Source organism: Oncorhynchus mykiss, chromosome 3 (assembly GCF_057628025.1).
Source record: "Oncorhynchus mykiss isolate SJ-2025 chromosome 3, ASM5762802v1, whole genome shotgun sequence".
In the NCBI taxonomy this organism is placed as follows: domain Eukaryota; kingdom Metazoa; phylum Chordata; class Actinopteri; order Salmoniformes; family Salmonidae; genus Oncorhynchus; species Oncorhynchus mykiss.
The window spans coordinates 79,068,661-79,339,398 of NC_143024.1; the positions used below are offsets into that span (position 1 = coordinate 79,068,661).

The 270,738-nt window shown below is 45.4% G+C and overlaps 8 protein-coding genes across 20 annotated transcripts; 7 read left to right on the plus strand and 1 right to left on the minus strand.

Moving 5' to 3' along the window:
* Positions 1-19,406: 19,406 nt before the first annotated feature.
* On the minus strand, positions 19,407-32,735 carry LOC110520443 (sodium/myo-inositol cotransporter). Its single transcript, XM_021597764.3, has 2 exons — positions 32,480-32,735; positions 19,407-24,761 (listed from the first exon to the last, which is right to left on the minus strand). Exon 2 carries the CDS (start codon positions 24,507-24,509, stop codon positions 22,356-22,358), a length of 2,154 nt encoding a protein of 717 aa, XP_021453439.3. The 5' UTR covers positions 24,510-24,761; positions 32,480-32,735; the 3' UTR covers positions 19,407-22,355.
* A 1,645-nt stretch (positions 32,736-34,380) lies between these two features.
* Positions 34,381-40,051, plus strand: LOC110520444 (ATP synthase peripheral stalk subunit OSCP, mitochondrial). The gene is made up of 7 exons (XM_021597765.3): positions 34,381-34,419; positions 35,347-35,391; positions 35,562-35,672; positions 36,167-36,296; positions 36,796-36,908; positions 39,545-39,631; positions 39,828-40,051. The coding sequence occupies exons 1-7, from the start codon at positions 34,393-34,395 to the stop codon at positions 39,936-39,938; spliced, it is 624 nt and encodes a 207-aa protein (XP_021453440.1). The 5' UTR covers positions 34,381-34,392; the 3' UTR covers positions 39,939-40,051.
* Positions 40,052-48,867: 8,816 nt separating this feature from the next.
* LOC110520445 (carbonyl reductase [NADPH] 1) lies at positions 48,868-54,645 on the plus strand. Of its 6 annotated transcripts, XM_090230215.1 has the most exons (6): positions 48,868-48,983; positions 49,255-49,335; positions 49,738-49,822; positions 49,908-50,178; positions 50,427-50,534; positions 52,306-54,645. In XM_090230215.1, the coding sequence occupies exons 4-6, from the start codon at positions 50,022-50,024 to the stop codon at positions 52,779-52,781; spliced, it is 741 nt and encodes a 246-aa protein (XP_090086341.1). In that variant the 5' UTR covers positions 48,868-48,983; positions 49,255-49,335; positions 49,738-49,822; positions 49,908-50,021; the 3' UTR covers positions 52,782-54,645. The 6 variants fall into 6 exon arrangements, with proteins under 6 accessions (XP_090086341.1, XP_021453442.1, XP_090086339.1 ...); XM_021597767.3 differs by lacking the exon at positions 49,738-49,822 and having other exon boundaries at positions 49,890-50,178; XM_090230213.1 differs by lacking the exon at positions 49,738-49,822.
* Positions 54,646-54,690: 45 nt separating this feature from the next.
* LOC110520446 (protein DOP1B) lies at positions 54,691-112,966 on the plus strand. 2 transcript variants are annotated; one of them, XM_036974997.2, is made up of 36 exons: positions 54,691-55,200; positions 76,255-76,450; positions 80,491-80,672; positions 81,203-81,373; positions 82,431-82,620; positions 82,719-82,817; positions 85,733-85,856; positions 86,128-86,237; positions 86,447-86,558; positions 87,810-87,930; positions 88,046-88,165; positions 88,306-88,417; positions 88,518-88,766; positions 89,296-89,633; positions 89,759-90,183; positions 90,560-90,831; positions 91,144-91,296; positions 93,129-93,229; positions 94,830-95,020; positions 95,135-96,834; positions 96,965-97,135; positions 97,265-97,387; positions 98,496-98,630; positions 98,773-98,828; positions 98,963-99,067; positions 107,170-107,236; positions 107,474-107,630; positions 109,326-109,408; positions 109,498-109,757; positions 109,882-109,943; positions 110,023-110,151; positions 110,482-110,618; positions 111,071-111,126; positions 111,260-111,400; positions 111,498-111,630; positions 111,755-112,966. In XM_036974997.2, exons 2-36 carry the CDS (start codon positions 76,289-76,291, stop codon positions 111,995-111,997), a joined length of 6,990 nt encoding a protein of 2,329 aa, XP_036830892.2. In that variant the 5' UTR covers positions 54,691-55,200; positions 76,255-76,288; the 3' UTR covers positions 111,998-112,966. The 2 variants fall into 2 exon arrangements, with proteins under 2 accessions (XP_036830892.2, XP_036830893.2); XM_036974998.2 differs by having other exon boundaries at positions 88,518-88,754.
* Positions 112,967-121,580: 8,614 nt separating this feature from the next.
* On the plus strand, positions 121,581-147,184 carry LOC110520447 (uncharacterized). 2 transcript variants are annotated; one of them, XR_016494818.1, is made up of 20 exons: positions 121,581-121,653; positions 122,903-122,975; positions 128,365-128,497; positions 128,893-129,125; positions 129,313-129,469; positions 129,796-129,937; positions 130,257-130,385; positions 130,753-130,872; positions 130,995-131,092; positions 131,306-131,413; positions 131,507-131,635; positions 131,850-131,924; positions 140,112-140,154; positions 140,335-140,448; positions 140,570-140,726; positions 140,816-140,900; positions 141,073-142,219; positions 142,318-142,366; positions 142,477-142,700; positions 144,211-145,006. XR_016494818.1 is itself a non-coding variant. In XM_036974999.2 (19 exons), exons 1-19 carry the CDS (start codon positions 121,615-121,617, stop codon positions 144,356-144,358), a joined length of 3,354 nt encoding a protein of 1,117 aa, XP_036830894.2. In that variant the 5' UTR covers positions 121,581-121,614; the 3' UTR covers positions 144,359-147,184. The 2 variants fall into 2 exon arrangements, 1 of the variants encoding a protein (XP_036830894.2); XM_036974999.2 differs by lacking the exon at positions 142,318-142,366 and having other exon boundaries at positions 144,211-147,184.
* A 432-nt stretch (positions 147,185-147,616) lies between these two features.
* LOC110520448 (chromatin assembly factor 1 subunit B) lies at positions 147,617-159,264 on the plus strand. Of its 3 annotated transcripts, XM_021597773.3 has the most exons (15): positions 147,617-148,505; positions 148,617-148,668; positions 149,086-149,218; positions 149,544-149,676; positions 151,419-151,539; positions 151,660-151,763; positions 152,918-153,014; positions 153,177-153,261; positions 153,658-153,751; positions 154,627-154,696; positions 155,310-155,401; positions 155,514-155,673; positions 156,424-157,026; positions 158,210-158,289; positions 158,547-159,264. In XM_021597773.3, the coding sequence occupies exons 3-15, from the start codon at positions 149,093-149,095 to the stop codon at positions 158,666-158,668; spliced, it is 1,887 nt and encodes a 628-aa protein (XP_021453448.1). In that variant the 5' UTR covers positions 147,617-148,505; positions 148,617-148,668; positions 149,086-149,092; the 3' UTR covers positions 158,669-159,264. The 3 variants fall into 3 exon arrangements, with proteins under 3 accessions (XP_021453448.1, XP_021453446.1, XP_021453449.1); XM_021597771.3 differs by lacking the exon at positions 147,617-148,505 and having other exon boundaries at positions 148,556-148,668; XM_021597774.3 differs by lacking the exon at positions 147,617-148,505 and having other exon boundaries at positions 148,609-148,668; positions 149,089-149,218.
* Positions 159,265-167,222: 7,958 nt separating this feature from the next.
* Positions 167,223-178,960, plus strand: LOC110520449 (uncharacterized). The gene is made up of 7 exons (XM_021597775.3): positions 167,223-169,503; positions 170,160-170,233; positions 171,230-171,464; positions 171,804-173,902; positions 174,699-174,914; positions 175,796-175,920; positions 176,254-178,960. The coding sequence occupies exons 1-6, from the start codon at positions 169,167-169,169 to the stop codon at positions 175,895-175,897; spliced, it is 3,063 nt and encodes a 1,020-aa protein (XP_021453450.3). The 5' UTR covers positions 167,223-169,166; the 3' UTR covers positions 175,898-175,920; positions 176,254-178,960.
* Positions 178,961-213,019: 34,059 nt separating this feature from the next.
* On the plus strand, positions 213,020-257,989 carry LOC110520450 (B-cell CLL/lymphoma 9 protein). 4 transcript variants are annotated; one of them, XM_036975004.2, is made up of 12 exons: positions 213,166-213,365; positions 215,495-215,680; positions 216,912-216,954; positions 224,221-224,293; positions 246,867-247,285; positions 248,515-248,861; positions 249,283-249,390; positions 249,471-249,654; positions 250,110-250,209; positions 250,369-252,526; positions 255,625-255,906; positions 256,108-257,989. In XM_036975004.2, the coding sequence occupies exons 5-12, from the start codon at positions 246,990-246,992 to the stop codon at positions 257,175-257,177; spliced, it is 4,545 nt and encodes a 1,514-aa protein (XP_036830899.2). In that variant the 5' UTR covers positions 213,166-213,365; positions 215,495-215,680; positions 216,912-216,954; positions 224,221-224,293; positions 246,867-246,989; the 3' UTR covers positions 257,178-257,989. The 4 variants fall into 4 exon arrangements, with proteins under 4 accessions (XP_036830896.2, XP_036830897.2, XP_036830899.2 ...); XM_036975001.2 differs by lacking the exon at positions 216,912-216,954 and having other exon boundaries at positions 213,020-213,365; XM_036975003.2 differs by lacking the exon at positions 216,912-216,954 and having other exon boundaries at positions 213,198-213,542.
* Positions 257,990-270,738: the final 12,749 nt, after the last annotated feature.

A 270,738-nucleotide genomic window follows, 5' to 3' on the forward strand; every position in this document is an offset into this window, starting at 1 on the left:
CACCCACGACTGCGTGGCCACGCACGCCTCCAACTCAATCATCAAGTTTGCGGACGACACAACAGTGGTAGGCTTGATTACCAACAACGACGAGACGGCCTACAGGGAGGAGGTGAGAGCCCTCGGAGTGTGGTGTCAGGAAAATAACCTCACACTCAACGTCAACAAAACTAAGGAGATGATTGTGGACTTCAGGAAACAGCAGAGGGAACACCCCCCTATCCACATCGATGGAACAGTAGTGGAGAGGGTAGCAAGTTTTAAGTTCCTCGGCATACACATCACAGACAAACTGAATTGGTCCACTCACACAGACAGCATTGTGAAGAAGGCGCAGCAGCGCCTCTTCAACCTCAGGAGGCTGAAGAAATTTGGCTTGTCACCAAAAGCACTCACAAACTTCTACAGATGCACAATCGAGAGCATCCTGGCGGGCTGTATCACCGCCTGGTACGGCAACTGCTCCGCCCTCAACCGTAAGGCTCTCCAGAGGGTAGTGAGGTCTGCACAACGCATCACCGGGGGCAAACTACCTGCCCTCCAGGACACCTACACCACCCGATGTCACAGGAAGGCCATAAAGATTATCAAGGACATCAACCACCCGAGCCACTGCCTGTTCACCCCGCTATCATCCAGAAGGCGAGGTCAGTACAGGTGCATCAAAGCTGGGACCGAGAGGCTGAAAAACAGCTTCTATCTCAAGGCCATCAGACTGTTAAACAGCCACCACTAACATTGAGTGGCTGCTGCCAACACACTGACACTGACTCAACTCCAGCCACTTTAATAATGGGAATTGATGGGAAATGATGTAAATATATCACTAGCCATTTTAAACAATGCTACCTTATATAATGTTACTTACCCTACATTATTCATCTCATATGCATACGTATATACTGTACTCTATATCATCGACTGTATCCTTATGTAATACATGTATCACTAGCCACTTTAACTATGCCACTTTGTTTACATACTCATCTCATATGTATATACTGTACTCGATACCATCTACTGTATCTTGCCTATGCTGCTCTGTACCATCACTCATTCATATATCCTTATGTACATATTCTTTATCCCCTTGCACTGTGTACAAGACAGTAGTTTTGGAATTGTTAGTTAGATTACTTGTTGGTTATTACTGCATTGTCGGAACTAGAAGCACAAGCATTTCGCTACACTCGCATTAACATCTGCTAACCATGTGTATGTGACAAATAAAATTTGATTTGATTTGAACCTAGTTTAATGTTCACACCCTCGTTCAACCCAAACCCTCGTCATAACCCTAAACCTAGCTTAATGTCCACACCCCCATTCAACCCAAACCCTAGCCACAACCCTAACCCTAGCTTAATGTCCACACCCCGTCCAACCCTAACCATGGCCATAACCTTAACCCTAAACCTAATCCTTACCCTAACTTCATGTCCACACCCCAGTTCAACCCAAGCCATAACCCTAGCTTCATGTTCAACCCTAACCCTTGCTTTGTCCCGCAACGAGACATTGATTACAGATGGCTCATTGCGGAAGCTTCTGTAGCCTGGCATCCTTGATCAACCAAACCTAAAATATTTGGTTTCACTAAACCTTAACCCCTCCAAATAGGGCTGCCTCACCTCCGAATTCCCAATTAACCCCTGAGAAACACGTGGTGTCATTACACCAGGATAAGTTCTCTGTTATCTAGTGGCAAATGTGGGTACTGCTATGGAATTTCACAAGCACGAACAACGTCAGTACTACAGACAATAATTGGCAGAGGGCAAGACAGTGGGGTATACTAAAGAAGAGCTCCACCACTAACGTCAAATTATATCTATACACTTTTGCAAAGATTATTACACTTAATTTACACTATTGTCTTGAATGCTAGCATGTTTGTTGTGTCCTTTTGCTCAGGGATAATATTGTATCTCTTTTTTGAGATCCTCTTTGGGTGCATGAAACTTGATACTTTGTATCGTGGTACTGCCTGCCCCCATGTGGACTTCTTAAGTATTAGAACACATTCCACAATTGATGGCAGTGCTGCTGTTAAAAATTCAAACGTAGGCTACAGTGTGTTTGTGTGTGTGTGGCAGGGTGAGAGTGACCCTCAACACTGCTCCCCTTTTCATTTCAGCTGTTTCTCAAGGTCATCAGAAACACACACACATACACAGGCAAACACTGTACATAAAATATGAGTATTGTTTATTTTTGTAACTGGCTCTGTCCTAGGCTGAGGTTGACTGGTTAGTTGGTTGGTTGTGTGGTAGGATATTTGTATCTTTCTCATAGTACTTCCCCTCTCCGCTTCCCTGCCTCTATATCGACGCCTGTGAATGGAACCTCTCTTCAACCTCCCTGGAAACCCTGAACAGGTCAGATTTCTTTTTTAAAGTCACAACTGGATGGTATGAATCTTCACTGTTTGTCTGATTGAAGCGGCACAATCATTCGGACGACCCCTACCACAAATACATTGAAGAGGACTGGACTGCCCAACTTCAAGAGCAGAGCGGCGTCATAAACAACCCCACAGCCAACTAACCTCATTTCTACGCACACACGCCATACCCACCACACACATATACCATGTACAAACACACAGGCACACAAACACACACGTACAGACACGCAATGGTTCTAAAGTCAAATAATCTTATGGTATTAGTAACAAAAGTGTTGTAGTGACTGTATAACTAATATGTTGATCATGGATAGTAATCAAAATAAAGTAGTGGTTCTGTCATTACTGATGTGGTTATCTGACCTCTGACTAGGAGTCTAATTGTCTGTGCTAAAGAGGTAGGGACTGTAATTGGGCTGTCAAACCACGAGTGCCCAGTAGAGGGTAGCACACACACACAGTCCTACCAAAAAAAATATGAAATAAGAGTCTAAACCCAATCTAAGCCAGGGGAGGGTTCTACTAAGCAATATGGAATTGTTTTAAGGTCATACCAAGAATCGTTTTGCTATTTAGAATTGTAAGACCCCTTAAAGTATAACATATATGTATGTATTTGGCCTTACTGCTACTAGCCCATACAAACATATTAAATAACATATTCACTACATGGAACCACAGATAGCCCAGCACAAAACAACATCTAAAAGAAGTTTGTTCTGAAGTGTCTGTCCTATATTTGAGATGTATTTAACCCCATATTGTTGGCACTAAGCAGTCTCCATACAGTGCATTCGGAAAGTATTCAGACCCCTTGACTTTTTCACATTTCGTTACGTCACAGCCTTATTCTAAAACGTATTTAAATGTTTTTTTTTCCCTCATCAATCTACACACAATACATATATATAATATATAATTTCTAAAAAGCTCTTAATGCTTTGTCATTATGGGGTATTGTGTGTAGATTGATTAGGGGGAGAAAAAAAAACATTTTAATAAGTTTTAGAATAAGGCTGTATGTTGATTGATACACTGCCGATTTTGCAGGTTTTCCCTACTTACAAAGCATGTAAAGGTCTGTAATTTTTATCATAGGTACACTTCAACTGTGAGAGACGGAATCTAAAATCACAAAATCACATAAAATCAAAAATCCATAAAATCCCATTGTATGATTTTTAAGTAATTAATTAGCATTTTATTGCATTACATAAGTATTTGATACATCAGAAAAGCAGAACATCATATTTGGTACAGAAACCTTTGTTTGCAATTACAGAAATCATACGTTTCCTGTAGTTCTTGACCAGGTTTGCACACACTGCAGCAGGGATTTTGGCCCACTCCTCCATACAGACCTCCAGATCCTTCAGGTTTCAGGACTGTCGCTGGGCAATACAGACTTTCAGCTCCCTCCAAAGATGTTCTATTGGGTTCAGGTCTGGAGACTGGCTAGGCCACTCCAGGACCTTGAGATGCTTCTTACAGAGCCACTTCCTTAGTTGCCCTGGCTGTGTGTTTCGGGTCGTTGTCATGATGGAAGACCCAGCCACGACCCATCTTCAATGCTCTTACTGAGGGAAGGAGGTTGTTGGCCAAGATCTCGCGATACATGGCCCCATCCATCCTCCCCTCAATACGGTGCAGTCGTCCTGTCCCCTTTGCAGAAAAGCATCCCCAAAGAATGATGTTTCCACCTCCATGCTTCACGGTTGGGATGGTGATCTTGGGGTTGTACTCATCCTTCTTCTTCCTCCAAACACGGCGAGTGGAGTTTAGACCAAAAGCTCTATTTTTGTCTCATCAGACCACATGACCTTCTCCCATTCCTCCTCTGGATCATCGAGATGGTCATTGGTAAACTTCTGACGGGCCTGGACATGCGCTGGCTTGAGCAGGGGGACCTTGCGTTTGCTGCAGGATTTTAATCCATGACGGCGTAGTGTGTTACTAATGGTTTTCTTTGAGACTGAGGTCCCAGCTCTCTTCAGGTCATTGACCAGGTCCTGCCGTGTAGTTCTGGGCTGATCCCTCACCTTCCTCATGATCATTGATGCCCCACGAGGTGAGATCTTGCATGGAGCCCCAGACCGAGGGTGATTGACCGTCATCTTGAACTTCTTCCATTTGCTAATAATTGCACCAACAGTTGTTGTCTTCTCACCAAGCTGCTTGCCTATTGTCCCGTAGCCCATCTCAGCCTTGTGCAGGTCTACAATTTTATCCCTGATGTCCTTACACAGCTCTTACTCAGTCTTGGCCATTGTGGAGAGGTTGGAGTCTGTTTGATTGAGTGTGTGGACAGATGTCTTTTATACAGGTAACGAGTTCAAACAGGTGCAGTTAATGCAGGTAATGAGTGGAGAACAGGCTTCTTAAAGAAAAACTAACAGGTCTGTGAGAGCCGGAATTCTTACTGGTTGGTAGGTGATCAAATACTTATGTCATGCAATAAAATGCACATGAATTACTTCAAAATCATACAATGTGATTTTCTGGATTTTGATTTAGATTCCGTCTCTCAAAGTTGAAGTGTACTTATGATAAAAATTACAGACCTCTACATGCTTTGTAAGTAGGAAAACCTGCAAAATCGGCAGTGTATCAAATACTTGTTCTCCCCGCTGTATATGTCAGTTCATGAACACAACTGTCCCATGTGCTTCCTCTCTGTTCTCTAGGTAACCGGGCTGCTCGTTCAGGGTTTCCATGGCTCTGCGGGTTCGACAGGTTACCCTGCCTTAGCTGGCTCGACGTGTTTCTGTACCTGAGTGGGATCGAGAGGCTCCGGTCCGCTCCTGGTGGTTGGGGTCCTGCGGCTGGAGCCGTGCGTCGGGGAGGGGGTACTGTCACGTATGATCTCTCTCCGGCCTCTAGGTCACCAGGCTGCTCATTATAGCGCACACCTGCAACCATCGTAACGCACACTCACCTGGACTCCATCACCTCCTTGATTACCTGCCTTATATCTGTCACTCCCTTTGGTTTCTTCCCACGGCATCATTGTTTCTGTTTCTGGTCTGTGCGTTGTACGAGTTTCTTGGTTTGTATTGTCTTTCTATTAAATGATTCACTCCCTGAACTTGCTTTCCGACTCCCAGAGCACACATTACAACAACAAGTAGGTCACATGGGGGAGAGGCGTTGTGCCGTGAGATGTTGCTTTGTTTTTTTAAACCAGGCTGTTCACTTGCGCTATGTAAGATGGAAGGGAGTTCCATGCACACATGTCTCTGTATAATACTGTACTTTTCCTTGAATTTGTTCTGGATCTGGGGACTGTGAAAAGACCCCTGGTGACATGTCTGGTGTGTGTGGGCCGGCGCTGTGTGTAATTTGACAATGCAAACCATTTGGAATTTCCAACACATTGTTTCTTATATAAACAAGAAGTGACATAGTCAGTCTTTCCTCAACTCCTAGCCAAGAGAGAGTGGAATGCATAATATTAATTTTAGCCCTCTGATTACGATGAAGAGCAAGACGTGCCGCTCTGTTCTGGGCCAGCTGAGAAGGCTCGACTAGGTCTTTCTTTGCTGCACTTGACCATATGACTTGACAATAATGAAGATAATATAAAAACAGAGCCTGCAGGATTTGCTTTGTTAAGTGTGGTGTCAAAAAAGCAGAGCATTTCTTCTTTACCGGCAGACCTCTCCCCATCTTTACATCCAATGTATCTACAGTGCAGTCGGAAAGTCTTCAGACCCCTTACTCTAAAATGTATTAAATTCATGTTTATCCTCATCAATCTACACACAATACCCCATAATGACAAAGCGAAAACAGGTTTTAAGAAATTTCTGCAAATGTATTAAACCTAAAAAAGCAGAGTGGCGGAGTGCTGCATCACAATCACCCGACCTCAAACCAAATGAGATGGTTTGGGATGAGTTGGACCGCAGAGTGAAGGAAAAGCAGCCAACAAGTGCTCAGCATATGTGGGAACTCCTTCAGGACTGTTGGAAAAGCATTCCAGGTGAAGCTGTTTGAGAGAATGCCAAGAGTGTGCAAAGCTGTCATCAAGGCAAAGTGTGGCTACTTTGAAGAATCTCAAATATAAAATATATTTTGATTTGTTTAACCCTTTTTTGGTTACTACATGAATCCATGTGTGTTATTTCATAGTTTTGATGTCTTCACTATTATTCTACACTGTAGAAAATAATAAAAATAAATAAAGAAAAACCCTTGAATGAGTAGGTGTGTCCAAACTTTTGACTGGTACTGTATATATATATATACACACATCTTTTAAAAATATATTTTCCTTAATTATTTTCTGCTAACCCTACCACCCCTCCCCTAATTGAAGTAAACTAATGAACAGCAATGGGGGCTCGCGAGTGGCACAGTGGTCTAAGACACTGCATCTCAGTGCAAGAGGTGTCACTGCAGTACCTGGTTTGAATCCAGGCGGGATCACATCCGGCCGTGATTGTGAGTCCCATAGGGCGGCACACAATTGGCCCAGTGTCGTCTGGGTTTGGCAGGGGTATGCCGTCATTTGTAAATAAGAATTTGTTCTTAACTGACTTTCCAAATTAAATAAAGGTTAAAAATAAAAAAATAAATACTTAGGCTTCTACTTCCAGCTTATACACACGATATACATTTTACGGACACAATCTATTTTACAATAGTTCTATTTTGTTTGTTTTTAGTCCTGTCCTTCCTCTACCCTCAACCTCTCCCCATCTATTTCTGATGTCCATCCAGTTTGAATTCTATTTGCCATATATTTTTAAGTGTGCTGTTTCACAAAAGTTCCGAATCTATATACATTTTACAGACACGGTATATTTTACATTTGTTATCTTGTTGTCATCAGTCCCACCCTTCAGCTCCATTCAACTCCTCCCATCTATCTCTTAACACCATCCATATTGGATTTCTATTTGCCATATATTTTTCAACTGTTCTGTGATGCTTCACAAAAGTTCTGAACCCTTCTATTCTCAAAGTTTCTACAGATTGTAAATTATAGATAAGGATTTTTGCTAAAAGTATTATTATATTATTGATCGATTGACTATGACTTTTCAAATAACCCACTATTGCTATCTGCAGCATTGGCTCCGGGTAAATTGACTTTTCTCTAGGCTCAGATTAAAGATATGACAGATAGGAGAGGCTATAGAGTCAGCTACCATCCTTAGTAGCTTTCCATTTAAGTTGTCAATGTCAGGAGATTTGTCATTATTGATTGATAACAATACTTATGGAAGAGTTAGCACTCTCTCACCATGTATCACCACCACTATCTTCAATGTTCAAATGAAATACGCATGTATATCTACAGATATGCTAATGTTCAGTACAATAAATGCATTCACATTGCGTTCTTTTCTCTGTGTTGTTATATCAAATGTTCAGGTGTCTAATATCGGTGTGTTCAGCAAAACAATAATCTGCAGTGGTACACCTCTCTTTCTCAATGTCACGCCCTGACCTTAGAGAGCCTTTTTATTTCTCTATTTGTTTAGGTCAGGGTGTGATTTGGGTGGGCATTCTAGTTTTCTATTTCTTTGTTGGTTCCCAATCAGAGGCAGCTGTCTATCGTTGTCTCTGATTGGGAATCATACTTAGGCAGCCTGTTTTCCACCCTAGTTTGTGGGATCTTGTTTTTGCACAGTTGCTGTATAGCCCTGCAGAACTTTTTTGGTGTTCATCTAAAATAAAGATGCACTTTGGTCTCATTCCGACGACGGACGTAACAGAAGATCCCACCACCAAGTGACCAAGCAGCGTGCCCAGGAGTGGAGGACATCCTGGACCTGGGAGGAGGTAATGGCAGGGGACAAGACCCTGTCATGGAAGCAGGAGGAGGCAGCGAGAGAGGAACGGTGACAAGATCAGGACGCTAGGACATGACGCAAGCACGAGAGGCAGCCCAAAAAATGTTTTGGGGGGGGGGGGGGGGGGGGCACACGGAGTGGGCGGCAGAGCCGAGGGGTGAACCAGAGCCAGTCAGGGAGTCGAGTGAGGAGCTGGCCGCAAGATTCCGGAGAGAGGTGCTGGCGTTGAGAGCGCTGCAGAGCCGGCGTGCTGAGGAGCGTGACACCAATCCGGTGTCATGTGCACCAGTTTCACGCAGCTAGCCTTCAGTGCGCCTCCCCAGTCCGGTGCGTCCTGTGTCTCCTTTGCGCACTCGCCCTGGAGTGTGTGTCACCGTTCAGGCACCATGTTATGCGGTTCAACCCAACCGTGTCTCCAGTGCGCCTTCACAGCCCAGTGCGTCCTGTGCCAGCGCCCCGCACTTGCCGGGCTAAAGTGAGCATCCAGCCAGGACGGGTTGTGCCAGCTCTACGCTCTAGACCCCTGTGCGCCTCCACAGTCCAGTACGTCCTATGCCTCCTCCCCGCACTCGCCCTGAGGTGCATGTCATCATCCCGGTGCCACCTACACCAGTCCCACGCATCAGGCCTCCAGTGCGCCTCCACAGTCCAGTATGTCCTGTGCCTCCTCCCCGCACTCGCCCTGAGGTGCGTGTCATCAGCCCGGTGCCACCTGTACCTGTCCAACGCATCAGGCCTCCAGTGGTGCCGCCACAGTCCAGAGCTTCCGGCAACAGTTCCCAGTCCAGAGCTTCCGGCGACAGTTCCCAGTCCAGAGCTTCCGGCAACAGTTCTCAGTCCAGAGCTTCCGGCGACAGTTCCCAGTCCAGAGCTTCCGGCGACAGTTCCCAGTCCAGAGCTTCCGGTGTTGTTTCACAGTCTGGAAACTCCTACGACATTTCAGAGTCTGGAACCTCCTACGACATTTCACAGTCCGGAACCTCCTACGACGTTTCACAGTCCGGAACCTCCTACGACATTTCACAGTCCGGAACCTCCTACGACATTTCACAGTCCGGAACCTCCTACGACATTTCACAGTCCGGAACCTCCTACGACATGTCACAGTCCGGAACCTCCTACGACGTTTCACAGTCCGGAACCTCCTACGACGTTTCACAGTCCGGAACCTCCTACGACATTTCACAGTCCGGAACCTCCTACGACGTTTCACAGTCCGGAACCTCCTATGACGTTTCACAGTCCGGAACCTCCTATGACGTTTCACAGTCCGGAACCTCCTGAGACGGTCCACAGTCCAGAACCTCCTGAGACAGTCCACAGTCCAGAACCTCCTAAGATGGTCCAATTAACAGGTGTGCCTTGCTAAAAGTTCATCTGTGGAATTTATTTCCTTCTTAATGCATTTGAGCCAATCAGTTGTGTTGTCACAAGGTAGGGGTGGTATACAGAAGAAAGCCCTTTTTGGTAAAAGACCAAGTCCATATTATGGCAAGAACAGCTCAAATAAGCAAAGAGAAACGACAGTCCATCATTACTTTAAGACATGAAGGTCAGTCAATCTGGAAAATGTCAAGAACTTTCAAAGTTTCTTCAAGTGCAGTCACAAAAACTATCAAGCGCTATGATGAAACTGGCTCTCATTAGGACCGCCACAGGAAAGGATTACCCAAAGTTACCTCTGCTGCAGAGGATAAGTTCATTAGAGTTAACTGCACCTAAGATTGCAGTCCAAATAAATGCTTCACAGAGTTCAAGTAACAGACACATCTCAACATAAACTGTTCAGAGGAGACGGCATGAATCAGGTCTTCATGGTCAAATTGCAGCAAACAAACCACTACTGAAGGACATCAATAAGAAGAAGAGACTTGCTTGGGCCAAGAAACACAAGCAATGGACATTCGACTGGTGTAAATCTGTCCTTTGGTCTGATGAGTCCAAATTTGCGATTTTTGGTTCTAACCGCCGTGTCGTTGTGAGACACAGAGTAGGTAAACGGATGATCTCCACATATGTGGTTCCCACCGTGAAGCATGGAGGAGGAGGTGTGATGGTGTGGGGCTGCTTTGCTGGTGACATTGTCTGTGATTTATTTAGAATTCAAGGCACACTTAACCAGCATGGCTACCACAGCATTCTGCAGCGATACGACATCCTATCTGGTTTGCGTTTAGCGGGACAATCATTTGTTTTTCAACAGGACAATGACACAACACACTGTGTAATTTAATAAATAGATGGTGCTGGAGAGGATGGCTGCTGTTTTATTGGCTATTAACCAACCGTGCTATTTTGTTTGTTATTTCACATTGTTTGTAACTTATTTTGTAGACAATGTTGCTGCAACCGTCTCTTGTGACTGAAAAGAGCTTCTGGACATCAGAACAGCGATTACTTGAATTGGACGAATAATTTTTCTTTAATGAGTTGGACGGGAAGGATATACTCCAAACACCCGAACAGGCCCTCATCCCCATCATGCGCTGAGAAAGAAACTGAGATTTCGCGGAAAGAAATCGGGCTGTCTTGTGAGGATCAGGCTATGAGTGTCTAATCTGCCTTTGCCATCCGTACTGTTAGCCAACGTTCAATCGCTGGAAAATAAATGGGACGAACTGAAAGCATGTATATCCTACCAACAGGACATTAAAACTGTGATATCATATGTTTCACCGAGTCGTGGCGGAACAACGACATTAATAGCATACAGCTGGCAGGTTATACACTCTATTGGCAGGACAGAACAGCAGCCTTTGGTAAGACACAGGGCGACTGCCTATGTATATTTGTAAACAACAGCTGGTGCATGATATCTAAGGAAGTCTCAAGGTTTTGCTCACCTGAGGTAGAGTATCTCATGATAAGCTGTAGACCACACTATCTACCTAGAAAGTTTTCATCTGTATTTGTCATAGCTGTCTACAAACCACTGCAGACCGATGAGGGCACTAAAACCGCACTCAATGAGCTGTATACCACCATAAGCAAACTGGAAAATGCTCATCCAGAGGCGGCACTCCTAGTGGCCGGAGCCTTAAGTGCAGAGAAACTTAAATCAGTTTCATCTAATTTCTATCAGCATGTTAAATGTGCAACCAGAGGAAAAAAACTAAACCACCTTTACTCCACACACAGAGACCCGCACAAATATGACCATAATTCTATCCTCCTGATTCCTGCTTACAAGCAAAAAAATATATAGGAAACACCAGTGACTCGGTCAATAAAAAAGTGGTCAGATGAAGCAGATAATAAACTACAGGACTGTTGTGCTAGAACAAACTGGAGTATGTTCCTGGATTCTTCCGATAGCATTGAGTAGTACAAAACATCCGTCACTGGCTTCATCAATAAGTACATACCTCAACCAGAAGCCATTGATTATGGGCAACATTCGCACTGAGCTAAAGGTTAGAGTTGCCGCTTTCAATGAGCGGGACTCTAACACGGAAGCTTATAAGAAATCCCTCTATGCCCTCAGACGAGCCATCAAACAGGCAAAGCATCAAAACAGGACACAGATCGAATCGTACCACATCGGTTCTGACCCTCGTTGGATGTGGCAGGGCTTGCAAACTATTTACAGACTACAAAGGGAAGCACAGCCGAGAGCTGCCCAGTGACACGAGCCTACCAGACGGGCTAAATAACTTCTATGCTTGCTTCGGGGCAAGTAACACTGAAACATGGGTGGGTACTGTCACGCCCTGACCATAGAGAGCTTTTTATTCTCAATGTTGGTTAGGTCGGGGTGTGACTAGGGTGGGTCATCTAGGTGATTATATTTCTATGTTGGCCTGGTATGGTTCCCAATCAAAGGCAGCTGTTTATCATAGTCTCTGATTGGGGATCATATTTAGGCAGCCATTTCCCTTTGTGCTTTGTGGGATCTTGTTTTTGTGTAGCTGCCTGTGAGCAGCCTAGAACGTCACGTTTAGTTTTCTTCTGTATTGTTTTTGGTGAGTTTCCTATTTATGAAACATGTGGAACTCTAAGTACGCTGGGCCTTGGTCCATTCATTCAGACGAGCATGACACTGAGCTAAATGTCAAGTCTCATAACAAAGGGTCTAAATACTTATGTAAGGTATTTCTCCTTTTTTTTAGGTTTAATACATTTGCAAACATTTCTAAAAACCTGTTTTCACTTTGTCATTGTGGGGTATTGTGTGAAGATTGATGAGGAAAAACATTAATTTAATACATTTTAGAATAAGGAGTCTGAAGACTTTCCGAAGGCAAATCCTGCAGGCTCTGTTTTTATATTATCTTCATTATTGTCAAGTCATATGGTCAAGTGCAGCAAAGAAAGACCTAGTCGATCCCGCTCAGCTGGCCCAGAACAGAGCGCCACGTCTTGCTCTTCATTGTAATCAGAGGGCTAATATTAATACTATGCATGCCAGTCTCTCTTGGCTAAGAGTTGTGGAATGACTGACTATGTCACTTCTTGTGTGTTTTTAAGAAACAATGTGTTGGAAATTCCAAATTGTTTGTATTGGCAAATTACACACAGCGCTGGCCCACACACACTTACCCACCAGACATGTCACCAAGGGTCTTTTCACAGTCCCCAGATCCAAAACAAATTCAAGGAAAAGTACAGTATTATACAGAGACATGTGTGCATGGAACTCCCTTCCATCTTACATAGCGCAAGTGAACAGCCTGGTTTTAAAAAACAAAGCAACATCTCACGGCACAACGCCTCTCCCCCATGTGACCTACTTGTTGTTGTAATGTGTGCTCTGGGAGTCGGGAAGCAAGTTCAGGGAGTGAATCATTTAAGAGAAAAACAGTACGAAACACGAACAACGCACAGACCAGGAAATGACATATATAGGGCAGGTAATCAAGGATATGTGGGAACTCCTTCAATAGGGTTGGATAAGCAAACTGTCAAAGGGTGGCTACTTTGAAAAATATAAAATATATTTGGATTTGTTTAACCCTTTTTGGTTACTACATGATTCCATGTGTGTTATTTGATAGTGTTGATGTCTTCACTATTTTTCTACAATGTAGAAAACAGTATAAATAAAGAAAATCCCTTGAATGAGTACGTGTGTCCAAATTTTTGTCTGGTAGTGTATGTCAGTGTGTGTTCTCCTTTCTCTGTCCCGTGACTACCTATTTCACAACATCACTGCCTCATCCCTTCCACATCACCACCACCAATTATGTTGCACATATAGGAGAAACAATGTACATTGCTAACACGTTATGTGGCTGTGGAATGTTATACCAAACAATACAGAGGAAAATTACTAGCTAAGTGAGCTGAGCTTATGATAAGCCTCATTGACTCTCCACTGATTCCCATGTCCCCAAATAGCCTGCTCGTCCGAAACTGTGATTCCAAAGAGAGGTAAATATTTAATTTTGCCATTGAGTTTTTTTCTGTGGATTAATTCTGTAATCTTCTGAATCCCAGACACGTCGCCCATAGTTTGGTCAGGAGTGTATGGTATGAGTGGAATGTGTCGGGTCTGTGTTTGCGGTATGTTACACAGCATTAGTTAATGCTCAGACCACATTCCCACCATGTTTGATTCCGGACCGTCACCCACCATGAGCGGGAATATCTTGGAATTAACTGTTTACGTTCACAAACCATTGGTCAATGACTCACTCACTTGACTGTACGGAGTACTGCATATACAATTAAATAAAACATTCAGTTGATTGTTATCATTTGTGTTGAATATGTATGATAACCTTTCATACACACACAAACAAAGTGATGTGAGAATGCTGGTGTGATGGTTCCAGTGAATTTCCTTCTCAGTGGGGAGTGGACTCTGATGGGCTCTGATGCAAACACACACACTTCCCCATGTGATGTGAGGATGCCGGTGTGACGTTCCCAGTGAATTTCCTTCTCAGTGGGGAGTGGACTCTGATGGGCTCTGATGCAAACACACACTCCCACATATGATGTGAGGATGCCGGTGTAATGTTCCCAGTGAATTTCCCTCTCAGCTTGGTGGAGAGTGGGCTCTGACGGGCTCTGGGGTTGAAAACATTTCCTTCACCTCCCCTTTCAGCAGGTATTGTAAATACAGATGAATTTACACCTTAATGAATATTACACCTTAGTGAATATCTAATAAGAACCTGTTGTGCATCATGTTCTAATAGCTGCACAATCTCAGATATCACACAAGATATTTAGACTAGTTTAAGCAAAATTTCTTATCCCTGTCTGGCCCAACAGGGATGCTGGCTCATGTTGACTCCAATGCTTCCCACAGTTGTGTCAAGTTGGCTGGATGTTATTTAGGTGGTGGACCATTCTTGATACACACAGGAAACTTTTGAGAGTGAAAAATTCAGCAGGGTTGCAGTTCTTGATACAAACCAGTGTGCCTGGCATCACTTACCATACCCCGTTTTAAGGCACTTACATGGTTTGTCTTGCCCACTCATCCTCTGAATGGCATACATACAGTCGTGGCCAAAAGTTTTGAGAATGACACAAATATACATTTTCACGAAGTCTGCTGCCTCAGTTTGTATGATGGCAATTTACATATACTCCAGAATGTTATGAAGAGTGATCAGATGAATAGCAATTAATTGCAAAGTCCCTCTTTGCCATGCAAATTAACTGAATCCCCCAAAAACATTTCCACTGCATTTCAGCCCTGCCACAAAAGGACCAGCTGACATCATGTCAGTGATTCTCTCATTAACACAGGTGTGAGTGTTGACGAGGACAAGGCTGGAGATCACTCTGTCATGCTGAATGATTTTAAATAACAGACTGGAAGTTTCAAAAAGAGGGTGGTGCTTGGAATCATTGTTCTTCCTCTGTCAACCATGGTTACCTACAAGGAAACGCGTACCATCATCATTGCTTTGCACAAAAAGGGCTTCACAGGCAAGGATATTGCTGCTAGTAAGATTGCACCTAAATCAACCATTTATCGGATCATCAAGAACTTCAAGGAGAGAGGTTCAATTGTTGTGAATAAGGCTTCAGGGCACCCAAGAAAGTCCAGCAAGCGCCAGGACCGTCTCCTAAAGTTGATTTAGCTGCGGGATATGGGCACCACCAGTACAGACCTTGCTCAGGAATGGCAGCAGGCAGGTGTGAGTGCATCTGCACGCACAGTGAGGCAAAGACTTTTGGAGGTGGCCTGGTGTCAAGAAGGGCGGCAAAGAAGCCACTTCTCTCCAGGAAAAACATCAGGGACAGACTGATATTCTGCAAAAGGAACAGGGATTGGACTGCTGAGGACTGGGGTAAAGTCATTTTCTCTGATGAATCCCCTTTCCGATTGTTTGGGGCATCCGGAAAAAAGCTTCTTCGTAGAAGACAAGGTGAGTGCTACCATCAGTCCTGTGTCATGCCAACAGAAAAGCATCCTGAGACCATTCATATGTGGTGTTGCTTCTCAGCCAAGGGAGTGGGCTCACTCACAATTTTGCCTAACACAGCCATGAATAAAAAATGGTACCAACACACAGAGCAACTTCTCCCAACCATCCAGGAGCAGTTTGGTGACGAATAATGCCTTTTCCAGCATGATGGAGCACCTTGCCATAAGGTAAAATTATAACTAAGTGGCTCGGGGAACAAAACATCGATATTTTGGGTCCATGACCAGGAAACTCCCCAGACCTTAATCCCATTGAGAATTTGTGGTCAATTCTCAAGAGGCGGGTGGACAAACAAAAACCCACAAATTCTGACAAACTCCAAGCATTGATTATGCAAGAATGGGCAGCCATCAGTCAGGATGTGGCCCAGAAGTTAATAGACAGCATGCCAGGGCAGATTGCAGAGGTCTTGAAAAAGCAGTGTCAACACTGCAAATATTGACTCTTTGCATCAACTTCATTTAATTGTCAATAAAAGTATTTGAGACTCATGAAATGCTTGTAATTATACTTCAGTATTCCATAGTAAAATCTGACAAAAATATCTAGACACTGAAGCAGCAAACTTTGTGAAAATTCATAATTGTGTCATTCTCAAAAATGTTGGCCACAGCTATACACAATCCATGTCTCAATTGCAGTGGTGAAAAAAGAACCCAATTGTCATACTTGAGTAAAATTATAGATACCTTAATAGAAAGTTACTCAAGTTAAAGTAAAAAGTCATCCAGTAAAATGCTACTTGAGTAAAAGTCTAAAAGTATTTGGTTCTAAATATACTTAAGTATCAAAAGTAAATGTAATTGCTAAAAATATACTTAAGTATCAAAAGTAAAAGTTTAAATAATTTTAAATTCTTAATTTTAAGTAAAGCAGACGGCACAAGTATGTTTTTAAAATGTATGGATCGCCAGGGGCACACTCCAACACTCAGACATCATTTACAAAAGATGCATTTGTGTTTAGTGAGTCCGCCAGATCAGAGGCAGAAGGGATGACCATGTGTTGTCTTGATAAGTTGGTCAATTTTCCTGTCCTGCTGGTTGTCAGGTAAAATGTCTGGAGTAAAAAGTGCATTATTTTCTTTATGAATGTAGTGAAGTAAAATTAATCAAAAATATAAATAGTAAAGTACAGATACCCAAAAAAACTACTTAAGTAGTACTTTAAAGTATTTTTTACTTAAGTACTTTACACCACTGCTCAATTCTCAAGGCTTAAAAATAATTATTTGGGGCCTCCTGAGTGGCGCAGTGGTCTTAAGGCACTGCTAGCTGTGCTCTCTAAAGATTATGGGTTCGAGTTCAGGCTCTGTCGCAGCCGGCCGAGACCGGGAGACCCATGGGGCGGTGCACAATTGGCCCAGTGTCATCTGGGTTAGTGGAGGGTTTGGCCGGCAGGGATGTCCTTGTCCCATCGCGCCAGGTACACGGTGTTTCCTCCAACACATTGGTGCAGCTGGCTTCTGATTTAAGTGGACATTGTGTCAAGAAGCAATGCGGCTTGGTTGGGTTGTGTTTCAGAGGACGCAAGGCTCTCGACCCTTCACCTCTCCCGAGTTCGTACGGGAGTTGCAGCGATGAGACAAGACTCTAACTACCAATTGGGGTGAAACAAAAAAATATAGAAATAAAAAATGTTTTCTTTAACATGTCTTCTCCCCTTCATCTATGCTGATTGAAGTGGATTTAACAGGGAACGTCAATAAGGGATCATAGCATTCACCTGGTCAGTCTGTCATGGAAAGAGCAGGTGTTAATGTTTCTTATACTCAGTGTACTGTAGATTACATATATTTGTAAGATAGGCTACTTTAATACAATAGTGTATGTTCTTTGTCCTGTTGCTCGTTTTCTTGGCCCAAAAGAACAATAAACAAAGAGTGGTCTGACTGCCAGTGATTTTCCACCAAGGAGGATGATATCATTGGTTTCAGCTGGGGAGGAGGAGTGGCAGATGACTGATCGTGACCAGTAAGATGAACTGTTAGATCCCTGTGGATTAAACTCTCTTTGAGGATGTAAGACTGAGAGACTGAGACACTGTTGACCCAACAGCAGCAGAGGTTCAAATAAGACCCTGAAGGCAGCATATATACACTCAGAGGAAACAGGGAGCTTTAATCAAGGAATTACAGGCATTCGGCTAACTGAGACCATGAACAGCAGAAGTGCTAATGCATGGACAGCTAAATAGAGAGACGTGTAAGAGTATCACACATCCATTTGAAAAACATATTTTTGCCATGTGAACAGGCCATAAATGAGGTTGTGATTTGGTTTGGTTATTAACAACAACATGGGGATACTCTTAAATGTTTTCCCTGTCCACTTTCAGAACCACTGGAGCATTACTTTAATTAACGAGGCAGTGTTCATGTGTATTGTCTCAGTCCACATTTCCTGCTTGTCTTCATTAGAAATTAAATAGGCCTGAAATACTAGACTAGAGTTCCCCGAATTTGGCTCGCCTGAGGTTTTATTTGACCCTTCAAGTTTTCTGAGCAGAAATGTTTTGTTTTTGTTTTTTTAATTAGTTGGACATAAAATACTGTAAGAACATGAGGATTTTAATTGAAGAAATCTGTTCAAGTATTCCCACGTATAATAGAGAGACACGTGATTGCATACAAATGTAAGCAAGGTTTGAAATTAGTATGTTTTAGTGAAAATTATATGTTTGGGATTCTTGCGGTCAATTTGCAGTCTACATATTATTTGTAACTTTGTTCCAGCCGCTCAATAAAAAATAGTCCCGGGGCTGAATCTAGTTGCGGATGCCTGCACTAGACTAGACCCTTCTCTGAGTCAGTCTTATCATGAGTGTGGGACATCATATGCTGTTCACTGTTCCATATCACTGTTCCTTTTCTGTTGACCTGTTGTTTATTAGGACACAACTCAAACAGAAACCATGATCACGGCACACTTATGGCTGAGGTTAGTGTACCTTGTTAACCCAATTAACCCAAATGAGAAATGAGCACGTTTTGCCTCTCGGGCTGTTTTCCTGTGAGTGGCTCACTGTGAGAGGCTGAGTGTTCATGTTTTAGTGTTTATTGACTCACCTCTTTCATGGCCAGTCCAGCAGTCAACACTACATCTGTTATTTTACATTTGAGTCATTTAGCAGATGCTCTTATCCAGGGCGACCTACGGGAGCAATTAGGGTTAAGTGCCTTGCTCAAGGGCACATCGGCATATTTTTTCATCTCGTCAGCTCGGGAATTCGGCTATTGGCCCAACGCTCTTAACCGCTAAGCTACCTCTCGCCCTTTATCCAGTCATTCATGGAACATCACTCATACCGACTCTTCTCATACCAAATCTCTACCATTGACTGTAAGTATTGAGTGGAATGAGTGTCACAGTGAGAATACACACAAAGCTAGAAGTGAAAATTAGAGTAAATAGTAAAAATGACTATTCATTTTTCTACATGTTTAAAAAGTATGAAGCAATGTTTGATTTAAAAGCGGTTTTACTGGATATGTCAGGCAAGTCACACTACTGTGGAAAATTGCAGAGGGGGAGTGGAGACAGTGAAGGATGATAAGAGAAAGATATAGAGACTTATGAGAAACTGATCCGGCTTGCTCCTTGGCTGCATCATCTGTAAAAAAGCCTTGCATCATCCAATCCCGTCCAATTTTTTAACAGATTATTAATAGGCCCCAGGGTTACATATCAGGCACTAAGCCCCAGGGATTCATGTTAGACAGTGAATTTTGAACTTTCAAGAAGACAACCATGTTTATTTATACCCTTTTAATGTGTGAGGACAATACAAATAAAATACATTCAACACAAGTTTATTATTTTCCACAGGAACTTTATTTGTTGATTTCTTTCTAAAAAATAAAATCTGTAAAAATAGCATTATATATATATTTCTCTAAGAAAAAGAAACAAATCTCTTCTCAATAGTCTACCTGATTCTCAGAGATATATACAATAGCCCTTCATTAATCAGACTCGGAACAGGGGATGGTTAGCTAAGCCTACATTTGCAAAATAAAAACCACCACGTCTGAAAATCACATGTCAATCTTCATAGATCGGCTATTGATTTGCTTTAGCATTGCACACGAAGACACATTTGGTAAGAATAGGTTTCTATGAAATACAGTACGCGCTCAACTCAGATACAATTATAAGCCATTTAAAAATACAGCAACAAATTCATGAATATATAAAAAGGGTCAAATAAAAAAAAAGGGTAAACAAAAGATTTTTAAAAAACAACTGGGCTCGTGTGGTTTAATCACCAAGTTAACAAAGTAGCTTACTGAACAATTTCACAACAATAACCTTGAAAGAAAAAAAAAAACATTCAGTCAAACACCGTGAGAAAATCCAAACAGTAGCTAGACTAATCATACACAACACATTATGAAAATGTAACCATGAGCATTAATTGATATGTTCAATTCTTTGCAACGCTACAATACAGTGCAAAAAAAACAAAAAATATATTCTCATGTCAATTGTCAAACATATTTACATTTTTATATTTAACAATCTACAGCAACTCACCTAGGTATTCTTAAGAATTGTAAATGAAAAGTAACTGTCCAAACATGAAAACAAAAATATTTTTGTAAAAACTCAAAGCATTTGCAACCACATTATATCCACACCACATTTGCAAACAATGTATAAAGCTAATAGGAATAAAAATACAAAAAAATCTCAACACTTCAGGAGTTTTATTCCCCATCTAATGGTGGTAGAGTGTGATGCTTTAGTGTCACTATACGGTGGCCCCTGCATAACACTGCATAGTCCCTGCATAACTTCCAGTTGGTCCTCTGTAGCTCAGTTGGTAGAGCATAGCGCTTGTGACGCCAGGATATTGGGTTCAATTCCCAGGCCCACCAATTTGTAAAATGTTTGCATGATCATGGGTTGCTTTGGATAAAAGTGTCTGCTAAATGGCATATACAGTGCCATCAGAAAGGATTCAGAACCTGTAACTTTCTCCAAATTGTGTTACTTTACAGCCTTAATCTAAAATGTATTAAATTAAAATGGTAAAAATCCTCAATCTACACACAATACCCCATAACAAAGTAAAATATGAAAAACAGAAATACCTTAAGTATTCAGACCTTTTGAGACTCGAAATTGAGCTCAGGTGCATCCTGTTTCCATTGATCATCCTTGAGATGTTTCTACAACGTGATTGGAGTCCACCAATGGTAAATTCAAGTAATTGGACATGATTTGGAAAGGCAGACACATCTATAAAAAAGGACCCACAGTTGACAGTGTAAGTCAAAGCAAAAACCATGCCATGAGGTGGAAGGAATTGCTAATAGAGCTCAGAGACAGGATGGTACAGATGGATCGGGGGAGATAGGCCTTGGTCTGGGAGGTGAAAAAGAACCCGATGGCCACTCTCACAGAGCTCCAGAGTTCCTCTGTGGAGATGGGGGAACCTTCCAGAAGGACAACCATCTCTGCAGCACTCCACCAATCAGGTCTTTATGGTAGAGTGGCCAGACGGATGCCACTCCTCAGTAAAAAGGCACATGACAGCCCGCTTGGAGTTTGCCAAAAAGCACCTAAAGGACTCAGACCATGAGAAAGAAGATTCTCTGGTCTGATGAAACCAAGATTGAACTCTTTGGCCTGAATGCCAAGTGTCACATCTGGAGGAAACCTGGCACTATCCCTACGGTGAAGCATGGTGGTGGCAGCATCATGCTGTGGGGATGTTTTTCAGCGGCAGGAACAGGGAGACTAGTCAGGATCAAGGGAAAGATGAACGGAGAAAAGTACAGACAGAGATCGATGAAAACCTGCTCCAGAAGACCTCAGACTGGGTCAAAGATTCACCTTCCAACAGAACAACGGCCCTACGCACACAGCCAAGACAACGCAGGAGTGGCTTCGGAAAAGTCTCTGAATGTCCTTGAGTGGCCCAGCCAGAGCCCGGACTTGAACATCTCTGGAGAGACCTGAAAATAGCTGTAAATCAACGCTCCCCATCCAACCTGACAGAGCTTGAGAGGATCTGCAGAGAAGAATGGGGAAAAACTTCCCAAATACAAAGTGTGCCAAACTCGTAGCATCATACCCAAGAAAACTCAAGGCTGTAATCGCTGCCTAAGGTGATTCAACAAAGTACTGAGTAAAGGGTCTGAATACTTACGCAAATGTGATATTTCATTTTTTTATTCATTTGTTTAGAATTTTTTTCTTCAAAAACCTGTTTCCTTCGTCATTATGGGGAATCGTGTGTAGATTGAGGGAAAAAATAATGTATGAATAATTTAGAATAAGGCTGTTACCTAACAAATGTGGAAAAAGTCAAGAAGTCTGAATACTTTCCGTAGGCACTGTATTATATATTATAACAAAAAGGCCTTGAGCAGGTTTCTTAAAATTGGCCTACAAATAAATAAAAAATAAAAAAAAAATCACAAAAGGGTTTTGGAATAACACAGAAGCAGATTAATAATCTCTAATATAAACAAGGAATTCATACTTCATCTTATTCACATATGCTGATAAGCATATCTAGTAATCATACAGTAGCATAGAAGTATATGGAGAATCTGAAGAGCACTATTAGGAGACCACAAAGTGCTTTGGACTTTGATTATTTTAATGTAACAAGAGGGAGAAGCTTCAATCATTTCAACAGAATGACTTCAAAAAGCTCAGTGAATCATTTTTCAGATTCACATCAAATCTCAGAAAATTGTAACTGTGCCTTTGAAACAATCCCCAACAACCCCTAATTTGGTCCAGTCTATAGAGAGAAGTAGACAAACAGGAATATTCCCAACGAGCAGACCAGAAACAGCCCACTGTTGAGCAGCAGTTTGGTTCTGGGTGGCTCATACAGCATCTCTATGATGGCTCTCTCATCCTCTTCTGTCCTTTTGGGATGGGCATTGTATGCTGCTTCTTTAAACCCACAGAACCACTCCAACAGATGCATGCCCCTCCCACCCTCCCCACAACAACCTTCCTCTGCATGCATGAGCCCTGCGTGACTATTATCAAACTGGTTGGTGGGCGTTGCTGGAGTCGTTCCTGGGGTTGTCTCTGAGCTGGGGGTCGCGGGTTCATGGTCATTAGGCGGCGTTAGCAACGTGACGTCCTCCCCCTCTAGACACCTAGCTCTACAAATGTCTGGGGGCAGATCCTTATAGAGGTCTCCATTCCCATTCAACTGCACAGGGCTCTTATCTGTCAGCTTGTACATCTCCTCACGGTCTTTGGGGGGAAGCTTTCCAATGTTACGCAGGCCCCATAATGTGGTGGTGCGAATCTGCTCCTCATCCGGAGGAGGGGTGCAGAGACTGACGACCACAGCCACCAGTCCAGATACCCAGAACAGCCCAGCAGCCACATACATGTAGTGGACATGTGTGATGAAGAAAGGCCTGTCGTCTGGCTGGTCACAGGGAGGCTCGCGATAAATAAACGCCAGAATCAGCCGGGTGGTGCCCAGCACGAATCCGGTCATACCGCCCCAGAATGCACCTCTTTCATTGCAACGCTTCCAGAACACGCCCAGCATGAAGAGGGCGGCGATGGGCGGGGTGAGGTATCCAGCTACTTCCTGTATGTAGAGATACATCTGGCCACCCTGCATCTCGATGATGACAGGGATCCAGGCGATACTGATGACCACCATGAACACCACGAACAGCCGGCCCACCAACAGTAGCTCTTTTTGGGATGCACTACGCCTTGCGCTCTGGTAGATGTCCAGGGTGAAGATGGTGCTAGCACTGTTAAAGATGGAGTCCAGATCACTCATGAGAGCTGCAATCATCACAGCCATCATCAGCCCTCGCAATCCCATGGGCATCACTGACATGACAAGCCGCGGATACGCGATATTGGAGCAACCCGCCTTAGAGCCGCAAACAGCCAGGCAGTGCTCTGGCCCGATGCAGGCAATCTCATCCGCAAACAGGATCCGGGAGATCATCCCAGGGATGACGATAATGAACATGGGCAGGACCTTCAGGAAGCCAGCCATCAGCGTGGAGCCCTTGGCATGGGCAATGTTCTTAGCAGCCAGCACCCTCTGGACGATGACCTGGTCGGCACACCAGTACCAGATGGAGGCTGGGGTTTGGCCCAGAAGAAAGCCAGGCCAGGGGATATCCTCATCCAGCGGACCCCGGAGGAGCCGCAGGGAATCTGGCTTGGGCTCAATGCGGCAGGAAGCCGAGTAGGTGAAGTTCCCACTGGCCAGGATAGCTGTTACATTTGGGACAGCTAGCATGTACTTGGTCCGAACCCCTTCAAGACCGCCGACCTTGATCAGGCTGATGATGGTCAGGCTGAGCGCTCCACCGATCATCAGCACGGCCTGGAGGGTGTCCGTGTACATGACTGCGACCAGGCCACCAGTGACTGTAAGCACTGCGGTCATACTGATGAGCAGGATGATGGACAGATAGAGGTTCCAGCCCAACGACTCCTGGATGAAAAGCGCCCCGGCGTATAAGTCCACAGAGATCTTGGTGAAGATATAGAGCAGCACAGAAAGGGCAGCAAAGTACACCTTTAGCCTATTGCCTCCGTAGCGTTTGGAGAGGTACTCCGGCATTGTGTACACCCCAGAGTGGATATACACAGGTATGAACACCCAGCCCAGCAGCTGCAGCAGGAGAAGAGCGTTAAACTCCCATGCTCCCACAGCAAAGCCACTGGCTGCTCCCGACCCCGCCAGGCCTATGAAGTGTTCACTGCCAATGTTACTGACAAACAGCGACGCTCCGATCACCACCCATGTCATGGAGCGTCCCGCCAGGAAGTATCCACTCACTGTGCTGCGGTTGGCCTTCCACATGGCGAAGAACCCGATGCCCAGCACCAGGATGAAGTACAGAGCCACCACAGCTATGTCCGCTGCCTCCATGACACCTGTACCCATACTCATTGCAAGTGCTAAACAGAACTACTCGTTCAAAAGTGAAGAAAAACTGAAAAGTCAAGGTTTAAAGTAACAGAAGGGCAATAAAAACACTATCCTTTGGTTTGCTGTCTACATGGACGCTGTAGTATCCACCATCTGGTCAAATTCACTAGGGGTGTGTGTGTTCGGAGGAGAATCTACCAGCACTGAGGACGCTCCAGTTTTAAAGGAGGATGCTGCAGGCCTCCAGTCTAGTATAGCCTAGAATTTACATTCCTGCAAGACAGCAAGGACAAAACACTTGATTAGAGCCCTTGTTCGACAGGAAGTGAGAAAGGTGACACATTTATGCAAGACCTCTGAGGCAAAATATCTGAGAAAACAAAAATTAATCAGATTTTACTGGTCACATACACATGGTTAGCAGATGTTATTGTGAGTGTAGCGAAATGCTTGTGCTTCTAGCTTCCACAACATATACCTAATACACACAAATCTAAGTAAAGGAATGGAATAAGAATATATAAATATATGGAGGAGCAATGACAGAGTATAAATACAGTATATACACATATGAGATGAGTAATGCAAGATATGTAAACATTATTAGTGACTAGTGTTGCATTTATAAAGTGGCCAATGATTTCAAGTCTGTATGTAGGCAGCAGCCTCTGTGCTAGTGATGGCTGTTTAACAGTATGATGGCCTTGAGATAGAAGCTGTTTTTCACTCTCTCGGTCCCAGCTTTGATGCACCTGTACTGACCGCGCCTTCTGGATGGTAGCGGGGTGAACAGGCAGTGGCTTGGGTGGTTGTTGTCCTTGATCTTTTTGACCTTTCTGTGACATCGTGTGCTGTAGGTGTCCTGGAGGGCAGGTAGTTTGACCCCAGTGATGCGTTGTGCAGACTGCACCACCCTCTGGAGAGCCCTGCGGTTGAAGGCGGTGCAGTTGCCGTATCAGTCGGTGATACAGCATGACAAGATGCTCTTAATTGTGCATCTGTAAAAGTTTGTGAGGGTTTTAAGTGACAAGCCAAATTTCTTCGGCCTCCTGAACATTTCCACCTTCTCCACTGCTGTCCCGTCGATGTGGATATGGGGGTGCTCCCACGATCATCTCCTTTGTTTTGTTGAAGTTATTTTTCTGACACCACACTCCGAGAGCCCTCACCACCTCCCTGTAGGCTGTCTCGTTGTTGGTAATAAAGCCTACTACTGTTGTGTCATCTGCAAACTTGATGATTAAGCTGGAGGCATGCATGGCCATGTAGTCATGGGTGAACAGGGAGTACAGGAGAGGGCTGAGCACGCACCCTTGTGGTCATTATTTGGCCATATTCCCAGTCGCCTTTCCATGGTTAAATGCAGTGGCTCGCGCTTTCAGTTTTACGCAAATGTCGCCCTCTTTCCACTGTTTCTGGTTAGGGTAGGTTTAAATAGTCACAGTGGGTACAATATCTCATATACACTTCCTCATAAACTCACTCATCAAATCAGCGTATACGCCGATATTATTCTCTGAGGTTCCCCAGAACAAAGGAGGGCGGGGGAGAGCTTGAACAGGCAAACTAATGATGTTGTGTAAGGAACTAAAAAGTCTAGCAGCTCAGTTCATGTGAAAAGAGAACAAAAATGCCTTCGTAGCCTATATTGTTTAACAGGATAGTTCACCCAAATTACATATTGGTTTCCTTACCCTGTAAGCAGTCTAAGGACAAGATATGACAGCATTCCATGCTTTGGTTTAATTTTCCTGGCTGTGTTTCCATATGTTAACATTTGTAGAACAAACCCCATTCAAGTCATAAGCATTTTTTGCATCATGTTCAAGACGAGAGGTCGACCGATTAATTAGGGCCGATTTCAAGTTTCCATAACAATCGGAAATCGGTATTTTTGGACATTGATTTGGCCAATTTTTTAAAAAAAATACACCTTCATTTAACTAGGCAAGTCAGTTAAGAATACATTCTTATTGTCAATGACAGCCTAGTGGGTTAACTGCCTCGTTCAGGGGTAGAACGACAGATTTTTTTCCCTTGTCAGTTCCGGGATTCAATCATGCAACCAGTTAACTAATCCAACGCTCTAAACACAAGGAGACTTATTTTTTTACCAGGCAAGTCAGTTAAGAACAAATTCTTATTTTCAATGACGGCCTATCATCTTGAACATCTTGCCTGTTCAGGGGCAGAACGACAGATCTGTACCTTGTCAGCTGGGGGGTTTGAACTTGCAACCTTCCAGTTACTAGTCCAATGCTCTAACCACTAGCCTACCCTGCCGCCCTGCCTATTACGTGAATGCAGTAAGCCAAGGTAAGTTGCTAGCTAGCATTAAACGTATCTTTTAAAAAACAAGCAATCATAATCACTAGTTAACTACACATGGTTGATGATATTACTAGTTTATCTAGCGTGTCCTCCGTTGCATATAATCGATGCGGTGTGTATTGTTGCTCCAATGTGTACCTAACCATAAACATCAATGCCTTTCTTAAAAATCAATACATTTTTAAACCTGCATATTTAGCTAAAAGAAATCCAGGTTAGCAGGCAATATTAACCAGGTGAAATTGTGTCACTTCTCTTGCGTTCATTGCACGCAGAGTCAGTGTATATGCAACAGTTTGGGCCGCCTAATTTTCCAGACTTTTACGTAAATATGACATTACATTGAAGGTTGTACAATGTAACAGGAATATTTAGACTTATGGATGCCACCTGTTAGATAAAATACGGAACGGTTCCGTATTTCACTGAAAGAATAAACATCTTGTTTTCAAGATGATTGTTTCCGGATTTGACCATATTAATGACCTAGGACTCGTATTTCTGTGTGTTATTATGTTATAACTAAGTCTATGATTTGATAGAGCAGTCTGACTGAGCGATGGTAGGCACCAGCAGGCTCGTAAGCATTCATTCAAACAAACAGCACTTTTGTGCGTTTGCCAGCAGCTGTTTATGACTTCAAGCCTATCAACTCCTGAGATTAGGCTGGTGTAACCAATGTGAAATGGCTAGCTAGTTAGCGGGGTGCGCGCTAATAGCGTTTCAAACGTCACTCGCTCTGAGACTTGGAGTAGTTGTTCCCCTTGCTCTGCAAGGGCCGCGGTTTTTGTGGAGCAATGGGTAACGCTGCTTCGAGGGTGGCTGTTGTCGTTGTGTTGCTGGTTCGAGCGAGGAGAGGGACGGAAGCTATACTGTTACACTGGCAATACTAAAGTCCCTATAAGAACATCCAATAGTCAAAGGTTAATGAAATACAAATGGTATAGAGAGAAATGGTCCTATAATTCCTATAATAACTACAACCTAAAACTTCTTACCTGGGAATATTGAAGACTCATGTTAAAAGGAACCACCAGCTTTCATATGTTCTCACGTTCTGAGCAAGGAACTTAAACATTAGCTTTCTTACATGGCACATATTGCATTTTTACTTTCTTCTCCAACACTTTGTTTTTGCATTATTTAAACCAAATTGAACATGTTAAATTGATTTTATTAATGTATTATATGAAGTTATAATAAGTGGTCATTCAGTATTGTTGTAATTGTGATTATTACAAATAAAAATAGTCTTCTGATTAATCGGTATCGGCTTTTTTTGGTCATCCAATAACCGGTAATCGACGTTGAAAAATCATAAAATCGGTCGACCTCTATTCAAGACCCTAAAATAATCTGTAACTGTGTATTCTTTTCATGAAAATATGTATAAATCCAATTGTAACTAGATTGAATGTGAACATTTGTGAAACATGTCCATGTTCCAATTATTTCTGATGAGTTTAAATCCATATGTGAAGATAAGTTTTCTATACTAGAGATTAGTGGTCTTTCTGTGGAATTTTATTTTCACTTTTGGGATCATTTAGAGGGACCAGTATTCAACATGTTCCAAGAATGCCTAGCTATGGGTGAGATAAATGATTACTACCACGAAATACGGAGTTATTTCCTTAACACCAAAACCTGATAAAGATCCCCTTTTCATATATAATTTGAGACCTATTACATTATTAAATATAAATTCATAACTTTAGCATATGTTAATAGACTTAAAATGGGCCAAAACCACCTTAACTAAAACCCAAACTGGTTTCATGAAAAGTCTGTAACATTAGGTTAGTTTCAGACTTGATTACGCTGATTCAATTGACTCAGAGGCTATTATTTTATTCCTCGACTTTTGTAATAACTTGATACAACAGAACACAAATTCCTAAAACATTCGTTGTAAACTTTTGGTTTTGGGCCTAGCTTTTTCTCTGTTATCAATATGTTTTATAAAGATATTAATATTTCTTATTTCTTATATAATTAATTGTAACATTTAAAATATATAATATTCACCATAGTGCACCCCAGGGTTGCCCGATTTCAGCGCTCTTATTCCTTTTAGTCGCATTTTAAACAAACCTGAATTAAAAGGTATTTCAGGTTTCAGTTACAGCGCTATTTCTAAAAGTTGCTATTAAACTTATTATCAAATCATTCTCTTCAGTTTCCGGTCTGGAACATAATTTAAATATTATCCACATGTAACTCAAATTACCAATCTATTGAGAATATTCCAGTGAAAGACACTGATATCCACATGTAACTCAAATTACCAATCTATTGAGAATATTCCAGTGAAAGACACTGATATCCACATGTAACTCAAATTACCAATCTATTGAGAATATTCCAGTGAAAGACACTGATATCCACATGTAACTCAAATTACCAATCTATTGAGAATATTCCAGTGAAAGACACTGATATCCACATGTAACTCAAATTACCAATCTATTGAGAATATTCCAGTGAAAGACACTGATATTCACATGTAACTCAAATTACCAGTCTATTGAGAATATTCCAGTGAAAGACACTGATATCCACATGTAACTCAAATTACCAATCTATTGAGAATATTCCAGTGAAAGACACTGATATCCACATGTAACTCAAATTACCAATCTATTGAGAATATTCCAGTGAAAGACACTGATATCCACATGTAACTCAAATTACCAATCTATTGAGAATATTCCAGTGAAAGACACTGATATCCACATGTAACTCAAATTACCAATCTATTGAGAATATTCCAGTGAAAGACACTGATATCCACATGTAACTCAAATTACCAATCTATTGAGAATATTCCAGTGAAAGACACTGATATCCACATGTAACTCAAATTACCAATCTATTGAGAATATTCCAGTGAAAGACACTGATATCCACATGTAACTCAAATTACCAATCTATTGAGAATATTCCAGTGAAAGACACTGATATCCACATGTAACTCAAATTACCAATCTATTGAGAATATTCCAGTGAAAGACACTGAAATATTTAGGGGAGCACATGGCGAAAAACCATATTGTCCGTCAACATCTCAATTTCAGTCAAGAGATGAAAGACAAAAAAAACCTTCTTTAATAACTGGCTCCAGCGTGACGTCTATTGGAAGGGTTTTATTGTCAGAAGAGGGTCTGTCACGTTGTCTTCTCTGCTCTATCCCTATTTGTAGCTGATCAAACCAGCCTGAAATCAACAAACCTTTCCTAGACATTATAGAGAAAAATGTAAGAAATCAATAAAATCAAACAAAAAGAGCTGATGGTGGGCTTGAAGCACTAGATTGAATTGATATCAACAATATCTTTAAAGTAAACTGGATTTAAAAAAGATCCATGCTTAGCTCTGAATCTATAGGGATACTTAATTCCATCAAATTTTTATAAAAATGGTTTGTCTTCAATTTGTGGAAGTGCAACTACTCTCCAGCAAAATTACCCATCAAACTGTCCAAATTTCATGAACAAGCCCTTTTTAGCTTGAAAGTATGTTATATCCACAACTTACCCCCACACAAAACACTTCTGTGGAACAACAAAGATATTGTTGTTAAAAAAACAAGTATTTGTTCTTCCCGAAGTGGTTTGAAATAAATATTATATGTGTGCTTGATTTATTTGAAAAAGGAAATACTCTTATGGAAAGTTATTGGAAACATATATACATTATAAAGAATGGAATTCTATATGCAAAGAAATACCTTTGGGATTTACTCAATGAAATATCATTTGTATTTTGGAGAACATGTCACGATTGATGCACAACTTGTTAGAAGGTTCCCCCTGCTGGACAACAAATGTAATAATACATTCTTAAGATAACTTTTTAACTCCAAGAACAAGATCTCTCCTCGAGGGAAATTCTTCTGAAATGCATATATTACCGAAATTTAATGGAAGAAGGTTTGGTTTCTCCCTCACAAATTTTGTAGATAAAATAAAGTAAAAGAAATTCACTTTAAAATCAATCTTGCACAAAACATACCCTTGCAATAACTTGTCTAAATGCATGGCTTTAGAGGACATATGCCTTTTCTGTGATAAAGGGGAAACTATTATACACATGTTTTATGAGTGTGACTCTGAAGTTGTTTTGGAGCAAGTAATTACATTTTTTATTTCATTAATAAGACATTTACAATGAAATACGTAATATGATATTTTTAAAATAAAAACAAGTTAGTTAGTTGTTAATTTCTTCATTATCTGGTAAATTTTACATACACAAAAAAAAAAATGTGTAATGTGCAATACATTTTAACTTTGTATTAATTTTATTCTAACAACTCTATCATAGGTTTATACAATTGTAACCCCAGACCTTTTTTTCTTTAGAGAAAACATACAAACAGTGATGTTCTTTTTTTTTGTTATTGTAATTTGAAATGTAATAAACACATTTTCAATCATGACTGATGGATTATGATTACATCATCCCCCGACCATTGCAGCAGAAGTCATTATCCCGAGTCAAGTTTGCAAATGATTCACTAGACAATATGATATTTTAGATGGCTATTTCTCTGGTCAGTTTTAGCATCACCAACATCTCAACATCACTTAGTATCAACCAACCTCAAACATGACCGGCCTCAATATCTTACTCTAACAGAACTGTAAGAGAAATGTCATGATCCAACAACATGCTCCCAGACAATCACTCTTCTTGTCCACCGGCACACAGCGGTCATTCTTCCCGCCTGTAGTTTACATATTTAGTGATTTCAGCCCTCATCACGTGCTGGCATAAACCCAACCGTCCGCCCTATCCCTGCCCCTTGCACTAAAATAACTCTTTGTTTGTCTCTTCAGCTCCGTGTTCATTGGACTACATGTCGCCAGCAGACCCTTCTAAAACAACAAAAACAGTTGTTCAATGGAACAGAAACGTTTGCATATGACCTGGCCAAAGTTATGCTATACTACAAATCAATTGAGGGTAGAGAAGAGGGTTCCAATGCCTTCACTGTCTTAGAAACACTCGAAAGCTTTAATACTTTATTACTTGTTATGAGCATGTATGAGCATTTAGAACGTCTTATGTTATTTAAAAATACGCTATAACGCATGTGATGTAGTAATATCAATATATTGTAAGACTTGTATTACTATCATTACATGGTGGTGTGCATAGATAGGCTACCCATACAGCTGTCAGCCACAAGGTGACATTTTCTAGACAAGATGCCCCCTGATGATAAAAAGGGACTCGGGAGCTGACCGTTTAAGATACTGTATCAACATGAAACTATACCGGAGATATGGGATCAGGGCATTGTTGTCAAAGCACCATGAAGACATGTGGCACGCACCACAACCAATGATACAGCGGCAAAGGAATATTCTAGAAAGAAAGCACACGCATTGTCCCCATTGCCAAGGAGGGTGTGTAGCCTCGTAGTATTGAGCAAAATGTGTGGTTGAATTCGTCAAAAAGAATAGTATTTGACCCTGACCTAGTAACCTACATTAATTCCATGCATTCTGGGTTCAATAAAATAGTGAATCAAGTGCTCGACCTGCTTTTTCTTTTCTCCTTCGCTTGTCTATTCTCTACTTTTTTAGCACCCATTACCGCATTCTCCAGGCTACAATTGAAAACGGGCTGTCATCACAAAAATGCACACTCACCATTCCCATTACGCTATATTGTAGCTACTGACTACATCAATCCACAAGTTGAGGATTTGACTGTGAGCCTGCTTCTCTAGCGACAGTAGATATGTGTATCTTCCGGCGTCAGTCCTTCCGATGTAGCGATAATTCGTATTTTGTCCTCCCGTATGCTCTGTTCTCGAGCAGTTAAGTGTAATAGCACACAGGTGACTGAATAGGACAAGGTAGGCTAGGCTTTATAAGCATCGACTCCGCTTCTTCTCCCTATGCCACGCCCTACACGTGTGACGTTTCGGATGGCTTCGGTCGCAACACGCCCATTGGTTATTGTTCTAATTTTAAAATACCGTATTGTTTTGAGGAACAAGCTACTTTTGCGTACTACTGTAAATTAACCTTTGTTTTTGTTTTTAAACAGGAGATTGGTTTGCCTCATGACGTTCAACCTGTTAGCCTACTTGGGTGGAAATTGCCAGAAAGAAACCTCACTTTGCCTAATTAACTGACTGGGCAGGAGATCCTGCTGGTTAATCAGCTTTAACAGTTGCATAATAACAGAACAATCTGGAAACTCACACTATTGGATATATGCACTTTTAAAACCCTTGTCATCTTCCTTCAAGGTGTTAAACTTTTCAGAAATGTGCATCATTAAGCCTAGTCCTATTGCACAGGTGTCTGATGTCACAAGTGTCACAAGTCCGGCAATGTGACCCCACTCCACCCTCCAAACAGGCTACAACTCGTGGATCTATCTAGAATGCAATGGCATAGCCTAATATGGGGAGATATTTGACATTGCTTTTATGTTTAATTATTAAAGTTATTTATAGTCTCAATAACACAATGCAGTGACCGCTGGGTCTTCCATTCAGTGCTTCCATCGTTTACATCAATTTACATTGGGACTTCAATGTAAATTGGCTTCAAGTAGGCTTCAATAGTAGGCTTCAATAGCCTACTTGGCCACAGAGGTAGTCCTATATCAGCTAGTAGGCTAGCCTAGAAGAGACCTGGATACGATACACAACCCTTTCAATACGCAATAACATCTGCTAGATATGTGTATGTGACCAATACAATTTGATTTGATTTGGAGGAATTTATAGAAGGTGAAGTCAGTGAATAGCTCCTGTCATTCTCTCTGATAAATAGGCTCTGTCTGTCTGATGTAGGAAGACACATTTAAGACTACCAAAATTATACCTCCATCTCAATAGGTGGCCTACTGTACATGCAAGGATAAACCCTTCAGTTCTGCACACACATAAGTGACAATAGGCATTTGTTTTAGTATGGTGGAAGGTGCACAAGATGGGTCTGGAGAAACCACCAAGGCTGTGTCACTGCTCACCCGTGAGAATGTAGGAGGAGCACAATGAAATGCAAATGCCTCAACAATGGGCATCAATCTACACATACACTGTAAACTACACACTGACACAATGGCACAGTATCTTCATACAGGTGATGCTGGGACAACCAGGCCTGTGTCAATACATACCTGAGGTGATATCAGCAAAAGTGCACTTAGAAGCGTTATATAAAGCTGAGCTCATGTTTTAATAAAATAGGCCTGATATTGAAACTTGAGAACCTGATAAGTACTATAATTGGCTTTGATTAAAAAAAAAAAAAAAATCAAATGACATCAAAATCAAATCAAATGTTATTGGTCTCATGCACATAGCAGATGTGATTGCGGGTGTAGAGAAATGCTGCCCCCACACGTTAATCCACGCAACTAAATTGTTTGCTTGTCTGCTGACGAGGTCAGTGAATTTCCACTTCCTCATTTTTTTTGGTCGAGGAAATACAATTCCGCCTATTGACACATGAACTACGTTTCCCGTAATGCTTCTCGTTTCTGAATTTACATTACGTACTGTCATGCGCAGAAGTTTTGACCTACACAGTCGCAGGAGAACATGGCAGCTTTAGGACTCGGACTGCAGGTATGACTTTCTAAAAAAACAAGAATGTTATACGATCTATGGCTCTGTTTTTAATTTGAGAATGTATTTAGATTATTAACCAGGACAAAACAGATAAATGTGCATTGTTTTGATATCGCGCAGAATGTGTTTCAACACAGTATACGCGAGGCCTTGCATGCTGGCATGAACTTGACAAGCCCGCTGGCATGCTAACGACAGCCGGCTAACTTCATCAACATTGTTAGGTACCTGGCTGGATAGCTGTCTACGTTTGTTGGGCATTTTCCTACGACCCGATGGCATTACTGTTAAATATTGTCCAACGTCCATAAGACAGAGGTATTATTATCGCTACATAACTTTATTGTAGAAAATGTGGTCAAGCTAACCATTTTTTTAAATTATTAATATTATTATTATTATTTAATTTTTTTTAACAACAAATCAATACAGAAAGTACATGAGGGAACACAAGTACATATAGACTACATACAATGGACAATCGAGCTAGGGGGTACAATATCCCATTACAATTACACAAGGACCTTAAGGGACATACATATACTTACAATTCTAACAGCTTTTTTGTTAGAGTATTTAACTGTATTAAAATACAGTTCAATTTCTTTTTGTAGGGTAAGAATTTATTTTTTTGTTTGTAAATTTACATTTGTGTATATGAAATTTGGCCAAAAGAATAATGAAATTAATTACATAATGTTTCAGTTTATTTCTATCGTATGTAAAAAATCCAAGCAGTACATCTCTCCACAATAGTGTAAAATCTTCATAAATGTGTTCAATTATAAATCTACTGATGTCTTGCCACAGTTTTATTACATGAATACAATGCCAAAGTGGTCAAGCTAACTTCCTACGGCACTCCAAACGTCACTTATGAAGATCGTAATCAACCAATGACTGACTATCTCTTCCCTTCTGCAGGTGCGTCAGTTCAGCACTTCAGTTCTTCGACAAGCTTTGATTAGGGTAAGAATGAATTAAGTACTCCTCTGATCAGTGTAATATTAAGTCAATGATGACTCGTGTGCTTTGGTAATGATGTTAACGCACGCCACAGCTTGAGTAATGTCATTGGCTCTGTGATTCAAGTACATGGTTGTTTTATAGCTTATTTTTGTGTCCGTTTTCTATTCTAGCCCCCTATCGACGTGTATGGGGTCGGAGGCCGCTATGCCACAGCCCTGTTCTCTGCTGCCAGCAAGCAGAAGAAACTAGAACAAGTAGAGAAGGAGATGGGCACGTTGTCAGTAAGTTATCCACTGCACCTCTCTCTCCTGTCTTAGGCCTCAGTCTGGCCACAAGTGTGTAATGTATATACACTCTATTATCTTGGGCAGGGCTATTCAACTCTTACCCTACGAGGTACGGAGCCTGTTGGTTTTCTGTTCTACCTTATGATTAATTGTACCCACCTGGTTTCCCAGGTCTTAATCAGTCCCATATTAAGGGAGGGGGGGGATTACGCGGTGGAGCTGGCTTCACGGTCCAGAGTTGAGTTTGAGGGAACTGTGTTTACCTTTATTTAACTAGGCAAGTCAGTTAAGAACAAATTCTTATTTACAATGCCGGCCTATACCGGCCAAACACAGACGATGCTGGGTCAATTGTGCGCCGCCCTATGGGACTCCCAATCACTGCCAGTTGTGGGAAACCATACATTTGTCTGTTTGGCACTGTCTGTGGCCACAATATACTTTTTGACCAGCTTCCTTTCTCTTTCTTTCTTTTCCTTCTCCGTCAGTCTCTGATCAAGGACCCCAAGCTGTCCAGTATCGTGATGAACCCCCATGTCAAGCGCAGCCTCAAGCTGAAGTACTTTGGTGCCGCCATGACTAAGGCAAATCTCTCCCCAATCACAGTTAACCTCATCAGTGAGTTGCCCAGTCTTACTAAGTTATACTGCACATGCCACTCTTGTTCTGGAGACTGCTGTTGTGTAAGAAAATGAAATGGGGCAGGTTTGTGGAGGATAACGTTGTTGTTCTGCTGTCAAGACTCATCTACCAAACTACTGCTTGTCTTCCTTTCTGTGTTTTCTGTCCCTTTTGACCGTTTGAAACGTTAAAATGGAAAAATCTATATAGATGTCACGCCATACCTTTTGATCGGCTAGTTGTAATCATGAATATGAAGTAAATGTCAGCTAAGAATGTTTGCTGCTCACAAGTGATCTTAATTAGATAGTGATGCAAATGAGATTAGAAAAGAGTCCTTTAAGAGTATTTTGGCTATTGTTATGAGAACATCCTCACCCGTACTAATGTTAGTTCATGCAAATGAGGATGCAAATGCAATTAGTGAAAATGTTAGTTACTTGTGTCTACTGGCTAGCCTAATGTGGCTTCATTGTCCTCCTCTCTCCTCTTTTAGCTGTGTTGGCAGATAATGGCCGCCTGACCCTGACCGCAGATGTCATTGGTGCCTTTGCAAAAATGATGAGCGCTCACCGTGGCGAGGTCATCTGCACTGTCACCACAGCACATGTACGGTGACACACATACACACACTTGTTGTATATGGGATGGGTTCTCAGTGGGGTCGTACTACAGGGGTTCCATGGCCCAGATCACAAAATATATACCGTACCAGTCAAAAGTTGGGAAACACCTACTCATTCCAGGGTTTTTCTTTATTTTTTACTCATTTCTACATTGTAGAATAATAGTGAAGACATCACAACTATGAAATAACACATATGGAATCATGTAGTAACCAAAAAAGTGTTAAATCAAAATATATTTGAGATTCTTCAAAGTATCCACCCTTTGCCTTGATGACGGCTTTGTACACTTTTATCATTCTCTCATTTACTTACTTTTTTTAAGATGAATATTACTAACAACAGATTAAACACATTTTTGTCCATGCAATCTGTGCAATATTTTGAGGGTACAACACAATACATTGTAATGTTATTAGGCCTAATCTACAATTATTTTATGCCAATGCAGCTGTTTCTATCACAATATCAAATGTCATTTCTGGGTAACAATTAAGGACGTTACTGTGATTGTTTTTAATTAAAATGGTCAAAAAGAAACAAATAGCTTCTTAGAATATAGCACTGGGGGGGCACTGAGCAAATATCAGGTCTGCTGAGTGCAAACTTAAACGTTGTGAAAATTCTGTGCAACTTCTGGCGCACGTTTGTGAACACTGAGGCTGTACCCGCTTTAAATTCGTTTTCACAATGGCCATGTAGGCTACTGTGGCTATTTGATCATAATGTCGGCCTAACATTTTAACATGGATATAGCTGTTCTATTTCAGCCTACAGTAGCAGCCAATGTCTGGTGTTCAATGTAGGCCTACATTGCATGAGAAGAAGAAACATGCAGGGCTTGACAGTAACCTGTTTATCCACTTGATCTTCAGACAAGGTGACTGAACATTTTGTTTGATGCAAGAAACCACTTTACAAAATAAAATTCATTATTATTCCCATTACATTATTAGAGAATCAGACAAATTATGCTACCTATTGGCTACTTAGGCTTGCCTACTTAGGCTTGAATAAATCTCAAAATACAGCACTTCCCCTTTAAGACAAAAAAACCCTCTTTACCTGACTCGCTTTTCTAGAACTGTACACGTTTTGTGCTCTTGTAGGAAGCAATCACGACCCTATTGCTGATTTATAACTGGGTTAATAACTCACTATCAGGTGCACCTGCCACCAATAGCCTGAGACTAATAAAAAAAAATGTTTGGCAATCGACTAGGAATGCCTTGGTGACCACTGCTCTAGAAAGTTGAGTCAAGTTCAATCTCGTACTTCTCTCTGTGGGATAATATTTCTGCACAGCAGTCCCGGGGAAGCTGTGTGGCAGTCTCGGGGCTACTGCGTGCACACGCAGCTTAGAGAGAACATTGGACTGTCAGAGTGCTTTGAGTTGGGAGGGGGAAATGAAAAAAATAGCTGTTATTGGCAGAGAGATTTGAAACTCTGTTTCTTATCAATCTTTTAACTAATTTACCGCATGGTGATGTCACCATGGATATCTCTCCCACCAAAACAGGCTGAAATTTCAGGCTGTCTTTTCAAACAGCTCTTTCACTAAAAGGGCATTTATCAATATTTTCACAATTTCACATTATTATTCCAACCTCATAATGTGGAAATGTATATAAAACACAGGAATATCATGTTTGTCTTTAACCCTGGGCAACATGGGTCTGGCAGGCTCACAGCGGTATTTGTATCCACAGTACTCCACCAATTATACATTTTGGTATACACAACTCAATACTTATTGTATTCCTAATTATATTTTTTAAACATAAATGCACATAAACGCTCATTAAGTGGGATTAGGCGTCCACCTATGGCGGCAGATTGACAAGAGTGGCATTTTCTGAGTTAAACTGACCAAGACGCACCTCCAACAACACCACATAAATGAAACCTCACATAATTCTGCCAAAAACAATGACAATTTCTCTCAACCAGTGGCATATGGGCTTTTTAGGTGAGTACTGATGCCGCCCTGTGATAAGCAGTGCCCACTTGGTCAAAGGCAGGGGCGCAAAACATTTTGCTTGTCCAATCCCAGCTCGCTTCTCCAGGGTGCTGTTGGAGAGACGCATCGCTGCGGCACACCATCAACATTCCGTCAAAAAAATGATCTAACATAAATTATGTAGCAGATATATGATATAGTAGAAAGAGTATATGGCCTTTTCTGTAGCTTACAGGCTGGATATAAAATCTGACAGTCATACCTCATATACTGTTTTGTATAATGTTTTTATCTCACATGAGATATTCTGATATGTATTTTTTTTTAACCTTTATTTAACAGGGCAAGTCAGTTAAGAACAAATTCTTATTCATAATGATGGCCTAGGAACGCGCAGCTTAGTGGGTTAACTGCCTTGTTCAGGGGCAGAACGACAGATTTCTACCTTGTCAGCTCGGGGATTCGATCCACCAACCTTTCGGTTACTGGCCAAACGCTCTAACCACTAGGCTACCACCGCCCCATTATGAGGGCGTCCCTGAGGACAAAAGGGGTCCGCGGCCCCAAAAAGTTTGAGAACCCCTGGTATATGGTTGTCAATCCAAGTTCCATATCAGTTGTAGCATTTGATTTGATATTTCTGTTTGTGTGTATAACAGCCCCTTGATGAGGCTAACCTGGCAGATCTGAAGGTGGCTCTGAACGGCTTCCTGACAAAGGGAGAGACTCTCATACTAGAGACCAAGGTGAGGCCATACTCAATTTGTGCCCTCTGTGGCACAATAAGGCTTTTCAATCATCTACCATCAATTTATGGTAGATGCAATGGTTTAGGACTGTAAGGTTAGCACTAAACAAGAGCATGCTGATATCCAGTCGCATACATTGCTATGGCGTCGACTGGTGCTTTAACTTCCTGTGTTATTTTGCTTTTCCCTCCAGTCTGACACCTCCATCCTGGGCGGTATGATTGTCAGCATTGGGGATAAGTATGTGGACATGTCCACCAAGACAAAGATCCACAAATTGACCAAGATCATCAGAGATAGTTAAGTCTGTCTCGTCCAGCGGGGCATGGGGATGTTTCTCTGCCTTCTGCAACCTATACAGTGCTATGTCCGCTAAGATCCTGTCTAGTTGTTCATAATAAAATATTCTGTAACATATACTTTGTATTTGAAATATCTTTATTTGTGTGTCCATGCAGACTGGTTGTTGCTGATGGAGGGAATATCAAATGCCTGTTTTTATTAGCTTAGATACAGTGCCTTCGGAAAGTATTCAGACTCCTTGACTTATTCCACGTTACATTACAGCCTTATTTTAAATATCCCCCCCCTCAATCTACACACAACACCCTATAATGACAAAGCAAGTAAATAAACTAAAATAACACATTTACATAAGTATTCAGACCCTTTACTCAGTACTTTCTTGAAGCACCTTCGGCAGCAATCAAGTCTTCTTGGGTATGACGCTACAAACGTGGCACATCTGTATCTCCAATTCTTCTCTGCAGATCCTCTCAAGCTCTGACAGGTTGGATGGGGAGTGTTGCTGCACAGCTATTTTCAGGTCTCCATAGATGTTCAATCGGGTTCAAGTCCAGGCTCTTGCTGGGCCATTTGAGGGCATTCAGAGACTTGTCCCGAAGCCAATCCTGCATTGTGTTGGCTGTGTGCTTAGGGTTGTTGTCCTTTTGGAAGGAGAACCTTCGCCCTAGTCTGAAGTCCTGAGCGCTCTGGAGAAGGTTTTCATCAAGGATCTCTCTGTACTTTGCTCTGTTCATCTTTGCCTCGATCCTGACTAGTCTTGCAGTCCCTGCTGCTGAAAAACATTGCCATAGGATGACGCTGCCACCACCATTCTCTGTAGGGATGGTGCCAGGTTTCCTCCAGACCTGACGCTAAGCATTCCGGCCAAAGAGTTTAATCTTTGTTTCATCAGACCAGATAATCTGGTTTCTCATGGTCTGAGAGTATTTAAATGGCTTTTGGCGAACTCCAAGCGAGCTCTCATGCCTTTTACTGAGGAGTGGCTCCCGTCTGGTCACTCTACCATAAAGGCCTGATTGGTGGAGTGCTGCAGAGATAGTTGTCCTGGAAGGTTCTCCCATCTATACAGAGGAACTCTAGAGCTCTGTCAGAGTGACTATTGGGTTCTTGGCCACCTCCCTGACCAAGGCCCTTCTCCCCCAATTGCTCAGTTTGGCTGGGCGGCCAGCTCTAGGAAGAGTCTTGATGGTTCCAAACTTCTTCCATTTAAGAATGATGGAGGCCACTGCGTTCTTGGGGACGTTCAATGCTGCAGGCATTTTTTTATACCCCTCCCCAGATCTGCTGCTCGACACAATCCTGTCTCGGCGCTCTACCGACAATTCCTTCGATCTCATGGTTTGGTTTTTGCTCTGACATGAACTATCAACTGTGGGACCTTACAGACGTGTGTGCCTTCCAAATCATGTCCAATGAATTTAATTTACCACAGGTGGACTCCAGTCAAGTTGTAGAAACATCTCAAGGATGATCAATGAAAACAGGATGCACCAGAGCTGAACTTTGAGTCTCATAGCAAGGGGTATGAATGCTTATGTAAATAAGCATTTTTTCTTTTTAATATATTTACCAAAATGTCTAAACTGTTTTCACTTTGTCAGTATGGGGTATTATGTGCATATTACTGAATAAGCCTGTAATGTAACAATTTGGAAAAAGTAAAGGGGTCTGAATACTTTTCGAAGGCACTGTAATATATGATACTTGAATAACCAGTCTCAGACCAGTGCCATTGAGCAAACGTGTTGAAACACGCTGCATTACTTTTCTAGTGGCAAAACATGAGATTCACTTTTCAGTGTTGCTGTCGGCAAGGTTGGGTGAAAGTCACTTCAATCTAATGAGCTGCATGTCCATTTACTCCACATTCATGTCAGTTGTAAGGTTGCTGCATGTGAAGTCAAAAGTGCAAAGCACACAAATGGATAAGAATGTTGTTACATGCAGTAGTCCAACTGATTGAGATTACCAGTACAGGTCTTCTGCAAAAATAATGATTTATTTTTTGTGTGTGGCCAGTCAATGGCTATGCCTGGCTGTTCTACATTCTCCCCTACCTTACGTATGTAAAATAGGTACCCTTTTTTATTCGATTAGGTGGATGGGCCAGTATCAACTAATTACTAGATAAAACAAATTGATCTGTAATTCTGTTTTTCGATTTCCTCTGAGACGCAGTTCAGTGAAACTGCTACTAAACATTAGTTGCATTGGATAGCCATGATTATTCCCAAATATTGTACGCATGAACTGCTGATACATCTATCTGTGGTGTGAGTTGTGTGTTTGCATGCTGAACTGCATCAGTGAGATTGAGGGGCAGGACTGTAAGTGTGCACTTTATTTTTCCTTGAGGTCAGTCAACCTGACCTGCAGGTTGAAGATGGCACCAGAAGAAATGGCAGCCGTTTTACGGGCGCCTAACCAATTGTATTATGTGGGGGGTTTTCGTGTTATTTGTAACTTATTTTGTACACAATGTTTCTGCCACCGTATCTTACGGCAAAAAAGAGCCTCTGGATATCAGGACAGCGATCACTCACCTCAGATTAGACAAATATATTTTTTTCTTCAACAAGCAAGACGCACAGGATATGCATAAGACACCCGACAAGGCCAATATCCCCGTCATTGGCAGGAGAAAGAAATGCAGGTATAGAGGACACAGGGCGGGGTGCCTTTTTAATAAGGATCCACCGACTGTGAGTGGGAAATCTGACTTCACCATCAATATTACTTGCCAACGTACAATCATTTGACAATAAATTAAAAGATGTACGATCACGAATATAATACCAACGGGACATCAAAAACTGTAATATCTTATGTTTCACCGAATCGTGGCTGAATGACGACATGGATAACATTCAGCTGGCGGGATATAAGCTGCACCAGCTAGATAGAATAGCGAGGGGGGGCGGTCTGTGTATGTTTATAAACAGTTGGTGCACAAAATCTAAGGAAGTCTCTAGATTTTGCTCGCCTGAAGTAGAGTATCTCATGATAAGCTGTAGACCACACTATCTGCCAGGAGAGTTTTCATCTATATTTTTCATGACTGTTTATTTACAACCACAGATGGATGCTGGCACTAAGATCGCACTCGGCAAACTTGAAAACGCCCACCCAGAGGCGGCACTCCTAGTGGCCTGGGACTTTAATGCAAGGAATTTGAAATCAGTCTTGCCTAATTTCTATCCACATGTTAAATGTGCAACCAGAGGGGGAAAAAATCTATATCACCTTTACTCCACAAACAGACGGGTACAAAGCTCTCCCTCGCCCCCCCTTTCGGCAAATCTGACCATAATTCCAATGTCCTGATTCCTGCTTACAAGCAAAAACTAAAGTAGGAAGCACCAGTGACTCGATCAATAAAAAAAGTGGTCCGATGACGCAGATGCTAAGCTACAGGACTGTTTTGCTAGCACAGACTGGAATATGTTCCGGGTTTCCTCCGATGGCATTGAGGAATACACCACAACAGTCACTGGCTTCATCAATAAGTGCATCAATGGCGTCCTCCCCACAGTGACTTTACGTACATACCCCAACCAGAATCCATGGGTCACTGGCAACATCCGCACTGATCTGCCGCCTTCAAGGAGTGGAACTTTAACCCGGACACTTATAAGAAATCCCGCTACGCCCTCAGACGAACCATCAAACAGGCAAAGCACCAATACAGGACTAAGATTGAAACGTACTACACCGGCTCCGACGCTCGTCGGATGTGGGGAAGGGAAGCACAGTCGCGAGCTGCCCAGTGACACAAGCCTACCAGATGAGCTAAATAACTTCTATGCTTGCTTTGAGGCAAGCAACACTGAGACATGCATGATAGCATCAGCTGTTCTGGACGACTGTGTGATCACTCTCTCTGTAGCCGACGTAAGTAAGACCTTTAAACATTCACAAGGCCAATGGGCCAGACGGGTTACCAGGACGTGTGCTCCGGGCATGTGCTGGCCAACTGGCAGGTGTCTTCACTGACATTTTCAACATGTCCCTGATTGAGTCTGTAATACCAGCATGTTTCAAGCAGATCACCATAGTCCCTGTGCCCAAGAACACTAAGGTAACCTGCCTAAATGACTACAGACTGGTAGCACCCACGTCCGTAGCCATGAAGTGCTTTGAAAGGCTGGTCATGGCTCACATGCACACCATTATCCTAGAAACCCTAGACCCACTTTGCATACTGCCCAAACAGATCCACAAATGATCAAATCAAATTTGATTTGTCACATACACATGGTTAGCAGATGTTAATGCGAGTGTAGCGAAATGCTTGTGTTTCTAGTTCCGACAATGCAGTAATAACCAACGAGTAATCTAACCTTACAATTTCACAACAACTACCTTATACACACACAAGTATAAAGGGATGAAGAATATGTACATACAAATATATGAATGAGTGATGGTACAGAATGGCATAGGGAAGATGCAGTAGATGGTATCGAGTACAGTATATACATATGAGATGAGTAATGTAGGGTATGTAAACATATAAAAGTGCCATTGTTTAAAGTGCCTAGTGATACATGTATTACATAACGACGGCAAGATGCAGTAGATGGTATAGAGTACAGTATATACATATGAGATGAGTAATGTAGGGTATGTAAACATTAAATTAAGTGGCATTGTTTAAAGTGGCTAGTGATACATTTTTTACATACATTTTTCCATTATTAAAGTGGCTGGAGTTGAGTCAGTATGTTGGCAGCAGCCACTCAATGTTAGTGGTGGCTGTTTAACAGTCTGATGGCCTTGAGATAGAAGCTGTTTTTCAGTCTCTCGGTCCCAGCTTTGATGCACCTGTACTGACCTCGCCTTCTGGATGATAGCGGGGTGTACAGGCAGTGGCTCGGGTGGTTGTTGTCCTTGATGATCTTTATGGCCTTCCTGTTACATCGGGTGGTGTAGGTGTCCTGGAGGGCAGGTAGTTTGCCCCCGGTGATGCGTTGTGCAGACCTCACTACCCTCTAGAGAGCCTTACGGTTGTGGGCGGAGCAGTTGCCGTACCAGGCGGTGATACAGCCTGACAGGATGCTCTCGATTGTGCATCTGTAAAAGTTTGTGAGTGGTTTTGGTGACAAGCCGAATTTCTTCAGCCTCCTGAGGTTGAAGAGGCGCTGCTGTGCCTTCTTCACCACGCTATCTGTGTGGGTGGACCAATTTAGTTTGACCGTGATGTGTACGCTGAGGAACTTAACTTTCTACCCTCTCCACTACTGTCCCGTCGATGTGGATAGGGGGGTGCTCCCTCTGCTGTTTCCTGAAGTCCACAATCATCTCCTTTGTTTTGTTGAAGTTGAGTGTGAGGTTATTTTCCTGACACCACACTCTGAGGGCCCTCACCTCCTCCCGTCTCGTCGTGGTTTGTAATCAAGCCTACCACTGTAGTGTCGTCTGCAAACTTGATGATTGAGTTGGATGCGTGCATGGCCACGCAGTCGTGGGTGAACAGGGAGTACAGGAGAGGGCTCAGAACGCACCCTTGTGGGGCCCCAATGTTGAGGATCAGCGGGGTGGATATGTTGTTACCTGGGGGCCGCCCGTCAGGAAGTCCAGTACCCAGTTGCACAGGGCAGGGTCGAGACCCAGGGTCTAAATGCTGAGCTGTAGTCGATGAACAGCATTCTCACATAGGTATTCCTCTTGTCCAGATGGGTTAGGGCCGTGTGCAGTGTGATTGCGATTGCGTCATCTGTGCACCTATTGGAGTGGGTTGAGGGTCTCAGGTAGGGTGGAGGTGATATGGTCTTTGACTAGTCTCTCAAAGCACTTCATGATGACGGAAGTGAGTGCTACGGGGCGGTAGTCATTTAGCTCAGTTACCTTAGCTTTCGTGGGAACAGGAACAATGGTGGCCCTCGTGAAGCATGTGGGAACAGCAAACTGGGATAAGGATTGATAGAATATGTCCGTAAACACACCAGCCAGCTGGTCTGCGCATGCTCTGAGGACGCGGCTGGGGATGCTGTCTGGGCCTGCAGCCTTGCGAGGGTTAACACGTTGAAATGTTTTACTTAGGTCGGCTGCAGTGAAGGAGAGTCCGCAGGTTTTGGTAGCGGGCCGTGTCAGTGGCACTGTATTGTCCTCAAAGCGAGCAAAGAAGTTGTTTAGTCTGTCTGGGAGCAAGACATCCTGGTATGCGACGGGGCTGGTTTTCTTTTTGTAATCCGTGATTGACTGTAGACCCTGCCACATACCTCTTGTGTCTGAGCTGTTGAATTGCGACTCTAATTTGTCTCTATACTGACGCTTAGCTTGTTTGATTGCCTTGCGGAGGGAAGAGCTACACTGTTTGTATTCGGTCATGTTTCCGGTCACCTTGCCTTGGTTAAAAGCAGTGGTTCGCGCTTTCAGTTTTGTGCGAATGCTGCCATCAATCCACGGTTTCTTGTTTGGGAATGTTTTAATAGTTGCGGTGGGTACGACATCGCCGATGCACTTGCTAATAAACTCGCTCAGCGAATCAGCGTATTCGTCAATGTTGTTGTTTGACGCAATGTGGAACATATCCCAGTCCACGAGATCGAAGCAATCTTGAAGCGTGGAATCAGATTGGTCGGACCAGCGTTGAACAGACCTGAGCATGGGAGCTTCCTGTTTTAGTCTCTGTCTATAGGCAGGGAGCAACAAAATGGAGTCGTGGGTGGGGGAGGGCCTTATATGCGTCGCGGAAGTTAGAATAACAATGATCCAGGGTTTTACCAGCTCTGGTAGCACAATCGATATGCTGATAGAATTTAGGGAGTCTTGTTTTCAGATTAGCCTTGTTAAAATCCCCAGCTACAATGAATGCAGTCTCAGGATATGTGGTTTCCAGTTTACATAGAGTCAAATAAAGTTTGTTCAGGGCCATCGATGTGTCTACTTGGGGGGAATATATGCGGCTGTGATTATAATCGAAGAGAATTCTCTTGGTAGATAATGCGGTCGACATTTGATTGTGAGGAATTCTAAGTCAGGTGAACAGAAGGACTTGAGTTCCTGTATGTTGTTATGATCACACCACATCTTGTTTATCATAAGGCATATTTCTTACCAGAAAGATGCTTGTTTCTGCCGGCGCGATGCGTGAAGAAACCAGCTGGCTGTACCGACTCCGATAGCGTGTCTCGAGTGAGCCATGTTTCCGTGAAGCAAAGAATGTTAGTCTCTCTGGAATGCTACCCTTGGTCGGATTTCATCAACCTTGTTGTCAAGAGACTGGACATTGGAGAGTAGTATGCTCGGAGGGGTGCGCGATGTGCAGAGCCTGACCAGAAGACCGCTTCGTCTGCCCCTTTTACGGCGTCGTTGTTTTGGTTCGCCGGCTGGGATCTGATCCATTGTCCTGGGTGGTGGGCAAAACAGAGGATCCGCTTCGGGAAAGTCGTATTCCTGGTCGTAATGAAGGTGAGTTGACGTTGCTCTTATATCCAGTAGTTCCTGTATGTAATAAAACCTAAGATTACCTGGGGTACCAATGTATGAAATAACACGTAAAAAAATGAAATACTGCATAGTTTCCTAGGAACGAGAAGCGAGGCGGCCATCTCTGTCGGCGCCGGAAGTAGTGGCTACAATCTCTATTGCACACCAAACTGCCCTTTCACACCTGGACAAAAGGACCACTTACGTGAGAATGCTATTCATTGACTACATCTCAGCGTTCAACACCATAGTGCCCTCACCTGGGACTAAACACCTCCCTCTGCAGCTGGATCCTGGACTTTCTGACGGGCCGCCCCCAGGTGGTAAGGGTAGGTAACAACACATCTGCCACGCTGATCCTCAACACTGGAGCCCCTCAGGGATGCGTGCTCAGTCCCCTCCTGTACTCGCTGTTCACTTATGACTGCTTGGCCAGGCACGACTCCAACACCATCATTAAGTTTGCAGATGACACAACAGTGGTAGGCTTGACCACTGACAATGCCGAGACAGCCTATAGGGAGGAGGTTAGAGACCTGGAGGTGTGGTGCCAGGATACCAACCTCTCCCTCAGCGTAATCAAGACAAAGGAGATGATTGTTGACTACGTTAAAAGGAGGACCCGAGCACACACCCATTCTCATGCATGGGGCTGTAGATGAGCAGGTTGAGAGCTTCAAGTTCCTTGGTGTCCACAGCACCAACCAGCTAGATTGGTCCAAACACCAAGACAGTCGTGAAGAGGGCACGGCAAAGCCTATTGCCCCTCAGGAAACTAAAAAGATTTGACATGGGTCCTCAGATCCTCAAAAGGTTCTACAGCTGCAACATCGAGATTATCCCGACTGGTTGCATCACTGCCTGGTATGGCAACTGCTCGGCCTTTGATCGCAAGATACTACAGAGGGTAGTGCGTACGGCCCAGTACATCACTGCGGCTAAGCTGCCTGCCATCCAGGACCTCTATACCAGGCGATGTCAGAGGAAGGCCCTAAAAATTGTCAGACTCCAGCCACCCCAATCATAGACTGTTCACTCTGCTACCACACAGCAAGCAGGAGCGCAAAGTCTCGGACCAAAATACTTCTTAACAGCTTCTGCTATGCATTGTGGACAATGCAATGCCAAGTGTGTGCAAAGCTGTCATCAAGGCAACATTGAAGAATCACAAATGTAAAATATATTTTGATTTGTTTAACACTTTTTTGGTAAATACATAATTTCATGTGTGTTATATCATAGTGTTGATGTCTTCATTGTTATTCTACAATGTGGAAAATAGTCAAAATAAAGAAATGCCAAGAGTGTGCAATGCTATCATCAAGGCAAAGGGTGGCTACTTTGAAGAATCTCAAATATAAAATATATTTTGTTTTGTTTAACACTTTTTTGGTTACTTCACTATTATTCTACAATGTAGAAAATTGTCAAAATAAAGAGGAAACCTTGAACGAATAGGTGTGTCCAAACTTTTGACTTGTACTGTATGTTGCATGTTATGTCTTGAATCTTGATCTCAGTGTTTCCTTCCTGTCATGACAAGCACCTTGAAGAAATCGAATGCTCGGGCAGGGCTTCTACTTCTCTGACCGTTATTGTGTTGAATGATACTGTAAGTTGCTGTTCATAATGGATTATTAATGTATCTTTCTTTTTAGATAAAACTCCCACTTTTGAGATAAAACTCCCACTTTGGGTTTATAAGAGAGGTTGGGGATGGAGGGGGAAGCGGGTGGGGGTGGGTGGGTGGGAATGAGGAAGAAGATTAGGGGGAGATAAGAGGGAGAAACAGTGCGAGCTAGTTAGCTGAAAAAGTACGGTGACATTTTGTCACATTCTAGACCTCTCCGCTAATTCAAGAGAATATTCTCTGCCACTTCTAGGTGTATCAATCCATACTGTATTAGCTGCAAAGACGGTGGTGTGCTCCATACTACATTGTAACAGTTTATACATTCACACTGGTAAGTGATACATCTGAATATACATGATTCTTTATTCACTGGTGTAAATTAATTATAATCTGCACTGTTTAAATTGCTCAGGGAGTTACATTTTAATGTATCTTTAGATTATGTGGATATGATGGATTTTTTTCAAATCTATTTTACGGTGTGCCAGCTAATGTTCTAGACCAGCACTAAAACAACTGATTAAACTACCAAATCAACCTTGATGAGTTGAATTAGGCATGCTAGCCCTGAGCTGGAGCAACATACCTTTAATTTATATCGGCAACATGTTAAACACGTTAATGTATTGTGAATTGTATGTTTACCGGTAGCTCAGACTAGCCCTCAAATTCAAATCTGGACCTTGAAGCCAGTTCCATAGATGTTTTTATTTTATTCTTCCCCTCTAATCAGGGACTGGTTTAGACCTGGGAAACCAGTTGTGTGCAATTCATTATCAAGTAGAACAGAAAAACTGCAGTTCTCCAGACCTCGTAGGGTAAGATTTGAATACCCCTGCTCTATAACTTTCTGAATCTATAGCTTTTGATTTTTCTCTCTCTGAGGTGATGTCTGGTCCACAGGTGGTTCTGGTCACTGGCTCCACGCGTGGCCTGGGGTTAGCCATAGTGCAGGCGTTGTGCCAGGGCTTTAAAGGGGATGTGTATCTGAGTGCCCGGGACGTCCCGAGGGGGGCCATGGTTGTCGAGGATCTGCAGAGGGAGGGACTCAAGCCCAGACTCCTCCAGCTGGACATCACAGACCCGGTCAGCATCCAGGCGGCCCGGCAGCATTTCATGAAGGAGTACGGGGGTCTGGATGTGCTGATCAACAACGCAGGCATCGCCCCAAAACGTAACTACACATTAATGTTACACAAACACACACCATAAGTCTATGACACACTAGCAATACACAGCTGATTAAAATAATCAAAACTTAATGATGAGTTGGTTATTTGAATCAGCTGTGTAGTGCTCGGGCAAAAAACTAAACTAGCCACAGGACCGAGTTTGGGAAACCCTGCAATAAGAGTAGTGTGTGTTAGCTGGCCTGGGATGCAGTGCCATTTAAAGTGAACTAATAGCTCCCTCTATGTCCAGGAGGTGACCCTGCATCCTTTGGCAGCCAAGCAGAACGCATTCTCCAAACCAACTTCTTCGCCACCAGAGACATGTGCAATGAATTTCTCCCTCTCCTGAAGAAAGATGGTAAACCCTTGTTTCATGGGGGAAAACTATCACTGATTTGGTAGTGTACCGAGTGATTATTTTTTATTATACGATGGGTGGGTCTAATTTTTATTTTATTTATTTCACCTTTATTTAACCAGGTAGGCAAGTTGAGAAAAAGTTCTAATTTACAATTGCGACCTGGCCAAGATAAAGCAAAGCAGTTCGACACATACAATGACACAGAGTTACACATGGAGTAAAACAAACATACAGTCAATAATACAGTATAAACAAGTCTATATACGATGTGAGCAAATGAGGTGAGATAAGGGAGGTAAAGGCAAAAAGGCCATGGTGGCAAAGTAGATACAATATAGCAAGTAAAACACTGGAATGGTAGATTTGCAATGGGAGAATGTGCAAAGTAGAAATAAAAATAATGGGGGTGCAAAGGAGCAAAATAAATAAATAAATAAAAGACAGTAGGGAAAGAGGTAGTTGTTTGGGCTAAATCCTGAATACTGTTTGGTTAAAACTGCATTCCAGTCGGTGTCTATTCCACAAGATTCCAAAGGCTACATCTTAAATATATTACCTTAAAATGCCCATTTATCTGTTCCATCTGACTGCTCAACCCACTGTCTCTCCGACATTTGAAACATTGTTTCAATATTCAAATTCGATTTCCAGCTGTCCAATAGTAATATATGTGTTGGGAGGAGACAGACAGGCAGGCAGCGTTTCTCAGCCAGTCGAAATCATGAATCAGCTGGCATTATTTTTATGGATATATATACAAATAAATATCAGTTGGAAAAAAAGGTCAAACGAAACGAAGTGCAGCTAGTTTACGGTCTTTCCAGCTTCAGTTTGAAGTGATCGTTTTCGCTGTGTTGTTGGCTAGCTGTGTTCTGACGAGTGAGCCCATTTCTATGCCAGCCGAAATCGCGCCTTATTAGCTCATTGTTATGGATGTATCCAAATAAATGTCACTAGAAAACAGCTTAAACAAATGCAACTACTTTGCTGTTATTCTGGCTGTACTTTTTGACGTGACTGTAAATTAGCCGTAGTTAGTTAGATAGCAAGCAAGGCATACGAATGTTGCCAACCAGTATGGCAATAGAACATTTAGAACGAACGATTGGGTCGCGTCCATAGATACAGAACAAAAAGACGGAACGACTTGGTTGCATCTTTGGCAACCGAACCAATAGAACCAACGACCGGCCGGCTTGGGTAGCAAGCCTAGATTTGTGTCAGGACTATATCTTGTGGAAGAATGAAATAGTATGAATAAATTAATAAAAATAACGTTTAAATTAAAATATGTCAATCATTATTTGAATGTATTGCTAACCCGTTGTAATAAAGTGATAATGCCCTCGAAGCCGTTGCTTGGAGAATATATTGGCGCGGTTTGCCGGCCTGAGACGAACAACACCCGTGCCAATATATTCTCCAAATACCGACTTCTCGGCCATTATTACATAATTGTACAATGGGTGGGTCTAATACTGAATGCTGATTGGTTAAAACCGCATTCCAGTCGGTGTCTATTACACAAGTTACCGCCGTCTAAATCTATGACGTTAAAATGTTTATTTACTCTGTTCCATCTGACTGCGCAATCCAATCCACTGTCTCATCAGCCCAGCCAGGCACTTTATAAACGTGATCTCCACTATAAAAAGCATCTAGACATTATCTTAACTTCGTTTTGGGCCTAACAACACCCATGCCAAATCACTTAATTAATCTACATATGATGTTTCCTTTAACTTAACTGTATGTCTGTCTGTTATAGGGAGGATAGTGAATGTTGCCAGCATCGTGGGCTATATCACCCTCTATATGTGTTCTCCGGACCTCCAGGCCAGGCTCTGCAGTGATGACATCACAGAGGAGGAGCTAGTGGCTCTGATGAAGCGCTTTGTTGCCGAGGCCAAAGCTGGAGACCACATCAACAAGGGCTGGCCAAATTCAGTCTATGGGGTGTCCAAAATAGGCCTGATGGCCCTTACCCGGATCCAGGCCCGCAGGCTAAGAAGAGAGATGCCCCAGAGAGGGATTCTGATAAACTCCTGCTGCCCGGGCTGGGTGAAGTCTGACATGACCTATCCCAATGGGACCAAGACGCCTGCGGAGGGGGCTGACACACCTGTGTACCTGGCGCTGTTGCCTCCAGCAACACTGGAGCCCCAGGGGGAGTTTGTAGTGGATAGACAGGTACAGGTATGGGCGGGGTCACCAACAGGTGCAACAATTGATGAGGGACCCTGACTTAAGGACCCTTTCATCTGCTGCCATAATATATACAAGTAACTGCCAAAATAAAGGAAACAGCAACATAAAGTGCCTTAGTAGGATGTAGGCCTAGGGTGAGTCAGAACAGCTTCAATGCACCTTGGCATAGATTCTACAAGTGTCTGGAACTATATCGGAGGTGTGCGACACCATTCTTCCTCGAGAAATTCCATTATTTTGTGCTTTGTTGAAGGTGGTGGAAAACGCTCTCAGGCGCCACTCCAGAATCTCCCATAAGTGTTCAATTGGGTTGAAATCTGGTGACTGAGATGGCAAATGGTTTACATCGTTTTCATACTCATCAAACCATTAAGTGACCATTCCACCCAATCAGATTGAGCAAAAAATTATTATAATATTTTCCAAATGGGACATTATTTTTCTTTTTACCTAAGAACAGTACTTGACCTGGGCAGGAGTTCACCGGAAATGAGTACCCGGCACCTCAAATGTTCTTCTGCTTGAGTTCCTTCACCTCCTATAGAATATTAGCACAAAAGTATTTGAGTTCAATTAAATATAAATAGTACCGGCACCCAAAATGACTACCGGCACATATTTCAGTCCAAGTCTAGCACTGGTCTAAACATGCATACACCATCAGATAGAATTCATAGCAAGCAGTAGGGAGGGGGTGGGACATCGAAAGGGATATTCATGTTAATAATAATACATTTTATTTGGCAGATGCTTTTCAGGACACTCAATGACATCTTACATAAAATCGAGTGCTGTACTAAAATCTAGTTTAATTTAGGCCTATATAATGAATTTAAATTATTATTGATTATTTACTGTTAAACTAATTTAAAAAAAACTAAACAATCAGCTTATCAATTTCTAAATAAAGGGTGGGTTCTGGCTTGTGTCACTTCATACTGATACCATGTGCTGTAAATTGCTGTGTTGGCTAGGCTACACTGTGTAGGCTACTCACTGTTAGCTAGCTAAGACTCACTAGTCAACTTAGCTAGCAAAAACAAGTAAAATGGCCAAACAAAGCTCAGTGTACATTTTTTAAAAGAGACCGTGCATAGAAGAGGATGTTGGAGAATTTGCCAAGTTATTTGATATCAGTGATTTTGCCATGAAGGCCGGCCAGTCCCCCTGTATCAATCACTGATTGCATTGGTCTAATCAAGGGCCTTAAAGAGATTTTCAGTACATTCAGAGACAACGATCAGCACTACAACAATGTTTTCATTCAACACTTTCAGAAATCATGCTCTTAACCACTAGACTATATCAGGGCATCATGTTCTAGTCTAATAGGTCTATGGTTTATTATGTGCCATCAACAGATTTCTGCCTACGCCACTGGATGGAGCCATTGTCATCCTATAGCCAAAATAATGGCCTGGACAGCATTTTATACATGACCCTAAGCATGATAGAATGTTCATTGCTTGATTAACTCAGGAGCCACACCTGAGTGGAAGTGCTTTCAATATACTTTGTAGGCCTTCCCTCATCAACTCGTGTTTCCATTATTTTGGCAGTTATATATATGTGTGTGTGTGAATTAACCATGAGGTATTGGTGTATAATAACCATTTAATAACCACATCAGTAAAGAGCAATTAAAAGACCATTGTAATTTCTTTTATTTGCAGTTTATCTACTGCACTGTGAAGTGTTTGCAGAGCCAGAGGATATGGTTGATGTCCACTGAATAGTTAAACACGTCACTTCATTGTCTCAAAAATGACTGTAAAAATGTAATGAAAACGAGCCAGGGGATAGGTTGATGTGCACGGAATAGTTAAACACGTTACTTAGTTGTCTCTGTAAACATGTAATGAAAACGATTGGTTGATAAAAAGTAAACATATTAAACATGCAGCTTGTTTGCAGTTATTTTGTCAGTCCTCTTCGCCCCAGCTTTGACCAATACCTGACAGTGACTCGAGATGTTTCTAAACATCGCACATCCCGGAATGTACCAAAGCCGGGGGTGGCAGTGAGACAAGAGAGAATAATACTTTCAGATTTGAACACTGAATGCAAGAAACAGGTTTACCCACCACGGTTGACTCGTTTATTCATTTAAGTGAACGTTTAAGTGACATTGTGAGGGGCTTTTATAGCTTGTGAAGATAAATACTGCTCCTAAGCGGTCGTAGCTATTCACCCCCTTCCCCTAAGAGCAGGAAGTGCACTCTCCTAGCTCCGCTCGTGTGCATTGAATCAGCTGAGTTTGGGGATGCCACCCCTTTGGGTTTAGCAGGATCTGCTCAAGACAAATTTGGGGATTGGGAAGCGCACTCTAGACAGAACGGTTGGTTGGCGGTTTCTTCAAGCAGAACGGACGCTACATCCAGACCTGTTAACCATCACCGTTTTGCCGGGGTTGAGGGAAATTTGAGAGCTTAAACCGGAGCTTGTTTTGCAGTTGGTGAGTCATTGATGAACCCATATGATGCACCTTGTGTTTTATTGTTTACCGCACCACGTGATAGCACGTTGATGCAACATTTTTCCCATTTTAATTATCTGTTTTCTCCCTAGTTCACGTTTTCCTGTTGTGAATCAATATGATCTAAATATGGTGCATTGTAGTCTACTATACAAATTCATTTGACTCGTTGGTCCACAGGGACATGATGTACGGTGGTAGTTTGGGCCATGTCTTGTGGCGATTGAAACCCGCTGTCATAATCAACTGTATGGACTGAGTGGGCAACTCTATCAGACCTACCTTTTAATCTGAAACATCAACAAACATCCAATTTCAATTATTTTAAAATAGTTGCTTTTCACTGCTTCATCAACAACATGCATGCCAGTCTTTCCTGGTTGAGGGTTGACTAGAGATGAACTGCTTCTAGTTTTTATGAGAAATAATACTGTGATGAAAGTTCCAGATTGTTTCCATGATCAAATAACATTCAATTTAGACACCCATATATACCCCACAAGACATGCCAGTAGGGGTCTCTTCACAGTCCCCAAGTCCAAAACGAATTCACTGCAACGCACAGTATCATACAGATCCATCCATGGAACTCCCTTTTATCTCCAATTACTCAAGCAAACAGCAAAATGACCTTTAAAAATCGGATTAAACAACATCTCATGGAATGGTGGGGACTGTAAGGGGACACACTCTAACACACAAATTATTTTTAGTGTTTTGTTGTATTTTACATTTCTGTGACTGTCCTTGTGTATCAGTGTTTTGTTACTTGTCATGTTTTTTTGTGGACCCCAGGAAGAGTAGATGCTGCTTCTGCAAAATCTAATGGGGATGGAAATAAATAAACAAAAAAAATTAACACCACAGGAAAGATGAGGAAGTGGTGGAATTTGAGGAGTTATTTTCAACAGAGCATGTAGATGATGATGTCATGAGAGTTCCGGGTCCTTTAGATCCTGTCAAAGATGCTGAGCGAGAGACAGACAGTATTTAGCTGGAAGAGCAGGAGCTTGCCTAATACATTGCCAATAACATCTGATTGGATGAAATCCTCTTCTCGCTCACTCACACACACAGACGGAAATCCCTGATTTGCTTTCTCACTCTCCATAGCCATGCCATCTTACATAATGCTGTCTGGTCTATAGAGTCACATTCAAAGGCTCTGCCATGACTGAGTCTTTAACAGCAGTGTCTGTCCCATCCTAGCAGTTCTGGCCTGTCCAGTTCATATTAGAAGTCTCACAAGGCATAGTCTTATGCAATAGTGCTATATTACAGTCAGTTTCATAATCTGGTAACGAATATCTCTTTGCTCTTTGTGAGTCCACCCTCTAAGCACACAGTCCCCCCCCCCCCCCCCCCCTGCAGGAGCAAACGTTGCAGGCTTACTGGAGTGCTCGCTGCCTATCAGCATGTTCATGACACGGAGAATGAGTGTTTGACGGGCTGCTCCAGGCTTTATTCTGTGTTGAAGTTCAACTTTGGGATAAACTACAATGTATTTGAGTATTTACACGATGTAGCTCCAGGCCTAAATATTGACATTTCCTTGTTTGAATTCAAACAGACATTTTGTGATTCGATAAAATTCCAGGAAAATATGTTTAAAAACAATTTTTTGAAAGATATTTGTGTATCCACACAGTGATGTTTGCATAGGGTTAGTAGATCACTTGACAGGCTTGAGGTTGCCCTATATGCAAATCCTCCTGTATTTCTGCACCTAACCTGACCTGTTCACATTGCCTACCTACTTGTTTGTCAGGAGAGAACTTACAACATTAGCAGAAATTGGAAGAGAGACAAAGGAAAGAAGAGAGAATCTGACTGTGTGGATCTGTGGATGCGTCAGCAACTGTTCTGAGACTAACCTTTTCAGTAAGTTTTGTCTTAAAGGCAAAGTACTGACCTAACCTTTTTAAAGGAGAGGTTCTGATCCAGGATCTGTATTAAAGCGTAGCTTGTATTAAAGGTAGTTCTAATGGCTAGTGCTGTGTGAGAGAATGGTCCATTCACATGTTTTCTGTCCAGGGCTAGACAGACTAGGCTAGTCAATCAGTTCAGTCATACTGATATTACTGTGCTTTGTGTGTGTGTGTGTCTTTGTGTCAAAATCAAATCAAAGTTTATTGGTCGAGTACACAGTTTAGAAGATGTTATAGCGGGTGCAGTGAAATGCTTATGTTACTAGCGCCTAACAATGCAGTAAAATGTCAAACAAGTACACAAATAATTCAGATGTAAAATAAATATAAATAAATGAAAAGTACAACATAAAGAAATCAAGAACGTAACAGTAATCCAAATGCAATCTATATGTACAGTACCAGTCAAAAGTTTGGACACACCTACTCATTCCAGGGTTTTTCTTTATTTTTAAAATATTTCTACATTGTAGAATAGCGAAGACATCTAAACTATGAAATAACAAATATGGAATCATGTAGTAACCAAAAAAGTGTTAAACAAATCAAAATATATTTTTTATTTGAGATTCTTCAAAGTAGCCACCCTTTGCCTTAATGATAGCATTGCACACTCTTGGCATTCTCTCAACCAGCTTTATGAGGTAGTCACAGTCATACTGAAATTACTGCTTTGTGCATGTATGTGTGTACCACAGCAGTAAATTGCAATTAATCTGTGTAATGCATTGAGTTTGGCAGTGATTTGCAGGATTTAGTGGCTGAGTGTGTTAGGCATTGTCAGCTAGGTCCCGAAGAGGAAGTGATGTAAGGCTGTCTACACCACTGCTTACTCATCAGTTTGGATTCCCCTCAGTGATATAATTCTGCTCCCTATAGTTATCTCAGTCTCTCTTTCTTCCTACTCTGATTCCCGTCTGTCTCTTTGTCTTCCATTCCGTCTCCACATCCCTGAGCTTGTCTGAGATAAAGGTATAGAGACAAACAGAGACAGAAATCAATCCATGTGTGTGTGTCTGTTCAGCTTGTTTCCAGGATTTCACCACACTAACGATCAATGTTGTCGAGGAGACACAGATAGAGAATTATGGGCATGGCTAACAAATAAGCAAGCAGCCCCTAGCTAACTCCTGTCAATTAGAGATGTTGACATGAGATTGCCCTAATTAATCAACTGGTTGAGCGTACTGTGATCTCACCATCCACACACAGCCTTTAACACAGACACAAAGAGACACAGAGAGCTAGGCTATTACACATATAGATGGGAGGGACATGGGGTTTGGGATGTGAGCAGGCGGTTACGGGTAGGCGGATACGGGTAGGCAGGTGACCGGTATACCTAAGACAGAGTACTTTGTCATTGACACTTAGTGTTGCTCAGCAGCACAATGTTCTCTCCTGTTTCCATGGATCAAGGGATTTAGTTTTATAGTGCTTCCTCACTGTTGTTCTGTTATTGAAGGAATTATTTCCAAAGGGAAGCTCACCTACTACTGTCCTGGAGTGACCAGAATGAGACTCCGCACATGTGGCAGTGTCTTTAACGAAACAGCCAGGGTAATCGTTTTAGTCTGGGTAGCCATTTGATTAGATGTACAGGAAGGAGTCTTATGGGTTGGGGGTAGAAGCTGTTTAGAAGCCTCTTGGACCTACACTTGGTGCTCCGGTACTGCTTGCCATGTGGTAGCAGAGAGAACCGTCTATGACTTGGGTAGCTGGATTCTTTGACAATTTTTAGGGCCTTCCTCTGGCACCGCCTGGTATAGAGGTCCTGGATGGCAGGAAGCTTGGCCCCAGTGATGTACTGGGCCGTACGCACTACCCTCTGTAGTGTCTTGCAATCGGAGGCCGAGCAGTTGCCATACCAGGCAGTGATACATCCAGTCGTGAGGCTCTCGATGGTGGAGCTGTAGAACCTTTTGAGGATCTGAGGACCCATGTCAAATCCTTTCAGTCTCCTGAGGGGGAATAGATCATGATCTCTTCATGACTGTCTTGGTGTGCTTGAACCATGTTTGCTGGCGATGTGGACATGACTGCCTGGTATGATGTGATGTGATGTTCCCTACCCGTACCACCTGGGGGCGGCCCGTAAGGAAGTCCAGGATCCAGTTGCAGAGGGAGGTTTTTAGTCCCAGGGTCCTTAGCTTAGTGATGAGCTTTGAGGGCACTATTGTGTTGAACGCTGAGCTGTAATCAATGAATGGCATTCTCACGTAGGTGTTCCTTTTGTGCAGGTGGGAAAGGGCAGTGCGGAGTGCAAAAGAGATTGCATCACCTGTTGATCTGTTGGGGTGGTATGCAAATTAGAGTGGGTCTAGGGTTTCTGGGATGATGGTGTGCATGTGAGCCATGACCAGCCTTTCAAAGCACTTCATGGCTACAGATGTGAGTGGTACGGGTCGGTAGTCATTTAGGAAGGTTACCTTAGTGTTCTTGGGCACAGGGACTATGGTGGTCTGCTTGAAACATGTTGGTATTACAGACTCAGACCGGGAGAGGTTGAAAATGTAAGTGAAGACACTTGCCAGTTGGTCAGCGCATGCTCGGAGTACATGTCTTGGTAATCCATCTGGCCCTGCTGCATTGTGAATGTTGACCTGTTTAAAGGTCTTACTCGCATCGGCTGCGGAGAGCGTGATCACACAGTCGTCCGGAACAGCTGATGCTCTCATGCATGTTTCAGTGTTACTTGCTTCGAAGCGAGCATAGAAGTAAATTAGCTCGTCTGGTACGTAGGGTTGCAAATTTTTGGGAATATTCAGAGGTGGAAACTTTCCGTGGGGAATATATGGGAATTAACGGGAATATATGGGAATTAATGGAAATATATGCAAATTAATATTAATACCATTTAAAAGTTGATGTTTTTTGCATTGGATATATTTACCATATCATATAGAGACATAAACATTTTACCTTATCATAAGTAAACATAATTGCAAATTATTTAAATCCTTCCAATATAATTAAAAAAAAAAAATGTATTACGAATTGTGACTCCCCATCCCGGATCCGGGAGCGTAATCATCGCCTGACACTAATTTGCATAACGCAACGGACATAAATATCCCTAGAAAATATTCCTATTCATGAAAATCACAGATGAAATATATTGAGACACAGCTTAGCCTTATGTTAATCACCCTGTCATCTGAGATTTTCAAAATATGCTTTACAGCCAAAGCTAGACAAGCATTTGTGTAAGTTTATCGATAGCCTAGCATAGCATTATGCCTTGCTAGCAGCAGGCAACCTTGTCACAAATCAGAAAAGCAATCAAATTAAATAGTTTACCTTTGAACTTCGGATGTTTTCACTCACAAGACTCCCAGGTAGATAGCCAAAGTTAATTTTTTCCAAAATATTATTTTTGTAGGCGAAATAGCTCCGTTTGTTCTTCACGTTTGGCTGAGAAATCGCCCGGAAATTGCAGTCACGAAAACGGCGAAAAATATTCCAAATTAGCTCCATAATATCGACAGAAATATGGCAAACGTTGTTTATAATCAATCCTCAAGGTGTTTTCTAATATCTATTCGATAAATATCCGTGGGGACAATTCGTTTTTCAGTAGGACCGATTGGAGTAATGGCTACCTCTGTATTTTACGTGAGAATCTCTCTCTGAGCCACCATGTGACCACTTACGCAATGTGGCCGCCTACGGCTATTCTTCAACATAAATGCGTAAAACTACGTCACAATGCTGTAGATACCTTGGGGAATACGTAGAAAGCGTAAGCTCGTTGATGGCACATTCACAGCTCAATAGGGACTCATTTCAACGCAGCGCTTTCAAAACCTGGGGCACTTCCGGATTGGATTTTTCTCAGGCTTTCGCCTGCAACATCAGTTCTGTTATACTCACAGACAATATCTTTACAGTTTTGGAAACGTTAGTGTTTTCTATACAACAATGTCAATTATATGCATATTCTAGCATCTTATCCTGACAAAATATCCCATTGAAAACGGGAACGTTTTTTTCCCAAAAATGAAAATACTGCCCCTAGAGTCGCAACAGGTTTTAATTAAATGAGTTGACTCTTCACGTGGGATTATTTCACTTAAGAACAAAAGAAAGAGAATATTGAATGATCCATCTCATCTCCCAAAAATGTTTTCAACATACATAAAATGATAGTCTAGAAACTAAAGCTTTGGTTGTCTTCCTCTCAGGCCTCCATGTCTTCTCCCTGGACCTCCTGCAGTGGGGGCAAAAAAGTATTTAGTCAGCCACCAATTGTGCAAGTTCTCCCACTTAAAAAGATGAGAGGCCTGTAATTTTCATCATAGGTACACTTCAACTATGACAGACAAAATGAGAAAAAAAATCCTGAAAATCACATTGTAGGATTTTTTATGAATTTATTTGCAAATTATGGTGGAAAATAAGTATTTGGTCACCTACAAACAAGCAAGATTTCTATTTGGTCAATAACAAAAGTTTATCTCTACTTTGTTATATACCCTTTGTTGGCAATGACAGAGGTCAAATGTTTTCTGTAAGTCTTCACAAGGTTTTCACACACTGTTGCTGGTATTTTGGCCCATTCCTCCATGTAGATCTCCTCTAGAGCAGTGATGTTTTGGGGCTGTTGCTGGGCAACACGGACTTTCAACTCCCTCCAAAGATGTTCTATGGGGTTGAGATCTGGAGACTGGCTAGGCCACTCCAGGACCTTGAAATGCTTCTTACGAAGCCACTCCTTCGTTGCCCGGGAGGTGTGTTTGGGATCATTGTCATGCTGAAAGACCCAACCACGTTTCATCTTCAATGCCCTTGCTGATGGAAGGAGGTTTTCACTCAAAATCTCATGATACATGGCCCCATTCATTCTTTCCTTTACACGGATCAGTCGTCCTGGTCCCTTTGCAGACAATCAGCCCCAAAGCATGATGTTTCCACCCCTATGCTTCACAGTAGCTATGGTGTTCTTTGGATGCAACTCAGCATTCTTTGTCCTCCAAACACAACGAGTTGAGTTTTTACCAAAAAGTTATATTTTGGTTTCATCTGACCATATGACATTCTCCCAATCTTCTTCTGGATCATCCAAATGCTCTCTAGCAAACTTCAGACGGGCCTGGACATGTACTGGCTTAAGCAGGGGGACACGTCTGGCACTGCAGGATTTGAGTCCCTGGCGGCGTAGTGTGTTACTGATGGTAGGCTTTGTTACTTTGGTCCCAGCTCTCTGCAGGTCATTAACTAGGTCCCCCCGTGTGGTTCTGGGATTTTTGCTCACCGTTTTTGTGGTCATTTTGACCCCACGGGGTGAGATCCTGCGTGGAGCCCCAGATCGAGGGAGATTATCAGTGGTCTTGTATGTCTTCCATTTCCTAATAATTGCTCCCACAGTTGATTTATTCAAACCAAGCTGCTTACCTATTGCAGATTCAGTCTTCCCAGCCTGGTGCAGGTCTACAATTTTGTTTCTGGTGTCCTTTGATAGCTCTTTGGTCTTAGCCATAGTGGAGTTTGGAGTGTGACTGTTTGAGGTTGTGGACAGGTGTATTTTATACTGATAACAAGTTCAAACAGGTGCCATTAATACAGGTAACGAGTGGAGGACAGAGGATCCTCTTAAAGAAGAAGTTACAGGTCTGTGAGAGCCAGAAATCTTGCTTGTTTGTAGGTGACCAAATACTTATTTTCCACCATAATTTGCAAATAAATTCATAAAAAATCCTACAATGTGATTTTCAGGATTTTTTTTCTCATTTTGTCTGTCATAGTTGAAGTGTACCTATGAAAATGACAGGCCTCTCATCTTTTTAAGTGGGAGAACTTGCACAATTGGTGGCTGACTAAATACTTTTTTGCCCCACTGTATATGTCCACCTCTTGAACATCAGACTCTGAAGCCTCATCTTCACTGTCACTTTCCAACCTTAGTGAGGATGGCTCGTTGTCAGGCTCCAAAAGCCTCAAATTTGCCCGGATGGCCACCCATTTTTCAACCCTTGTATTGGTAAGCCTGTTGCGCGTGTGTGTTCCCAAACAAGGACCAGTTGCACACTAAGACCGCTGATGTTGGTGGGATTTGGAGGATGATGGAAGCAACAGGGGAAGAGTTTCAGATCCACAAAGTCCCTTCCACCAGGTGGCTGATGAGATATGTTGGCATGACTGCCGTATTGCATCTCCTTCCCAAAGCCCTTGCTTTGTGTACTTCGCCAGACTGCCAAGAACCTCGCCCTCATCCAGGCCAAGGTGGCGAGACACGATAGTGATGACACCATAGGCCTTGTTGATCTCTGCACCAGACAGGATGCTCTTGCCAGCATACTTAGGGTCCAACATGTACGCTGCAGCGTGTATGGGCTTCAGGCAGAAGTCTTCACACTTTTTGATTTATTTCAGGACTGCAGTTTTCTCTGCTTGGAGCAACAGTGAAGTGGGCAGGGCAGTTTGGATTTCTTCTCTAACTGCAAGCAGAGTCTGAACATCAGACAGGATGGCATTGTCTCCCTCATTCTGTGCAATGGCTACTGCTATAGGTTTCAGGAGTTTCAGGCTGCTTACCACTCTCCCGAAATACATCAACCAGGAGGATCCTCTTGATGGGGCTGTCCATATCGGCAGACTGTGACATGGCCATTTCTTGAAGTGACTCCTTCCCCTCCAGGAGACTGTCAAACATGATGACAAGACCGCCTCAACGGGTGTTGCTGGGCAGCTTCAATGTGGTGTTCTTATTCTTCTCACTTTACTTGGTGAGGTAGATTGCTTCTATAACTTGATGACCCTTCACGTACCTTACCATTTTCCTTGGCTCTCTTGTAGAGTGTACCCATTGTTTTCAGTGCCACGATGTCCTTGAGGAGCAGATTCGTTGCATGAGCAACACAGCCAATGGGTGTGATGTGAGGGTACAACTCCTCTACTTTAGACCTTCATGTTCGCAGCATTGTCTGTCACCAATGCAAATACCTTCTGTGGTCCAAGTTCACTGATGACTGCCTTCAGCTCATCTGCATTGTAGAGACCGGTGTGTCTGTTGTTCCTTGTGTCTGTGCTCTTGTAGAATACTGGTTGAAGGGTGGAAATGATGTAGTTAATTATTCCTTGCCCATGAACATTCGACCACCCATCAGAGATGATTGCAATACAGTCTGCTTTCTATATGATTTGCTTGACCTTCACTTGAACTCTGAACTCTGCATCCAGCAAATGAGTAGATAAAGTATGTCTGGTTGGAGGGGTGTAAACTGGGCAAAGAATATTCAGAAATCCAATACACATTGCCTGTGAGCATCAGAGGTGAACCAGTTGCATACACAGCTCGAGCAAGACATGCATTAGTATTTCTCTGACTACATTCCTCCATTGTAGAGGTCGACCAATTAATCGGAATGGCCGAACAATCGGAAATCGGAAATTTTCAATGATGGCCTAGGAACAGTGGGTTAACTGCCTCTTTCAGGGGCAGAACGACAGATTTTCACCTTGTCGGCTCGGGGGATCCAATCTTGCAACCTTACAGTTAACTAGTCCAACGCAATAACGACCTGCCTCACTCTCCTTGCACTTCACAAGGAGACTGCCTGTTACGCAAATGCAGTAAGCCAAGGTAAGTTGCTAGCTAGCATTAAACTTACCTTATAAAAAAACAATCAATCATAATCACTACACATGGTTGATGATATTACTAGATATTATCTACCGTGTCCTGCGTTGCATATCATCTGACTGAGCATACAAGTATCTAAGTATCTGACTGAGCGGTGGTAGGCAGAAGCAGGCGCGCTTTTGTGCGTTTTGCCAGCAGCTCTTCGTTGTGCTTCAAGCATTGTGCTGTTTATGACTTCAAGCCTATCAACTCCCGAGATGAGGCTGGTGTAACCGAAGTGAAATGGCTAGCTAGTTAGCGCGCGCTAATAGCGTTTCAAACGTCACTCGCTCTGAGCCTTCTAGTAGTTGTTCCCTTCGCTCTGCATGGGTAACGCTGCTTCGATGGTGGCTGTTGTCGTTGTGTTGCTGGTTCGAGCCCAGGGAGGAACGAGGAGAGGGACGGAAGCTATACTGTTACACTGGCAATACTAAAGTGCCTATAAGAACATCTAATAGTCAAAGGTTAATGAAATACAAATGGTATAGAGGGAAATAGTCCTAAAATTCCTATAATAGCTGCAACCTAAAACTTCTTACCTGGGAATATTGAAGACTCATGTTAAAAGGAACCACCAGCTTTTATATGTTCTCATGTTCTGAGCAAGGAACTGAAACGTTAGCTTTCTTACATAGCACATATTGCACTTTTACTTTCTTCTCCAACACTTTGTTTTTGCATTATTTAAACCAAATTGAACGTGTTTCATTATTTACTTTAGTCTAAATTTATTTTATTGATGTATTATATTAAGTTATAATAAGTGTTAATTCAGTATGGTTGTAATTGTCATTATTACAAATAAAAAATAAAAGATTCGGCCGATTTAATCGGTATCGGCGTTGAAAAATCATAATCGGTCGACCTCTACTCCATTGACTCAAAAAACTTGTGATTCCAGGAGGACCATGAGCTGTTGCTATCGATAAGGTGGCTAATTCATTATTTTCACCTCGAATAGAAGTAGGGGGACTTTTATCAGAGGATGCTTGTTGTGACCACTGAGGGAACTTTATGCACTTGGCCAGAGGATTCTGCTTCTTTGTTGCACTCTTCACATATAATTTAGCACAGTATTTACAAATGTACACATCTTTTCCTTTTACATTAGCTGCAGTCAAATGTCTCTACAAATCAGATAGTGCCCGTGGCATTTTCCTGTAAAGATGAGGAAAAAAAATAGTAAAAAACCCCAAATACAATTCCAGTTAGATGAAACAACTCATTTGTAAGATAAACGTTTAAAAATGAAACGTATGGAAACAGGTGAATTAACACTCCTCAGTTAGCAGGCTCAAGCAAGCTAAAACCCACATGGTAGCAAAAAATAACTTGTTAACAAGTTAGAAATTATTTAAACACACTTTGCTATAGGCTACTATTCACTAGTTAACAAAAAATCATGTATGTCGCAAATATTTTCACCCCACCCAGTATTGTAATCCAAACTTACCAGAAAGCATGTAGTCCTTGGCTCAGACAGTGTAGTAGTATGGCCTCAATAGCATCTCATTAGTGTGCAAGGTCTTGATAATCAGCTGTACATGTGATGGAAGAATGCACTGTGCATGCAGAGGGTTTCAATTCCACTGAATTGGGGATAATTTTACCAAAATATGCCACAAGACCTAGAATTGCCTTGCGTATCCCACATAAAAGGTTCACTGTTATAAGAACTTTTTTTTAATGATTTTTAAACAAAATTCCCGGGCTTAAGTTCCCATGAAAAATTTTCTGAAAAATTCTGGAAATTTACCGGAAAGTTTTCAACCCTTTGCAATCCTACTGCTACGCTCGTGTCACTAGGCAGCTCTTGGCTGTGCGCCCCTTTGTAGTCTGTAATAGTTTGCAAGCCCTGCCACATCCAAAGAGCATCGGAGCCGGTGTAGTATGATTCGATCTTAGTCCTGTATTGACGCTTTGACTGTTTGATGGTTCATCGGAGGGCATAGCGGGATTTCTTATAAGTTTCCGGCGACGAGTACCGCACCTTGAAAGAGGACACTCTACCCTTTAGCTCAGTGCGGATTTTGCTTGTAGTCCATGGCTTCTGGTTGGGGTATGTACGTACAGTCACTGTGGGAACGACATCATCGATTCAGTTATTGATAAAGCCAGTGCCTGATGTGGTATACTCCTCAATGCCATCAGAAGAATCCCAGAACATATTCCAGTCTGTGCTAGCACAACAGTCCTGTAGCTTAGCATCCGATTAATTTGACAACTTTTTTATTGACCTAGTCACTAGTGCTTTCTGATTTAGTTTTTGCTTGTAAGCAGGAATCAGGAGGATAGAATTATGGTCAGATTTGCCAAATGGAGGGTGACTGTGTGTGGAGTAAAGGTGGTCTAGTGTTTTTTTTTTCAGTCTGGTTGCACATTTAACATGCTGGTGGAAATTCGGTATAACAGATTTAAGTTTCCCTGCATTGAAGTCCACGGCCACTAGGCGCACCGCCTCTGGATGAGCGTTTTCCTGTTTGCTTATGACCGTATACAGCTCATTGAGTGCGGTCTTAGTGCCAGCATTGGTTTGTGGTGGTATGTAGACAGCTACAAAAAATACAGATGAAAAGTCTCTCGGTAGATTGTGTGGTCTGCAGCTTATCATGAGATACTCTTCCTCAGGAGAACATAACCTTGAGACTTCCTTAGATATTGTGCTCAAGCTTTTGTTTACAATTATACAAAGACCGCCACCCATTGTCTTACCAGAGACTGCTGTTCTATCCTGCCGATACAGTGTAAAACCCGCCAGCTGTATGTTGTTCATGTCGTTGTTCAGGCACGACTCAGCGAAACATAAGATATTACCGTTTTTAATATCCTGTTGGTAATTTAATCTTGCTCATAGGTCATCTATTTTACTTTCCAATGATTTCACGTTGGCCAATAGAACGTCTGGCAGTGGGGATTTACTTGCTTGCCTACGAATTCTCAGAAGGCAGCCCGACCTCCGCCCCCTTTTTCTCTGTCTTCTCTTCATGCAAATGACGGGGATTCGGGCCTGTTCCCAGGAAAGCAGTTAATCCTTCACGTCAGACTCATTAATGCAACCGCTGTGTCAGATTTCAAAAAACCTTTACGGAAAAAGCGAACCATGCAATAATCTGAGTACAGCATTCAGACAACAATCCTCAGATTTCCCACTTCTTGGTTGGATTTTTCTTAGGTTTTTGCCTGCCATATGAGTTCTGTTATTCTCACAGGCATCATTCAAACAGTTTTAGAAACGTCAGTGTTTTCTATCCACTACTACTACTACTAATAATAATATGCATATATTAGCATATGTGACAGAGTAGCAGGCAGTTTACTCTGGGCACCTTATTCATTCAAGCTACTCAATACTCCCCCCCCCCCCCCCCCCGTCACCAAGAAGTTAAAAGAAAATATATTATGTACAAAATAAGTTTTAAAAAAAGTAGACAAAATTTCACAGTTGGTTAGGAGCATGTAAAATGTCAGCCATCCTCTCCCATGCCATTTTATGGTCCCCCTCTCCGTCATATGACTCTGCTCCCTATGCTTCTCGTCTGGCCGTTCGTCCGCCCAACTCTGATTCCCGTCTTCCATTCTTCCATTCTGTCTCCAAATCCCTAAACTTGTTTGAGATAAATGTACAGAGACAGAAATCAATCCGTGTTTGTCTGCTCAGCTTGTTTCCAGGATTTCAACACACTGACAGACATCAATGTTGTAGAGGAGACAAATCGATAAAGAATTATAGGGATATCTAACAAGCAAGCATCCCCTAGCTAGAACATTAGAGATGGCCCAATTTAATCAGCTGGTTGAACTTACTGTGATCTCACCATCCACACACAGCCTCGAACACACAGACACAAAGAGACGCAGAGGGCTAGGCTATTACACATATAGAAGGGAGGGATATGAGGCCTGAGCTTGGGATGTGAGCAGGGGGTTATGGGTAGGCAGGTGACCGGTATACCAGTATCACGCCACGATTACACCGACAGCGTCATTGCATTTTGGTACACCAGAAGTACATTAATTTTCAATGGAACGTTGTTTGCCTTGCAGCATTGCATTGCAGAGGCAGTTGCAGTGCTTTTTGTGTGGCGCATACGTTGGATTTATCGAACATATGCGTCAAACTGTATGCATAGACAGCTTGACAGAAACGGTAGCAGAAGGTGAATGTTGACCATTTGTTGCACACACATCCAGATGATGCTGCGTACCATTTTGCGCAATGACACTGTAGTTGAGATCAAGGCATTTTCATTGACATGTACTCTGACTTGGTTAGTGGCTGCCATGTTAGTGTTGCTCAGCAGCACAATGTTCTCTCCTGTTTCCATGGATTAAGGGTTTAAGTTTTATATTACTTACTCAGTGTTCTGTTAATGGAGAAATTATTTCCAGAGGGAAACTGACCTTCTCGAGTACTGTCCTGGAGTGACCAGAATGAGACTCCTCGCATCTTTAACGAAACAGCCAGGGAAAGCCTGTGTTTCTACGCATAATATTGTTTGTGTCTGTGTTGTGCAGGCTTTCCTATGTTAGTTAAAGCCTCTCTCTCCCACAGTGAGTCCAGATGTCTCTGTTGCTCTAATCCTGCCCTCTCTCTCACCATATGTTAGTCTCGCTCTCTCTCCTCTCTCTCTATATGTTTTTGTTAGTCCCTCCCTCTCTCTCCATGTTTTTGTTTCTCTCTCTCTCCATGTCTCTGTTAGTTTCTCTCTCTCTGCTCCATGTCTCTCTGCTCCATGTCTCTCTGCTCTATTACATTTACAGAGTGTACTGTGTGTACAGACACACACACACACACACACACACACACACGAAACAACCTTTCCTCTGGCAGGAGAGCAATTGAACATATACAGTTAAACCTTATGTCAGTGATAATTATTTTTCAGAGCTAAATAAAATAGTTTATTGCATATCTAGGATTGTCTCCATATTCAAATGACTTTTGTCATCCCATTGGTTGTCACAGCAACCATATATGTGTGTTACTTGGGCCAGTACTTGGACTCGATGAAACTTATCTTATGTTTCACCAAGTCATGGCTGAACGACGACATGAATAACATACAGCTAGCGGGTTATACATTGTATCGGCAGGATGGAACAGTAGCCTCTGATAAGACAAGGGGTGGCGGTCTATATATATTTGTAAACAACAGCTGGTGCACAATATCTAAGGAAGTCTCAATGGTTTGCTCATCTGAGGTAGTTTCTCATGATAAGCTGTAGACCACACTATTTACCAAAAGAGTTTTCATCTATATTCTTCGTCGCTGTCTATTTACCACCACAAACTGATTATGGCACTAAGACCGCACTCAATGAGCTGTATATGGCCATAAGCAAACAGGAAACGCTCATCTAGAGGCGGTGTTCGTAGTAGCCGGGGACTTTGATGCAGGGTAACTTAAATCCGTTAGACCACCTTTACTCCACACACAGACACGTGCAAAGCTTTCCCTCGCTCTCCATTTGGCAAATCTGACCATAATTCTATCCTCCTGATTCCTGCTTACAAGCAAAAACTAAAGCAGGAAGCACCAGTGACTCGGTCAATAAAAAAGTTGTCAGATGATAAGCTACAAGACTGTTTTGCTAGTACAGACTGGCATATGTTCTGAGATTCTTCCGATGGCATTGAGGAGTACACCACATCAGTCACTGGCTTCATCAATAAGTGCATCGATGACATCGTCCCCACAGTGACTGTACTTACTAGAGGTCGACCGATTATGATTTTTCAATACCGATTTATTGGAGGACCAAAAAAAAGCTGATACCGATTAATCTGCCTATTTTTTTTCTTTTTTTATATACAGTGGCGATTTTGCAGGTTTTTCCTACTTACAAAGCATGTAGAGGTCTGTAATTTTTTATCATAGGTACACTTCAACTGTGAGAGACGGAATCTAAAACAAAAATCCATAAAATCACATTTGTATGATTTTTAAGTAATTAATTTGCATTTTATTGCATGACATAAGTATTTGATCACCTACCAACCTGTAAGAATTCCGGCTCTCACAGATCTGTTAGATTTTCTTTAAGAAGCCCTCCTGTTCTCCACTCATTACCTGTATTAACTGCACCTGTTTGAACTCATTACCTGTATAAAAGACACCTGTCCACACACTCAATCAAACAGACTCCAACCTCTCCACAATGGCCAAGACCAGAGAGCTGTGTAAGGACATCAGGGATAAAATTGTAGACCTGCACAAGGCTGGGATGGGCTACAGGACAATAGGCAAGCAGCTTGGTGAGAAGGCAACAACTGTTGGCGCAATTATTAGAAAATGGAAGAAGTTCAAGATGATGGTCAATCACCCTCGGTCTGGGGCTCCATGCAAGATCTCACCTCGCGGGGCATCAATGATCATGAGGAAGGTGAGGGATCAGCCCAGAACTACACGGCAGGACCTGGTCAATGACCTGAAGAGAGCTAGGACCACAGTCTCAAAGAAAACCATTAGTAACACACTACGCCGTCATGGATTAAAATCCTGCAGCACACGCAAGGTCCCCCTGCTCAAGGCACAGCATGTCCAGGCCCGTCTGAAGTTTGCTAATGACCATCTGGTTGATCCAGAGGAGGAATGGGAGAAGGTCATGTGGTCTGATGAGATAAAAATAGAGCTTTTTGGTCTAAACTCCACTCGCCGTGTTTGGAGGAAGAAGAAGGATGAGTACAACCCCAAGAACGCCATCCCAACCGTGAAGCATGGAGGTGGAAACATCATTCTTTGGGGAGGCTTTTCTGCAAAGGGGAAAGGACAACTGCACCGTATTGAGGGGAGGATGGATGGGGCCATGTATTTCGCGAGATCTTGGCCAACAACCTCCTTCCCTCAGTAAAGAGCATTGAAAACGGGTTGTGGCTGGTTATTCCAGCATGACAACAACCCGAAACACACAGCCAGGGCAGCTAAGGAGTGGCTCCGTAAGAAGCATCTCAAGGTCCTGGAGTGGCCTAGCCAGTCTCTAGACCTGAACCCAATAGAAAATCTTTGGAGGGAGCTGAAAGTCCGTATTGCCCAGCGACAGCCCCGAAACCTGAAGGATCTGGAGAAGGTCTGTATGGAGGAGTGGGCCAAAATCCCTGCTGCAGTGTGTGCAAACCTGGTCAAGAACTACAGGAAACGTATGATCTCTGTAATTGCAAACAAAGGTTTCTCTACCAAATATTAAGTTCTGCTTTTCTGATGTATCAAATACTTATGTCATGCAATAAAATGCAAATGAATTACTTAAAAATCATACAATGTGATTTTCTGGATTTTTGTTTTAGATTCCGTTTTAGATTCCGTCTCTCACAGTTGAAGTGATAAAAATTAGAAGTAGGAAACACTGCCAATTTTGCAGGTTATCAAATACTTGTTCTCCCCTGTGTGTGTGTGTGTGTGTGTGTGTGTGTATGAATATGTATATAATATATAATTTGAAATAATGACAATTACAGTAATACTGAATGAACACTTATTTTTAACTTAATATAATACATCAATAAAATCAATTTAGCCTCAAATAAATAATGAAACAGGTTCAATTTTACTGATTCCCTGACCTGTCAATGTTTTTAATTTGCTGTTTTTGATTTTGTTATACTCTTCTGAATTCTATGGTTTTTACTAGATTATTCGTAGTTTTTCATGTTGTTTGTCTGTAATTCTTGTAATGACTTGGTGCTGCCTATCTTGGCCAGGATGCTCTTGGAAAAATTGATTTTAAATCTCAATGAGCCCTTCCTGGTTAAATAAAGGTTAAATAAACATTTGGTTTAAATAATACAAAAACAAAGTGTTGGAGGAGAAAGTAAAAGTGCAATATTTGCCATGTAAAAAAGCTAACGTTTAAGTTCCTTGCTCAGAACATGAGAACATATGAATGCTGGTGGTTCCTTTTAACATGAGTCTTCAATATTCCCAGCTAAGACGTTTTAGGTTGTAGGTATTATATGAATTATCGGACTATTTCTCTCTATACCGTTTGTATTTCATATGGCTTTGACTATTGGATATTCTTATAGGCACTATAATATTGCCAGCCTAATCTCGGGAGTTTTGCAGTCATGAACAGCACAATGCTTGAAGCACAGCGACGAGCTGCTGGCAAATGCAGGAAAGTGCTGTTTGAATGAATGCTTACGAGCCTGCTGCTGCCTACCACTGCTCAGTCAGACTGCTCTATCAAATATCAAATCATAGACTTAATTATAATATAATAACACACAGAAATACGAGCCTTAGTTTCCAGATTTGACCATATTAATGACCTATCTTTTCGAAAATAAAAAGTTTTGTCTTTCAGTGAAATACGGAACCGTTTCGTATTTTATCTAACAGGTGGCATCCCTAAATCTAAACATTGCTGTTACATTGCACAACCTTCAATGTTATGTCATAATTATGTACAATTCTGGCAAATTGTTAGGAAGAAATGGTCTTCACACAGTTCGCAACGTGCCAGGCAGCCCAAACTGCTGCATATACCCTGACTCTGCTTGCACAGAACGCAAGAGAAGTGACACAATTTCCCCAGTTAAAAGAAATTGACGTGAGCAGGCAATATTAACTAAATATGCAGGTTTAAAAAATATATACTTGTGTAAGCTAGATAAACAAGTAATATCATCAATCATGTGTAGTTAACTAGTGATTATGTTAAGATTGATTATTTTTTTATACATTTAATTCTATCTAGCAATTTCCTTGGCTCCTTGCTACACTCACGTAACAGGTAATCAGCCTGCGACCCAGTCTCCTCGTGGAGTGCAATGTAATCGGCCATAATCGGTGTCCAAAAATGCAGATTACCGATTGTTATGAACACTTGAAATCAGCCCTAATTAATCGGTCGACCTCTAGTACGTACATACCCCAACCAGAAGCCATGGATTACAGGCAACATCCACACTGGGCTAAAGGGTAGAGCTCCCGCTTTCAAGGAGCGGAACTCTAACCAGGAAGCTTATATGAAATCCAGCTATGCCCTCCGACAAACCATCAAACAGGCAAAGCATCAATTCAGGACTAAGATTGAATCGTACTACACAGGCTTCGACACTCGTTGGATGTGGCAGGGCTTGCCAACTATTAGCGACTACATAGGGAAGCACATCTGTGAGCTGCCCAGTGACACAAGCCTACCAAAGGAGCTAAATTACTTCTATGCTCGCTTCGAAGCAAGTAACACTGAAACATGCATTAGAGCATCAGCTGTTCCGGACGACTGTGTTATCACGCTCTCTGTAGCTGGTGTGAGTAATACTTTTAAACAGGTCAACATTCACAAGGCTGCAGGGCCAGACGGATTACCAGGATGTGTACTCTGAGCATGCGCTGACCAACTGGCAAGTGTCTCCACTGACATTTTCAACCTCTCCCTGTCTGCGTCTGTAATACCAACATGTTTCAAGCAGACTACCATAGTCCCTGTGCCCAAGAACGCTAAGGTAACCTTCCTAAATGACTACCACTCACATCTGTAGCCATGAAGTGCTTTGAAATGCTGGTCATGGCCCACATCAACACAATTATCCCAGAAACCCTAGACCCACTCTAATTTGCATACCACCCCAACAGATCAACAGGTGATGTAATCTCTTTTGCACTCCGCACTGCCCTTTCCCACCTGGACAAAAGGAACACCTATGTGAGAACGCTATTCATTGACTACAGCTCAGCGTTCAACACCATAGTGCCCTCAAAGCTCATCACTAAGCTAAGGACCCTGGGACTAAAAACCTCCCTCTGCAACTGGATCCTGGACTTCCTGACGGGCTGCCACCAGGTGGTTAGGGGTTGGTAACAACACATCCGCCACGCTGATCCTCAACTTGGGGGCCCCTTGGGTGCGTGCTCAGTCCCCTCTTGTACTCCCTGTTCACTCATGACTGCATGGCCAGGCATGACTCCAACACCATCATTAAGTTTGCTGATGACACAACAGTGGTAGGCCTGATCACTGACAACGACAAGACAGCCTATAGGAAGGAGGTCGGAGACCTGGCCGTGTGGTGCCAGGATTACAACCTCTCCTTCAATGTGATCAAGACAAAGGAGGTGATTGTGGACTACAGGAAAAGGAGGACCGAGCACGCCCCCATTCTCATGACAGGGTTGTAGTGGAGCAGGTTGAGAACTTCAAGTTCCTTGGTGTCCACATCACCAATAAGCTACCATGGTCCATGCACACTAAGACAGTTGTGAAGAGGGCACGGCAAAACCTATTCCCCCTCAGGAGACTGAAAAGATTTGGCATGGGTCCTCAGATCCTCAAAAGGTTCTACAGCTGCACCATCGAGAGCATCCTGACTGGTTGCATCACTGCCTGATATGGCAACTGCTTGGCCTCCGACCGCAAGGCACTACAGAGGGTAGTGCGTGCAGCCTAGTACATCACTGGGGCCAAGCTTCTTGCTATTCAAGACCTCTATACCAGGCGGTGTCAGAGGAAGGCCCTAAAAATTCTCAGACTCCAGCCACCCTAGTCATAGACGGTTCTCTCTGCTACCGCACTCTACCTACATGTACATATTACCTCGACTAACCGGTGCCCCCGCACATTGACTCTGTATCGGTACCCACTGTATATAGCCTCGCTATTGTTATTTTACTGCTGCTCTTTAATTATTTGTTACTTTTATTTCTTATTTTTTACTTAACACAGATTTTTCTTAACCGTTGGTTAAGGGCTTGTAAGTAACGATTTCACTGTTGTATTCTACTCATGTGACAAATCATCTGAGTAAGTGTGCGCCCATCTTATTGATCCTTAATGGTGAAACAGCCACGCGTGATAGAAGAGAACAATATGTACTGGATATTCTTTTTTTTACCATTCTGCTCGATGCTCCTCAGCTCGGCAACAAAAACAATAACAACGGTGGTGTGGCTGCAAGTGGCGATGTTTCCCCCTACTGCGGATTCTGTCTTTAAAAGGTCAAACTCATCCTAGATCAGCACTTCTACGCTGAGACACTTTGTGAATAGGGGCACTGATGTTTGTTCCTCTGGGAGCATGTGTAGATGTGTTCAACAGGAATCAGTCGCCCTGTGTCCTAAATTCCAGTTGTCTGTTAGACTATTTTCAGAATTCAAGCCAGGTCAGGCAGACAAGCACAGAGCAGACCCAATCATGAATGAGCTCATTGTGATTTGTGTGTGTGTGTGTGTGTGTGTGTGTGTGTGTGTGTGTGTGTGTGCGCGTGTGTGTGACCGCATGTGTCACTGTGACCATATCAATTTGTGTGTGCAGGAGAAAACCCTCTGCAACATAGCTCAATGTTACAAACAGAAATCTGGGTTGTGTTCATTAGGGGACACCGTATCAAAACAATTCAATTTCAGGTACATGTAGGCTAGTACCAGGCTCCACTTTTCACTCTGTTTTCTTCCAATTTGAGCCTTGTGGACATGACCCTGATGTAGGGATTGATGTCTGACAACAACAATCTGTTCTGTCGCCCCCTCTCCTCTCTGTTTCCAGTTCTCCTCCCCCTTTCCTCAGACACACGCTGAGCATGCTGGGACGTGAGTCAGGCATTATGGATCCCGAGGAGCAGGAGCTGCAGAATGACTACCGTTACCGTAGTTACGCGGCAGTCATCGAGAAGGCCCTGCGGAACTTTGAGTCATCCAGTGAATGGGCCGACCTCATCTCCTCTCTGGGTAAACTCAACAAGGTACGGTTGACATGGCTGGTACAATATATTCAGACATGAAGCCACTCTAGACCAGGGGTTCTTAAACTTTTTCAGCCTGGGACCAAAATGAGAAGTTCAGTGTTTTCCTTGGACCCAAGCTCATGAATGTGATGTCACCAGGCAGACCAAAATTGTAAAAAAAAAAAAAAAAAAAGATTCATAAGGAATAAGGGTTTGAAGTGTCTGTCCTATAAATATATATATTTTTGAACACATATTTAACCCCTTTTTTTGGGTAGGCACAAAACTACCTCCATACCATTCTTTTATTTTATTTTACCGCTATCGGTTACCTTGAGACGAGTCCCGCAACACTTGTAGGGGTCTTAGAGCAAAACGGAGAACACCATCATGTTCATGAGAATCTCCCCTTTCCACAAACATAAGTTGGCACATTGTCAGTACTGACTTCTGACGACTCCCTTGGGGCTTGTGGGGGTCGTAGAGACTAGAGGTAGACCGATTATGATTTTTCAATACCGATACCGATTTATTGGAGGACCAAAAAAAGCCGAAACCGATTAATCGGCCATATTTATTTTTTATTTATTTGTAATAATGACAATTACAACAATACTGAATGAACACTTATTATAACTTAATATAATACATCAATACAAATCTATTTAGCCTCAAATAAATAATGAAACATGTTCAATTTGGTTTAAATAATGCAAAAACAAAGTGTTGGAGAAGAAAGTAAAAGTGAAATATGTGCCATGTAAGTTCCTTGCTCAGAACATGAGAACATATGAAAGCTGGTGGTTCCTTTTAAGATGAGACTTCAATATTCCCAGGTAAGAGGTTTTTAGGTTGTAGTTAATATAGTATTTATAGGACTATTTCTCTCTGTACCATTTGTATTTCATTAACCTTTGACTATTGGATGTTCTTATTGGCACTTTAGTTTTGCCAGTGTAACAGTATAGCTTCCGTCCCTCTCCTCGCCCCTACCTGGGCTCGAACCAGGAACACATCGACAACAGCCACCCTCGAAGCACCGTTACCCATTGCTCCACAAAATCTGCGGCCCTTGCAGAGCAAGGGGAACAACTACTCCAAGTCTCAGAGTGAGTCAAGTTTGAAACGCTATTAGCGCGCACCCAGCTAACTAGCTAGCCATTTCACATTGGTTACACCAGCCTAATCTCGGGAGTTGATAGGCTTGAAGTCATAAACAGCGCCATACTTAAAGAATTGCGAAGAGCTGCTGGCAAACGCACAAAAGTGCTATTTGAATGAATGCTTACGAGCCTGCTGCTGCCTACCACCGCTCAGTCAGACTGCTCTATCAAATATCAAATCATAGACTTAATTATAACATAATAACACACAGAAATACCAGCCTTTGGTCATTAATATGGTTGAATCTGGAAACTATCATTTCGAAAGCAAAGTGTTTATTATTTCAGTGAAATACAGAACCGTTCCGTATTTTATCTAACGGCTGGCATCCCTAAGTCTAAATATTGCTGTTACATTGCACAACCTTCAATGTTATGTCATAATTACATACAATTCTGGCAAATTAGTTCGCAACGAGCCAGGCGGCCCAAACTGTTGCATATACCCTGACTCTGCGTGCAATGAATGCAAGAGAAGTGACACAATTTCACATGGTTAATGTTGCCTGCTAACCTGGATTTATTTTAACTAAATATGCAGGTTTAAAAATATATACTTCTGTGTATTGATTTTAAGAAAGGCATTGATGTTTATGGTTAGGTACATTTGTGCAACGATTATGCTTTTTTCGCAAATGCGCTTTTGTTAAATCATCCCCCGTTTGGCATAGTTGGCTGTCTTTGTTAGGAAGAAATAGTCTTCACACAGTTCGCAACAAGCCAGGCGGCCCAAACTGCTGCATATACCCTGACTCTGTTGCAAGAGAAGTGACACAATTTACCAGTTCAACTAAAATCATGTTAGCAGGCAATATTAACTAAATATGCAGGTATAAAAAATAAATACTTGTAGTGCTTTTAAGAAAGGCATTGATGTTTATGGTTAGGTGCATGTTGGAGCAACGACAGCCCTTTTTCCGCGAATGTGCACCGCATCGATTATATGCAAAGCAGGACATGCTAGATAATACTAGTTTATCATCAACCATGTGTAGGTAACTAGTGATTATGATTGATTGATTGTTTTCTATAAGATAAGTTTAATGCTAGCTAGCAACTTACCTTGGCTTCTTACTGCATTCGCGTAACAGGCAGGCTCCTCGTGGAGTGCAATGAGAGGCAGGTGGTTAGAGCGTTGGACTAGTTAACTGTAAGGTTGCAAGATTGAATCCCCGAGCTGACAAGGTAAAATCTGTCGTTCTGCCCCTGAACGAGGCAGTTAACCCACCGTTCCTAGACCGTCAATGAAAATAACAATATGTTCTTAACTGACTTGCCTAGTTAAATAAATGTGTAAAAAATATATAATATCGGCCAAATCGGTGTCCAAAAATACAGATTTCCGATTGTTATGAAAACTTGAAATCGGCCCTAATTAATCTCATATTTCCATAGTTCGGACGCTACAGACATTTTCGTGAGAAGTTCAGTTTTCGGGATGTCTCATGTTCTGACAAACACCTCTGTAGCTCGGCCATCTTCCACCACAGATGTGGAAGGCTGCCATAGATATCTCCAGCTTAAACTGACTGATTTTGATGGAGATTTTTGTATTATGTTATTTAGATTGACGCACCTGTACGTCAATAGACTGATATCTGAGTGAGAGTGACTGACCAAATCAATGGTGGCATTTTCTGAGTGTATTCATGTCCTTACAGAGTAGAAGCTAACTGCTTATTCTTTAGCATTGACGAGTTAGCCATGTTATTGGGCTCTTGGTCAGTGTATTGTACTTTCTGTGTTTGAGTGGTTCTCTGGCTCTGGGCCCAGTCACTACCTGCAGTCACTTGTCCGTCCTGCTGGTGTTGCCATGGTTGGGTCTGGTTCTGTCTGGATCTGGCTCCAAGATCAGTGGTCTGTGAGATTGGGAATGTTTTTCCATCTCATAGCGGATGCCAATCTATCAATCGAGTTTCAGAAAATAAGCCTACATCATTGTTCATTCACTTAGCCCACAATCATTCAATAGAGAGGATGATAGTCTATACCTTTTTACTTGATAATGTATTTGCTTCTAACTATTAAAGCTGTTAGAAGACAACACTTTATTCAAACTCTCATTGACCTATCATACAGAGTGTTTTGATTGCTTTTGCAGGCACTCAGTTTAACATTTCTCGTAAACTGTTCTACTGCAGTAGCCCAGAATTAGAGGTCGACCGATTCATCAGAATGGCCGATTTAATTAGGGCCGATTTCAAGTTTTCATAACAATCGGAAATCGGTATTTTGGGCGCCATTTGCAGATTTTTACATTTTCTAAATGTTTTATTTATTTGTATAACTTTTATTTAACTAGGCAAGTCAGTTAAGAACACATTCTTATTTTCAATGACGGCCTAGGAACGGTGGGTTAACTGCCTTGTTCAGGGCAGAACGACAGATTTTCACCTTGTCAGCTCGGGGGATCTAATCTTGCAACCTTACAGTTTACTAGTCCAATGCAATAATGACCTGCCTCTCTCTCGTTGCACTCCACAAGGAGACTGCCTGTAGGTCACTGCTTGTGACACATTTAGCAAGAAGGATGTTTGCTTCAGAGTGTTATGGTAGAATGCCAGTGTGTGTTGATCTGTATGTGTCTAGGGGCTATGTGAGAATGAGTGAGGATCCCTTCAGGCCACTTTAATCTGTCATGTAAACAAAGCAACACTTCCAGTTCCTGCTCATCTATTTGGTTATGTTGACAGTGTCAGTACTGCATGACCTATTTTTTTGTCAATAGCCCAGACAAATAACATATTAGATACACAATAATTACCCATGAATTGTTTTTTTCTTTGGTATTCATTACAACACACACCACTAACTACCACCACAAGCACCATTTGGTACCAGGTAGTTACCCCCCCTTCATCACCGCTCTCCCTCTCTCTAATCCTCCCTCCCCAGGCCCTGCAGAGTAACCTGCGCTACTCTCTGCTGCCCAAGAGGCTAATCATTGGGAAGCGTCTGGCCCAGTGTCTGCACCCAGCCCTGCCCAGCGGAGTGCACATCAAGGCCCTGGAGACCTATGAGGTCATCTTCAAGATCATCGGCACCAAATGGCTGGCCAAGGACCTCTTCATCTACAGGTGTAGGACTCATGCTAACCCATAGGATGTGTCCGTCCGTCTGTATTGTCTGTCTGTCCTGAGGTGTTGTAGGCCTATTGACCTGTCCATGTGTTAATGGATTGTGTGTTCTCCTGTACTGATGTAATATCATCAACCATGTGTAGTTAACTAGTGATTATGATTGATTGATTGATTGTTTATAAGAAGTTTAATGCTAGCTAGAAACTTACCTTGGCTTCTTACTACATTCGCGTAACAGGCAGGCTCCTCGTGGAGTGCAATGAGAGGCAGGTGGTTAGAGTGTTGGACTAGTTAACTGTAAGGTTGCAAGATTGAATTCCCAAGCTGACAAGGTAAAAATCTGTCGTTCTGCCCCTGAACAAGGCAGTTAACCCACCGTTCCTAGGCCGTCATTGAAAATAAGAATGTGTTCTTAACTGACTTGCCTAGTTAAATAAAGGTGTAAAAAAATACATGCATTCTCCTGTACTGATGTGTGTGTGAGTTAATGTGTTGTATTGATCTCTATCTTTGTGTGTGTGTGTTAGCTCGGGGCTGTTCCCGTTGCTGGGCCATGCTGCAATGGCAGTGAAGCCAGCCCTGTTGACGCTGTATGAGCGCTACTACCTCCCCCTACAGAGGGCCCTACTGCCCAGCCTACAGGCCTTCATCACTGGACTACTACCTGGCCTGGAGGAGGGGGCTGAGGTTTATGACAGGTACGCGCGTGCACGCACACACACATGCAAAATTGCAATATATATTGCAATATACACTGAGTGTACAAAACATGACATAGACTGACCAGGTGAAAGCTATGATCCCTTATTGATGTCACATGTTAATTCTACTTTAATCAGTGTAGATGAAGAGGAAAGCCTTGACACAATTGAGACATGGATTGTGTATGTGTGCCATTAAGGGTGAATGGGCAAGACAAAAGATTGAAGTGCCTTTGAACGGGGTATGATAATAGTTGCCAGGTGCACCAGTTTGAGAACTGCAACACTGCTGGGTTTTCCACGCTCAACATTTTCTTGTGTGTATAAAGAATGGACCAAAGGACATGCAGCCAACTTGACACAACTGTGGGAAGCATTGGAGTCAACATGGGCCAGCATCCCTGTGGAACGCTTTCGACACCTTGTAGAATCCATGCCTCGATGAATTGAGGCTGTTCTGACGGAAAAAGGAGTGCAACTCAATATTAGGTGTTCCTAATGTTTTGTACACTCAGTGTATTTTCTTTTGTTTTTGTTTTTACCCCTTTTTCTCCCCAATTTCGTGGTATCCAATTGTTTTGTCTCATCGCTACAACTCCTGTACGGGCTCGGGAGAGACGAAGGTTGAAAGTCATGCGTCCTCCGCTACACAACCCAACCAAGCCGCAACTCCCGTACGGGAGCGCGCATCCAACCCGGAAGCCAGCCGCACCAATGTCTCGGAGGAAACACCGTGCACCTTGGTTAGTGCCCACTGCACCCGGCCCGCCACAGGAGTCGCTGGTGCGCGATGAGACAAGGATATCCCTACTGGCCAAACTCTCCCTAACCCGGACGACGCTAGGCCAATTGTGCGTCGCCCCACGGACCTCCCGGTCGCGGACGGTTACGACAGAGCCTGGGCGAGAACCCAGAGTCTCTGGGGGCACAGCTGGCGCTGCAGTACAGCACCCTTAACCACTGTGCCACCAAGGAGGCCCACTCAGTGTATTTTCTTTTGCATAGATAATTTCATGATATTACGAATCCTCTTCCCCCTCTCCCCACTCTCCAGGACGGATGCATTGCTACTGAGACTGTCTATGTTGGTGGGCCAGCAGGTGTTCTATGGGGCTCTGTGGGGCAGTGTGTTGGTCAGCCCTCTAGTCCGGCTGCCTGCCTCTCTCTTCATCGTCACACACTTTGACCGCTTAACCCCCCCGCACCAGCAAACACGCATGCTGGGCTATGACAACCGCCTGGTGGTGAGTTATTGTGTGTTAGTGTGAGCGAGTGTAGGGTTGTGTTGGCCATGTTGGATAACCTGTCTGTCTGTCTGTCTCTCTTTCTCTCTCTCTCCCAGGTGAAGGCGTTGTGTCTGTCTCTGCAGGACTCAAATGTTCTGGTGCAGAGGAACATGCTGGAGATCCTGCTCTTCTTCTTCTCCTTGGCCACCTGCCTGGTAAGTAACGTTAAAATAAAATTTTATTGGTCACATACACATATTTAGCAAATGTTATTGTGGAGGGAGCATCGTGGTTTGGGGCTGCTTTGCTCAGGGTCTGGACAGCTTGCTATCATCGCCGAAAAATGTATTCCCAAGTTTATCAAGACATTTATCAAGACATCAAGACGTTTATCAAGACATTTTGCAGGAGAATGTTAGGCTATCTGTCCACCAATTGAAGCTCAACAGAAGTTGGGTGATGCAACAGGACAACGACAAAAAAAACACAGAAGTAAATAAACAACAGAATGGCTTCAACAGATGAAAATACGCCTTCTGGAGTGGCCAAGTCAGGTTCCTGACCTCAAACCGATTTGAGATGCTGTGGTATGACCTCAAAAGACCGGTTCACACCAGACATCCCAAGAATATTGCTGAACTGATACAGTTTTGTAAAGAGGATTTTTCCAAAATTCCTCCTGACCGTTGTGCAGGTCTGATCCGCAATTACAGAAAATGTTTGGTTGAGGTTACTGCTGCAAAAAGGAGGGTCAACCAGTTATTAAATCCAAGGGTTCATGTAGTTTTTCCACCCTGCACTGTGAATGTTTACACAGTCTGTTCAATAAAGACATGAAAACGTATAATTGTTTGTGCATTATTAGTTTAAGCCGACTGTGTTTGTCTGTTGCTGTGACTTAGATGAAGATCAGATCACATTTTATGACAAATCTATGCAGAAATCCAGGTAATTCCAAAGGGTTCACATACTTTTTCTTGCCACTGTATGATATGCGTAAAGCAGTATGTAAACCTTATTTAAGTGAATAGTCTTCTATTATTTAAAGTGGCCAGTGATTCAATGTATATAGGGCAGCACCCTCGTAAGGTTGTAGGGATGAGTAGCCGGGTGGGACCTGGCTAGTGATGGCTATTTAACAGTCTGATGGCCTTGAGATAGAAGCTGTTTTTTTGTCTCTCGGTCCCAGCTTTGATGTACCTGTACTGACCTCGCCTTCTTGATGGTAGCAGGGTGAACAGGCCGCGGCTCAGGTGGTTGATGTCCTTGATGATCTTTTTGGCCTACCTGTGACATCAGGTGCTGTAGGTGTCCTGGACGGCAGGCAGTGTGCCCCCTGGTGATGCGTTGGGCAGACAGTACCACCCTCTGGAGAGATCTGTGGTTGGGTGGTGCAGTTGACTTACCAGGCGGTGATACAGCCCAACAGGATGCTCTCAATTGTGCATCTGTAAAAGTTTGTGAGGGTTTTAGGGGCCAAGCCGAATTTCTTCAGCCTCCTGAGGTTAAAGAGGCACTGTTGCGCCTTCTTCACAACACTGTCTGCGTGTGGGTGGACCATTTCAGATTGTGAGTGATGTGTACACCGCGGAACTTGAAGCTTTCCACCTTCTCGATTGCTGTCCCGTCGATGTGGATAGGGGCATGCTGTTTCCTGAAGTCCACGATCAGTTTCTTTGTTTTGTAGACGTTGAGTGAGAGGTTATTTTCCTGGCCCCACTCTGCCAGGTCCCTCATCTCCTCCCTGTAGGCTGTCTCGTCATTGTTGGTAACTACTACTGTTGTGTCGACTGAAAACTTGATGATTGAGTTGGAGGTGTGAATGGCCATGCAGTTATGGGTGAACAGGGAGTACAGGAATGGGCTGAGCACGCACCCATGTGGGGCCCCTGTGTTGATGATCAGCGAAGTGGAGTTGTTGTTTCCTACCTTCGCCCCTGGAGGCAGCCCTTCTGGATGTCCAGTACCAAGTTGCATACGGCGGGGTTCAGACACAGGACCCTGAGCTTAACGATGAGCTTGGAGGGTACTATGGTGTTGAAGGCTGAGCTATAGTCAATCAACAGCATTCTGACGTAGGTATTCCTCTTGTCCAGATGGGATAGGGCAGTGTGCAGCACAATGGAAATGGCATCGTCTGTGGATCTATTGGGGCGGTATGCAAATTGACGAGGGTCTAGGGTGTCAGGTAAGGTAGAGGTTCATGATGACAGAAGTGAGTGCTACAGGGCGATGGTAATTTAGTTCAGTTACCTTAGCTTTGTTGGGTACATGAACAATGGTAGACATCTTGATAGGGAGAGATTGAATATGTCAGTAAACACTACAGCTAGCTGGTCTGCACATGCTCTTAGGACGCGGCTAGGGATGTCGTCTGGGCCGGCAGCCTTGTGAGAGTTAACACGTTTAAATGTCTTACTCACGTCGGCCACGGAGAACGAGAGCCCACAGTCCTTGGGAGCCGGACGCTTCGGTGGCACTGTGTTCTCCTCAGAGTGCAAAGAAGGTGTTTAGCTTGTCTGGGAGCAAGACATCGGTGTCCGCTACGTGGCTGGTTTTCGCTTTGTAGTCCGTGATTGTCTGTAGACCCTGCCACATAAGTCTTGTCTGAGCCACTGAATTGCGACTCCACTTTGCCTCTGTACTGACATTTTGCATGTTTGTTTGCATTACGGAACGAATAACTACACTTTGTATATTCCCAGTCACCTTGCCATGGTTAAATGCGGTGGTTCGCGCTTTCAGTTTTGTGCGAATGCTGCTATCTATCCACGGTTTCTGGTTTGGGTAGGTTTTAATAGTCACCATTGGAATAACATCCCCTGTACACTTCCCGATGAACTCTGTCACCGTGTCCTTGCAAGCGTCAATGTTTTTCTCAGAGGTTAGAGGTTTACCTCCTCTTCCTCCACCACCTCCTCATATTCCTTTTTCTCCTCTGTCTCACCTCCTTCTTCTCACCTCCTCTCCTCTTCCTCCTCACCTCCTCCTCCTCCTCCTTATATACTCTGTCCTGCTCTACCCTTAATCCTCTTTCATCTCCTCTTCCAACTCTTCCTTCTTTGCCTCTCTATCTTCATCCTCTCCCCTTTCCCTGTGCCCCATGTAACTGTCCCTGTTATTACCTCAGGACCCAACCCAAGGCAGTATTCCTATGACTAGGGAGGACATGATCAGAGTGGTGTCTGCTGCTTCCCTCACGCTGCTCCGCAGAGACATGTCCCTCAACAGACGCCTCTACGCCTGGCTGCTAGGTAGTTAGTGTGGATAGACATGCACCACAGCCATGTTCACACACACACATACACACAATGAAGTTATGGCTTTGAGTTGTAGTCTAGCAGTAGGCCTGAATATACTTCACTATGTAGCTAATAAATGTAGTTTTTGCTAATGTCGTTAAGATCTACCTAATAAATGTATCCATGTAGCCTCAATTGTTTGCATCTCTCCTTTTAGAGAATAAAATGTCTGCCTTGATATTATAAGTGAATAACTGTATCTGTGTGTGTTGCTGTTCCCCAGGCACAGATATTAAGGGGGGTATGGTTGCTGCAGACCCTGACCTCTTCATCTCCATGGAAGAACACACAGCCTTCTACTTCAACACCCACTCCAGAGAACTCTTAGTGCAGGTTGGACACACTAGCTAACACTACTGTTGATCAGTGGCAGTATATAAATCATACTGTTCCAGATTATTAAACCTCATGAAGGACTTAAAACACCTGCCTTTAAATGCAAGTCATTCATTTTAATATGAAACCATGAAAACAAGGTGAACTTGAATTCAGTAAATACCCAGTGGTGTAACCGTGTGTGTCCTCTGTGTCTCTGTCCTTAGGCTTTGATCAACATCTTGAATCAGAAGGATGTGGAGGCGGACCCGGAGAGCGTGATTGGTTATCTACGACCCTTCCGCATCATCATCAGCCTTATAGATAAGCCAGAGATAGGTAAACACACACCTCCCCTACTTCAGGCCTGATCTCTCCCACCCCTCCCCTCCCCTTCTCACTCTCTCCAGCTGTCTTAAGCCCTCTGCTGGTAAGTAGGGTGTAGTGGTAATGATGTTCATCTCACTCAGGTCTTCTGATAGTGGGCAGTGTGTGATGATAATGAGGATGATGATGGTGGTCTCTCTCAGGTCCTCTGATAGTGGGCAGTGTGTGATGGTGATGATGGTGGTCTCTCTCAGGTCCTCTGGTAGTGGGCAGTGTGTGATGATAATGAGGATGATGATGGTGGTCTCTCTCAGGTCCTCTGATAGTGGGCAGTGTGTGATGGTGATGATGGTGGTCTCTCTCAGGTCCTCTGGTAGTGGGCAGTGTGATGATGATGATGATGATGGTGGTCTCTCTCAGGCCATCTGATAGTGGGCAGTATGTGATGATGAGGAAGATGATGGTGGTCTCTGGTCCTCTGATAGTGGGCAGTGTGTGATGATGATGATGATGATGGTGGTCTCTCTCAGGTCCTCTGATAGTGGGCAGTGTGTGATAATGATGGTGGTCTCTCTCAGGTCTTCTGGTAGTGGGCAGTTTATGATAATGATGCTGGTCTCTCTCAGGTCCTCTGGTAGTGGGCAGTGTGTGATGATGATGGTGGTCTCTCTCAGGTCCTCTGATATTGGGCAGTGTGTGATAATGATGGTGGTCTATCTCAGGTCCTCTGGTAGTGGGCAGTTTATGATAATGATGCTGGTCTCTCTCAGGTCCACTGATATTGGGCAGTGTGTGATAATGATGCTGGTCTCTCTCAGGTCCTCTGATAGTGAGCAGTGTGTGATGATGGTGGTCTCTCTCAGGTCCTCTGGTAGTGGGCAGTGTGTGATGATGGTGGTCTCTCTCAGGTACTCTGGTAGTGGGCGGTGTGTGATGATGATGGTGGTCTCTCTCAGGTCCTCTGGTAGTGGGCATTGTGTGATGATAATGAGGATGATGATGGTGGTCTCTCTCAGGTCCTCTGATAGTGGGCAGTGTGTGAGGATAGTGGTCTCTCTCAGGTCCTCTGATAGAGTGCAGTTTGATGATTATGATGATGGTGGTCTCACTCAGGTCCTCTGATAATGGGCAGTGTGGGATAATGATGCTGGTCTCTCTCAGGTCCTCTGATAGTGGGCAGTGTGTGATGATGATGATGGGGGTCTCTCTCAGGTCCTCTGACAGTGGACAGTATGTGATGATAATGATGGTGGTCTCTCTCAGGTCCTCTGATAGTGGGCAGTGTGTTATTGGAGGTGGTGAGAGCATTCTACAGCTACTGCAGAGAGATGTTGGGGGAGGAGTCTATCACCAGCACTGGCCTGACAGGCAACCAGCTAGCCAGGTGAGAGGATGGGACGAGTGGAGAGTGAACTAATATAGATGAATGATATTTATTGGGAAGTTTCCTAAAAAGAGATCGACATGATAGTGACTGCCTAGATGTGTTGTCTGTGCAGTAAAATAAAAGAGAACAAGAACGCATCAGAAATCATAAAGACGGTGAACATGCTGGTGAGCTCCATGAACAGTGAGTTCCTGTGGGACTACATTACCTGCCACTTCTGCACCTGCCTCAGGTAGGTAACGCCTCTACTAGCACCTACTGTACCTCCTCTGGAATAGTCACTGTAGCTTTGCTGTTATAAAGCATCTTTCTCCAACTCGAATGTATTTTATGTTGTTTAGCTGATCTCTCTCTGTGTCTCTGTCTCAATAGCGACCCAGCTGACCTGCCGCCACCCCCTCTGCAGTATCACAGTGACTCTCCTGCTCCCTCTGTCACAGAGATTTCCACTCTCATCATATTCCTACTGGACGTCATCCCTCTGGTACACACACACACACACATGCTTCTATTTTTCCTCTTTCTCTCTCTTTCCCTCTCTTTCTTGCTCTCTCTAACCCTATCTGATTGGTCTGGTCCAATAGGAGCTCCATGCTGACATCCAGTCTCAGTTCCTGCCCCAGATGCTTGGCCGCATGCTGCATGCACTCCGTACCCACATGACCTGTCTGGACCTATCGGAGCTCACACAGGGCCTGCGCACCTGCTTCAAGGTGCTCAGTAAGATCCAGATGCCCGTGACTTATATGGACATGGAGGTGGAGTCACAGTCACAGAAAGTGAAGTCACCGACACAGGAGGAGAGCTTCAAATTTGTTCCGGTCAGTGGCTGTGTGAGTGTGTGCAGTGGTTCAGAGAAACTGGCATGCGTATGGAGAGTAGAAGGAAAATGGGAGTTAGGGATGCAGCACTACTGAGGCACTTAAGAATGGTCATGCCCTCAGGATGAACTGTCTGGTAGGTGACCTGTCTGACTGATGGATAACATTCCTGGCAGGGTTAGCCCCTTGTTAGGCTGTCTCTCATGTACTGTACTCCTCTTGTCATGATGGTAGATCCAGACTACACAGGCCAACCAATCTTGTAATTTCACTCTCCCTGCAGATATAAACAAGGTCTGAAGTCCAGCTGTAACACTGGCCTGTCTGTCTGTCACATAAACACAGCTTACACTGATCTTTAGCTTCTTTCAGTCAGATACTGGATCACGATGGGATTTCTCTAAAATTTTTGGGGAAAAATGAGAAAATATTTTTTGAGTTTAAGGACAAGGAAACAGTTCTCTAACTGTCCTTTTAAGGTCATACTACCCACTCCCTCATTGGTGGTATTCTGGATGGATCATACATTTTCTCCCCTTAGATACAGGATATGGAGAAGGAAAGGGTCGAGGAGGAGGAAGAGGGCAGTCGGGTCAACGTTAACCATGACAACGCAGAACCAGAGGAAGAGCTGAATGGGGTTGTGGAGCAGGAGACTGGCCCGGTAGAGGGAGAAAGCGCCTTCCCACTCCTTCGGTCTGAAGACAGCGGATTGGGCATCAGCGCCTCACCCTCGGAACTGCACCTCTTACCAGGGGTGGGACTGAGCCCAGAGGGGGTGGGGATCGTGAGAGAGTGCCAGGGTGTGTGGAGGAAGGGGGGCAATGTGGAGACCATGACCCAGTGTCTGCTGGATATACTGACCTTCATAACCACCTGGTAGAGAACATGATCACATCTGGAAAACATGTAACACACAGTCATCAAGCACAACATGCATCAATCAAAACAACTTGATCAACTCTCTCTCTCCCCATCTCTCTCTCCCTCCTCTCCCCTCCCAGGTACCTTCTGGTTCAGGTGGAGGACGTCAGGGGGCAGGAGGAGGCTGTACAGCCGGACCCCGCTGCCCTCTCCCCTGGTGGGAAAACCTCGTTCCAGGAGGGCCCTCAGATCACCACGACCCAGATCAAAGACAAGCTAGCCGAGCTCTTCACCCCCAACAAACACAAACCACGCTCTATCTCGGACCCCCCTGTCCCAGACCTCCCTGTCCCACCTACAGAGAAGAAGAAAGGGCGAGTGGGCACGGGAGGAGGGGTGGACTGGGGGGCAGGGTACATGCCCCGGGGCAGGGCAGAGATTTCAGAGGAGTGCCGCCAGGCGTTCACGGCAGCATGCCACCTGCTGTTGGAGTGTACCACCTTCCCCCTGTACCTGAGTGAGGAGGAGAGCCAGGTGCTCTACAGTGACATGTTCCACCATACAGGTGACAGTATACACTTTTACACAATAATGGTTGTTTACCCATACAGGTCAGTCTATACAGCTCTACACAAACTTACTGTAGTTAGTTAGCCAACCAGTAGTCTTGCATGTCAGACTCACACAATTGAGTCCACATAGGGGAATTTGTACAACTCTACTCTTAACCAAAAGGTTTACTGGGGTGCTGGTTTGTCTATTCAAATGAAAAGCTTAAGCTTTAGTGTGTACTCCTACTCCTAACATGGCTTACTAACAGGGCTGAATTGACCACTTTATGTTGGTTCAAGTCAGTATACTGATATGCTTTCATGATTTTGACTAATTTGAACTCATTGAATGGGAAGTAACCAAAATATTGTTTTGTTTTTTCTCTTCAGATAGTGACGTGGGCTGCCTGCCTTTGTGGCTGAGGTCCTTGATGACCCTGTGTTGCCTGTCGAGGGACTACCAGGTGCAGCACACGGCTGTGTCCTCTCTTCTGGAGCTCATCAACCACTCCCAGTCCCTGGCCCTGGTCATCCAGGACAAGACCAGGCGCTACCAGGCCAGCAACGCCAACCCCCTGAGCGGACGGCTGCAGATGGTCACTGTACCCCCCATCTACCCAGGCCTGCTCAGCGCCATCGAGCAGAGTACAGATTTCTACCAGGTCAGGAAATCATGGTCTACCATGGCAGGGGGCTTGTATTACTGCTACATAAAGAGGGAACATAGTATGAGTTGTCCTAGCTGGTCTGACGTGTTACTCTATAATATGATGAAATGTGTACATTTCCTTAGTGAATGTGTCATCTGTAACTCTATGTCCAACAGCATCATCACCTTTGTCATTTCTGCTGCCTATTACCTAACCAAATCAGGATCATTAGTAATCTGATGCTGCTGTGTTAAGTTGATTCAAATGAACACCGATCATCATCACCTCTAACATTTCACCTTTCATCTTTGTGATCCCATGCAGCGGGTGGCCCAGGTGCTGTGGGGTCAGCTGGATGTGGAGCGTCGAGAGCAGCACACCTCCTGTGTGGAGCTCTTCTATCGGCTCCACTGCCTGGCCCCGTCCGCATCCATCTGTGAGGACATCGTCTGCCAGGCTTTACTCCACAGAGATAAGGTACAGAACACATACACACACTAACAAGATTTTACTGTAATATCAAGACACTAGACGCCTACAGCAAAGAGCCATCCAATACTCCTAACGCATTTAAATAGCACTGAGGTTTTACATATAGCCACCTAACATATGAACAAATACTCCAGCCTAAACTCATGTGATATAACAAACAGTAAGTCATCCTCTGTGTATAACTAACATGTCAGTTACAGTGGGAAGAACAAGTATTTGATACACTGCCGATTTTGCAGGTTTTCCTACTTACAAAGCATGTAGAGGTCTGTAATTTTTATCATAGGTACACTTCAACTGTGAGAGACGGAATCTAAAACAAAAATCCATAAAATCACATTGTATGATTTTTAAGTAATTAATTTGCATTTTATTGCATGACATAAGTATTTGATCACCTCCAACCAGTAAGAATTCCTGCTCTCATTCACCTGTTAGTTTTTCTTTAAGAAGCCCTCCTGTTCTCCACGCATTACCTGTATTAACTGCACCTGTTTGAACTCATTACCTGTATAAAAGACACCTGTCCACACACTCAATCAAACAGACTCCAACCTCTCCACAATGGCCAAGACCAGAGAGCTGTGTAAGGACATCAGGGATAAAATTGTAGACCTGCACAAGGCTTGGATGGGCTACAGGACAATAGGCAAGCAGCTTTGTGAGAAGGCAACAACTGTTGGCGCAATTATTAGAAAATGGAAGAAGTTCGAGATGACGGTCAATCACCCTCGGTCTGGGGCTTCATGCAAGATCTCACCTCGTGGGGCATCAATGATCATGAGGAAGGTGAGGGATCAGCCCAGAACTACACGTCAGGACCTGGTCAATGACCTGAAGAGAGCTAGGACCACAGTCTCAAAGAAAACCATTAGTAACACACTACGCCGTCATGGATTAAAATCCTGCAGCAAACGCAAGGTCCCCCTGCTCAAGCCAGCGCATGTCCAGGCCCGTCTGAAGTTTGCTAATGACCATCTGGATAATCCAGAAGAGGAATGGGAGAAGATCATGTGGTCTGATGAAACAAAAATAGAGCTTTTTGGTCTAAACTCCACTTGCCGTGTTTGGAGGAAGAAGAAGGATGAGTACAACCCCAAGATCACCATCCCAACCGTGAAGCATGGAGGTGGAAACATCATTCTTTGGGGATGCTTTTCTGCAAAGGGGACAGGACGACTGCACCGTATTGAGGGGAGGATGGACGGGGCCATGTATCGCGAGATCTTGGCCAACAACCTCCTTCCCTCAGTAAGAGCATTGAAGATGGGTCGTGGCTGGGTCTTCCAGCATGATAACAACCCGAAACACACAGCCAGGGCAACTAAGGAGTGGCTCTGTAAGAAGCATCTCAAGGTCCTGGAGTGGCCTAGCCAGTCTCCAGACCTGAACCCAATAGAAAATCTTTGGAGGGAGCTGAAAGTCCGTATTGTCCAGCGACAGCCCCGAAACCTGAAGGATCTGTATGGAGGAGTGGGCCAAAATCCCTGCTGCAGTGTGTGCAAACCTGGTCAAGAACTACAGGAAACGTATGATCTCTGTAATTGCAAACCAAAGGTTTCTGTACCAAATATTAAGTTCTGATTTTCTGATGTATCAAATACTTATGTCATGCAATAAAATGAAAATTAATTACTTAAAAATCATACAATGTGATTTTCTGGATTTTTTGATTTTAGATTCCGTCTCTCACGGTTGACTTGTACCTATGATAAAAATGACAGACCTCTACATGCTTTGTAAGTAGGAAACACTGCCGATTTTTCAGGTTATCAAATACTTGTTCTCCCCACTGTATGTTTTGTGTATTCCCTCAGGCTATACGATTGGAGGCCCTACATAGGTTCTCAGTGCTGTGGCACCTGACCAGGGAGAACCAGTCAAACCGGACCATGTCTCTGAACCGATCGTTTGACCGGTGAGTACAGAGCTTGAAGTATGGTCAGTGGTTGGTCTCTGGGTCCAACAGCAGTTTGTGCTGTGGTCCCCAGTGTATTCTGTTTCGTGATTCTACAGTCGTGGCCAAAAGTTTTGAGAATGACACAACATTTTCACAAACTCTTGTTAACACAGGTGTAAGTGTTGACGAGGACAAGGCTGGAGATCACTCTGTCATGCTGATTGAGTTCAAATAACAGACTGGAAGCTTCAAAAAGAGGGTGGTGCTTGGAATCATTGTTCTTCCTCTGTCAACCATGGTTACCTGCAAGGAACCGTGCCGTTATCATTGCTTTGCACAAAAAGGGCTTCACAGGCAAGGATATTGCTACCAGTAAGATTGCGCCTAAATCAACCATTTATCGGATCATCAAGAACTTCAAGGAGAGAGGTTCAATTGTTGTGAAGAAGGCTTCAGTGCGCCCAAGAAAGTCCAGCAAGCGAGAGGACCGTCTCCTAAAGTTGATTCAGCAGCGGGATCGGGGAACCACCAGTACAGAAATTGCTCAGGAATGGCAGCAGGCAGGTGTGAGTGCATCTGCACACATAGTGAGGCGAAGACTTTTTGAGGATGGCCTGGTGTCAAGATGGGCAGCAATGAAGCCACTTCTCTCCAGGAAAAACATCAGGGACAGACTGATATTCTGCAAACGGAACAGGGATTGGACTGCTGAGGACTGGGGTAAAGTCATTTTCTCTGATGAATCCCCTTTTCGATTGTTTGGGGCATGTGGAAAAAAGCTTGCCCGGAGAAGACAAGGTGAGAGCTACCATCAGTCCTGTGTCATGCCAACAGAAAAGCATCCTGAGACCATTCATGTGTGCAGTTGCTTCTCAGCCAAGGGAGTGGGCTCACTCACAATTTTGCCTAAGAACACAGCCATGAATAAAGAATGGTACCAATACATCCTCCGAGAGCAACTTCTCCCAACCATCCAAGAACAGTTTGGTGACGAACAATGCCTTTTCCAGCATGATAGAGCACCTTGCCATAAGGCAAAAGTGATAACTGAGTGGCTTGGGGAACAAAACATCGATATTTTGGGTCCATGGCCAGGAAACTCCCCAGACCTTAATCCTATTGAGAACTTGTGGTCAATCCTCAAGAGGCGGGTCGACAAACAAAAACCCACAAACTCTGATTATGATTATGCAAGAATGGGCTGCCATCAGTGTGGCCCCGAAGTTAATTGACAGCATGCCAGGGTGGATTGCAGAGCTCTTGAAAAGAAGGGTCAACACTGCAAATATTGACTCTTGGCGTCAACTTCATGTAATTGTCAATAAAAGCCTTTGACACTTATTAAATGCTTGTAATTACACTTCAGTATTCCATAGTAACTTCTGACAAAAATATCTGAAGACACTGAAGCAGCAAACTTGATGAAAATTTATATTTGTGTCATTCCCAACTTTAGGCCACGACTGTACTACTGTAGTGAACCTGTTCTGCTTTCCTCAGATAACTGAGATGGACTCTTTGTCTGTCTGTCTGTCTGTCTGTCTTGTCTGAGCACTATTTAAGATTGTGTGTCTGTCCCTCATCTCCCTATGACTGACTCTGTGTATCTCTGTCCCAGGTCTCTGTGCGTGGTGGTGGACTGTCTGAACAGCCCAGATGGTTCTGTGAGTGCTGCAGCCCAGTGCTGGCTGGTCAGGGCTCTCTCCCTGCAGGACGTGGTCCGCATCCTGGAGCCTGTTCTGCTGCTGCTGCTCCACCCCTCCACCCAGCGCTGCACCATCCAGAGTGTCAAACAGAACCTCACCGCAGGTGCGTGCGTGTGTTTGTGTGTGTTCTGGAGTGTTAAGTGGTGATTGTTGGAGTGTTATGGGATGTTGCTCTCCTAGTGTGTATATGTTTTGGTAGACCTCTTTCTCTCCGTAGGTAATCTGAAAGATTTAAACAGCAGAAGTCGAAGCACCACCAAGGGTTCCACGGGTGCCATGGCAACCAGCACCCAACCAGATGAGGGTACACTGGGTCACATGATCCTGGTGGACCGGGAGGCCCTGTGGGGGGAGCTAGAGCGTGACCCAGAGACGACCAATCCAGCGGCTGACTCCACAGGGGTGTCTTGCAGTGAGAGCGAAGCCACAGAGGGGGAAGACGAGCTAGAGGAGGAGGAGGAGGAGGAAGAAGAGAGCGAACACACCGAGTCAGCTGACACCAGTGGTGCCCAGGTCTCCACAGAGAACTCCAGCTCCGCCACTTACGGTTGTAGCGTAGAGGAAGGAGGTGTGGTCAGCTGCCTGAGGAGGGTGGAATCGGAACACACGCAAGTGTCCGATTCGCTGTCGAGCGAGGAGGATGACCTGGAGCGTGAAGCCATGGCTCAGTCGCGTCTCCTCAAACAGGAGCGTGAGAAGCGTGAAGTCATTGACTCTCTGTTCCGCCATGTTCTGCTGTACTCTATGCCCGGCGGCTGGCCCCGCCTGCTCCACGGCCTGGCCCTGTTAGACAGTCTGTTGAGGAGCAGCGCCCAGCGCCCTCTAGTGGACGCCCTCTCCTCCACCTCCCTGGACACCAGCTCAGCCGCCCACCTCAACCTGGTCTCCAACCTTCTCCAGCGCCACCAGCAGGCCCAGGACGGAAGAGGCTTCCATGGACGCCTGCTCTCGCCCACCTCCTCGCCCTCCATTCCCCCTTCCCTGCTCATCGAGCTGCTGGTATCGCTGTGCTTGAGGTTCCTACATTCCCACTACCCGTCCTACCTCACCCTGGGTCCCAGGGAGCTGCAGGGGAACAGGGAGGTCCAGGTGAAGAGCGTGGGGGTGCTGACCCGCCTGGTGACTCAGCTGGGGTGTGTGGTGTGGGGTCAGAGGGACAGCTCCACCCTGCAGGAGGCTGGGGTCGGCCCAGAGGCCATCCGCAAGCTGCTGGCTGGGTGTAAGGTGCAGCACTACGCCCTTCTCACCCTCTCAGCCTCCATGTACATCAGCCAGAAAGGGGTGGAGAAGGACTCTGCCATGGGGGGTCTGAATCTGTTCGATGAACAGGTGGGCCTGTCTGAGGAGAGCCTGGTGAATCTTGGAGGGGGAGGGGGGCAGGAGCAATACCCCTTACAGATGGAGCTGCTCAAGCTCCTACAGGCCCTCATCGTCCTGGAGTACTACGTGTGGCCAGGGGGGTCTGGTTCAACCCCGCACCCCGATGAGCCCCGTGACACACCTGTAGCTACCCCTGCCTCCTCAGCCATGAAGCAGGAATGGCAGACAGGGGTTCTGTTCCAACAGTCCATCAAGGCAGCTCAGTATGTCCAAACCCAGCCCATCACAGCCCAGGGGATGTTTGTGTCTGCTGCAGCCCGGGCTCTGCAGCCGCAGTACGGCTATGCCATGCACCCCCACTGGGTGGCTCTGCTGTGCTCGTCTCTGCCCTACCTCGGGCGCTCGCTGGGCATCATCGTTGCTCCGCTCATCACTCAGATCTGCAGGAACCTGGATGAGCTGGTCAAACAGTACGATCACGACGGGGGGAAGGCTACACAGAGTAGCAGGAAGGAGAACATTGCTCCTGATTACCCTCTCACCCTACTGGAGGGACTGACCACACTCACTCACCACTGTCTACTGGACAACAAGAAGGTGAGTCGCACACACACACACACACACTACTGATTTGGCAACATGTAGGTGGATCACTCTGCTACCCACTCAGACACACAGAGTTGAATGCAGAAAACAATTGTTTAATGTTTCCATCTGTCCCTCTCAGTCCCTGGTGGCCTGTGACCCTGCAGACGTCCGGAACGCACGCAATGCTGTGATCAAGGAGCTGCCACACATGCTCAGTAGTATGGCTCTGCTGTGGGGTGTGGTCAAGAGGGAGGAGTCCCAGAGGACCACCAGACACCCCTCCACATCCGTCTACTTCAGGAGCTCCAAGGTATGCCTGTGTTTATGTTTGCGTGGGAGTGTGTTTGTATGGGAAGTAAGTAGTGCTATGATATGTACTGCATGTGAATTTGTGTGTCACTCTGATGGTACTTGTGTGTGTGTGTGTGTGTGTGTGTAGATCCTGAGGCAGCGTGTGTTGGAGTTTCTGACTCCTCTGACAGGGCAGTATGGGGTGCAGCTCATGGCCTCAGTGGGAGCAGTGTGGAGCAGCCGGAAGAGCAAGAGACACACCACAAACAAAGTGAGTGTTTGAAAATTATTATTATTCATTTTTGCAACAAGTGGATGACACATACATGCACTCACACACCTCCCATCACAACAAGAGGATGACACATACATACACACACACACCTTCCATCACAACAAGAGGGTGACACATACATACACACACACCTTCCATCACAACAAGTGGATGACACATACATGCACTCACACACCTCCCATCACAACAAGAGGGTGACACATACATACACACACACACACACACACACACACCTTCCATCACAACAAGAGGGTGACACATACATACACACACCTTCCATCACAACAAGAGGGTGACACATGCATACATACATACATACATACATACACACACACACCTTCCATCACAACAAGAGGGTGACATACATACATGCATGCATACATACATACATACATACATACATACATACACACACCTTCCATCACAACAAGAGGGTGACACATACATACACACACACACCTTCCATCACAACAAGAGGGTGACACATACACACACACACCTTCCATCACAACAAGAGGGTGACACACATACAAACACACACACCTTCCATCACAACAAGAGGGTGACACACACACCTTCTATCACAACAAGAGGGTGACACATAAATACAAACACACACACCTTCCATCACAACAAGAGGGTGACACACACACCTTCCATCACAACAAGAGGGTGACACATACATACACACACACACCTTCCATCACAACAAGAGGGTGACACATACATACACACACACACACCTTCCATCACAAGAGGGTGACACATACATACACACACACACAAACACACCTTCCATCACAACAAGAGGGTGACACATACATACAAACACACACACACACCTTCCATCACAACAAGAGGGTGACACATACATACACACACACACACACACCTTCCATCACAACAAGAGGGTGACACATACATACAAACACACACACACCTTCCATCACAACAAGAGGGTGACACATACATACATACACACACACACACACCTTCCATCACAACAAGAGGGTGACAGATAGAGAGAGGGGGGGCATACTTTATCTCCTCCTCTCTCTTTCTCTCTCTCTCCATATCTCTGTAGATATTGCCTGTGTCCAGTGAGTCTCATCTGACCATTGTGGATCTGGTGAAGTCCCTGGGAACGCTCCATACAGACAACATCCTGCAGATGGTCAAAGAGGTGGTAAAGAAACCCCACCAGATCAAAGGAGACCAGGTATACACACACACACACACACACACACACACACAAATAATTGACTGTTAAACCCAGAGAGAAATGACATGGTGGTATAGTGGTCATCTGAAGGTCATAGTTGATGCAACTCCCTTCTGTCTCTCCTTCGTCTGTGTGGCAGAAGTCCACCCTGGTAGACATCCCCATGCTACAGTTCAGCTATGCCTACACCCAGAGGTAACAAACAACGACATCAACACAGAGATTCACACTGCCATGTAGTTAGTAATACACTTCAGTTCTTGCCTACATGTGATATTCTTTAACAATGTTTCACCACCCTCCTGTCTGTCTGTCTGTCTGTCTCGTAGTATTCCAGCTCAGGCGCTCCAGGAAAATGTGGCACCCCTCCTCAGTCTCCTCAGAGAGTCTGTGCAGCTCAACCTGGCTCCGCCCGGACACTTCCTGCTGCTGGGGTTAGTCGTCAACTTCTTATCCTTCTGACACTTGTACTAAAATGTTCACTTGATGTCCAGAAACCGGTCTCAGTTATTGATCACATTACATATGCCATTTAGCAGACTTTTTTTTATCCGAAGCGACTAATCAATCAATGAAATGATTTTATGAAGCCCTTTTTACATCAGCCGATGTCACAAAGTGCTATTCAGAAACCCAGCCTAAAACTCCAAACAGAAAGCAATGCAGATGTAGAAGCATGGTGGCTAGGAAAAACTCCCAAGAAAGGCAGGAACCTAGGAAGAGACCTAGAGAGGAACCAGGCTCTGAGGGGTGGCCAGTCCTCTTCTGGCTGTGCCGGGTGGAGATTATAACAGTACATGGCAAAGATGTTCAAACGTTCATAGATGACCAGCAGGGTCAAATAATAATAATCACAGTGGTTGTAGAGGGTGCAACAGGTCAGCACCTCAAGAGTAAATGTCAGTTGGCTTTTCATAGCCGATCATTCAGAGTTAGAGACAGCGAGTGAGCGAGTGTGTGTGTGTCTGGGACAAGGTAGCACGTCTGGTGAACAGGTCAGGGTTTCATAGCCGCAGGCAGAACAGTTGAAACTGGAGCAGCATCACGACCAGGTGGACTGGGGACAGCAAGGAGTCATCAGGCATGGTGCTAGGGCTGAGAGAGAAGACAGAACACCGGATAAGACAGGAGAAATACTCCAGATATAACAGACTGACCCTAGCCCCCCGACACAAACTATTGCAGCATAAATACTGGAGGCTGAGATGGGAGGTGTCAGGAGACACTGTGGCCCTGTCCGACTATATCCTTGGACAGGGCCATCCAAGCAGGATTTAACCCCACCCACTTTGCCAAAGCACAGCACCCACACCACTAGAGGGATATCTTCAATCCACCAACTTAATAACCTGAGACAAGGCTGAGTATAGCCCACGAAGATCTCCCCCACGGCACGAACCCGAGGGGGGCGCCAACCCACCTGGAAGATCACGTCAGTGACTCAACCCACTCAAGTGACGCACCCCTCCTAGGGTCGGCATGGAAGAGCACCAGTAAGCCTCAGCCCCTGTAATAGGGTTAGAGGCAGAGGATCCCAGAGAAGAGAGGGGAACTGTCCTTTCCTTTCACCTTCACACTCCTGGGCCAGACTACACTCAGTCATAGGACCTACTGATGAGATGAGTCTTCAATAAAGACTTAAAGGTCGAGACCGAGTCTGCGTCTCTCACATGGATAGGGAGACCATTCCATAAAAATGGAGCTCTATAGGAGAAAGCTCTGCCTCCAGCTGTTTGCTTAGAAAATCTAGGGACAATAAGGAGGCTTGCATCTTGTGACCGTAGTGTACGTGTAGGTATGTATGGCAGGACTAACTCAGAAAGATAGATTGGCGCAAGCCCATGTGATGCTTTGTAGGTTAGCAGTAAAACCTTGAAATCAGCCCTATCCTTAAGTGATCAAATGTCTTGGTTCTAGTCAAGATTCTAGCAGCCGTGTTTTGCACTAACTGAAGTTTATTTAGTGCTTTATCCGGGTAGCCGGAAAGTAGAGCATTGCAGTAGTCTAATCTAGAAGTGGCAAAAGCATGGATTAATTTTTCTGCATCATTTTTGGACAAAGTTTCTGATTTCTGCAATGTTACGTAGATGGAAATAGTCTTGATATGTTTGTCAAAAGAGAGATCAGGGTCTTTGTTTATTGGGACTTAGAACTAGCATCTCTGTTTTGTACGAGTTTAAAAGTAAAACATTTGCCGCCATCCACTTCCTTATGTCTGAAACACAGGCTTCCAGGGAGGGCAATTTTGGGGCTTCACCATGTTTCATCGAAATGTTTTTTTTTTTTTTTTTTTTTTTTTTTTATTTCACCTTTATTTAACCAGGTAGGCTAGTTGAGAACAAGTTCTCATTTGCAACTGCGACCTGGCCAAGATAAGGCATAGCAGTGTGAACAGACAACACAGAGTTACACATGGAGTAAACAATTAACAAGTCAATAACACAGTAGAAAAAAGGGGAGTCTATATATACATTGTGTGCAAAAGGCATGAGAAGGTAGGCAAATAATTACAATTATGCAGATTAACACTGGAGTGATAAATGATCAGATGGTTATGTACAGGTAGAGATTGGTGTGCAAAAGAGCAGAAAAATAAAAATAAATAAATAAAAACAGTATGGGGATGAGGTAGGTGAAAATGGGTGGGCTATTTACCAGTAGACTATGTACAGCTGCAGCGATCGGTTAGCTGCTCGGATAGCAGATGTTTGAAGTTGGTGAGGGAGATAAAAGTCTCCAACTTCAGCGATTTTTGCAATTCGTTCCAGTCACAGGCAGCAGAGAACTGGAACGAAAGGCGGCCAAATGAGGTGTTGGCTTTAGGGATGATCAGTGAGATACACCTGCTGGAGCGCGTGCTACGGATGGGTGTTGCCATCGTAACCAGTGAACTGAGATAAGGCGGAGCTTTACCTAGCATGGACTTGTAGATGACCTGGAGCCAGTGGGTCTGGCGACGAATATGTAGCGAGGGCCAGCCGACTAGAGCATACAAGTCGCAGTGGTGGGTGGTATAAGGTGCTTTAGTGACAAAACGGATGGCACTGTGATAAACTGCATCCAGTTTGCTGAGTAGAGTGTTGGAAGCAATTTTGTAGATGACGTCGCCGAAGTCGAGGATCGGTAAGATAGTCAGTTTTACTAGGGTAAGTTTGGCGGCGTGAGTGAAGGAGGCTTTGTTGCGGAATAGAAAGCCGACTCTTGATTTGATTTTCGATTGGAGATGTTTGATATGGGTCTGGAAGGAGAGTTTAGAGTCTAGCCAGACACCTAGGTACTTATAGATGTCCACATATTCAAGGTCGGAACCATCCAGGGTGGTGATGCTGGTCAGGCGTGCGGGTGCAGGCAGCGAACGGTTGAAAAGCATGCATTTGGTTTTACTAGCGTTTAAGAGCAGTTGGAGGCCACGGAAGGAGTGCTGTATGGCATTGAAGCTCGTTTGGAGGTTAGATAGCACAGTGTCCAAGGACGGGCCGGAAGTATATAGAATGGTGTCGTCTGCGTAGAGGTGGATCAGGGAATCGCCCGCAGCATGAGAAACATCATTGATATATACAGAGAAAAGAGTCGGCCCGAGAATTGAACCCTGTGGCACCCCCATAGAGACTGCCAGAGGACCGGACAGCATGCCCTCCGATTTGACACACTGAACTCTGTCTGCAAAGTAATTGGTGAACCAGGCAAGGCAGTCATCCGAAAAACCGAGGCTACTGAGTCTGCCGATAAGAATACGGTGATTGACAGAGTCGAAAGCCTTGGCAAGGTCTATGAAGACGGCTGCACAGTACTGTCTTTTATCGATGGCGGTTATGATATCGTTTAGTACCTTGAGCGTGGCTGAGGTACACCCGTGACCGGCTCGGAAACCAGATTGCACAGCGGAGAAGGTACGGTGGGATTCAAGATGGTCAGTGACCTGTTTGTTGACTTGGCTTTCGAAGACCTTAGATAGGCAGGGCAGGATGGATATAGGTCTGTAACAGTTTGGGTCCAGGGTGTCGCCCCCTTTGAAGAGGGGGATGACTGCGGCAGCTTTCCAATCCTTGGGGATCTCAGACGATATGAAAGAGAGGTTGAACAGGCTGGTAATAGGGGTTGCGACAATGGCGGCGGATAGTTTCAGGAATAGAGGGTCCAGATTGTCCAGCCCAGCTGATTTGTACGGGTCCAGGTTTTGCAGCTCTTTCAGGACATCTGCTATCTGGATTTGGGTAAAGGAGAACCTGGAGAGGCTTGGGCGAGTAGCTGCGGGGGGGGGGGAGCTGTTGTCCGAGGTTGGAGTAGCCAGGCGGAAGGCATGGCCAGCCGTTGAGAAATGCTTGTTGAAGTTTTCGATAATCATGGATTTATCGGTGGTGACCATGTTACCTAGTCTCAGTGCAGTGGGCAGCTGGGAGGAGGTGCTCTTGTTCTCCATGGACTTCACAGTGTCCCAGAACTTTTTGGAGTTGGAGCTACAGGATGCAAACTTCTGCCTGAAGAAGTTGGCTTTAGCTTTCCTGACTGACTGTGTGTATTGGTTCCTGACTTCCCTGAACAGTTGCATATCGCGGGGACTATTCGATGTTAGCGCAGTCCGCCACAGGATGTTTTTGTGCTGGTCGAGGGCAGTCAGGTCTGGAGTGAACCAGGGGCTATATCTGTTCTTAGTTCTGCATTTTTTGAACGGAGCATGCTTATCTAAAATGGTGAGGAAGTTACTTTTAAAGAAAGACCAGGCATCCTCAACTGACGGGATGAGGTCAATGTCCTTCCAGGATACCCGGGCCAGGTCGATTAGAAAGGCCTGCTCACAGAAGTGTTTTAGGGAGCGTTTGACAGTGATGAGGGGTGGTCGTTTGACTGTGGCTCCGTAGCGGATACAGGCAATGAGGCAGTGATCGCTGAGATCCTGGTTGTAGACAGCGGAGGTGTATTTGGAGGGCCAGTTGGTCAGGATGACGTCAATGAGGGTGCCCTTGTTTACAGAGTTAGGGTTGTACCTGGTGGGTTCCTTGATGATTTGAGTGAGATTGAGGGCATCTAGCTTAGATTGTAGGACTGCCGGGGTGTTAAGCATATCCCAGTTTAGGTCACCTAACAGATGTACAGCTGTGTATCGTCCGCATAGCAGTGAAAGTTAACATTATGTTTCTGAATGACATCACCAAGAGGTAAAATATATAGTGAAAACAATAGTGGTCCTAAAAACAGAACCTTGAGAAACACTGAAACTTACAGTTGATTTGTCAGAGGAAAAACCATCCACAGAGACAAACTGATATTTTTCTGACAGATAAGATCTAAACCAGGCCAGAATTTGTCCGTGTAGACCAATTTGGGTTTTACAATCTCTCCAAAAGAATGTGGTGATCGATAGTATCAAAAGCAGCACTAAGGTCTAGGAGCACGAGGACAGATGGTCTGGTCTGACGCCATTAGAAGGTAATTTACCACCTTCACGAGTGTGATCTCAGTGCTCTTCTGGAAGGCAGTGAGTTGCTGGGCAACCGCTTTTTCTAAAATGTTTGAGAGGAATGGGAGATTCGATATAGTCCGATTTTAGTTTTTTAAAAATATTTTCTTGGTCAAGGTTTGGCTTTTTCAAGAGAGGCTTTATTACTGCCAGTTTTAATGAGTTTGGTACACATCTGGTGGATAGGGAGCTGTTTATTATGTTCAACATTGGAGGGCCAAGCACAGGAAACAGCTCTTTCAGTAGTTTAGCTGAAATAGGGTCCAGTATGAAGGTTTAGAGGCCATGACTATTTTCATCAATGTGTCAAGAGATATAGCATTAAAAAACTTGAGTGTTTCCTTTGATCCTAGGTCCTGGCAGTGTTGTGCAGACTCAGGACAACTGAGCTTTGGCGAAATAGGCAGATTTAAAGAGGAGTCCGTAGTTTGCTTTCTTATGATCATGATCTTTTTGTCAAAGTAGTTCATAAATTTATCACTGCTGAAGTGAAAGCCATCCTCTCTTGGGGAATGCTGCTTTTTAGTTAGCTTTGCGACAGTATCAAAAATACATTTTGGATTGTTCTTATTCTCCTCAATTAAGATGGAAAAATAGGATGATAGTACCCTCACTGCTGCTCTGTCTTTCCAAGCTAAATCGGAAGACTTCCAGTTTGGTGTAGCGCCATTTCCGTTACAATTTTCTGGAAGCTTGCTTCAGGGCTCGTGTATTTTCTGTATACCAGGGAGCTAGTTTCTTATGACAAATGTTTTTAGTTTTTAGGGGTGCGACTGCATCTAGGGTATAATATAGCTTCAAGGTTAAATGAAGTTCCTCAGTTTGTTGTATGCCGACGTCCTTGGGTAGGTGGAGGGAGTCTGGAAGGGCATCTAGGAATCTTTGGGTTGTCCGAGAATTCATAGCAAGGTTTTTGATGATCCTTGGCTGGTGTCTGAGCAGATTATTTGTTGCGATTGCAAACGTAATAAAATGGTGGTCTGATAGTCCAGGATTATGAGGAAAGGCTCCGAAAGCCTTTTGGAGTGGGTTTGTGGACTTATACATGTGACTATTAAATTAACCAAAAATATGAATATTATCTTCCATGACTGCAAGGTCCGATAGGAATTCAGGGAACTCGGAAAGGAACGCTGTATACGGCCCAGGAGGCCTGTAAACAGTAGCTATAAACGTGATTGAGTAGGCTGCATAGATTTCATGACTAGAAGCTCAAAAGACGAAAACGTAGTCTTTTTCTTTTCTTTTTTTGTAAATTGAAATTTGGTATCGTAAATGTTAGCAACACCTCCGCCTTTGCGGGGTGCGCGGGGGATTAACACAGTAAATTCATCAGGCTTAAGCCATGTTTCAGTCAGGCCAACCACATTAAGATTATGATCAGTGATTAGTTAATTGACTAAAACTGCCTTGGAAGTGAGGGATCTAATATTAAGTAGCCCTATTTTGAGATGTGAGGTATCACAGTCTCTTTCAATAATGACAGGAATGGAGGAGGTCTTTATTCCAGTAAGATTGCTAAGGAGAACACCGCCATGTTTAGTTTTGCCCAACCTAGATCGAGGCACAGACACGGTCTCAATGGGGATAGTTGAGCTGACTACACTGACTGTGCTAGTGGCAGACTCCACTAAGCTGGCAAGATGGCTAACAGCTTGGTGCCTGGCCTGCACCCTATCTCATTGTGGAGTTAGAGCCCTGTCTATGTTCATAGATAAGATGAGAACACCACTCCAGCTAGGATGGAGTCTGTCACTCCTCAGCAGGCCAGGCTTGGTCCTGTTTGTAGGTGAGTCCCAGAAGAGGGCCAATTTATCTACAAATTCTATCTTTTGGGAGGGGCAGAAAAACGTTTTCAACCAGCGATTGAGTTGTGAGACTCAGCTGTAGAGCTCATCACTCCCCCTAACTGGGAAGGGGACCAGAGACAATTACTTGATGCCGACACATCTTTCAGCTGATTTACAGGTTGAAACTATGTTGCGCTTGGTGATCTCTGACTGTTTCATCCTAACATCGTTGGTGCCGACGTGGATAACAATATCCCTATACTCTCTACACTCACCAGTTTTAGCCTTAGCCAGCACCATCTTCAGATTAGCCTTAACGTCGGTAGCCCTGCCCCCTGGTAAACAGTGTATGATCGCTGGATGATTCGTCAAAGCTAATGGTGGGAGGCTTCGGCGTCTCAGACCCCGTAATGGGTGGAGGAGAGACCAGAGAAGGCTCGGCCTCTGACTCCGACTCGTTGCTTAATGGGAGAACCGGTTGAAAGTTTCTGTCGGCTGAATGAGCGACACCAGTTGAGCATTCCTACAGCATTTCCCTCCAGAAGCCATGACAAAATTGTCCGGCTGCGGGGACTGTGCGAGAGGATTTATACTACTATCTGTACTTATTGGTGGCACAGCCTGCTGCCTGGCCTGCACCCTATCTCCTTGTGGAGCTAGAGGAGTTAGAGCCTTGCCTATGGGGGCAAATTACCCTTACCTAACTATTGCGCTTGAAGCTGTGCTTGCAGCACGGCTATCCTCACCATTAGGCAATTTGTTCTCCTGTACATTATGAGTACAGCGACTGCAATTAGAAGGCATAATGTTAATGTTACTACTTAGCTTCAGCTGGTGGAGGTCCTGTAGAACCATGTCCAGGGTGAAAAAGTTGAATGAAAAAAGTTGAGCGAGGGGGAAAAAAGAAAAATATAAAACGGTAATTTAAAAAATACGTAAAGTTGGCAGGTAGCAAAGTTACACTAGCAACAAAACGCACAGCAGCACATAAACAAGTCCACAAGTTGTGACAGGAAATGACGTCAGCCCTCGATTCACAAATAACTCCCCTTACAGTCATGCGTGCATACATCTGTGGTCATACTGATTTGTTACTGTAGACATTGTTCCCAGCGTAACACACTCTGTTGTTTGAAACAATGTAAATGTTATTTACAAACATAAGTAGTACATCCCACATCAATAGACATGCTTTGGTTTGCTACTGTATCAGAATCAACAAGATATTATTGCACTCTAGTCTACCTCTCCATAGCTGTACAGACATCTTTCTCCTCTCCTACTACAGGATCCTCAATGACTTTGTAAACCGACTCTCCAACCTGGACAATAAGAAGGACACTAGAGACATGCAGGTAAGACATGGAGCACAGTAGCACAGCCCTAGCTGTAGCCTAATGTACACCTTCCTGTTCCACGCCATCCGCTAGGTCCGATTGAATGAAATGATGCAATATCGAACGTCCGCGCCTGTCCGCCCATGTCCACACCGAAATGTGTGGACAGGACCGGACGTTTCATTAAAACGAAAGATCGAGAGGGTACAGTGTGAGATGCATGATAATGATGGTTACCATGGCGATGTCCTGTAGGAAGTGACCCAGAAGATCCTGGAGGCGGTGGGCGGGGTGGCGGGGTCATCTCTGGAACAGACCAGCTGGCTCAGCCGCAATCTGGAAGTCAAGAACCAGCCACAGGTGTGTCCTGAGACCGAGGAGCCATCCATCGAACTGAACCTGGACCTCTATGGTAACCAAACACACACACACACACACACACACACACACACACACACACCTGGAGACATCCCTGGCTTCTATCAGGAACAGACTGAAGCCTAATTTCCACCTTGTGCTTCCACACCATATGCTAGGTTCGCTCTAAAAATGCAATATCGCGAACGTCCATTCCTGTCCGTATATGTTTGCACTTTTCCAGGACACTTTTCCAAGGAGCTGCGGATGGAAGCGGATGTTCAATTGACGTTATTTTGAAGTGGAAGGTGTACATTAGGCTTTAAAATGGGTCAGATGTCACGACTTCCACCGAAGTTGTTCCCTCTCCTTGTTCGGGCGGCGTTCGGCGGTTGACGTCACCGGCTTGCTAGCCGCCACCGATCCATGTTTCATTTTTCCTTTTGTTTTGTCTGTTTTACACACCTGGTTCCCATCTCATAATTATGTTCCTTATTTAACCCTCTGGTTTCCCTTTCTGTTTTGTGCGTGATTGTCTTTCGTGTATTCCGGTGTGTTCTTTGAGTCCTGTTGTGTCCTTGTTTGGATTGGATTTTGTTACGTTTTGGATTGAGTAAATCAGTGGTTGTTACTCTTATCTGTGTCCTGCGCCTGACTCCTTCGCTATCTTTTAGATAGCAGCTCTGATGTCAGAGTCTAACCTCCTTAACCACGTGTCAAACTCATTCCATGGAGGGCCTAGTGTCTGCGGCAGGGCTTCCCAAACTCTATCCTAAGGACCCCAAGGAGTGCACGTTTTGGTTTAAGTCCTAGCACTACCCAGCTGATTCAAATAATCATCAAGCTTTGATGGTTTGAATCAGTAGTCTAGTATTAGGGCAAAAAACAAAGCATGCACCCCTTGGGGTCACGAGGACTGAGTTTGAGAAGCTCTGGTCTGCGGGTTTTCACTCCTCACTTTATTTATTTAATTGATGAATTAAGGTCAGTAATTAGTAAATAACTCCCCATACCTGGTTATCTAGGTCTTAATTGAAAGGAAATACCAAAAACCCGCAGACACTAAACCCTCCATGGAATGAGTTTGACACCCCTTTCCTTAACCCTCAGGACATGCTCCTCGGTAACCATGGCAACCAACCCCCGGCACCGAATGCACGTTCTACATCATTAGTTGAGAAACGCAAGAGGGCCCACCTCGACCAACAGTCTCCTCTCCATCCTCTCCTCTGCTCTCTTCAGGTCTACATTAGAGTGGACTTAGAGAGACCACAGACTTATACTGTAACCATGGAAACACAGCACTTCCTCACAACATTATGTCCCCCAGTGTAATGGTCCAGTGAGGAAAGAGGACACTATTCTCACAAAAGTGCCTCTCCTCTGGTGTTACCCATGTCAACCGGTCCCCAGTAGTGGAACTAAGTGCCCTGCTGCGTCACTGGAAGCAGTGCACCCAGGATGTGGCCTGAAGGATGAGATTTTATTTTTTATTTTTATTTTACCTTTATTTAACCAGGCAAGTCAGTTAAGAACAAATTCTTATTTTCAATGACGGCCTGGGAACAGTGGGTTAACTGCCTGTTCAGGGGCAGAACGACGGAGATGGAGATCCTTCCTGCTACCATGAGGAGGTTAAGCCTTGGGTCGGCCCTCAGGGCGGGCACTGGATTAGAAAGTCATACATATTCATGATTAACAACTCCCTTCTGTTCCCATCTCCTTCTTTCCTTTCCTCTCTTTTCTCCAGACTCTGAAGCTCAGGCCAGCACTATGGTGTCTTCCTCAGCCCCCTCTGTGTACAGTGTACAAGCCCTTGCGCTATTGGCAGAGGTAGGTGTGTCCGTGTGTGGATCTGTGCACCCATTGCTCTCATGCCTATGTATGTGTTCCTATTTCTGACAGATCCTCCTCCTCTGCAGGTTCTAGCCCCTCTTCTGGACATGGTGTATCGCAGTGATGAGAAGGAGAAAGCCATCCCTCTCATCTCTCGCCTCATGTACTACGTCTTCCCCTACCTGAAGAACCACAGTGCCTACAACATGCCCAGTTTCGGGGCAGGTGCCCAGCTCCTGAGCAATCTGAGTGGGTACGCCTACACCAAGAGGGCCTGGAAAAAAGAGGCCTTCGAACTCTACATGGATCCTCTGTTCTTCACCATGGATGTCTCCTGTGCCCCCCAGTAAGATTGTGTTTGTGCGTGTGCTTGTGTTTAAGTGTGTGCATGCCATGTAAATATTAACAAATCAATATTATCAAATAAACTGTTAAAAGAAAATGACTGTGTTTGACCTGTGTTTCTTTAGCTGGAGGGCCATCATCGACCACCTGCTGACCCATGAGAAGACCATGTTCAAAGACCTCATGAGTAAGTAGAGTAGGTGTGTGTGTGCATCCGTGTGAGTGCATTTGTGCGTGTGTTAACTGTGTGTGTGTGTGTATTGCAGGCATGCAGAGCAGTTCTCTGAAGCTGTTCCCCAGTGCAGAGCAGAAGCCCATGTTACTGAAGCGTCAGGCCTTTGCCATGTTCAGTGGGGAGTTAGACCAGTACCACCTCTACCTGCCCCTCATCCAAGGTGGGTGTGCTTTCTGTGTATTCTGGGCATTTATTTGTGTGTATTGACAAAGTGTGTAGACCCGTTTCTCATTCCTGGGGTTCCAAATGGGTGCACTTTTTTGTTTGTTTTTGCCTTAGCACTCACACACCTGATTGATGAGGATCTGATTAGTTGAATGAAGTGTGTGAGCGCCAGGATTTAGAAATACTGGTGTAGACCATCACATTTGATGGATAATGAGAGTGTGTGTGACATTAACATTTTATAAGGCCAATATTAATTATTAATATACAGTATAATGTAATGCGAGTATCCTATCCTCTCTCCTCCTCCTCCCCTCTCCCTCAGAGCGGCTGACAGAGGCTCTGCGTATTGGTCAAACGCCCTCCGTTTCTGCCCAGATTTTTCTGACGTTCCGTGTTCTTATGCTGCGGATCTCCCCCCAGCACCTCACCTCCCTCTGGCCAATTATGGTCACAGAACTGGTGAGGAACAACCCCCACCTTGATGACATCACTTCCTGTCACTGTTGATTTCCTGTAGGGCCGGAAGGAACCAGTATCAAGATACTCATTAGTATATCATGGAAAGGAAACAAATCAAGAAGCGCATTTAACTCCTTTAGGAAAACAGCCCTAGTGTTTGAAACAAACATCATTATGTTGTCATTCATTCACATTTGCTTATCTTCGAAGCTATATCATACAATATTTTACATACAGCAGGTTTTTAAACAACCAAAGAGTTTTGTCTGCTTCGTGTTTTATTTTTTGGCATGGAAAATATCGTCACAGCCCTAATTTTCTAATTTCAATGCATGTATACACTGTAGCGATGTACATTGTTTTCAGCAGGGAGGTGGCATGTCAAAAGAAAATCTTTGGTAGTGTTTGTCCAGTCCTGTCTTCTAATGGTGTCTTTGATCTTTGGTTGTCAGATTCACACATTTGTTCGTCTGGAGAAAGCCTTGTCGGAAGAAAAAGAGGTGTCAAAGTGAGTCCATGATCACTCAGTCTACTGTAGACGCATCAATATATCTGTCCATCTATCTATGTAGGAGACAGTCTCTCATGTAACTATCACCACCCTTTCTTTGTTCTCCCTCCTCTTTTCCTCTCTCTGTCAGGCTGACTAAAGTGGTACGTGGGTCCATGGGGATTGGGCCATTGACATTCCCCCAGCCAGAGTTGGACATGTACATGTCTGCCTGCAAGTTCCTTGACACCGCCCTGGCCTTCCCCCCAGAGAAGATGCCCCTCTTTCAGATGTGAGTGCCTCACCCTGCTTAATATCAACTTAGCATCTATATAGGCTGTGCTTAGCATGATTACAATTAAATGTTCTCTGCTCATGTGTGTGTCAAGGTATCGCTGGGCCTTTGTTCCAGAGGTGGATATGAGCCGCTACAGTGGCCCAGAGAATGGTCTCCTGGAGGGAGAGCAGGAGTGCAAACCCCATGTTGTCAAAGTACTAGAAGCTCTACACCAACGCTACGGGGTAAGAGAACGCAAACACCACTATAGAGCAAGAGAACTCATGTCCTTATAGTCACCATGATAACATGACTCAATCGTGCGATCTGCTCATCCCATTCTGTTGATGTCATGTCCTATAATTCCAGGCGCTGAGTGACGAGTCGTCTACGGAGCGTCTGGAGTTCCCCCTCCTCACCCATCGCTCTCTCTCCTCCATCACCCAGCTTGCTCCCTTCCTCCATACACTCTGCTGTTCCTTCCAGGGCACATCACCCAGCAGCCCTGCAGACTACCCTGTGGCAGACTACCCCACAGCCAGCGCCCACCAAGTCCTGAAGCGACTGGAGCACATCACTGAGGGAGAGTTCCTGGACTCCATGGAGAGTTAGATCTCCACCAAGGTTCTAGAGCTTAGAACGCTGAGGAAATGAGAACTGGAACTATAGCAATTGAATGTTGTAGAATGGCCACAACTGCTGAAAGCGATGTTTTATTATAGGCGTATGCCAGCTAAATTGCAATCTTTTGGGATGTTCTCTTGAATGATGAATTGTTTACTTTACTTGGTAGAATCTGAACACTCCATGTCTATATAGGATATTCTACATTTGAGATACCGGTACTCTAAAATAATCTAGAATTAACTGACACAAACTGGAACGGAGTGGTAGTTATTGGGCTCTCTGAGTACAAGTCTGAATGTGCTGACTTAAAGTTAAAGTAATACTGATGCTAGCTACAGTAGCTTTTAGAGGTGATACTGGTTGTAAAATAAGTACCACTGTAACAAAGGGAGTGACAGCAGTACTGACTACTGATTCCATTCCATCGCTCTACAAAGCTTTCCATAAACCTACTCCCTCCTATTAGCAAGTTGTGTCTGTCTGACTGCCAGGCTGTAATGTATTCCAATGAGACAGGAGTAGGTTAGTATACCTGCTGGTCAGTGACTATGGGAACTCTAAGGCTCTTAGTACAGGATGTTTTGGTTTTAAATGTTTAAAAAGCTCTGCTTGTCATCAATCATGATGTTGCAGTTTTATTTGTGGGTAAATTATTGAATGTGATTTGTGTACATGGCAAAACCTCTAGATATCTAATATAATAAAATAACATGCGGGTCAATTTGGTATTTTATTCAAGGGAACTCTTCGACTTCTGTCTGTTTTTAAGTGTTTTGGGGAATGTTTGGACTTACCGCTCATCATCGATTTGTTCTTCACATTTGAATGCTTAACTAAATTATGTGAATGTCTGGCCTCCTGAAAATTATAACTTTTTAATATCAGAATTAATATATTATGGTCTGTAAATAAAAACCAATATTAAAGAATGATCCAATAAATGGAGCTCAAAATTTATATTGTGAATGTTTGCTTGATAATCTCAGAGACCTAACCCTAAGAGTCAATAACATAAGTATGCAGGTGTTATAGCTTTATCTGGGGAGGCAGGGATTTGTGTTCTGGGTAGATGCATGTAGCCTGGCTGACGAGGCCCAAGTGACTTACTGCACAGGAACAGCTTTAACCATGCTGGTCTGGAAAGGAGGCCGTTATTGCAATATTTGATCGGAAATTGTGCAATGGGTTTGGTTCTCTCAAATGTTTGTTTTTTTGCCATCTTGGTTTGAGTAAGTTTACATGCATACTAAATTATATATTAAAGTGATTATGGAAGTAGGCAGAGTATGGCAATTCAAGGCATAAGCGACATAAGCTTTCGCTTAGGGCCTCCAACCCACCAAAAATATGTTTGTTTTGTAACTCCGTCACGGTCTCAACTTACTGTTGACTGTAAGAGTAGTAGAATACACCTGGTGCAATTTCCAAATGTGGTGAACTTCAGCAGTTTATTTCTCATGTCAGTCACTCAATTAGCCATGCCAGCTAACTCTTTTTGATTGGTATTTAGTCAAGCCAGCTATCTAAACTTGCATGTCGACTAGGCATGCAGGGCACGTGCCCAGGAGCCCTGGCCTTTCGTGGCCCCCCCATTGATTGTGTTGATTAGTTGACTGATGTTGCTGGCAAGGTAACTGCTGTTTAACTTAACAGAAAAAAATGAAACTAGTGTTTATTCACAGTGCTGAGTTAGTATTGCAACTGACATGCAACGTTAGCTAATGTTTCATCCCGCTAGTTCAATCAAGGCTATGGTAGATATTACGTGATTTGACCTTATTTTATCTGTGGCCAAAGACCTTGAGCCTTCTTGGATGGGCACTTCTAATGTAACTCTATGGCAGAACCCAATGGGCTTGAATTTACGAGCTCTTCCAGTAGATTTTGCAGTGATGTAGTGTCCCCATGAGTGACAGAACACTGAGCCAATCATGGCAGAACTAAAGAACGTTACCAACTCCTACCCTCTGTATTTTCCGCTGGCTGCCCCACCACCACAGAAAGCACTGAGCTAGGCTGAAACTTCAACATTTTGGAGCTGCCTTACTCAAGAAAGAAAAAAGAGACCATGTTTGTATGAGGCTTTATTAACTCAATGATTATTAGATTTTTTTTTACAGTGTTTTCAAACTGATATTTGACACGTATTAATGCCAACATAACACAAAACTGAAATAGTTTATTTTTTGCTAAGAAACTTCAGAGTGTTTTCTATCCAAATCTATGAATAATATGCATGCATATCTTATATTCTTGGCATGAGTAGCAGGAAGTTGAAATTGGGCACGCTATTTATCCAAAAGTGAAAATTCTGCCCCCTTGCCCCAAGAGGTTAATTAACTCAATTATTATTATTTTTTTTTTACAGTGTTTTCAAACTGATATTTGACACGTATTAATGCCAACATAACACAAAACTGAAATAGTTTATTTTTTGCTAAAAAAGTGAGTCACCACTTAGAAGCAGCAAGAACGATGACAGCTACAGTTTTGCATAGGTCTATTGGATATTGCCTACCTTGAAGGACGATTTGCAGGCAGAGACCTATAAATGGGTAATCAATACTTATTGAAAACTAAAAGGGGCGACGCTCGCTCACCATAGTAGCCCAACCTATGTGTTGTGCCTTTTCAGTTTCAATCATGATTTTTTTAGTATTTTTGTACTTCGACTCACATTGGTTGAGCGCCCTTCACTTCTTTCCATTATCAAAATGTATTTACACACGCAGTAGTAAACTACAGTAAAATCATATTTAAGTTAATTTCATATTCAAGTTAACTGCTATGGGATTCTCCGTCCGCGTAGGCAGCCTACTCTATGTCATTGAGACCACCCATGCTAGGCGTACTTGAACTCTCATGTCCAACTAGGAGAAGTAGGATACTGAAGTTGAAGCAGCGAATTCTGAGTGTGTGAATAATGCAAAAAAATAAGTGTTTTTAATACAATATGTAGACTAACACATACAAAACAGAACGAAGACGGTTTCAAAATAATCTGATGGACAACAAAAATATTTTTATCCCAAAGTCCTCTGTCTGACCGCCCGCCCTGACCGCGCCACAATGATCTCTGTCTGACCACCCGCCCTGACCGTGCCACAATGATCTCTGTCTGACCACCCGCCCTGACCGTGCCACAATGATCTCTGTCTGACCGCCCACCCTGACCGTGCCACAAAGTCCTCTGTCTGACCGCCCACCCTGACCGCGCCACAAAGTCCTCTGTCTGACCACCCGCCCTGACCGTGCCACAATGATCTCTGTCTGACCGCCCGCCCTGACCGTGCCACAATGATCTCTGTCTGACCGCCCACCCTGACCGTGCCACAATGATCTCTGTCTGACCGCCCGCCCTGACCGTGCCACAATGATCTCTGTCTGACCGCCCACCCTGACCGTGCCACAAAGTCCTCTGTCTGACCACCCGCCCTGACCGTGCCACAATGATCTCTGTCTGACCGCCCGCCCTGACCGTGCCACAATGATCTCTGTCTGACCGCCCGCCCTGACCGTGCCACAATGATCTCTGTCTGACCACCCGCCCTGACCGTGCCACAATGATCTCTGTCTGACCGCCCGCCCTGACCGTGCCACAATGATCTCTGTCTGACCACCCGCCCTGACCGTGCCACAATGATCTCTGTCTGACCGCCCACCCTGACCGCGCCACAAACTCCTCTGTCTGACCACCCGCCCTGACCGTGCCACAATGATCTCTGTCTGACCGCCCGCCCTGACCGTGCCACAATGATCTCTGTCTGACCACCCGCCCTGACCGTGCCACAATGATCTCTGTCTGACCGCCCGCCCTGACCGTGCCACAATGATCTCTGTCTGACCGCCCGCCCTGACCGTGCCACAATGATCTCTGTCTGACCGCCCACCCTGACCGTGCCACAAAGTCCTCTGTCTGACCGCCCACCCTGACCGCGCCACAAAGTCCTCTGTCTGACCACCCGCCCTGACCGTGCCACAATGATCTCTGTCTGACCGCCCGCCCTGACCGTGCCACAATGATCTCTGTCTGACCACCCGCCCTGACCGTGCCACAATGATCTCTGTCTGACCGCCCGCCCTGACCGTGCCACAATGATCTCTGTCTGACCACCCGCCCTGACCGTGCCACAATGATCTCTGTCTGACCACCCGCCCTGACCGTGCCACAATGATCTCTGTCTGACCACCCGCCCTGACCGTGCCACAATGATCTCTGTCTGACCGCCCGCCCTGACCGTGCCACAATGATCCACAGCATTGAAAATGCTGACCGCGCCACAATGATCTCTGTCTGACCGCCCGCCCCTGTCCACAGCATTGAAAATGCTGACCGCGCCACAATGATCTCTGTCTGACCGCCCGCCCTGACCGCGCCACAATGATCTCTGTCTGACCGCCCGCCCTGACCGTGCCACAATGATCTCTGTCTGACCGCCGCCCCTGTCCACAGCATTGAAAATGCTGACCGTGCCACAATGATCTCTGTCTGACCGCCCGCTCCTGTCCACAGCATTGAAAATGCTGACCGTGTCACAATGATCTCTGTCTGACCGCCGCCCCTGTCCACAGCATTGAAAATGCAGACCGTGCCACAATGATCTCTGTCTGACCGCCCGCCCTGACCGCGCCACAATGATCTCTCTCTGACCGCCGCCCCTGTCCACAGCATTGAAAATGCTGACCGTGCCACAATGATCTCTGTCTGACCGCCGCCCCTGTCCACAGCATTGAAAATGCTGACCGTGCCACAATGATCTCTGTCTGACCGCCCGCCCCTGTCCACAGCATTGAAAATGCTGACCGTGCCACAATGATCTCTGTCTGACCGCCCGCTCCTGTCCACAGCATTGAAAATGCTGACCGTGCCACAATGATCTCTGTCTGACCGCCCGCTCCTGTCCACAGCATTGAAAATGCTGACCGTGCCACAATGATCTCTGTTGGGACCAGCAGATCTCGCAGGGATCCCGCGGGGATGCAGCCTTCTAGTGCAGTCAGTAGGCCAACACAACACTATGCTCATCATGCCTTAGCAGGATCAGACGGTGACAGGGTTCCCAGCTGGATCAGACAGCTAGGGAAGACCATTCTACTGAGCTCAGGTCAATTTAGCAGTTTATTAACAATATCATTGAATGATACAAAGTTTTTGAATTGCTGGGTAGACCTACAGTAGCTACAGTACAGCAGGTTAAGATTAAAGCTTCAGTCTGAGATCTGGGAATAATGGTCATTTCCAATATTGAACCATTGATTTTATTCTTGGATAATATAATGTATAAGGCAATCCTTTGTCATGCTTTACTGTAGGAGGATCAGATGGTGACAGGGGTCTCAGCAGGGTTAGGCAGCCAGGGAAGTCTGTGATGGAGGTGAGGTGAATTTTTGATACAGCACTTTATTCTCTCTGGGCAGCAAACACTGGTCAAGCCAGATGCTATTTTAAGACAAACCTCCAAAGTTGTTTTCCAAACTGTATCAAGGGTTGATAGAACCTTTTCCTGGTGACACAAAACATGTAAAAAAAATGTGAGGAAGACCTGGTAGAAGCTATTGATGATGATGAATAGGTACATATATGTTTGAATGCCCAGTCATGTTCATATCATCTCAGACATACATTGCTGTAATTTAAGACCATCCATAGAACCTACTATATTCCAGTGAAACCGAATAACATGCACTCAAAAATCATTCCTCTGCTGGAGGTTTAAAACACAAAAGGGGACATACAGTTGAAGTCAGAAGTTTGCATACACCTCAGCCAAATACATGTAAACTCAGTTTTTCACAATTCCTGACATTTATCAGAGTAAAAATTCACTGTCTTAGGTCAGTCCGGATCACCACTTTATTTTAAGAATGTGAAATGTCAGAATAATAGTAGAGAGAATGATTTATTTCAGATTTGATTTATTTCATCACATTCCCAGTGGGTCAGAAGTTTACATACACTCAATTAGTATTTGGTAGCATTGCCTTTATATTGTTTAACTTGGGTCAAATGTTTCAGGTAGCCTTCCACAAGCTTCCCACAATAAGTTGGGTGAATTTTGGCCCAATCCTCCTGACAGAGTTGGTGTAACTGAGTCAGGTTTGTAGGCCTCCTTGCTCGCACACGCTTTTCAGTTCTGCCCACACATTTTCTATAGGATTGAGATCAGGACTTTGTGATGGCCACTCCAATACCTTGACTTTGTTGTCCTTAAGCCATTTTGCCACAACTTTGGAAGTATGCTTGGGGTCATTGTCCATTTGGAAGACCCATTTGGAAGACCCATTTGCGACCAAGCTGACTGATGTCTTGAGATGTTGCTTCAATATATCCATAATTTTCCTCCGTCATGATGCCATCTATTTTGTGAAGTGCACCAGTCCCTCCTGCAGCAGAGCACCCCCACAACATGATGCTGCCACCCCTGTGCTTCACAGTTGGGATGGTGTTCACCTTGCAAGCATCCCCCTTTCTCCTCCAAACATAATGATGGTAATTATGGCCAAACAGTTATATTATTGTTTCATCAGACCAGAGGACATTTCTCCAAAAAAGTACAATATTTGTCCCCATGTGCAGTTGCAAACCGTAGTCTGGCTTTTTTCATGGTGGTTTTGGAGTGTTGGCTTCTTCCTTGCTGAGCGGCCTTTCAGGTTATGTCAATATAAGACTTGTTTTACTGTGGATATAGATACCTTTTACCTGTTTCCTCCAGCATCTTCACAAGGTCCTTTGCTGTTGTTCTGGGATTGATTTGCACTTTTTGCACCAAAGTACGTTCATCTCTAGGAGACAGAACGCGTCTCCTTCCTGATCGGTATGACCGCTGCGTGGTCCCATGGTGTTTAAACTTGCGTACTATTGTTTGTACAGATGAATGTGGTACCTTCGGGCATTTGGAAATTGCTCCCAAGGATGAACCAGACTTGTGGAGGTCTACAATTTTTTTTCTGAGATCTTGGCTGATTTCTTTTGATTTTCCCATGATGACAAGCGAAAGAGATACTGAGTTTGAAGGTTGGCCTTGAAATACATCCACAGGTACACCTCCAATTGACTCAAATGATGTGAATTAGCCTATCAGAAGCTTCTAAAGCCATAACATCATTTTCTGGAATATTCCAAGCTGTTTAAAGGCACAGTCAATGTAGTGTATGTAAACTTTTGACCCACTGGAATTGTGATGCAGTGAATTATAAGTGAAATAATCTGTCTGTAAACAATTGTTGGAAAAATGACTTGTGTCGTGCACAAAGTAGATGTCCTAACCGACTTGCCAAACTATAGTTTGTTAACAAGAAATTTGTGGAGTGGTTGAAAACCTAGTTTTAATGACTCCAACCTAAGTGTATATAAACTTCCGACTTCAACTGTATTTGGATTTGTTATGGTCTTGTGAAGGCTGGCTGAATTCTGGCAAAGAGTGTGTTCTTTGTACTCAATCCCTCTCTTTTTCTCTGGGTGTCTACAGATTCTCCCTTCTTTATGTTTTTATTTGTTTGGAAATGTTAATACTGCAAACTGTTATCTGAAGAAACAGTGTAACCAAGCATTTAGAGCGTCTAAGAAATGCATTGCCATTAATTGGTAAGTTGTTTATACTCCCACATTGTCAAGTTATGTATTACTAGATTTTATTTATTACAAGATTAAGGGTATACTGGACAACTTTCATAAGGTCTGGATGCTTCATATGGAATACAGTATGACAAAAGGAGTCTGTATTGAAGACAGGCCCTCGTCAGGGGAGATACCTATTTAGGCAATCCCTAGCTGTGGGAATACAACCATACTCATAGTTTGGATTTGAAAATCCAAATGGGCACCTTCATTTGATGTGAATTGGTGGACTAATTCATATAAATATTTGATAACTAATAAAGTAAGATACGTCTCTAACAAGATCCTTCACAGATGTTATCCTTGTAATAGTCGTATTTCTATATATATAATTCATGTAGAAAAAGAATGTAGCTTTTGAAAATTGGAAAATTAGACTATAGAGCATTTATTTTGAGATTACTTGCATAGTAAAATATTTTGGACAGATAGGAAAATATATATTAGTGATAAGATGGGTAAACCTGTAAGTATTTTCTAATTTCATATTATTTTTTATTTGACATACATGCACAGTGACTGCCAATACATTGTGAATTTGTTCATTTTATTGGGAGAATTTTTAATCCATAACATGAAGTTCATGGGGGCTGGGGATTGGCGCAGCATCACTACAGCCCCTGGTTCGATCCCGGGCTGTATCACAACTGGCCGTGATCGGGAGTCCCATAGAGCGGCACACAATTGGCTCAGCGTCGTCTGTGTTAGGGGAGGGTTTGGCCAGGGGGGCTTTACTTGGATCATTGAACTCTAGTGACTCCTTGTGGCGGGTCGGGCACCTGCAGGCTAACCTCGGTGCTGCTGGCTTCCAGGTTAAGCGGGCGGGTGTTTTCTTCAGGATCGGTGTGTTCCCCATGGGACAGTTGAGCTAACGTAGGCTAATGCGAATAGCATGAGGTTGTAAGTAAGAAGAACCTTTCCCAGGACATAGACATATCTGATTTTGTCAGAAAGCTTAAATTCTTGTTAATCTAACTGCACTGTCCAATGTACAGTAGCTATTACAGTGAAGGAATACCATGCTATTGTTTGAGGAGAGTGCACAGTTATGAACTTGAAAGTTATTAATAAACCGATTTGGCACATTTGGGCAGTCTTTGAACAAAAATTCATTGGATCAGTCTAAGACTTTGCACATACACTGCTGCCATCTAGTGGTCAAAATCTCAATTGCGCCTGAGCTGGAATAATACATTAGGGCCTCTCTCTTGCATTGCAAAGATGATGGTACAAAAAAAAAAAAAGCGATGAGACAAGATCGAAATTGGGGAGAAAAAGAGGGTAAAACATTTTTATGGTAAGAAAATAAGTTTCAATATTTTTCTGATTGATTTACAATATTATATAACAAGCATTTCGCCACACCCGCAACAACATCTGCTAAACATGTGTATGTGACCAATACAATTTTATTTGATTTAAAATATATAAATACCAAATGATCAAATAAGTGTCTACAGAATTTGTCCAAATGTAACTTGTCTTTAATATATTTTTACTGTGTCTCTCTGGTTTTGTTTATTATTTACTTTTCTGTTACGTGTGATATTTGTATATAGTTTTGTACCATGTTCCTGTAATGCAATAAAACATAATAATACAAACAAATATTTGAAATCCAACAGTTGTAATGGAAGGGTGGGGCTTGGGGCTGTGTCGTGTGGGTCTTTGACTGAGAAAGACACAGTGGAGAGCCAACCAGTAATAGCACAGCCTCCTTCATTATCGACGCATTGTGCCGACAACATCAAAGAACCATTCCAGACTCTGAAGTCAGGAGGACTTCGAGAGTTAGGTGTTAACCGTACTCAGATGCCAGTGTCTTTCTTTAAAATGTATATAAATTGGTTCGTGATTAAACAGATACATGAAGTTATTCTTATCACACCAACAGCATGTTATGGGCGGGGTCATGTCCCGCTGGGCGGTGCCCTCGCGCTGGACTTGTGCATGTTGACCACGCCCCTTCTGCATTTCGGAGAAGATGGCGTCGCAAGTACAGAGAGGAGTGCCTCTAAGTGCGGTAAGCATATTATGATATTTTACAGTATCTGTAATCTGTTGGAATTTGTATCTAGACGTAAATTGCTGTGCAGTAAACTTAGAAGTATGGTGATAGTCTTGTTGGTTCAATCGCATAATGTAATGTGTGTTTTGGAGCTAGCTAACGTTAGCTAGCTAGCCAATATCCTTTGGGAATGTTGATTGCCGTTAGCGCGTGCGATATTGATAACCCCCAGTCCCCATGCAAAATGGAACATCTTTTGACCAGCGGAGCTGGATATTTCTATCTTGTCGTTTGCTAGATAAATACAGAACTATTTCTGAACTTGGAGAAAATAGATACTTTGTAGAGGCGTTTCTCCTCATCTAATGTCATGCGGTGTTGTTGTGGTGACGTGCAATATTTTTCAGTGTCACACACGGAGTAGCCCAATGGCGCTCATCCACTATTGTCAAAAACGAGTTGCGTCGAGAGATTCGGAAATCCGGGAGATTGAATTGTGTTCAAATCAAAGCGCCAGATTGCCTAACGGGCGTGTTTTCACGGCGTTGTAAAGCAGATGGCAACCACCACGAAACAGCGTATGCGAACGTGAGTAGATTACGTTGAAAACAACGGTCGGCCATCTTGGACGCTGTCTCCAGTTCATAGCTATAATATATACCCCAGTGATTCCACTCCTCGGTCACAGTATGGTTGCTGTTGCTGCATCCAATTATCCTATGCCATTCAAATGGGGAAATAGTGTCTATTTTCATCCTTGCACAGGTCAGAAGTGCGAGATGTATAGCTTAACTTCACCACCATATAGCCAAGAATGACCATATTGACCCGGACATGCGTCTTATCTAATTTAAGACGATCCTTTAAGACTATCCTCTCCATGTCCCATGGGCTGTGCTTGGGGGAGCTTCTGAATCTACAGGCGTGTGTGTTTGACAGGAGGAGGAGGGGGGGGGGGGGTGTATTAAGATGGAGAGAGGTTTGTGTGTGAAGAAGATGGAGAGAGGTTTGTGTGTGAAGAAGATGGAGAGAGGTTTGTGTGAGATGAGTAAAGGCAGTGAGTATTGGGTGTGCTTTTCACACTTTAGACTCACATGATGTGGGGATGGACACATGTAGGTTAGTCAGTCAGGACATCAAGGGTTGTCAGTCATTTGAGAATGGAGTAGCCCTAACATAATGCTTCCTGAAGGAGGTGGTAATATACAACATTTTATCCCTTTAATGTCATCAACATAGGCTAACTCTACTCCTCCCTTAACAGCTCTGTCCCAAGTTCCTCCACACAAACTCCACCAGCCACACCTGGCCCTTCAGTGCGATCGCTGAATTAATAGGTGAGTCATCATCAGTCCTACTGTCCAGTCGCCAAGTTACCTGTGTCACCTGTCATAATTGTCCAATCGTTGTGTCCAACTGTGAGTCGTTAAATAATTACTATCCAATCACTGAGCATCATGGTGTTAAAATGGCTACTCTGTGGCAATGTTCTGCGCTCATTTTGTGACCTATTTTATCCTGCTGAGTGTCTCATTTTTGGATGGGATTCTTTTCCCATAACCACAGTGTTAATGGATGAGTCTTCTTTTTCCCCTTGGGGTAGACCTATAAATCAAATTGTATTGGTCACATACACATTTAGCAGATGTTATTGCGGGTGTAGCGAATTGCTTGTGTTTCTAGCTCCAACAGTTCAGTAACTAACAAGTAATATCTAACAATTTCACAACAATATACACAAATCTAAAGTAAAGGAATGAAGAAAATATACAAATATTTGGATGAGCATTGTCAGAGCAGCATAGACCAAGAGACAGTAGAATATAATTCAATAGAATACAGTATATACATATGAGATGAGTAATGCAAAATATGTAAACATTATTAAAGTGGCCAGTGAATCCAAGTCTACGTATATAGGGCAGCAGCCTCTAAGGTGCTTGTGGTGGCTATTTAACAGTCCGATGGCCTTGAGATAGAAGCTGTTTTTCAGTCTCTGTCCCAGCTTTGATGCACCTGTACTGACCTCTCCTTCTGGATAATAGTGGGGTGAACAGGCAGTGGCTCGGGTGGTTGTTGTCCTTGATTATCTTTTTGGCCTTCCTGTGACATCGGGTGCTGTAGGTGCCCTGGAGGGCAGGTAGTTTGCCCCCGGTGATGCATTGGGCAGACTTCACCACCCTCTGGAGAGCCCTGCGGTTGTGCGCGGTGCAGTTGCTGTACCAGGCGGTGATACAGCTGGATAGGATGCTCTCAATTGTGCATCTGTAGAAGTTGGTGCCAAGCCAGATTTCTTCAGCCTCCTGCGCTTGAAGAGGCGCTGTTGCACCTTTTTTACCACACTGTCTGTGTGGGTGGATCATTTCAGTTTGTCTGTGATGTGTACACCGAAGAACTTGAAGCTATCCACCTCCTCCATTGCGGTCCTGTTGATGTGGATAGGGTGGTGCTCCCTCCTGCTGTTTCCTGAAGTCCACGATCAGCTTCTTTTGTTGACGTTGAGTGAGAGGGTATTTTCCTGGCACCACACTCCCAGGGCCCTCACTCTCCTCCCCGTAGGCTGTCTCATCATTGTTGGTAATTAAGGCCTACTACTGTTGTCAACTGCAAACTTGATGATTGAGTTGGAGGTGTGCGTGGCCACGCAGTCATGGGTGAACAGGGAGTTTTTTACAAGATAAGTTTAATGCTAGCTAGCAATTTACCCTGACTTACTGCATTTGCGTAACAGGCAGTCTCCTTGTGGAGTGCAACGAGAGGCAGGTGGTTCTAGCGTTGGACTAGTTAACTGTAAGGTTGCAAGATTGGATCCCCCGAGCTGACATGGTGAAAATCGGTCGTTCTGCCCCTGAACGAGGCAGTTAACCCACCGTTCCTAGGCTGTCATTGAAAATGAGAATGTGTTCTTAACTGACTTGCCTAGTTAAATAAAACTGACTTTCCTAGTTAAATATACAGATTTCCAATTGTTATGAATACTTGAAATCTGCCCTAATTAATCTGTCATTCCAATTAATTGTTCAACCTCTAGTCTAGGGTGTAAGGTTAACGTGTAAGGTTCAGTTACCATTGTTCCTGTACCCAAAAAAGCGATGGTGGATATCTTAAAGCATGTGGGGACAGCAGATTGGGATAGGGAGAGATTGAATATGTCTGATAACACTCTGGCCAGCTTGTCTGCGCATGCACTGAGGACGCGGCTAGAGATACTGTCTGGTGCCGGCTGGGTGCAAGACGTCGGTGTCCACGACATGGCTAGTTTTCCCTTTGTAGTCCGATGGTTGTCTGTAGACCCTGCCACATACGTCTCGTGTCTGAGCTGTTGAATTGCGACTCCACTTGTCTCTGTACTGACATTTTACATGTTTGTTTGCATTACAGAGGGAATAACTACACTGTTTGTATTCGGCCATATTCCCAGTCGCCTTGCCATTTTTAAATGCGGTGGTTTGCTCTTTCATTTTTGTGCAAATGCTGCCATCTATCCACGGTTTGGGTAGGTTTTAATAGTTACTATGGGCACAACATTTCCTGTTAAACTCAGTCACCGTATCCATGTATTCGTCAATATTATTCTCACAGGTTACCCAGAAACAGATTTAAAGTGATAGTCCTATAGACGGACCCACAGCGGTCCGGTCCTGTCCCTGGGGATGTCTGTTTTCCAGAGTAGGGTTGCAACGGGAGGGAATATTCTCAGTAACTTTTAAAATGTACCAGTAATTACCCGTGACTTTGGAAACATTATGGAATTTTCATAACATGGAATGTAGCTTTTTAATGTATGCTACATGAAACCTATGCTGTATGACTACACACTGAAGAGCTAAAGATCTCTGAACCTACAGTGAGTGGGAATATAACATAATTGATGTTCAGTGAGTATCACTCTCTATTCAAATCACACTACGGAATATGCCGTTTTCTTTCCCCTGCCATGTCCTCCCCTCCTATACTCACTCTGCCTCTACCTTTCTACTACCGTTCTCCAGACTACTATAAAAAGTTATTGCTCTTGGCTGCTATGGCACAAAAACTACTCAAGATGGACAGAGAATGCTAAAGCTCTCTGAACCCTACAATGAGTGGGAATATAACCTAATGGAAGCTCAGACTATCATTCTAAATCTGTGTAATCCCCTGTCTCGCCCCTCCTCTCTACCTTTCTCCACTCTTCAAGTTGGCAGCCATAGATGTTGCATATAAGAACATTTTACCCATGCTGAGAAATAAGCCCTCTGCTAGGCTGCTCTGTCACACAAACTACCCGAGAGCGTCAGAAAAAGAGGGAATGCCAACACTCCGTAATGCCTCTGATACCCTAGACTGTTTGGGAATATAACTTAATGGGTGTTCAAGGTCCCCTTCCCTCCTCGGCTCGCCTTCCTCACTTCTCTTTGCATCTCATTGATTTGTTTTCGAATGACGTCATTGTGATCAGACCTTTTATATTTTCTGAACCATATTACCATAGTTTCTGACAATTAGCCTACAGTAGTAGTGTGTCTGGATGAGGCTTTTTATCCTTCGGGCTAGGCCTGTAGCCTATCCCACAGCAGTCCTGTCCCTGGGGTGGTCTTTTTCCACATGCACTTTCAGCCTCCATGATGATTAATCCCTTTGCCTTATCACTGGGCTCCAGGGTAACGTTTTAACCTGGTGGTACTGGTGCCACAAACTTTTACAGTTGATAGTACCAGCCCATGATTTGGTCGCACCATCCAAAGACATTCATCACGCAATAGAAATAATAGGAGTGATCATCTTGGGAAGGGATTGTAAGGTCAATCACATTGCTTTATTTAGAAGTGTGTGGTAGACTACTGGGATCGTTTTCAATAAACACGTTACATCTAACATGTCTAAGCAGGAATGCCTGATACAAGATATTTTGACATGCAATCTAATCCAGTGATTATCATGCATTTTTTTTACTGTCAAAATGGGGCTATAGAATTTTCTGTTTTTGGGGTTCAATAGAGATGATTTTTCCGTTATCTTTATGCACTAATATTACATATATGTGCGTAATTCAATTGGTGCTCATTCACCACCTGAGGAAGTGGAAACTGTAAACACATTAGCTAGATTGCTAACTCTAAATGTAACACCTACTGCTAGTAGCCATGTTAATCAAACAGTACATTTTAATGTGCTAAAAACACTTTTGTAATAGGTCTACTACCTACTCATCTCCAATGAGGCCTAGTGCACTCGCCATGGTATATGCACATTTCACATGCTCCACATTCAGAATATCTTGATTGTATAACTGTGTGCTTTGAGCTCAACATTGAGAGCTGAGAAATACAAATAATACCTACAGAAAGATGAGAAAACAAATTGTACCTATACCCGTGTCCCTCTCTTTAACATGGACAACAGTAGTTGCTTCCAAGGTTGTTTTTTCTTTGCAGTTACATTTCGAAATGTTATACAGTCAGAATGCATTTCTCAGGGCACACGGGGCGAGGCTTGCTCATTACAGCAGGTGGCCCCAGCGAAACAGGCACAGCAGGAGGGCAGACCATTTCATTAAAGGAGTCATGAGTATAATTGCAGTTTACTGTTTAACCAAGTCAATGTTTTATCTAGCCCAAAAATAGGACATGTAGATTGAGGTGACCAGGTAGAATGTGTAACCAATTAAAAATGTAACTCGCACAGATAGTTATAGGGTCAACTAAATGGTTGCCTTCTGGAGCCCTGCTTATCAGGCAGTGAGCCGTTTCTCAGGCAGGTCTCTGTTGCTGCAGTGCAGTCTGCCAGCCTGCAGTTTGTCTGCCAACCCAGTTTAGTATTCAGCCTGTCACCAGATACCGTCTCAGATGTCCATCACAGTTCTGTGCATGTCTCTGATACAGTTTCCTCCTATCACCATCAATCTCTCCTTCTCCATCTTTCTCTGTTGCAGTATCTCACATTCTTGATTTCCTTCAATACCCCTCACTTTTGCTAACCAATCCCACTCTTTCTCTCTCTTTGTACCTGGAGCAACAAAGGCGTAGGATATAGCAATATCTCTCATCAGCCTAGTGTTTCCCATCTACACACACTGCCAACCCCACCCTGCCAGTATGGCTTTGGAGAGGCCTTTGGATTCAAGCTTACTCCAGGCAATAATGGAGAGCAGAGGAGCTAGACAATAGAAGATAGTAGTACAAAGATGGCGGTAGGGATGAACATTTTGAAAAGGAGATGGATAGAGGGAGGGAGTGATTTTGAAGGTAGTTGATGGGAGAGGGAGACCAGACCACATGTTTGTGTTAGTCTAATGTTCCAGTAGTGTTTTGTGGATGTTGCATCTACGGCAGAGGCTGGGGTTGCATCCTCTGTGACAGCTGTCAAAGCCAGCCTGTTCTAATGGTCCACGTTGCACAAGCAACAAAGGAGGACATATTATATCTATCACACTTTACATTACACAGCTTTAATGTTATATTGGGTGTCTAAAACCCTGATGATATGTGGTAGTTTTCCACAGCATCAGCAACACAGATGGCAATGTGATTTGGCTTGTACTCCTATGCTGGTTTGGCGTGGATGTGTTGGCATTGGACAAATGGCTTGGGTGGTCTACTATAGTGGCAAACACTATGCAAGAGATTCGTTATTTGTAAAGTAACAGTGGAAAAATCAATATTTGTGGGAAAATGTCATTTCTGATTTATTCTGTTCATATTTCTCTATGGTTACAAATCCTTTATTTCCATGTCTTTTCCCCAGATAATGCCTATGATCCAGATGTCAATGCCAAGCAGTTCTGGATTGATAAGACCCAGTTCAAAGGCCAAGACTGCCTCATCTTCATGGACAATGGAAATGGGCTGGACTATGAAAAGATGCACAAGATGCTCAGGTATGGACAGTTCTCTGAACCATTACCACTACTTTAGCAGGGTGAATCAGGTTAGATAAAAGCCGGGACAAAAGTCCTGCAGAGAACACCCCCTTCGGGACCATCACGTGACATCCTGATGACACTGGTGAATGTCCTGAAAACGTCCTGACTCGGTCCTCCGTGACGTCCAGGGAATTTACAGAAGTCCTCCCAGAGAACATTCCCATGGGACCATCATGTAATGTCTTGACAACTGGAAAAACAAATGTTCAGAAAACGTCCTAAGGGACGTCCCCGGAACAAACCAGGGACAAGTAAAAAACAAATGAATGTCTGCTGTGCTATAAGAATGCAAGTTTCTGATTGATGTACATAGAAAACCACCATGTTTCTCTATCCTTCTCCCTCCTCAGTTTCGGTTACAGTGACAAGACAGTCATAAACGGCCAGCACCCGATTGGTCTCTACGGTAACGGTTTCAAGTCGGGGTCCATGCGTCTGGGACGAGACGCCATCGTGTTCTCCAAGTCTCTAGATGGAGACACCATGCATGTAGGCATGCTCTCACAGAGCTACCTGGCACAGATTAAAGCAGAGCAGATCATCGTACCCATTGTCTCCTTCCAACGCGTTGCACACAACCAGTATATCCTTCTATAGAGAGACTACACATACGCACTGCACATACACACACGTCATAGTGCTTAAACTGTCATCACCTTCAAACAGTTTGGACAGGTGGGACGGTGATCTATAGATGTACTTGTACACTGTGTCATTTTATAGTCTGTCGGTTGTATTGTCCCTGTGTGTGTTGTCCTTGACTTCTGCACTCCGTGTGAATGAGAAGCACAAGGCCAGTCTGCAGGACATCCTGTATTACTCTCTCTTTAAGACGGAGAACGAGCTGCTCACAGAGCTCAAAGCCATCAACTCCACTTGCTCCATGGGCTCTTCAGGAACACGCATCATCATCTGGAGCCTGCGCAGGTCAGACACACACACACACCTGGGTATTCTTCTCTTACACAGTCCGTATAAGGACATTTTCCCCTCTTTCTTTCTCCCTCGGCTATTGAGTTTCACTACGTGGAATTTACGTTCAAATGTTACTTCTCCTTTGGAACTGCCACTCTCTCAGCCATCAGATTTCTCCCTTGGTGGAATTGTAGGTTTCACTTTAGTTTTCTCCTTGAACATAATCAAAACCTAAAATTCCACCATTAGGGGTCGGCACAGAGGCCCTTTTTGAAGTATGGAGCATGTAAAACGGTTGAGTAGGAGTCTATACAGTAAGTGTTTATTTTTGTCCACAGGACATTAACAGGACAGACAGAATTTGATTTCACAACATCCAGTTACGACATCAGAATCCCGTTGGATGTGTTGGAGAGCACCAGTGAGCAATACAGGCGGTCGGAGCTGCTCACAAAACCAGAGAGTTACTACTCGCTACGTGTGAGTATTAGAATATTGACATTCCATACAGCATTTCTCACGACAGAGCGTAGCTTTAGCTAGATGTTTCCAAACTCGGTTTTGCCTAGCACTACACAACTGATTTTAAAATAATCGAAGCTTGATGATCAGTTGATTATTTGAATCAGCTGTGTAAAGCTTGGGCAAAAACCAACATTTGCAACCCTTGGGGTCCCCAGGACAGAGTTTGTAAACACTAGACATGTGCATTATCATTTGTATGTGTGAAATTTTATTTTTCTAGTGTTGTATTTTGATTGTTTATTGTATTCTCTCAATGTGCTGTTTGTGTGCTCAGGCATACTGCAGTATTCTGTACCTGAAGCCGCGTATGCAGATCGTCATTCGAGGGCAGAAAGTGAAGACTGAGCTCATCTCCAAGAGCCTGGCATACATCGCTAAGGACTATTACAAGCCCAACTTTGTGGTATCCTACCCCACGCAGGAGCCTCCGTGGATGGCTTTACTGTGTGTGTCCGTGTTTGTGTTTTCCTGTGCGTTCGTGTTGTCACATCCTCGAGACACTCATTTTGTTTTCTTTTGGGGGCAAAATAGAAATAGGAAGATATGGGTACTCTACATATAAGAAATACCATCAGCCACTGCCATAGACACAATACTTTTATAAGCTTGCGATAATAATCACCCACCTGTGTTTAACTAATATTAGTTGAATACATTCCATAGCTAGATTTTCATGTTCAACACAGTGATACAATATGGTCTTTTTCACAAAGGGGAGAGGATATGTCATCTTCTCTCCTTCCTGTTTGAGGCCTTAAGTCCTGTACCAGAACAGACGTATTCCCATCACGTTTGGGTACAACACCAAGAGCAAAGACCAATATGGCATCATGATGTACCACAAGAACCGCCTTATAAAACCTTATGAGCGAGTGGGCGTTCAACTCAAGGTAAAATAGTGTTTTTGTATGTTTGGGCGTGTGGATTGTGCATAAGAAAAATTGCCATCCATTGTGGTAATCGGATGCCTCGTCCTCCATCACTGACTCATAACCACCTCTACCCCCTTCAGGCCAACATCCAAGGTCTCGGGGTCATTGGGGTTATCGAGTGTAACTTTCTGGAGCCCACCCACAACAAGCAAGATTTTGACAATACCGACAAATACAGGTAAGAACTCTTACCGCATATAGTTGAAGAAGAGAGTTCTCCCTTCAAGAACACTTCCTGAAGAACCGTTTTCCATTCAATGAAACAAAACAATCTGACTGTTTTGCGGCCATCTGACCACATACTTTAAAGATGGTGTACTTTTAATAATTTAGCTGGATAAAGTGGCACTACGTGAACTGTCATAGTTTATTTCTTATTTTCTTTGTGCAGGAAAACCATCAACAACTTAGGGGTTAAGCTGGAGGACTACTGGAAAGAGATCCGCTTTAAAAGAGACAAAGAAGATCCTAACAGCACCGTACCAGTGGAAGACACCATGTAAGTAAAACACTCCTCCATCTTCCTTTCTCCTTTCCTCTGTGTCTCCATCCCTCCTCTAACTTGTTCCTCTGCGTACCTCTACCCCCATAGGAAGCGCCCGGACCAGAACTGGGTGCAATGTGACACCTGCCTGCGCTGGAGGAAGCTGCCAGATGGGATTGATTGCAGACTGCTCCCAGAGAAGTGGTTCTGCCACATGAATCCCGACCCCCAATTCAGGTGTGTCCCGAACCCACCTAGATTAAATGAACATGTTTATAAAGTGTTGTAACATGTTGTGTGACCCCAACCCCCCTCTGCCTTTGGGCCCCCTCGGTCTTTGTTTGTGTGCATGTCTACTTGCCTACCGGAGTGTATGTATTTGTGTGTGTACCTGTGTGTGTTGACGTTGCCGCGGCAGTATATAGGCATTCATTATCGCCTGCCTTTCCAGGAGCTGCATGGTAGAGGAAGAGCCTGAAGACTCCGATGATGACCAACCTTCATACCAGAAAACCTACAAGCAACAGTGAGAACCCAACCATCTACCATATACTTAAGCAATAAGGCACGAGGGGGAGTGGTATATGGCCAATATACCACGGCTAAGGGCTATTCTTATATATGATGCAATGCGGCGTGCTTGGATGCAGCCCTTAGCTGCTAAGGGTGCCTTATTGCTATTATAAACTGGTTACCGTGGTAATTAGAGCAGTTTAAAAAGAAATAAAATGTTTTGTCTTACCCGTGGTATACGTTCTGATATACCACGGCTGTCAGCCAATCAGCATTCAGGGCTCGAACCAACCAGTTTATAATGAACAATTAATGCTGCATCTAAAGATATTTTCAATGCAAAACTGTATATCTAGGCTATTTGCAGATAATTGACCTTAAGGCTGGAACATGCATCATTATTTTGTCTATGCATGGAGTGAGAAACCAACATTAGGCCTTCCGCAAAATGCGGTTAGATTGACAACAGTGCTTTGTGTGAGTTGTTGATGGAAGCAAAATAATGGCAACATATTTCCCATGCTGGTTCGTGGCACAAGTTGCTTGTGTTTTCATTATGCTGCGAGTTTTCCCACCACAGTAACGTTTGGTAGTTGCCAGGCCATTTATCCTAGTTCAAAACATTTTAATTCTACCACATGTTTTGCTGGACGCAGGTGATATCAAGTCTGTAGGTAGGCAGCCGCCTCTCTGTCCTAGTGGTGGCTGTTTAACAATCTGATGGCCTTGAGATAGAAGCTGTTTTTCAGTCTCTGTCCCAGCTTTGATGCACCTGTACTGACCTCGCCTTCGGGATGGTAGCGGGGGGAACAGGCAGTGGCTCCGGTGGTTATTGTTCTTGATGATCTTTTTGGCCTTTCTGTTACATCGGGTGTTGTAGGTGTCTTGAAGGGCAGGTAGTTTGCCCCCGGTTATGCGTTGTGCAGACCGCACCACCCTCTGGGGTGCGGTTGTGGACGATGCAGTTGCTGTACCAGGCGGTGATACAGTCCGAAAGGATGCTCTCAATTGTGCACCTGTAAAAGTTGGTGTGTTTTTTTGGTGACAAGCCACATTTTTTCAGCCTCGAGGTTGAAGAGGCGCTGCTGCGCCTTCTTCACCACAATGTTTGTGTGGGTGGACCATTTCAGTTTGTCTGTAAAATGTACACAGAGGAACTTAAAACTTTCCACCTTCTCCACTACTGTCCCGTCTGTGGATACGGGGGTGCTCCCTCTGCTGTTTACTGAAGTCCACGATAATCTCTTGTTTTGCTGACATTGAGTGACAAGTTATTTTCCTGACGCCACACTCCGACCGCCCTTACCTCAATGTAGGCTGTCTCGTCGTTATTGGTAATCAAGCCTACCATTGTAGTGTCGTCTACAAACTTTATGATTGAGTTGGACCTGTGCCTGGCCACGCAGTCATGGGTGAACAGGGAGTACATGTGGGAGCTGAGAACGCACCCTTGTGAGGCTCCAGTGTTGAGGATCAGCAGAGTGGAGTTGTTGGTCCGTCCCCCGTCAGGAAGCTCATGCTCTGAGGACGCGACTAGGGATGCCGTCTGGGCTGGCAGCCTTGCGAGGGTTAACACTTTTAAATGTTTTACTCACGTCTGCCACGGAGAAGGAGAGCCCCCAGTCTTTGGTAGCGGGCTGCGTCGGTGGCACTGTGTTGTTCTCAAAGCGCACTAAATAAGTTGTTTAATTTGTTTGGAAGCGAGACGTCGATGTCCAGGACGGGGCTGGTTTTCTTTTTGTAGTCCGTGATTGTCTGTAGACCCTGCCACATACGTCTCGTGTTTGAGCTGTTGAATTGCGACTCCACTTTGTCTCTATACAGACGCTTTGCTTGTTTGATTGCCTTACAGAGGGAATAACTACACTGTTTTTATTCGGCCATGTTTCCAATCGCCTTGCCACGATTAAATGCGGTGGTATGTGCTTTCAGTTTTGCGCGAATGCCACCATCCATCCACGGTTTTAGGTTTTAATAGTCACAGTGGGTAGAACATCTCCAATACACTTCCTTATAAACTCACTCACCGAGTCAGCGAATACGTCAATGTTATTGTCTGAGGCTACCCGGAACATATCCCAGTCCACGAGATCGAAGCATTCTTGAAGCGTGGAATCCGATTGGTCAGATCAGCGTTGGATAGACCTAAGCACGGGCGCTTCCTGTTTTAGTTTCTCTCTATAGGAGGGGAGCAACAAGATGGAGTCATGGTCGGATTTTCCGAAAGGAGGGCGGGAGAGGGCCTTGTATGCATCGCGGAAGTTAGGGTAGCAATGGTTGAGCGTGTTATTCACTCATGCACTGCAATTGATATGTTGATTTGAATTTAGGTAGCCTTGTTCTCAAATTAGCTTTGTTAAAATCCCCAGCTACAATAAATGCAGCCTCGGGAGATATGGTTTCCAGTTTGCATAAAGTCCAGGGAAGTTCCTTGATGGTCGTCTTAGTATCCGCTTGAGGGGAGATATACACGGCTGTGACGATATCCTAGGAGAGTTCTCTTGGGAGATAATGTGGTTGGCATTTGCTTGTGATAATTTTTAGGTCAGGTGAACAAAAGGACTTGAGTTCCTGTGTGTTACAATTACACCATGAGACATTAGTCATGAAACATACACCTCCGCCCTTCTTCTTACCGGAGAGATGTTTATTCCTGTCGGTGCGATGCACTGAAAATCCCGTTGGCTGTGTAGACTCTGACAGCATGTCCCCAGCTAGCCATGTTTCCGTGAAACAGAGTATGTTACGGTAATCCCGGATATCTTTTTGCAAAGCAACTCTTGCCTTGATTTGGTCTACTAGGGACTGGACGTTAGCGAGTAATATACTCTGGGTGGTGTAGCCTCACTAGAAACCTGCTCTGGCACCCTCTCTTCCAGCGGCGTTGTTTTGGGTCGGCCTCTGGGCTCTGCGTATACCGGTGACATTATTTGGTAACTGGTTAGATGCCGTTATGTATTTCAAAACTTAGTTGTAACTAGGTGTTGATAGCAACTGGCTGACCCACACAGTGCTAATGTAACGTTAGCAGGCTGGTAGGGCTAACAACCATACAAGCTGATTTGTAACAAGAAATTACATTTAAACCAGTAGTCATGAGTGCAAACGATTTGGTTTAATTTCCGACATTAATTTGACGTTCTAAGGAATTCTGATTTGGTTTTATGTAATACTTTCCATTTTTCAAGTTGAGGTAACTTTGCGTTGGGACTTTTGATGTGTATACTAATGCAAATCCATATGTTACATGTGGTTATGTTTATACTACCTACCCTTTAAACAGTGAATGAGCAGTGGCAAATTCAAGTACTTCCCATTCAAGCCTATGGAGCTTTTTTATTAACAATTAAAATGCTTATAGTTCAAAAAGTATATATGGTATCGAAATTCTGAATGCAAGAAATCTAAGTTAGGTAATTCTGCACGTGTGAACATTGGTTTGGAGTTGATAGCTTAAACAGTAAAATGATATTTTTTTTAGCATTCAAGCCTATGGGCCTTTTTGGCATTAAAAAGCATTGAGAGCTCATTTAAATGTTGTTGTAGTACAAAAAGTATAAATGCTATCAAAAAAAATGTCTCAAGCAATATAAGTTGGGGCAGCCTGTAGGTTTTAGAAGTTTGTTTCGTATTCATAACTTACATCGCTTAAGCTCTAGAGTGGATGGAAGAAATATAATTATAACTAGATGGTAACTTTACATGAAGTAAAGTTGTGGGGCTTGCTTTCTCTTTTAAAAGTATGTTTGTGGTAGTGGAAGAAGTAAAAAAAACATTTATCTACTATTAGAAGCAACGCAGTTACATATAGTCAGTTACATTTAGTAATATAATTGGTCTGGTTACTTTGATAAACTACTATCAACCTGATTTTAATTATGATTGTGGGGCAGTTAGATCACAAAAATGTCTGTCTGTAAAGAGTGTGCTGAGAGTCAAATCAAATCGAATGTATTTGTCACATACACATGGTTAGCAGATGTTAATGCGAGTGTAGCGAAATGCTTGTGCTTCTAGTTCCGACAATGCAGTAATAACCAACAAGTAATCTAACTAACAATTCCAAAACTACTGTCTTGTACACAGTGTAAGGGGATAAAGAATATGTACATAAGGATATATGAATGAGTGATGGTACAGAGCAGCATAGGCAAGATACAGTAGATGGTATCGAGTACAGTATATACATATGAGATGAGTAATGTAGGGTACGTAAACATTATATTAAGTAGCATTGTTTAAAGTGGCTGGTGATATATTTTTACATCAATTTCCACTATTAAAGTGGCTGGAGTTGAGTCAGTGTGTTGGTAGCAGCCACTCAATGTTAGTGGTTTAACAGTCTGATGGCCTTTAGATAGAAGCTGTTTTTTAGTCTCTCGGTCCCTGCTTTGATGCACCTGTACTGACCTCGCCTTCTGGATGATAGCGGGAAGCAAGTTCAGGGAGTGGGTGTTTAAATAAATGAAACAAACACGTAATTCTAACAACGCACCGACATGAAAACAAAGTCAATGACACCAGAGGAAAGAACCAAGGGGGGTGACAGATATAGGGAAGATAATCAAGGAGGTGAAGGAGTCCATCCAGGTAAGTGTCATGAGGCGCAGGAGCGTGAGACGATTGTGACAGGTATGCGGGATAATCAGCAGCCTGATGACCTAGAGGCCAGAGAGGGAGTACATGTGACAGTACCCCCTCCGACGCGTGGCTCCAGCTGCAGGACGCTGTCAAAGGGGACGAACCCGGGGTTCAGGAGCGGACCGGCACCCCTGCTGATGTGCAAGAACCTGTCACGCCAGCTGAGGCACGGGGAACCTGTCACGCCAGCTGAGGCACGGGGAACCTGTCACGCCAGCTGAGGCACGGGGAACCTGTCACGCCAGCTGAGGCACGGGGAACCTGTCACGCCAGCTGAGGCACGGGGAACCTGTCACGCCAGCTGAGGCACGGGGAACCTGTCACGCCAGCTGAGGCACGGGGAACCTGTCACGCCAGCTGAGGCACGGGGAACCTGTCACGCCAGCTGAGGCACGGGGAACCTGCCACGCCAGCTGAGGCACGGGGAACCTGCCACGCCAGCTGAGGCACGGGGAACCTGCCACGCCAGCTGAGGCACGGGGAACCTGCCACGCCAGCTGAGGCACGGGGAACCTGCCACGCCAGCTGAGGCACGGGGAACCTGCCACGCCAGCTGAGGCACGGGGAACCTGCCACGCCAGCTGAGGCACGGGGAACCTGCCACGCCAGCTGAGGCACGGGGAACCTGCCACGCCAGCTGAGGCACGGGGAACCTGCCACGTCAGCTGAGGTACGGGAACCTGTAGCAGTTCCCGGGCCCAACGTCATTACTCTGTCCATATACTTTTGGTCATGTAGTGTGTCAACCTTAATACATTGGATTGTGGGGCAATCGGATCACACATTTGATCAGAAATAACTACACTCTCACGACTACACTTTTTTAATACACTCCTAGAATACCACAGTATATGGAAAATGTGATAATAGAGTACAGGAGACAAGGAGGGATTGAAGTTTTAAATTAAAATTTTATCACAACGGTTTGGACAACAGCAGGATTTTCTTGAAGTTCTCTCTGGGCTGAATCGGGATCAGTGGGAAGAGGGACCCACTGACAGGATAAAGGCACCCATTCCCTCATAGCTCCTCTATCCCCAGGGGGATACACAAGTCGAGTCACTAGTTCAATTTCAATCTACTTTGAGTTATAAACAAAGCAAATTGATAGAATTTGCAGGAAATGTTCATGACATGATTTTGTCTGATTTACATAATCGGACAGGGACACAGAAGATTGTGTGACTTTTCCTTCAGACCTGTTAGGAAAGAAAAGTCTGTCAAATACTACATGTTCAAATACTATACTTTGAGAGTTTTCTCTAGCCTGCCTGGAGTGTCAGATGGCCAGGGTTTGCAATTTTGGGACTATTCTATTGGCCCATTAAGCCAGGCAAGCAAAAATAAAGTGTGTGTGTGGATACATGTAGTGATTCACACCTGTATCCCGAAGCCCTGGGCTAATGCAACCAGTGCTACGTTCTATCTAGAGCCCTGCATGGGCATGACTTTTTAGTGCAAGCCCTACCCAGGCCTGATTGCCGAACCCGAAATTAGAAATACAGTAACTTCCTTCATTAGTATCTATAGCTGATCGTCTCTGTCTGTCCCTAGCTCCCAGCGCTGCCCCATGCACTGTGAGTATCCGTAGTAACTGCTCCGTTTGGGCTGCTCAATGATGACACGAGAGAGCTGTAAGCTGACGTTAGCTAGCTACTTTTTGTCATTTTAAACAGCTGTAACTTTTAATTAAAATGTAAGTTTGTAAAAGTTCAGACAAAGTAGTTGATGCTGTTACTCAAACAATTGTCCTTTTTGATTGGTAACAGATCAATCTGTTCTGTTTCCAGATTTGAATAGCAGATAAGTAGACCAAGAAGTCATGCCCTCTAACTTGTTGGAAAAATGTTTAAATTTTCAGTTGTTTATATATCTTTGGCACGGTTAGTAAAACCACTATATTGATTGATCGGTAGAATATATTGTTGTTCTGATTTCAGATTTGAAAAGCAGAGAAGTAGCTAATTTGTGTCAATTTGCATTTACAGTGAATGGAATGTTAAGTGGTGTCACACTGGGACCTTTTAGAATGTTGAGGAAATTCCATAAAAGTGGATGGAGGACAAAAATAAGGACAAAAATCTTAACAATTTAAAAAGTATAAAAGATGTCAAAAAGTTGTATGTAAGCAACTCAATCCAAACGGTGTAAGAGGAGTAGCGTGCAAAAGAATAAGAAGTATGTCGAAGATTTCAAGTGGGGGACAAATTTTTTACAAACTGCTTCAGCAATTACACCTGACTGTTGACTTGACAGATGAATGTGCAAGTTCTCACTTCATTTTGCAACACAGTAGGCAAGGAGTTGACGTTGTACAGTCAGGTCCATTATTGGCACTCTTGATAAAGATGAACAAACAATTATGTATACAATAAATCAAAATACTGTGCTATATTGTTTTATTATTTTATATACATTGCTTAGAGAAAGAGATTTGTTTAACAAGTAATGATTTGTTCTAAAAAAGATAAGTTCACAAGTATTTGTACTCATAAAAATTCTTAATTCAGTCTACTTTTGTAAATTCATCTCAGTTTAAGGAACTGTATTGTGTGTGGCCTTTCGTGGCTTCCTGTTTCACTGGGGTATAAACATTAGGTAACATGCATGTAAATTCCCTGTCATCCATCACAATGGGAAAATGAATAGAACTCACAAACGAAAAAAGACATGGTTGTTGACCTTCATAAATCTGGCAATGGCAAAAAAAATACATACTACCTATTAGGGCAACAATTTAGAAGTGTAAAACCGTTGGAAGAGTGGTAAACTTGCCTAGTATTAGACGCATAGTGTATCTTGTCCCCACGCACAGTGAGGAAGATGGTTCAGGAGGCAAATAAAAGGACCAAAGTAGGAGAATTACAAAACTTTGTCACATTACCGGGTCACCACATCTCCAAATCTACAATTAGACGCCACCTCCATTCCAATAGGCTCTTTGGAATGGTTGCACGAAAAAGCCTTTATTGAGAGCAACAAACAAATGTACATGCCTAGAGTTTGATAAACAGCATTGCCCCTTGGATTGGAACCGGTGCTATGGTCAGATGACAGAGCTCTTTGGGCATGCACACCAGTCAGTGGTGGGTTTGGCAACAAAATAAGAATGCAGGTGCAGAAAATAACCTCATACCTACTGTAAAATATGGTGGTGGATCTTGGCTAAAATGTAAATGTTATGGTGCTATTTTGCTTCCACTGGTCCTGGGGCACTTGTTAAGGTCAACAGCATCATTAACTTTACCAAATACCAGGACATTTTAGCCACAAACCTGGTTGCCTCCCCTTGGAGGCTGAAACTTGGAGGCCGCAAGTGCAACTTCCAGCAAGACAATATCCCCAAGCACACATCAAAATCAAGAAATTGTTAATTGAAGACAAAATCAGTCTCCTGACTTGAACCCCATTGAAAACCTTTTGCTCATCTTTATCAAGGGTGCCAATCATTTCGAACCTGATAGGCGATTCCATAGAATGTGTATGATGTCAGCAGGTGAGATTAATGCCATTATGGCTTTTCATTTTCAATCAAATTAAACTGTGCTCTATTTCACAGTGAAAGGAACACCAAAATGCAGCAGGAGTGGAAACGACAACAGGTTAGCTTTTTCTGTGTGTGTCTGTCTGCCTGTCTATGTATGTGTCACACCCTGGTTCATGCCTACACATGATTTGTTCTACCTTGTATTTTGTGTACCCTGCCCAAACTACTTTGTTGTGTGTGTCCTAATGCCCGGCTCTGGTGTGTGTGTGTGTGTGTGTGTGTGTGTGTGTGTCAGTATGAAGATGAGCAGAAGAAGGCAGAGCGGATGCGGATCGCAGCGCTGGCTCGGCAGAACGAAGCTCTGAGGCGCCAACAGGAGGACCTGAAACTGCAGCTAATAAAGACATCGGTGGGTCTAGATATGTCATATAGCAGCACCTAGTACAGAGGCGAGGAGGACTAGCTAGTTGAATAAAAACAGCCAATACAGTCTTCCTACTCATGTCCTTCCTTTCCTCTGTCATTTGTAGAGCTTCAGGACAGCTGTACAGATGTCTCCAGCTTCTGCTCCCCCTACAGTCAGAGTTAATGTGAAGGCACCACTGAGCACTAGGGCTACCACAGCATCACCACTCAGTGCTAGGCCCAGATCATCTCCTCTCAGGATCTCTCCCCTCACTCAATCAGGTACGTCTACTGTGAACTGTGTATGTTATGTTGGTGGGGATGTTTTTGATAATGTAAGTGTTGATATAAATGTATCTCTCTCTTCATAGGGACCAGCCCTTCCTCCAACCACATGCCCATCATCTCTAGCGTGTGCTCTCTTTCAACCCCTCCAGCCCCTTCAACACCTTCAAGGTAGGGCCACTGTCTGAGTGGTAGTCTCTCTTCTCTTGTATGCTCTCTCTCGTTCTCTGTCTCTCCCGTAGTGTTTGTACTACATATCCTTGCCACAAGGGAGAGAGAAATTCTGTCAATAATCATTGTTATTTGTTTAATGGTGCATAATAAGCCCCCATATCCTCTGTAGAATGAAGAGAACATTGGCCATGACCTCTGAAAGGGACACCAAAAGACCCAGGGTGAACGGTTTCCACCAAAACACCTCTATGGGATCCGCATCAACGGCAGCAGAGACGAATGTGTCATCCCCATCAGTCATCATCCCGATTGACGATGACGATGATGAGATCACGGATGACGATGACATTGTTATCTTGGAGACCAACAGCACCCCTATTCCAAAGAAGGCAACCTTTGACATGGGCAAGGTAAAGTCAGAGAGTAGGGCTGTGGAAACCCCTTCTGGCACTGGCAACGTTAGGACCAATGGCATAGGAACAAGCTCCGTGGAAACGGGAACCGCAGCGACCAACCTCTCCCCTCTACCACCTTCCTCAGAGCAGATGAGCATCACCACCCAGACAGACATACAGGGTGACGTGAAGGATGAAGAGGAGGAGGAGCGAAAGAAAAAGGAGGAAGTGGAAAAGGAGAAGGAGAGAATAGAGAACTGGACAAAAGTGAAGAACAAAGAAGAGGACAACAAGAAGAAGGAGGAAAGAGATAGGAAGAGAACAGAACCAGGCCAATCCTCTGCAGGCCCATCCTCTGCAGGCCCCTCCACACCAGGCCCCTCCACACCAGGCCCCTCCACACCAGGCCCCTCCACACCAGGCCCCTCCACACCAAACCCCTCCACACCAGGCCCCTCCTCTGCAGGCCCGTCCTCTGCAGCCCCATCCACACCAGGCCCATCCACACCAGGCCCATCCTCTGCCGGCCCATCCTCTGCAGGCCCATTCTCTGCTGGCCCATCTGTCCCAGACCCATCAGACCTTCCTCGGATTGACTTCCGTAACCTGTCAGAGGCACAGGAGCAGCAAGATCAGCTGCTGGAGCTCATGCAGGCTGCAGCCCATGAGAGGGACCAGTTCAAGGAACAGGTCCACAAGCTGACCTGCCAGCTCCATGACCTGGAGGGCAGCATGCAGGAGCATTCCCGGGCCGCTGTGAAGAGAGAGCAATGCCACCTGGCATGTCAGACTGGAGCAGGGGATGGAGAACGAGAGCCGGCCGAGGGGAGTAAGGTCAGTGACCAGCTGGCTGTACAGGTAGACACTCTGCTCCAGGACCTCAGCAATGCCAACTGTGAACGTGACATGCTACGCTCCCAGGTGAGTGGCCATTTTATCCCCCCTACCTTTATAAGTATGCTGTTGATATTTTACCATACCGTGAAAAAGGCTAGTTTGATGGAAACCTGATGTACCAGGTGTGTGGAGGATGAAGAGGTGGTGATGGGGCAATGCATCATACTGTGTGTAAGTGAACATTAATCAGTTTGTCTATCTGATGTGGTTTCTTATCTTCCTCCGCATAATCATCTGCCGTCCATTCCCTTTTGTGTCCCTATCTACTCTCCCACCTCCAGGTGGAGGCTATGAAAGAGGAGAAGGGCAACCTCTTGTCCCAGTGTGAGACGCTGCAGCTGGACGTGGTGGAGCTGAGGAGGGAGAAACAAGAGTGGGAGAGAGAGAAAGAGGAGAGAGAGAAACAGGAGAGAGAAGCAGCTCAGGCTGCAGCTGCCCAGACAGAGAGGGGAGACGTAGCGGCCACTAGTGCTGCTAATGGCTCGACCTCGGAGGCACCCCAGACGTGAGGATAAGATTTTCACTTCTGTTTCCTTCAGTATTCCTGTATGGTCATCAGATCACCAGTTTGTTCAGAAAGTATTCATACCCCTAAACTTATTCCACCATTTGTTGTGTTACAGCCTGAATTCAAAATTGATGATTTTTTTTCCCCTTTCTCACCCACAGAATACCCTAACATGTTTTTAGACATTTTTGCACAATTATTATCTCCCATAGTGTTTACTACATATCCTTGCCACAAGGGAGAGAGAAATACAGAAATGTACATATTATTCACACCCAAGTCAATACATATTAGAATCATCTTTGGCAGTGATTACAGTTGAGTCTTTCTGGGTAAGTTTCTAAGAGCTTTGCACACATCTAAGAGCTTTGCACACCTGGATTGTACAATATTTGCAAATTATTGTTTTAAAAAAATCTTCAAACTCTGTCAAGTTGGTTGCTGATCATTACTAGACAGCCTTTGTAAGTCTTGCCATATATTTTCAAGCCACTTTAAGTTTATTGTCCTGCTGAAAGGTTCATTTTTCTCCCATTGTCTGTTAGAATGCAGACTGAACCAGATTTTTCTCTAGGATTTTGCCTGTGCTTAGCTCTATTCCGTTTTATCCTAAAATACTCTTTAGTTCTTGCCAAGGACAAGCATACCCATAACATGATGCAGCCACCACCATGCCTGGAAATATGAAGTGTGGTACTCAGTGATGTTTGTGTTGGATTTGCCCTAATCATAGCATTTTATTTTCAGGACAGAAACGGCCTTATTTGCGAACAGGATTCATGTTTTGGAATATTTTTTGTTCTGTACAGGCTTTCATCTCTTCACTCTGTCATTTAGGTTAGTATTGTGGAGTAACAATGTTGTTGAACCATCCTCAATTTTCTCCTATCACAGCCATTAAACTCTGTTTTAATGTCACCATTGGCCTCATGGTGAAATCCCTGAGCATTTTCCTTCCTCTCCGGCAACTGAGTGTATTGATACACCATCCAAAGTGTAATAACTTCATCATGCTTAAAGGGATATTCAATGTCTGCTTTTTTTAAAATGTATTTATACCCATCTACCAATAGGTTCCCTTCTTTGCGAGGCATTGGAAAACCTGGTCTTTGTGGTTGAATCTGTGTATGAAATTCACTGCTCAACTGAGGGATCTTACATATTATCTGTGGGGTACAGAGATGAGGTAGTCATTAAAAAAAACTATTACCTGACTTGTTAAGCACATTTTTTACTCCAGAACGTGTATATAGGCCTACCATAACAAAGGGGATTAATACTTATTGACTCAAGACATTTCAACTTTTCATTTTTTATTAATTTGTAAAAACATCATTCCACTTTGACATAATGGGGTATTGTGTTTAGGCCAGTGACAGTCTCAATTTAATCCATTTTAAATTCAGGCTGTAACACAACAAATTGTGGAAAAAGTCAAGGGGTGTGAATAGTTTCTGAAGGCACTGTACATGAACATCCTTTTTCTCTTTGTCTGTCTGTCTCTCAGGCTGAGGGAGCTTCGGAGGAGCATTGGTCGTCTCCTTGTCACGTTTGTTCCAGCGTTGGACCTTGAACAAGTCAACTACGACTGTCCAGTCATCGACGAGATCCTCCATCAGGTTCTTACTGATGTGGAGACGTTGGGGCCTGCGTAAGGGCCTGGGGCGGGATATGGATGGAGGGGTTGTCCTCCATCTAACTCTGTGAGGAGAGGCAGACCTGGAGATGGTCACAGAGACTTCCTGCCTCTCCTTTTACCTCTGCGTTTTTACACTTTTTAAATGTATTTTCTATGGATTTTTTACTAGTGAAAGAGGGAATGAACTGAAAAGTATTTATTTGTATTGCTGTACAAACACTTTTATATTGTTCCATGACCATGGTGGTACTTAATGATGCAACAAACAGTAAGCTATTTTGCACTGAAACTTTGGGGTTACTGAGTTCAACCTCTCCTTCTCACAAACACTTACTACTCCAATGTGGATGGAGGCTCTAGAATCATGTCAGTGTTCCGGGAAGATGTTTTTCTCTTCGATTACAGGTGACCACAGTGAACTTTCCTGGAATGATGTCAGGAACAGAGGAGTTTTCACTTGATGAGTTAAGGGACATAGTCTCCACCATGATCTGCTCTGTGGCTTGGTAGAAGGACTCCCTTCTCTCCCAAAACAGACATAGCCATCAGTTCTACATCGTTCCTAGATCAAGACAGATTAAGTTCAGTATTCAATGTTGCATTCACTCTTATGTGCTCATGTTCATTTATATGCTAAGAAATAATGAAGACTTTTTCACCCAAATCTTGAGTTAACATATATTTTTATTTTGTGTTGTATGTTTTATAACTAGGAGTATGATATCCATAACCTCTCTCCCCTCACTCTTGTCACACGTTTGTCTTATCAGAGTACTATCAATCCCTCTCTGTTCTTTTGAGCTGAGACTGATGTTTCTCTTGAAATAACAGGGTTTTTGCACTCCAGAGGATTTCAAACCTATTCCTACCTCTGGGACGCTAACAAAATTGTAAATTATTAATTAAAAGTTAAGGTCCAAATGCGGGAGATTGTAATGCAAGAGATGGGGGATGAGTCCAGAGAGGTGCAGTGCATTCAGACCCCTGGACTTTTTCCACGTTTTGTTACGTTACAGCCTTATTCTAAAATTGATTAAATAGTCCCCCCCGCCCTCATCGAGCTGCACACAATACCCCATAATGACAAAACAAAAACAGTTTTGCTCATTTATAAAAAATAAAACCTGATATGACATTTACATAAGTATTCAGACCCTTTGGCAGTGATTACAGCCTTGAGTCTTAGGTTTTTTACGTTACAAGCTTGGCACACCTGCATTTGGGGAGTTTCTCCCATTCTTCTCTGCAGATCCTCTCAAGCTCTGTCAGGTTGGATGGGCAGCGTTGCTGCACAGCTATTTTCAGGTCTCCAGAGATGTTCGATTGGGTTCAAGTCTGGGCTCTGGCTGGGCCACTCAAGGACATTCAGAGACCTGTCCCAAAGCCACTCCTATTTTGTTTTGGCTGTGTGCTTAGCATCATTGTCCTGTTTGAAGGTGAATCTTCACCCCAGTCTGAGGTCCTGAGTGCTCTGGAGCAGGTTTTTATCTGTACTTTGCTCTGTTCATCTTTCCCTCGATCCTGTCTAGTCTCCCAGTCTCTGTCGCTGAAAAACATCCCCACATCATGATGCTGCCACCAACATGCTTCACCGTAGGGATGGTGCCAGGTTTCCTCCAGGCGTGACGCTTACCATTCAAGCCAAGGAGTTCAATCTTGGTTTCATCAGACCAGATAATCTTGTTTCTCATGGACTTTAGGTGCCTTTTGGCAAACTCCAAGCGGGCTGTCATGTGCCTTTTACTGAGGAGTGGCTTCCATCTGGCCACTTTACCATAAAGGCCTGATTGGTGAAGTGCTGCAGAGATGGTTGTCTTTCTGGAAGGTTCTCCCATCTCAACAGAGTAACTCTAGAGCTCTGTCAGTGACCATCAGGTTCTTGGTCACCTCCCTGACCAAGGGCTTTCTCCCCCAATTGCTCAGTTTGGCCGGGCGGCCAGCTTGAGGAAGAGTCGTGGTGGATCCTAACTTCTTCCATTTAAGAATGGAGGAGGCCACTGTGTTCTTGGGGCCCTTCAATGCTGCAGAAATTTTTGGTACCCTTCCCCAGGTTTGTGCCTCGACACAATCCATTCTTGTAGCTCTACGGACAATTCCCTCGACCTCACGGCTTGGTTTTTTCTCTGACAGGCACTGTCAACTGTGGAACCTTATAGACAGGTGTGTGCCTTTCCAAATCATGTCCAATCAAATGAATTTACCCCCAGCTGGACTCCCAAGTTGTTGAAACATCAAGGATGATCAATGGAAACCGGATGTCCCTGAGCTCAATTTCAAGTGTCATTGCGAAAGAGTCTGAATACTTACGTAAATAAGGTATTTTTATTTTTAATAAATGAGCAAAAATGTCAACCTGTTTTTGCTTTGTCGATATGGGGTATTGTGTGTAGATTGCTGAGGAAAAATATTTATTTTATCCATTTTAGAATAAGGCTGTAATGTAAAGAAAAATGTGGAAAACGTCAAGTGGTCTGAATACTTTCTGAAAGCACTGTATTTCAAAGCAGGATCAAATTGATAGCCAGCTCAAACCACTCCAAACTTTCTATTTCATGAAGAAAGATTGACTCATTGAGGTCGTGCAACTGACTCAATATCTTCAATGATCCATATTTAACTGAACCTTTTTATTAATTAACTGGAAAATCAGCAGCTATATCTGGAATGTTTATCAAAGTTAACTGGTTAATTTATTGATTTGTGATTTATCCCTCAATTGGGATTAGAGAGTGGGAATGTGCTTTGTTTTCTCGACACGAGGGAATTTTGGTTGTCCTTTTAGCAATGCAACTGTCCCGGATGTATTATTTCTTTTAAAAATATATTTATTTTTTTCACTGTTCCAGCGATGCGTTGACTTTTTTTTCAATGTATAGCCTCTACAAAAGATACATTACCAACATTGCTTCTAAAAGTATGCAATGAAAAAAAGAGACCTTGAAATCCCAATAACATTTACTGACTAACGAATCCTCTGTCACTTTCACAATTCCATACACGATCAGCAATAATTTACTGGGTTGGGAAGGCATCAAAACTGAAACATTATTCATTCGGTGTCATTAGAAGAGCACCTAGCTTCAAAGCGAAAGTATATTTGCTGAATGGTTGGGCAATATAACAAACTTACATTTTTACCTGAAATTACATTACATCAAACACTTACAATGGCTTGCATGTCATATGTTATTCTGGAATGCAGATTTACAGATTTTAAATTACCCAGACACAATTGGGTGCCACAGTATGAGTCATAAAACCCGGAAATGGTTCTAATTGTTTTTTCACCATACATTTTTCCACCTGCAATTTTAGACCTACTGTATAAGGTCTGTGTTTTGTGTAGGTTTACCTTGGCTTGACGTTTTGATAACTTGTCCTAGAGAGATGTGCGCAGTTAACTGGAATCAATCATTTGCATTGTGAATTTAAGAGTAAATTGAGGCAAATATAATTATAAAACTCACCTTGTCCTAGAGAATTACACAGCTATCAAAACGTCATGCCAATATAAGCCTACAACATATACACAATTAACTTGAATATTTTGAAAAATTCACAATGTGAAAAATGAAAGGCGGCAAAAACGCGTCCGCTATGGCGGACTATAGCAATGGCGTCTTTTTGTAGGCACTAACCACGGTGGTTCGTTGAATGAAGCCTTTGGAAAAATGTATGGAGTTTTTGGATAAACGCTGAAATTAAGGTCTGGTAAGCACAGGCGTAGGAGATCTTATACGTTTTGTTCTATGATATAAACTAATATCACTTTAAGCATTTATGTAATTTAAATTGCATAAAGGCTTCATATTTCATAAGGGTCAGGTTATCTCATAGAACAAAACATAATATTTAATGAGCCTGTGTTAATAACCTCTGACCCTATTTTCGGCGTGTATTCCAAAAATCCTATTTCGACATTCATTTTGCCTATAGGAATGGCTGAAAGAACCAGAGCTAAATAATTTCCTGTTTTTAGGACTACAAGCTGGCAAGCTCCTGACACCAAGTCATAAACCTCGCCCATTTCGTTTTAAACCTAACACTGAATTTAAATTAAGAGCAAAGGCATTTTTTTTTGTGTGTGTGTGTGCCAATTTGGACTTTCTGGCTGTGGAATCTGTGGCTATATAGAAGCTCGTGGAACCCCCTGGACTACTCTGGTATTACCCGCCCCTTCCCTTCTCAGCCTATCACTGCTGACTTCTCTACCGGAAGTTTTTTCCGAACTCTACGCGGGAAACCAATGTTTTCTCTCTGCTGCCCGCTTGTAGATTTGACTCCGCGCGGGACGCAGCAGAAAAGTTAATCAGTGGAAAAAAACTGGTAGGCAGAGATACATGCATATTTATGGATTTGTTCTGGATGCGTATTTGAATAATCCAATATTTGATATAACATAATTGTTCATGTGTCTTCGCAAATTGTTTTACTTCAACACACAGCAATCGAATTAAACTAGTTTAGCCATGGCTGAACTAAGCAAACCAGTAGCTACCAAGCTAACTCTTAAAAAAAAATGAATGTAACTTTGAGAGCACTTGAAAGTGGTTAATGGCCCAACTTTCTCCACTGCCTTCCCAGTATGTATTGCAAGTGACTATCGGTGTCAACAACATCTGCTGTTTGTTTATTTGCTGTAGTTAGCTAACTAACTGTTTACGTTACTAGCTGTCTCTAGTCTAACTGACATCGCATTTTCAGTTAGCTAACGTTAACGTTACTCTCTTTGCCTGTATTTAGTAGCAAGATGAAGGTGATAACATGTGAGATTGCGTGGCACAACAAAGAACCTGTCTACAGTCTGGACTTCCAGCACAACTCAGAGGGCCGCATACACAGGCTGGCCACAGCGGGAGTGGACACCACTGTCAGGGTGAGCAACAGTTAGCTACTGACGTTATCTGTTTAAAACAACCCCTCCATTGTTGTTTAGTCATTCATTCTCTGGGGTTGTTTCAAGTATCCCACCTGGAATTGAGACCAGTCTCTATTGTTCTCTCACTCTCATATGCACACATATGCACACACCGTGAACACTTTGTATGCATTAGCAGATTGTCACACACACACACAGAGAGCTTGGTAAAGGAAACTAATAATGTATTGTATGGTGATATACTATTAAGAGAGATAATGACCTAATGAGTGTAGTGGGTCTGTGTGATGCTATAACGTGTGAGGTCACTTCCTGTGGTTAGTTGTGGCGTGTGGAGATGGGGCCCGATGGGAAAGCAGTGGTGGACTTCCTGTCCAACCTTGCACGGCACACCAAGGCTGTCAACGTGGTGCGCTTCTGCCCCAACAGTGAGCTGCTCGCTTCTGGAGGAGATGGTGGGTCATGATGTAGCAAACGTGTATATATCAACTATAGCATAATTGACAAATAAAATAGTTTGCTATAATATATAAAGATGTGGTTAGATACAGTATATTGACACCCTTGCATGATTCACTATTCTCAAATAAGTTGAAAAAACATTTGTTTATATGTGTATTTGTTTTATTTCCACTGCACAGGACCAAGATCAACAATATATCAACTGAAATTGAGATTGTTCACATTTATTCAAAATAATTTTCTTAGAGGCAATTATTCTCATTTACTGTGTAATTAATCTAATCTGTGAAACTTTGCAGGTGCTTACAGGGTAAACATTGCCATTCAACCAGTTTTAAAAAGAAAAAAACTAAACGATCTTCTCCATTGTAAAGTGCAAGGGTGCCAATAAATGATTTATATACGTTATACACTAGATAACTGATCGAGGGTGCTGTGTTGAAGCCACCATGCCTCCATCTTGGTACTCACCCACCATTGTAAAAAATATATATATATATTTTGGAAGCTATAGAAATGCATTTATTAATGTCTACATTTGTCTTTGCCACATTCATTCTATTACAGACACCTTAATGCATACTTTTACATTATATTATGTGAGCTAAACATAAATGAAATTGTTTTATATATTTTTCAAGTATAATTTTTTGGACATTATTAATGTTACTGTCGCCACTACACATAAAGAATATTCAAATCCATGTCATTTTGGCCTTGCAACATTTAATTGAAATACTGTAGAATTCTATTTATTCCTGTGGAGGACTGCTCCTACTGAGTCCCAATATGGCTAACCGGTGACTTCAAAGCCTCTCAATGGCCAATACATAGCATCAGCAACCCAGGGTTTATATTCATCATTGGTGCCAGTATATTTGACTGCATCTGTATGACAAATGTTTTGCCATAAAGATATTATATATATATATATATATACAGTGCCTTGCGAAAGTATTCGGCCCCCTTGAACTTTGCGACCTTTTGCCACATTTCAGGCTTCAAACATAAAGATATAAAACTGTATTTTTTTTGTGAAGAATCAACAACAAGTGGGACACAATCATGAAGTGGAACGACATTTATTGGATATTTCTAACTTTTTTAACAAATCAAAAACTGAAAAATTGGGCGTGCAAAATGTGGCAAAAGGTCGCAAAGTTCAAGGGGGCCGAATACTTTCGCAAGGCACTGTGTGTGTGTGTATATATATATATATATGGAACAAGGATGATCAGTGTCTCCCATTGTAACCCATTGATGCCAACACTGAAGAAAAATACGCTATTTGCATATCAGTCATTTAGCGGACACTTATCCAGAGCATAATTTTTTTTTGTACTTTACTATGTTCAAGTCATAGCTAGGCAGAATCTCTAACCGAACACTTGGCCCCTAAGCCCTTTATCGATTGGCCACTTACTGATGTGTTCGATAGTGATTACTCGAGTAGGCAAGTGTTTTGGTCAAAATGAGCATTGAGACGATGCACACTCGACATCCAAATGTCACTTATCAATATTCTAAATCTATTCGCGAGCTGTCTTGGGCAGACATAGACGCACACACCGATAGACATTGAGAAAACAAAATGTATCTGCTCCTGCCCAAAATATGTGCGACTAAATCCATCGCTGGTGACTTCATCGGCCAATTTAGCTGGTTGTAGACTGCTTTGATAACAAATATTCAGTGTGTGTGTTAATGACTGTGTGTTGATGACTCTGTGCAACAGATTCAGCCATCCTGCTGTGGAAGCTGAATGACAATAAGGAGCCTGAGCAGGCCCCGTCGTTCCAGGAGGAGGAGGATAGTCAGCTCAACAAGGAGAGCTGGAGCGTGGTCAAGACCCTTCGGTGATACCCTTTAATCACTCCCCTTATCTACAATACATTGTCCCTTCCCTGTGTATTACTTCATAATCACATTTGTGACTGTTTGTGTGTGCACTGTTTAAATGGTGTTGTGTTTTGTAGGGGACATATTGAGGATGTGTATGATATCAGCTGGACCCGGGATGGGAACTTCATGGTCTCTGGTTCTGTGGACAACACTGCCATTATGTGGGATGTAACAAAGGGTAAGATGTGTGTGAGATTACATATAGCTTGTGTGTCTAAATATGTCTATTCAGTTACATTTGCGGCCAAATACTGTATATTGGCACCCTTGGACTTTAATTCTCTAGGTCTTCTAAAATAATTCAAATTGAAGAAAAACATTTGGTCACCTCACCTTATTGGCTTTTCAACATTGCGGAATTAATAGTATTTTGTAAACTTTTTTAACTATTTTAATTTAGAAAATAAAGACATGGCATGGACAAAATTATTGCCACCTTGGAGCTAAATACATTTGTTTCTGTAATGTTGAAAATCCAATAAGGTGTTGGTGGCCAAAAGTTGTTATTTTTTAGTTCAACTTATTTTTAGAAAAAAAGGTGAATTATTTAATAAATCTGAAAGGGTGCCACACACACACAACTGTATACCTCTGTGTGTGTGTGTGTGTGTGTGTGTGTGTGTTCAGTAAGGGATAATACCCCAACACGATCATTACTATGGGACAGTTGGAGATCGAGATCAAATTTGAGTATTGAAACAATGTTGCACATGTCAGAGAGACAGACAGCAAGGTTGATATAAATCTCTGCTGTTGAAAACTAAATGTTAGTCTTAAAGAAATGTGAGATAATGTCTAGTGGCTTTTTATAGTGGAGATCAAGTTTATAACTTCCCTGTCTGGGCTGATGAGAGTGAATTGCTCACTCAAATGGAACAGAGTAAATAGGCATTTTAACATCATAGATTTAGCCGGTGGTAACTTGTGTAATAGACACCATCTGGAATGCGATTTTAACCAATCAACGTTCAGGATTAGATAGAAGCTGTTTCTCAGTCCCAGCTCGGTCCCAGCTTTCATGCACCTGTACTGACCTTCTGGATGGTAACAGGGTGAACAGGCTGAGGCTCGGGTGGTTGATGTCCTTGATCTTTTTATACCTGGATACAGCCCTTAGCCGTGGTATATTGGCCATATATGACAAACTCCCGAGGTGCCTTATTGCTATTATAAACTGGTTACCAATGTAATTAGAGCAGTAAAATAAATGTTTTGTCATACCAGTGGTATACGGTCTGATATACTATGGCTGCCAGCCAATCAACATTCAGGGCTCAAACCACCCAGTTTATAATTAGTTATAACACCGGTAATATGTGTTGTATTTCTCAGGTCAGAAGCTGTGCATCTTTAACGACCATAAGAGCTATGTGCAGGGAGTGACCTGGGACCCGCTGGGCCAGTATGTGGCCACACTCAGCTGTGACAGGTAGGAACACACCCAGCCTCTGGTCCCCTGTAAGACATTTTGTCTCCTTTTATCAGTGATCAGTGGGACTAACATGATACATAAACAAAGAACCAACATGGACTTGTAGATCTGAACCTTATTAAACAGTGTTATATGATTGATGATCTGTCTCTCCCTCAGGGTGATGCGTGTGTACAGTACTCAGAGCAGGAGGAAAGTCTACAGTGTCAGTAAGATGAGCTCTGGATCAGCTGCGGAGGGAGAGGTCAGTATGAGCTGAGTGGACAAATGTTCTCCCATAGATGGGTTAGCTGACAACGTAAAGAAAACGATGTGCACACTTCAATCGGGTAGAAGTCTGTTTTGATTCTGCATAGCCAGAAAGCTGCCAACTATGACAAGCTACCATTGGGGAATTGTAAGTAACTTGTTTCAGCTAGTTTTGTCTTTTTCTTGATACCATGTCTTGTTTTGAGGTGTTTTGACAGGAGACGAACTATAGCTTAGATGATGTCAGCACTAAGCCAACTCTGTCTGTTTTGCCCCATATGTGTCAGTTTTGTTGCTAAACAGCTATCTATACACTCACACTAAACACAATCATACACACACCAAACACTCTTTTTAATGTGATGGTGTTTGTCTGTTTATTTGTGTGCAGGTGAAACAGTACCGAATGTTCCATGACGACAGCATGAGGTCTTTCTTCAGACGCCTCACCTTCACACCGGACGGCTCCTTCCTGCTCGCCCCAGGTAAACGCACACACACACACACGCACTCACACAGAAACAGCTAAGCCTTGTTCACATTGGTAGTTTGAAGTGATTCAAATACATTTTTTTTGCGTATCTGATAAGAATCTGTTTTATTTCCTGCAGTCTGAACAGCCAAAAAGCAAATGGATTCAGATGTCTCAAGCCACATTTTAAACCACCTTCGTAGGTGGTTTGAAGTCCGATACAAAACGGATTCTTTCCCATGCAACCTGTCTGAATGTTCAAATCTGATTTCTTTAGACAGTTATTTGGCGTATCTTGTTGGTTGCTAGCTACTCTGTTGACAGTTTGACAAGAACATGTGCTAGCTAACTGGTTTGTTAATTATTTACAAACAAATGAGTGAATGTGCTAGCAAGCTAAACAGTTACCTAACTAGTTGACTGCTGTAGCTAGACATAAAGGACTAGTTTTGAAAGTTGGATCATTTTATCCTTTAAAGGTGTTCTTACACAATGATTTTGAGTTTACTGAGAAACATCCATGGCAGGCATTGTCACCTTAGCTTGTTACATAACTTCTGAGTGATGGGAAGCACGAGCACCACCACCGCACACACCTGTCGTTATTATGACAACTAGCATAGCCATGTCAGCAAATGATTGCTGTCTGAACACACACACACATGGAAAATAAAACTGATTTGAGCGTGGAGGCCTGCATTGTCAACCAGGTTTTATTCTGTACATCCATCTGGTGATTTGAAACAGGAAGTAATTGTGTCCTGTGCTGCTGTCATATCCTGTGATGGTGTAGAGGTCATGGGTGACATCCTGTTTAACCCATCTCTTTTCTCCCTCTCTGTGTCCCTCTCCCCTCTCCTCTGTCTGTTTGTGTCTGTCTCTCTGTAGCAGGGTGTGTGGAGGCGGGGGAGAACATCACCAACACCACATACGTCTTCTCCAGAAAGAGCCTCAAGAGGTAACTGCTGCCAACGAATAGCCCTTTGTGGACAATAAAGATGAATTGAACTGAGACTGTCCAGGTCTGGAGTTAGCTGCTGTCTCTGGGTCTGTTGCTCTAGGTCAGTATTTCCCAACTCCAATCCTCCAGTACCCCCAGCAACACACATTTTGTTGGATAGCTTGATGATTAGTTGACAAGTAGAATCAGGCATGCTTGTCCAGGGACTGGAGTTGGGAACCGCTGCTCTACTGTATGTCTTAGAGCTGGATATGGACAAAGATCCATATTGCGGTAAATTGCCTGAATTGATGAGAGAACGAAAGGTTTATAACACTAATGTGCACCATTTTTTTTTTAAATAACTGATTCTTAAACTACTACTACTAGTTTGATGGTTGTACCCATTAATTGTCCCATTAACAATCACCCATATTAGCAAACTTTTTTAAATTTAGAACTTTTCTCTAATATAGGCTATCGTAATGAACGATATCGGCCAAATACCTGCAATAAGTGATCAGTGTGGATCATTTTCAGTTTATCATCCCAGCTCTGATAAGTCTCTCTTAGTGTGTAGCTGTATCAGAGTAAGGGTGAAACTGGATTCATCTGCCTTTCTGTATTGCAGGCCCATAGCTCACCTGCCCTGCCCTGCTAAAGCCACCCTGGCTGTACGCTGTTGCCCTGTCTACTTTGAGCTGAGGACCAAGAAGGGAGAGGGTAAAGACACAGCTCTTCTACTGATTATTACTCATGTATATATTTCATTTATTCAGCAAACTCTTATTACCCAAGATATAAAAGGATAGCTAACTCTCTCTCTGCTCCCCAGATGGCAGTGCCCAGCCTCTGCCCAACACGTTTGGCTTGCCCTACAGACTGGTGTTTGCTGTGGCCTCTGAGGATTCCATCTTCCTCTATGACACTCAGCAGACCCTACCTTTCGGCTACGTCTCCAACATCCACTACCACACACTCAGCGACCTCACCTGGTAGTCCACACAAAACATGCAACATAATACAGAATGACACAATACAGAACATCATCATTAGACAAGAACAGCTCAAGGACAGAACTACATACATTTATTTTAAAAGGCACACGTAGCCTACATATCAATGCATACACACAAACTATCTAGGTCAGATAGGGAAGAGGTGTGGTGCCCGTGAGGTGTTGCTTTATCTGTTTTTTTAAAACCAGGTTTTCTGTTTATTTGAGCAATATGAGATGGGAGGAAGTTCCATCCAATAAGGGCTCTATATAATACTGTATGCTTTCTTTAATTTGTTCTGGATTTGGGGACTGTGAAAGACCCCTGGTGGCATGTCTGGTGGGGTAAGTGTGTGTGTCAGAGCTGTGTGTAAGTTGACTGAAAATAATTTGGGATTTTCAACACATTGATGTTTCTTATAAAAATCCGTGATGCAGTCAGTCTCTCTTCAACTCTAAGCCAAGAGAGACTGGCATGCATAGCATTTATATCAGCCCTCTGATTACAATTAAGAGCAAAACATTCCGCTCTGTTTTTGATGAGCTTGAGGTAGAAGATGCCTTAAGCACAGATCTAGGATCCGATGACCCCACTACTCCCAATCCTAAAATGCACTGAAAAATATCTGATCCTGTGTCAGTGTTTAGGGGTAACCTCTAAGTACTGTTTAATTAGTTGTTGTGTGGCATTGTTCCGATCTGTGGTGTTTTCACCCAGTCTCTTTAGTGATGTCATATCCTTTTGTAGGTCTCGGGATGGTTCCTTCCTGGCGGTGTCGTCTACAGATGGCTACTGCTCCTTCCTGTCCTTCTCCCCTGGCGAGCTGGGCACGCCCCTCAAGGAGCCCCCTGTCCTGGAGGTCGTCACCCCTGGCAACGGGCTCGAAAAGAAGGGCAAGAAGGTTGCAACGGCCCGCACGGTGTCCCCCGTCCCCAAAACAACAGAGAGCACCGCCCCTATTCACCCCACCCCTAAAGAGGCCCCCAGCACCCCCATCTCCTCACTCACCTCCCCTGGCACCCCCCTGACCCCTGGGGGAGAGGAGAAGAAGAACCCTGGTAGGGCCAAGACCCAGCCCCGTAGGATCACCCTCAACACCCTGGAGGGGTGGGGCAAGCCCAGCACCCCCAAAGCGGCTGCTGCTAGTCCCCTCAAAACCACCACCACGGCCAGCACCAGCACACCCTCCACCCCTCAGCAGCCTCGCCTCACCCTCTCTACCCCCAACACCCCCCTCGCCCCCTCTATAGCCCAGCCCTGCCTCACGCCAAAAGCCCAATGCAGCAGCGGTAAAACCCTGGGCCCCAGCACCCCTAAAGCTAGCACCTCCCCTAAAGGGCCTGCCCCCAGGTAAGAGCACAAATACAAGATTGTGTGTCTGTGTTTTTGCCTGTCTCTGTTTAAATGCTTGCCTGTGAGTCAGAGTTGGTGCATGTATTCCGTGAGAGTGTGTGTCTGCATGTGTGAGTAGCTTTTGCACGCTGATGTATCTTGATCCTGGTTGAATCACCACTACATAAAGGGATAGATGAAACCCTTCTCGCTGTAATGTCTGCCCCTGGTCCATAAGCTCAGAACTATCCTGCTCTCACTGTTCCTACGGGAACTGACTTTTCTGATAACTACTTTATTGAGGAAAGATGTACTTATTTTGATGTGGTTGTCCCACCTAGCTGTCTTAAGATGAATGCACTAACTAAGTTGTCCTGGATAAGAGCATCTGCTAAATGACTAAAATGTAAATGTAATGCTGCTTGATGCTATAGCCTAGATGCTAAAACGAGGTAGCCGGACTGCTTCGCTCTCTCTCGCAAGACTACGCTATGTAAATGTAATGCAAACTCTCATTCAAATGGCCTGTGGTGAGTGGAGCCAGACAGCCTGACTGGTGCCTACATACAGCTACTACATAACTGCCACATCACTGGATGGAAAGGAGCAGTTAGACTGGGAGAGGCTGGTGGGAGATGGGAGCACCAGCCAGGCAACATGCCTAGTGTAGGGAAGGACATTGAGCCATTTCCCCACTAATGTTTCCATTTATTGCAAATGGTTGTGAATTATTTTGTAAACTTAGATTTTCAGATGTTGCAGATGATTTGTCATTTGTTGTGTGACAAAATGATGAGCGTGCTTGTGGCATGTTTGGTCATTAGCTACTGTCTGTCAGAACAAACCCTGTCTGGTATTCAGGGTTTGTTGGACCTCCCCACTGTTAATCAAGTACTGATTATCCTGAGAAGCTGCCGGCAGATAATAGATGGGCTGTGTGTGTGGGACATTATCAGTCTATATGAACACAGATTGAATGGGCAGAAGTGAAGTTATATTTGTTATTATTTGCAGGTCTACCTTTTCTCTATGAATCCTAAATTAGGTGGAAGTGTTTCTTATGTAGGCCTACACTGATAGAATAGTAGCTGTATGTTGAGTTCTGCTGTTGTCTTAGGACTAATTCCTCAGCCACCTACTCAAGAGTCGGGTAGAATCCCATTCTAAGTGACTGTTCTCTCTCTCTACCTTTTGTTTTCAGACGGATATCTCTGACTCCTGTCATCTCCAGATCTCCAGCTGCCTTCAGCACACACTCCTCCACAGAGAAAGCCAAACATGGTCAGTATATCCTGCAACAACTTATGACGCGATTGGCCAAGCACTTTACAACAAGACCAGCGATTGGCTATGGACAGTATTATCATTACTGGTCTTTGTAACGGGGTCTGCCTCTGAGAGCCCAACTAATGAAACATCAACAACATTTGAGTATACTAAATTATGTGAAATCTTATTCCTGAGAACTGTTTGTTTTATCCAGTCCGGTGTTCTGCCTATGATTGATGCATCTCTTTTGGTTCAACTTATTTCCCCAGAACGGCCCTCTCCCCCCACTGACCCTGTGTGCCAGCCCCCAGAGTCCAAGAGGACCAAAACCAACACCCTGGCAGGCAAGACAGGGGTGGCTCCAGCCTCAGGGTCAACACCCAAACCCTAAGGACCCCACGTTACTAAGAACCCTGAAGCACGAGTACAGAGCAGCACAGAGAGTGGTGTCAACATGCAACTCACATATTATCCTCCTACACTCACACACACTTTTGGAGTTTAGCCTACTGAACTGCATAGACTGGTGTTGTCAGCTAAAACACAAGTTCACAGAGCGAAGACTGGCATTTTCCTTCTAACATTATTATGGATGTTTTTGTAACTTCACGTTCTCAATCTGTAGCTCTTTTTGGTGGATAACCAGGTTATTGTGAAATTTAAATAAAGGATATGAAACAAAAAGTTTAAGATAAACCACCTCAGTCTAAAAGAAGCCTAGATCACGTATGAAACTCAATGGTCATTGACTTTTAGTCAGAATTATTGTCTGTATAAGTATTATATTAGTACACTATATATACAGTGCCTTTTGGAAAGTATTCCGACCACTTGACTTGTTACACATTTTCTTATGCGACAGCCTTATTGTAAAATGTATTACATAAAACATTTTCCTCAGCAAACTACACACAATACCCCATAATGACAAAGTGAAAACATGTTTTTAGACATGTTTGCAAAGTTATTAAAAACAAACCTTTTCTACATAAGTATTCAGACTCTTTGCTATGAGACTCAAATCAGCTCAGGGGCATCCTGTTTTCATTGATCATCCTTGAGCTGTTTCTACATCTCAATTGCAGTCTGTGGTCAATTCAATTGATTGGACATGATTTGGAAAGGCACACGCATGTCGATAAGGTCCCACAGTTGACAGTGCATGTCAGAGAAAACACCAAGCCATGAGGTCGAAGGAATTATCCGTAGAGCTATGAGAATGGATTGTGTCGAGGCACAAATCTGGAGAAGGGTACCAAAACATTCTGCAGCACTTAAGGTCCCTCATTCTTAAATGGAATAAGTTTGAAACCACCAAGACTCTTTCTATAGCTGGCTGCCTGGCCAAACTGAGCAATTGAGGGAGAAGGGCCTTTGTCAGGGAGGTGACCAAGAACCCGATGGTCACTGACTGGGCTCCAGAGTTTCTCTGGAGATGGGAGAACCTTCCAGGAAAACCATCTCTGCAGCACTCCACCAATCAGGCCTTTATGGTAGAGTGGCCAGACGGAAGCCACTCAGTAAAATGCACATGACAGCCCACTCTGAGTTTGCCAAAATGCATCTAAAGAACTCTCAGACCATGAGAAACAAGATTATCTGGTCTGATGAAACCAATAACTCTTTGGCCTGAAAACTAAGAGTCACGTCTGGAGGAAACCTGGCACCATCCCTACGGTGAAGCATGGTGGTGGTAACGTCATGCTGTGGGGATGTTTTTCAGCAGCAGGGACTGGGAGACTTGTCAGGATTGAGGCAAAGGTGAATGGAGCAAAGTACAGAGCGATCCTTGATGAAAACCTGCTCCTGCACTCAGGACCTCAGACTGGGGTGAAGGTTCACTTTCCAACAACCCTAAGCACACAGCCAAGACAACGTAGGAGAGGCTTCGGGATAAGTCTCAATGTCCTTGAGTGGCCCAGCCAGAGCCCGGACTTGAACCCGATCGAACATCTCTGAAGAGACCTGAAAATAGCCATGCAGCAACGCTCCACATCCAACCTGACAGAGTGTGAGAGGATCTGCAGAGAAGAATGGGTGAAACTCTCCAAATACAGGTGTGCCAACTTGTAGCATCACACACATGACGACTCGAGGCTGTAATCACTGCCAAAGGTGCTTCAACAAAGTACTGAGTAAAGGATCTGAATACTTATGTAAATGTAATATTTCAGTTTTTTATTTTATAAATTAGCAAACATTTCTGAAACAGTTTTTGCTTTGTTATTATGGGTAGATTATGGGTAGATTATTATGTGTGTAGATTGAGGGGGGGGGGGGGGACAATTTAAGCAATTTTAGAATAAGGCTGTAACTTAGCAAAATGTTGAAGTCAAGGGGTCTGAATACTTTCCGAAGGCACTGTACAAAAGTATGTAAAATGCCTTCTGCTATTTCAGCCACACCCATTTGCTGATAGATGTATAAAATCGAGCACACAGCCATGCAAATTCCACAGACAAACTTTAGCAGTAGAATTGTCTTACTGAAGAGCTCAGTGACTGTCAAAGTGGCACTGTCATAGAATGCCACCTTTCCAATAAGTCAGTTTGTCAAATTTCTGCCCTGCTAGAGCTGCCCCGGTCAACTGTAAGTGCTGTTATTGTGAAGTGGAAACGTCTAGGAGCAACAACTGTTCAGCCACGAAGTGGTAGGCTACAAAAGCTAACAGAATGGGAGTGGTGAAGAGCTTAAAAATCACCTGTCCTCGGTTGCAACACTCACTATCAAGTTCCAAACTGCCTCTGGAAGCAGTGTCAGCACAAGAACTGTTCGTTGGGAGCTTCATGAAATGGGTTTCCATGGCCAACCAGCAGCACCCAAGCCTAAGATCACCATGCGCAATGGAGTGGTGTAAAGTTCGCCACCATTGGACTCTGGAGCAGTGGAAACGCGTTCTCAGGAGTGATGAATCACGCTTCACCATCTGGCAGTCCGACAAACAAATCTGGGTTTGGTAGATGCCAGTAGAACGCTACCTGCCCGAATGCATAGTGCCATCTGTAAAGTTTGGTGGTGGTGGAATAATGGTCTGGGGCTGTTTTTCATGGTTCGGACTAGGCCCCTTAGTTCCAGTGAAGGGAAATGTTGACGCTACAGCATACAATGACATTCTAGACGATTCTGTTGCAACAGTTTGGAGAAGGCCCTTTCATGTTTCAGCATGACAATGCCCCATGTGCACACCAAGAGACATACAGAAATGGTTTGTTGAGATTGGTGTCGAATAACTTCTTGTATTTTTTGGGGGAGGGGGGGTACATTTTACCACCTTTTTCTCCCCAATTTTGTGATATCCAATTGGTAGTTTTAGTCTTGTCCCATTGCTGCAACTCCCGTATGGAGAGGCGAAGGTCGAGAGCCATGCGTCCTCCAAAACACGACCCTGCCAAGCCGCACTGCTTCTTGACACACTGCTCGCTCAACCCAGAAGCCAGCAGCACCAATGTGTCAGAACGAAACACCGTCCAACTGGCTACCATGTCAGCGTGCATGCGCCCGGCCCGCTAGAGCGCGATGGGACAAGGACATCCCAGCCAGCCAAACCCTCCCCTAACCCGGACAACGCTTGGCCAATTGTGTGCCGTCTCATTGTGCCTGCACAGAGCCCTGACCTCAACCCCATCAAACACTTTTGGATGAATTGGAACGCCGAATGTGAGCCTGGCGTAATCGCCCAACATCAGTGCTCTTGTGGCTGAATGGAAGCAAGTCCCTGCAGCAATGTTCCAACATCTTAGTGGAAAGCCTTCCCAGAAGAGAGAAGGCTGTTATAGCAGCAAAGTGGGGACCAACTCCATGTTAATGCCCATGATTTTGGAATGAGATATTTGACAAGCAGGTGTCCAAAAACTTTTGGTCATGTAGTGTATGTTTTTATATATGAATGTCTGTATAATGCTGTGGATTTTGGTAACATTTCAAGTCAATGTCTGTCTAAAAAAAATAAAACATTGGCTGCGTCTTTCTGGTGGTTAGGCACCCATCATACTACCACCACCACCTGCGGTTAGGGACCCATCATACTACCACCACCTGTTGTTAGGGACCCATCATACTACCACCACCACCTGCGGTTAGGGACCCATCATACTACTACCACCACCACCTGTGGTTAGGGACCCATCATACTACCACCACCACCTGTGGTTAGGGACCCATCATACTACCACCACCTGTTGTTAGGGACCCATCATACTACTACCACCACCTGTGGTTAGGGACCCATCATACTACCACCACCACCTGTTGTTAGGGACCCATCATACTACCACCACCTGTTGTTAGGGACCCATCATACTACCACCAACACCTGCGGTTAGGGACCCATCATACTACCACCACCACCTGTTGTTAGGGACCCATCATACTACCACCACCACCTGTGGTTAGGGACCCATCATACTACTACCACCACCTGTGGTTAGGGACCCATCATACTACTACCACCACCTGTTGTTAGGGACCCATCATACTACCACCACCACCTGCGGTTAGGGACCCATCATACTACCACCACCACCTGTTGTTAGGGACCCATCATACTACCACCACCACCACCTGTGGTTAGGGACCCATTATACTACCACCACCACCACCTGTGGTTAGGGACCCATCATACTACTACCACCACCACCTGTGGTTAGGGACCCATCATACTACTACCACCACCACCTGCGGTTAGGGACCCATCATACTACTACCACCACCTGTTGTTAGGGACCCATCATACTACCACCACCACCTGTTGTTAGGGACCCATCATACTACCACCACCACCTGTTGTTAGGGACCCATCATACTACCACCACCACCTGTTGTTAGGGACCCATCATACTACTACCACCACCACCTGTGGTTAGGGACCCATCATACTACTACCACCACCTGTTGTTAGGGACCCATCATACTACCACCACCACCTGTTGTTAGGGACCCATCATACTACCACCACCACCTGTTGTTAGGGACCCATCATACTACCACCACCACCTGTTGTTAGGGACCCATCATACTACCACCACCACCTGTTGTTAGGGACCCATCATACTACTACCACCACCACCTGTTGTTAGGGACCCATCATACTACTACCACCACCACCTGCGGTTAGGGACCCATCATACTACCACCACCACCTGTTGTTAGGGACCCATCATACTACCACCACCACCTGTTGTTAGGGACCCATCATACTACTACCACCACCACCTGTTGTTAGGGACCCATCATACTGCTACCACCACCTGTGGTTAGGGACCCATCATACTACCACCACCACCTGTTGTTAGGGACCCATCATACTACTACCACCACCACCTGCGGTTAGGGACCCATCATACTACCACCACCACCTGTTGTTAGGGACCCATCATACTACCACCACCTGTTGTTAGGGACCCATCATACTACTACCACCACCACCTGTTGTTAGGGACCCATCATACTACTACCACCACCACCTGTTGTTAGGGACCCATCATACTACTACCACCACCTGTGGTTAGGGACCCATCATACTACTACCACCACCACCTGTGGTTAGGGACCCATCATACTACTACCACCACCTGTGGTTAGGGACCCATCATACTACTACTACCACCACCTGTGGTTAGGGACCCATCATACTACCACCACCTGTTGTTAGGGACCCATCATACTACTACCACCACCACCTGTTGTTAGGGACCCATCATACTACTACCACCACCTGTGGTTAGGGACCCATCATACTACTACCACCACCACCTGTTGTTAGGGACCCATCATACTACCACCACCACCTGCGGTTAGGGACCCATCATACTACTACCACCACCACCTGTTGTTAGGGACCCATCATACTACCACCACCTGTTGTTAGGGACCCATCATACTACTACCACCACCACCTGTTGTTAGGGACCCATCATACTACCACCACCTGTGGTTAGGGACCCATCATACTACCACCACCACCACCTGTTGTTAGGGACCCATCATACTACCACCACCTGTGGTTAGGGACCCATCATACTACTACCACCACCACCTGTGGTTAGGGACCCATCATACTACCACCACCTGCGGTTAGGGACCCATCATACTACTACTGCTACCACGGTAAGGGACCCATCATACTACTACTGCTACCACGGTAAGGGACCCATCATACTACTACTGCTACCACGGTATAACTATAACTACTAAGCCCAGGGGTTAGGGACCCATCATACTACTCCCAGGGGTTAGGGACCCATCATCATTTTAATTAATTTTTTTACCTTTTTTTAACTTGGCAATTCAGTTATGAACAAATTCTTATTTTCAATGACAGCCTAGGAATAGTGGGTTAACTGCCTTTTTCAGGGACTGAACGACAGATTTTTAACTTGTCAGCCCGGGGATTTGATCTTGCACCCTTTCGGTTACTAGTCCAACGCTCTAACCACTATGCTACCTGCCGCCCCATCATACTACTCCCCAAGGTTAGGCACCCATCATACTACCACTTCTTGGGGTTAGGGACCCATTTTACTACTACTCCCAGCGGTAAGGGACACATCATACTACTGCCAGCGTTAAACAACTATGAACTTTCATTGGATGCTGTTTTTAAATTCAAGCACACAAGCTAGGCATGAACATGAGTCTTTACATGGAGAAAGCAGGTCTCAACTGCTTTGAGACAAAGTAACCATCCTTTGGAGACGAGACTGTCCAGATATACAGATTGAGTGGAATGGCTCTAGCATGACACCATAATTGACTTCCTGTAATTTATACATGTTGTTCTACAAATTAAAAGAAGAAAGTGGAGTTTGATTGGACACACCCTAAGAAAACCGGCCACCAATATCAATCGGCGGTCCTTGAAAAGGAACCAACAGGAGGAAAAGAAAGAGGTTGACCCAGAAACACTTGGAGGTGATACTTCAGCCAGAGGAAAAGCCTGCCACCTAGAAAAGCCTGCCACCCAGAAAAGCCTGCCACCTAGAAAAACCTGCCACCTAGAAAAACCTGCCTCTTAGAAAAGCCTGCCACCTAAAAAAACCTGCCACCCAGAAAAACCTGCCACCCAGAAAAAGTTCTCCCACTTAAAAAGATGAGAGAGGCCTGTCATTTTCATCATACACTTAAACTATGATAGACAAAATGAGAAAAAAAATCTAGAAAATCACATTGTAGGATTTTGTTATGAATTTATTTGCAAATTATGGTCGAAAATAAGTATTTCTCTCAATACTTTGTTATATACCCTTTGTTGGCAATGACAGAGGTCAAACGTTTTCTGTAAGTCTTCACAAGGTTTTCACACACTGTTGCTGGTATTTTGGCCCATTCTTCCATGCAGATCTCCTCTAGAGCAGTGATGTTTTGGGGCTGTTGCTGGGCAACATGGACTTTCAACTCCCTCCAAAGATTTTCTATGGGGTTGAGATCTGGAGACTGGCTAGGCCACTTCAGGACCTTGAAATGCTTCTTACGAAGCCACTCCTTCGTTGCCCGGGCGGTGTGTTTGGGATCATGATCATGCTGAAAGACCCAGCCACGTTTAATCTTCAATGCCCTTGCTGATGGAAGGAGGTTTTCACTCAAAATCTCACGATACATGGCCCCAGTCATTCTTTCCTTTACACGGATCAGTCGTCCTGGTCCCTTCGCAGAAAAACAGCCCCAAAGCATGATGTTTCCACTCCCATGCTTCACAGTAGGTATGGTGTTCTTTGGATGCAACTCAGCATTCTTTGTCCTACAAACATGACGAGTTGAGTTTTTACCAAAAAGTTATATTTTGGTTTCATCTGACCATATGACATTCTCCCAATCTTCTTCTGGATCATCCAAATGCTCTCTAGCAAACTTCAGACGGGCCTGGACATGTACTGGCTTAAGCAGGGGGACACATCTGGCACTGCAGGATTTGAGTCCCTGGCGGCGTAGTGTGTTACTGATGGTAGGCTTTGTTACTTTGGTCCCAACTCTCTGCAGGTCATTCACTAGGTCCCCCCGTGTGGTTCTGGGATTTTTGCTCACCGTTCTTGTGATCATTTTGACCCCACGGGGTGAGATCTTGCGTGGAGCCCCAGATCGAGGGAGATTATCAGTGGTCTTGTATGTCTTCCATTTCCTAATAATTGCTCCCACAGTTGATTTCTTCAAACCAAGCTGCTTACCTATTGCAGATTCAGTCTTCCCAGCCTGGTGCAGGTCTACAATTTTGTTTCTGGTGTCCTTTAACAGCTCTTTGGTCTTAGCCATAGTGGAGTTTGGAGTGTGACTGTTTGAGGTTGTGGACATGTGTCTTTTATACCGATAACAAGTTCAAACAGGTGCCATTAATACAGGTAACGAGTGGAGGACAGAGGAGCCTGTTAAAGAAGAAGTTACAGGTCTGTGAGAGCCAGAAATCTTGCTTGTTTGTAGGTGACCAAATACTTATTTTCGACCATAATTTGCAAATAAATTCATAAAAAATCCTACAATGTTATTTTCTGGATTTTTTTTCTCGCATTTTGTCTGTCATAGTTGAAGTGTACCTATGATGAAAATGACAGGCCTCTCATCTTTTTAAGTGGGAGAACTTGCACAATTGGTGGCTGACTAAATACTTTTTTGCCACACTTTATGTAAACTTCCGACTTCAACTGTATATGTGAGGGGACAACTTACAAATCTGAATAGCAATAATAAGGCAGAAAGGTGCGAAGGCACTGCCCCTCGCAGCATCATAACACTAGACCGGTGTCCAGTGGGAAATTAAGAGCCGTAAGAGCCTTAATTACCACTAGAACAGATCCCATCGTCTTTCCAACCACAGTTGAATGTTCACAAGTACAGTTAGGGCATAATCTTACAGAGCAGTGATGTATAGTTTGTCTCCATCACTTTATTGCATGCTGCATGTCATGCCTTGGATGAAGATGATGATGTTGATTATGTTTATACAGTCAGGTGCAGGGTTGAGGGCTTGGGTGGTTCACTCTGGCCTTACATCAAACAGTCAGTATGGATAATGACTTACCTAAACTACATACAACTGGAAGCATGTTACTCATTTGATTGTAAAGCCCATCATCCTTATAAGAAAGGGACTGCTCTACATTCAATAATATAACATTAAACCAATTACTGCCACTCCTGCCATTCCAGCCTACAACACGTTATGCATTCACATGAAAAAACTTAGATGACAACATTGTGGGTGCATTTCTAAACATGTTTATATTTATAGCATGTTACAGAAGAATGCCTGGACGTTTTGTCCTCTGATCGCATTTCTCGGTCTGAATGCAAAAGAAGATTAATCTAAGAATTTGCCTATGAATATGAATTCCCTACAGAGGCATTGGTTGATATAAGATAAGTAGCGGAATTGATTATTGTATCAATTCTATTTCTCAGTAATCAATTTGACGGTGGGCACTAAGTGAGGCAATACTGACGTCAACAACCTATCTTGATGCATGAAAAACACTCCCTGACTGGCAGTTCGAATGGCCAATCGCATTGTCTATGGTCGGGGCTCTTTAAAGTGTCTACTAATAGGCATTGACTAAAGGAGGGGGAAGATCCTGTGAGGGTTAGAAGGATGTTAGGTTGTCATGTAGTAACCAACAGAAGGTTATGAGTAAAAAAAATAAAAAAGGATTATTTGATCATCTGACTTGTTTTGCGTAAAGGGAAGAGATATGGAATGAGTCGGAGAGCACATACGGTTGTCTTGTGTTGATTTTAGAGACATTATTTTGACATTTTTAATATTTGTGGTGATCGGCGAAACACCTCGATTCAGGAATTGGTCGTCCAACTCGCGATGCTGGACAGATCGCTGCATCATCATGTTGCTTCCGAGTTAGCGAAACAAATCACAAGTTACACCAGGGGAATAGTGAGTCGTCGTCATTTAGCTACCCGACAATTGCAATTGTGAACAGAAAAGGATGGATACATCTGTTGATTTGGCTTGTTGGCACTTCGATGATACATTGTCGCGCCCAGTGATGTGAAATAAGAAGATAAATAGCTGGTGACATTGTATCACTTGTTTATGCCTGGGGTTGATGCGATATTTCTCATTTGTTATTGGGTGGGCGCGATTGTAATTAGCCAACATCTTCATTATGGGCATTTGGGATAATGAAGAATCAAAATGCATTTTCTTTCAAATAAACTTTGCCACTGAAATATAGTCTATCCAGACCTACATTATAAAAATCTGGAATATAGTATTTACTTTTTTATTGGCTCCATCATCATCAAATAATATATTGGATTTATCAAGGAAGTGCACGTTTAGTCTCTGTTGGATTACCCCGGTTTGTGAAGGATATCCACTTTGACTCTGGATGAGACTGCTCTGTTCGGGTTATGATCATGACCCAGGAATGTATGGATGATCGCCAAAGAGATGCTGACTTCATGGAAATATGCTGGTGACATTTCTCCTATTCAAACAAATCAGCTACATAGTTATTGTGCTGCAGACTGTTATTGGATACTTTTTTGATTATAGTGGCTAAGCGTGCCACATTGTCTCAGTAAATGTTTTTAACCACGATGGAATGCAACATAAATAGATTCTCCAAATAGGTTGCCAATATGTTAATTTGAAAGTTTCATAGGATGAAATAGACCTATGTTTTCCTGGCCCGTCTTTAATCTTTTGTTACTGTCCACTGCTGTCACCGCATCCACGTGGAGTTGACAACACCTGACACTTGACAACTTTTGGGTCGAGGAAACTTGCAACCGTGACGCACAGACGGCTCCCTCTGCCGTAATCCCCAGAACGGTGCAAGGGGACATAGCTTTTGTTTTTGCTTTCGGACGGCGGAGAGGAAGAGGGATAGACACAATAAGGAAAAAGTAGTTTACAGCAGATACAAAAAAGAAGTCCGGCTAAAATGGCCGGCGAATGCAACTATAAAACACAATACGAGAATGATGACACATTTTCTCCATCCAAATTACCCGACCGAGTGCGGATGCTCGCGGGGGAGCCCGACGCCGCCCGTGCTCCGACGGGGCGTAAATCCTTGGGTTGCTCGCCAAACTTCGAATTGATTGACGGACTGCTGTACCGTAAGAAGTTGGAGAGAGGCTTCATCCATTACCGGGAGGTGCTTGACGAGGACCGACGGTTCGGGGCAATCGCCACTTTCCACCGGCGACGGCCAGGCACGCGCCACCACTCCCTGGAGGACACGTACAGATCTGTGGCCGAGAACTACTGGTGGGAGGGTGAGTGTGGACTCGTGGGATGGTTCGTTATTATCGATCTTCGGTGGCATTGATACACAGGACAATGATAAAAACCACTTGGGATGTTCCCCAAACTGGCCCATAGACCAAAATATGTCAGTATAATGTTATTGTGAGGCTTGGTATAGGCTGTAATTTAAACACATCTAACGCTCTCTCTCTATTGTGGCTGACTTCCCCTATGTTGCTTCTCTATAATCTAGTGTAAACAATGCATTTCTCTATTCTCATCACAAGTGCAGGCTTTAGACAGAGGTGTTATTATAATGGCCATTTGTCATTTACATTTTGAGTCATTTAGCAGATGCTCTTATCCAGGGCAATTTTCAGGCGCAATTAGGAGTAAGTGCCTTGCTCAAGGCCATGTCAACAGATTTTTCCCCAACTATTCTGCTTGGAGATTCAAATCAGTGACCTTTTGGTTACTGGCCCAACACTCTTAACCCCCAAGGCTACTTTTAGTCAGAAAGATCATGTTGAACTACATTGAAGAATGACTGGTCTTGTTTTGCTGTTCAAAAACATTAGGACCCTTTTGGTGGTCAAACACTGCTTGTGTAATATGGTTTGTTTTGTGAATAAAATATTGGATATGATGATCATTGAAATAACATACATTATTGATTCATCCTCAGGGATGTATTTTCAGATCCGAGACTTTGTCCTGGGATGTTCAGAGTGCCTTGAGCAGAGGAACAAGAGACTTGAGGTAAGAGATGGAATAGTAGAACATCAGGTGATCATCAGTAGAGTATGTGAGCGGAGCTGGAGCGGAGCCTGCTCAATTTGACTGGAGCGTGGAGCGAGATTCCCAAAGGCTGGAGCGTCGCTGTTACAATTTCGCTCCAGTAGCGCTCACTTCATGAGCTCAGGGCATGCCTGGCCCAGCATGCATTTGTAATCTACTTGTGTGCTGCTTTAGCTACTGTCGTGGAGTTGGCTAAATATTTTCATAAAGAAACTGATAAAATGCACAGGTGCCAAATCAAGGTAACAAAGGTGAGAACCAAGAGCAATTTTTCTATTTAATTCTAAGTAAGTCACAGCCTATATGAGCAATTTACAGACTATAATGATTTAATACAATGTTGTTTAAATGCTGAGCGCTTTATGTAGCTACCAGCCTAGTGTCTCACTCATAAATGCTTCACAAGGTATTTCATTGTAGGCTATATCATTGAAATAATATAGCCTAAATAATTCATTTACGTTCCTTCTTAGGCTCCCTGTCTGGCTCCTGACCTATTTAGAGTGTTTATATGCTGTTTAATACAACATGTAGCCTATTTGAAATTATGAGCGCTTCTTACATTCACCTTTTCATGTTTATTAAAATTATTTTCATTGAAATCATATGGTTTGGTTTCAATACCAAATGGTAGGTCCAGGTAGTCACAGAAATAGATGGGTGTTGGTTACATTGTGATTTGAATGAATGGAGTGAATTCGGAGGGGCAGTTCTTTTTCCTGTGAGCGAGGAGCGGTTGGAAAGGATGTGGAGTGCTGGAGCGATGAGCGGAATTTCCGACTCTTCAACTCCACTCACATTCTCTGGACAGCACTGATACTGAATTGTGATGTTCTCTCACTCACATGTTCAATAATTTCATACTTCTGTCTCTCATGTTCTCTTTTCTTCAATCGCGTTCTCACAATTATTGGTGTCTCTTTTCCTCCTCTCGCTCATGCTAACTCTCTCCAACAGAAGGGTGTGGGCGAGAGCCGTCTCTCTCAGACAATGATGTCACACAGCCGTGACGTGTTGAATAAGCTGAGGAGCCAGCGGGAGGCAGGACTGTTCTGTGACATCACTCTGAGGACAGACGGACGCTCTTACTCTGCCCACAAGGCAGTGCTGGTGGCAGTGAGCGAGTACTTCCAGGAAGTATTCACTGAGATGGACTCCGCCCCTAGCGCCAGGTCTGACATCGATCTCACAGGTATGAAACGGTCACACACATTCTCTGAACGGGGTTGTTTCTTTATCCATCTGTTTCTTTATCTTCTATCTGCTCTGCTCTCTCATTTTGAAAATGCTCATGTTGTTTTGGCATGGACATGACGACTACTCCTCTGAAATGAACTCCACACCACACCAACTCCACATCGGCTAGGGCTGATGTTTGTGCCTATATTTATTCTCTCTTAATTGAATCTATCTTTCTCGCTCTCTCTCTTTCTTTCCCGCTCTCTTTCTCACTCTCTCAGATAAAAATTAAATCTCTCAACTTTTTAGCTTTCACTTCCTGTTTAATCACCTCCCTCTCCCTGCCCTGTAGGTTTCAGTGAGTCTAGCCTGGTGTCTCTGCTGGACTTCTCCTACTCCTCTACTCTGTGTGTGTCTGAGGAGGACCTGTCAGAGGTCAGCACTATGGCCCGTCATCTGGGCATGTGGCCTGCCGTGGAGGCCTGCGCGGCCCTCCAGAGGGAGCAGGCGGACCACACCTCCCGCTACCCCAACACGGAGCACTCTGCCCTGGGCTACCCATCGCAGTGCCCTGGGTCTCCCATGGAGCTCCGCCACCACCAGAAGGACAGGAAGAAGGGATTGGCTGGAGAGGGCAGGGAGAGGGTGGCTGGGGGAAGAGTGGTGAGGGGTTTGGGTGATGGCTTCAGACTGATTCTGGATCAGTCCGATGAGTCAGGGGAGGAGAGCCCCACCAGACGGTCGCCCCGTCGCCCCCTCAGACCCAGCGCCCACCCTCCAGGGCGGAACGGACTCCCCCTCAGCCCCATGCACAGGATGAAGCTCATGGACTTCAAATCCCCCTCCTGTAAAATAACCTCTTCCCCCCGAAAAAATGTCCCCTCCAACCCCCGCTCCCGAAATGTCCCCTCTTCCTCCTTGCCCCACACATGTACCCGTCTCCTTCGCTCCACTCCCGGGGCCGCCAAGGAGGTCCAGAGTATGCTGCCCAGGACAGAGAGCCCTCCTCAGGGCCGAAAGCCACCCCCAGTCCCCTGTCCTGCCTCCACCTCCTCCAGACAGAGGACTTGCTCTGAGGCCAACATAGTGAGGGTGGAGGAGGAAGATGAGAAAGATAATTTCAGAGCGCTGGAGAAGTACCGGCTGATGAGCGTGCTCGGGTTACAGAGGACGTCCCTCCTCCCCAGACCGGAGGATCTGATTGGCTGGAGGCAGAAGAAACGGCTCCGGAAGCTGAAAGTCAATAATTATTCGCTGACTAAGCGGAGGAAACCCCGCCCCCAGGGGTTGGGGGGTCTGCCGTTCGGGGGGCTGCCCCTGTCCCTCCCTCTCTGCACCCCTGCCAATGCCCACTTCTTGAACAGGATCATAAAGAAGGAGCCTGTGTATCCAATCAGCATGGAGGACAGGAGACTGAAGAGATCCAGACAGCCCCGTCCTTTTCCACCCAGCGACAGGAGCATGCGCAGTAAAGTGGCATTACCGGACCTGCTGCAGCCCGTGTCCAGGCCGGCCTACGGCGGCAGGGATCTCAGGCGTTCTGTCAGGGGTGAAGAAGTCAGCCATCCCCCTCCGCACCTCCCGCCCCGCTCTGGGAATGCCAGAGTTCCAAATCCCAAGAGGAACATCTCTGCTCTCAGGATCAAACCGGAACATGCCGACTACGCCATCTCAGCCCTGCAACTCCCCTCACATGGCCAACGCCCAAACACACACATCCCCCCTCCCAGGGCCCACCCCAGGAACAAGGGTACCATGGAGACTGTCAGGGTGCTCCGCTACAACAGCGGGTGTCTGTTGGCCAAAGCCAAGCCGGAGCGGAGTGGCATGAAAGAGACTGGGAGAGCCCAGCATAAGTCCAGAGAGAAGAGTATGAGGACAGGGTGCAACCAGGGAGCAAGGGGGGTCACGGAGAGAGGGCCTGGAGCTCTGAGCAGAAGGAAAAACAGCAGCATCCTCAGCCCTGACAATGTCCCTCCTCCCCTCCATAGCCATCCTCTGTACAGGGTCATCAAGGAGGAACCAGCAGACCCTCTACCCATGGTGGGGCCTTTCCCCGAGTCGCCCTCCCCAGAGCTGGGTAAGAGGCAGATCAAGCCCCCTGTCAAGCTTCTAGATCCAGGCTTCCTCTTCAGCTTCTGCCGGCCGCCTGGAGGGCCCATGGTGGGGGTGAAGAGGGAAGAGGAGAGTGTGGATATCTGCCTAACACGATCTGTCTCGAGGGGGGAGAGGTTAGGTCCCGGGGGGGGCCCGGACAGGGTCCTGAGGGCCAGAGGAGGTCCCCCCACTTTGCCCATGGTGAAAAAGGAGCGAGAGGAGAAGAGTGTGAACCAAAGTCAAACCAAGAGGCAGGGGCCACCAAGGGCTGTCAACATTCACCAACACAAGGCCCCCCACCTGGTTAGAGCCAAAGGGTCAAAGGGTGCACACAGAGCACGGGACAAACCAAAGGTACACACCAGGGATGCATAGTATAACTGTTCTTGCACATTCTCTCCTATTATTTGGGACGAGTTTCAAGTGGGCTGCTGCTGTTCTCAGTCCTCATCTTATTTCTGTCAACTTCACTAACAAGAAAACACAAGGTACTGTAGAAGAAAGAAATATCATAGGTCTACTGAAGGACTCACCTGGCCAATTCTCTGAAATCAGTTCAGATCAAGGGAAGGAGGCAAGGAAATGAAGCCAGTTTGAAACTATTGATATGCAGCCATGCTTTCCTCCACAGTTCTCCTGAGGATTTTAGGAGAGGAGTGGTAGAGGGGAGGTCAGGGGTGGGTGGAGTTAACAGTTATCTTTCCATAACACCATTTATCAGATTGAGGATTCAGTCAGGGGTCAAATGGCTGAACCAATCCTGGTCTGAGGGGAAATGGGGTCTAATCATCAGTCACACTGTTGGTTTTCTTTGGTAACTAACGGGAGCATTGCCTTCACACTGTTAAAAATGTTGACACTACTTTAATGCTCTCTTAGATTACGTTGGGAAATGTCGGATCTGGGCTAAGGATACATGCTTCCTACTTTTGGAGACTAAATTGAGTTGGATAACATTCCATATTGATTGCTCCGCCGACGCACACATATCTCATCAAGCTACAATATGTAATGACCTTGTACAGCAAAAAAAGAGCACAAAGACATCTAAAGAAGTCCATGTGTGTTCTGTTGTAAAATGTATTTTAATGTTCATTTTTTAAAGTTTCGTTATCTAACAGAATGGATTCTTCTCCCTCTCTCTCCACAGAAGCAAGCTAAGCCCCTCCACCTGCCTAGCCGAGGCCCCGCCCTGTTGGACTCGATCTGCCGTGCGCGGCTCAAGCAACTGCGGAGTCCTCGCAGTCAGGCCCCCAAGGCCAAGTCATCCCACGTCTGCCTGCAGTGCCGGGCCTCCTACAAGGACTGTACCAGCCTCCTCATGCACCGCATCAGGCACATCGAGGGCAAGCACTGGCCCTGCCCTGTATGTACTGCAACTGGAAACCAAACTACTACTGTCTTTCTCCTACCCCTCCCTACCCCCCTCACCCCTTTCCTACCCCCCCACCCATGCTTCTACCCCCACTCCTTCCCTAAACTCCTGCCCCTAGCCCCCTCATTCCTCACCTCTTTCCTATCTGCTGGTATTGAACCCCCCCCCCCCCCCCCCCCCTCTCTGCCTGGCCTGTAACTATGAACAGATATGGTATTGAACACCCCCCCCTGCCTGGCCTATAGCTATGAACTGATATGGTATTGAACACCCCCTCTCTGCCTGGCCTGTAGCTATGAACTGATATGGTATTGAACACCCCCCCCTGCCTGGCCTATAGCTATGAACTGATATGGTATTGAACACCCCCCCCTGCCTGGCCTGTAACTATGAACTGATATGGTATTGAACACCCCCCCCCCCCCTGCCTGGCCTGTAACTATGAACTGATATGGTATTGAACACCCCCCTGCCTGGCCTATAGCTATGAACTGATATGGTATTGAACAACCCTCCTCCCCGCCTGGCCTGTAACTATGAACTGATATGGTATTGAACACCCCCCCCTGCCTGGCCTGTAACTATGAACTGATATGGTATTGAACACCCCCCCCCCCCCCCCCCCCTGCCTGGCCTGTAACTATGAACTGATATGGTATTGAACACCCCCCTGCCTGGCCTATAGCTATGAACTGATATGGTATTGAACAACCCTCCTCCCCGCCTGGCCTGTAACTATGAACTGATATGGTATTGAACACCCCCCTGCCTGGCCTGTAGCTATGAACTGATATGGTATTGAACACCCCCCTGCCTGGCCTGTAGCTATGAACTGATATGGTATTGAACACCCCCCTCTCTGTGTTTTGTAGCTGTGCAGTAAGACGTTCTTCAGGATGAGGAATGTGAAGAACCACATTCGGACCCATGACCAAAGGCTGTATAAGTGTCGCAGCTGTATTGCTGCATCCTGAGAGCTGACTGGGGAGGGAGAGAGGTGAGTGTCCCTCTTAAGGGAAAGACAAACCATAACAAACGTCGGTCGTGCTCAGTACGCAGTGCTCAGTGCTCACCTGTTGGTGTCGACTCAACATGTAGAAAAGTCGGGAAATGAACACAAAATGGCAGCTGATGTTCTGAAGTCGGAGGTGACATGACGGCCACCCGCTGCTTTTAACTGTTCCACTGGGTGGTTGTTTTGTCCTTTAAGTGTACAGTATGTCAGCACTGCTCCTATCAGTGAAGTTAGCCTTTTATGATTGAATTCCTGTCCTTTGTGCGTTGTCGGACTAACTCTCCAGTTCCCTAACTGTCCTGTTTGTGTTTTTAGGGTTGAGGCTGTCTACATTGACTGCCGTGATGAAGAGAGTAGAGCACATTGTTGAACTGAAAGCTTGTACATGCAATGCGTCCATCACATCCAAGCACAAGGCTCCCAGGAAAGATGTAATTACTATGATTATTGTTATTTAAATAACCAAACCTAAATTCTTGTTTGCGTTTTCAGTAGCTACAGGGGTTTCAACTTGAACTTTACACTCAGGGGGTGGGGCAACTGTGGCGTCACTGTATTTAAATGGTTGACGACGTCACAGTTTATGTAAATGAGAAATGTGTAGAATGGAAATGACAGAAATATATTATGACAATGATAATTATTACCACTATTGTTATTTCTATCATTATTTTTCTATATATAGACTGAATCTTTGAGTGCACTTATACACGATATCACCAAAAGCATGTGGGCACCCCTTCAAATTAGTGGATTTGGCTATTTCAGCCACACCCATTGCTGACAGGTATATAAAATCGAGGACACAGCCATGCAATCTCAATAGAGCTCAGTGACTTTCAAATCAAATTTTATTGGTCACATACACATGGTTAGCAGATGTTATTGCAGGTGCAGTGAAATGCTTGTGCTTCTAGATCCAACAATGCAGCAATATCAACAAGTAATCTAACAATAAAAAAACTAAATATTGCATAGTTTCGTAAGCAAGGTGACCCCCTCTGTCGGCGCCATCTTGTTAAACGTGGCACCGTCATAGGATGCCATCTTTCCAACAAGTCAGTTTCTGCCCTGCTAGAGCTGCCCCAGTCAACTGTAAGTGCAGTTATTGTGAAGTGGAAACATCTAGGAGCAACAATGGCTCATCCGTGAAGTAGTAGGCCACACAAGCTCACAGAATGTGACCGCTGAAGCACGTAAAAATTGTATGTCCTCGGTTGCAACACTCCGTACCAAGTTCCAAACTGCCTCTGGAAGCAACGGCAACACAAGAACTGTCAGGAGCTTCAAGAAATGGGTCTCCATGGCCGAGCAGCCGCACGCACACAAGCCTAAGATCACCATATGCAATGCCAAGTGTCGTCTGGAGTGGTGTAAGGTTTGCCGACATTGGACATTGGAGCAGTGGAAACACGTTCTCTAGAGATTTTATTTTTATTTAACTAGGCAAGTCAGTTAAGAAAATATTCTTATTTACAATGACGGCCTAGGAACAGTGAGTTAACTGCCTCGTTCAGGGGCAGAACGACAAATATTTACCTTGTCAGTTCGGGGATTCGATCCAGCGACCTTTAGTTTACTGGCCCAGTGCTCTAACCACTAGGCTACCTGCTGCCCCGGATGGTGAGTCACTCTTCACCGACGGATCAATCTGGGTTTGGGGGATGCCAGAAGAACGCTTCCTGCCCGAATGCATAGTGCCAACTGTAAAGTTTGGTGGTGGAGGAATAATGGTCTGGTGCTGTTTGTCATGGTTCGGACTAGGCCCCTTAGTTCCAGTGAAGGGAATGTTACTACTGCATACAATGACATTCCAGACGATTCTGTGCTTCCAACTTTGTGGCAACAGTTTGGGGAAGGCCCTTTCCTGTTTCAGCATGACAATGCCCCCTTGCACAAAGCGAGGTCCTTACAGAAATGGTTTATTGAGATTGGTGTGGGAAAACTGGCCTGCACAGAGACCTGACCTCAACCCCATCGAACACCTTTGGAATGAATTAGAACACTGACTGCAAGCCAGGCCTAATCGCCCAACATCAGTGCCCGATCTCACTAATGCACTTGTGGCTGAATGGAAGCAAGTCCCTGCAGCAATGTTCCAACATCTAGTGGAAAGCCTTCCCAGAAGAGTGAAGGCTGTTATAGCAGCAAAAGGAGGACCAACTCCATATTAATGCCCACGATTTTGGAATGAGATGTTCGACGAGCAGGTGTCCACATACTTTTGGTCATGTAGTGTACCATAGCTTTGTTGTAAACCTAAGATTCAGTACATTGATGTAACGGAGGGGTAGCCGGAGAGTAGACGAGGCCCAGATTTGAAAACTTGAAAGTTCACAGGGGTGGAGATGTAGTGTCTGTTAAAAACGAGGAGGTATATTGGGTTTCTTCTACTGTCTTTGGTGTTTAGAGATGAGTTGACTGGTGTTTGTCTATGTATCGGTTCTCTAGTCTCACCTTCAGTTTGGGAAAGGGGGTTGGGAGGGGGGAATAGGCCCAATCACTAAAGGACCCCTACACCCTATGCACTTGTTGAGATCGGAGAGGATTTGATTGATAGAAGCAATATGGAGAAACTTCCCTGTAGCAGATAAAACGACAAGGTATTACCATATTGCTTACACCTGTCAAATCCACTCAGTTCTCCACAAGTGCATAGGGTCTAGGGATCTATTTGGGATTGGGCCCATGAGTTGGCTAGTTGGGGGTAAGGGTCTGTTTCCTCCCGTTGTCTTTTCCAATGCTGCCTATCTATCTATGAAAGGGAAAACTGTCAGGTCTAAATGTGAATCTCTAAAATGTGTAATCAACATTACTGTCTCAATACTGATTTTTTTTTAAACTAGGCTGTTTGGCCTTTTTTTATATATAAGAACCTCCTTCATACTCAATGCAATGCGTGCACATACTATGGAGACATTGAATATGTTCAGAATTTCATTTTAAAAGTCAGATAATTCAGACGCTCTCCGTTTGGTTATCTATAAAAAGAATGATATGAAATAAATTGTTGCCTTTAAAATGTTTGCCTTTCTTGTTTGAAATTCTAATAGTTTTCACATATTTGATTCTCTCTTCTTTGTATTATCTTGGAACTATACAGTCTAATTCTTGAGCAATGCATGTTTGATAAATGCATCAGCTTGGACATATATATTCAAAACCTTAGGCATTCACTACGATAAACATAGTATTGTGAGTGTTCTACTTATTTTAGGCACATCATACAGTATTTCCTCTGCTAATCCGAAGAGTTAGGAGGAGCGAAGAAAGGCTGGAATTCACCGGTGACGGTCGCTAATCCATTTACAGTGCCCACACAGCATATAGACAGCATCGGCTTCTCATTAAAACATAATGTCACAGACGTATTCAGATACTGTATGTAACCATGACTCATGTAACACCAAGGACATTACCAAACAGTACTTAATATACCACAAGATGGCAGCCAATACTAGGTAGTGAGAATTGGCCGGTGGTGATGTGGGTACATCCTCAAAATGACTAAGGGCTCAGTTCAGTCTGTATTGTTGAAACATTACAGGTTGCTCAATAGAAATGTAAAGGTAATTTCCGATTGAGCCGACATGTGCCGCGTTTGCCGTGAATGCAGTCTTTGCTAACCCATGTTAGCGGAGTCTGCATTCACGGTAAACACTCGCTAACCCGCGTTCGAGGAGACTGCAGTCATAGTAAACTCTGTTATATGTTGGTCCAATCGGGGATTGTCTTTAAATTTCAATCACGCTGTAATGCTGAATTTCCGCAATACGGATTGCAAAGAGCCGTAAATCAGTGGTGACTTTTTCAGCGGGGACCCCATTTTTTCCCCCGAGAATTTCTCCCGACCCCACCCCACCACACCCCAAATCTAATGACACAACCTTAAAATCAGTAGATGTATATTTCTAAATCAACAAATAACCTTCAATTCATTGAATTTTCATTTCTTATCAAAATTAAAAGAAACTAATAAATAAAGTTTCTCAATAAAATAATTTTTTTCCAAATGATCTTTCTCAAAAACTTTCCGTGACCCTACTGCAGTTCACCCGACCCCGACTGCATCTTCTACAATCTTCTAAATGGCCCCTGTAGGTCTGAATGGTTTGCATAGATGTATGTGTCAGTTATATGGTCGTAGCTAATAGACAACATACTTACACCAACCCAGTTCTTTAAGATCTAAAAGGGCCCCTTGTCGAAGGGCCATCAAGAAGTGTCTACAACTAAGGAGTTTCTTCAGACTGGGTATCAGACAGTATCAGTAACATAGTCAGCCATCACTAAATGGATATGAGTGAGTAGTTTATGTGTGTTATGTAAACAGCATTGCATGTTTATGAACAAATTCACCACCATCATCGTGTTGCAACCATACCAGGGAAGGGACACCATAGCGTGCCAAACTGTTTATAAAATTGTTAGTTAATTTGCTCTTGATAACAGCCCATCACACGTTACTATTGTCTATGGCACTATACTCTAAGTATACAAAATATGCTCCTTCCATGACATAGACTGACCAGGTGAATCCAGGTGAAAGCTATGATCCCTTATTGATGTCACCTGTTAAATCCACTTCAATCAGTGTAGATGAAAGGGAGGAGGGAGGTTAAATAAGGATTTTTAAGCCTTGAAACAATTGAGACATGGATTGTGTATGTGTGCCATTCAGAGGGTGAATGGGCAAGACAAAATATTTAAATGCCTTTGAACGGGGTATGGTAGGTGACAGGCACACTGGTTTGTGCCAAGAACTGCAACGCTGCTGGGTTTTCATGCTCAACAGTTTCCCGTGTGTATCAAGAATTGTCTACCACCCAAAGGACATCCAGCCAACTTGACAAATCTGTGAAAAGCATTTGTATTTGTATTTATTATGGAACCCCTTTAGTCCCATTAGCTCCTCCTGGGCCCAACAAAAATGAAGGCAGTAACATACATTATAATTAAAAAATGAACATTAAAATACAATTTACAACAGATTTCACAATACATTGTGTGTTTCCTCCATCCACTACTCTACTACTATACACTATCCAGGTGTACGTGTGTGTTTATTGTGTATGTTATGTGTTTGTATGTGTGTGTTTGTACCTGTGTGTGTGACTCTTCACAGTCCTCGCTGTTCCATAATATGTATTTTTACAGTTTAAAAAAATCTGTTTTTACTGCTTGTATGACTTACTTGATGTGGAATAGAGTTCCATGTAGCCATGGCTCCAGTTGTGCAAAGTGCTTAAGTAAAAAATACTTGAAAGTACAACTTAAGTAGTTTTTTAGGGTATCTGTACTTTACTATTTATATATTTGTTTTACTTTTACTTCCCTATATTCCTAAAAAAAATAATGTACTTTTTACTTCATACATTTTCCCTGACACCCAAAAGTAATTGTTAAATTCTGAATGCTTAGCAGGACAGGAAAATGGTCCAAGTCACACACTTATCAAGAGAACATCTCTGGTCATCCCTACTGCCTCTGATCTGGCTCTTTCCTTTTACTTGAGCATGACAGTAGTAGCTGATGTGTATAGTGTGGAGTCATCCGCATGCATAGACACATGGACACATTGGAGTCAACATGGGCCATCATTCTTGTGGAACACAGGAGGTTGGTGGCACCTTAATTGGGGTGAACGGACTCGTTCTACTGACTAGAGCGGAATAAATGGAATGATAACAAATACAGTGCCTGGCGAAAGTATTCGGCCCCCTTGAACTTTGCGACCTTTTGCCACATTTCAGGCTTCAAACATAAAGATATAAAACTGTATTTTTTTGTGAAGAATCAACAACAAGTGGGACACAATCATGAAGTGGAACGACATTTATTGGATATTTCAAACTTTTTTAACAAATCAAAAACTGAAAAATTGGGCGTGCAAAATTATTCAGCCCCTTTACTTTCAGTGCAGCAAACTCTCTCCAGAAGTTCAGTGAGGATCTCTGAATGATCCAATGTTGACCTAAATGACTAATGATGATAAATACAATCCACCTGTGTGTAATCAAGTCTCCGTATAAATGCACCTGCACTGTGATAGTCTCAGAGGTCTGTTAAAAGCGCAGAGAGCATCATGAAGAACAAGGAACACACCAGGCAGGTCCGAGATACTGTTGTGAAGAAGTTTAAAGCCGGATTTGGATACAAAAAGATTTCCCAAGCTTTAAACATCCCAAGGAGCACTGTGCAAGCGATAATATTGAAATGGAAGGAGTATCAGACCACTGCAAATCTACCAAGACCTGGCCGTCCCTCTAAACTTTCAGCTCATACAAGGAGAAGACTGATCAGAGATGCAGCCAAGAGGCCCATGATCACTCTGGATGAACTGCAGAGATCTACAGCTGAGGTGGGAGACTCTGTCCATAGGACAACAATCAGTCGTATATTGCACAAATCTGGCCTTAATGGAAGAGTGGCAAGAAGAAAGCCATTTCTTAAAGATATCCATAAAAAGTGTCGTTTAAAGTTTGCCACAAGCCACCTGGGAGACACACCAAGCATGTGGAAGAAGGTGCTCTGGTCAGATGAAACCAAAATTGAACTTTTTGGCAACAATGCAAAACGTTATGTTTGGCGTAAAAGCAACACAGCTGAACACACCATCCCCACTGTCAAACATGGTGGTGGCAGCATCATGGTTTGGGCCTGCTTTTCTTCAGCAGGGACAGGGAAGATGGTTAAAATTGATGGGAAGATGGATGGAGCCAAATACAGGACCATTCTGGAAGAAAACCTGATGGAGTCTGCAAAAGACCTGAGACTGGGACGGAGATTTGTCTTCCAACAAGACAATGATCCAAAACATAAAGCAAAATCTACAATGGAATGGTTCAAAAATAAACATATCCAGGTGTTAGAATGGCCAAGTCAAAGTCCAGACCTGAATCCAATCGAGAATCTGTGGAAAGAACTGAAAACTGCTGTTCACAAATGCTCTCCATCCAACCTCACTGAGCTCGAGCTGTTTTGCAAGGAGGAATGGGAAAAAATGTCAGTCTCTCGATGTGCAAAACTGATAGAGACATACCCCAAGCGACTTACAGCTGTAATCGCAGCAAAAAGTGGCGCTACAAAGTATTAACTTAAGGGGGCTGAATAATTTTGCACGCCCAATTTTTCAGTCTTACAGCTGTAATAGCAGCAAAAGGTGGCGCTACAAAGTATTAACTTAAGGGGGCTGAATAATTTTGCACGCCCAATTTTTCAGTTTTTGATTTGTTAAAAAAGTTTGAAATATCCAATAAATGTCGTTCCACTTCATGATTGTGTCCCACTTGTTGTTGATTCTTCACAAAAAAATACAGTTTTATATCTTTATGTTTGAAGCCTGAAATGTGGCAAAAGGTCGCAAAGTTCAAGGGGGCCGAATACTTTCGCAAGGCACTGTACATCCAACACATGGTTTCCAGGTGGTTGATGCCATTCCACTTGCTCCATTCCAGCCATTATTATAAGCTGTCCACCCCTCAGCAGCCTCCTGTGCTGTGGAACGCTTTCGACAACTTATTGAGTCAATGCCCTGACGAATTGAGACTGTTGTGAGGACAAAAGGGGAGTGAAACTAAACATTAGGAACGTGTTCCTAATGTTTGATATATTTAGTGTATAGGGAATAGGGTACCATTTGGAACATAGTCATATGTGTTCCATCTCCTTAGAACTAGCGATCGCCGATTTCACCAGTTTCACCAGTTTCACCAGAAATTCAAGTCACTCAATAGCCATGCCCCTGGGTTAAAATAAGCAGTGACTTGTGTTAAAACTAGTGTAAAACTTTGAGAAGACGAACCAGCTGGAACTGTCGGCTGACGGTGAGGATGACGGTGGTCCCGAACAAAACGGGCTCCCAGAGGTGAAGGAGATCATTCAGATCTCGGGGGACCAGAGTGTGAGAAGATCATGAATGGGAACGGGGGAAGGAAAGGCGTATGTTGAGACGATAGCCCCATTCCCCAAGGTGGAGTCTGGCGTTGACGACAACACCATTGCATGGTATATTTAACAGTTTGAAAGATCACTATATTTTTAGCTTCTCTGGTAACTTTCCACAACTGTGATGACTCTATGGCAGTACTGTACCGTGTAAAGCTCCTTTTATATGTGTTGACTGTGTCATAACAAATGGCTACCGGTACATAACATCTTGTGTTAACAGAGATCCATGTGAATATGCATATTGTTATGAAATGGGGGGGAATGTTTGTGTTAGGACATAGACAAATACATTAGCATGATACACTTCCACACTCCATCCCCACGTGTTAACAGAATGAAGGCTGAGCCCATGTGAGTGTGCAAAGCTGGATCAACATTGAATTCACCATTGGACATGTAAAAAACAGAATGTAAGCAGAATCTGTGTGGATTAGGCAAGGTAAACCATCAAGACATGTCTGGTCTGGGCCATGTCTGATCTTGTGAAAGCTACTGGAGACGCACATGGGTTAATCATACATAGACAACATCGGTCTGAACTTGTGAAGACCTTTTGACAGGAACATTAGCTAGTCAGTGATAGGCACACGTAGGAGTATGCATGTCACTCCTATGTCAGAGCCAATAATTGAATGGAAACTAAGTAAGACAATATTTGTAAAGCAGAGTGATGATGTTATTATGTAAGTGTAAGACTGTATAAAAACCAAAGCACTAAGAATGGAGATTCAGTTCTTCCATGGAATTGCTCGGCTTTGTTACTCTCTGTGATAAAGTCTATTTGAATTCACAAGCTCCGGTATCTGAGAAGTATTTAAGTCAATATTTTCCACAACAGTGGCAGCACCAACCAGGTCAAGAGCATAGCTCAGGGAAATCGATCCCAATCAAAGGTGTTATTACGTGCTCCACTAAGGCAGTTATTTATCTTATAACTTGTCTTTGTGGTAAAAATGATGTGGGTAAAACAAAGCGCAAATTAAAAGTATGTATCTCAGAGCATCGTCGCACCATTAGGTGTAAAAACTCGACTTACCCATTTGTGGCCCACTTTTTGGAAGCGAACCCCACGATTTTGTCTCTGTATTATATTGGCATCGAACATGTCACCCTCCCTAGGAGAGAGGGTGACCTTGAAAATGTATTGTTTAAACAAGAGACTGCCTGGATCTTTAATTTAAAGACCCTTGCTCCCTTCGGTCTCATCGTAGACTTAGATCTGAAGCCATTCTTGTGATTATTGTGACTTTTGCCATTGTCATTGTTTGTAAGCCGAAAAAAAGTTGATTGTCACCAAAAACCCTCACAAACTTTTTCAGATGCACAGTTGAGAGCATCTTGTCGGGCTGTATCACAATCTGGTACGGCAACTGCACCACCCACAACTGCAGGGCTCTCCAGAGGGTGGTGCGGTCTGCACAACGCATTACCAGGGTCAAGCTACCTGCCCTCCAGTACACCAACAGCACACGATGTCCCAGGAAGACCAAAAATGTCATCAAGGACAACAACCACTGCCTTTTCACTCCATTACCATCCAGAAGGCGAGGTCAGTACAGGTGCATCAAAGCTGGGACCGAGAGACTTAAAAACAGCTTCTATCTCAAGGCCATCCGACTGTTAAACAGACATCACTAACACAGAGAGACTGCTGCCCACATACAGACTTTAAATCATTGGCCACTTTAATAAATGGATCACTAGTCACTTTAATGAGGTCACTTTAATAATGTTTACATATCTTGCATTTCTCATCTCATGTGTATATACTGTATTTTATACCATCTATTGCATCTTGCCTATGCCGCTCTGTCATTGCTCCTCCATATATTTATATATTCTTATTCCATTCCTTTACTTAGATTTGTGTGTATTAGGTATATGTTGTGGAAGCTAGAAGCACAAGCATTTCGCCACACTCACAATAACATCTGCTAACCGTGTGTTTGTGACCAATAACATCTGACTTGATTTGATGATAGTTTTGACTATTCTTCGTTCTGTGTCTTCGACTGTATCAACCTGCACTTGTTTTGGATGCATTGTCATGGAATAATTCGAATTTGATCAAAATAATTTTGATAGTCCACCAATTCATACATACTGTACACATGCTTACATCACCTTTATAGGAACCATAAAGACACTGAAGAAGAAGAAGCGTAGGTATGGCTTTTTTAATTTTAGGGCTCTCCATGGCACTAAACACGGGGTTATGGTTCGGCTTATAGGGTCGACACTGTCCACGACAGGTGGCACTAAACACGGGGTTAGGGTTCGGCTTATAGGGTCGACACCGTCCACGACAGGTGGCACTAAACACGGGGTTAGGGTTCGGCTTATAGGGTCGACACTGTCCACGACAGGTGGCACTAAACACGGGTTAGGGTTCGGCTTATAGGGTCGACACCGTCCACGACAGGTGGCACTAAACACGGGTTAGGGTTCGGCTTATAGGGTCGACACCGTCCACGACAGGTGGCACTAAACACGGGGTTAGGGTTCGGCTTATAGGGTCGACACAGTCCACGACAGGTGGCACTAAACACGGGGTTAGGGTTTGGCTTATAGGGTCGACACTGTCCACGACAGGTGGCACTAAACACGGGTTAGGGTTCGGCTTATAGGGTCGACACCGTCCACGACAGGTGGCACTAAACACGGGGTTAGGGTTCGGCTTATAGGGTCGACACCGTCCACGACAGGTGGCACTAAACACGGGGTTAGGGTTCGGCTTATAGGGTCGACACTGTCCACGACAGGTGGCACTAAACACGGGTTAGGGTTCGGCTTATAGGGTCGACACTGTCCACGACAGGTGGCACTAAACACGGGTTAGGGTTCGGCTTATAGGGTCGACACTGTCCACGACAGGTGGCACTAAACACGGGTTAGGGTTCGGCTTATAGGGTCGACACTGTCCACGACAGGTGGCACTAAACACGGGTTAGGGTTCGGCTTATAGGGTCGACACCGTCCACGACAGGTGGCACAGAACACTGGGTTAGGGTTCGGCTTATAGGGTCGACACCGTCCACGACAGGTGGCACTAAACACGGGGTTAGGGTTCGGCTTATAGGGTCGACACCGTCCACGACAGGTGGCACTAAACACGGGGTTAGGGTTCGGCTTATAGGGTCGACACCGTCCACGACAGGTGGCACTAAACACGGGGTTAGGGTTCGGCTTATAGGGTCGACACTGTCCACGACAGGTGGCACTAAACACGGGGTTAGGGTTCGGCTTATAGGGTCGACACTGTCCACGACAGGTGGCACTAAACACGGGGTTAGGGTTCGGCTTATAGGGTCGACACTGTCCACGACAGGTGGCACTAAACACGGGGTTAGGGTTCGGCTTATAGGGTCGACACTGTCCACGACAGGTGGCACTAAACACGGGGTTAGGGTTCGGCTTATAGGGTCGACACTGTCCACGACAGGTGGCACTAAACACGGGGTTAGGGTTCGGCTTATAGGGTCGACACTGTCCACGACAGGTGGCACTAAACACGGGGTTAGGGTTCGGCTTATAGGGTCGACACTGTCCACGACAGGTGGCACTAAACACGGGTTAGGGTTCGGCTTATAGGGTCGACACTGTCCACGACAGGTGGCACTAAACACGGGTTAGGGTTCGGCTTATAGGGTCGACACAGTCCACGACAGGTGGCACTAAACACGGGGTTAGGGTTCGGCTTATAGGGTCGACACTGTCCACGACAGGTGGCACTAAACACGGGGTTAGGGTTCGGCTTATAGGGTCGACACTGTCCACGACAGGTGGCACTAAACACGGGGTTAGGGTTCGGCTTATAGGGTCGACACTGTCCACGACAGGTGGCACTAAACACGGGGTTAGGGTTCGGCTTATAGGGTCGACACTGTCCACGACAGGTGGCACTAAACACGGGGTTAGGGTTCGGCTTATAGGGTCGACACTGTCCACGACAGGTGGCACTAAACACGGGTTAGGGTTCGGCTTATAGGGTCGACACAGTCCACGACAGGTGGCACTAAACACGGGGTTAGGGTTCGGCTTATAGGGTCGACACTGTCCACGACAGGTGGCACTAAACACGGGTTAGGGTTCGGCTTATAGGGTCGACACTGTCCACGACAGGTGGCACTAAACACGGGTTAGGGTTCGGCTTATAGGGTCGACACTGTCCACGACAGGTGGCACTAGACACGGGGTTAGGGTTTGGCTTATAGGGTCGACACCGTCCACGACAGGTGGCACTAAACACGGGTTAGGGTTCGGCTTATAGGGTCGACACAGTCCACGACAGGTGGCACTAAACACGGGGTTAGGGTTTGGCTTATAGGGTCGACACTGTCCACGACAGGTGGCACTAAACACGGGTTAGGGTTTGGCTTATAGGGTCGACACCGTCCACGACAGGTGGCACTAAACACGGGGTTAGGGTTCGGCTTATAGGGTCGACACTGTCCACGACAGGTGGCACTAAACACGGGTTAGGGTTCGGCTTATAGGGTCGACACCGTCCACGACAGGTGGCACTAAACACGGGGTTAGGGTTCGGCTTATAGGGTCGACACCGTCCACGACAGGTGGCACTAAACACGGGGTTAGGGTTCGGCTTATAGGGTCGACACCGTCCACGACAGGTGGCACTAAACACGGGGTTAGGGTTCGGCTTATAGGGTCGACACCGTCCACGACAGGTGGCACTAAACACGGGGTTAGGGTTCGGCTTATAGGGTCGACACTGTCCACGACAGGTGGCACTAAACACGGGGTTAGGGTTCGGCTTATAGGGTCGACACTGTCCACGACAGGTGGCACTAAACACGGGGTTAGGGTTTGGCTTATAGGGTCGACACCGTCCACGACAGGTGGCACTAAACACGGGTTAGGGTTCGGCTTATAGGGTCGACACCGTCCACGACAGGTGGCACTAAACACGGGGTTAGGGTTCGGCTTATAGGGTCGACACCGTCCACGACAGGTGGCACTAAACACGGGGTTAGGGTTCGGCTTATAGGGTCGACACTGTCCACGACAGGTGGCACTAAACACGGGGTTAGGGTTTGGCTTATAGGGTCGACACTGTCCACGACAGGTGGCACAGAACACTGGGTTAGGGTTCGGCTTATAGGGTCGACACCGTCCACGACAGGTGGCACAGAACACTGGGTTAGGGTTCGGCTTATAGGGTCGACACTGTCCACGACAGGTGGCACTAAACACGGGGTTAGGGTTCGGCTTATAGGGTCGACACTGTCCACGACAGGTGGCACAGAACACTGGGTTAGGGTTCGGCCTATAGGGTCAAACCTGTCCACGACAGGTGGCACAGAACAATAGGTTAGGGTTCGGCCTATGGGGTCGACACTGTCCACGACAGGTGGCGCTGAGTGCAGTTCTTTATGAACCCAACGTAGGACATTATTTATCCCCATCTTCTATTAGGTTACTTCCTAAATGCTGTGCAACACCCTATCAAAATACAACAGCCAAGTCCCAGTCACCGCTTGATATACAGTATACAGTATCTTTAACATTATCAGTATCAACAGCTGGATTGGTATACTCGGTATGGCATTGATCGTCATCATCATCCTCATCAATGGGGATCTGCTGCTTCTGCTGAGGATGACGATAATGATGGTAATTATCATCATAGTGATGTTATGTAGATACCATAGATACACTGATGTTGGTTTGAAATGCAAGGATATACAGTTTTGGTTCACTAAAAGGTACGCTGTCTTGTTAATATACTGTAAATACATACATCACTCTTTAGATAACCTTACGGTTTCCAGTGTGCACTTATGAGAGTTAGGGGAGCAGAGTAGAGAACACCCAAGAACAGCTGACTATTTAATACATGTCTAGCGGGTCCCCCACATTCTCAGAGAGAGGGAGAGGGACAGAGAGAGAGAGGTCGGAAGGGGTAAGGAGTATGTGTGGGTGGGTGGGAGATTAGGAGGAGGGAGGGGGAGAAGGAAAGAAAGGAAGAGAGAGAGCGAGAGAGAGAGAGAGAGAGAGAGAGACTGTCTTGTTTGTAGCTTGTCAGCAATTGCTTGAGACAAGCTTCCCCTCCATGTGTGAAAGCTACTTGGCAAGTTGGCAGGAATGCCTGGACTGTACCAAGTGGAGGCCAGTAGGAGGGTTCAACAGGGAAACAGACTCAGACCGAGCAGGCTGTGTGGTTGAAGTGATACCCCAGTGCTTTGATGCTGCCCTGGTGTCTATCTTTGTGTACGTGTGTGTGTGTTTGTGTGTCTGTGTGTGTGTGTGTGATTGTGTGTGTGTGTGAAAGAGAAAGAGGGAGTGAGAGGTTGAGGGAGAGAGTGGTCTGTATGGATATGTGCTCTCTTTCACAAGCAGCAACAAAAGAGAGGGAATGAGACACCCCTTTCTCCCCCTCCCCTCCCTCCCCTCAGGAGAAAAAGAAAGAAAAACACAGGGAAAAAAGATGATGAAACCCAAAGTGTTCCAGTAGACATTTTGTGTGTGCGCATGTGTGTGCGTGTGTATGATACAGAGAGACAGATAAACACATTCTTTGCTCTCCATCTCTACAAAGCATCCACACACACACGCTACCAAGTGTGCATCTTGTTTTGTGTGGGTGTTTGCATGCGTGTGTGTGCACGATACAGCGAGACAGAGACAGAGAGATAAAGACATTCCTCAAAGAGTCCACACACACTGCCAGGTGTGCATCTTGCTTTGTGTGTGTTTGCAATCTGTCAGTGTTTGTGTAAACACCAGCATGTCTCTCCTCTGTTCCCCAGTAGGGGTTGTAATAGTCTTGAGAATGTGTGTGGTCGTGCTGTGGCTGTGGTTGTGGCAGTGTAGCCTGTTGATTCCCTCAGCCACTCCTCTCCCTTCTAAATCAGTAGAGAACACAGACCGAGACACATATATATATTCTCTCTCTCTCTCTCTCTCTCTCTCTCTCTCTCTCTCTCTCTCTCTTTCTCTCAATCCATCATTTCCACGGCAACAGGAATCTTTCTTTCTCTGAGGAAGTGCCCATTGTGGGATATTGGACATCAGAGATGGAAAGACAAATTCCTAATAATCTAAATGTGGCCTTAATTAATGAAGGAGTAAATTAGTTGTCTCAAATGGATTCAATTAAATCAACCAGTTAAAAAGCGCACATTGAATGAAGTCTTCTCTAATCCACTCTGCTCTTCTCTCCTCTCTCTCTCTAAGGAACATTTTGAGTGTGTTCACACACACACACACACACACACACACACACACACACACACACACACACACACACACACACACACACACACACACACGCACACACACACACAAAATAGAGGCTCCTGTTGGCAGTCACAGAGATTTTATTTCCAGACTGAAGCAGTAAAGTTCCAGAATGCCCAGTCAGCAGTGGTTCTACTCTACAAGGAACAGAACCCCCTGCTCCCTTTTCATTATTTGCACTTGTGGTTAAAAAAAATATATTTTTAAAGGATGTGTAGTTATAAGTGAATAATAAGTGAATAATGTTGCGGATATCGAAACGTGTTTTGGTTAAGGAGTGCACACAACTTGGGTGCTGGAGGGGCTGTAGAGAGGAGAAACACTAATCTCACACACGTACACACACACACACACACACACACACACACACACACACACACACACACACACACACACACACACACACACACACACACACACACACACACACACACACACACACACACACACACACACACACACACACACACACCTGATGGATACAGTTGTAAGTAGGTGTGGAAGCTGTTTTGACATGGTTTGTGTCTCTCCTTGAGGAGACTCAGCTCTGAGAGAGGTATAAGAAGGAAGGGATGGAAGGGGAGAAGAGGAGAGGGGAGGATAGAGGAGTGATAGAGGAGCGAGTGATAGAGGGAGGGATGATGGAGTAAGAGGAAAGGGTTTTATCATGTGAAGGGAGGGAAGGATGGACAGAAGGGGAAAGGAGTGATAGAGGGAGTGAGCAAAAGAGAGAGGAGGGAAAGGAAGAAATGGAGAGAGGGAGAGGACAGAGGAGGTATGGAGGGGGGGGTGATCTCAGGGGTTTGAATTACATTAGTATTCATGGAGAAGAGGAGGCCACAGACAGCACAGAAACACAGAGGAGACAGACGGAGAGTATGAGAATACCACACACACGCACACACACACACACACACACACAATTATGTTCTGCATGTATTGGCCTGTGTGTGTGTATGTGTTCAGCATGCATGGACACATACAGTATGTATGTGCAATTGTGTTGTATATGTGCAGAGTTGTGCAAGCTGTCTGTCAGCACCAAACCTGTCTAAAGCAGCAGACCCACACTAATAATCACATACAGTTGAAGTCTGAAGTTTACCTACACCTTAACCAAATACATTTAAATTCAGTTTTTCACAATTCCTGACATTTAATCCTTGTAAAAATTCCCTGTCTTACGTCAGTTAGGATCACCACTTTATTTCAAGAATGTGAAATGTCAGAATAATAGTAGAGAGAATGATTTATTTCAGCGTTTATTTCTTTCATCACATTCCCAGTGGGTCAGAAGTTTACGTACACTCAAATAGTATTTGGTAGCATTGCCTTTAAATTGTTTAACTTGGGTCAAACATTTTGTGTAGCCTTCCACAAGCTTCCCACAATACGTTGGGTGAATTTTGACCCATCCCTCCTGACAGATCTGGTGTAACTGAGTCAGGTTTGTAGGCCTCTTTGCTCGCACACACTTTTTCAGTTCTGCCCACAAATGTTCTATAGGATTGAGGTTGGGGCTTTGTGATGGCCACTCAAATACCTTGACTTTGTTGTCCTTAAGCCATTTTGCCACAACTTTGGAAGTATGCTTGGGGTCATTTGTCCGTTTGGAAGACCCATTTGAGAACAAGCTTTAACTTCCTGACTGATGTCCTTCATCAAATTGCCATCTATTTTGTGAAGTGCACCAGTCCCTCCTGCAACAAAGCACCCCCACAACACGATGCTGCCACCCCCCTGCTTCATGGTTGGGATGGTGTTGTTAGGCTTGCAAGCCTCCCCCTTTTTCCTCCAAACATAAAGATGGTCATTATGGCCAAACAGTTCTCTTTTTGTTTCTCTCGACTATTTTTCTGACATTTCACATTCTTGAAATAAAATGGTGATCCTAACTGACCTAAAACAGGGAATTTACTAGGATTCAATGTCAGGAATTGTGAAAAACTGAGTTTAAATGTATTTGGCTAAGGTGTATGTAAACGTCCGACTTCATCTGTACATACAGGCAGTAGAGCACAACATCCGCTCTCCAGTCCCTCTTTTCCCCAACCAATATACACATCCAGGACCAGGGCTGCATGTACATACTACCTCAATACTACCTCAATTGGGCTGACCAACCAGTGCTCCGCACATTGGCTAACCGAGTTATCTGCATTGTGTCCTGCCACCCACCACCCGCCAATCCTTTTACACTACTGCTACTCTCTGTTCATCATATATGCACAGTCACTTTAACCATATCTACATGTACATACTACCTCAATCATCCTGACTAACCGGTGTCTGTATGTAGCCTCGCTACTGTATATAGCCTGTCTTTTTACTGTTGTTTTATTTCTTTACCTACCTATTGTTCACCTAATACCTTTTTTGCGCTATTGGTTAGAGCCTGTAAGTAAGTATTTCACTGTAAGGTCTACCTACACCTGTTGTATTCGGGGCACATTAGGGACATCTTGCCCATGCAGGAGCGAGAGTTCTTGCTGGGCTTAGCTCAGCGAAAGAGATGGGGGAAGTAAAGACAGAATCTGACCCTAATTGGGTGACTTACAATACACCACAAACTATGATGGCAGGAGTGGAGGAGGAATAGGAGAGGAGGCAGAGGGCGAAAAGACACCACTTCCATGGTGGTCTATTCTTAGCCTCTACTCTCTCCTCAGACTAGGGGGGTGGGAGGGGGGCAGTGTGCAGCTGATTTGCTACGACACAAGACACACTGGTTGCTGTGGACTCCTGTGGCCTAGATATGAGAGACTCTTGTAACCCTCACATCCACACACGCATAAGCGCACACGCACACATATACAGTACATACACTGTCTTACAGTAACCACTGACTGGAAAGTAGAATCTCTGCTACAGACACAGGAATATAAGAGATGACCTAAACAGTAGACAGAGAGAAGGAGATGAGGGAAGAGATAAGGAGAAGGAGATGAGGGAAGACAGAAGGAGATGAGGGAAGAGATAAGGAGAAGGAGATGAGGGAAGAGAGAAGGAGAAGGAGATGAGGGAAGAGAGAATGAGATGAGGGAGAGAGAAGGAGATGTGGGAGAGAGAAGGAGATGAGGGAGAGAGAAGGAGATGAGGGAAGAGAGAAGGAGATGAGGGAGAGAGAAGGAGGTGAGGGAGAGAGAAGGAGATGAGGGAAGAGAGAAGGAGATGAGGGAGAGAGAAGGAGATGAGAAGGAGATGAGGGAGAGAGAAGGAGATGAGAGAAGGAGATGAGGGAGAGAGAAGGAGATGAGGGAAGAGAGAAGGAGATGAGGGAGAGAGAAGGAGATGAGGGAAGAGAGAAGGAGATGAGGGAGAGAGAAGAAGATGAGGGAAAGAGGAGATGAGGGAAAGAGAAGGAGATGAGGGAAAGAGAAGGAGATGAGGGAGAGAGAAGGAGATGAGGGAAAGAGAAGGAGATGGGGGAGAGAGAAGGAGATGAGGGAAAGAGAAGGAGATGAGGGAGAGAGAAGGAGATGAGGAAGTGAGAAGGAGATGAGGGAAAGAGAAGGAGATGAGGGAGAGAGAAGGAGATGAGGGAGAGAGAAGGAGATGAGAGAAGTAGATGAGGGACAGAGAAGGAGATGAGGAAGAGAGAAGGAGATGAGGGAGAGAGAAGGAGATGAGGGAAAGAGAGAAGGAGATGAGGGAAGAGAGAAGGAGATGAGGAAGAGAGAAGGAGATGAGGGAGAGAGAAGGAGATGAAGGAAAGAGAAGGAGATGAGGGAAGAGAGAAGGAGATGAGGGAAGAGAGAAGGAGATGAGGGAGAGAGAAGGAGATGAGGGAAGAGAGAAGGAGATGAGGGAAGAGAGAAGGAGATGAGGGAGAGAGAAGGAGATGAGGGAAAGAGAAGGAGATGAGGGAGAGCAATAGCACTTGAAAGAAAGGGATGGAGACATAATCAAATAGACATAAAGGGGAGAGGGGGGAGGAAATGGAGAAGAAGACGGTTAAAATGGAAGGGGAGATGGATAGAATGATAACAAGATAGAGAGGGAAAGAGAGAAGGGTAGAGGAATACCGAGGTGGAGGGAGAGAGAGACAGAGGTAGAGGGAGAGGGAGAGAGATAGCTAGCGGGAGTGAAGGAGAGAGAGGGAGAGATAGCTGGAGGGAGAGAGAGAAAGAGAGAGAGGGGGAGAGATCACTTACTGTGTCCTCTAAACAGTCTGAGGTGCTGCATAGAGATGAAGGAGGCATGGTTGCCATGGCGGCAGCCCTGCATCCTTTTGTTAAAGATGTCACTCAGGGGGAATCAGGGCTAATGAGAAGGGAGTGTGTGTGTGTGTCGTGATCTTAGCAGTCTATTCAGGTGAGTGTGTATTGAGAATGTGTGTGTGTGTGTAATGTGCCCTAGGGTCGAGAGAGAGAGAGAGAGAGAGAGAGAGAGAGAGAGAGAGAGAGAGAGGGGGGCGCGTAGGCAACGGTATACATGTAAAGGAATGTCCATTGAAACTGAAATCAAAGGAGGTGTGAGTTTTTGTGTAAGTGCACATATGTGTGCACATTTATATGTGTGTGTATTTACTTGAGACAGAGGAGTGTATGAGAGAGTGTAGGTGCTGTGTGTGTTGTCTCCATTGAGACTGAGACAGGTAGAGTGTACAGGGCTGCGTAGGTGGACTGTTCTCTCTGCTCAGAAAATTAGAGAAGAATCAAAGAGGTGCAGGACTCGTTTAATCACTCTCTCTTCCTCTTTTCTTCTCCCTCTCTTTCTTCTCAGCAGAAACAGCCTTGAGGTTCAGACACACACACACACACACACACACACACACACACACACACACACACACACACACACACACACACACACACACACACACACACACACACACACACACACACACACACACACACACACACACACACACACACACAAACAAACAAGCGGGTACACACATATTCATACAAACGCACACGCACAGTAATATTAGTCTGTCAATACTGCCATCAAAGTGTGCGAGAGGGCCTCATTTCAGTCTTTCCTATTTTTCCATTTCCTTTCTTTTATTCTCTCCCTTTCTCTGTCTCTCCACTGACAGGGATAAATAATTTGATCTAGAGGGTTTTCAAATTCCACCACTCTGAGAAGCGTGACGTTAATCTTTTATTATCTGCCCTCTCATTCTGCCCTTTTCTTTCTCTTCCATTTCTTTATGCTTATCCCACCTTCCCTCCCCCTCTCCAACCCTATCCCTGCCCCCATCTCTCCAACCCTATACCTGCCTACCTCTCTCCAACCCTATCCCTGCCTCTCTCTCTCAAACCCTATCCCTGCCCCCATCTCTCCAACCCTATCCCTGCCTCCCTCTCTCCAACCCTATCCCTGCCTCACTCTCTCAAACCCTATCCCTGCCTCCCTCTCTCCAACACTATCCCTCCCTCCGCCTCTCCAACCCTATCCCTCCCTTCCCCGTCCAACCCAATCCCTCCATCCCCCTCTCCAACCCAATCCCTCCCTCCCCCTCTCCAACCCTATCCCTGCCTCCCTCTCTCCAACCCTATACCTGCCTACCTCTCTCCAACCCTATCCCTGCCTCTCTCTCTCAAACCCTATCCCTGCCCCCATCTCTCCAACCCTATCCCTGCCTCCCTCTCTCCAACCCTATCCCTGCCTCACTCTCTCAAACCCTATCCCTGCCTCCCTCTCTCCAACACTATCCTTCCCTCCCCCTGTCCAACCCTATCCCTCCATCCCCCGTCCAACCCTATCCCTCCCTCCCCCTGTCCAACCCTATCCCTCCCTCCCCCGTCCAACCTTATCCTTCCCTCCCTCTGTCCAACCCTATCCCTCCATCCCCCGTCCAACCCTATCCCTCCCTCCCCCGTCCAACCCTATCCTTCCCTCCCCCGTCCAACCCTATCCCTCCCTCCCCCGTCCAACCTTATCCTTCCCTCCCCCTGTCCAACCCTATCCCTCCATCCCCCGTCCAACCCTATCCCTCCCTCCCCCGTCCAACCCTATCCCTCCCTCCCCCTTCCAACCCTATCCCTCCCTCCCCCGTCCAACCCTATCACTCCCTCCCCCGTCCAACCCTATCCCTGCCTCCATCTCTCCAACCCTATCCCTCCATCCCCCTCTCCAACCCTATCCCCCCCTCCCCCGTCCAACCCTATCCCTGCCTCCCTCTCTCCAACCCTATCCCTCCATCCCCCTCTCCAACCCTATCCCTCCATCCCCCTCTCCAACCCTATCCCTCCCTCCCCCGTCCAACCTTATCCTTCCCTCCCCCTGTCCAACCCTATCCCTCCATTCCCCTGTCCAACCCTATCCCTCCATCCCCCTCTCCAACCCTATCCCTCCCTCCCCGTCCAACCTTATCCTTCCCTCCCCCTGTCCAACCCTATCCCTCTCTCCCCTGTCCAACCCTATCCCTCCCTCCCCCGTCCAACCCTATCCCTGCCTCCCTCTCTCCAACCCTATCCCTCCATCCCCCTCTCCAACCCTATCCCTCCCTCCCCCGTCCAACCTTATCCTTCCCTCTTCCTGTCAATCCCTATCCCTCCATCCCCCTCTCCAACCCTGTCCCTCCATCCCCCTCTCCAACCCAATCCCTCCATCCCCCTCTCCAACCCTATCCCTCCATCCCCCTCTCCAACCCTATCCCTCCACCCCCCTCTCCAACCCTATCCCTCCATCCCCCTCTCCAACCCTATCCCTCCATCCCCCTCTCCAACCCTATCCCTCCATCCCCCTGTCCAACCCTATCCCTCCATCCCCCTGTCCAACCCTATCCCTCCATCCCCCTCTCCAACCCTATCCCTCCATCCCCCTCTCCAACCCTATACCTCCATCCCCCTCTCCAACCCTATCCCTCCATCCCCCTCTCCAACCCTATCCCTGCCTCCCCCTCTCCAACCCTATCCCTCCATCCCCCTCTCCAACCCTATCCCTCCCTCCCCCGTCCAACCTTATCCTTCCATCCCCCTCTCCAACCCTATCCCTCCATCCCCCTCTCCAACCCTATCCCTGCCTCCCCCTCTCCAACACTATCCCTCCCTCCGCCTCTCCAACCCTATCCCTCCCTTCCCCGTCCAACCCAATCCCTCCATCCCCCTCTCCAACCCAATCCCTCCCTCCCCCTCTCCAACCCTATCCCTGCCTCCCTCTCTCCAACCCTATACCTGCCTACCTCTCTCCAACCCTATCCCTGCCTCTCTCTCTCAAACCCTATCCCTGCCCCCATCTCTCCAACCCTATCCCTGCCTCCCTCTCTCCAACCCTATCCCTGCCTCACTCTCTCAAACCCTATCCCTGCCTCCCTCTCTCCAACACTATCCTTCCCTCCCCCTGTCCAACCCTATCCCTCCATCCCCCGTCCAACCCTATCCCTCCCTCCCCCTGTCCAACCCTATCCCTCCCTCCCCCGTCCAACCTTATCCTTCCCTCCCTCTGTCCAACCCTATCCCTCCATCCCCCGTCCAACCCTATCCCTCCCTCCCCCGTCCAACCCTATCCTTCCCTCCCCCGTCCAACCCTATCCCTCCCTCCCCCGTCCAACCTTATCCTTCCCTCCCCCTGTCCAACCCTATCCCTCCATCCCCCGTCCAACCCTATCCCTCCCTCCCCCGTCCAACCCTATCCCTCCCTCCCCCTTCCAACCCTATCCCTCCCTCCCCCGTCCAACCCTATCACTCCCTCCCCCGTCCAACCCTATCCCTGCCTCCATCTCTCCAACCCTATCCCTCCATCCCCCTCTCCAACCCTATCCCCCCCTCCCCCGTCCAACCCTATCCCTGCCTCCCTCTCTCCAACCCTATCCCTCCATCCCCCTCTCCAACCCTATCCCTCCATCCCCCTCTCCAACCCTATCCCTCCCTCCCCCGTCCAACCTTATCCTTCCCTCCCCCTGTCCAACCCTATCCCTCCATTCCCCTGTCCAACCCTATCCCTCCATCCCCCTCTCCAACCCTATCCCTCCCTCCCCGTCCAACCTTATCCTTCCCTCCCCCTGTCCAACCCTATCCCTCTCTCCCCTGTCCAACCCTATCCCTCCCTCCCCCGTCCAACCCTATCCCTGCCTCCCTCTCTCCAACCCTATCCCTCCATCCCCCTCTCCAACCCTATCCCTCCCTCCCCCGTCCAACCTTATCCTTCCCTCTTCCTGTCAATCCCTATCCCTCCATCCCCCTCTCCAACCCTGTCCCTCCATCCCCCTCTCCAACCCAATCCCTCCATCCCCCTCTCCAACCCTATCCCTCCATCCCCCTCTCCAACCCTATCCCTCCACCCCCCTCTCCAACCCAATCCCTCCATCCCCCTCTCCAACCCTATCCCTCCATCCCCCTCTCCAACCCTATCCCTCCATCCCCCTGTCCAACCCTATCCCTCCATCCCCCTGTCCAACCCTATCCCTCCATCCCCCTCTCCAACCCTATCCCTCCATCCCCCTCTCCAACCCTATACCTCCATCCCCCTCTCCAACCCTATCCCTCCATCCCCCTCTCCAACCCTATCCCTGCCTCCCCCTCTCCAACCCTATCCCTCCATCCCCCTCTCCAACCCTATCCCTCCCTCCCCCGTCCAACCTTATCCTTCCCTCCCCCTCTCCAACCCTATCCCTCCATCCCCCTGTCCAACCCTATCCCTCCATCCCCCTGTCCAACCCTATCCCTCCATCCCCCTCTCCAACCCTATCCCTCCATCCCCCTCTCCAACCCTATACCTCCATCCCCCTCTCCAACCCTATCCCTCCATCCCCCTCTCCAACCCTATCCCTGCCTCCCCCTCTCCAACCCTATCCCTCCATCCCCCTCTCCAACCCTATCCCTCCCTCCCCCGTCCAACCTTATCCTTCCCTCCCCCTCTCCAACCCTATCCCTCCATCCCCCTGTCCAACCCTATCCCTCCATCCCCCTCTCCAACCCTATCCCTCCATCCCCCTCTCCAACCCTATCCCTCCCTCCCCCGTCCAACCTTATCTTTCCCTCCCCCTGTCCAACCCTATCCCTCCCTCCCCCATCCAACCCTATCCCTCCCTCCCCCGTCCAACCCTATCCCTCCCTCCCCCGTCCAACCCTATCCCTGCCTCCCTCTCTCCAACCCTATCCCTCCATCCCCCTCTCCAACCCTATCCCTCCCTCCCCCGTCCAACCTTATCCTTCCCTCCCCCTGTCCATCCCTATCCCTCCATCCCCCTCTCCAACCCTGTCCCTCCATCCCTCTCTCCAACCCAATCCCTCCATCCCCCTCTCCAACCCTATCCCTCCATCCCCCTCTCCAACCCTATCCCTCCATCCCCCTCTCCAACCCTATCCCTCCCTCCCCTGTCCAACCGTATCCTTCCCTCCCCCTGTCCAACCCTATCCCTCCATCCCCCTCTCCAACCCTATCCCTCCATCCCCCTCTCCAACCCTATCCCTCCCTCCCCCGTCCAACCTTATCCTTCCCTCCCCCTGTCCAACCCTATCCCTCCATCCCCCTGTCCAACCCTATCCCTCCATCCCCCTCTCCAACCCTATCCCTCCCTCCCCCGTCCAACCTTATCCTTCCCTCCCCCTGTCCATCCCTATCCCTCCATCCCCCTCTCCAACCCTGTCCCTCCATCCCTCTCTCCAACCCAATCCCTCCATCCCCCTCTCCAACCCTATCCCTCCATCCCCCTCTCTAACCCTATCCCTCCATCCCCCTCTCCAACCCTATCCCTCCCTCCCCTGTCCAACTGTATCCTTCCCTCCCCCTGTCCAACCCTATCCCTCCATCCCCCTCTCCAACCCTATCCCTCAATCCCCCTGTCCAACCCTATCCCTCCCTCCCCCGTCCAACCTTATCCTTCCCTCCCCCTGTCCAACCCTATCCCTCCATCCCCCTGTCCAACCCTATCCCTCCATCCCCCTCTCCAACCCTATCCCTCCCTCCCCCGTCCAACCTTATCCTTCCCTCCCCCTGTCCAACCCTATCCCTCCATCCCCCTCTCCAACCCTATCCCTCCCTCCCCCGTCCAACCTTATCCTTCCCTCCCCCTCTCCAACCCTATCCCTCTCTCCCCCGTCCAACCTTATCCTTCCCTCCCCCTGTCCAACCCTGTCCCTCCATCCCCCTCTCCAACCCTGTCCCTCCCTCCCCCTCTCCAACCCTGTCCCTCCATCCCCCTCTCCAACCCTGTCCCTCCATCCCCTCTCCAACCCTATCCCTCCATCCCCCTCTCCAACCCTATCCCTCCATCCCCCTCTCCAACCCTATCCCTCCATCCCCCTCTCCAACCCAATCCCTCCATCCCCTCTCCAACCCTATCCCTCCATCCCCCTCTCCAACCCTGTCCCTCCATCCCCTCTCCAACCCTGTCCCTCCATCCCCTCTCCAACCCTGTCCCTCCATCCCCTCTCCAACCCTATTCCTCCATCCCCCTCTCCAACCCTGTCCCTCCATCCCCCTCTCCAACCCTGTCCCTCCATCCCCTCTCCAACCCTGTCCCTCCATCCCCCTCTCCAACCCTGTCCTGGCTCTAGTCTAATGATTCATATTTAAAATCTAATACCTTTTCATTTAGTCTGTCTAAACTGCTTCAGCCACCACAGCTGATGACCTTAATTGGCTGAGAGAATAGTGGCTTAGAGGGACAGGCACACCCATGTCTGGGTGTATACAAATACACACTCAGTTTACAGGAGATAGGGAGGAGAGAGAGGAGATAGGGTGGAGAGAGAGAGGAGATAGGGTGGAGAGAGGGAGGAGAGAGAGGAGGAGAGTGAGATGAGATAGGGTGGAGAGAGAGAGGAGATAGGGAGGAGAGAGAGGAGGAGAGAGAGATGAGATAGGGCGGAGAGAGAGAGGAGATAGGGTGGAGAGAGGGAGGAGAGAGAGGAGGAGAGTGAGATGAGATAGGGTGGAGAGAGAGAGGAGATCGGGAGGAGAGAGAGGAGGAGAGAGAGATGAGATAGGGCGGAGAGAGAGAGGAGATAGGGTGGAGAGAGGGAGGAGAGAGAGGAGGAGAGAGAGATGAGATAGGGTGGAGAGAGAGGACGAGATAGGGAGGAGAGCGAGGAAGAGATAGGGAGGAGAGAGAGGAGCAGAGAGAGGTGGCGGGAGAGGAGGAGATAGGGAGGAGAGAGGGGGAGAGAGGTGGAGAGAGGAGGAGAGAGGGAGGAGGAGATAGGAAGGAGAGAAAGAAGGAGAGAGAGGTGGAGAGAGAGGTGGAGAGAGAGGAGGAAAGGAGATTTAGATGAGGTGAGAGATGACATGCACACACTCCTATACACACATGCACACACACCACGTGCACACACACAAACACTCATATACACACACTCGCCTCTCTCTCTGTCTTTCCCTTTGATCTCTAGCTCTGCCCCACATTGCATATTAAGATGACCGGGCCCTGTTTGGTATTCCAGAGCGGGCAGGCAGCGATGCCAGTCTCCATATCCTCTCCCTGCTTCTCCCTGCTTCCCTCTGAAAGAGAGCAGAAACCCTCTGTCTGTCTCAAGATGTTTATCCCACTAAATGGGTCTGAAATGGCCCGAGAACAGACGGGAGGAGAGAAGGAAGGAGAGAAGGAGGGGGAGAGGGTGGGTGAAGGAGGAGGGAGAGACTGTGGGAGGGATAGAAGGAGGGAAAGAGGGAGGGAGAGGCATCAGGCCCAGGCAGTACAGATGGAGTGAGTGAGCAGGGGAAGAGAAGCAAAGCGATAGAGCTGATGTTAGCAGAGAGAGGATAATTAAATGTTATTATCACAATGAGCCAGTAATACAGGCTGCTTTATACTGTTATATACCTTCCCTCCCTCTCTCTAACCCTCCCTTTCTCTGTCTGCCTCAACGAAGGAGGGACAGAGGAGAGAGAGCAAGGGATAGATTTAATCTGAGGGTGGTGGGAGAGTGAGAAAGAGAGGCAGTGAAAGAGGCAAACAGAATTAGAAATAGAGAGTGAGTGAGTGAGTGAGTGAGTGAGTGAGTGAGTGAGTGAGTGAGTGAGTGACTGAGTGACTGAGTGACTGAGGGAGGGAGGGAGGGAGTTAGGTGGAGGTTACTGTTCAATGTTTGGGATTAGTATGACTCTAAAGCTCTCTCTCTTTTCTCTCTCTCTCTTTCACTCTCATTCTCTAAGCCCTGGGGATGGCACAGCTTTAGTTAAACTGCTCTATTAAATGGCGCCTGTTGAGAAAATCAAATTATAACTTCCTTTAATCAGTGAGTATCAGTGGCCCACACAGGGAGGGAGAGGGGAAGAGAGGGAGAGAATAAAAGAGAGAGAGAGAGAGAGAGAGAGAGAGAGAGAGAGAGAGAGAGAGAGAGAGGGAACCTGTCTCCCATCTGCTGTGGTTCCCATGGCAACAAGATGGTGGATGGTGGGGGGTAGGTATGGGCTGTGGAATGTCTGCATCTATCGCTTCCTCTCTAAACATTTGGAGAGAGAGAGAGAGAGAGAGAGAGAGAGAGAGAGAGAGAGAGAGAGAGGGAGAGAGAGAGAGAGAGAGAGAGAGAGAGAGAGAGAGAGAGAGAGAGAGAGAGAGAGAGAGAGAGCGAGAGAGAGAGAGAGAGAACTATATGTCTACTGTAACACTGTAACTATCAGTTCTCTCTAATTCTATCAGTTGTCTACCAGCAGTCTCCCAGTGTTATACCTAGGCCTCATACGATATCAGTATTATAGTCCTGTTCAATCATAAATCCAGCTCATAAGGTCTGTTCTAATCACTCCCTGATTAGTCAATAACACAGGTGGGCGACTGCTCACATCTCCGGGGGCATCGTCTGCAATGTGGCTCGTTAATGGTCAGTAACCTGCCGAGAGGAACAGAACCGTTAGGAAACACTGCTAGGGGGGAGTCCACAAAGAGAGAGAGAGCGGGATGGGGGAGGCAAGCAGGATGGAGAGAGGAGAGGAAGATGAGTCCATTACAACTCTGACCACGTTTCCATCCACAGTTTTTAAAGTGAGTAAAGTCATACCGTATTAAAGTCCATTTTTATAAATGCCGACAGATAATATGTTAATTCAACATGGTGGGATCTTTTTGTTTTAGTAAAAGTAAATATGTGAGAAATGGAGGTGGAAATGCCTTTATGCACAAATATTGATGTAATAACCATCATATGGAATGAAACTTGAATAGGGAGACTGGTCCTCCCACTACGACTCGGGAAACCATGCAGTTTATTAGGCTACAGATGAAATATCTCATGATGAAATTCACAGGGTGGTGATCTTGATGCTCCTTTCCAATAAATATTGAGGGTCTGATTCTGGTGACATGATGACTGCCGTTTGACAAATAAGAATATTCTGTCTCTTATCCATAATAATCTCATCACTAGCCTACCCACTCTGTCAACCTGGTTTCAAAGCATTTCGTATTATTCTGTATGTAAACTCTAGACAGTCCATTTAGTATGATATGGTACTGTATCTGCAAGCTGTTGGCTAGAGCGCAGGTGCCAAAACTAGAGTAGCAACATTCATCCAATTGGATGAAAACCTAGCTTGTGGGAGAAAAAAAGAGTGAGATTTTTGTTTTAATTATCAGATATGCCCGAAAAGAGAGATAAAACAGAACATTCTACAGGCTGGATCTTATAAGCCTAGTGCTTGTAGAATCCAGGGTAGAATATTATAGGACATAATCGAATAGAATAGAAGATTCTGTAGCAACCATCAGTGAGAATTTCTGTAGTGGTGCTTGACTGTTACTCATAGCAACACTGCATACCATGATAATAGGCTGCCTGATGATTGGTTGGACAGCAGAGCTCCAGTGTGTGACCTCATCGGTGTGTGAGTGAGCTCACCGGCTCAGTATTTTGATAACCCTACCGAGTGAGGCTGCTCTCACCACTGCAGAATCTTCTAATGAACTCACTTAACAAACCCATCCCTACAAAACCAAAACATCAACAGCAGGAACTAGTCTGAGGATACACACATGGCTATAAAAGTGTTTCTCTTAGCAAAGATGAGGTGCTTCTCTGTTGGGTCTATTGTGTCTTTCTGTATTGAAGGGGAATTGAAATGAGTCGTTGTGCTGGGTGATATGTAAAAAATCACTTTACTTTGACCATAAAGCCCCATTCTATCTGAGTATGTGTGTGGAGTAGCCAACCAAGCCTCTTTTAGGAACAGCAGTGTTGCGAGGACAGGGTACCCCGTCTTCCCATCATGCATGGCATCCCCTCTAAGACCTCTCACTGGGCAGGCTGGGGCATGAATAGGTAATCGATTAGTACGGCCTCGTCTCGTCCTGGTCAGCAGCAGAATGATATGCTGAAGGAGGATCTCTCCTTCAGCATATCTTCGTCTCTCACTTTCTCTCTCCCTCTACCCCCCCCCCCCCCTTTCCCCCTGTCAGTGTATCTACAGCATGTCTCCCTGCATGACAGCGTTTACTAAAGCGTTAAATAATGCAGAAGGTAATGTGAGAGAGCAGTCAATGTTGGTGTCCTGCTTTAACACACACACACACTCACGCACACGCACACGCACACACACACACACACTGTACAAATTCAGATGGTCACAGAGACAGATCAGACACATAGATAACAGACCAAACACTCACACACATACAGCAACACGCACACGCACACTCACACGGAACCAGAGTCAAGTAATCACCTAAATATTTAACCAAGTCTTCTGTAGGTATGTTTCATATATAATAGGCCACATCAAAATATATGATGAATATTTTGTTTGATTTGAGTAGAGGAGGGCGGAGCCTGTTGTTCTGTTTCCTCACTGTGTTCTAACTTCCCAGCCAATGAAGCAGCCAGAGAGTGGGAACACATGAGAGTCAGAACGGCAGCCTGGTAGCTCTGCTAGTGTTCATGTCTAATGCACCCCAGTCTGGGAATACTGTCAGTCGACTGTAACTACATAGTGGACTTATCACACACATACACTACCATTCAAAAGTTTGGGATCACTTAGAAATGTCCTTGTTTTTTAAAGAAAAGCACATTTTTTGCCCATTAAAATAACATCAAATTGATCAGAAATACAGTGTTGACATTGTTAATGTTGTGAATGACTATTGTAACTGGAATCAGCAGATTTTTTTAATGGAATATCTACATACAGTGGGGCAAAAAAGTATTTAGTCAACCACCAAGTTCTCCCACTTAAAAGATGAGAGAGGCCTGTAATTTTCATCAACTATGACAGACAAAATGACAAAAAAAATCCAGAAAATCACATAGTTTTTTTTTTTTTGAATTTTACCCCTTTTTCTCCCCAATTTTGTGGTATCCAATTGTTGTAGTAGCTACTATCTTGTCTCATCGCTACAACTCCCGTACGGGCTTAGGAGAGACGAAGGTTGAAAGTCATGCGTCCTCCGATACACAACCCAACCAAGCCGCACTGCTTCTTAACACAGCACGCATCCAACCCGGAAGCCAGCCACACCAATGCGCCGGAGGAAACACCGTGCACCTGGCCACCTTGGTTAGCGCACACTGCGCCCAGCCCGCCACAGGAGTCGCTGGTGCGCGATGAGACAAGGACACCCCTACCGACCAAGACCTACCTAACCCGGGCGACGCTAGGCCAATCGTGCGTCGCCCCACGGACCTCCCGGTCGCGGCCGGTTACGACAGAGCCTGGGCGCGAACCCAGGAACTCTGATGGCACAGCTGGCGCTGCAGTACAGCGCCCTTAACCACTGCGCCACCCGGGAGGCCACATTGTAGGATTTTTTATGAATTCATGAATTGTATTAATTTATATAACAAAATTGTAGACCTGCACCAGGCTGGGAAGACTGAATCTGCAATAGGTAAGCAGCTTGGTTTGAAGAAATCAACTGTGGGAGCAATTATTAGGAAATGGAAGACATACAAGACCACTGATAATCTCCCTCGATCTGGGGCTCCACGCAAGATCTCACCCCGTGGGGTCAAAATGATCACAAGAACGGTGAGCAAAAATCCCAGAACCACACAGGCGGACCTAGTGAATGACCTGCAGAGAGCTGGGACCAAAGTAACAAAGCCTACCATCAGTAACACACTACACCGCCAGGGACTCAAATCCTTCAGTGCCAGACGTGTCCCCCTGCTTAAGCCAGTACATGTCCAGGCCCGTCTGAAGTTTGCTAGAGAGCATTTGGATGATCCAGAAGAAGATTGGGAGAATGTCATATGGTCAGATGAAACCAAAATATAACTTTTTGGTAAAAACTCAACTCGTCATGTTTGGAGGACAAAGAATGCTGAGTTGCATCCAAAGAACACCATACCTACTGTGAAGCATGGGGGTGGAAACATCATGCTTTGGGGCTGTTTTTCTGCAAATGGACCAAGACGTGTAAAGGAAAGAATGAATGGGGCCATGTATCGTGAGATTTTGAGTGAAAACCTCCTTCCATCAGCAAGGGCATTGAAGATGAAACGTGGCTGGGTCTTTCAGCATGACAATGATCCCAAACACACCGCCCGGGCAACGAAGGAGTGGCTTCGTAAGAAGCATTTCAAGGTCCTGGAGTGGCCTAGCCAGTCTCCAGATCTCAACCCCATAGAACATCTTTGGAGGGAGTTGAAAGTCTGTGTTGCCCAGCAACAGCCCCAAAACATCACTGCACTAGAGGAGATTTGCATGGAGGAATGGGCCAAAATACCAGTGTGTAAACCTTGTGAAGACTTACAGAAAACGTTTGACCTCTGTCATTGCCAACGAAGGGTATATAACAAAGTATTGAGATAAACTTTTGTTATTGACCAAATACATATTTTCCACCATCATTTGCAAATAAATTCATAAAAAATCCTACAATGTGATTTTCTGGATTTTTTTTCTTCTCATTTTGTCTGTCATAGTTGAAGTGTACCTATGATGAAAATTACAGGTCTCTCTCATCTTTTTAAGTGGAAGAACTTGCACAATTGGTGGCTGACTAAATACTTTTTTGCCCCACTGTAGGTGTACAGAGGCCCATTATCAGCAACCATCACTCCTTTGTTCAAATGGCACTTTGTGTTAGCTAATCCAAGTGTATCATTTTAAAAGGCTAATTGATCATTGGAAAACCCTTTTGCAATTATGTTAGCACAGCTGAAAACTGTTGTTCTGATTAAAGAAGCAATAAAACTGGCCTTCTTTAGACTAGTTGAGTATCTGGAGAATCAGTATTTGTAGTTTTGATTACAGGCTCAAAATGGCCAGAATCAAAGATATTTCTTCTGAAACGTGTCAGTCTATTCTTGTTCTGAGAAATGAAGGCTATTCCGTGCGAGAAATTGCCAAGAAACTGAAAATCTCGTACAATGCTGTGTACTACTCCTTTCACAGAACAGACTAAACTGGCTCTAACCAGAATAGAAAGAGGCCCTGGTGCACAACTGAGCAAGAGGACAAGTACATTAGAATGTCTAGTTTGAGAAACAGACAAGTCCTCAACTGGCAGCTTCATTAAATCGTACCTGCAAAACACCAGTCTCAACGTCAACAGTGAAGAGGTGACTACGGGATGCTGGCCTTCTAGGCAGAGTTCCTCTGTCCAGTGCCTGTGTTCTTTTGCCCGTCTAAATCTTTTGTTTTTATTGGCCAGTCTGAGATACGTCTTTTTCTTTTGAGGACTTGTGAGGCGTCTGTTTCTCAAACTGGACACTCTAATGTACTTGTCCTCTTGCTCAGTTGTGCACCGGGGTCTCCCACTTCTGGTTAGAGCTAGTTTGCGCTGTTCTGTTCTGTCAGTAGTACACAAAGTTGTACGAGATCTTCAGTTTCTTGGCAATTTCTCGCATGGAATAGCCTTCATTTCTCAGAACAAGAATAGGCTGACAAGTTTCAGGAGAAAGTTCTTTGTTTCTAGCCATTTTAAGCCTGTAATCGAACCCACAAATGCTGACGCTCCAGATACTCAACTAGTCTAAAGAAGGCTAGTTTTATTGCTTCTTTAATCAGAACAACAGTTTTCAGCTGTGCTAACATAATTGCAAAAGGGTTTTCTAATGATCAATTAGCCTTTTAAAATGATCAACTTGGATTAGCTAACACAAAGTGTCATTGGAACAAAGGAGTAATGGTTGCTGATAATGGGCCTCTGTACACCTATGTAGATATTACATAAAAAATCTGCCGTTTCCAGCTACAATAGTCATTCACAACATTAACAATGTCTACACTGTATTTCTGATCAATGTTATGTTATTTTAATGGATTAAAAAGAATTGCTTTTCTTTAAAAAACAAGGAAAATTCTAAGTGACCCCAAACTTTTGAACGGGAGTGTATGTACGCATGTACACATATGCACACACAGACACGCACACACACACAAACATGCACAGTCTACACTGAAATCCACAGAGAGAGAGGGACAGAGATCTCTACACAGTTTTATGCTCTGTCACTGATCTGCGCTAACATACACCAACATGTCTAATGTAACCATGACCTCTTAGTCAAAAGTCACAAATATGCAGGGTTGCACTGAGAAGCTTAGGAGAGCTTATGTTATGTTGTTCTTATCTGTGTGTAAAAGGACAGAGAGTAGATCTGGGAATGTCAGTTAAACACAGAATATCTCTAGATTATTTTCAGAATCCCGTTTGTCCTTCCTCGGCTCCTCCCTCTCATATGACATTATCTTTGTCTTCACAACAAAGACTCCCAACCCTGACACGAGACATGACTCCTGTCCTGCAATCTGTGTTGTCCTGTACAAATACCCTCTTCCCTCATCCTCTCAGTTTTCGTCCCTACAGAACACTCCAGTAAAGTAGAGTACCTAGAGACGCTCTCTCTCTGTTATTTTTAGTAGATTCGCCAATAAGCAATTACAACAGGCTGTTTAAATAATTGAATCTCCTGTGTCCTGTGGGCTGTTGCGGAGTTGTTCTGAAGGCCCATGGTCTTTCTCTTAGATCTTGTTTACTTTTCCTCAAAGCATGGGATTGTCTTCTGTCTGTCTGTCTGTCTGTCTGTCTGTCTGTCTGTCTGTCTGTCTGTCGGTCTGATTGCTTGTAGAGAATGATGGGTATTAAGACAACTCTCCTACTGTCACTCTCACAGTACTACAACTGTTGGGTGACATGGTGGATGAGGTTAAGTGGATGCAATGTTATTTCAATGTTATTATGTGATATTTGTTTGTCTTGCAAGTGGCAAGCACTATGTCATGCACAAACACGTGAACTCTTGCACACACAAGAAAGCACACGAACAGGCACACACACACACACACACGTTACGTGACAGAAGAGTATTGTATCCGATGACGACTTCCTCTTCTGAGTTAACGATGAATTCTTTGGTGACTGTAGAGTCCAATCCGAGATCCACAAACTTTATTGCAGGTGTGGCATATGCAGTCTGTGTTGGCGGGGGCAGGCATGGTTGTATGTCTCCTGAGCTGTCTCCTCCCACCTCTGTACACCACTCTGGCAGAGCTGCCGCCAGGTGGAACAGTCGGCAGCAGCATCCTCTAGGTCTGTGGGTTTGATGTTGCACTTCTTCAGTGATGTTTTCAGCTGGTCCTTGTAGCACTTCATCTCCCCCTGCAGACAGCCGGCCAAGATGTAGCTGGCCATACAGGATTTTCCGCGGCAAACGCTCCTGAGACATTCTAATAACATGCCCAAGCCAGCACAGTTGGTGTTGGGTGACCATAGTCTCCATACTTCTGCAGTTGGTCTTAGCAATTATTTCTGTATGAGGCACACGGTCGCACCAGGTGATTCCCAGGATGCGCTGCAGGCATCTTATGTGGAATCGCTCGAGCTGCTTGTTGTGGTGACTGTAAGTGACCCAGGCTTCACAGCTGTAAAGAAGTGTGGAGATGCAGACGGCTTGATAGACAGTGAATTTGGTGTGGAGGTGGAGATCTCTGTTTTGGAAGACCATGTGTCTGAGTTTCCCGAAGGTAGCTGATGCTTGCTTGATCCTACTTTGAATTTTAGAAGTTGATACTGCAGTCCTCCGAGACGATGCTGCCCAGGTATTTGAAGGATGGGACTATTGGCAGGGATTTGTGTTCAATGGTGAAGACAGACGTGGTGGGTAGAGGGCTGGATCTCCATTGGCAGACCACCTCTGTCTTAGTGGTGTTGATAGACAGTCCCATCTTGCTATAAACCCTCACAGCTGCTACAAGGATGGACTGAAGATCTTCTGGACTGTGGGCCACAGGAGCACAGTCATCAGTATACTGCAGCTCAAGAACACGCTCTGTCAAAACCTTGGTGGCTGCTTGGAACCTCCTGATGTTGAATAGGTTTCCATCCAGCCTGAAGTCCACCGCAACACCGCTGCTGTCCTCAAGCTCCTTGTGGAGAAGCTGGGTGACACATAGGAGGAAGATGTTAAAGAGGATAGGTGCCAGCCCCCCCCCCCTGCATCATACCGATGCTTACTCGAAAGAGCACTGACACTTGCCCTCCTATGGCCACCCGAGCCGTCATCCCATCATGGAACTGGCAAAGGATGTTGACAAATTTCTCTGGATAGCCAATTTTGATTAGAATACCCATAGTAGTTCCCTGGTCACAGTGTCGAAGGCCTTGGAGAGGTCCTGATGTTGTTCACGGCACTTTTCCTGGAGTTGCCGTGCCATGAATGTCATGTCGACCGTACTGCTGTTCTTTCGGAATCCGTATTGGGACTCTGGCAGCAGTTCCTCTGTGATGTTGTTCACCAGCCTGTGTAGCATCACCTTGGCCAGGTCCTTGCCGGAAACAGCCAGAAGAGATATCCCTCGGCTGTTGCCGCAGATGGATTTGCCACTGTTTTTCTTATAGATAGTGACAATGTTTGCATCCTACCACTGTTGGGGAATGATCTTCCGGTCCCAAACCTCAGTGATGGTACTGGTGGAGCGTTCTGGTGCAGAAGTAACCTTCTTAAGTAGCTCTGCCAGGATGCTGTCAGCACCAGGAACCTTGTTGTTCTTGAGTGAATGGATAGCTGATAACACCTCTTGGAAGGTTGGCGAATGGTTGAGGTCTTGAATACACACACGCACGCACGCACACACACACACACACGCACACACACACACACACGCACACAGACACACACACAGAGAAAAAAAGGGGGCTGGGAGCTAGCAGGGGCCTCAGAGGAGAAGAGAAACATTAAGCACAAGAAGTCAGAGTGGTCCTCTTATTTAATATTTAATCAAGATACATATGGAATGTAATCCAAATGTGTAATTATGACTACTGGGGACTGAATCAGTTTGTGTGTTTGTACATGGTTGAGTGTGTGTGTGTGTGTGTGTGTGTGTGTGTGTGTGTGTGTGTGTGCGTGCGTGTGTGTAAGCTATTACATTTATTACGAAGAAACAACCCTCATCTCCTTCTTCCCTCTTTTTTGCCTATCTTATAATATCACCTTCCTTCTCTGTGTGTCAGACTTCCTGACACGTTTAAAAATTTAATCAATGTGTCTACCTCACTGTGTGTAGCATCAAAATGAAAATGCATTGCATGAGAGGTGGAGGAAGAGGGGAGACAAGGGAGTTGGTTAAAGTAGATTCCTAATCAGTATGCAGTGAATGCTATGCTGTGTGTGTTCGATATTGTGCAGGTAGTGTTATAAGCCCTATAGGTAGCCTATGCACACACAGTTTACTGGGTTTTAATAGTCGTTTTCATGTCAAACCAGTGGAATATAATATTCTAATTTTCAAAAGCCTACTTGTCCGTGTTTTCTGTCCGACTGTTACATTCTCATTGGCACACAGACCAGGGGTGTATTCATTACGTCTTGCAACGGAAACCTTTTACCATTTAAGAACCAAGCGGAAGCAATCTAAATGGGAAATTAGCTACTTGAATTTGTCCAATAGAAACTCTCGTTTTCGTTGCAAAACGTTTTCTGTTTGGCGTAAACTGTTTCTGCAGCCGAAGCGTTTTGCAACAGAATCGTTGTAATGAATATATCCAGGGGTGTGTTCAGCAGAACGCAACGTTTTGGAACTTTCAGATAGAAATAGTCTACGTAGAACAAACATGCATCTAACACGTAGAATAAGGAATCACATTGGCGCCATTCGTGACATTTATATCTGCAACGTTCGACAACGTTTGGCAGCTGAACATTGCCCTGACCTAGAATTGCTACTTAGAATTCGGACTAAACCAACACGCTGGGACGGGCGGGGGAAACAGTAGGAAATCTTGGCTATAATGTAGTAGGACGGACCGCTGGAAGCTCAGGCGAAGGGGGCGACACATTGCTCTTTAATATCGTTGGACGAATAATGTTGCTATTTGATTACTACAATCAGGCTATAGAACGTAGCCTACTACACGAAGCAGGCCCGAGGAATCATTCCAGGTGAGTTTTTGGGGAAAGTGTCGCTGTGGCCGCTTGCCTCTTGGCAAGGCTACACGCGGGTCCTCCTCCCAGGGACATCTCAGTCCGGTATCCGCTGTACCCCTGTTCCCGAAGGATGGCCATAAAACCCGCCGTACCTGGTTTGACACAAGGAGTGATCGTTTTTTCACATCAACGGTGATTTAAAAACATATTTTGTGAAAACAGCGGATTATTTCACACAACGTTGACAGGATGTGTTATTACGCGCGGAGGAATATTTTTTTAACACTATACAAGAGGAGGACCGATCGTGTTTCGCGAAACTGAAAATACGGTGCAACATGCATGTGCCACATTCTTCAACACAATTCGGCGCAGGCATTATACAATACAATTAATATTTGCTTTAAAAAGGCGTAGGCTATTTTAGGTTCACTAAATGGCCTAACATATGTAGCCCCTACCTACCCTATTTGGCTATCCACACAGAGAACCTATATCCTACGTGGTATTAAGCTCAAGCGAATTTCGTTCACGACAACATTGTTACATTGTTACAGTACTGAACTTCAAAATGTAACACCGACTGTCGTGGGAGTGGCTTTATATTTCTCTTAGACAAAGCTTCAAATGTTTCCCTTTAATTGTCTGTTTTGTGGGCGCTGATTTGGACAAGCAGGGTTATGCCGTGGCAAAAGCCGTGAGACCCCCCCACCTTTCGGGGCCGACTTTGTTTGCGCTGGCCGGGGCTGTGTGTGTGAGTGAGAGGAGAGCGCAGTATAGTCCCTTCCCCCCAACTCTGGTGAAACAGGAACAACTTTTTTTTAGGATAAAAAAGTTGCTGGAGTTTGGAGCGCCCTGGAGTACTGAGGCCGCCAAATACTGGCCAGTGAGACGCTGAGATTTCGGGGGGGGGGGGTCTTTCGTTTGTTTCACTCGTTTGCAAACCTAGCCTACGGTTATGTTATTTGACGGTGTATTTATGGCTGGCAATGTAATGCGGTAGTAGACTAGCTATACAGTTATAGGGCTACAGTACCCTATCTGGCTGTAACCTCTTGTATTGGCCATTCTGCAATTGGATCACTTGAAATCAAGTGATATCACTGATAATGCCTGATATGTAAACTCACCAAGGCCAGATAGGCCTACACGATTAAGTGGTATTGAATGTGTGTGTCAACGGCCACAGTCCTGCTGGTTTTCGTTTCTCCCAGTCACGTAATTGATCAATTATTGTTATTGATTGGCTAGAGTCCAAACACCTGGTTACCCTGAACCCTAATATGTCTGACGGCAACAATAGGAACCAGTAGACATACTGAAGTCTTCTCTCTTCTAGTCCAGTGTTCACCACCACCCCTGAGTGCTTTTTTTGTTCCAGCCCAGCACTAATACACCTGAATCGGCTCATCAAATCATTTTCTTTGTCACATGCGCTGAATACAGGTGTAGACCTTAGAGTGAAATGCTTACTTTTACAAGCCCTTAACCAACAATGAAATGAATGAAATAGAGTTAAGAAAATATTTACTAAATCAATTAAGGAAAAAAAAAAGTAACAAGATAATTACATATCAATAACAAGGCTATATACAGGGGGTACCGGTACCGAGTCAATGTATGGGGGTACTGGTTATTCGAGGTAATTTGTATAGTGACTGCATAGATAATAAACAGCTAGTAGCAGCACTGTAAAAACAAATGGGATGGGTGTGTGTGTGTGTGTGTATATATGTAAATAGTCCGGGTGGCCATTTGATTAATTGTTCAGCAGTCTTATGGTTTGGGGGTAAATGCTGTTAAGGAGCCTTTTGGACCTAGACTTGGTGCTCCAGTTTCACTTGCTGTGCAGTAGCATAGAGAACAGTCTATGAAGTTGAGTTGTAAGAGCTCTGGGCAAGAAGAAAAGCTTGAACACCCCTTAGGTCTCCAGGACCAGGGTTGGAGACCATTTAACCATTGAGCTAGGCTAGTTCTAGAGAGGGGAAACTAATTCCTAGATAGAATATATTCTACTAAAGAGGGGCTGAACTAGTTCACATTTGAAGAATTGGCGCTGTTGTATCGTTCATGGCAGTGTAACATGTCTTTATGCAACAGACGGTTGGTTATTGGATGAGTAAAAAAAACTCTGTCTCTCTTAGGTGTGTGTTTGGCTGCGGTGACCTGTGTCTGTGAGGGTGTTGCCAGTGACTGAGCAAGGATCAGCTCCTGTGTTCAGGTGGCTTTGTCTGAGTGGGAGGAGTCAGGGTTCAAAGGTTGTGGCTCTGGGGACCCAAGGGATGGATCTCCATATGAGGCCCTACTGAGAGGGCTGGGGACCTACTAAGGTAATCAATCAATCACTATAGTCTGTCTGACACACACACACACACACACACACTACCTTTGCCTGTTTCAATGCCTGTTGAACATTCAAGGCTGTGAGGGGAGAAGAGATGACCCTGGATTGTTTTGGCCTAGCAGTGCTATCTGTGATCTATACATGGTGAAGACACAGGAGGCTCAGGGTGTTCTGCCTGAGAAAACCATCCACACGGTTTATTTATCTGTTATCTAATCCATAGACTGTTAACCAAAAACCACTGCAAGGAAGAGGACAGGGAAATGGATATGGGTGTATTAAGGACAATTTATTTTTCTCCTTAGTGAATTTGGCTCATGTTTCCTGTATAGTTCACTTCATGGCTTTTCAAATTAAAATCCCAGGGTTAAACTGTCATCACATCAATATGGGATGATTAGTAGGAGAGATGTGTGTTAGGGATCTATTCAATCTGTGGTGCTGAAGATCTGCTTTATAGCGCGATTGACAGTTAAAAGCATTGTTCCCGTGGTCGCGGAGAATGCATTCACTGTAAACACTGCATATTAGGGCTGTGACAATACCATTATTGCAATATTTTTTTCTGTGGCGAATGAAAACACGAAGCAGACCAAACTTTTTGGACCTTTAAAAACCTGCTGTCTGTAAAATAAAGTGTGCTATAGCTTGGAAAATAAATACATGTGACTAGATGACAACATAATGATGCTTGTTTCCAACAGTTTTCCTAAAGAAGTGAAATCGGCTTTGTGTTCTGTTTCCTTGCCACGATACTAATGAGTATCGCGATACTTGTATCGTCCCGGCCCTACTGCATATGCCAGCTCAATCGGAAACGATCATTAAATGAATGGTGATCTTCCACGGTACTTTAGCAGTACGGATTGAATCCAGCCCTATGTGTTTAGAGAGAGATGCATGATGTGCTTTAGCCACACACACGTATGTACGTGATTGACAGCAGGGCGTCAGTAAGGCAAGGCACACCAACATACACCCACACACTGTAGGTAGGTAAGTAGAGGAAACAGAACAGTGACACGACATGAGGAACCAGTCTTTCAGACATTGGCTATGACTCACTATAGAAACCCTTTCCCCAGCATGGCGAAAGCCCCTGTCTGTCCCAGATAATATTCCTCTCCGTTTAACCATCCCACCAAATCTGTCTTTAAACTCCAGCTGACTTCTTAGACTCTCCAATCCCTTTTGTCATGTGCCTCTCCTCTCTGTAGCTACACGCTGTACAGCTGCTTTAACAGCTGAGGTCTAGAAACGGTCAGTATTGAACCTGGCATGTCCTACAAGCCCACAGAATACAGGCTGCTGGTGTGTTTTGTGCGTGTGTGTGTTGGGCTATCCTCACATCTGGGTCAGGCCGTAGTTGGGCTATTCCACAGAGTGATGCTGAGAATCCAATTTCTCACTTTAAAATGCAGCTCTATGCACAAAAGACTACTTTTAACAATTTCCTCTAAAATTTGACAAACACAGTTACTTGAAGAACAGTGCAGATGCCAAGTTTGTTAACAGAATAACGGCACCAACAGCACAAACCGTCATTCTGTTACCAAACCTGGCATCTGCACTGTTCTTAAAGTACATTTATTTTTGTACAATTCAGTGGAAATTGTTACAAGTAGTCCTTGTTCAGAGTTGTATGTTTTGTTTAACTCTGCAATCATTGTTTTTTGCTTGACATACATTTTAAAGTGAGAAATCATCTGAGTCTGTGTCACTGTTACTGTGGATTGCCCATCTGTCACTCGTCCTCCGTGTTGCTGTGTGTTGATAGACCGTTTGGCCTGTGTACCGGCTGTTCCCCCTGGCCCTAGGTGGGGAGTTAAGAGACAGAACCACAGTCTCTGCTTGTACCCAGAACCATGGTAGCCACTAGCCTGGCAGTTGGTCTGCAGATGACACCGCTAAAACAGTCAATATTGTCAGCAGGGTTGTGAGCATCCGGCACCAAATCGGAAGAAAACTGACCCAAATGTTTTGTTGAGGTTTGCCCTAATGAATGCAACCAGAATGAGCAAAATCATGAGGTATTTGTTCTTAATTAAGGGGTAATGGATGAGGTTAGGTAGATGGCATGCCGTCTCTGTTTTTGCATGGCCAGAATGTGATTGTACAGTTCCAGCTGGTAGGTTTGTCTTCTGGTCTGGTGCTGTTCCAAGGTTCCAGAACCCTGGGCTCCTTTATCGTTCCAGAACACTTCCAGAATGTCTCATTACTTTGTTCCCCACTAAGGTTCCATATGATCCTGCTGCCCAGTCTCAGTGAAACTCTGTGTCTACCAGCCCGTGTGTAACTTGTGTGTCTGTGAATGTGCCTGCATGTCTATAATACGTGTGTTTCTGTGTCTGCCTGTGCTCTTTAATTAGGCAGGTCTTTGCCAGTGTGTTTAAAATTCCACGGGAATGACACACCAGGGTAAAGTGTGGTAATTCAGGGACAGACCATGATTCATGTTCTCTCCACAGGGCTAATGTTGGCCTACAAGACAGGAGAGGAGGTGGGTGTGTGTGATGTAATCATCAAAGATAAGAATTACTTCCACAAATATGCCCTCTGCAGCTTTTATTGTGTAAGCCTTGGGTCAGTAGGACCTTATTCGAGGTGTGTGTACAGTATGTTAGACACAAAACAGACAGACTTTGAGCTCAGCTAAATCTGCTCTCTCTGTCCCTGTGCTCCTCCCATTCCTCAGGATCGCTAATCAATGACTTGGTCTCACGCCATCAAAAATTACCACACAAGGGCCTTCCGGGTGGCGCGGTGGTTAAGGGCGCTGTACTGCAGCGCCAGCTGTGCCACCAGAGACTCTGGGTTCGCGCCCAGGCTCTGTCACAACCGGCCGCGACTAGGAGGTCCGTGGGGCGACGCACAATTGGCCCAGCGTCGTCCGAGTTAGGGAGGGCTTGGCTGGTAGGGATATCCTTGACACATCGCGCACCAGCAACTCCTGTGGCAGGCCGGGTGCAGTGTGCGCTAACCAAGGTTGCCAGGTGCACGGTGTTTCCTCCGACACATTGGTGCGGCTGGCTTCCGGGTTGGATGTGTGCTGTGTTAAGAAGCAGTGCGGCTTGGTTGGGTTGTGTATCGGAGGACGCATGACTTTCAACCTTCGTCTCTCCCGAGCCCGTACGGGAGTTGTAGCGATGAGACAAGATAGTGGCTACTAAACTATTGGACACTACGAAATTGGGGAGAAAAAGGGGTATATAAAAAAATATATATATATAAATTACCACACGCTCCTGCTGCTCACCAGAAAATGATTGGGGGGAGGGGAAGTGTACAGTATAGAAATGGACCACATAGATTTAACATCACAATATCCAGTTGGATGACAGAGCATCAGAAATGTTTGCATGATAGACTGGAATGTTTCAATGTGTGTTACACACCAACATATTTATTTTGATGTTGCACATCAAATTGAAATATTTGCATTGTGCTATTTCAGTGGTGCCTACATTTTAGCCAGGCGTATCCAGCTCCTTCGGGGGAAAGGGAAGTGTGTGTTGTGTTCCCTCTGTCTCTGTGGGGCACAGGGCCTCACAAGGCTCCCTCTGACCGCTGGGATTTCTCACTATGTTTTGAGCCGCAGGGAAATGTCCTCACAGCATGAGCTAAGGAGGAATGTGGACAGAGTGTGGGAGCGACCAGAGGGATGGAGGGAGGTAGTCACGGACGAGAGAACACTGTAGAGGGTGGGGAGAAGGGAGGGCAGGAGGTGAGAGGACAGGAAGGGCAGGGAGGTGAGAGGACAGGGAGGGCAGGAGGTGAGAGGACAGGGAGGGCAGGAGGTGAGAGGACAGGGAGGGCAGGGAGGTGAGAAGGCAGGAGGTGAGAGGACAGGAAGGGCAGGGAGGTGAGAGGACAGGAAGGGCAGGGAGGTGAGAGGACAGGGAGGGTGAGAGGGCAGGAGGTGAGAGGGCAGGAAGTGAGAGGGAAGGAGGTGAGAGGACAGGGAGGGCAGTAGGTGAGAGGACAGTAGGTGAGAGGACAGGGAGGGCAGGGAGGTGAGAGGGCAGGAGGTTAGGGGGCAGGAGGTGAGAGGACAGGGAGGACAGGGAGGTGAGAGGACAGGGAGGGCAGAGGACAGGGAGGGCAGGAGGTGAGAGGGCAGGAGGTGAGGGCAGGGAGGACAGGGCAGGAGGTGAGAGGACAGGGCAGGAGAGGAGAGGACTGGGAGGGCAGGAGTTGAGAGGACTGGGAGGGCAGGAGTTGAGAGGACTGGGAGGGCAAGAGTTGAGAGGACTGGGAGGGCAGGAGTTGAGAGGACAGGGAGGGCAGGAGGTGAGTTGAGAGGACAGGGAGGGCAGGAGGTGAGTTGAGAGGACAGGGAGGACAGGAGGTGAGGGGACAGGGTAGGAGAGGGGAGGACAGGGCAGGAGGTGAGGAGCGGGAGGGCAGGAGGTGAGGGGACAGGGTAGGAGACGGGAGGACAGGGCAGGAGGTGGGAGGGCAGGAGGTGAGAGGACAGGGATGGCAGGAAGGGCAGGAGGTGAGAGGACAGGGAGGGCAGTGAGGTGAGAGGGCAGTGAGGGGAGAGGACAGGGCAGGGGGGGAGAGGACAGGGCAGGAGGTGAGAGGGCAGGGAGGACAGGGGGGTGAGAAGACAGGGCAGGAGGTGAGGTGAGAGGACAGGAGGTGAGGTGAGAGGACAGGTCAGGGGAGGGGAGGACAGGGCAGGAGGTGAGAGGGCATGGAGGGCAGGAGGTGAGGTGAGAGGGCAGGAGGTGAGAGGGCAGGGAGGTGGGAGGACAGGGAGGTGAGAGAGCAGGGAGGGCAGTAGGTGAGAGGACAGTAGGTGAGAGGACAGGAGGTGAGAGGACAGGGAGGACAGGGCAGGAGGTGAGAGGACAGGGCAGGGGAGGAGAGGACTGGGAGGGCAGGGGGTGAGAGGACTGGGAGGGCAGGGGGTGAGAGGACAGGGAGGGCAGGGGGTGAGAGGACAGGGAGGGCAGGAGTTGAGAGGACAGGGAGGGCAGGAGGTGAGTTGAGAGGACAGGGAGGACAGGAGGTGAGGGGACAGGGTAGGAGAGGGGAGGACAGGGCAGGAGGTGAGAGGAGCGGGAGGGCAGGAGGTGAGGGGACAGGGTAGGAGAGGGGAGGACAGGGCAGGAGGTGAGAGGACATGGAGGTGAGAGGACATGGAGGTGAGAGGACATGGAGGGCAGGAGGTGAGGTGAGAGGGCAGGAGGTGAGGTGAGAGGGCAGGAGGTGAGGTGAGAGGGCAGGGAGGTGAGAGGACAGGGAGGACAGGGAGGTGAGAGAGCAGGGAGGGCAGGAGGTGAGAGGACAGGGAGGGCAGTAGGTGAGAGGACAGTAGGTGAGAGGACAGGGAGGGCAGGAGGTGAGAGGACAGGGAGGGCAGGAGGTGAGGGGACAGGAGGTGCGAGGGCAGGGAGGTGAGAGGGCAGGGAGGTGAGAGGGCAGGGAGGGCAGGAGATGAGGGGACAGGAGGTGAGAGGACAGGGAGGGCAGGAGGTGAGAGGCAGGGAGGGCAAGAGGTGAGAGGGCAGGAGAGGGAAGGACAGGGAGGGCAGGAGGTGAGAGGACAGGAAGGGCAGGAGAGGAGAGGACAGGGAGGGCAGGAGAGGAGAGGACAGGGAGGGCAGGAGGTGAGAGGGCAGGGAGGACAGGACAGGAGGTGAGAGGGCAGGAGAGGAGAGGACAGGGAGGGCAGGAGGTGAGAGGACAGGACAGGAGGTGAGAGGACAGGGAGGACAGGGCAGGAGGTGGGAGGACAGGAGGTGAGGGGACAGGGTAGGAGAGGAGAGGACAGGGAGGACAGGAGGTGAGGGGACAGGGTAGGAGAGGGGAGGACAGGGCAGGAGGTGAGAGGAGCGGGAGGGCAGGAGGTGAGGGGACAGGGTAGGAGAGGGGAGGGCAGGAGGTGGGAGGGCAGGAGGTGAGAGGACAGGGAGGGCAGGGAGGTGAGAGGGCAGGGAGGTGACAGGGCAGGAGGTGAGAGGGCAGGGAGGACAGGAGGTGAGAGGACAGGGCAGGAGAGGGGAGAACAGGGCAGGAGGTGAGAGGACAGGGAGGGCAGGAGGTGAGGTGAGAGGACAGGTCAGGGGAGGGGAGGACAGGGCAGGAGAGGGGAGGACATGGAGGTGAGAGGACATGGAGGTGCGAGGACAGGGAGGTGAGAGGGCAGGAGGTGAGGTGAGAGGACAGGAGGTGAGGTGAGAGGACAGGGAGGGCAAGAGAAGGGAGGACAGGAGGTGAGAGGACAGGGCAGGAGGTGAGAGGGCAGGAGAGGGGAGGACAGGGCAGGAGGTGGGAGGACAGGGAGGTGAGGGGGCAGGGAGGGCAGGAGGTGGGAGGGCAGGAGGTGAGAGGACAGGGAGGGCAGGAGGTGAGAGGAGCTAGTGTGTTGAAAGCACTGGAGTTGGAGGTATCAGGTTGTATCAACCTATATTACGTACTCTGTGAATAAACAATCTAGGTTCAATCTGTTAGCAACTTCTGTGCTGTTTGTGCCCTGGTATTTGTCCTGGTATTTGTCCTGATATTTGTCCTGGTATTTGTCCTGGTATTTGTCCTGATATTTGTCCTGGTATTTGTCCTGGTATTTGCCCTGGTATTTGTCCTGGTATTTGTCCTGGTATTTGTCCTGGTATTTGTCCTGGTATTTGTCCTGGTATTTGCCCTGGTATTTGTCCTGGTATTTGTCCTGATATTTGTCCTGGTATTTGTCCTGGTATTTGTCCTGATATTTGTCCTGGTATTTGTCCTGGTATTTGCCCTGGTATTTGTCCTGGTATTTGTCCTGGTATTTGTCCTGGTATTTGTCCTGGTATTTGTCCTGGTATTTGCCCTGGTATTTGTCCTGGTATTTGTCCTGATATTTGTCCTGGTATTTGTCCTGGTATTTGTCCTGGTATTTGTCCTGGTATTTGTCCTGGTATTTGTCCTGGTATTTGTCCTGATATTTGTCCTGGTATTTGTCCTGATATTTGTCCTGATATTTGTCCTGGTATTTGTCCTGATATTTGTCCTGATATTTGTCCTGGTATTTGTCCTGGTATTTGTCCTGGTATTTGTCCTGGTATTTGTCCTGATATTTGTCCTGATATTTGTCCTGGTATTTGTCCTGGTATTTGTCCTGATATTTGTCCTGATATTTGTCCTGGTATTTGTCCTGGTATTTGTCCTGATATTTGTCCTGATATTTGTCCTGGTATTTGTCCTGGTATTTGTCCTGATATTTGTCCTGATATTTGTCCTGGTATTTGTCCTGATATTTGTCCTGGTATTTGTCCTGGTATTTGTCCTGGTATTTGTCCTGGTATTTGTCCTGGTATTTGTCCTGGTATTTGTCCTGATATTTGTCCTGGTATTTGTCCTGGTATTTGTCCTGGTATTTGTCCTGGTATTTGTCCTGATATTTGTCCTGGTATTTGTCCTGATATTTGTCCTGGTATTTGTCCTGGTATTTGTCCTGATATTTGCCCTGGTATTTGTCCTGGTATTTGTCCTGATATTTGTCCTGGTATTTGTCCTGGTATTTGTCCTGGTATTTGTCCTGATATTTGTCCTGGTATTTGTCCTGATATTTGTCCTGGTATTTGTCCTGGTATTTGTCCTGGTATTTGTCCTGGTATTTGTCCTGGTATTTGTCCTGGTATTTGTCCTGATATTTGTCCTGGTATTTGTCCTGGTATTTGTCCTGATATTTGTCCTGGTATTTGTCCTGGTATTTGTCCTGATATTTGTCCTGGTATTTGTCCTGATATTTGTCCTGGTATTTGTCCTGGTATTTGTCCTGATATTTGCCCTGGTATTTGTCCTGGTATTTGTCCTGATATTTGTCCTGGTATTTGTCCTGGTATTTGTCCTGGTATTTGTCCTGATATTTGTCCTGGTATTTGTCCTGGTATTTGTCCTGGTATTTGTCCTGATATTTGTCCTGGTATTTGTCCTGGTATTTGTCCTGATATTTGTCCTGGTATTTGTCCTGATATTTGCCCTGATATTTGTCCTGGTATTTGTCCTGGTATTTGTCCTGGTATTTGTCCTGGTATTTGTCCTGGTATTTGTCCTGGTATTTGTCCTGATATTTGTCCTGGTATTTGTCCTGGTATTTGTCCTGGTATTTGTCCTGATATTTGTCCTGGTATTTGTCCTGATATTTGTCCTGGTATTTGTCCTGATATTTGTCCTGGTATTTGTCCTGATATTTGTCCTGGTATTTGTCCTGGTATTTGTCCTGGTATTTGTCCTGGTATTTGTCCTGGTATTTGAGCAATATAAAAGTGTGTATCTTACGGTCTATGCACTTCTCTGTGTGAGAGCCAGAAAGTTGGAGCAAGAGAGAGAAGGATAATCTGTGGTGAGGTGTGTGTGTGTGTGTGTGTGAGACGATCAGCACAGCAGTAGAGCTGCAGAGTGCCAGTCCTGCTGCCAGCTCTGACCCGCCTGGCCGACACGCATGGCACCATGCATGCCCAGGCACAGACAGCATATGTGAGTCAGCTCTGTGTGTGTCTCCTGTAAACTTTTCCCTGTCTCTCCTGCCTGCAGGTTTTGGGGTCACACACGCTTCTCTTCCCGGTGTAGTGATGGCCACATTTGTATCATGACCCTGATGGACATGGTGAGTGCCTTAGCATGACATTACAACATTACATAACATATGATGCAGCATAGCAGTGGGGAGTGAGACTACTTTTGTTTAGGCTAAAAGACGCTACTACTAGCTCAGTTGAATACACTTAGAGACAGAGAGAGAGAAGGAAGATGGACAGGGAGAAAGAAGGAAGATGGACAGGGAGAGAGGAGGAAGATGGACAGGGAGAGAGGAGGAAGATGGACAGGGAGAGAGGAGGAAGATGGACAGGGAGAGAGGAGGAAGATGGACAGGGAGAGAGAAGGAAGATGGACAGGGAGAGAGGAGGAAGATGGACAGGGATAGAGGAGGAAGATGGACAGGGAGAGAGGAGGAAGATGGACAGGGAGAGAGGAGGAAGATGGACAGGGAGAGAGGAGGAAGATGGACAGGGAGAGAGGAGGAAGATGGACAGGGAGAGAGGAGGAAGATGGACAGGGAGAGAGGAGGAAGATGGACAGGGAGAGAGGAGGAAGATGGACAGGGAGAGAGGAGGAAGATGGACAGGGAGAGAGAAGGAAGATGGACAGGGAGAGAGAAGGAAGATGGACAGGGAGAGAGAAGGAAGATGGACAGGGAGAGAGGAGGAAGATGGACAGGGAGAGAGGAGGAAGATGGACAGGGAGAGAGGCGGAAGATGGACAGGGAGAGAGAAGGAAGATGGACAGGGAGAGAGAAGGAAGATGGACAGGGAGAGAGAAGGAAGATGGACAGGGAGAGAGGAGGAAGATGGACAGGGAGAGAGGAGGAAGATGGACAGGGAGAGAGGCGGAAGATGGACAGGGAGAGAGAAGGAAGATGGACAGGGAGAGAGAAGGAAGATGGACAGGGAGAGAGAAGGAAGATGGACAGGGAGAGAGGAGGAAGATGGACAGGGAGAGAGGAGGAAGATGGACAGGGAGAGAGAAGGAAGATGGACAGGGAGAGAGAAGGAAGATGGACAGGGAGAGAGAAGGAAGATGGACAGGGAGAGAGGAGGAAGATGGACAGGGAGAGAGGAGGAAGATGGACAGGGAGAGAGGAGGAAGATGGACAGGGAGAGAGGAGGAAGATGGACAGGGAGAGAGGAGGAAGATGGACAGGGAGAGAGGAGGAAGATGGAGAGCGACCGAGGTGTGTGCTACAGGTATGTATAGTGACTGAGTTAAGTATGTGGAACATTTGACATATTTGACATTCACAAGGAACAAGAGCTCACTTATAACTCTGTGCGCATACGAATATGTGTGTATGAATGCTTGTGTGTTTTGTCTTAGCAACACCCCTCCCGTGGCATCACAGCTGTATATTTAGCCATTACCCTGCGTTCTGAGCGTTGTGTGTTATATACAAGGCGTGGTGTGTATCTGGCACCGTGTACAGGAAGCCACCTGAACAGGTGAACTCCCAGGTGTCGGCTGTCAGAGCCGAGCAGAGCAGGAAGAGCAGGGTATCCCCATGTCAGACATGTTGGTGGGAATCACCACTCAGTGAATTAAACAGGGAGCTTCATAGAGATGAATGTTCTCTCTGCTCTCTCTGCTAAGTCCTGTGGTCTGTCTGACTGTCTGTCTGGGGGGGGGGGGGGGGGGGTGTACAGTCAAAGGGATTTACTGTCTTTGTCTTAGACTGTCGATTAGAAGGTGTGTGTGTGAAGCTAAGCTAACATAGCCGTCCCTTAGACCTGAAGTAACCATAGGTGTAGTCTAGTGGTACTGATGGTTGACATTGCAGTGTGGGGTGGTGGTGTTACATTGTGTGGAATCCAGGCTGGGTTGATACATGCTACCTGTGTGTTTCCATGTATATTTTCACTGTGATTGTGCAAGATTGGTGTGTCTATGCTACTGTGCCAGTGGTTACACAGGCTTAGCTGGGTGTGTGTGTGTTTCTGTCTGTGAGTCATTGTCTTGCAGAGAGAGGAGAGAAGCGAGGGAGAGTTTAAGTGTAAACAAATAGTGGAAAAAAATGATTTAGAGTGGGAAGGAGAAGGACAGAGGGGAGAGAGAGAGAAATAAGGGGGGGGGGGGGCGAGCTACTCACTGCTCTGTTGTGGCTGAGCTGCGAAATGGGATTTGCATAAATGAGGCTAAAACGTCAGCAGGCCTTTTACATCCAGCAGGGCTAAGAGGTGTGGGTGATTGACTGATCAGCTAGTTTATTTAATACAGGAGGAACCTCTGATTATCCCTTTCTGTATGTGTGTGGTTGCTTGTGTGTGTGTGTGTGTGTGTGGTTTCTGCTGTGTGTGTGTGTGGTTTCTGCTGTGTGTGTGTGTGGTTTCTGCTGTGTGTGTGTGTGTGTGTGGGGGGGGGGGTTTCTGCTGTGTGTGTGTGGGGGGTTTCTGCTGTGTGTGTGTGGTTTCTGCTGTGTGTGTGTGTGTGTGTGTGTGTGTGGTTTCTGCTGTGTGTGTGTGTGTGTGTTTGTGGTTTCTGCTGTGTGTGTGTGTGTGTGTGTGGGGGGGGGGGTTTCTGCTGTGTGCTTGTGTGTGTGTGTGTGTGTGGGGTTTCTGCTGTGTGTGTGTAGGGGGGGGTTTCTGCTGTGTGTGTGTAGGGGGGGTTTCTGCTGTGTGTGTGTGGGGTTTCTGCTGTGTGTGTGTGTGGGGTTTCTGCTGTGTGTGTGTGTGGGGTTTCTGCTGTGTGTGTGTGTGTGTGGGGGGGGGGGGGGGTTCTGCTGTGTGTGTGTGTGGGGGGTTTCTGCTGTGTGTGTGTGTGGGGTTTCTGCTGTGTGTGGTTTCTGCTGTGTGTGTGGTTTCTGCTGTGTTTGTGGTTTCTGCTGTGTGTGTGTGTGTGGGGGGGGTTTCTGCTGTGTGTGTGTGTGGGGGGTTTCTGCTGTGTGTGTGTGGTGGGGGGTTTCTGCTGTGTGTGTGTGTGTGTGGTTTCCGCTGTGTGTGTGTGTGTGTGTGTGGTTTCCGCTGTGTGTGTGTGTGTGTGTGTGTGGTTTCGGCTGTGTGTGTGTGTGTGTGGTTTCGGCTGTGTGTGTGTGTGTGGTTTCGGCTGTGTGTGTGTGTGTGGTTTCTGCTGTGTGTGTGTGTGTGGTTTCTGCTGTGTGTGTGTGTGTGTGGTTTCTGCTGTGTGTGTGTGTGTGTGTGTGGTTTCTGCTGTGTGTGTGTGTGGTTTCTGCTGTGTGTGTGTGTGGTTTCTGCTGTGTTTGTGCTGTGTGGTTTCTGCTGTGTGTGTGGGTTCTGCTGTGTGTGTGGTTTCTGCTGTGTGTGTGTGGTTTCTGCTGTGTGTGTGTGTGTGTGTGGTTTCTGCTGTGTGTGTGTGTGTGGTTTCTGCTGCGTGTGTGGTTTCTGCTGCGTGTGTGGTTTCTGCTGTGTGTGGTTTGTGCTGTGTGTGTGGTTTGTGCTGTGTGTGTGTGGTTTCTGCTGTGTGTGTGTGGTTTCTGCTGTGTGTGTGTGGTTTCTGCTGTGTGTGTGTGTGTGTGTGTGTGGTTTCTGCTGTGTGTGTGTGTGGATTCTGCTGTGTGTATGTTTGTGTTTTGTTTCTGCTGTGTGTGTGTGTGTGGGATCTGCTGTGTGTGTGTGTGTGTGTGTGGTTACAGCTGTGTGTGTGTTTTGTTTCTGCTTTGTGTGTGTGTGTGTGTGGTTTCTGCTGTGTGTGTGTCTGTCTATGTGGTTTCTGCTGTGTGTGTGTTTTGTTTCTGCTTTGTGTGTGTGTGTGTGTGGTTTCTGCTGTGTGTGTGTCTGTCTATGTGGTTTCTGCTGTGTGTGTGTGTGGTTTCTGCTGTGTGTGTGTCTGTCTGTGGTTTCTGCTGTGTGTGTGTGTGTTTTGTTTCTGCTGTGTGTGTGGTTTCTTGTGTGTGTGTGTGTTTTGTTTCTGCTGTGTGTGTGTGGTTTCTGCTGTGTGTGTGGTTTCTTGTGTGTGTGTGTTTTGTTTCTGCTGTGTGTGTGTGGTTTCTGCTGTGTGTGTGGTTTCTTGTGTGTGTGTGTGTTTTGTTTCTGCTGTTTGTGTGTGGGTTCTGCTGTGTGTGTGGTTTCTGCTGTGTGTGTGTGTTTTGTTTCTGCTGTGTGTGTGGTTTCTGCTGTGTGTGTGGTTTCTGCTGTGTGTGTGTGTGGTTTCTGCTGTGTGTGTGTGTGGTTTCTTCTGTGTGTGTGTGTGTGTGTGTGTGTGTGTGTGTGTGTGTGAATGTGAGTGGGTTCTGCTGTGTGTGTGTGTGGGTTCTGCTGTGTGTGTGTGTGTGGGTTCTGCTGTGTGTGTGGTTTCTTGTGTGTGTGTGTGTTTTGTTTCTGCTTTGTATGTGTGTGTGGTTTCTGCTGTGTGTGTGTGTGTGTTTTGTTTCTGCTGTGTCTGTGTGGTTTCTGCTTTGTGTGTGTGGTTTCTGCTGTGTGTTTTGCGTGTGTGGTTTCTTCTGCGTGTGTGTTGTTTCTGTTGTGTGTGTGGTTTCTGCTGTGTGTTTGGCGTGTGTGTGGTTTCTTCTGTGTGTTTGTTGTTTCTGTTGTGTGTGTGTGTGTGTGTGGTTTCTGCTGTGTGTTTGTTGTTTTTGCTGTGTGTGTGTGTGTGGTTTCTGCTGTGTGTGTCTGTGTGTGTGGTTTCTGCTGTGTGTGTGTGTGTGTGTGTGGTTTCAGCTGTGTGTGGTTTCAGCTGTGTGTGGTTTCAGCTGTGTGTGTGTGTGTGGTTTCAGCTGTGTGTGTGTGTGTGGTTTCTGCTGTGTGTGTGTGTGGTTTCTGCTGTGTGTGTGTGTGGTTTCTGCTGTGTTTGTGCTGTGTGGTTTCTGCTGTGTGTGTGGGTTCTGCTGTGTGTGTGGTTTCTGCTGTGTGTGTGTGGTTTCTGCTGTGTGTGTGTGTGTGGTTTCTGCTGTGTGTGTGGGTTCTGCTGTGTGTGTGGGTTCTGCTGTGTGTGTGGTTTCTGCTGTGTGTGTGTGGTTTCTGCTGTGTGTGTGTGGTTTCTGCTGTGTGTGTGGGTTCTGCTGTGTGTGTGGGTTCTGCTGTGTGTGTGGGTTCTGCTGTGTGTGTTTGGTTCGTGTGTGTGTGTGTTTGGTTAGTGTGTGTGTTTGGTTTCTGCCGTGTGTGTGTCGTTTCTGCTGTGCGTGTGGTTTTTGCTGTGTGTGTTAGGTTTATGCTGTGTGTGTTAGGTTTATGCTGTGTGTGTGTGTGCGTGTGTGTAGGGGTTCTGCTGTGTGTGTGTGTGTGTGGGTTCTGCTGTGTCTGTGTGTGTGTGTGTGTGTGTGTGGTTACAGCTGTGTGTGTGTGTCTGTCTGTGGTTTCTGCTGTGTGTGTGTGTGTGTGTGTGTGTGTGTGTGTGTGGTTTCTGCTGGGTGTGTGTGTCTGTCTGTGTGGTTTCTGCTGGGTATGTGTATCTGTCTGTGTTTTGTTTCTGCTGTGTGTGTGTGTGTGTGTGTGTGTGTGGTTTCTCCTGTGTGTGTGTGTGTGGTTTCTCCTGTGTGTGTGTGTGTGTGTGTGTGTGTGTGTGTGTGTGTGGTTTCTTCTGTGTGTGTGTGGGTTCTGCTGTGTGTGTGTGTGTGTTTTGTTTCTGCTGTGTGTGTGTGTTTTGTTTCTGCTGTGTGTGTGTGGTTTCTGCTGTGTGTGTGTGGTTTCTTCTGTGTGTGTGTGGGTTCTGCTGTGTGTGTGTGTGGGTTCTGCTGTGTGTGTGGTTTCTGCTGTGTGTGTGTGTGTGTGTGTGTTTTGTTTCTGCTTTGTATGTGTGTGTGGTTTCTGCTGTGTGTGTGTGGTTTCTGCTGTGTGTGTGTGGGGGTTCTGCTGTGTGTGTGTGTGGGTTCTGCTGTGTGTGTGTGGGGGTTCTGCTGTGTGTGTGTGTCTGTTTGTGTGGTTTCTGCTGTGTGTGGTTTCTTCTGCTGTGTGTGTGTGTGTGTGTGTGTGTGTGTGCGTTTTGTTTCTGCTGTGTGTGTGTTTGTTTGTTTGGTTTCTGCTGTGTGTCTGGTTTCTTCTGCGTGTGTTGTTTCTGCTGTGTGTCTGTGTGTGGTTTCTTCTGTGTGTGGTTTCTGCTGTGTGTGTGTGTGGTTTCTGCTGTGTGTGTGTGTGTGGTTTCTGCTGTGTTTGTGCTGTGTGTGGTTTGTGCTGTGTGTGGTTTCTGCTGTGTGTGTGGGTTCTGCTGTGTGTGTTTGTGTGTGTGTGTGGTTTCTGCTGTGTGTGTTTGGTTAGTGTGTGTGTGTTTGGTTAGTGTGTGTGTTTGGTTTATGCTGTGTGTGTGTGTGTGTGGGTTCTGCTGTGTGTGTGTGTGTGTGGTTTCTGCTGTGTGTGTGTGTGGTTTCTGCTGTGTGTGTGTGTGTGTGTGGTTTCTGCTGTGTGTGTGTGGTTTCTGCTGTGTTTGTGTGTGTGTGTTTTGTTTCTGCTGTGTGTGTGGTTTCTGCTGTGTGTGTGTGTGTGTGTGGTTTCTGCTGTGTGTGTGTGTGTGTGTGGGTTCTGCTGTGTGTGTGTGTGTGTGGGTTCTGCTGTGTGTGTGTGTGTGGGTTCTGCTGTGTGTGTGGTTTCTGCTGTGTGTGTGTGTGTGTGTGTGTTTTGTTTCTGCTTTGTATGTGTGTGTGGTTTCTGCTGTGTATGTGTGTTTTGTTTCTGCTGTGTGTGTGTGGTTTCTGCTGTGTGTGTGTGTGTCTGTCTGTGTGGTTTCTGCTTTGTGTGTGTGGTTTCTGTTGTGTGTTTTTCGTGTGTGGTTTCTTCTGCGTGTGTGTTGTTTCTGCTGTGTGTGTGGTTTCTGCTGTGTGTGTGGTTTCTGCTGTGTGTGTGGTTTCTTATGTGTGTTTGTTGTTTCTGTTGTGTGTGTGTGTGGTTTCTGCTGTGTGTGTGTGTGTGTGTGTGTGTGGTTTCTGCTGTGTGTGTGTGTGTGTGTGGTTTCTGCTGTGTGTGTGTGTGTGTGGGGGTTCTGCTGTGTGTATGTGTGTTTTGTTTCTGCTTTGTATGTGTGTGTGGTTTCTGCTGTGTGTGTGTGTGTGTGTGTTGTTTCTGCTGTGTGTGTGGTTTCTTCTGTGTGTTTGTTGTTTCTGTTGTGTGTGTGTGTGTGTGTGTGTGTGGTTTCTGCTGTGTGTGTGTGTGGTTTCTGCTGTGTGTGTGTGTGGTTTCTGCTGTGTGTGTGTGTGGGTTCTGCTGTGTGTGTGTGTGTGGGTTCTGCTGTGTGTGTGGGTTCTGCTGTGTGTGTGTGTGTGTTTTGTTTCTGCTTTGTATGTGTGTGTGGTTTCTGCTGTGTGTGTGTGTGTGTTTTGTTTCTGCTGTGTGTGTGTGTGGGTTCTGCTGTGTGTGTGTGTGTGGGTTCTGCTGTGTGTGTGGGTTCTGCTGTGTGTGTGTGTGTTTTGTTTCTGCTTTGTATGTGTGTGTGGTTTCTGCTGTGTGTGTGTGGTTTCTGCTGTGTGTGTGGTTTCTGCTGTGTGTGTGTGTGTCTCTGTGTGGTTTCTGCTTTGTGTGTGTGTGGTTTCTGTTGTGTGTTTTTTGTGTGTGTTGTTTCTGCTGTGTGTGTGGTTTCTTCTGTGTGTTTGTTGTTTCTGTTGTGTGTGTGTGTGTGTGTGTGTGGTTTCTGCTGTGTGTGTGTGTGGTTTCTCCTGTGTGTGTGTGTGGTTTCTCGTGTGTGTGGTTTCTCCTGTGTGTGTGTGTGCGTGTGGTTTCTCCTGTGTGTGCGTGTGTGGTTTCTCCTGTGTGTGCGTGTGTGGTTTATCCTGTGTGTGTGTGTGCGCGTGTGTGGTTTCTCCTGTGTGTGCGTGTGTGTGTGGGTGCGTGTGTGGTTTCTCCTGTGTGTGTGCGTGTGTGGTTTCTCCTGTGTGTGTGTGTGTGTTGTTTTTCCTGTGTGTGTGTGTGCGTGTGTGGTTTCTCCTGTGTGTGTGTGTGTGCGTGTGTGGTTTCTCCTGTGTGTGTGTGTGTGGTTTCTCCTGTGTGTGTGTGTGTGTGTGTGTGTGTGTGTGTGGTTTCTCCTGTGTGTGTGTGTGTGTGTGTGTGTGTGTGTGTGTGTGTGTGTGGTTTCTCCTGTGTGTGTGTGTGTGTGTGTGTGGTTTCTCCTGTGTGTGCGTGTGTGGTTTCTCCTGTGTGTGTGTGTGTGGTTTCTCCTGTGTGTGCGTGTGTGGTTTCTCCTGTGTGTGTGTGCGTGTGTGGTTTCTCCTGTGTGTGTGTGCGTGTGTGGTTTCTCCTGTGTGTGCGTGCGTGTGTGGTTTCTCCTGTGTGTGTGTGTGTGTGTGCGTGTGTGTGTGTGTGTGTTGTTTCTCCTGTGTGTGTGTGTGTGGTTTATCCTGTGTGTGTGTGTGGTTTCTCCTGTGTGTGTGTGTGTGTGTGTGTGTCGTTTCTCCTGTGTGTGTGTGTGTGTGTGTGTGTGTGGTTTCTCCTGTGTGTGTGGTTTCTCCTGTGTGTGTGTGTGTGGTTTCTCCTGTGTGTGTGCGTGTGGTTTCTCCTGTGTGTGTGTGTGTGCGTGTGGTTTATCTTGTGCGTGTGGTTTCTCCTGTGTGTGTGTGCGTGTGGTTTCTCCTGTGTGTGTGGTTTCTCCTGTGTGTGTGTGTGTGCGAGTGGTTTCTCCTGTGTGTGTGTGGTTTCTCCTGTGTGTGTGTGGTTTCTCCTGTGTGTGTGTGTTTGTGTGTGTGTGTGGTTTCTCCTGTGTGTGTGTGTGTGTGTGTGTGTGTGTGTGTGTGTGTGTGTCGTTTCTCCTGTGTGTGTGTGTGTGTGTGTGGTTTCTCCTGTGTGTGTGGTTTCTCCTGTGTGTGTGTGTGTGGTTTCTCCTGTGTGTATGTGTGTGTGTGGTTTCTCCTGTGTGTGTGCGTGTGGTTTATCTTGTGCGTGTGGTTTCTCCTGTGTGTGTGTGTGCGTGTGGTTTCTCCTGTGTGTGTGGTTTCTCCTGTGTGTGTGTGTGTGCGAGTGGTTTCTCCTGTGTGTGTGTGTGAGCGAGTGGTTTCTCCTGTGTGTGTGTGTGTGTGTGTGTGTGTGTGTGGTTTCTCCTGTGTGTGTGTGTGGTTTCTGCTGTGTGTGTGTGTGGTTTCTGCTGTGTGTGTGTGTGGGTTCTGCTGTGTGTGTGTGTGTGTGGGTTCTGCTGTGTGTGTGGGTTCTGCTGTGTGTGTGTGTGTTTTGTTTCTGCTTTGTATGTGTGTGTGGTTTCTGCTGTGTGTGTGTGTGTGTGTTTTGTTTCTGCTGTGTGTGTGTGTGGGTTCTGCTGTGTGTGTGTGGGTTCTGCTGTGTGTGTGGGTTCTGCTGTGTGTGTGTGTGTTTTGTTTCTGCTTTGTATGTGTGTGTGGTTTCTGCTGTGTGTGTGTGGTTTCTGCTGTGTGTGTGGTTTCTGCTGTGTGTGTGTGTGTCTCTGTGTGGTTTCTGCTTTGTGTGTGTGTGGTTTCTGTTGTGTGTTTCTTGTGTGTGTTGTTTCTGCTGTGTGTGTGGTTTCTTCTGTGTGTTTGTTGTTTCTGTTGTGTGTGTGTGTGTGTGTGTGTGTGTGGTTTCTGCTGTGTGTGTGTGTGGTTTCTCCTGTGTGTGTGTGTGGTTTCTCGTGTGTGTGGTTTCTCCTGTGTGTGTGTGTGTGCGAGTGGTTTCTCCTGTGTGTGTGTGGTTTCTCCTGTGTGTGTGTGGTTTCTCCTGTGTGTGTGTGTTTGTGTGTGTGTGTGGTTTCTCCTGTGTGTGTGTGTGTGTGTGTGTGTGTGTGTGTGTGTGTGTGTGTGTGTGTGTGTGTGTGTGTGTGTGTCGTTTCTCCTGTGTGTGTGGTTTCTCCTGTGTGTGTGTGTGTGTGTGTGTGGTTTCTCCTGTGTGTATGTGTGTGTGTGGTTTCTCCTGTGTGTATGTGTGTGTGTGGTTTCTCCTGTGTGTGTGCGTGTGGTTTATCTTGTGCGTGTGGTTTCTCCTGTGTGTGTGTGTGCGTGTGGTTTCTCCTGTGTGTGTGGTTTCTCCTGTGTGTGTGTGTGTGTGTGTGCGAGTGGTTTCTCCTGTGTGTGTGTGTGTGTGTGAGCGAGTGGTTTCTCCTGTGTGTGTGTGTGTGTGTGTGTGTGTGTGGTTTCTCCTGTGTGTGTGTGTGTGTGTGGTTTCTCCTGTGTGTGTGTGTGTGTGTGTGTGTGGTTTCTCCTGTGTGTGTGTGTGTGTGTGTGTGTGTGTGGTTTCTCCTGTGTGTGTGTGTGTGTGTGTGGTTTCTCCTGTGTGTGTGGTTTCTCCTGTGTGTGTGTGTGTGGTTTCTCCTGTGTGTGTGTGTGTGTGTGTGGTTTCTCCTGTGTGTGTGTGTGTGTGTGTGTGTGGTTTCTTGTGTGTGTGTGTGTGTGGTTTCTCCTGTGTGTGTGTGTGTGTGGTTTCTCCTGTGTGTGCGTGTGTGGTTTCTCCTGTGTGTGCGTGTGTGGTTTCTCCTGTGTGTGCGTGTGTGGTTTCTCCTGTGTGTGTGCGCGTGTGTGGTTTCTCCTGTGTGTGTGGTTTCTCCTGTGTGTGTGTGTGTGTGTGGTTTCTCCTGTGTGTGTGTGTGCGTGTGTGGTTTCTCCTGTGTGTGTGCGCGTGTGTGGTTTCTCCTGTGTGTGTGGTTTCTCCTGTGTGTGTGTGTGTGTGTGTGTGGTTTCTCCTGTGTGTGTGTGTGTGTGTGTGTGTGTGTGGTTTCTCCTGTGTGTGTGTGTGTGTGTGTGGTTTCTCCTGTGTGTGTGTGTGTGTGTGTGGTTTCTCCTGTGTGTGTGTGTGTGTGTGTGTGGTTTCTCCTGTGTGTGTGTGTGTGTGTGTGTGGTTTCTCCTGTGTGTGCGTGTGTGGTTTCTCCTGTGTGTGCGTGTGTGGTTTATCCTGTGTGTGTGTGTGTGGTTTCTCCTGTGTGTGTGTGCGTGTGTGGTTTCTCCTGTGTGTGTGTGCGGTTTCTCCTGTGTGTGCGTGCGTGTGTGGTTTCTCCTGTGCGTGTGGTTTCTCCTGTGTGTGTGCGTGTGGTTTATCTTGTGCGTGTGGTTTCTCCTGTGTGTGTGTGCGTGTGGTTTCTCCTGTGTGTGTGGTTTCTCCTGTGTGTGTGTGTGTGCGAGTGGTTTCTCCTGTGTGTGTGTGATTTCTCCTGTGTGTGTGTGTTTGTGTGTGTGTGTGTGTGGTTTCTCCTGTGTGTGTGTGTGTGTGTGTCGTTTCTCCTGTGTGTGTGTGTGTGTGTGGTTTCTCCTGTGTGTGTGGTTTCTCCTGTGTGTGTGTGTGTGCGTGTGTGGTTTCTCCTGTGTGTGTGTGTGTGTGTGTGTGTGTTGTTTCTCCTGTGTGTGTGTGTGGTTTATCCTGTGTGTGTGTGTGGTTTCTCCTGTGTGTGTGTGTGTGTGTGTGTGTGTCGTTTCTCCTGTGTGTGTGTGTGTGTGTGTGGTTTCTCCTGTGTGTGTGGTTTCTCCTGTGTGTGTGTGTGTGGTTTCTCCTGTGTGTGTGCGTGTGGTTTCTCCTGTGTGTGTGCGTGTGGTTTATCTTGTGCGTGTGGTTTCTCCTGTGTGTGTGTGCGTGTGGTTTCTCCTGTGTGTGTGGTTTCTCCTGTGTGTGTGTGTGTGCGAGTGGTTTCTCCTGTGTGTGTGTGATTTCTCCTGTGTGTGTGTGTTTGTGTGTGTGTGTGTGTGGTTTCTCCTGTGTGTGTGTGTGTGTGTGTGTGTCGTTTCTCCTGTGTGTGTGTGTGTGTGTGGTTTCTCCTGTGTGTGTGGTTTCTCCTGTGTGTGTGTGTGTGTGTGGTTTCTCCTGTGTGTATGTGTGTGTGTGGTTTCTCCTGTGTGTGTGCGTGTGGTTTATCTTGTGCGTGTGGTTTCTCCTGTGTGTGTGTGTGTGTGCGTGTGGTTTCTCCTGTGTGTGTGTGTGTGTGTGTGTGTGTGCGAGTGGTTTCTCCTGTGTGTGTGTGTGTGTGCGAGTGGTTTCTCCTGTGTGTGTGTGTGTGTGTGTGTGGTTTCTCCTGTGTGTGTGTGTGTGGTTTCTCCTGTGTGTGTGTGTGTGTGTGGTTTCTCCTGTGTGTGTGTGTGTGTGTGGTTTCTCCTGTGTGTGTGGTTTCTCCTGTGTGTGTGGTTTCTCCTGTGTGTGTGGTTTCTCCTGTGTGTGTGTGTGTGTGGTTTCTCCTGTGTGTGTGGTTTCTCGTGTGTGTGTGTGTGTGGTTTCTCCTGTGTGTGTGTGTGTGTGTGTGTGTGTGTGTGTGTGGTTTCTCCTGTGTGTGTGTGTGTGTGTGTGTGGTTTCTCGTGTGTGTGTGTGGTTTCTCGTGTGTGTGTGTGGTTTCTCCTGTGTGTGTGTGGTTTCTCCTGTGTGTGTGTGGTTTCTCCTGTGTGTGTGTGTGTGCGTGTGGTTTCTCCTGTGTGTGTGTGCGTGTGGTTTCTCCTGTGTGTGTGTGTGTGTGTGGTTTCTCCTGTGTGTGTGTGCGTGTGGTTTCTCCTGTGTGTGTGTGTGTGTGGTTTCTCCTGTGTGTGTGTGTGTGTGTGTGTGTGTGTGGTTTCTCCTGTGTGTGTGTGGTTTCTCCTGTGTGTGTGTGTGGTTTCTCCTGTGTGTGTGTGGTTTCTCCTGTGTGTGTGTGTGGTTTCTCCTGTGTGTGTGTGTGGTTTCTCCTGTGTGTGTGTGTGCGTGTGGTTTCTCCTGTGTGTGTGTGCGTGTGGTTTCTCCTGTGTGTGTGTGTGTGTGGTTTCTCCTGTGTGTGTGGTTTCTCCTGTGTGTGTTTGTGTGTGTGTGGTTTCTCCTGTGTGTGTGGTTTCTCGTGTGTGTGTGTGTGGTTTCTCCTGTGTGTGTGTGTGGTTTCTCCTGTGTGTGTGTGCGTGTGGTTTCTCCTGTGTGTGTGTGTGCGTGTGGTTTCTCCTGTGTGTGTGTGTGGTTTCTCCTGTGTGTGTGGTTTTTCCTGTGTGTGTGGTTTCTCCTGTGTGTGTGTTTTTTCCTGTGTGTGTGGTTTCTCCTGTGTGTGTGTGGTTTCTCCTGTGTGTGTGTGTGTGTGTGTGGTTTCTCCTGTGTGTGGTTTCTCCTGTGTGTGTGTGTGTGTGTGTGTGTGTGGTTTCTCCTGTGCGTGTGGTTTCTCCTGTGTGTGCGTGCGTGTGGTTTCTCCTGTGTGTGTGTGTGTGTGTGCGTGTGGTTTTCCTGTGTGTGTGTGTGGTTTCTCCTGTGCGTGTGGTTTCTCCTGTGTGTGCGTGCGTGTGGTTTCTCCTGTGTGTGTGTGTGTGCGTGTGGTTTCTCCTGTGTGTGTGTGTGCGCGTGTGGTTTCTCCTGTGCGTGTGGTTTCTCCTGTGTGTGTGCGTGCGTGTGTTTTCTCCTGTGTGTGTGTGTGTGCGTGCGTCTGGTTTCTCCTGTGTGTTTGTGGGACGGGTGTGTGTGGTTTTTGCTGTTTCTTCTGTGTGTGTGTGTGTGTGTTTGTGGTTTCTGCTGTGTGTCTGTGTATTATTTCTGCTATATGGGTGGATTCCGTTGTGTGTGTGTGTGTGTGTGTGTTGTTTCTGCTGTGTGTGGATTCTGGTGTGTGTGTGTGGATTCTGGTGTGTGTGTGTGTGGATTCTGGTGTGTGTGTGTGTGGATTCTGGTGAGTTTGTGTGTGTGGATTCTGGTGAGTTTGTGTGTGTGGATTCTGTTTTGTGTTTGGATTCTGTTTTGTGTTTGGATTCCTGTGTGTGTGTGTGTGTGGATTCTGGTGTGTGTGTGTGGATTCTGGTGTGTTTGTGGATTCTGATGTGTGTGTGTGTGTGTGTGTGTGTGTGTGTGGATTCTGGTGTGTGTGTGTGTGTGTGTGTGTGTGTATTCTGTTTTGTGTTTGGATTCCTGTGTGTGTATTCTGTTTTGTGTTTGGATTCCTGTGTGTGTGTGTGTGTGTGTGTGTGTGTGTGTGGATTCTGGTGTGTGTGTGGATTCTGGTGTGTGTGTGGATTCTGGTGTGTGTGTGTGTGTGGATTCTGGTGTGTGTGGATTCTGGTGTGTGTGTGTGTGTGGATTCTGGTGAGTTTGTGTGTGTGGATTCTGGTGAGTTTGTGTGTGTGGATTCTGGTGAGTTTGTGTGTGTGGATTCTGTTTTGTGTTTGGATTCCTGTGTGTGTGTGTGTGTGGATTCTGGTCTGTGTGTGTGTGGATTCTGGTGTGTTTGTGGATTCTGGTGTGTTTGTGGATTCTGGTGTGTGTGTGGATTCTGGTGTGTGTGTGTGTGTCTATTCTGTTTTGTGTTTGGATTCCTGTGTGTGTGTGTGTGTGTGTGGATTCTGGTGTGTGTGTGGATTCTGGTGTGTGTGTGTGTATTCTGTTTTGTGTTTGGATTCCTGTGTGTGTGTGTGTGTGTGTGTGTGTGTGTGTGTGTGTGTGTGTGTGTGTGTGTGTGGATTCTGGTGTGTGTGTGGATTCTGGTGTGTGTGTGGATTCTGGTGTGTGTGTGTGGATTCTGGTGTGTGTGTGTGGATTCTGGTGTGTGTGTGTGTGTGTGGATTCTGGTGTGTGTGGATTCTGGTGTGTGTGTGTGTGTGGATTCTGGTGTGTGTGTGTGGATTTTGGTGTGTGTGTGGATTCTGGTGTGTGTGTGTGTGTGGATTCTGGTGTGTGTGTGTGTGTGTGGATTCTGGTGTGTGTGTGTGTGTGGATTCTGGTGTGTGTGTGTGTGTGGATTCTGGTGTGTGTGTGTGTGTGTGTGTGTGGATTTTGGTGTGTGTGTGTGTGTGTGTGTGTGTGTGTGGATTCTGGTGTGTGTGTGTGTTGATTCTGGTGTGTGGATTCTGGTGTGTGTGTGTGTGGATTCTGGTGTGTGTGTGTGTGTGGATTCTGCTGTGTGTGTGGTGGCTGCTGCATGTGCGTTCTGTGACGACAGCAGTGTCAGCGAGAGGCCCAATTAGTGTCTCGTTAGTGTGTGATTGTAGGCAGACTGTGATTGACAGGTCCTGCTGTGTGTGTGTTGGCGTGTGTGTGCGCACTGTGCAGCTCTAGTGAAAGACTGATGTCAGTATAACTAGCTACACCAGGGAAAGTGAAGAGAGTGAGTTTAGCTATTCTAGTTCTCAGCCAACACTGCACGATTGGAAAGGACTCAATACACTAGTTTCCCTTTCAATCAGTCACTCGGTATAACGTACTACGGGGAGTCAGCGACCAATCGTATTTTCCTGAAAACAGGTATCACGCCCAATGAATGCCGAGCCCGCCTTCAGAAGCCCTTCATTCCTGGCAATAATACCAGGGCTCGCATTTTATTTCCTAAAGTCTTCGCTCTTCAGCTTGCCTGAAGGAGGAACGTGTCACGCAATTTAAAAACTTTTCAAGCACACGACAACTATTAGATTCGGCTCCGACTTAAGTGTCTTAGTGAGAGGAGAGCACTCGCCCCCCTAGATGTTGTGAGGCTCATTACGGTTTCTCTGGGGATGATATACTACCCCTGGTTGGGCCTGGAGGGTTTTCTAAGTGTGAAAAAGATGGCATCCATACGGAGGAGCCTAAAGCCCCACCCTTGGATTTGTCGGGGTAGAGTGAACCATTGGTGGCTAATGCTCCATTTGACGGAGCTGTGTTGTAGGGTGGCAGAACACCTGGGGGTGGATTTGCCTTCTCCAAAAGCAGTGGAGTTCCTCCAGATTTGGGGAAAGGTGTTTACCTCCTGTCATTGCTGTGCGAGTTAGCCTCCAGAGGCTAACAAGGGGGCTAATCCTAGCATGGTGCTTGTGAATAAACAGTGCCGGTTCTCCAGGGATCAGCTGGACAAGTGTGGCGGCCTGATTGTTGAATGTGGTCACAATGCTGCAGAGGTATCATATTGATTTGCTGCAGAAGCTGAATAGGACCGTGGAGTTGCTGAAGCCGGTTTCAGAGCTTCTTGGCGGAATCTGTGCTACAGCTCTATCTCACTGTACGATCCTGACTGGGGGGAAGTATGGGGTCGACGGTGGTGGCTCAGCGCCACCTCTGGTTGACGTTGCCCCAGTTTCCTGAGAGGGACAGGTGTATGTATTTGGATGAGCCAGTTTTGTCAACAAGGTTACTTTGGCTCGGCTATGGAGTCCTTATAGGCTTGTTTTTGTTTTGAGAAACAAAAACAGGACGCAGCTCTACGGGTCCTTTTCCCATGAAAATCCTTTGCGGGGGCTGTTCCCAAGGCGTGATGGAAAGGATCCAGGTCAGAGGTGGGTTGCCAAAGGAAGCCTTCAAGGTTGGTTTTTGACTGTCTTGGTGCATCTGGGCAGCGGTGGATATCTTGGTACAGACGCTGTGCTGGGTCGAAGAAGAGCGTGGTGAAAGCAGATTCTTCCGCGGCACGGTTTCTGGGTCTCGTTCAGGACTCTGTTCTGAATCATGTGTTTTTGTCCCAATAGAAGGGCGGTCACATTCTGGTTCTGTCTGGCATGGTTTCAGCTGGGGCACTCATGCCTTTTCTCTTGTGTCTGCGGTTATTGGGTCTGATTGGGTCAGCATTCAGCACCATAGTACCCTCCAAGCACATCATTAAGCTGGAGGCCCTTTGTCTCAACCCCGCCCGGTGCAACGGGCCACCCCCAGGTGGTGAAGGTAGGGAACAACACCTCCACTTCGCTGATCCTCAACACCGGCACCCCACAAGTGTGCGTGCTCAGCCCCCTCCTGTACTCCCTGTTCACCCATGGGGAGTCTCAACCCTCTGGTATGTAAAAGAGGAGATTGACGGTTCTACCCCGGGGTCTAAACCCTCTGGTATGTAAAAGAGGAGATTGACGGCTCTACCCCGGGGTCTCACCCTCTGGTATGTAAAAGTGGAGATTGACAGCTGTACCCCGGGGTCTCAACCCTCTGGTATGTAAAATAGGAGATTGTTGGCTCTACCCCGGGGTCTCAACCCTCTGGTATGTAAAAGTGGAGATTGACAGCTCTACCCCGGGGTCTCAACCCTCTGGTATGTAAAAGTGAAGATTGACGGCTCTACCCCGGGGTCTCAACCCTCTGGTATGTAAAAGTGGAGATTGACGGCTCTACCCCGGGGTCTCAACCCTCTGGTATGTAAAAGTGGAGATTGACAGCTCTACCCCGGGGTCTCACCCTCTGTTATGTAAAAGTGGAGATTGACGGCTCTAACCCGGGGTCTCAACCCTCTGGTATGTAAAAGTGGAGATTGACAGCTCTACCCCGGGGTCTCACCCTCTGGTATGTAAAAGTGGAGATTGACGGCTCTACCCCGGGGTCTCAACCCTCTGGTATGTAAAAGTGGAGATTGACGGTCTACCCCGGGGTCTCAACCCTCTGGTATGTAAAAGTGGAGATTGACGGCTCTACCCCGGGGTCTCACCCTCTGGTATGTAAAAGTGGAGATTGACGGCTCTACCCCGGGGTCTCACCTTCTGGTATGTAAAAGTGGAGATTGACGGCTCTACCCCGGGGTCTCAACCCTCTGGTATGTGAAAGAGGAGATTGTTGGCTCTACCCCGGGGTCTCACCCTCTGGTGGTTCTGTTCCTGAAAGGCGTACGTTGGTTGAGATGTGTGTTCAAGCCTATGGCACTGATATGGGACCTGGCTTTGGTCATGGATGCTCTGTGTGAACCTCTGTTTGAATCATTGGAGTCTGTGGACCTGAAGTTTATTTCCTACAAGACTGCCCTGCTCATGTCTTTGGTGTCATCCAAGAGCGTTGGAGATCTCCATCCGCTATCAGTACACCCTTCCTCTTTGGAGTTCACAACTGGAAACTCCAAAGTCCTAATGCAGCATTTGCAGGTCCCCTGGCTTTCGAGTTGTTCCCTTTCTCACCTCCTCTGTTTGTTTCCAGTGAACAAAGTAGGTTGCATGGTCTGTGTGGTGTGTGCACTTTATGCATATATATGGATAGAACAAGTATATCTGTGTTTGTGACCAGATTTTTGTCTGTTTCGCTAGTCCAGCTCGGCGTAGTGTCTTATTGGATTGTGCAGGTTCTAAAAGTATTCAGACCTCTTGACATTTTCCGAGTTTTGTTACGTTACAGCCTTAATCTAAAATGGATGAAATAACAAACAAATCCTCATCAATCTCCACACTACCTCATAATGACAAATCAAAAACGGTTTGTTAGACATTTTTGCAAAGGTATTAAACATAAATACCTTATTTAGATAAGTATGCTTTGCTGTGAGACTGGAAGTTGAGCTCTGGTGCATCCTGTTTCCATTGATCATCTTTGAGATGTTTCTACAAATTAATTGGAGTCCAACTGTGGTAAATTCAATTGATTGGACATGATTTGGAAAGGCACACACCTGTCTATATAAGATCCCACAGTTGACAGTGCATATCAGAGCAAAAAGCAAGCCATGTCGAAGGAATTGTCAGTAGAGCTCTGAGACAGGATTGTGTCGATGCACAGATCTGGGGAAGGATATAAAAAAATGTTTGCAGCATTGAAGGTCCTCAAGAACACAGTGGCCTCCATCATTCTTAAATAGAAAATGTTTGGAACCACCAAGACTCTTCCTAGAGCCAGCCGCCCGGCCAAATTGAGCAATCGGGGGAGAAGGGCTTTGGTCAGGGAGGTGACCAAGATCCCGATGGTGACTCTGACGGAGCTCAAGAGTTCCTGTGTGGAGATAGTTGTCCTTCTGGAAGGTTCTCCCATCTCTGCAGCACTCCACCAATCAGGCCTTTATGGTAGAGTGGCCAGACGGAAGCCACTCCTCAGTAAAAGGCACATGGCAGCCTGCTTGGAGTTTGCCAAATTTCAGCTAAAGTACTCTGACCATGAGAAACAAGATTCTCTGGTCTGATGAAACCAAGATTGAACTTGTTGGCCTGAATGCCAAGTGTCACGTCTGGAGGAAACCTGGCACCATCCCAACTGTGAAGCATGTTGGTGGCAGCATCATGCTGTGAGGATGTTTTTCAGCGGCGGGGACTGGGAGACTTGTCAGGATCGAGGGAAAGATGAATGGAGCAAAGTACAGAGAGATCCTTGATGAAAACCTGCTTCAGTGCACTCAGGACCTCATACTGGGGAGAAGGTTCACCTACCAACAGGACAATAATGTCCTGGAGTGGCCCAACGAGAGCCCAGACTTGAACCCGATCTAACATCTCTGGAGAGTCCTGAAAATGGCTCTGCAGCAACTCTCCCCATCCAACCTGACAGAGCTTTAGAGGATCTGCAGCGAAGAATGGGAGAAATTCTGCAAATATAGGTGTGCCAAGCTTGTAGCGTTATACCCAAGAGATGCTGTGATCACAACCAACGGTGCTTCAACAAAGTACTGATGTAAATGTGATATTTCCATTTTTTTTTGTAAATGAGCAGAACTATCTTAAATCCTGTTTTTGCTTAGTCATTATGGGGTATTGTGTGTAGATTGAGGGGAAAAACATGATTTGATACATTTTAGAATAAGGATGTAACGTAACACAGTGGAAAAACTCAAAGGGTCTGAAACTTTCCGAAGGCACTGTATGACAGTAAAGGACAAGGGTTCCCTAACGGTGTGAATGCTCATTCCACTAGGGGTGTGGTGGCTTCTCGGGCATTGTTCCGGCGTATGATGATTGGGGATATCTGAGCTGCAGCGAGTTTGGGTTCTTCACATATCTTTTTGAGGTTTTATCGCTTGGATATAACTGCTCCCAGTGTGGTTCATAGTGTTCTTGTGGCTGGTTCTGAGAGTGGATGTTATGCAGCATGCAGGACGCTCATTTTCCGGGTTGTCACAGTTCCCTGTGTGTTTGAGCCTCGGACTGCCATGGTTCATCGACTGTTCGGTGTCTGCTTTACCAAGCCGCGACAGGTGTTCTGTTGTTTTGGACTTGCGGTTCCTTGTACGAGTTCTGACATTTCAAGCTCGTAAGGTAAGTATTGTTCTTGGAACCGTGGGGTCTATGGACTTGGGCTGCAGTGGCATCGTGTCAATGTGCATAGCCAATTTGCAGCAGGTTCTGGTTCCCTATATGGGGCTCTGACAGTTCAGGCTTCTCAGGTAAGTATTAGGGGAAAAGGTGGCTTCTGTAAGCCCTTTTTGGAGCTGGTGGAACATATGTCTGCTTGGGTTGCCATGGGCTTCCTAGTTTGGAACCCTCTGAGCCGGCTTGGGGCGTGATTGTATTTCCCCATAGTATATTATACTGAGTGACCTACTGAAGGAGGACGTACAGTTATGAATATAACTACTGTTCCCTGGAGGAGGGTATGAGGTATAACATATTTTGGCCCGTCAGAGGGTTTGGGCTCGCTGATGCACGGTATTGAAGTGACGAAATTAATGCGTGCCCCAGTATTAAAGCTAGGAAGGCGGGTTTTCTAAGAGTGGGCTCGGCATCCATTGGCTTGTTTGGTGTGTGTTCAGTTTTCTTCAGGTGAATGTGATTGGTCGTTGTTAATGTACAGTTGAAGTCGGAAGTTTACATACATTTAGGTTGGAGTCATTAAAACTAGTTTTTCAACCACTCCACAAATTTCTTGTTAACAAACTAGTTTTGGCAAGTCGGTTAGGACATCTACTTTGTGCATGTGTCGTGTCTTTGGCTATGCCGGATTAAGTGATATCACATGCTATTCTATAAAATCCTTTCTCCGTAATTGAAATTACCTGATTGAGCTAATCATGTAAATGTAATTAACTAGAGAGTCGGGGCACCACAAAATAATATTTATAGAGCTGTTATTTTCCGAATAAACCCTTAAAGACCTAGTAATATTTTACATCAATAGCAGTCAATATTAATCGTCACCTTAATTCAGTCTCATCTGAAAGTTGTAAATTCTTGGTTATCTTCACGAACCCTGGCTAACAAGTTGAATCAGCAATACAAAATTGGGTTTAATTATTTATTTACTAAATACCTAATTAATCACACAGAAATACACATACTGAATCATACCTTGATTACAAATTACGTCATAAAGGAAAATTTCCCTAGCGGGCGGAACAGATATGACAGCTTGTTACACAAAAGAAAAGGGCTTGAGTTTGAGTTTGAGTGAAAGAGCGGGAAGACTGAGGAACAAAGGGAAGAAGCTGTGCTATCGTAAATACCAGGGATCTTGATAAGTGTGTGAATTGGACCTGTCCTGCTAAGCATTAATAATGTTTCACCCAACAGTACATTTGTTTCTTTAGGAATGTAGTGAACTATATATAAAGTACAGATAACAAAAAAAAAAGACTTAACTAGTACTTTAAAGTGTTTTTACTTAAGTACGTTACACCACTGATTATCGCTGCTGGGCTTGGTGGCGGCCTTTGTGGTTTGATGTTTCTGCTCTATGCTCTCTTTCTCCAATTTCTGATATCCATCGTGGCAGATTAACTGGTTTGAGCTAGCTAAGGCTAATAACAATTTTTAGAGCTAGCTAAGGCTAATAACACTAACACTTTTTACAGCTAGCTAAGGCTAATAACACTTTTTAGAGCTAGCTAAGGCTAATAACACTAACACTTTTTACAGCTAGCTAAGGCTAATAACAATAACACTTTTTACAGCTAGCTAAGGCTAATAACAATAACACTTTTCACAGCTAGCTAAGGCTAATAACACTTTTTACAGCTAGCTAAGGCTAATAACACTTTTTACAGCTAGCTAAGGCTAATAACAATAACACTTTTTACAGCTAGCTAAGGCTAATAACAATAACACTTTTTACAGCTAGCTAAGGCTAATAACACTTTTTACAGCTAGCTAAGGCTAATAACAATAACACTTTTTACAGCTAGCTAAGGCTAATAACAATAACACTTTTTACAGCTAGCTAAGGCTAATAACACTTTTTTACAGCTAGCTAAGGCTAATAACACTTTTTACAGCTAGCTAAGGCTAATAACACTTTTTTACAGCTAGCTAAGGCTAATAACACTTTTTACAGCTAGCTAAGGCTAATAACACTTTTTACAGCTAGTTAAGGCTAATAACACTAACACTTTTTACAGCTAGCTAAGGCTCTAACTAAACTCTGTAGTTGTGGCGCGCGAGGCAGAGTTGAGCAAGCAGCTTCAACGGTAGACTTGACCCCACCCTTATAAATCAAAATAAAATATGACAGGCGGCGGCGTATGACGTTTTTCACTTAGCCTACCACAGGGATGAGAATAATTTTTTCCCTGCTTTTATGGAAACCCGAAGGAGTCATGCCTAACCGCCCAGGGGCTTTCCATGTGCACCCTCCCCATTGTGCTGACAGTCACTCTGTCACTCAAAAGCCAACTTGTCACTCAATAGTTCTAACTTTTTTGCTTTTTATTATATAGGGACATGCAACTAAAACTGGGGCGGTGGGGCTCAACCTAGTAGAGACTGGTTTGACCCTTGTTACACACTGACTCGTGTGTGTGCAAGCCTGTACAGTAGTGTTTCTAGTTAACCCGTGTAGGAGCAGTTAGCAGTGTGTTGGTCTGTTCCAGTCCTAGCATCGCTCGCTCCCTCTCACTCTTTCTCCCTCCCTTCAGGAGACCTCTGGAGCCGGTTACAGTATTTGAGTGTTTTTGGAGGAGTTCCTAAATATTTTCAGGATGACAGTATGATCTGACTGTGCTGCTCACTGCCCATTCTCATGTCATTACCAGAGGGGCAGAAAACACACACTGCTGCAACATAGAGAACACACACACACAGTATAAGAACTTGTATGGACTCGTCAGTAGGAATCCAGTCATAATTGAGTGCTCAGTTTAGTATTCTGTTGGTTTCTCCAGTCAACCACATTCAGGGACTCCCACCACTTCTACCAGAGAGGATGATACACAACGGAATTCTTTACAAACATGTTAGAACCAATGACCATGAGACATCAATAAGTTGTTGGAAAGGTGTTCTCACATTTCTCTAACATTTCTGTCTAATGATTATCTTCTGTTTTCTCTCCACAGAGTGCCCAAGGGCTGTGAGAGCCCCTTGGGGAAACTTCAGGCACAAACACACTCTCTTCCTCATACAGAAGCACTCTCTCTCTCACACACACACACTTATTAAAACAAACACACACACAGAGCATGTTGGAGGTCCAGGAGGAGAGGCCTGCCGCGGCAGGAGGGACGGCAGCGACACATTTCAGCAAGAAAGAGCGAGGAAAGAAAGAACGAGAGGAGGCCAAGGACGGCCGGGGGAATCTTGGGAATATCGGGAACAGTGCTCTGGGTTCGGGTGGCCGAGGAAACGGCAGAGGGAAAGCCCCTCACACACACACAGGCAGCCCCCACCAGCTCATCACCCCACCCTGCTCTGTGGTGCTGGGAGCCCCCTCCATTCATCACAACAGACTGAAGAACTCCCCATCCAACACACAGAGGTGAGTGAGAGCAAGTGTACTGTGTGTGTGTGTGTGTGTGTGTATAGTGGTGGTGGTGGTAGTAATGTGTGTCCTTGAGTTAGGGAGTACACTGTGTTTGAATGCGCTTTCTGCTGACTCATGTTTCTGGAGCCAATGGAAACCCGCTTCTGCCCTGCCAAACCCCTGCCAGTCTTCTCTCTCTCTCTCTCTCCTGTCTCTCTCTCTCTCCTGTCTCTCTCTCCTGTCTCGCTCTCTCCTCTCTGACTGAATGTGTCTGTCATTTAGGGTGTGGTATAGTGATCTCTGCCAGTTGGACGGTTCCTGTTCTCCTGAACTGTACTTTACTCATGGCCATTCAGAAGCAGACGCCCTGCTCTGCCTCTCCTCTTGGGATCAGAGCCAAATATAAGACTCTGGCTGGGATTATTCCTACTGCAGTATTGGCCAGTGAGAAAAGTGTGTTTTCCTTCCCTCTGTCTGCTCCTATACTCTAACTGTACAGCACAGTGGTTAGTAGCTATAATGATGGATCATGGTAGGCTGGGGGATTTCCCACAGCGTAAATCCTGGACACAGTAGGCCCACTGTTTTAGTCGGTTCATATTTGGGCACCTCCATACAAACAGAGCTGCTGAGTGAGTGTGTGTCTGCATGCACATTTGTGTGTGTGTGTGTGTGTGTGTGTGTGTGAGATTTTAACTATTTTGTCAGTCTCCCCTCCCGGCAGTGGAAAGAGGGGAGTGAGGGGAGATTGGGAGGGGTTGATGGGACAAGAGGTCAGTCTGGTTCACTCCAAGCCAGCTGTCTGACTCTCTGGCCTTTTACAGCTGAGCCTCCCCTAGTCAGGGGTCTGTTTACTGAGCACACGTTAACTCCAGCCTGTTCCCTCTGTGTCCCTGGTAGCATTTGTGTCATGGTGGGGAAGTAGACTGTGTGTACTACTGGGGGAGCCACACCTGTTGTGACACACACACAGTCTTGTACAACTAACCTTGTGGGGACACAATTCAGTCCCATTCAAAATCCTATTTTCCCTAACCCCTTACCCTAACTTTAACCTGAAAACCAACCCTAGCTCCTAAAACTAATTCTAACCTTAACCCCCCTAGAAATAGCATTGTCGTTACTAACAAAATGTCCCCAGGTGGTACATTTTTTGTTTACTATTCTTCTGGGGACTTCTGGTCACCACAAGTATAGTTAAATATGTACACACACCATTGATAAGCACTTCTTCCCTCTCTCAGTCCTAAACCCAAACCAGAGGGAATGGTGCGCTCCCCTCCAGTCATGTCCCCCTCCGGTGGCGCCGCCCAGATGGACTCCAAACTTCCCAATCAGAGCAAACCAGGAAGCGCCGGCAGCCAATCGCAGGCCTCGCCATGCGACCCCAAGACAGTGGGTGGTAAGGGCTCCCAGCAGGGCGGCATGTCAGGGGTGGGTCCAGGAGGTATGGGGGGTCTGAAGAATGGCCAGGGCCTGAACTCTGGGGGACAGGGGACAAAGGTCAAGGTGAAGAGGGAGAGGAGCACCTCAGTGGAGTCCTACAACGAGCAGCAGCCAGGCATAGCCACGCCCACCAGCGACGACAAGGGTGAGTAGTACACTGCACTCTAAATAGTGGTCAAATATGTCAATTGGTATTAAGTAGTGTACTTTTTTTTACAAATCCTAACCTACACTTTCTAAACTTCCATCTCCATGAAACTAAGTGCTTACATCTTGCCTCTGACATGATGCTGAAGTTCGTGGGCATGTTACGTGTACATGTTGTCTGTGTGAACATGTGGTGTTGTGGCTGTAGAAACATCAGCAGGCCCCTGAAAGCGTGTCATTATGGTCACACACTGGCTTGATATGCTGCTCTCTCTCCTCTCCTCCTGGGAGTCTGGTGGACAGGACTGGGCTTTGATAAAGGGGAGGAAGGGAGTGTGTTTGTGTATTATTGATAGAGAGCTCAGCTGTAACTGTATAAGTGCGGCACCCGGTTACACACTGACTGTGTGTGTGTACAGACAGTAACAGGGTGAAGAGGATGTGTGTGGCTGAGAGGAGGCAGCCCTACAGTGGAGCTGACTGGTGTTCTGGAGGAGAGAGTGATGAGGACGACAAAGGATTCTTCAGTGAGTGTCTGTCCTTCCGTCATCCCCATTTCCACCTGCTACTGTAAACTACAGTAATATGATCCTCTGTCCCTCCCCAGACTGTAACTCCAGTGACGTGAAGCCCCAGGACTCCAACTACCATCCTCCCCCCAACGCCGGACTCAGCCGCTCCTCCACACCCTCCCACAATGCACTAGGAGGCCAGGGCGCAGCGTCGGAGTCGGGTGGTCAGAAGGCTGGGTCTAAAGTGGTTTATGTCTTCACTACAGAGATGGCCAACAAGTAAGGGAGATCGCAGGGAAACCATGTTAATGGTCCTAATTGCCCATGATGTGTTAGTGATTGAGCTGTAGTAATTGTAGTTGCAGTGTGTGACGTGTTCCCTCAGCAAACTCAGTGTTCCACACACCAGGTTATTCTGAGCTTGGTTTGGATAGACCACACACACCTGAGAAAGGAGTGGAGTTATCAAATCCAGAAATCTGGCTCTCCTCCTAACATGTGAAAGCCTGCAGTTATGCCTTGTTTTCAGTGTGCTTGCCTGAAAGTGTGTTCTTCTTTCAGTTGTCTCCGATTTACACTGTCCTCTGAACGGAAAAGGAGATGAAAGTGGAAGATGTGTGTGAAACTGTTTGTTTAGTCTGTCGACCTCGGCATTTCCTTCATGCCCTCTGCTAACACTGCCCTCATTCTGCTGCCACAGACACAAATGTGACTGTCTGGTCTCTGTTCCTCAGGGCTGCTGATGCTGTTCTAACAGGCCACTCAGAAAACATCATCAACTTCCACATGAGAAACATCTCCAACAGCAAGGACAAGATCCCCCTCCCACCCCTGGTAATAACACACACACTGCCATGATGTGATGACTAGACATGTAACTTGGCATACAGTCAGCTTTGATAAATACTTGATTTACAAACCCTAATTTACTCAAACCTCATTTCTTATCCTGCTGCCTCTATCTCCTATCGCTTTTTCCTTTCTCTGTTTTAGAACGATCAGGCAAGACCCCTCCGAGGAGACTCCAAGCCCTCCCAGCAGTCCTCATCTCATTCCTCAGACAAGAACCACCAGACAGGGTCTAAACCTGGCCCGACTGATCAAGTGCCACCCCAGCCCCCTCCCCAGGGGGTAAAGCCTGGTTCACTCACCCAGGATGGGGCCTCCTCAGCAGACATGGACCCCAAGAACCTCCATGGCAGCAGCCCTGGTAATACCATGGGTCCAGGTGACCAGACCCCTGGGTGCCAGCCCCAGTCTGAGCAGGGCATGCCTCCTCTGAACCCCCCTCAGTCTGGTGAAGGAGGAGGGCTGGGGCCCATAGGGATGGGTCAGCCTGGTCTGACCCCCCAGCAGCAACAGCAGCAACTGGCCCAGGAACTTCTCAACATGGAGGCTAACACAGAGGGCCTGTCCCAGGAACAGCTAGAGCACCGCCAGCGCTCCCTCCAGACCCTGCGAGACATCCAGCGCATGCTCTTCCCGGATGACCGCGATGCCCCACCGCCACCCGGTCCTATTGGGGGACTCCCCCAGTCCCATGACGGCATGCCCGATGGGGGGCCCAGGAGGCCGGAGCAGGGCCCTCTCCAGGCCATGATGGCCCAATCCCAGAGCCTAGGTCCACCAGGGGGTTTGGGAGGGTCCCGACCCCAGGGAACCCCATTTGGCCCCCCACATGGTCACCCCAGAGACATGCCCCCTTTCCCAGATGAGCTGGGCCACATGATGGGTCCTGGAGGGTGTGGGGATGGAGATCACATGACCCCAGAGCAGGTGGCCTGGCTGAAGCTGCAGCAGGAGTTCTACGAGGAGAAGAAGAGGAAACAGGAAATGCATCACCGCCCACTTCCTCCCGACATGATGATGCACCCTCACGGGCCGCGCGGCATGATGCGAGGGCCCCCACCACCCTACCAGATGGGACCCGGAGAGGTGTGGGGGCCAGGAGGGCCACCAGAGCACTATCACGATCGCATGGCCATGGGCCCCAGAGGGATGCCTCCTCACATGCAGAGGATGCCTGGGTTCCCCCAGGGCATGATGAACCCTGACATGGAGGGACCCCCCAGGCCCGGGATGGGCTGGCCTGAAGACATGCCCCCGAGGATGGGGGATGGCCGGGGGTTCCCAGGAGGGCCAGGGGGTATGTTCGGAGGTCCAGGGGTGCGGGGAGAGCGCTTCCCCAACCCCCAGTCAGTCCAGGAGGCCATGTTTCACCAGGGCATGGGGGGCGACAAGGGACCGGGCCTTCCTCCACAGATGATGATGGAGATGCAGAGGATGATGGGACACCAAAGAGGTGGCATGGAGCCGGGCAACGGGGGCGGGATGATGTTTCCCAGGATGCCCGGCGAGGGCCCCATGAGCCCCTCTTCCAGACTGGTTGTGATGGGGAGCCGGGACATGGGCCCTGAGTTTGGCATGGGCCCCCATGGGAACCCCCAGCTACGAGAGGGGCCTATGAACATGAGCCCAGACGAGATGATGAGAATGAGAGGGCATCCAATGGACAACATGGGGCCCCAGGGAAGGCAGATGCACTTCACAGACCAGCCCCAGCCAGGGGACTTCCCCATGGGACCCGCACGGCCCTTCCCTGGTGGTCCTGGCGGTATGAGGGGCCCTCATGGAGAGCAGGTCTATGCTGGTCCGGAGCACAGGACCACCCCTACGGGGGGCAATGGCCGCCTCAACCACCACCCGCCCTCCGCCGGACCACCCCAGGGCCAGAGGGGACGTAAGCCTGCAGAGCTGATCATCCAGCCAGGAGGGGGCAGCTCACCCAGTATTAACCCCCTCAAGTCCCCTCCTTTGAGGCAGGTGCAGTCCCCCATGATGGGCTCTCCCTCTGGGAACCTCAAGTCCCCCCAGACCCCCTCCCAGCTGGCTGGTATGCTCTCCGGCCCTCCGGGACCCAATGGCCCCCCTAACACTGCCAACTCGGCTCCCATGAAGTCTCCTCACTCTATGATGGGGTCTGCTGGTGCCTCCCCTGTAAATATGAGGTCCCCGTCCCTCCCCAACCCTTCTCCAGGGTGGGCCTCTTCCCCAAAACCCCCCATGCCCAGCCCAGGAATCCCTCAGCAGCAAGGGGGTAAAACCCCCCTCAGTATGACCTCACCTAACATGATGGGAAATATGGAGCAAGGTACAGTACTTTTCTGGATTTCTCTTCTTTCTCCCTCCACTGCTCTCTTCTCGCTCTCCTTTCTCCCTCCACTGATCTCTTCTCGCTCTCCTTTCTCCCTCTACTGCTCTCTTCTTGCTCTCCTTTCTCTTCTTTCTCCCTCCACTGATCTCTTCTCACTCTCCTTTCTCTTCTTTCTCCCTCCACTGCTCTCTTCTCGCTCTCCTTTCTCTTCTTTCTCCCTCTACTGCTCTCTTCTCGCTCTCCTTTCTCCCTCCACTGCTCTCTTCTTGCTCTCCTTTCTCTTCTTTCTCCCTCCACTGCTCTCTTCTCGCTCTCCTTTCTCTTCTTTCTCCCTCCACTGCTCTCTTCTCGCTCTCCTTTCTCTTCTTTCTCCCTCCACTGCTCTCTTCTCGCTCTCCTTTCTCTTCTTTCTCCCTCTACTGCTCTCTTCTCGCTCTCCTTTCTCCCTCCACTGCTCTCTTCTCGCTCTCCTTTCTCTTCTTTCTCCCTCCACTGCTCTCTTCTCGCTCTCCTTTCTCTTCTTTCTCCCTCTACTGCTCTCTTCTCGCTCTCCTTTCTCCCTCCACTGCTCTCTTCTCGCTCTCCTTTCTCTTCTTTCTCCCTCCACTGCTCTCTTCTCACTCTCCTTTCTCCCTCCACTGATCTCTTCTCGCTCTCCTTTCTCTTCTTTCTCCCTCCACTGCTCTCTTCTCGCTCTCCTTTCTCTTCTTTCTCCCTCTACTGCTCTCTTCTCGCTCTCCTTTCTCCCTCCACTGCTCTCTTCTCGCTCTCCTTTCTCGTCTTTCTCCCTCCACTGCTCTCTTCTTGCTCTCCTTTCTCTTCTTTCTCCCTCCACTGCTCTCTTCTCACTCTCCTTTCTCCCTCCACTGCTCTCTTCTCGCTCTCCTTTCTCTTCTTTCTCCCTCCACTGCTCTCTTCTCGCTCTCCTTTCTCTTCTTTCTCCCTCCACTGCTCTCTTCTCGCTCTCCTTTCTCTTCTTTCTCCCTCCACTGCTCTCTTCTTGCTCTCCTTTCTCTTCTTTCTCCCTCCACTGCTCTCTTCTTGCTCTCCTTTCTCTTCTTTCTCCCTCCACTGCTCTCTTCTTGCTCTCCTTTCTCTTCTTTCTCCCTCCACTGCTCTCTTCTCACTCTCCTTTCTCTTCTTTCTCCCTCCACTGCTCTCTTCTCGCTCTCCTTTCTCTTCTTTCTCCCTCCACTGCTCTCTTCTCGCTCTCCTTTCTCTTCTTTCTCCCTCTACTGCTCTCTTCTCGCTCTCCTTTCTCCCTCCACTGCTCTCTTCTCGCTCTCCTTTCTCTTCTTTCTCCCTCCACTGATCTCTTCTCGCTCTCCTTTCTCCCTCCACTGCTCTCTTCTCACTCTCCTTTCTCTTCTTTCTCCCTCCAATGATCTCTTCTCGCTCTCCTTTCTCCCTCCACTGATCTCTTCTCGCTCTCCTTTCTCTGTTTTCTCCCTCTACTGCTCTCTTCTCACTCTCCTTTCTCTTCTTTCTCCCTCCACTGCTCTCTTCTCACTCTCCTTTCTCTTCTTTCTCCCTCCACTGATCTCTTCTCGCTCTCCTTTCTCTGTTTTCTCCCTCTACTGCTCTCTTCTCACTCTCCTTTCTCTTCTTTCTCCCTCCACTGCTCTCTTCTCGCTCTCCTTTCTCTTCTTTCTCCCTCTACTGCTCTCTTCTCGCTCTCCTTTCTCCCTCCACTGCTCTCTTCTTGCTCTCCTTTCTCTTCTTTCTCCCTCCACTGCTCTCTTCTCGCTCTCCTTTCTCTTCTTTCTCCCTCCACTGCTCTCTTCTCGCTCTCCTTTCTCTTCTTTCTCCCTCTACTGCTCTCTTCTCGCTCTCCTTTCTCCCTCCACTGCTCTCTTCTCGCTCTCCTTTCTCTTCTTTCTCCCTCCACTGCTCTCTTCTCGCTCTCCTTTCTCTTCTTTCTCCCTCTACTGCTCTCTTCTCGCTCTCCTTTCTCCCTCCACTGCTCTCTTCTTGCTCTCCTTTCTCTTCTTTCTCCCTCCACTGCTCTCTTCTCACTCTCCTTTCTCTTCTTTCTCCCTCCACTGCTCTCTTCTCGCTCTCCTTTCTCTTCTTTCTCCCTCCACTGCTCTCTTCTCGCTCTCCTTTCTCTTCTTTCTCCCTCTACTGCTCTCTTCTCGCTCTCCTTTCTCCCTCCACTGCTCTCTTCTCGCTCTCCTTTCTCTTCTTTCTCCCTCCACTGATCTCTTCTCGCTCTCCTTTCTCCCTCCACTGCTCTCTTCTCACTCTCCTTTCTCTTCTTTCTCCCTCCAATGATCTCTTCTCGCTCTCCTTTCTCCCTCCACTGATCTCTTCTCGCTCTCCTTTCTCTGTTTTCTCCCTCTACTGCTCTCTTCTCACTCTCCTTTCTCTTCTTTCTCCCTCCACTGCTCTCTTCTCACTCTCCTTTCTCTTCTTTCTCCCTCCACTGATCTCTTCTCGCTCTCCTTTCTCTGTTTTCTCCCTCTACTGCTCTCTTCTCACTCTCCTTTCTCTTCTTTCTCCCTCCACTGCTCTCTTCTCGCTCTCACATCTTTCTCTTACCTGCTGTGATAAACAACATTACTAATGTTGAGTTCAAGACAGAGATACTATTCATTTTGAAAGTTTTTTTTTAATACTTACTACCTGATGGAGATGCATGATTGGGTGAAGATGACATCATGTCTTGAATAGAGGGCTGTTTTGTAACGTCCCTCCTCCTGCAGCACTCTGTCTGTTGTCCAGGCAGTCTAAACAGACCTCTGTTGTATATCTGGGAGTACAGGCTAGAATTTGTCTCCATCAGCTTCAAATCAAATCATTTATAAGTCAATAAGTCAATTGAAAGCATCATTCTCATCCATGTAAACACATTTTCCCTAATCAAAAAACATTTTCCCATTTCAGGTAAATTGCTCCCCCTTGTGGCAATGTAACTTCACTGTATCTAAATTCATTAAAGTCATTATTTACAATTGACATGTATGTCAATCTGAAACGGGTTTGACACATTGTCCCTTCTTTCAAGTAACCAGGGTAAACCAGGGTATTTTTAGCTACTTAATGAATAGGACTCATGTAAAGAGTTTACTTTCATATCTCTCACCTCTCCACAGGTGGTAATGGCCCCCTCTCGGCCCCCCCCTCATCAGGAGCCCAGTCTGGCTCCATGCCCCTCCAGGGGGGTCCAGGCAGTGCCCCGACCGGCAGCCCTTACTCCCTACCCCCTGAACCTACGCTATCCCAGAACCCCCTCTCCATCATGATGTCACGCATGTCCAAATTCGCCATGCCCAGCTCCACCCCCCTCTATCATGATGCCATCAAGACCGTGGCGAGCTCAGATGACGACTCGCCCCCTGCGCGCTCCCCGAACCTGCCCTCCATGAACAACAACGGTGAGTGGACGGAGACATGCTTAGATGTCATGTTATACCTCTTTCAAATAAATAAGTATTTTGAGATTTAATGTATATATTCTGTAACACTTTTCCTTGGGGTTTGACTTTATGGTTTACCTGACATGATTGAAGAGGAATTAAATTATAACATGCTGTCTGTGCACTAATGTCCCTCTCTCTCTCTGTGGCCCTCTGTAGGTATGGGAATGAACCACCACCAAGGTCCTCCTCGTATGATGGGCCCCGGCTCCTCTGGCCCCATGCCTGTCCTCAGTCCCCTGGGTATGACCCCCGTGGGTTCACAGCCTCTCTCCCACGGCATGCCCCAGCAGATGCCGTCCCCAAACCCCCCCAACATGGGCCCTGGCCCGGGCATGATGCCTCATGGCATGATGATGCATCCCAACCCCCAGGACCAAGGCATGGGTAACCCCCAGATGATGCCCCAGGGGCGCATGGGCTACCCCCACCGAGGGCAGGGCTACCCCCTCCCCCAGTCCCCCTCCCAGCAGGGCGCCTACTCCCCCCACAATGGCCCTGTGCCCCAGGGCTTCCCAGGACACCCCATGGGCTTCCAGGGAGAAGGGGGTCCTATGGGGGGTCGGATGGGGAACATGCCTCCTGGAGGTGGAGGCGATGGAGGTAGGCCCAACAACCCTGGAGGACCACAGTTCAACATGCACGGAGAGTTCAGTGATGTAGACCTGCATGAGGTGATGCGAACCGGAGCGTCCGGTATGCCAGAGTTTGACCTGTCCAGGATCATCCCATCAGAAAAGCCCAGCCAGACGCTGTCCTACTTCCCTAGGGGAGGAGGAGATGGCCCCAGCCCAGGGGGGAAACCTCCACACATGCAGGGAATGATGCAGGGGATGATGGGGGAGGGCCCCCCAAGAATGGGCATGCCCATGCAGGGGCTGGGGGGGATGCCCGGGGGGCTGGGAGGCACTATGGGCCCCCAGGATATGCCCATGGGAAACCCTTCCCATAATCCTATGAGGGCACATGGGCCCCCAGGGTTCATGGGTCAGGGTATGATGGGACCTCAGCACCGGATGATGTCACAGGGGGGTCCAGCGGGCATGATGCAGGGAAAGGAGAGGGGGGTACTCTACAACCACCCTGGGCCTGGGGGGTCGCCCAACATGATGATGTCTCTGCAAGGCATGGGTGTCCCCCCCCAGCAGACGACGATGATGATGATGGGGGGGCAGATGAGGCCACGTGGCATGGACATGGGGTTCAGCCCAGGGCCTGGAATGTTCTAACACACAACTCATAGAACCATGGACCTCGAATGTTGTGAGCTCATATACAGAATTGGATGGAATGTGTCACGGCAGAAAAGAGAGAGATGGATTAAAACATAGAAAGTAAGGAATGACAGACAGAGATTGGTACTCTGGCATGAAACATGTATCGGAGAGGAGTGATGCCGTTAATGGCTTGTGGGGTCTACATAGCCCAGTACTTGTCTTTTGCCACAAGCATTTAATTTGGTCTGAATGTATGGGATTGTTGTGCTTCAATGTCACAATTAAACTGTTCCTCAAGTGTTTTTTTTGTGTTAAACCTATAAGGTTTGAGTGTCGAAGAGGAATGAGATAAACCACCTTGGAGGACTGTACCGCTAGCTTGCTGTAAATCAACTTTTTCAAATCAGTAAACAAAATCAACAACGGATTTTCCCAGCAAAGGATAAGGAACTTAATAATGGAATAAAAAGACTTTGTGAAATAAAATCGTATTTTGTGAAGATTAATGGAATTATATCTTCTCTAGCTCCATCGTTTTGACTATTTCTGTCCTGTGTGTGTGTGTGTGTGTGTGTGGGTACGAGCCTGCGACGGTGTGTGTTTTGTGTTGTAAGTATGTATAGGAATTCTATCAGTGACCTCTAAGCTCTCTTACCCACCTTTTCATTGGGGGAGGGATGCCACTCTAAAGAACAGTACTGTTTACCATTGGTGGGATATTTTCATTTTTGTCTTTTAATTTCCTTTAAATCCATTGTATAACAAACCAAACTATGACCTCATAGAGATAATGGTATTATTAAAAAAGCACAAACATTGATAAACTGTAGTGTCTTCTTTCTCCCATTTCAACTCTTCTACCAGACAGTTTGTGTGCCATTTCTGATTCCTGTTGCTGTTGGGTCTTCTGTTGACTCTGGGATTTCATTCCCACAGCATTAATCTGATAGAAGATTAACTGAGTGGGACCAGACATAACAGGTGAGCTAGGGCTCTACTCTTTTCTGGTATATGTCGGCTCAATAGGAAATTGCTTTCAAATTTCAAGCACACACACACACTATAGTGCTGATCTTCGGCGATACATATTGAATCGAGCCAGTGTATCAAGAAAGCCAGACGCCAACCAGAGTTCTTCCTGGCCATGCTTCTAACCACCAAATGACACTTAAACTAAAATGTGTATACATTGTACTATAAATTGGTAAGTCAGAGCCTCCTATCACATTCATTTGTGTGTGTATGTATATATATATATATATATACACACACACAGTTGAAGTCAGAAGTTTACATACACCTTAGCCAAATTAATTTAAACTCCGTTTTACACAATTCCTGGCATTTAATCCAAGTAAAAATTCCCTGTTTTAGGTCAGTTAGGATCACCACTTTATTTTGAGAATGTGAAATGTCAGAATAATAGTAGAGAATGATTTATTTCAGATTTTCTTTCATCACATTCCCGGTGGGTCAGAAGTTTACATACACTCAATTGGTATTTGGTAGCATTGCCTTTAAATTGTTTAACTTGGGTGAAATGTTTCAGGTAACCTTCCACAAGCTTCCCACAATAAGTTGGGTGAATTTTGGCCCATTCCTCCTGACAGAGCTGGTGTAACTGAGTCAGGTTTGTAGGCCTCCTTGCTCGCACATGCTTTTTCAGTTCTGCCCACAAATGTTCAATGGGATTGAGGTCAGGGCCTCATGATGCATATATTTTGTAAAGTGCACCAGTTCCTCCTGCAACAAAGCACCCCCGTGCTTCACGGTTGGGATGGTGTTCTTCGGCTTGCAAGCCTCCCCCTTTTCCCCCCAAACATAACCATGGTCATTATGGCCAAACAGTTCTATGTTTGTTTCATCAGACCAGAGGACATCTCTCCAAAAAGTATGATCTTTGTCCACATGTGCAGTTGCAAACCGTAGCCTGACTTTTTTATGGCGGTTTTGGAGCAGTGGCTTCTTCATTGCTGAACGGCCTTTCAGGTTGTTGATTATAGGACTCGTTTTACTGTGGGTATAGATACTGTTGTACCTGTTTCCTCCAGCATCTTCACAAGGTCCTTGCTGTTGTTCTGGGATTGATTTGCACTTTTCGCACAAAAGTACGTTCATCTCTAGGAGACAGAATGCGTCTCCTTCCTGAGCGGTATGATGGCTGCGTGCTATTGCTTGTAAAAATGAACGTGGTACCTTTAGGCGTTTGTAAATTGCTCCCAAGGATGAACCAGACTTGTGGAGGTCTGCAATTTTTTTCTGAGGTCTTGGCTGATTTCTTTTGATTTTCCCATGATGAAAAGCAAAGAGGCACTGAGTTTGAAGGTAGGTCTTGAAATACATCCACAGGGACACCTCCAATTGACTCAAATGATGTCAATTAGCCTATCAGAAGCCTCTAAAGCCATGACATCGTTTTCTGGAATTTTCCAAGCTGTTTAAAGGCACAGTCAACTTAGTGTTTGTAAACTTCTGACCCACTGGAATTGTGATGCAGTGAATTATAAGTGAAATAATCTGTCTGTCAACAATTATTGGAAAAATGACTTGTCATGCACACAGTAGATGTCCTAACCGACTTGCCAAATCAATAGTTTTTTAACAAGGAATTTGTGGAGTGGTTGATAAACGAGTTTTAATGACTTCAACCTGTGTAAATTCCCGACTTTAACTATACAGTATCAGTCACATCTTTGGTCATGTTCACGTTGGTCAAACAAAAGCACCCTAATTATTGGCTGACAGTAGAGCCTACTGCAATGCAACCAAAGACAGTTGATAAATTATGTTCCACTCAGGTCGTTTACCAATGAAATAAATGGGCATTTCCGGTCTGCTTAATAGCGGGGTGGCTCTCCAATAGGCACTAATGCATTAGCAGCTGGGTCTGGTCATATTAGTTGGCTGTATAGATGGGTTGCTTGTTAAATAAGGATTTTTAAGCCTTGAGACATAGACTATATGTGTGCCATTCAGAGGGTGAATGGGCAATACAAGAAATGTAAATGCCTTTGAACAAGGTATGGTAGAAGGTGCCAGGCGCTGCTGTGTTTTTCACGCTCAATAGTTTCCTGTGTGTATTCAGAATGGTCTACCACCCAAACGACATCTAGCCAACCTGAATCAACTGTGGGAAGCATTGGAGTAAAAATGGGCCAGTATCCCTGTGGAACGCTTTAGACACCTTGTAGAGTCCATTAGGAAGTTGTTCCTAATATTTGGTATACTCAGTGTATATACCTGTTTAAATAGGTCCCCTTGGATCTACACATGTGCTTTGAGTGACATGGCTCTAGTTGAAGTGCATAGAAGCCCCTTGTGCACATCCTCATGACAACAAGCACCTTCATATGATCAGACAAAATCACATTTTCCATGTGTTTCCATTACTAATGGAAATCTCTCCCCCAAAGGGATGTCTGTGTTTGTTTTTCATTTTCCTCCCATCTCCTGTATTCAGAGGGTGACCTTTCACTGGCATGCAGGGATTTGAAACCAAAACAAGGGAGGGCTTTTCACTCCAAATGGATGTGAGATCAGAAACCGTTGTAGACCTACAGCACATAATGGCTTAGAAGGTCTTGGTATCCAACGGGGATAGACAAACAGTGACAAAGCATTGGAAAATGTAACTGAAATGAAGCCACAATGTACACTGCTAGCTTGCCTACAACAAGGCTTGTTTTGTTGGATAGGTCTAAGTGACTGGCTTGTAGTAATAAACACTGACCTTGCCTTTCTGTAAGCCTTTTATTCATCAGGGGCTGAGGGTGAGATATCATCTTAATGAACAGTGTGAAAAGAAACAACTGTAAAATGGTGGCAAACAGAACTGATCCAGAATGCAATTCAGCAATTCATTTTTGCTCCACTCCATTGAGCTTGACACAATGTGAAGCCCCCGCTCGAGCTACAGCCGGGGAGAGAGCAGTAATGATGCACACACACACACACACACACACACACACACACACACACACACACACACACACACACACACACACACACACACACACACACACACACACACACACACACACACACACACACACACACACACACACACACACACACACACACACACACATACACACGCATGCATGCACAGTCCCTTACACACACACATGCACACACACATGCATGCACAGTCCCTTACACACAAAAAGGATCCTACATTCATATTCACCATAGGTAAGGTGGTCCTCTCCCTACCCCGTAAGGGGTGAGGGACCAGAGGTAGAGGAGCAGGACAAATGGGCAGAAGTCATCTCATTCCCCTTCATCATTGTTTACACAGTACCTGAACCAAACACTTATCAGCCATGGACAGAAATTGGTAAAACTTTATTTGGGTGGTCCGTCTGTGTATGTGCAACAGACTATCTATACACTATGCAGACTATCTACAGACTGCAACAGACTATCTGCATCAGTAACATTTCAACTAACTGCTGTGTCTCCTAGCCCTGACCTTAGCCCTAACCTTAACCCTTATCCTAACCCTAAACTGAACCCTAAGCCTAACAGTAACCTTAGCAAGCAGTTGCTTATCAACAGATAGTTTGTTGATAGTATGACCATGTACAGATGGACTATCCAGACAATAAAAATAAAAGGGCACCCAGAAATGTTAAACAAACATGCCTGTTTGTTTTTATGCCCTTGAGAAATGTAGAAACAGAGAGAGCGTGAGTGAGTTTGTGTGTGTTTGTGTGTGCAAGAGGGAGAGAGAGAAAAGAGAAAGGTAGGGGACAGAAAATGCATTCCTCTCTACCTTGTAGGCCTACCCAGTATCGAGGGCTTGGCTTGACAATCTCAGAATTAAATTTAACTTTTTGGTGTTTTGTAACAGATGTCTCTTTGCATTCATCAAAAGACAGATGTACAGTTTGGATTGATTTATTGGTTTTATTTGTCAGAAGAAAAAAAATCCACGTATACACTCATTTTTAAAAAAGCACAACAAAGTCGGGGACTTAATTCCATTGTGGTCCCTATTTTCTGACATAAATAGATATACAATTACATAGATACATACAGACAGATTCCAGATATATAGACAAAAAAAGGGCTTAACTTCCAGATGAGCATGAGGGGGGAGTTTGAGTCCAATTGTTCCAAGCTTGTTTTGGCTGGTCTGTAGCTTATTCTTTAGATGTTTGTGGCTGCTGGTGAACCATGACGAGCAGGCATAATCAAAGTGACACTGGCCTAGCACACTGCCAGAGTCTTCATGTCTCTGGCTACTGTGTTCTTAGGGACCTTCAATGCTGCAGAAATTTTGGGGCACCCGTCCCCAGATCTGTGCCTCGACACAGTCCTGTATCGGAGCTCTACGGACAATTCCTTCAACCTCATGGCTGGGTTCTTTCCCTGACATGCACTGTCAACTGTGGGACCTTATATAGACAGGTGTGTGCCTTTCCAATATGTCCAATCAATTGAATTTGCCACATGTGGACTCCAATTAACTTGTAGAAACATCTCAAGGATGATCAATGGAAACAGGATGCACCTGAGCTGAATTTCGAGTCTCATAGCAAAGGGTCTGAATATTTATGTAATATGGTATTTATTTTTTATTTTTTGTTGACAGTGCATGGGTCTGAATTCTTATGTTCTAAAAACCTGTTTTCGCTTTGTCATTATGGGTTACTGTGTGTAGATTGATGATGACAAAACATTTATTTAATCCATTTTAAAATAAGGCTGTAACATAATACAATGTGGAAAAAGTCCGAATGCATTGTATTTTATCTGTAGCCTAGTAAACGGTGTGCTTTCCAATGATGTCAGATAAAAAAATGTAATGACATGTACTTTACTTACATATAAGGCTGGATGTAAACCTCGTTATTAGCTAGGTTTCTACCAATTTCCAGACAGATTTTCATGCAAATATTCTAATATCCGCATAAAAACAATGTGTATTTTCCCTCCAGAGATCTATTTCCATCAAATTGACTTGTTTTGGATAAAAAGCTGTGCGTGACGACGTATTACACATAACATACTTGTCCTGTTACATTCCCATGCCCCTGTTACATTCCCATTCACCTGTTACATTCCCATGCCCCTGTTACATTCCCATGCCCCTGTTACATTCCCATGCCCCTGTTACATTCCCATGCACCTGTTACATTCCCATGCACCTGTTACATTCCCATGCCCCTGTTACATTCCCATGCACCTGTTACATTCCCATGCCCCTGTTACATTCCCATGCCCCTGTTACATTCCCATGCACCTGTTACATTCCCATGCCCCTGTTACATTCCCATGCACCTGTTACATTCCCATGCACCTGTTACATTCCCATGCCCCTGTTACATTCCCATGCACCTGTTACATTCCCATGCCCCTGTTACATTCCCATGCCCCTGTTACATTCCCATGCACCTGTTACATTCCCATGCCCCTGTTACATTCCCATGCACCTGTTACATTCCCATGCCCCTGTTACATTCCCATGCCCCTGTTACATTCCCATGCCCCTGTTACATTCCCATGCCCCTGTTACATTCCCATGCCCCTGTTACATTCCCATGCCCCTGTTACATTCCCATGCCCCTGTTACATTCCCATGCCCCTGTTACATTCCCATGCCCCTGTTACATTCCCATGCCCCTGTTACATTCCCATGCCCCTGTTACATTCCCATGCACCTGTTACATTCCCATGCACCTGTTACATTCCCATGCCCCTGTTACATTCCCATGCACCTGCTACATTCCCATGCCCCTGTTACATTCCCATGCACCTGTTACATTCCCATGCCCCTGTTACATTCCCATGCCCCTGTTACATTCCCATGCACCTGTTACATTCCCATGCCCCTGTTACATTCCCATGCCCCTGTTACATTCCCATGCACCTGTTACATTCCCATGCACCTGTTACATTCCCATGCCCCTGTTACATTCCCATGCACCTGTTACATTCCCATGCCCCTGTTACATTCCCATGCCCCTGTTACATTCCCATGCACCGATTTAAATGGGTTTCCATTGCCTTTTCAACTCTACTGATTGTTTTGTCCCCCCCAAAAAATTGTGTTACAGTATACAGTGCATTCGGAAAGTATTCAGACCCATTGACTTTTAACACATTTTGTTACGTTACAGACGTTTTCTAAAATGGAGTACATAAAGAAATGTACTCATCATTCTACACACAATACCCCATGATGACGAAGTGAAAACAGGTTTTTAGATATCAATCAATCAAATGTATTTATAAAGCCCTTTTTACATCAGCTGATGTCACAAAGTGCTATACAGAAACCCAGCCTGAATCCCCAAACAGCAAGCAATGCAGATGTAGAAGCATTAGTTTGATTTGTTTTCATGTATTTAAAAAAATATAAAATAAATACCATATTACATAAATATTCAGACCCTTTGCTATGAGACTCAAAATTGAGCTCAGGTGCATCCTATTTCCATTCATCATCCTTGAGAGGTTTCTACAACTTGATGGAGTCTGGGGTAAATTCAATTAATTGGACATGATTTGAAAAGGCACACGACACACCTGTCTATGTAAGGTCCCATATTTGACAGTGCATGCTAGAACAAAAACCAAGCCATGAGGTCAAAGGAATTGTCCGTAGAACTCCAAAACGGGATTGTGTCGAGGCACAGATCTGGAGAAGGGTGCCCCAAAAATTTCTGCAGCATTGAAGGTCCCCAAGAACACAGTGGTCTCCATCATTCATAAATGGAAGAAGTTTGGAACCACCAAAACTCTTCCTAGAGCTGGCCGCCAAGCCAAACTGAGCAATCGGGGGAGGAGAGCCTTGGTCAGCGAGGTGATCAAGAACCCGATGGTCACTCTGACAGAGCTCCAGAGTTCCTCTGAGGAGATGGGAGAACCTTCCAGAAGGACAACCATCTCTGCAGCACTCCACTAATCAGGCCTTTATGGTAGAGTGGCCAGATGGAAGCCACTCCTCAGTAAAAGGCACATGACAGCCCGCTTGGAGTTTGTCGAAGGCAACCTAAAGTACTCTGACCATGAGAAACAAGATTCTCTGTTCTGATGAAACCAAGATTGAGCACTTTGGCCTGAATGCCAAGCGTCACGTCTGAAGGACATGGTGGTGGCAGCATCATGCTGTGGGGAAGATTTTCGGCGGCAGGGACTGGGAGACTAGTCAGGATTGAGGCAAAGAGGACAACGACCCTAAGCACATAGCCAAGAAAACGCAGGAGTGGCTTCGGGACAAGTCTCTGAATGTCCTTGAGTGGCCCAGCCAGAGCCCAGACTTGAACCCGATCTAACATATCTGGAGAGACCTGGAAATAGTTGTGCAGCGATGCTCCCCATCCAACCTGACAGAGCTTGAGAGGATCTGCAGAGAAGAATGGGAGAAACTCCCCAAATACAGGTGTGCCACGGTTGTAGCTTCATACCCAAGAAGACTTGAGTCTGTAATCGCTGCCAAAGGGGACAAACAAAGTACTGAGTAAAGGGTCTGAATACTTATGTAAATGTGATATTTTCCTTTTTTCCTTTTCATAAATGTGCAAACATTTCTAAGAACCTGTTTTTGTTTTGTCATTATGGGGTATTGTGTGTAGATTGATGAGGGAAAACAACTATTTAATCAGTTTTAGATTAAGGCTCTAGCGTAACAAAATGTGGAAAAAGCCAAGGGGTCTGAATACTTTCTGAATGCACTGTATAGCGAATGTACCCACTCTGGTCATGGCACTTGTGCTCTAGCCAACAGCTCACAGATAGAGTGCGAGTATAGACTACATGAGATTATTATGGACAAAAGAGCAATATTATTTGTATTTGTCAAACTGCAGCCAAGCATCGATCAAAACATCAAGACCCTCAATATTTATTGAAAAAGAGCATCAAGCTCATCACCCTGCATTTTCAACACCCTGCGAAGTTCATCATAATTTATTTAATCTGTAGCCTAATAAACCACATGCTTTCCCGGGTCGTAGTGGCAGGACTACCCAACATGTCATCGCGTGACTACAATTTTACTTTGATATGATGCTAATTATAACAATGTGTGCATAAAGGCATTTCTACTGCCAATTCTCGCATAATGAATTTTACCGTCACAAAAAGATTTCACTTTGTCTTGAGTATTTTGTTTCGTCAACATTTGGAAAGTTTACAGACACAAATGCTGTTTCCATCAGGCCTGTTATTTTTCATCCGACATGTACTTTACGTTCATAAAAAGGTTGAATGGGAACCTGGTTAGTGTCAAGTGTTTTGAGGATGCTGGAATTAGATTTTGGACAAACTTGCACATACCTACAGGATACTTTTGAAGTAGCCTATCAGATTAAAACATTGTGACTGTTTGACCACATATAAAATGTAATACATTGTAAAAGTTACATGATAAATATTTAGGTTCTAGGTTCTAGGTGCGTGATGAATAGCTGCTCGGATTGGAGAGGAGGCAGAGCGGCCGTTGAAGCTGTTGAAATCGCTCTGCCATTGCCTGGTTGCAAAAATTCTAATTCAAATTTCAGTTTTTGTGACAAAACAAGCAAGTATAGTGTAGATAATCATTGTATCATATAAACCGCTGTGAAATATATTTTACATAACCAAAAATATTGTGTTTCCAGCTGGTTCAAGCTGGTGAACAAATCCGGAAGTAAAAGATGCAAAAACAAAATTTAGAACACATAGAACAGATCTACTACTTCATAGACTCGCTTTCAATGAGAATGACAGATCTATAACTCACATTTCTATGCGAATTTGGTTAAGGTGCCCAAAAAAGTTAAATATTGCATCTTTAAGCTTTGCTGAATAACTCTGCCTGCAGGGGGCGTATGTGGCCACGTTATTTCAGGATGACTTGATGATCTGCAATAGGCAGCGCATCTCAGTACCAGAAGCATAAATACAGCCAGACTGGTCTGCTACTGTGCCTTTCTAGACGCTATATACTGTCCAGAGTAGACACACTACTTATCCAAATGTAAAGAAACATTCAAATCACAGGGATTTTGCACCGTTGGCTAAGATAGAAGAAACTATCTAGTAAACCTTTTGGTAGCAAGATTACAAGATTGTTATATTTATGCACCAAATGGTTGTTTTATTTAACAGACTAAGGTTCTTAGGACACTCTCTCTCCTTTCCGAGTTAACTCTGGGACTAAACACCTCCCTCTGCAACTGGATCCTGGACTTCCTGATGGAACTCCCCAAAGTGGTAAGAGTAGGCAACAATACATCTGCCACGCTGATCCTTAACACTGGGGCCCCTCAGGGGTGTGTACAGTCCCCTCCTGTATTCCCTGTTCACCCACGACTGTGTGGCCAAACACGACTCCACCACCATCATTAAGTTTGCTGACGACACAACAGTGGTAGGCCTGATCACATCAGAGTGATCTTCCTCAATGGAGGTCAGAGTGAGCTTCCTCAATGTGAGCAAGACAAAGGAGCTGATCATGGACTACAGGAAAAGGCGGGCCGAACAGGCCCCTATTAACATTGACGGGGCTGTAGTGGAGCTGTTCGAGAGTTTCAAGTTCCTTGGTGTCTGCATCACCAACAAACTATCATGGTCCAAACACACCAAGACAGTCGTGAAGAGGGCACGACAAAACCTTTTCCCCCTCAGGAGACTGAAAAGATTTGGCATGGGTCCCCAGATCCTCAAAAGTTTCTACAGCTGCACCATCGAGAGCATCCTGACCAGTTGCATCACCGCCTGGTATGGCAACTGCTCAGCATCTGACTGGAGGACGCTACAGAGGGTAGTGTGAACGGGCCAAGCTTCCTGCCATCCAGGACCCATATAATAGGCGGTGTCAGAGGAAAGCCCATAAAATTGTCAGAGACTCCAGTCACCCAAGTAATAGACTGTTTTCTCTGCTACCGCACGGCAAGCAGTACCAGAGAGCCAAGGCTTGGACCAAAAGACTCCTCAACAGGTTCTACCTCCAAGCCATTATACTGCTGAACAATTCATAAAAATCGCCATTGATTTACATCCCCCCTCTCGTACACTGCTGCTACTCGCTGTTTGTTTGTTACTTATGCATAGTCACTTTGCTCCCACCTACATGTACATACTACCTCAAATAGCCTGTACCCCTGCACACTGACTCGGTACCGGTGCCCACTGTATATAGCCTCTTATTGTTATTGTATTACTTTTTATTTTAGTCTACTTGGTAAATATTTTCTTCTTCTTGAACTGCACTGTTGGTTAAAGGCATGTACAGTGCAGCAAACTCTCTCCAGAAGTTCAGTGAGGATCTCTGAATGATCCAATGTTGACCTAAATGACTGAACTGAACATTTTTCCCATTCCTCCTTGCAAAACAGCTCGAGCTCAGTGAGGTTGGATGGAGAGCATTTGTGAACAGCAGTTTTCAGTTCTTTCCACAGATTCTCGATTGGATTCAGGTCTGGACTTTGACTTGGCCATTCTAACACCTGGATATGTTTATTTTTGAACCATTCCATTGTAGATTTTGCTTTATGTTTTGGATCATTGTCTTTTTGGAAGACAAATCTCCGTCCCAGTCTCAGGTCTTTTGCAGACTCCATCAGGTTTTCTTCCAGAATGGTCCTGTGTTTGGCTCAATCCATCTTCCCATCAATTTTAACCATCTTCCCTGTCCCTGCTGAAGAAAATCAGGCCCAAACCATGATGCTGCCACCACCATGTTTGACAGTGGGGATGGTGTGTTCAGCTGTGTTGCTTTTACGCCAAACATAACGTTTTGCATTGTTGCCAAAAAGTTCAATTTTGGTTTCATCTGACCAGAGCACCTTCTTCCACATGTTTGGTGTGTCTCCCAGGTGGCTTGTGGCAAACTTTAAACAACACTTTTTATGGATATCTTTAAGAAATGGCTTTCTTCTTGCCACTCTTCCATAAAGGCCAGATTTGTGCAATATACGACTGATTGTTGTCCTATGGACAGAGTCTCCCACCTCAGCTGTAGATCTCTGCAGTTCATCCAGAGTGATCATGGGCCTCTTGGCTGCATCTCTGATCAGTCTTCTCCTTGTATGAGCTGAAAGTTTAGAGGGACGGCCAGGTCTTGGTAGATTTGCAGTGGTCTAATACTCCTTCCATTTCAATATTATCGCTTGCACAGTGCTCTTTGGGATGTTTAAAGCTTGGGAAATATTTTTGTATCCAAATCCGGCTTTAAATTTCTTCACAACAGTATCTCGGACCTGCCTGGTGTGTTCCTTGTTCTTCATGATGCTCTCTGAGCTTTTAACGGACCTCTGAGACTATCACAGTGCAGGTGCATTTATACGGAGACTTGATTACACACAGGTGGATTGTATTTATCATCATTAGTCATTTAGGTCAACATTGGATCATTCAGAGATCCTCACTGAACTTCTGGAGAGAGTTTGCTGCACTGAAAGTAAAGGGGCTGAATCATTTTGCACGCCCAATTTTTCAGTTTTTGATTTGTTAAAAAAGTTTGAAATATCCAATAAATGTCGTTCCACTTCATGATTGTGTCCCACTGGTTGTTGATTCTTCACAAAAAAATACAGTTTTATATCTTTATGTTTGAAGCCTGAAATGTGGCAAAAGGTTGCAAAGTTCAAGGGGGGCGAATACTTTCGCAAGGCATTGTAGGAAGCCGATTCTAGATGTAATTTTGGATTGGAGATGTTTAATATGAGTCCGGAAGGAGAGTGTACAGTCTAGTCAGACACCTAGGTATTTGTAGTCCACATATTCTAAGTCAGAACCGTCCAGTGTAGTGATGCTAGTCAGGCGGGCGGGTGTTGCCAGCAATCGGTTGAAAAGCTTGCATTTAGTTTTACTAGTGTTTAAGAGCAGTTGGAGGCCACGGAAGGAGTGTTGTATGCCATTGAAGCTCGATTGGAGGTTAGTTAACACAGTGTCCAAAGAGGGGCCAGATGTATACAGAATAGTATTGTCTGAGTAGAGGTGGATCAGGGAATCACCAGCAGCAAGAGCGACATCGTTGGTATATGCAGAGAAAAGAGTCGGCCGAGAATTGAACCCTGTGGTACCCCCATAGAGACTGCCAGAGGTCTGGACAACAGGCCCTCCGATTTGACACACTGAACTCTATCTGAGAAGTAGTTGGTGAACCAGGTGAGGTAGTCATTTGAGAAACCAAGGCTGTTGAGTCTGCCGATAAGAATACGGTGATTGACAGAGTCGAAAGCCTTGGCCAGATCGATGTAGGCCGTGTGTGGTCAGCCAACATTAAAGCAGATAAAAATGGTTGATGTAAGAGTCAAAACCACTATCTGTATGTGACGATAGAACTATGATGCATAGGTGGAGAATTTCATTTGAATCACAGAAAGTTGACATAACTCAACTTATATAGTATACTTCAACGTTATTTAATTGTGTGAGTGTGTGTTTCTGTGGTTGTGTGAATGGTGTACTTAAGTGCACAGGTTTACTGTTTGTTCCATGTGCATGAAGTATGCATTACCTGCTGCCCAGCTTACTGGCGAACCCTCAGGGTTTTCAGGAAGTGACAAACATTTACTTCCTCTGACCTGAACCCATTAGCTCTCCACAGATGCCTCTCTGTCAAAGTCAATGCAGTACT

Coding starts and splice junctions, on each gene's coding strand:
- LOC110520443 (XM_021597764.3), bottom strand. CDS start 24,509: ATGAGTATGGGTACAGGTGTCATGGAGGCAGCGGACATAGCTGTGGTG.
- LOC110520444 (XM_021597765.3), top strand. CDS start 34,393: ATGGCAGCTTTAGGACTCGGACTGCAG. Junction 34,420..35,346: donor CTTTAGGACTCGGACTGCAG/GTATGACTTTCT, acceptor TCCCTTCTGCAG/GTGCGTCAGTTCAGCACTTC. Junction 36,297..36,795: donor AATCACAGTTAACCTCATCA/GTGAGTTGCCCA, acceptor CTCCTCTTTTAG/CTGTGTTGGCAGATAATGGC.
- LOC110520445 (XM_021597767.3), top strand. CDS start 49,893: ATGTCTGGTCCACAGGTGGTTCTGGTCACTGGCTCCACGCGTGGCCTG. Junction 50,179..50,426: donor CGCAGGCATCGCCCCAAAAC/GTAACTACACAT, acceptor CTCTATGTCCAG/GAGGTGACCCTGCATCCTTT. Junction 50,535..52,305: donor CCCTCTCCTGAAGAAAGATG/GTAAACCCTTGT, acceptor TGTCTGTTATAG/GGAGGATAGTGAATGTTGCC.
- LOC110520446 (XM_036974997.2), top strand. CDS start 76,289: ATGCTGGGACGTGAGTCAGGCATTATGGATCCCGAGGAGCAGGAGCTG. Junction 82,818..85,732: donor TCTCCTTGGCCACCTGCCTG/GTAAGTAACGTT, acceptor TTATTACCTCAG/GACCCAACCCAAGGCAGTAT. Junction 88,767..89,295: donor TTGTTCCGGTCAGTGGCTGT/GTGAGTGTGTGC, acceptor TTCTCCCCTTAG/ATACAGGATATGGAGAAGGA.
- LOC110520447 (XM_036974999.2), top strand. CDS start 121,615: ATGGCGTCGCAAGTACAGAGAGGAGTGCCTCTAAGTGCG. Junction 121,654..122,902: donor GAGGAGTGCCTCTAAGTGCG/GTAAGCATATTA, acceptor CTCCCTTAACAG/CTCTGTCCCAAGTTCCTCCA. Junction 140,727..140,815: donor CTCTCCCCTCACTCAATCAG/GTACGTCTACTG, acceptor CTCTCTTCATAG/GGACCAGCCCTTCCTCCAAC.
- LOC110520448 (XM_021597773.3), top strand. CDS start 149,093: ATGAAGGTGATAACATGTGAGATTGCGTGGCACAACAAAGAACCTGTC. Junction 155,402..155,513: donor GAGGACCAAGAAGGGAGAGG/GTAAAGACACAG, acceptor TCTGCTCCCCAG/ATGGCAGTGCCCAGCCTCTG. Junction 158,290..158,546: donor CACAGAGAAAGCCAAACATG/GTCAGTATATCC, acceptor TTATTTCCCCAG/AACGGCCCTCTCCCCCCACT.
- LOC110520449 (XM_021597775.3), top strand. CDS start 169,167: ATGGCCGGCGAATGCAACTATAAAACACAATACGAGAATGATGACACA. Junction 171,465..171,803: donor GTCTGACATCGATCTCACAG/GTATGAAACGGT, acceptor CCTGCCCTGTAG/GTTTCAGTGAGTCTAGCCTG. Junction 174,915..175,795: donor GCAAGCACTGGCCCTGCCCT/GTATGTACTGCA, acceptor TGTGTTTTGTAG/CTGTGCAGTAAGACGTTCTT.
- LOC110520450 (XM_036975001.2), top strand. CDS start 246,990: ATGTTGGAGGTCCAGGAGGAGAGGCCTGCCGCGGCAGGAGGGACGGCA. Junction 248,862..249,282: donor GCCCACCAGCGACGACAAGG/GTGAGTAGTACA, acceptor GTGTGTGTACAG/ACAGTAACAGGGTGAAGAGG. Junction 249,655..250,109: donor ACTACAGAGATGGCCAACAA/GTAAGGGAGATC, acceptor TCTGTTCCTCAG/GGCTGCTGATGCTGTTCTAA.